The sequence below is a fragment of the Plectropomus leopardus genome, chromosome 5 (assembly GCF_026936395.1).
Source record: "Plectropomus leopardus strain MGB_pleo_1.0 chromosome 5, ASM2693639v1, whole genome shotgun sequence".
NCBI classification, from domain to species: Eukaryota; Metazoa; Chordata; class Actinopteri; order Perciformes; family Serranidae; genus Plectropomus; species Plectropomus leopardus.
In genome coordinates this window covers 37,622,792-37,867,533 of record NC_142180.1, presented here as the reverse complement: position 1 = coordinate 37,867,533, position 244,742 = coordinate 37,622,792, and the positions used below count along the sequence as shown (strand labels likewise).

The window sequence follows — 244,742 nt, the reverse complement described above, 5'->3', positions numbered from 1 at the left end:
TGGTTTTAAGCTGTTTTTGGGACGGGTCATATTTTGACATTTTTCCATACTATAGCCTTGCATTTTCGGTCATTTTTTGGATATTCGAAATTCTGGTGTTTTTGGCCCTTGTTGCAACTTTCTTTGCGATGGCATGTCTTTTAAGGCTATTTTATGTTGTTTTATGTGGTTTTAAGCTGTTTTTGGGACAGGTCCTGTTTTTACATTTTTGCCATACTATAGCCTTGCATTTTCGGTCGTTGTTTGGATATTCGAAATGATGGTGTTTTTGGCTGTTTTTGCAACTTTCGATGCTATGGCAAGTCTCAGAAGGGTATTTTAAGTTGTTTAATGTGTTTTTAAGCTGTTTTTGGGACAGGTCCTATTTTGACATTTTTGCCATACTATAGCCTTGCATTTTCGGTCATTTTTGGATATTCGAAATTATGGTGTTTTTGGCTGTTTTTGCAACTTTCGATGCTATGGCAAGTCTCAGAAGGCTATTTCATGTTGTTTAATGTGGTTTTAAGCTGTTTTTGGGACAGGTCCTATTTTGACATTTTTCCATACTATAGCCTTGCATTTTCGGTCATTTTTGGATATTCGAAATTCTGGTGTTTTTGGCCTCGTTGCAACTTTCTTTGCGATGGCATGTCTTTTAAGGCTATTTTATGTTGTTTTATGTTGTTTTAAGCTGTTTTTCGGACAGGTCATATTTTGACATTTTTCCATAGTATAGCCTTGCATTTTCGGTCGTTTTTTGGATATTCGAAATTATGATGTTTTTGGCTGTTTTTGCAACTTTCGATGCTATGGCAAGTCTCAGAAGGCTATTTTATGTTGTTTTATGTGGTTTTTAGCTGTTTTTCGGACAGGTCCTATTTTGACATTTTTGCCATACTATAGCCTTGCATTTTCGGTCATTTTTTGGATATTCGAAATTCTATTGTTTTTGGCCCTTGTTGCAACTTTCTTTGCGATGGCATGTCTTTTAAGGCTATTTTATGTTGTTTTATGTGGTTTTAAGCTGTTTTTGGGACAGGTCCTATTTTGACATTTTTGCCATACTATAGCCTTGCATTTTCGGTCATTTTTTGGACATGCGAAATTCTGGTGTTTTTTGCCCTTGTTGCAACTTTCTTTGCGATGGCATGGCTTTTAAGGGTATTTTATGTTGTTTAATGTGGTTTTGAGCTGTTTTTGGGACAGGTCATATTTTGACATTTTTGCCATACTATAGCCTTGCATTTTCGGTCGTTGTTTGGATATTCGAAATGATGGTGTTTTGGGCTGTTTTTGCAACTTTCGATGCTATGGCAAGTCTCAGAAGGCTATTTTAAGTTGTTTAATGTGGTTTTAAGCTGTTTTTGGGATAGGTCCCATTTTGACATTTTTCCATACTATAGCCTTGCATTTTCGGTCATTTTTTGGACATGCGAAATTATGGTGTTTTTTGCCCTTTGTGGAACTTTCGATGCTATGACAAGTCTCAGAAGGCTATTTTAAATTGTTTAATGTGGTTTTCAGCTGTTTTTGGGACAGGTCATATTTTGACATTTTTGCCATACTATAGCCTTGCATTTTCGGTCATTTTTTGCACATGTGAAATTCTGGTGTTTTTGGCCCTTTTTGCAACTTTCTTTGCGATGGCATGTCTTTTAAGGCTATTTTATGTTGTTTTATGTGGTTTTAAGCTGTTTTTGGGACGGGTCATATTTTGACATTTTTCCATACTATAGCCTTGCATTTTCGGTCGTTGTTTGGATATTCGAAATTATGGTGTTTTTTGCCCTTGTTGCAACTTTCTTTGCGATGGCATGTCTTTTAAGGCTATTTTATGTTGTTTTATGTGGTTTTAAGCTGTTTTTGGGACAGGTCCTGTTTTTACATTTTTGCCATACTATAGCCTTGCATTTTCGGTCATTTTTTGGATATTGAAATTATGGTGTTTTTTGGACTTTTATTGAAACTTTCGATGCTATGGCAAGTCTCAGAATGCTATTTTAGGTTGTTTAATGTGGTTTTAAGCTGTGTTTGGGACAGGTCCCATTTTGAGATTTTTCCATACTATAGCCTTGCATTTTCTGTCATTTTTTGGATATTCGAAATTATGATGTTTTTGGCTGTTTTTGCAACTTTCGATGCTATGGCAAGTCTCAGAAGGCTATTTTATGTTGTTTTATGTGGTTTTAAGCTGTTTTTCGGACAGGTCATATTTTGACATTTTTCCATACTATAGCCTTGCATTTTCGGTCATTTTTTGGATATTCGAAATTCTGGTGTTTTTGGCCCTTTTTGCAACTTTCTTTGCGATGGCATGTCTTTTAAGGCTATTTTATGTTGTTTTATGTGGTTTTAAGCTGTTTTTGGGACAGGTCCTGTTTTGACATTTTTGCCATACTATAGCCTTGCATTTTCGGTCGTTGTTTGGATATTCGAAATGATGGTGTTTTGGGCTGTTTTTGCAACTTTCGATGCTATGGCAAGTCTCAGAAGGCTATTTTAAGTTGTTTAATGTGTTTTTAAGCTGTTTTTGGGACAGGTCCTATTTTGACATTTTTGCCATACTATAGCCTTGCATTTTCGGTCATTTTTGGATATTCGAAATGATGGTGTTTTTGGCTGTTTTTGCAACTTTCGATGCTATGGCAAGTCTCAGAAGGCTATTTCATGTTGTTTAATGTGGTTTTAAGCTGTTTTTGGGACAGGTCCCATTTTGACATTTTTCCATACTATAGCCTTGCATTTTCGGTCATTTTTTGGATATGCGAAATTCTGGTGTTTTTGGCCCTTGTTGCAACTTTCTTTGCGATGGCATGTCTTTTAAGGCTATTTTATGTTGTTTTATGTGGTTTTAAGCTGTTTTTGGGACAGGTCATATTTTGACATTTTTCCATACTATAGCCTTGCATTTTCGGTCATTTTTGGATATTCGAAATTATGATGTTTTTGGCTGTTTTTGCAACTTTCGATGCTATGGCAAGTCTCAGAAGGCTATTTTATGTTGTTTTATGTGGTTTTTAGCTGTTTTTCGGACAGGTCATATTTTGACATTTTTGCCATACTATAGCCTTGCATTTTCGGTCATTTTTTGGATATTCGAAATTCTGGTGTTTTTGGCCCTTGTTGCAACTTTCTTTGCGATGGCATGTCTTTTAAGGCTATTTTATGTTGTTTTATGTGGTTTTAAGCTGTTTTTGGGACAGGTCCTATTTTGAGATTTTTGCCATACTATAGCCTTGCATTTTCGGTCATTGTTTGGATATTCGAAATTCTGGTGTTTTTGGCTGTTTTTGCAACTTTCGATGCTATGGCAAGTCTCAGAAGGCTATTTTATGTTGTTTAATGTGGTTTTAAGCTGTTTTTGGGACAGGTCATATTTTGACATTTTTGCCATACTATAGCCTTGCATTTTCGGTCATTTTTTGGATATGCGAAATTCTGGTGTTTTTGGCCCTTTTTGCAACTTTCTTTGCGATGGCATGTCTTTAAAGGCTATTTTATGTTGTTTTATGTGGTTTTAAGCTGTTTTTGGGACGGGTCATATTTTGACATTTTTCCATACTATAGCCTTGCATTTTCGGTCATTTTTTGGATATTCGAAATGATGGTGTTTTTGGCGGTTTTTGCAACTTTCGATGCTATGGCAAGTCTCAGAAGGCTATTTTAAATTGTTTAATGTGGTTTTAAGCTGTTTTTGGGACAGGTCCTATTTTGACATTTTTGCCATACTATAGCCTTGCATTTTCGGTCATTTTTCGGATATGCGAAATTATGGTGTTTTTTGGACTTTTATTGAAACTTTCGATGCTATGGCAAGTCTCAGAATGTTATTTTAGGTTGTTTAATGTGGTTTTAAGCTGTTTTTGGGACGGGTCGTATTTTGACATTTTTCCATACTATAGCCTTGCATTTTCGGTCGTTGTTTGGATATTCGAAATTATGGTGTTTTTTGCCCTTTTTGGAACTTTCTTTGCTATGCCGTGTCTTGGAAGGCTATTTTATGCAGTTTTATGTGGTTTTCAGTCGTTTTTGTAAGGGTCATATTTTGACATTTTTGCCATACTATAGCCTTGCATTTTCGGTCGTTTTTTGGATATTCGAAATTATGATGTTTTTGGCTGTTTTTGCAACTTTCGATGCTATGGCAAGTCTCAGAAGGCTTTTTTATGTTGTTTTATGTGGTTTTTAGCTGTTTTTCGGACAGGTCATATTTTGACATTTTTGCCATACTATAGCCTTGCATTTTCGGTCATTTTTTGGACATGCGAAATTCTGGTGTTTTTGGCCCTTGTTGCAACTTTCTTTGCGATGGCATGTCTTTTAAGGCTATTTTATGTTGTTTTATGTGGTTTTATGCTGTTTTTGGGACAGGTCCTATTTTGACATTTTTGCCATACTATAGCCTTGCATTTTCGGTCATTTTTCGGATATGCGAAATTATGGTGTTTTTTGGACTTTTTTTAAACTTTCGATGCTATGGCAAGTCTCAGAATGCTATTTTAGGTTGTTTAATGTGGTTTTAAGCTGTGTTTGGGACAGGTCCCATTTTGACATTTTTCCATACTATAGCCTTGCATTTTCTGTCATTTTTTGGATATGCGAAATTCTGGTGTTTTTGGACTTTTTTGCAACTTTCTTTGCGATGCTGTGTTTTGGAAGGCTTTTTTTTGCGGTTTCATGTGGTTTTCAGTTGTTTTTGGAACGTGTCATATTTTGACATTTTTGTCATACTATAGCCTTGCATTTTCGGTCGTTTTTCAGATATGCAAAGTTATGGTGTTTTTTGCCCTTTTTTCAACAATCTATGCCACAGGTCAGAAGAGGTACAAATATGACTCGAAACAAATCTTTACAGTCACGCTGTAAGTTTAATGTTTGCAAGGAAGCTCAGACATTCTTTACAGATCATACTTTTGTAAAGCAGAAACCAAATATAAAGTTCAGAGTCCAAGCTTGTAGTAAAAGCAGCGTGTTGATCCATGGAGTGGCTCCTGTCTGACCCCGTTGTGTCCAGGTCATGTCCTCATGTCGGCGTGTGTTACCATGGTTAACAAAAACATGTAAAGAAACAGTACAGAGAAAGGCAGATATTACAGCATGTCTTTGCAGGCTATTTTATGGTGTGTTGAGATTTTTCCAGCTGTTTTTAGAACAGGTCATATTTTGACATATGAAATTATGGTGTTTTTGGCCTTTTTTGCAACTTTCTTTGTGATCGCATGGCTTTTAAGGGTATTTCATGTTGTTTAAGGTGGTTTTAAGCTGTTTTTGGGACGGGTTATATTTTGACATTTTTGCCATACTATAGCCTTGCATTTTCGGTGGTTTTTTGGATATTCAAAATGATGGTGTTTTTGGCTGTTTTTGCAACTTTCGATGCTATGGCAAGTCTCAGAAGGGTATTTTAAGTTGTTTAATGTGGTTTTAAGCTGTTTTTGGGACAGGTCCTATTTTGACATTTTTTCCATACTATAGCCTTGCATTTTCTGTCATTTTTTGGATATGCGAAATTATGGTGTTTTTGGCCCTTGTTGCAACTTTCTTTGCGATGGCATGTCTTTTAAGGCTATTTTATGTTGTTTTATGTGGTTTTAAGCTGTTTTTGGGACGGGTCATATTTTGACATTTTTGCCATACTATAGCCTTGCATTTTCGGTCATTTTTGGATATTCGAAATGATGGTGTTTTTGGCTGTTTTTGCAACTTTCGATGCTATGGCAAGTCTCAGAAGGCTATTTCATGTTGTTTAATGTGGTTTTTAGCTGTTTTTGGGACAGGTCCTATTTTGACATTTTTGCCATACTATAGCCTTGCATTTTCGGTCATTTTTGGATATTCGAAATTATGGTGTTTTTGGACTTTTTTGCAACTTTCTTTGCGATGCTGTGTTTTGGAAGGCTTTTTTTATGCTGTTTCATGTGGTTTTCAGTTGTTTTTGGAACGTGTCATATTTTGACATTTTTGTCATACTATAGCCTTGCATTTTCGGTTGTTTTTCGGATATGCAAAGTTATGGTGTTTTTTGCCCTTTTTTCAACAATCTATGCCACAGGTCAGAAGAGGTACAAATATGACTCGAAACAAATCTTTACAGTCACGCTGTAAGTTTAATGTTTGCAAGTAAGCTCAGACATTCTTTACAGGTCATACTTTTGTAAAGCAGACACAAATATAAAGTTCAGAGTCCAAGCTTGTAGTAAAAGCAGCGTGTTGATCCATGGAGTGGCTCCTGTCTGACCTCGTTGTGTCCAGGTCATGTCCTCATGTCGGCGTGTGTTACCATGGTTAACAAAAACATGTAAAGAAACAGTACAGAGAAAGGCAGATATTACAGCATGTCTTTGCAGGCTATTTTATGGTGTGTTGAGATTTTTCCAGCTGTTTTTAGAACAGGTCATATTTTGACATATGAAATTATGGTGTTTTTGGCCCTTGTTGCAACTTTCTTTATGCGATGGCATGTCTTTTTAGGCTATTTTATGTTTTTTTAAGTGGGTTTTAGCTGGTTTTTGGGCGGGTCATATTTTGACATTTTTGCCATACTATAGCCTTGCATTTTCGGTCATTTTTCGGATATTCGAAATGATGGTGTTTTTGGCTGTTTTTGCAACTTTCAATGCTATGGCAAGTCTCAGAATGCTATTTTAGGTTGTCTTATGTGATTTTCAGCTGCTTTTGGGACAGGTCATATTTTGACATTTTTGCCATACTATAGCCTTGCATTTTTGGTCATTTTTCGGATATGCGACATTATGGTGTTGTTGGCCCTTTTTGCAACTTTGTTTGCGATGGCGTGTCTTTTAAGGCTATTTTATGTTGTTTTATGTGGTTTTAAGCTGTTTATGGGACAGGTCCTGTTTTGACATTTTTGCCATACTATAGCCTTGCATTTTCTGTCATTTTGGATATTCGAAATGATGGTGTTTTTGGCTGTTTTGCAACTTTCGATGCTATGGCAAGTCTCAGAAGGCTATTTCATGTTGTTTAATGTGGTTTTTAGCTGTTTTTGGGACAGGTCATATTTTGACATTTTTGCCATACTATAGCCTTGCATTTTCGGTCATTTTTGGATATTCAAAATGATGGTGTTTTTGGCCCTTTTTGGAACTTTCTTTGTGATGGCATGTCTTTTAAGGCTATTTTATGTTGTTTTATGTGGTTTTAAGCTGTTTTTGGGACAGGTCCTAATTTGATATTTTTGCCATACTATAGCCTTGCATTTTCGGTCGTTGTCTGGATATTCGAAATGATGGTGTTTTTGGCTGTTTTTGCAACTTTCGATGCTATGGCAAGTCTCAGAAGGCTATTTTAAGTTGTTTAATGTGGTTTTAAGCTGTTTTTGGGACAAGTCCCATTTTGACATTTTTCCATACTATAGCCTTGCATTTTCGGTCATTTTTGGATATGCGAAATTATGGTGTTTTTTGGCCCTTTTGCAACTTTGTTTGCGATGGCATGTCTTTTAAGGCTATTTCATGTTGTTTAATGTGGTTTTAAGCTGTGTTTGCGACAGGTCCTATTTTGAGATTTTTGCCATACTATAGCCTTGCATTTTCGGTCATTTTTTGGACATGCGAAATTATGGTGTTTTTTGCCCTTTTTGGAACATTCTTTGCTACGGCGTGTCTTTAAGGCCATTTTATGTTGTTTTATATGGTTTTCAGTCGTTTCTGTAAGGATCATATTTTGACATTTTTGCCATACTATAGCCTTGCATTTTCGGTCATTTTTCGGATATGCGAAATTCTGGTGTTTTTGGCCCTTTTTGCAACTTTCTTTGCGATGGCATGTCTTTTAAGGCTATTTTATGTTGTTTTATGTGGTTTTAAGCTGTTTTTGGGACAGGTCCTAATTTGATATTTTTGCCATACTATAGCCTTGCATTTTCGGTCGTTGTCTGGATATTCGAAATCATGGTGTTTTTGGCTGTTTTTGCAACTTTCGATGCTATGGCAAGTCTCAGAAGGCTATTTTAAGTTGTTTAATGTGGTTTTAAGCTGTTTTTGGGACAGGTCCTATTTTGACATTTTTGCCATACTATAGCCTTGCATTTTCGGTCATTTTTCGGATATGCGAAATTATGGTGTTTTTTGGACTTTTTTGAAACTTTCGATGCGATGCTGTGTTTTGGAAGGCTTTTTTTTGCGGTTTCATGTGGTTTTCAGTTGTTTTTGGAACGTGTCATATTTTGACATTTTTGTCATACTATAGCCTTGCATTTTCGGTCGTTTTTCAGATATGCAAAGTTATGGTGTTTTTTGCCCTTTTTTCAACAATCTATGCCACAGGTCAGAAGAGGTACAAATATGACTCGAAACAAATCTTTACAGTCACGCTGTAAGTTTAATGTTTGCAAGGAAGCTCAGACATTCTTTACAGATCATACTTTTGTAAAGCAGAAACCAAATATAAAGTTCAGAGTCCAAGCTTGTAGTAAAAGCAGCGTGTTGATCCATGGAGTGGCTCCTGTCTGACCCCGTTGTGTCCAGGTCATGTCCTCATGTCGGCGTGTGTTACCATGGTTAACAAAAACATGTAAAGAAACAGTACAGAGAAAGGCAGATATTACAGCATGTCTTTGCAGGCTATTTTATGGTGTGTTGAGATTTTTCCAGCTGTTTTTAGAACAGGTCATATTTTGACATATGAAATTATGGTGTTTTTGGCCTTTTTTGCAACTTTCTTTGTGATCGCATGGCTTTTAAGGGTATTTCATGTTGTTTAAGGTGGTTTTAAGCTGTTTTTGGGACGGGTCATATTTTGACATTTTTGCCATACTATAGCCTTGCATTTTCGGTGGTTTTTTGGATATTCAAAATGATGGTGTTTTTGGCTGTTTTTGCAACTTTCGATGCTATGGCAAGTCTCAGAAGGCTATTTTAAGTTGTTTAATGTGGTTTTAAGCTGTTTTTGGGACAGGTCCTATTTTGACATTTTTTCCATACTATAGCCTTGCATTTTCTGTCATTTTTTGGATATGCGAAATTATGGTGTTTTTGGCCCTTGTTGCAACTTTCTTTACGATGACATGTCTTTTAAGGCTATTTTATGTTGTTTAATGTGGTTTTAAGCTGTTTTTGGGACAGGTCATATTTTGACATTTTTGCCATACTATAGCCTTGGATTTTCGGTCATTTTTTGGATATTCAAAATGATGGTGTTTTTGGCGGTTTTTGCAACTTTCGATGCTATGGCAAGTCTCAGAAGGCTATTTTATGTTGTTTTATGTGGTTTTAAGCTGTGTTTGGGACAGGTCCCATTTTGACATTTTTCCATACTATAGCCTTGCATTTTCTGTCATTTTTTGGATATGCGAAATTTTGGTGTTTTTGGCCCTTTTTGCAACTTTCTTTGCTATGGCATGGCTTTTAAGGGTATTTTATGTTGTTTAATGTGGTTTTGAGCTGTTTTTGGGACAGGTCCTATTTTGACATTTTTGCCATACTATAGCCTTGCATTTTCGGTCATTTTTGGATATTCGAAATTATGGTGTTTTTGGACTTTTTTGCAACTTTCTTTGCGATGCTGTGTTTTGGAAGGCTTTTTTTTGCGGTTTCATGTGGTTTTCAGTTGTTTTTGGAACGTGTCATATTTTGACATTTTTGTCATACTATAGCCTTGCATTTTCGGTTGTTTTTCGGATATGCAAAGTTATGGTGTTTTTTGCCCTTTTTTCAACAATCTATGCCACAGGTCAGAAGAGGTACAAATATGACTCGAAACAAATCTTTACAGTCACGCTGTAAGTTTAATGTTTGCAAGTAAGCTCAGACATTCTTTACAGGTCATACTTTTGTAAAGCAGACACAAATATAAAGTTCAGAGTCCAAGCTTGTAGTAAAAGCAGCGTGTTGATCCATGGAGTGGCTCCTGTCTGACCTCGTTGTGTCCAGGTCATGTCCTCATGTCGGCGTGTGTTACCATGGTTAACAAAAACATGTAAAGAAACAGTACAGAGAAAGGCAGATATTACAGCATGTCTTTGCAGGCTATTTTATGGTGTGTTGAGATTTTTCCAGCTGTTTTTAGAACAGGTCATATTTTGACATATGAAATTATGGTGTTTTTGGCCCTTGTTGCAACTTTCTTTGCGATGGCATGTCTTTTAAGGCTATTTCATGTTGTTTAAGGTGGTTTTAAGCTGATTTTGGGACGGGTCATATTTTGACATTTTTGCCATACTATAGCCTTGCATTTTCGGTCATTTTTCGGATATTCGAAATGATGGTGTTTTTGGACTTTTATTGAAACTTTCGATGCTATGGCAAGTCTCAGAATGCTATTTTAGGTTGTCTTATGTGATTTTCAGCTGCTTTTGGGACGGGTCATATTTTGACATTTTTGCCATACTATAGCCTTGCATTTTCGGTCATTTTTCGGACATGCGAAATTATGGTGTTTTTGGCCCTTTTTGCAACTTTGTTTGCGATGGCATGTCTTTTAAGGCTATTTCATGTTGTTTAATGTGGTTTTAAGCTGTTTTTGGAACAGGTCCTGTTTTGACATTTTTGCCATACTATAGCCTTGCATTTTCTGTCATTTTTGGATATTCGAAATGATGGTGTTTTTGGCTGTTTTTGCAACTTTCGATGCTATGGCAAGTATCAGAAGGCTATTTCATGTTGTTTAATGTGGTTTTTAGGTGTTTTTGGGACAGGTCATATTTTGACATTTTTGCCATACTATAGCCTTGCATTTTCGGTCATTTTTCGGATATGCGAAATTATGGTGTTTTTGGCCCTTTTTGCAACTTTCTTTGCGATGGCATGTCTTTTAAGGCTATTTTATGTTGTTTTATGTGGTTTTAAGCTGTTTTTGGGACAGGTCCTAATTTGATATTTTTGCCATACTATAGCCTTGCATTTTCGGTCGTTGTCTGGATATTCGAAATCATGGTGTTTTTGGCTGTTTTTGCAACTTTCGATGCTATGGCAAGTCTCAGAAGGCTATTTTAAGTTGTTGAATGTGGTTTTAAGCTGTTTTTGGGACAGGTCCCATTTTGACATTTTTCCATACTATAGCCTTGCATTTTCTGTCATTTTTTGGATATGCGAAATTATGGTGTTTTTGGCCCTTTTTGCAACTTTGTTTGCGATGGCATGTCTTTTAAGGCTATTTCATGTTGTTTAATGTGGTTTTAAGCTGTGTTTGCGACAGGTCCTATTTTGAGATTTTTGCCATACTATAGCCTTGCATTTTCGGTCATTTTTTGGACATGCGAAATTATGGTGTTTTTTGCCCTTTTTGGAACTTTCTTTGCTATGGCGTGTCTTGGAAGGCCATTTTATGCGGTTTTATATGGTTTTCAGTCGTTTCTGTAAGGATCGTATTTTGACATTTTTGCCATACTATAGCCTTGCATTTTCGGTCATTTTTCGGATATGCGAAATTCTGGTGTTTTTGGCCCTTTTTGCAACTTTCTTTGCGATGGCATGTCTTTTAAGGCTATTTTATGTTGTTTTATGTGGTTTTAAGCTGTTTTTGGGACAGGTCCTAATTTGATATTTTTGCCATACTATAGCCTTGCATTTTCGGTCGTTGTCTGGATATTCGAAATCATGGTGTTTTTGGCTGTTTTTGCAACTTTCGATGCTATGGCAAGTCTCAGAAGGCTATTTTAAGTTGTTTAATGTGGTTTTAAGCTGTTTTTGGGACAGGTCCTATTTTGACATTTTTGCCATACTATAGCCTTGCATTTTCGGTCATTTTTCGGATATGCGAAATTATGGTGTTTTTTGGACTTTTTTGAAACTTTCGATGCTATGGCAAGTCTCAGAATGCTATTTTAGGTTGTTTAATGTGGTTTTAAGCTGTGTTTGGGACAGGTCCCATTTTGACATTTTTCCATACTATAGCCTTGCATTTTCTGTCATTTTTTGGATATGCGAAATTATGGTGTTTTTGGCCCTTTTTGCAACTTTCTTTGCGATGGCATGTCTTTTAAGGCTATTTCATGTTGTTTAATGTGGTTTTAAGCTGTGTTTGCGACAGGTCCTATTTTGATATTTTTGCCATACTATAGCCTTGCATTTTCGATTATTTTTTGGACATGCGAAATTCTGGTGTTTTTAGCCCTTTTTGGAACTTTCAATGCTATGGCGTGTCTTGGAAGGCCATTTTATGCGGTTTTATATGGTTTTCAGTCGTTTCTGTAAGGATCGTATTTTGACATTTTTCCATACTATAGCCTTGCATTTTCGGTCATTTTTGGATATTCAAAATTATGGTGTTTTTGGCTGTTTTTGCAACTTTCGATGCTATGGCAAGTATCAGAAGGCTATTTCATGTTGTTTAATGTGGTTTTTAGGTGTTTTTGGGACAGGTCATATTTTGACATTTTTGCCATACTATAGCCTTGCATTTTCGGTCATTTTTCGGATATGCGAAATTCTGGTGTTTTTGGCCCTTTTTGCAACTTTCTTTGCGATGGCATGTCTTTTAAGGCTATTTTATGTTGTTTTATGTGGTTTTAAGCTGTTTTTGGGACAGGTCCTAATTTGATATTTTTGCCATACTATAGCCTTGCATTTTCGGTCGTTGTCTGGATATTCGAAATCATGGTGTTTTTGGCTGTTTTTGCAACTTTCGATGCTATGGCAAGTCTCAGAAGGCTATTTTAAGTTGTTGAATGTGGTTTTAAGCTGTTTTTGGGACAGGTCATATTTTGACATTTTTCCATACTATAGCCTTGCATTTTCGGTCATTTTTCGGATATGCGAAATTATGGTGTTTTTGGCCCTTTTTGCAACTTTGTTTGCGATGGCATGTCTTTTAAGGCTATTTCATGTTGTTTAATGTGGTTTTAAGCTGTTTTTGGGACAGGTCCTATTTTGACATTTTTGCCATACTATAGCCTTGCATTTTCGGTCATTTTTCGGATATGCGAAATTATGGTGTTTTTTGGACTTTTTTGAAACTTTCGATGCTATGGCAAGTCTCAGAATGCTATTTTAGGTTGTTTAATGTGGTTTTAAGCTGTTTTTGGGATGGGTCGTATTTTGACATTTTTCCATACTATAGCCTTGCATTTTCTGTCATTTTTTGGATATGCGAAATTATGGTGTTTTTGGCCCTTTTTGCAACTTTGTTTGCGATGGCATGTCTTTTAAGGCTATTTCATGTTGTTTAATGTGGTTTTAAGCTGTTTTTGGGACAGGTCCTATTTTGAGATTTTTGCCATACTATAGCCTTGCATTTTCGGTCATTTTTTGGACATGCGAAATTATGGTGTTTTTTGCCCTTTTTGGAACTTTCTTTGCTATGGCGTGTCTTGGAAGGCCATTTTATGCGGTTTTATATGGTTTTCAGTCGTTTCTGTAAGGATCGTATTTTGACATTTTTGCCATACTATAGCCTTGCATTTTCGGTCATTTTTTGGATATGCGAAATTCTGGTGTTTTTGGCCCTTTTTGCAACTTTCTTTGCGATGGCATGTCTTTTAAGGCTATTTTATGTTGTTTTATGTGGTTTTAAGCTGTTTTTCGGACAGGTCCTAATTTGATATTTTTGCCATACTATAGCCTTGCATTTTCGGTCGTTGTCTGGATATTCGAAATCATGGTGTTTTTGGCTGTTTTTGCAACTTTCGATGCTATGGCAAGTCTCAGAAGGCTATTTTAAGTTGTTTAATGTGGTTTTAAGCTGTTTTTGGGACAGGTCCTATTTTGACATTTTTGCCATACTATAGCCTTGCATTTTCGGTCATTTTTCGGATATGCGAAATTATGGTGTTTTTTGGACTTTTTTGAAACTTTCGATGCTATGGCAAGTCTCAGAATGCTATTTTAGGTTGTTTAATGTGGTTTTAAGCTGTGTTTGGGACAGGTCCCATTTTGACATTTTTCCATACTATAGCCTTGCATTTTCTGTCATTTTTTGGATATGCGAAATTATGGTGTTTTTGGCCCTTTTTGCAACTTTCTTTGCGATGGCATGTCTTTTAAGGCTATTTCATGTTGTTTAATGTGGTTTTAAGCTGTGTTTGCGACAGGTCCTATTTTGAGATTTTTGCCATACTATAGCTTTGCATTTTCGGTCATTTTTTGGACATGCGAAATTATGGTGTTTTTTGCCCTTTTTGGAACTTTCTTTGCTATGGCGTGTCTTGGAAGGCTATTTTATGCGGTTTTATGTGGTTTTCAGTCGTTTTTGTAAGTGTCATATTTTGACATTTTTCCATACTATAGCCTTGCATTTTCGATTATTTTTTGGACATGCGAAATTCTGGTGTTTTTAGCCCTTTTTGGAACTTTCAATGCTATGGCAAGTCTCAGCATGCTATTTTAGGTTGTTTAATGTGGTTTTAAGCTGTTTTTGGGACGGGTCCTATTTTGACATTTTTCCATACTATAGCCTTGCATTTTCGGTCATTTTTTGGATATTCGAAATTCTGGTGTTTTTGGCCCTTGTTGCAACTTTCTTTGCGATGGCATGCCTTTTAAGGCTATTTTAAGTTGTTTAATGTGGTTTTAAGCTGTTTTTGGGACAGGTCCTATTTTGATATTTTTGCCATACTATAGCCTTGCATTTTCTGTCATTTTTTGGATATGCGAAATTATGGTGTTTTTGGCCCTTTTTGCAACTTTCTTTGCGATGGCATGTCTTTTAAGGCTATTTCATGTTGTTTAATGTGGTTTTAAGCTGTGTTTGCGACAGGTCCTATTTTGATATTTTTGCCATACTATAGCCTTGCATTTTCGGTCATTTTTTGGACATGCGAAATTCTGGTGTTTTTGGCTGTTTTTGCAACTTTCGATGCTATGGCAAGTCTCAGAAGGCTATTTTATGTTGTTTTATGTGGTTTTAAGCTGTTTTTCAGACAGGTCCCATTTTGACATTTTTCCATACTATAGCCTTGCATTTTCTGTCATTTTTTGGATATGCGAAATTATGGTGTTTTTGGCCCTTTTTGCAACTTTCTTTGCGATGGCATGTCTTTTAAGGCTATTTCATGTTGTTTAATGTGGTTTTAAGCTGTGTTTGCGACAGGTCCTATTTTGATATTTTTGCCATACTATAGCCTTGCATTTTCGATTATTTTTTGGACATGCGAAATTCTGGTGTTTTTAGCCCTTTTTGGAACTTTCAATGCTATGGCGTGTCTTGGAAGGCCATTTTATGCGGTTTTATATGGTTTTCAGTCGTTTCTGTAAGGATCGTATTTTGACATTTTTCCATACTATAGCCTTGCATTTTCGGTCATTTTTGGATATTCAAAATTATGGTGTTTTTGGCTGTTTTTGCAACTTTCGATGCTATGGCAAGTATCAGAAGGCTATTTCATGTTGTTTAATGTGGTTTTTAGGTGTTTTTGGGACAGGTCATATTTTGACATTTTTGCCATACTATAGCCTTGCATTTTCGGTCATTTTTCGGATATGCGAAATTCTGGTGTTTTTGGCCCTTTTTGCAACTTTCTTTGCGATGGCATGTCTTTTAAGGCTATTTTATGTTGTTTTATGTGGTTTTAAGCTGTTTTTGGGACAGGTCCTAATTTGATATTTTTGCCATACTATAGCCTTGCATTTTCGGTCATTGTCTGGATATTCAAATCATGGTGTTTTTGGCTGTTTTGCAACTTTCGATGCTATGGCAAGTCTCAGAAGGCTATTTTAAGTTGTTGAATGTGGTTTTAAGCTGTTTTTGGGACAGGTCATATTTTGACATTTTTCCATACTATAGCCTTGCATTTTCGGTCATTTTTCGGATATGCGAAATTATGGTGTTTTTGGCCCTTTTTGCAACTTTGTTTGCGATGGCATGTCTTTTAAGGCTATTTCATGTTGTTTAATGTGGTTTTAAGCTGTTTTTGGGACAGGTCCTATTTTGACATTTTTGCCATACTATAGCCTTGCATTTTCGGTCATTTTTGGATATGCGAAATTATGGTGTTTTTGGACTTTTTGAAACTTTCGATGCTATGGCAAGTCTCAGAATGCTATTTTAGGTTGTTTAATGTGGTTTTAAGCTGTTTTTGGGACAGGTCCCATTTTGACATTTTTCCATACTATAGCCTTGCATTTTCTGTCATTTTTTGGATATGCGAAATTATGGTGTTTTTGGCCCTTTTTGCAACTTTGTTTGCGATGGCATGTCTTTTAAGGCTGTTTCATGTTGTTTAATGTGGTTTTAAGCTGTGTTTGGGACAGGTCCTATTTTGACATTTTTCCATACTATAGCCTTGCATTTTCTGTCATTTTTTGGACATGCGAAATTCTGGTATTTTTAGCCCTTTTTGGAACTTTCTTTGCTATGGCGTGTCTTGGAAGGCCATTTTATGCGGTTTTATATGGTTTTCAGTCGTTTCTGTAAGGATCGTATTTTGACATTTTTGCCATACTATAGCCTTGCATTTTCGGTCATTTTTCGGATATGCGAAATTCTGGTGTTTTTGGCCCTTTTTGCAACTTTCTTTGCGATGGCATGTCTTTTAAGGCTATTTTATGTTGTTTTATGTGGTTTTAAGCTGTTTTTGGGACAGGTCCTAATTTGACATTTTTGCCATACTATAGCCTTGCATTTTCGGTGGTTTTTTGGATATTCGAAATGATGGTGTTTTTGGCTGTTTTTGCAACTTTCGATGCTATGGCAAGTCTCAGAAGGCTATTTTAAGTTGTTTAATGTGGTTTTAAGCTGTTTTTGGGACAGGTCCTATTTTGACATTTTTGCCATACTATAGCCTTGCATTTTCGGTCATTTTTCGGATATGAAATTATGGTGTTTTTGGACTTTATTGAAGCTTTCGATGCTATGGCAAGTCTCAGAAGGCTATTTTAGGTTGTTTAATGTGGTTTTAAGCTGTGTTTGGGACAGGTCCCATTTTGACATTTTTCCATACTATAGCCTTGCATTTTCTGTCATTTTTTGGATATGCGAAATTATGGTGTTTTTGGCCCTTTTTGCAACTTTCTTTGCGATGGCATGTCTTTTAAGGCTATTTCATGTTGTTTAATGTGGTTTTAAGCTGTGTTTGCGACAGGTCCTATTTTGAGATTTTTGCCATACTATAGCCTTGCATTTTCGGTCATTTTTTGGACATGCGAAATTATGGTGTTTTTTGCCCTTTTTGGAACATTCTTTGCTATGGCGTGTCTTGGAAGGCTATTTTATGCGGTTTTATGTGGTTTTCAGTCGTTTTTGTAAGTGTCATATTTTGACATTTTTCCATACTATAGCCTTGCATTTTCGATTATTTTTTGGACACGCGAAATTCTGGTGTTTTTAGCCCTTTTTGGAACTTTCAATGCTATGGCAAGTCTCAGCATGCTATTTTAGGTTGTTTAATGTGGTTTTAAGCTGTTTTTGGGACGGGTCCTATTTTGACATTTTTCCATACTATAGCCTTGCATTTTCGGTCATTTTTTGGATATTCGAAATTCTGGTGTTTTTGGCCCTTGTTGCAACTTTCTTTGCGATGGCATGCCTTTTAAGGCTATTTTATGTTGTTTTATGTGGTTTTAAGCTGTTTTTGGGACAGGTCATATTTTGACATTTTTCCATACTATAGCCTTGCATTTTCGGTCATTTTTGGACATTCAAATTCTGGTGTTTTTGGCTGTTTTGCAACTTTCGATGCTATGGCAAGTCTCAGAAGGCTATTTTATGTTGTTTTATGTGGTTTTAAGCTGTTTTTCGGACAGGTCCCATTTTGACATTTTTCCATACTATAGCCTTGCATTTTCTGTCATTTTTTGGATATGCGAAATTATGGTGTTTTTGGCCCTTTTTGCAACTTTCTTTGCGATGGCATGTCTTTTAAGGCTATTTCATGTTGTTTAATGCGGTTTTAAGCTGTGTTTGCGACAGGTCCTATTTTGATATTTTTGCCATACTATAGCCTTGCATTTTCGATTATTTTTTGGACATGCGAAATTCTGGTGTTTTTAGCCCTTTTTGGAACTTTCAATGCTATGGCGTGTCTTGGAAGGCCATTTTATGCGGTTTTATATGGTTTTCAGTCGTTTCTGTAAGGATCGTATTTTGACATTTTTCCATACTATAGCCTTGCATTTTCGGTCATTTTTGGATATTCAAAATTATGGTGTTTTTGGCTGTTTTTGCAACTTTCGATGCTATGGCAAGTCTCAGAAGGCTATTTCATGTTGTTTAATGTGGTTTTTAGCTGTTTTTGGGACAGGTCCTATTTTGACATTTTTGCATACTATAGCCTTGCATTTTCGGTCATTTTTTGGATATGCGAAATTATGGTGTGTTTTGGACTTTTATTGAAACTTTCGATGCTATGGCAAGTCTCAGAATGCTATTTTAGGTTGTTTAATGTGGTTTTAAGCTGTGTTTGGGACAGGTCCCATTTTGACATTTTTCCATACTATAGCCTTGCATTTTCTGTCATTTTTTGGATATGCGAAATTATGGTGTTTTTGGCCCTTTTTGCAACTTTCTTTGCGATGGCATGTCTTTTAAGGCTATTTCATGTTGTTTAATGTGGTTTTAAGCTGTGTTTGCGACAGGTCCTATTTTGAGATTTTTGCCATACTATAGCCTTGCATTTTCGGTCATTTTTTGGACATGCGAAATTATGGTGTTTTTTGCCCTTTTTGGAACTTTCTTTGCTATGGCGTGTCTTGGAAGGCTATTTTATGCGGTTTTATGTGGTTTTCAGTCGTTTTTGTAAGTGTCATATTTTGACATTTTTCCATACTATAGCCTTGCATTTTCGATTATTTTTTGGACACGCGAAATTCTGGTGTTTTTAGCCCTTTTTGGAACTTTCAATGCTATGGCAAGTCTCAGCATGCTATTTTAGGTTGTTTAATGTGGTTTTAAGCTGTTTTTGGGACGGGTCCTATTTTGACATTTTTCCATACTATAGCCTTGCATTTTCGGTCATTTTTTGGATATTCGAAATTCTGGTGTTTTTGGCCCTTGTTGCAACTTTCTTTGCGATGGCATGCCTTTTAAGGCTATTTTAAGTTGTTTAATGTGGTTTTAAGCTGTTTTTGGGACAGGTCCTATTTTGATATTTTTGCCATACTATAGCCTTGCATTTTCGGTCATTTTTTGGACATGCGAAATTCTGGTGTTTTTGGCTGTTTTTGCAACTTTCGATGCTATGGCAAGTCTCAGAAGGCTATTTTATGTTGTTTTATGTGGTTTTAAGCTGTTTTTCGGACAGGTCCCATTTTGACATTTTTCCATACTATAGCCTTGCATTTTCTGTCATTTTTTGGATATGCGAAATTATGGTGTTTTTGGCCCTTTTTGCAACTTTCTTTGCGATGGCATGTCTTTTAAGGCTATTTCATGTTGTTTAATGTGGTTTTAAGCTGTGTTTGGGACAGGTCCTATTTTGACATTTTTGCCATACTATAGCCTTGCATTTTCTGTCATTTTTTGGATATGCGAAATTCTGGTGTTTTTAGCCCTTTTTGGAACTTTCAATGCTATGGCGTGTCTTGGAAGGCCATTTTATGCGGTTTTATATGGTTTTCAGTCATTTCTGTAAGGATCGTATTTTGACATTTTTCCATACTATAGCCTTGCATTTTCGGTCATTTTTGGATATTCAAAATTATGGTGTTTTTGGCTGTTTTTGCAACTTTCGATGCTATGGCAAGTCTCAGAAGGCTATTTCATGTTGTTTAATGTGGTTTTTAGCTGTTTTTGGGACAGGTCCTATTTTGACATTTTTGCATACTATAGCCTTGCATTTTCGGTCATTTTTCGGATATGCAAAATTATGGTGTGTTTTGGACTTTTATTGAAACTTTCGATGCTATGGCAAGTCTCAGCATGCTATTTTAGGTTGTTTAATGTGGTTTTAAGCTGTTTTTGGGACGGGTCATATTTTGACATTTTTCCATACTATAGCCTTGCATTTTCGGTCATTTTTTGGATATTCGAAATTCTGGTGTTTTTGGCCCTTGTTGCAACTTTCTTTGCGATGGCATGCCTTTTAAGGCTATTTTAAGTTGTTTAATGTGGTTTTAAGCTGTTTTTGGGACAGGTCCTATTTTGACATTTTTGCCATACTATAGCCTTGCATTTTCGGTCATTTTTTGGACATGCGAAATTCTGGTGTTTTTTGCCCTTTTTGGAACTTTCTATGCTATGGCAAGTCTCAGAAGGCTATTTTAAATTGTTTAATGTGGTTTTAAGCTGTTTTTGGGACAGGTCCTATTTTGATATTTTTGCCATACTATAGCCTTGCATTTTCGGTCATTTTTTGGACATGCGAAATTACGGTGTTTTTGGCCCTTTTTGGAACTTTCTTTGCTATGGCGTGTCTTGGAAGGCTATTTTATACGGTTTTATATGGTTTTCAGTCGATTTTGTAAGTGTCATATTTTGACATTTTTCCATACTATAGCCTTGCATTTTCGGTCATTTTTTGGATATTCGAAATTCTGGTGTTTTTGGCCCTTGTTGCAACTTTCTTTGCGATGGCATGCCTTTTAAGGCTATTTTATGTTGTTTTATGTGGTTTTTAGCTGTTTTTGGGACAGGTCCTATTTTGACATTTTTGCCATACTATAGCCTTGCATTTTCGGTCGTTTTTTGGATATTCAAAATGATGGTGTTTTTGGCTGTTTTTGCAACTTTCGATGCTATGGCAAGTCTCAGAAGACCATTTTAAATTGTTTAATGTGGTTTTAAGCTGTTTTTGGGACAGGTCCTATTTTGACATTTTTGCCATACTATAGCCTTGCATTTTCGGTCGTTTTTTGGATATTCGAAATTATGGTGTTTTTGGCTGTTTTTGCAACTTTCGATGCTATGGCAAGTCTCAGAAGGTTATTACATGTTGTTTAATGTGTTTTAAATCTGTTTTTGGGACAGGTCCTATTTTGACATTTTTGCCATACTATAGCCTTGCATTTTCTGTCATTTTTTGGACATGCGAAATTCTGGTGTTTTTGGCCTTTTTTGCAACTTTCTTTGCGATGGCATGTCTTTTGAGGGTATTTTATGTTGTTTTATGTGGTTCTAAGCTGTTTTTGGGATGGGTCGTATTTTGACATTTTTCCATACTATAGCCTTGCATTTTCGGTCATTTTTGGATATTCGAAATTATGGTGTTTTTGGCTGTTTTTGCAACTTTCGATGCTATGGCAAGTCTCAGAAGGTTATTTTATGTTGTTTAATGTGGTTTTTAGCTGTTTTTGGGACAGGTCATATTTTGACATTTTTGCCATACTATAGCCTTGCATTTTCGGTCATTTTTTGGACATGCGAAATTATGGTGTTTTTTGCCCTTTTTGGAACTTTTGTTGCAATGGCGTGTCTTGGAAGGCTATTTTATGCGGTTTTATGTGGTTTTCAGTCGTTTTTGTAAGGGTCGTATTTTGACATTTTTGCCATACTATAGCCTTGCATTTTCGGTCATTTTTCGGATATGCGAAATTATGGTGTTTTTTGGACTTTTATTGAAACTTTCGATGCTATGGCAAGTCTCAGAAGGCTATTTTAGGTTGTTTAATGTGGTTTTAAGCTGTGTTTGGGATGGGTCATATTTTGACATTTTTGCCATACTATAGCCTTGCATTTTTGGTCATTTTTCGGATATGCGAAATTATGGTGTTTTTTTGGACTTTTATTGAAACTTTCTTTGCTATGGCGTGTCTTGGAAGGCTATTTTATGCGGTTTTATGTGGTTTTCAGTCGTTTTTGTAAGGGTCATATTTTGACATTTTTCCATACTATAGCCTTGCATTTTCAGTCATTTTTTGGATATTCGAAATTATGGTGTTTTTGGCTGTTTTTGCAACTTTCGATGCTATGGCAAGTCTCAGAAGGTTATTTTATGTTGTTTAATGTGGTTTTTAGCTGTTTTTGGGACAGGTCATATTTTGACATTTTTGCCATACTATAGCCTTGCATTTTCGGTCGTTTTTTGGATATTCAAAATGATGGTGTTTTTTGGACTTTTATTGAAACTTTCGATGCTATGGCAAGTCTCAGAATGTTATTTTAGGTTGTTTAATGTGGTTTTAAGCTGTTTTTGGGACAGGTCATATTTTGACATTTTTGCCATACTATAGCCTTGGATTTTCGGTCATTTTTTGGATATTCGAAATTCTGGTGTTTTTGGCTGTTTTTGCAACTTTAGATGCTATGGCAAGTCTCAGAAGGGTATTTTAGGTTGTTTAATGTGGTTTTAAGCTGTTTTTGGGACAGGTCATATTTTGACATTTTTCCATACTATAGCCTTGCATTTTCGGTCATTTTTGGATATTCGAAATTCTGGTGTCTTTGGCCTTTTTTGAAACTTTCTTTGCTACGGCGTGTCTTGGAAGGCTATTTTATGCGGTTTTATGTGGTTTTCAGTCGTTTTTGTAAGGGTCATATTTTGACATTTTTCCATACTATAGCCTTGCATTTTCGGTCATTTTTTGGATATTCGAAATTATGGTGTTTTTGGCTGTTTTTGCAACTTTCGATGCTATGGCAAGTCTCAGAATGCTATTTTAGGTTGTTTAATGTGGTTTGAAGCTGTTTTTGGGACGGGTCATATTTTGACATTTTTGCCATACTATAGCCTTGCATTTTCGGTCATTTTTTGGACATGCAAAATTATGGTGTTTTTTGCCCTTTTTGGAACTTTCTTTGCTATGGCGTGTCTTGGAAGGCTATTTTACGCGGTTTTATGTGGTTTTCAGTCGTTTTTGTAAGGGTCATATTTTGACATTTTTCCATACTATAGCCTTGCATTTTCTGTCATTTTTTGGATATGCGAAATTTTGGTGTTTTTGGCCCTTTTTGCAACTTTCTTTGCGATGGCATGTCTTTTAAGGCTATTTTATGTTGTTTTATGTGATTTTAAGCTGTTTTTGGGACAGGTCATATTTTGACATTTTTGCCATACTATAGCCTTGCATCCTCGGCCATTTTTTGGATATGCGAAATTCTAGTGTTTTTGGCCCTTTTTCAAAGTTTCTTTGTGATGGCGATTCTTGGAAGACTATTTTACGCAATTACGCTATTTTATGTGATTTTCAGTTGTTTTTGGGACAGGTCACATTTTGAGATTTTTTCCATACTATAGTCTTGAATCCTCGGCCACTTTTTTGGACATGTGAAATTATGGTATTTTTGGACTTTTTTGCAACTTTCTTTGCGATGGCCTGTCTTGGAAGGATATTTTATGTTGTCTTATGTGATTTCCAGTCGTTTTTGTAAGGGTCATATTTTGATTTTTTCCATACTATAGCCTTGTATTTTCGGTCATTTTTTGGATATTCGAAATTATGGTGTTTTTGGCTGTTTTTGCAACTTTCGATGCTATGGCAAGTCTCAGAAGGCTAGTTTATGTTGTTTAATGTGGTTTTCAGCTGTTTTTGGGACGGGTCATATTTTGACATTTTTGCTATACTATAGCCTTGCATTCTCGGTCAGTTTTTGGATATGGAAAATTATGGTGTTTCTGGTCCTTTTTGCAACTTTCTATACAATGGCAAGTCATGAAAAGCTATATTATGTTGTTTAATGTGGTTTTAAGCGTTTTTTGGGACAGGTCATTTTTCGACATTTTTGCAACACTATAGCCTTGAATTTTTGGTCATTTTTTGAAATATGTGAAATTATGGTGTTTTTGGCCCTTTATGCAACTTTCTGTGCTATGGCAAGTCTCAGAAGGCTATTTTATGTTGTTTAATGTGGTTTTCAGCTGTTTTTGGGAAAGGTCATATTTTGACAATTTTGCCATACTATAGCCTTGCATTTTTGGTCATTATTTCGACATGCAATATTATGGTGTTTTTGCTTGCTCACTATACTCGGAATTTGTAATGCTATACCATATTGACTTATTCTTTTTTAAAGCTATACCATAACCATGGATTTTTTTGACATTAATGCCATACTCCACCATGACTTTTTATAGACAGAATAATGAGAGAAAACTTTGAATTCAAACATTTAATTAAGGTAGTTTTGTCATGTTTATGCAAATGTAATTAATCAAAATTATTTTGGTGGCACTTTCCACAAACTCCTGCCGTGCATTCTGAGTTTAATCCTATCACAGTCTTGTTTTATCACTGGTCACCAGATACTGTTTGTCTGTACATTTATTTCTTTCATATACATCATCTGTCATCACAGTCTGTCGATGTAAAATCATTTGTAATAAATTAAAACATAGCTCATGTTTAATTCAGTGATACTGGCTGAAGTGACACATGAGTGATATAATAGTTCTGCTCTTCTTTGACTGTATTTTAAGCCAGAGCCCTGAGTCATCGCGCTGCATTCACTTCACCAGGAAATAATTACACAAATTATTAAACGGATAAAAGCACCGAGGAAAAAAATTGTTCTTTAAATCCATGAACCATGACATGGTCACATTTAGCTTTTTCACAGTAACAATGAGCATTTTTGTCATATTAACAGACTGCCACTAACTACAATTCCCTATTGTCATATTCCATCTTAACCCTTTGAAATTTGGATCAACGTCAGTTTTCCTGTGCTGTGTTCAGACGCCTTTCACAAGCTGTTTGACCCCTTGTAACCTGAGAAAACTGGTTTGATTTAAAAAATAAAGAAAGAAATTGCAAGAAATTTGTAAAATGTTACAACACAATTACCTAAAAAATAGCTTTGGAAAAGAGGAGAGGATAAATAGACAATTATCCAGAGTAAATGGAGAAAATGTCCAGAAAATCAGATTTATCATTACCATAATTTTATGTTTAAAATTATGGTAATGATAAAGATATAATAACATGTATAAAATTAGTACTTTTTAAAATTTATTACTTTTTTGCAGGTCATTTTCTGGTAACTTTTTAATTTTAATTATTTATTTATTTTAACAGATTTTTGGTGTCTTGTGAAGCTGCTCATTGCCTTCTCCCCTGTTTATGAAAGAAATCGAACCAATTTGCTCTGGTTTGAAAGGGTTAATTCTGAGCTGAGCAGTATTTTATTGTGTTAATCATCATGGAGACTGTTTTCATGTTAAGAAGCAGACTTCTGATTCTCACGAGCTATAAGACATAACCATCAATATTAAAAGAAAAAAAGGCTTTAAATATTTTGATTTACGTCTAATGAATTTACAACATATGAAGGTTTACCTGTTTGAATTTAACGAAGAAGAAAATGTAACTTTTTCACGATATTCCAACCTTTTGAGATGCACCTGTAAATGTACTTGAAGCTTGTTCAAAGAGGAGCTTTTAATTCTTCTATTAGGCTAGATTATTTCATAATAATAGTATCGCATCATATTTCTCTACACCTTCAATCTAACTAATCCAGACTAGTGAAGATGATGTAAAAATGCAGGAAATTAGTTTTTAATTACTAACCCTAACCCCCCCACCACCACCAAATATGGTTTTAAAGCTGTTGTTGTCTAATTTTAGCTTTCCAATCCACATATTTAGATCAAGGAAATGAAATTTTCATGGCAGCGTGCCTCTGAACCCCACCCCCTCAAGCTTGGTTTTTGGACCTCAGTATTTCTAAAACTGTGTGCGTGAGACGGGCGCAGCAGCAGGATGACAAACACTGAAATGGCATTCATCCTCTGCAAAAAAGAATATCCAAATGCCTTAACTGAAAATCGAATACCTACCCAATTAACAAATAGCCATATATTTTGATCCAGCCTTTTCGATCTGACAGAATTTCAAGGCCCTGCAGAAATCTGCCTGCCTGATTTCATGTGAATTATTACGATCTCGACATAGAAAAATCCTGCAGGGACTGGACTGTGTGTTGGTTCTGTGAAAACACTGATGATCAGTCGTAAAGTAAAAAAAGAAACCTGCTTCCACAGAAATTCTGCACTTATTTAAAACAATAATTGGTTTGAAACTGCTCATGAATGAGATCTATGTTTATATTGTTATACTTCCCAACACTCTGCATTAAAAAACAGAAATAAATCTTTCTTCCCATCTGTCAGGCGCAAAAGTTCACAGGAGGTGGAGTCAAAAAACGAGATAAATTAGTTGATATGGGCGATTTAGAATGATGCTGTTGGACTTAATCTGAGTAAACCTGAAACCTGAGCAAATTGGCTTGATTTCTTTCAAAAATATGGTACAATAAGCAACTAAAGAAATGAGCCAAAATAAATAACAAGAAAATTACCTGAAAATCTGTAACGAACAAAAAACAGTTGAGAAATTCTAACAATTTAGTAACATAATTTTAAATGTGTAAATATGATAATTATATAATTCTTCCCTTGCTTATTTTCTAGCCTAGCCTAGATTTCCATAATAATTTTCCAAATCTACTAATGTCACAAGTGATGCTGCTTCAGGTTTTAAAAGAAATTAGTAAAAATAATGAGAAATGACCTAAAAATTATGTAAAAAAAAAAAAGAAAGAAAAAAGAAATGAAAACATTTAATTAATTTTGTGATATAATTTATAATATTTAATTGTGACAATCATATAATTTTCCCTAATATTTTTCTTTTTTCCCTAGCTTTAAAAAAACAAAAATTCTAAAACTTCAGATTTCTTCCAAAAAATGTTTACCATCTTGCTCATTGCCTATTTTCTCATGTTTTTAAAAATAGAAATTGGACCAATTTGCTCAGGGTTCAAAGGTTTAAATACTTGTGAAAGGCATCTGAGAGCAGCACTAGAAAATAAATGTCACTCCAGATTAAAAAAAAGAAAAAAGGGTATAAATCATTGTCCTCACCTGTAAGAGCAAACTAGTTAACAGGACCTGTAATACACGCAGTGTAACACGATGTGATTGGACAGAACTCAATCTAATCATCTAGACTGCATGTTCTTTTAGCATCCTATTTTTACATGAGTGTGTGTGTGTGTGTGTGTATATATATATATATATACACACACACTGTAATCTACAATACAGTACAGTAGATATCTATATTTGCCTGTACACGTTGAGCCTTTATGCTACATTTAAAATAAAGTGGTTATTATTACTTTTTGCGTTCATAATTTCAACTGTTGTAAAAGAGATGCTTCTTTAATACAGGCCCAGATTGATGCTATATTCCCACAAGATGTGAATGCAGCATTTTAACAACCACTCACATGAACCCAAAGAGCTAATCGTTTGTTAAATGTCCGTCCTAACAGCGTCCTCTTGGATCAGACATCACTGCTAGCTGTTTCCACGCTGACTTTATTCTATATCTTAAGCACCGCCCTGTCGGCCTGCGGTGAGACTGACCTAGCTGAGGATTTTGTGGTAGGGGTGGAGCGGGAGGGAGGAGGTGAACCCTCTGATGTCGGTGATGAGCGTGGCGTCCAGGAGCGACGGTGAGGAGGCCGGCAGGAAGGTCAGCTCGCTCACTTCACCGTAGGCGGAGCAGGGCGGGTTGTCGGGGCTGTCGGGGCTGCAGGCGGTGCTGCAGGCGGAGCTCGGTTCTGGTGGGTCGTTCTCCTCCACCCCAAAACCGACCACCTGAAGGAGACAAAATATATACTTGTGAAAGACTTTATTTTCTCCTTCTTAAAGCTCCTATTGGCACGAATTCGCCCGTCTTTAAAATGGAAACAGCTATAGTGTAAATACTTTTATGCTATGGCGTGTCGGAGAGAACAGCTCGGCTCAGCATGCTTCACACATTAAACACTGTGCACATAGCTGCATCTCCAAAAATTGGAATATTGTAAAAAAGTTTGAGAATCAGTTATTTAAGAAATCGAAATTTGAATATATTCTAGACTCATTACAGAAACAAAACATTTTTCTAATTTAATTTAATTTTAAGGCCTAAAGCTAGAAAAATGTAAAAGATTAAATAGAAAAGAAAAAAAGATGTTAAAAAAACAACAAAATTATGAAGACATTTGAACTTTTTCACGATATTCTGATTATTTGAGACGCCCCTGTATGTCGCTATGACGTGTCAGAGTCATTTACTAAAAACTGGAAATGTGGTCACTTACATGAACGCTGAGCTTCCTGCTGCTGGTGTTTCTGTGTTCCAGGAACCAGGAGACCAGCTCCTCCTGAGAGAACAGCTTCAGAGCCTCGATCTGCAGCAGAGACCACAACAGGTCAGAACCAGAGAACCGGACCAGAACCAGAGACCACCACAGGTAGAAACACAGAACCGGAGACCTGCAGCCACACTATAAATACCTCCACGCTTTATTAGAAATGTTTTGACCCGACACATTCAGTTTTTTTTTGTTCCTCAGTAGATCCGTGTGTGTAGAGAGATCTGATCCATTTGCGTGTGAATATTTGACGCTGTATGCTGAGAGTGAACGAGGGAGAAAAGGAGAAAGAGAGAGACATAGAGGGGAAAGGCAACTGTGAGATGACTGTGTTTTCATTTAGTGACATTATGCGACTTCTCTCACGATGTCACACGACGTTCCTCTGGCGATAACATCCTAGTAACCATGGCGACGAATGTCCAAGGTTTATTTCTATTGCAGCTGATCTAATATCGCAGCAAATTCTTTGTCTGGTATGAGCTATAAAAGCAAAAAAAAAAAAAGTGCATTGCAGTTTCGCCAAATATGGCTTTCAAATCACCTGAAATACCACCTCACGTGAGATTAAAAAGATTTTGCGATAAATAGGAGTTTTTTTTCCCATTAAGCATATTTTGTATTCACATAATGGAAACCCATCTAATCTCTCTCTCCCTTACTTATGATGGAGAGATGGAGGGAGAGATGGAGAGAGAGAGAGAGAGAGAGAGAGAGAGAGACAGGTGTGTCTCACCTCCTTGTTGAGCCTCTTGAAGACGTACTGCTGTGTAACGACCTCAAACCAGTTGCGGTCCACTTCCTCTCCCAGGTGAGCGTCCTCGCACTCCTTCAGCTTGATGAGAGCCGTCACCTGAGTCCTGAAGGCGTCCTCGCTCAGACCCGACAGGCGCTCCCCGAAGCTCACCAGGAACTCCTCGATCTTCGCCTCCACAAACTCCGTGCTGCGAGGACAAACGGGACGAGGATGGCGTTTGAAGACTGAAACAGACAAAGAGTCAAATGCGTGGCCGAGTCCACTCACCTGAACTTGGTGGCCTGCGTTTCCACGGTGACGGAGAAGCCCAGCACCCCTGAGGTGTTCCTGCAGGTCGGGTACACCTGGTACCTGGGGGTCATGAGGTTTTGGGATTAGATATTTGCTGTGAGTGGACATTACTCATCTGTAAACTCAGTGTAGGAGAAGGACACTGACCCCAACGTCTCCTTCGTCCTGAGGAAGTCAAAGCAGGGCTCCTCCATGTGCATCTGAGGGGACACACACGTTTAAACAAAACGAAACGAAACGAAAAAACAAGAACTTGTGACTTTGTTGTCGATATTTTCATGAAACAGAGTGATGTCATTATTTAAAGTACAGTAAAAATCTCACATAATCAAGTTTTTCCATTTTAAGAAATAAATTTACATCCATGACATTTGATTTCTCCTGCCTTCAGTGTCTTAAATGATTTTTTAAAAAATGGTCAAAAACCTTTTTTGGCACATGAGGACTCTTCTTATAATCAGTATCATGCACTATTGTATAATTTTTGTGTTAGGACGATAATTAAAATGTCACACTCACCACCATCAGCTCCATCAGAGCGTGCTCTCTGAGGTTCTTCAGCCCCGACTGCAACAGAATCCAGATTTATGCAGACAAACTGCAGTAAAAGTACTAATACCACACTGTAAAAATACTTTTACTTGAGTAAATGTATTTAATTAATGTCACCATTGCTGTCAGTCTTTAACTATTAAAGTTTCAGTTCACCTGAATAATAAAAGGATATTTTTCTACTTTGCCTTTGTTGTATCATTCTAGCTATGATCAAAATAATAATAATACATTTAATAATAAGAATATTATTATTACTATTATTATTATTACTATTATTATTATTATTGTTGTTGTTGTTGTTGGTGTTGTTGTTGTTGTTGTTGTTGTTGTTATTGTTATTATTATTAATATAGTTTACTGGACATTTTTCCATTTTTTTATTCTGTCACTCAACCTCTGTTATTAAAGGATTTTTATGGTCATTTTCACTTTTTCCTTATGCCTTACAATTTGTGGGACATCTCTTATCAAGTTGCTCTGTGCATTTTTAGCTGCGTTTTCATAAAGGAATCAAACCAGTTTGCTGTGGTTTTAAAGGTTAAAAAGCATGCCAAAGGCATATGAACACAGCACAAGAAAACTGACGTCATTCCAGGTATTAAAGGGTTAAAGACACGATAAATGGCAAATAAAAAACACACAGGAGACGTAGTTTTAAACGCTGTGTTTTAAGCATGCTGCAGCTGTATTTCTGCAGTGAATCAGTGTGATGGGGATCCTACCTGGTAGTAGACGGTGACCTCGGAGTTTGCGTCTCCTTTGTTGAGAGATTTGACTTTACAGAGAAGGTGTTTCTGAGGAAGCTCCACCACCCGAAACAGCACAGGGACCTCTGCTGACAGAGGCTGGAACTGCAGCTTACTGCGGACACACACATCAAACTTACACACCAGTCTGAACTGGATCCAGCTGAGCTGTGTGCTGGAGCCTGAATGACTCCTCTGCAGCTCAGTCATAAAGTCAGATATTTTAAAATGTATCAAATAAGTAGAGAGGTTTTTGCACTCAGCATGCTTTTAATTCATTTTTAAGTTCAGAAATATGCCTTTTTGCAAAGAGTATAAATCACAATTCAGAGAATCTGCACGTGTCAATGTGTCATCATTCAGTTACATTATTTTCAAACTTGATTTTAAATCATTTTAAGTTATCTTGTTATCTCTGGACCTCTTGTCTGCACTTTTGCTATTTTTAAAAGTGATTTAAAAAAAATGTAATTGATTTTACCTTGTATATCGTATCTAATTTCTCTGTTATTATAAATTTGTAAATCTTTTATGTTTTTATATTTTATTGCTCTGTAAAGTACTTTGAATTGTCCTGTTGTATGAAATGTGCTATACAAATTAAGCTGCCTTGCCTTAAATTTGAAGCTTGAATGTGCACTTTATTTTATCAAGTTCGACAATAATCAAAACAGAAAAATAAATCAATGAATGAAAAAACAAAACAGACAAAAAAAAACAACACGAACCACAAACCAAAATTTAGTTAGCAAATTTAGTTAATAACAACTTTGCCCAAACAATTATTGTAACAAAAAACATGTAACAAAAAACAAGTTAGATCTGGTTAGAGCTGTTAGAATTAAAAGAGTTTAAGAAGAAGAATTTGGTCGATTCTTTTTAAGATTTCTACAATGCAATGTCAGAAAAATGTTTATGAAACTCAATGTTTTTGCATTTTTAAGAATTTTTAAAAATTGATTTAAGATATTTTAACACCAATTAAAGCCTTATTTTTAGATTAATGAATTCAAGTCAGACTTTTCAGGGTGTAAATAAGGAAAAAGCAGGATACTCACTCGATGAAGTACTGCAAAAACTCTTTGGACTCCTGTTGGCAGAAACAACGTGCGAGAGATTACATCTAAACTGTTTATGTCAAAATTGAAAGTGAAACAAAATATTTGTGTGTGAGAGAGGAGTGGGTTTGGGGCAAAAAAGTCCAAGTTCATCTGCAATAGTTCCTACTTTCTACCAAAAAATAATTCAAATTTAAACTGTTGTGCAGATAATAAAAAGTAATGTTGGACATTGATTTAATTTTAAATTTGAGCATTTAAAAACTCCACACTGGACTCTGGTAGAAGGATGATCATAATATGGGTTAAAACTTATGTTCGTTAAACCCCTGACTACCCTCAGCTGGATGCTGCAACAAAATAATCACCAACGTCATAAAGTCATTTTTCAAATTAAAAAAAGTCAAGTCTTGTTTTTACAGCTCTGAGAAGCGAGTGAGAAAAAAGTATTATCTGAACTGTTTTCCCTCTTGTGTTTGTGACTTAAGAAAAGGTGAAAAAGGTGAAATTATACTTGCAAAAACAATTGCTATAAAAAAATCAACTGGAAAAAAAATATATACTTAAAAAAATACATAAAAAAACACTTGCCAAAACATTTTTCTACCTGTTTTACAAATGAACAAGTGACTTTAAAATGATACGTTTTAAAGATACTTGCAAAAAAGTCGACTTTGCAATTTTTTTTCTTTGTTACAGATTAAATAACTTATAAAGTTACTTAGAAAATATTTGCAAAACAGAAATTCACCTGCCCTCAAGTTTTTCTTTTCACCTATTTTACAGACTAAAAAATGAACAATAACGAGAAAAAAATGATACTTTACAAATAAAAATCAGCTGGCAAAACTTTTTTTCTACTTTACAGATTTTTTTTTCAATTTAAGGAAAACTACAAAATAATACTCACAAATAAAAACTAACAAACAAAAAAGGAATTCAACATCAGTAAGTAACTTTCAATATCAATCTACTGTTAAGTCATACCCAAAGCAGAAAAATCAGTATGGTATCCCCCAAGGCTCTCAAAGTTAAATTTAAGACTTAAGGAATTCAAGAACTTTTAATACCACCTAGAATGAAATCTGATGTCCACTTTGAGGCCAATGATTGACTTCACTTTGTGCACTATCACGGACGTAACCACTGAACTTTTGAATTAGCATGTTCCTTTCATATACATGAGCCTTGATATTTGGTATCGGACATAAATAACTATTTCATACATATTTATACGCGACTGTCCAAGACGCAAGTTTGAGATATGTTGTTTCTATCTTCGATGTCTGTTTATTGATTGATTTCTAATTTGCATTCTTCACCACTTTGTGCTGTTTCTTTCTTCCAGGTATTTAATAGCTTTAAAGTCAGATCGCAAAGACAAATACCTGAACATCTGCACACATAAAACCCAAAACATCTGCGTGGACAGATTCCAGAGAGACAAAATGTTTGAACTACTCTAAACGGACTCTGTTGCGTTTAGTTTTACGTCTGTTTTTCTGTCAGTCTCACCGTGCTGGTGAAGTTTCCCTGCACCAGCCCCTCGGCGTACAGCTCCGCCTTCAGCCCGGTGACGAAGGTCATGAGGTCATCGACCGTCAGGCCCTTCATGACGGCCTGATACTTCTGAATGACGGACCAGCGACAGTGCTCCAGGATCAGCAGACGGACGTCCCTGCAAATTGATTGATTTGGAAATTTACTCAGAACATGTTGAAAAAATATAATAGAGAAATGATCATGCAAACAAGCAGACAGACAGACAGAAAAGAAATATTTACATACAATAAAGAAAAAAGGCAACAGAAATTAACAAACGCATGTTGACTTGGTTTACATATTGCAGAAAAAGTGAGCAAGTCATTGAATTTTAGTTAAGCAGCTTCTTAATTAATTTAAACTTACAGTATACTCTAATTAAACATATATGCATACATACCCCAAATCAAATATCTACAAATTTATAAACAGCTGTGATTGTCAAACCCCCCCCCCCCTTCATCTCTGCACTTGAAAATCACGTTTTTATACATTATTTTTCACAACTTTATGTTTGGACATTGTTTTAGCATACCAGCATGTCTTTAAAGAAGTGGGGGCTTCATAAAAAGGATAAGGGATGCTAATTTTGTAAAGTGCATAGTCTTGAATTTTTTTATTTTTTTTTTATCAAATTAGCAATCTTTGTTTTGATCTTTTCCTTTTATTGAATAATTTTAGTCAGGGTTCCCACGGTCATGGAAAACCTGGAAAAGATCACATTTACCAGGCCAGGAAAATTCAAGGAACTTGTAAATAATCATTGAAAGTTGGCAGGGCAAGGGAAAAAAAGAAATCTGGGTCCATGAAAAGGCTTGAAACAAATAATTATATACGTATAAAATGTTTGACTTCAGACCATGTTGCTGAATCTGACTCAATTTCCTTTTTAAAAAAGCTGTTTATTAATGCAAACATATTGTTTTATTTCTAACATGTCTTATTAGTTTTATTATAACTTACGGTTTTTGTCTTTAGTTAGTGTTGGGTATTTTAGTCCATTTTATTTGTATTTGATTTTTAATGGTCTAATTTAATTTGCTATCCTCAAATATTTTCTTCATGGTTCATCCATGTATCATTATTATTATTATTATTATTATTATTACTATCATATCAAAGTTTTATTATATGTGAGTGTATTTCAGCGGTGTGTGAGACGTACTTGCCGAGTCTCTCGGGTTTGATGAGGATGTTGAAGTAGGTTTTCTTCAGCTGCTCGGAGAACATGTTGAAGACGCCCGGCTCGGCGGTGAACTCTGCCAGATGATCCACGATCAGTTTCAACAGCAGCTGCGGCAGCAGGAGGGAAGTCGACATTTATCAAAACTTCTGTTCAAGTGTAAGCATATCAAAATGGTATCCGAGTATTTCAATTGTAAACTGTTTTTTACTTCTGCTCCGATACATGTATGCAGTGGACAGGGGGGACTTAAAATAGCCAAAATCAGTTTAGGTGTAGGATTTTTCTTTTCTTTTTTTTTAAACTTTTTAACCTTTATTGTGAAATCTGGTGATAAAAGAACAAGTGAAGACAAACTGTTTCAATGGGGAAGCCAAACAGTTTCAGATCCCATCCATGTTCTCATCAAAGCCACCAGACTCCATTGACAAAATAAGTAATTTTAGCTCGCAGAACACAGGAGCTGCTGGTCGACGGCTGCTTTGATCAGTTACTTAGTTTTTGTTATTGTGTGACTTTGCTAAAAGTGAACTAACCCTTAAAACGACAAAACATTACAAATTAATTAATTGACCGAGGCAGCAGTAGACCAGAAGCTCCTGTGTTCAGTGATGTTAAATTGCTGGTTTTCTCTATGGAGTCTGGCTTTGAAAAGAGTGTTATAACAGCTGCGTTTTAACGTCAGAAATCACTGTCTGGCAGTGAGGTAAAGCAGTGAAAATACTCTCAATTTACTGCAGTGTTTCCCCTACCATTATATTAGGGGGGCGCTGAAAATCACATTTTAAATGATCGTAGGAAATATTCTTATAATCTGAGATTCTGGATATCCGATTCTAATGAGTTACAAGACATAAACATCAAAAATAAAACAAAAAAGGCTTGAAATGTTTAAATTTACATGTAATGAATATACAATATATGAAAGTTTGCCTTTTTGAATTAAATAACTAAGTAAAATGGTCTTTTTCACGATATTCAATTTTTTTAGATGCACCTGTAAAGTACTGTCAATCTAAAGTTAAAAGTAGTTTTCCTCAAACAGCAGCTCACTGTAGTTTATATCAAACAGGGGGAAATAGGGACTTTGTTGGGGACTATTTCCAGCGGTGGATTAATCCACATTTGGTACTCTGGTGAGTATTTTTGGCAGCAGAAGGGTGTATAAAATAAATACAGCAGTGATTAAATGTCTGGTTTTTTTGGTGTTAAATGCTGCACTGAAGTACGCCGCGTCTCCTCACCGGCAGTTTGTGGTTGAAGCCCTTCAGGCGGATCACCAGTCCGTGCTCTCCGGCCACCAGCTTGTACTCCAGCTGAGCCACGTCGGCCTCGTAGGCCGGCTCTGCCAGGTTGTGAGCCAAGATGTTGACAAAGAGGTCGAACAGCACCAGACTGAAAGAGGAACAACACGGTAAAACATACCTCTTCTCACTGCGATAATTAATAAAAAGATGATGAGTGACTGAACGTGCGTCAGCGGGCTCTTACTTCTCAGGACTCTTCTGAATCATCGGCGAGATCAGATTGAAACGAATATAAGCTGAAAGAAAGAAACAAAATATAAGGAGATGAATTGGTGATTAACTTATTTGTTAGTCGCAGCTTTAAAAATATCGACGCTTCAGGCCGACGTGGCAGCTGGACACACCTTTAGGGATCTTGAACTTGTTGTCTTTCTTGTACCACAAACAGCCGCGCTCGTTGTTCACGATCCTGACGGGAAACTCGGTGTCCGGACAGTCAGACGTTTTCAGGGTGAAATCCGTCGCTGCAGCACGAAGAGGAAGAAAACCAACATTCAGTAATCAGATCAATCAGCTGATGGATTCATGGTTTGACATGTTGATCTTGTTTAAAGGTGCATCTTAGAAAAAAATTGGAATATTGTGAAAAAGTTAATTTTTCTTTGGAATTTAATTAAAAAAAGGTCAACTTTCATATATTGTATGTTCATTACACCTACATTTAAACATTTCAGCCCTTCTTGTTTTAATATTGATGATTACGTCTTATAGCTCATTAGAATCAGAAATCCAGTTCCTCAAATTATTAGAGTATTTCCTCAGGACGTTCAAAAAGTGATTTACAGCACAGAAATGTCCAACTTCTGAAAAGTATTTTCATTTATATACTCAATACTCCATTAGGGCTCCTTTACTACAAATTACTGCATTATTGTGGCACAGAGGCGATCAACCTGCGGCTCTGCTCAGGCGTTTGAAGTCCAGGTTGCTTTGACAGCGACCCTCAGCTTGTCTATATTTTTGGGTTGAGTGTTTCCAAGATTTTAAAAAAATGTTTTTTCCATTTCTTCTTTTTTTCCACTTTTCTAGATGTAGGCCATAATTATCAAAATGAAAAAAGAGAAATGCCTGAACAATTTAAAATATTACATTTTCACTTTCTTAAATAAATGAAAGAAAATACTGAACTTTTTCACAATATTCAATTTTTTTTAGATTTAAATCGATTTTTTTATTTTGTGAATGTAGTGTTCATACTGACCGATGAATTTGTTCTCAGCAGGAAGGTGCAGCTCAGGGTTGAGTTCGAAGTCTCCCGCCCAGCGCTGAGCCCACTCCTCTGGGATGTCTGATGAGGCAAAACAAACGCATCTCAAGTTTAGTACTTATGCAGTTTTCATTTATTTAATTATTAAAACTAGAGGAACTGTATCGCGCCCGATCAACACGTTTTTTTTAATTGATCAGGATTGGTTATTTTGAGCACGTGCCCCACCTGATCCTTTGATTACATCCGCCGTCACACAGGTGTCAAAAACAGAAAGCAAGACTTGCAGAAGATATTCAGGTTTGTATTGTAATGCTATTAATCCAATGAGCAGAAAAACATTATTTTTCATGTTCAACTGAAGTTGCTGCATCACTTTAAGTGTAACTGAATTTTTTGTAACTGTAACTGTGTCATTTGTTGAGACTGAGTTCGGCTATAACCGACTTTGAGGTGGAATTATGATCTTACTTCTCATTTGTAGTGTTCTGGACTTTTATTACAATGCTACACTAAGTGGATCTTAGAGCAATTTCTAAAGACATTTTAATTTGTTTATTTGTTTTTTATATAAACAAAATGTTGTACTAAGTGGAATTCTGATAAGAGACGTGTAAAAATATTTTTAGTTTGTTCATTTTGTTATTTTTTTTAAAGGTTAAATAAAACCCATTAAAGGACCATTATCAAACTGTCACACATATACTTCATTTTAATAACTTTAAAGCAGTGGCTCCCAACAGTCTGAATGGACTGCAAACTGTAAACTGGATGTTAACTTAGAGGCGTACATCCAAGTGGGGGTATTTCTAGTTTTAACATTTATTTTTTTATATAGTTGATAGGGACAATGTGAATTAACATTCAGTGACTGATGTTTCACAAATAGAAATTGCAGCTATTGCTAGTTTCCAGCTCCTGTCCCTAGTTAGGATTTTAGTAAAGAAAAAGAAGAAAAAAAAAAGAGAAAATATCAAGGTTACACACAATAACTGTTATTGTCTACGTTACTGTATGTAACCTTAAATTATATTGCTATTACTTTTTTCTTTCTCTTCTTCTCTGTATGTGTATGTATATATGCATTTACACCCTTGTTTATATTACTTTGCGCATTTTTGTTGTGTGTGAAGCACACTGAGCCTACATTGTATGAAATGTGCTATAAAAATAAGGTTGACTTTTTATTTTCTCTTCTTTTTCTTTATTGATGAAAAGATCTTTATTCAGTGTTTATAGAGGTTTAAATCAACTGGTGTGTTTGTTTTGGAGAGTAAGAGACCTCTGTGGATAACTCAGCTCCCCGTAAAAACGTCAAGAACCAGAAACATAACAGTTTCAGCTGCTTGTGTTTATTGGTCTAGAAACGTCACTGCTAGGCGCCACTAAATCTCCCTAAATCTGACACACTGCTGCCTTATATGGGAATTGTGTGTGTGTGTGTGTGTGTGTGTGTGTGTGTGTGTGTCATACCCTCCATGCTGTAGCAGGTACCAAACCATTTCTCTCTGAGTGGACAGCGACCTTCGTTCTCTGGTGACAGCAGCAGCAGGTTCGCTCTGTCAGGAGTCAGCGGGGACAGAGCGGCACTGATCACCTGAAAAACAAAAACAAACACAAACACAAACACACACACACACACACACACACACACACACACACACACACACACAGAGAGAGAGTTATTATTACATTTCCCCTCTAAACGTGTCAGATTCTCTGTTCTCAGGCCTGTTCTGGATCAGATCTGGGTCTGGTGGTCTGGCGGGGTCTCGCTTACCTGCGGGTCAAACTCAAACATGAGCTGGTCTCCGGTCAGGAAGTCCTCTTTGGGAAAAAGCTGCATGTTTTCACAGATGTTCTCCACAAACTCGATGGGATCCGTCTTTCAGTGCGGAGACAGCATCACATCATTATTCTCACGTTAACATTTTACGTTAGGATCCACATTAAGGTTTTCATTAACGTTCACTGATTAATAAAGTTAACAGCTGTTTTTTCTCTTTGTTGCCTTGATAAATGCCTAAAGTCGGCGTAAAGCAAAGTCAGTCATTTTCTTCTAAACACTTGGTGAATATGAGAAAATACTTGAAGGATACTAAAAAGCTCAAAACTGTGTAGTACTAAGTTAGAGCACTTTTCAACATGTTTTCGGGCCTAAACTCGTGACTCAGTGATGCACCGGAGCCACCCTAAACGTAATCTTCATCATCATCATCATCATAGTACTAAATAAAAACTCATATTGGTACTATGTGTGGTCACTTGGCAATTGTGCGGCTCAAATCTGACATTTTTTTCATTTTTTTCCTCATGTCATGCCGAGAAAAAATCATTACATATATTTATTTTGGTTTTACCAAGACTTTAAAGATGTTTTATATTCAATCTGTTTTGATTCAGTTTAGAGCAAAGTAATCATCATTTCCACAGAATCAAAACTTAAAAATATACAGTAGAGCATCCACTGCTACACACACACACACACACACACACACACTTGATCATTTGTGATGACTGACAGGTATTTAAACTCTATTATTTCTGTAATTATCATTATTATGTCACTCCTATTATTGTAGTTTTAATGTTCACAAATGATGAATTATTTTGTTGAAAAATTGCATTATCACAGAGATGATAAATTAGCACACCACACCAAAAATCAGCTTGTCAATTAGCTCTCAATCAGCAGACTGATCTGTGTAGTTATCTGACTGTAAAAACTGTCATTAGTGTTTCTGTGCTGCAGTACCTGCTCCTGATAGTGGAACTCGTTGGCTTCGATCTTCTGAATTTCCTCATAAATCCTTAAAAAAAAAAGTTTGCTTTCATTAAAAAACCTCAAGAGAGCTAAAAGACACTAAAAAGCAAACAGGGATTAAATGCACAAATATCAGTGTGTTTACAGGCACATTAATATGATTATTGTTGGCTTTCTGGGGTTCACTAACTACTTTAAAGGAGCTGCTTATTTGCACGACACAATAATGAAAAAATGAAAATTACATTTGCTCATTCATTCACAGAAAATCTTATATTTACTTTTTTTATCCTGTCTTTTCAGATACAGGGATTAAAGAGAAACCAAATCATCAACGCACTTACTACAGACTAAAAAAACACTTATTTAAACTCTTTCTGACAGTTTATAAAGAGCTTTTTACAGATGTGTTTGTGCAGTAGACTGAGAGGAAAGAATTGTTACTGTAGTGGTGAATCGTGGCTCCCAAAATATGTTTGTGTTTGTGTGGAGCCTGACCTCTGCTGGGGACCCAGAGTCTGAAGCATCTTCAGGTACTGGAACACAAAATGAACCACCTACACAAAAAAAGTTAAAATCTTAATAAATTAACTCATACTTTAAATTTAGACAATCACTAAATCCTCTCTGACTTTGATTTCACTCTTTTCAGACATAAACTGTAATCAGCAAATCAGTGATGCTCATCATACAGCCCACAGCCCCCCGATCAGGTGCCAGGCGGCCCCTCAACCATCTCCTAATTCACTATAAAAAATAAAGTGATTCACACTGGGGATTTGTTTTTGTACTTTTAGTTTACATTAGGTGTCAGAGTGCATAAAACAGCATCAAAATAGAGCTTGTTTATTAAAAAAAAAGTGCCGGTGGAGGATCCCCCACACCCCTGACAGAGGTCCGAGCTTAGACCCATATAAAATCCTAGACATGTCCACAAATCCTAGAAATATAAGAAAATCCTAGGAACGTTCCAAAATCCGAGAATCCTCCAGTCCCACACCAGAAAATGTTCAAAAATCCTTGAAATGCACTTTAGTCCTTGAAATGTCCTCAAATCCTAAAAACATCCTAAAATCCCAGAGATGTCCAAAAATCCTAGAAACATCCTAAAACACAAGAAACATCCTTAAGTCCTACAAATGTGCTAATATCCATGAGGCGCCCTAAAACCCAAATGTCCTCAAATCATAGAAATGTCCTAAAATGACTGAAATATGTTTACGTACTACATATGTCCCCAAATCCAAGAAAAGTCCTAAATCCCAGAAACATCTTCAAGTCCTACAAATGTTCTAAAATCCTGTAAATGTCCTAAAATTCAAGGACAATCCACAAATCCAAGAAAAATCCTAAATTCCTAGAAATGTCCGAATATCCTATTAACATCCCAAAATCTGAGAAACATTTTTAAGTCCTACAAATGTCCTAAAATCCTCGAAGTATCCTAAAATAACATGTACGGAGCTGCTGCGCCTGGCCCCTGGCCTCCTGTCTTTTTGCAAAAGTGGCCCCAAACAAAGCAAGTTGAGCATCCCCTGCAGTAAATGTTTTGCCAGTTTTAATGTTTTAAATGAGTCTGGACATTTTTCACATAACCCCTGGTAAAGGGGGGGGGGGGGCACAACCAGCAAATAAATCAGGAGGTGGAAGTCCTGACCTGGTAGAAGTTCTGGTAGCCCTGGTCGGTTAGGGTGATGGAGATGGAGAAGATGGAGTAGGTGGTGTTCTGGTCAAAACCCGTCTCACTGTTTCCTCCGAACAGAGCCAGAGCCCAGCACCTGAAACACACACACAGTTTACACCCCGACTCCCCTCGGTGTATCCAACACGTCAGGACAGAATCAGGTTGTTTTGGTTTTGTTTGAGACTCACTTCTTCCTGAGCAGAGACAAGATGCTGCCGGTTCCTTCGTGTCCGATCAGCCAGGAGATGTAGTGAAGAGGCTTCACTCTGACAAAAAAAAAGACACAAACTGTGTGACGTCTCATCAGACTGGCAGACACAGGAAACAGTTTGACTCTTCTGTACGTCAGCTGGACGGAGATATACCTGTCTCAGTGCTGGAGGGGACACAGGCAAATGTTTTATCACACTGTTCCCAAAATCTTTTTGTTTTCTACAAAACCAGCAAGAGTCAAAGGGCATCACTGCAAAGAGGCAAGATCACTAACAGCAGTGGGAAGTTTATTTATACAAGTGCAGTTCTGATGAATTTCTTGTGTATTTCCACATTTACTTCACACCTAAAGGGGAAATACTGTATTTTTTCTTTGCTACATATTTACACACACATAATCACACATAAATCAATCAGCCAACATATTAAAACTGCTGTTGAAGTGAATAACGTCTTGTCATAATTCAATGTTCAGCTGGGAAACTTTTGGTTCTGGTATTCATGTGGCTGCCATCTGACACGCAGAGCACGTTCTGAATGTTGGAAACTGGTTGTTGAAAACATGTTACAAAGATCTTTACTCTATCGTACTGAATTGTTGAGTCAGACGGTTGACTGTTTTTTCACCATTTTCCTGTTATAAGATTTTTTGGGTGGGCCTAAAACTACAGTTCGATGATGCACTGGAGCTATGCTCAGCATAACCCCGCCCCCGACAATGTAGCAGTATAAAAGAAGCATCATTAGCATAGTCCCTTGATTGGGCGTGAGGTCTGAATACTTCTTCCACAGCTGTTCACTAAATACTCATAACACACTAAAAAGTAAAAAGATGTCTAAAAATATAACATTTACATTTGAAATGAAGAAGGATCATATTTAAAGTGGGCTGATGGATTGACTGGAACTGCTCTGGAGAAACAGCGCATTGGGTTACATGTAGCAAGTTTCTTCTGCACGACATTTATAAACCTACAGATATATAAAAATTATTCATGTATTTATTTTATTTTGACCGTAGGACTGGGCACTCTTGGTAGGGCATTTTGAAAAATTCTGTCGATAAACTTTGGGCATTTTTTATTCAATATGAACTGATGTAACAGCCTATCACACAGCGCAAATAAGACAAATGTTATTATTATTTGATATATTCTTTGTTTACAAAACACTGAAAAACAAAACATGTTTGCACAACTGAACCTTAATGTTATTCTGTTTTATATGTTAATAAACTCCTCTTTAAAATCTTTTAAACAGCCAGCATTATCAAATTTTATATCCTGATAAATATCAATATTGGTTGATATGGAAAATATTATCATGATGTTATTTTTTGCCATATCGTCGAGCACTGACAGTTTTTTAAGTAGCACTGCACTCTGACTCACCTGTAGTGTTTCCCCTGCGGCGGGACGGCCCAGCTGATGGTCAGAGCATGAACCTTCCTCACAGGAACCACTGAAACACACGTTCATGTGTTAGTATGTATGAAGTGCTGAATCCTTGTTGGAGTCATATCATGAACCTACAAAATGTATAAAATGGAAATCATGACTGTGAAACTACACATCTCCAATTATTCAAACTTGATTCATGCTGATGGAAATTCTTGAACTTTCTCACAGTATTCTAATATTTTGAGATGCACCTGCATATGATATTATGTATATAATACACAGTGAGAGTACCACCGGTACTACTGTCTGACCTCTGTAGAGTTTGTTGAAGGCTGGTGTGTCAAACGGCTGCAGGAGGTGAGAGAAGTCGGCTCGTGGTTCACCGCTGACAACAAACAAACAAAAATAATAAATAAATGTCACAACACAAACTCCATCTGATTATTCTTTGTGTGATTATCAATATCACTGTTATACTTCACACACACCACATAGTACAATACAGTGTACAACACTGTGTACTGATGGTGTTACTTGAGAGATTGACTGAAAACATGTAACCCGGGGCGCCTGGTGGCTCAGTGGATAGAGCGGGCGCCCCATGTATGGAAGCTGTGTCCGCACCGCAATGGCTGCGGGTTTGATTCCAGCCTCGGCCCTTTGCTGCATGTCACCCCCCCACACCTGTACTGTCCTATCAATTAAAGACCAAAACAGCCCAAAAAAATCTTTAAAAAAAAAAAAGTCACCCTATTGTTTTTTTTTTTTTACATTAAAAAAACAAAGCTATGAATCCCTTATATTTTTTATTTCTTTTTAAATTTATTTTACATCAATATAAAAAAACAAATACTCTTGATAGGGATTCCTTAGATTTTTTTTAAATTTTATTTCACTTTACAAGATATGGATCCCTTAGTTTTTATTATTAGTAGTAGTAGTAGTAGTGGTAGTAGTATTGTTATTTATTTTGTAATATTATAATAATAATATATAATTATAAAATAATATTAATTATTATTATTATACAGTTTATTATAATAATAATAATAATAATAATAATAATAATAATAATAATAATAAAATAAAATAAATATAATTGTAATATTTATTTTGTATTTTATTTTGTAAAAACAAACTCTCTGGTAACTCTCTCTGTTTCTAAATTATATTTCTTGTTCACTTACCATTTCTACAATTTTAGGACATTTTTAGGATTTCAGGACATTGGATGTCTGAGCTAGCACCACTGTTGGAGGTGTGGGGGATCCTTCTCTGGAACTTTTTTTAATGAACACGCTCTATTTTGATTCTGTTTTATGCACTCTGGCACCTTATGGATACTAAAAGTACAAAAACAATTCCCAGTGTCAATCACTTTATTTTTATTTTCAATTAGAAAATGGTTGGGGGCCACACGACACCTTATCAGGGGCCAGATGTCGCCCATGGGTCATTAATTGAGTATCACTGTCTTATGTCTTTTCAGTAGTAGAAGTCTGTGTATTGGTACATTTTTTAATAAATGGTATCTTACTTGTTGGGGACTCTGATGAAGATGTCTCTCACCCACTGCTCCAGAGTGTCCAGAGTCTCTAAACAAACAAAAATCACAGTCAGAAAGCAGAACATTACATGAGAAATGACACTAAAATTGAAACCATCCAACAGCTTCACATGCTGGTGTGTGATGAATGAAACAGCCTCACAGATCTGCTGAAACAATTAAACAAACTGCAGTAAAATCACAGCAGAAGTCTTCAAAGATCCACTGACGTCATCCAGTCGTCTCTGGAGCGTTTGTGTGCAAGTACCTTTGGACTGAACGGCGAGCGTCATGTAGTGAGCAGAGTAGTATCTCCTCCAGAAGTCTCGGAGACGCTGGTAGGTGTTGATCTGCTTCTCTCTGGGCTCGTGTTTTAATGTCTGGGCGTTACCTGACAGGAAACAGAAGCTCAACAGTGAGTGACACCAAACCACTTCTTTTCAGATCCATCAACTTAGAAATAAGACTTTTTAAAAAAAAAAAAAAAAAACTTTTAGTATGTTTTTGTTAAAGGAAATTTGGCCATTTTTCATTTTTATTTTTGGTTGTTTTATAATGTAAACTTTTTTTTCTTTAAGAATTCTTGATTCAAAAAAAAAAATTTTTTTTTAACTTTTTTGTGATTTTTAAAGAAAAGTCATCTGTGGGAGGAATTTTTTTTTCTAAAAATGCCACGTTTTAAAGAAAACATTTTTTTGTTTGAAAATCACCAAAAATTACCCCATTTATCACAGCCAAAAACTGTAAAAATTTTTTTATCATTTTTCACATTTCTGACTGTCCTTGAACACATCATGTGTTATTTTACAAGTTTGTAAGCAAAATTCCATGTCTTCCAAAACTTTCAAGGTATATTGAGTTTTACAAACCTTTCCTAGGTTTTAATGAACACATGAAGAAATCAAAACCTTGCATTTTTTGTAACGCTTGTAAATAGATTTTTTCTTTACTAAAATATCGGAACAGTTCTCAGAGATACAGCACAAACAGCATAAGGGCAAAGACTGCATGTTTGTGTTGTTCTTACCCCAGCAGAATTTGCTCATAGGGTGTCCCGGTTTAGCCAGACTCCCAAACAGCATCTCCTTACGATGTGAGTCTGACGGCCTCGCTAACTGGTACTCTGAACAGGAAACAAGAAAAGAGACAAAAATAAAGTGCGTCGCCGGCTGAAAAGTCTCAAACACGAAGAACACAAATGTGTAAAAAAAAACTGAGAATGTGAATGTGAGAACACAAACAGCGTAACGGCGTGCATTTTGCATCACTCACCGCTGTCCACAGCCTCCACCTCTCTGTCGATGGCGTCCTCGATCATCAGAGGACAGATGAAGAACTGAGCCCATCTGGAACAAAAAAACACATATACATTCAACGCATGGCAAATTTTCAAGACCATCTAAAACCACCACTGATAGTCCTTATCCAATCTTTTTCAAATATCTATTATTTTAAAAAAATAATGAATTCAGAACACGATTTGAGTTGAATATTTAAATACAAATAAGGGACTGTTTGTTATAATGAGAGGAGAGGGGGTTGTGCAAAGCGGGGGAGGGCATGTCGAATAATTGTTTAAGCACTGGGGAGGGAGTGATATTTTTTTATTTTGGCTTAAGTGGAGGGATATACAGCTTTGAATAACTGTATTTTGTATTTATTTTACTGCTGATTTTTAAAGACATGACACCATTTATCACTGCCAGAAACTGTAGAAATAGAAATTATCATTGGATTTTCACCTGCAGAACAAACTGCAGGCGTCCGACAGAGTTTCTAGTCCACTGACCGGGTCTAAAAACAGCAACAGTAACAACGTGGCTACAGAGAGGACATCAGTTGGCCCGTTGGAGAGCGGCTGAGTGCTCGTGGTGATCTTTAATGAACCGGTTGACCTCCCATCAGAGAGCCAGATGGCCCACAAAGAGCTGCCATCAACACAAACACACAGAACGCCGGCCTTCACAGTGGAAAGGCGACCAAAAACTCTTGTTCTGACAGGAAACTCTGCGTATCGGTTTACGGCTGACTGTCACATACTGGATTTCCTGGGGCTTTGCCACAGTCTCAGGACCATTCTGGGTCTTGTTTGTTTCATATGATCATCTGAAAATTAGGTCAGTTGATGATTCTTTGAGCGCTCACCTGTCGAGCGCCTCTCTGAAATACTTCCTCTGCACGTCGAACTGGAAGATGGTTCTTTCACAGTCGGTGGAGGCGTTGTCGCTTCCGCCGTGCTTCTTCAGGAAGGCATCGAAGCCGTTCTCCGCTGGATATTTTTCACTGCCCATAAACACCACTGACCATCAGGGAAGGGGAGAATAAAAAAAAAGTGAGGAAAAAAGGAAAAAATTCAGGAGATTTATCTGACAAAAGATGACAACATGATTAGACCAGGCTGTGGGCCAATGTCTGCCTGCCGCAAGGTTTGATTTGGCGTGCAAGATGTTACCAAAAATGACCATAAAACTTAATTTAACAACAACTAGCAACAACAAAAGAAAATCTCCCTATGCAAATTATGCCCTAAAGCTGTGGAACACATTACCTATAGATATCAGAGGAGCAGCACTTAGTAATTTCACAAGAAAACTAAAAATGCATCTGTTCTCTCCAGCCTTTCACTGGCTCTGACTATCTAAAACTCTTTTTTTTTACACTTCTAAGTGTTGCAATTATTTTTTAAATGCTTTAACTTAATTTAGTTAATGACTTATGGATTTACAGTTTCATGATTTTACAATTTCAATATTCTAAGGTTTAAAATGTTAAGAAATCACTTAATTCTTGTGTTAAACTGTTTTTAAATGTTCCTTTAATGCCGTACAGCCTTGCTGGCCTGTTTCATGTTCATCCTGTCTGTTTTCATGTGACGCACTCAGTGCTGAAAATGTCTTTATTGTAAAGCACTATGTGCTTCATTTTTTGTATGAACGGTGCTATATAAATACAGTTTATTATTAATTGTTACAATCTGAACATCCCAACATCCTGGAGGGGCTGAAATACACTTAGATAATTGCAATCAGATGCAAAAAGGGCAATTTGCACTCAGCTGAAAAACTGTATTGGCATGTTTGCACTGTAATATTGGCCTAATAATTTTATAAATCAGACTATGAGAGACAGGGCAGATGGTGGTTGCAAGTGATGCGTAGTGCTGTCAGCGGCCACATTCCAGTCTGTGTGATGTCTGCATGCAAATAGCACAGATCTACAAACTAAACTGTGTAGATCTGAGAAGCTCTCAGGATGCAGCATCAAAGGTGGACTCACTGTGCTCCAGGAAGTGGGCGAGGCCGGGCAGGTCGTCCGGGTCACTGAAGCTCCCGACACTGATGCACAGAGCAGCTGCGGCCTGGAGACACACACAAATACAACCATCTTTAACCTGAATCTGCTGAACTGTATAAACTTTTGCTGTAAGAAATAATCGCTGGATTTTCACGTATCTGATGGTCCTTGAACACATCATGTTTTATTATACAGCTTTAATAAACAAAATTCTATGGCTTTTTCAAAACTTTCAGTGTGTATTTGGTTCTCCCAAATTTTTCCAGGCCTGGAAATTGCTATTTGCAAATTTCATGACTTTTCCAGGTTTTCCATGACCGTACGAGCCCTGCCTCACACAACTGGTTCCTCTGAATAGTGAATCTTGATATCACCCACCTGCTTCTCAGAGCTCCCTCTCTTCTTCTTCCCTGCGTTCTCCTCGTCCAGCTCATCGAAGTCGCTATCCTGCTCTTCCTCTTCATTCTCCTCCTCGTCCTCCTCCGACCCCTCACCAGAATCCCCCTCTTCCTCACCTTCCTCTTCTTCCTCATCCTCCTCTCCGTTGTCCGTCTCCCCCTTTTCCTCTCCATCTTCACCGCCTTCCTTCCCATCCGCCCCGCTGAAGTCGGAGATGAGGAGTGCTCGCAGGCCGTTGCTCAGCTCGATGTATCTGCAGAGATAACAGGACAGGATTAAAAAAAAAAAAAGTTCAGGTACATGATGTTAAATTAAAATCATTTGGAATTCGTGAACGTTTGTGTAGTATTGAAGAGATTTCCTCAAGCGATCGTCAGCTATTGTGTTCACTAGAATGTACCGGATGGACAGAGGGAGGCATGAATGGAAAACCCAAAAAACATGATGCCTCTGACCTCAGCTGTCACCAATGCAAAGACATAAAAACACTCTGAATTGTTTGAATTTCTTTCAACCAACCACAATCTTTTTGGGTGGCGCAAAGCCACGTGGAACGAGTCACGGGTCTACAAAAAGCTACACATTAAAATAATAACTCAGAAGTTGGCATATTGTTCCTCATTTCTGCATGTTAATGCCACCAACTGTCCAGCAGCAGAATAACCCAACATTTGCAGCTAGAATTCATATGTTTATCTTTTAACAAAGTAGCTCAAAAACAATTAATTATGACTATCCCCCAGATGGTAACTGGATCTCATGATATAAATAATGATAAACAGGTAAAAGCTGGATTTTATTATACTACAGGGAGGATTTCACTCATCTTTTATGAGGAAAAAATATGCAACATGTCGCATGCACATTTAATAGTTTAGCTAAAATCATGTATCACAAAATTGTGTCTGATGTCTAAGGTTAAAACAGACGTCTCTCTCCCACCTGTATTTCTTGGGGTCACTGGGTGATTTGATGATCTCATAGTCCCCCTGGGCTTCTGCAGCGCCTCCTCCGCCTCCGCCTCCATCTCCATCTCCAGCAGCCACCTGGGTCCTGACATCCTGTGGCGGCGGCGGCTCCCCCTGATCTGGAACAGATACCTGGCCTGGCGCGCCGCCACTGCTTACTGACTTGTTGGTCTGAGGCATTCTGACCTCTGAAGAGACATGCAGAAGAACGTAAATAAACATATTTGTACATCATATTGAAATGTCAAAATTCAGCATAAAATTTGTACATTTTCTGAGGCCAAAACTGTGAACCAAACCTCATCACCCAACCTGAAACCAATCTTTTCGAGGCTGAATAGTCGACAAATCTATTAGCTTATCAACAGCAAATTTTTAAAAAATCTAAAAAAAAAATTTAAAAATCTAGCAACATCCTAAAATCCTAGAAATTTCCTAAAATCCAAGAAACATTGTAAAATCTGAAAAGCATCCTAAAAACCCTAAAAACATCCTAAAATCCTAGAAATGTCCTATAATCCTAGTTACGTCCTAAAATCTTGGGAACATCCAAAAATCTAAGAAATGTCCTTAAATCCTAGAAACGTCATAAAATATGCAAAACATCCTAAAATCCTAGATAGACCTCAAATCTGAGAAATATCCTAAAATCCAAGAAACATGTATGGGAGTACTGCGACTGGCCCCTGGCTTCCAGCCATGTTTCAACAGTGGCCCCCAAGCAAAGCAAATCCAGCATCCCCTATATAGAAAATCTGTTAGTGTGTATTAGTAGGCAGACTACTGTTTATTACTGATTTTCACAGATTAAACATTACAATTGAAATCAAATATTACGTAGGAATTACGTAGGGTCATCTTCTGATTTAGAACCTATTTCGAGCCCAGTTTTATCATGTGTGGTTTCACCGATGAGAGAGGCAGACTGAAAATGTCTGATTTTGTTAATGCAGTTTGGTGGCACAGTCTTCTTCTCTGGTGTTCTGCATGGATCGTTGTGCGTTAATCGCCAGCGAACAGAACCTCACGTTAATATTCAATGGATTTTAACCGGGGCATAACATAGCTTAGATATCAGGGCACGCTTCAGAGCTAACTGTTGGAGCTAACTTCAAATACTCACAAATAACGTCGTTACGAATACGGCTACTATAAAGACAGGCAGTGATAACGTGACACCGTTTAAGAAAGTAATATAGGAGAAGACCGGCTTCGTTAACGTTAGCTGAATGTTAGCTTCCAGTAATCCTGTTGTTAAGAATGACACAACACCCGACAGTTAAACAGCTAGTTTAGCCACACCAGCTAAAATGCGAACCGTTTAGCGTAGCCGTTAGCTACCTTGCTACGTGTGAACTGTAAAACGTGAAACAGCAGTTCTGTTTGTTACATTTTACCACGAGGAGACGCTCACCTTTGTCTCAGCTAGCTTAATGTTGATGGAAGTTTTGGAGTTTCGGTTTCAGTACAGCCGCCTAGCCTGGATCAGGTAGCAGTCACACCGCAACAAGGCCTCTGATTCGCTGAGAGGAAATGGATCACGGACAAAGGGGGCGCTTGATTGGTCAAAATGTGTGACGACAGAGAACAAGTTTGGTTGAAGAATACAAAATAGTGGTCGTGTTTTATGATTGCCGATAATAAACCGGTATACGTTTGAATTAAATCGCAAAAATTACTGAACAACAAAAATGAAATATTGATTAAAAAAAAACTAATTGGAAGTGCAAAACCTTAAGAAAGAATTTTTTTGACGTATTACATTAAGATTACGAAATTGTATGACTTCAAGGTTTTTCTGACCGTGGGAACCCTGACATTGTTGCTGAAATTTTTAAACAAACAAAATTTTTTTTGACAAGTCCAAGTGGCTGTGTGTGCAAAATTTTGAAAAATAAAATAAAAAATCCCTTGAGGACTTCTTGAGATATGCACTCACTATAATAGGACTGTGCCACAAAAAAGCACATAAAAAGTCTACAAATAGCCACACATACAAAAGAAAATCAAAAAGTTATGATTAAAGATTGTGATTTTTATTATACTAAATTTCATCTATAATATACAAACATTCACAATATTTTGTACAATCACTTTGTGCTTCTCCCCCGTACAGGAGTGAACTGTAAGACAACAAGTTTACATAAACTCTCTATATAATTTGTCCATGGTATACACAGCATAAAAATAAATTCATACTCAACACCATTATAATTTCTAAATCTATCATTTACAAATTCACTTAAAAAATAATCATATGAAGACAATGTCAATATTATTGTATATTTTTTATCAATATGAAGACACATGGTGGGGAGTTACACACAAAAACGTGCGCTGTGGTAGCTATATAACAATTTGGCAGGATATTGATTTTTTTCTATCTTCGATATTTAATAATAAATGCACAAATTTTTTCTCCTCGTCTTCCCTTTTTTTCTTGAAGTCTTTCGTAAACACACACACGTACTGTATCTCAGCTGACATGACATTATCAAAATATCACACTTCCGTCAAAGATACTGTACATTAACACAAAAAACCCTTTACAACTGAACACGCAATAAATATCATGATAACCATATGCAACAATGTTGGCTCTAATATCACACACACGCACGCGCACGCACACACACACTCACGTTCATGTAGGAAACACTGCGAACATGACGTCTACGTGACTACACCTGCTAAAGGGGGAAGGAGAGAACCATGTGCTCTTCACTCATCAGCTCTGCTCACATGTGTGCGTGAGTATAAAACACCCTCAGTACGGCGTTGGATTGTGTCGGCCAGTGCAAAAGCTGTACGCCACCATGAAGCAGGGCTGCAGCGCTCAGCGGCAGTCCGGGGTCGAGTCTTTGGCAGTCAGAAGGGGTCTGATCTGGGTCTAGGACATGCTTACTTTGTCTTTTGTGCTCCTTTTTTCATGTCTACTTTCTGAACTTTGATTTACTTATTTTGGGAAAACACTAGGAAATCACAAAAAAATTCAAATTTCCTTCTGCGGCTGCAACCAACAACTAATTTCATATCAATTAAATTGTTGTTTATCTGCAAACCTTATCAACCAATCTTTTCTTTCTATGTAACCATAATACTATTGGCACATGTACATGTTTTTTGAGAGTACTTCAAACAGTTTTTAGTCGCTGTAGTTGTTTTGCCATCTTTTGTGGTCATTTTGCATCTCTTTGCACAAGCTGATCTCTGAATTAAATAGACTCAGGAAAAAAGACAAGAATAACTGCTAAGTGTTTGTATGCCTCCAAGCACCAGTCAAGTTACACTCAGTTGGACGGTTACGCCAAATTTGAGGAAACTCCCTCCAGGCGATCTTCAGATATTGCCTTCAAGAGAATGAGACAAACGTAAGGTCACCATGACCTTTGACCACCAAAATCTAATACAATCATCATTGAGTCCAAGTGGACGTTTGCGCCAAATTTGAAAAAAATCCCCCTCAAGGTGTTCTTGAGATATTGTGTTCACGTGAATAAGACAGACGAGGTCACTCTGAGACATTTGTGTGAAATTTATAAGTTAGTGCTTGAGTCTAAGTGGACATTTGTACCAAATCTGAGGAAATTCTCATGGGGTACTGTTAAGTTACGGAGTTCACTAGCATGTTGAAAACATGAAAACACAATGCTTCCGGCCTTGGCTATCACTGGCTCAGAGGCATAAAAAAGGGCGAAGTCGTTTCATGATGCCACAAGAAAAATATCTCCTAATTACAACATCTTTATCTTTTAATTCTGAGATTAGAAATATGAAAACATTTTCTAGTTATTATAAGATGCTCAGTCTTAGCGTTACACAAGTCATAATTACTAGAAATGACTTTCTTTGGTGAATGCAATGTGCTTGTGTAGATTTCTGTGCTGCTCATTTGCATTAAAACTGGTCTAATCCTGCAGATTATGCAACACAAACGCTGGCATTATTGTCATGATTTGTCTCAGTATCAACACTCCTAATCTAAATGAACCTTGCTAAACATCAGGAGGCACTCTCTCTTTGACTTTACTGCTAAAAACCCTCCACAGCAGCATAAGACTCGGATGTCAGACATATTTTTGGACTTGTGTCAGTCTTGGACTCGACCCGCTCCTCAAGTAATTTCGGCTGCAGCCCTGCCCGGGAGTTGTGCATTGGTGGTGTAGCCCTAAAGCGTCTTTCAAGCCACAAACAGCACTAAGTAAGGCCAGTAACAGTTAGTTAGGCTATAGGTATATTGTATTCGAGTGGACTCACTATTACTAGCTATTTGAGAAGCAGCCTAGTCTGATGTTTTTTCGGCGGATGATTCGTAAACCTGTGAACATGAGCAGCTGTGGTGGCGTGAGTTTCTCGTTGTGCTACACTTTGAGAGGAGAGGCAGTGCTGTGCTAACCTGTGGACCCTGCTTCCAGCTCAGCAGTGCACTTGGAGCAAAATCTAATTCAGCGTGCAACCAAAACAAAGATCGGGGCACGAGCCAGCCAGGTGTGAAACCTTTACACAACCGCAACAACATTTTTACCCAGGTGATTAACCCTTTGAAATCTCTGAAAATTGGCTTGATTTCTTTTAAAAACACTGGAAGGAGGAAATAAATTAGCAAGAAAATAATGAAAAGCTATTTAAAAAGTACCTGAAATATGAAAAAAATTAAAATAAATAAATAAATAAAAATGCTAATAATAAAAATATTTATGTCTGAAGCCTAATTCTAAACATATAATTATAAACACAGATTTATTGATAATTTTCTATTGGTTCTGTCTTTTCAAAAGCTAATTATTGATCTTTTTTCTTACCTTTTGTTGGGGTTTTTTTGGCAATTTGCAGTAAATTTCATGCAACTTGCTAATTGCCCTTTTTCCCATGTTTCTGAAAGAAATTGAACCAAATTTCTTTTCATTTTTAGGATTTTAGGATATTTAGGATTTTAGGATGTTTCCACATTTCTCATATTTTAGGACATTTAATGGATTTTTGGATGTTTCTAGGATTTTAGGATCTGGGATTTGACCTATTTAGTCGAATAACATTTTGAAAGTCTTGAAGAGTTGCATAATTGAATACTTTTATCCCCCTTCAAGTTAGCAGAGTGCTAAACAGGAAGTTAGCTACTCAGCTGCCATAGTCTACTTAATCTACGAGCTCCAGGATGCGTAAGATCCCGGTAATTTCATATAGCAGAGCCCTTTTGGAATAAACACGGTCCTGTCTCCAACTCCAGTTCTCTTTATATATCCACAATCTTGACGGAGCAAAAGATTTCAAGACAAAGCTCTCTATCGTAGCTCATTAGCTGCTTCATCCTTTTGTATAAAACCTTCCTCTGTCTGTGGTTTGCAGAGACAACGATACAGATGTGTCTCTTTAAAACACGTAAAATGCACAAACTTAATGTCCCGTTAGTAACCAAGCTAGTTTACCAGCTGGCAGTTTGCAACCCCAGCCAGCTTGTAACCAACTATTGCTACCAATTTTTTGCTGGCACAAATATCTGCATGGACACCTTCAAACTTCAAACTGAGCTTCTAGCATGACCTGTTTGGTGAGGACACACGGATGAATTTTGCCACTTTCTCGTGTGACCAGGCTTTATTCTACTTCTCGTACATCTCATAACCTCCTGAAATCTGAAACCTTTTCAAACACGCCAAACTAAATGTTGTCCAGAGTGCACTGCCACCTTTACTCCTCCGTCTACGTAAGGACCAACCTCGGATACTTGGGGACAGGAGGGGGATGAAACGCTATATAAATCGCAGTAGTGATTATTGACTGCTCACGAACATGGACTGAAGCAGAGAGAGTGTGTAGAGGAATGTTACAATAGTTAATCTGCTTTTTTTGTTGTTTTTGTTGAGAGATTTGGGGGACGAGGGGACAGCGTAGGGATGGGCGCATGAAGGGACGGATGATCAGCAGCACTTCTGAGGTAGCTGGGCGGGCTTGTCGGTCAGTCTGGTGGTTTTGGTCCCGGGAGCCGCCGGCACTTCCACGTCAACGCGCTCCGACATCTTCACACAGATGATGTCCACCAGGCGCTCGAAGACCTGCCGCACGTTGATGTTCTCCTTGGCGCTCGCTTCGTAGTACTCGAAGCCTGCAGGAGGAAACAGAGGAGTTAAAGGGACAGTTCATCCCAAAATCAGAAAACAGATTTTCCCTTTGACCTGTAGTGCTATTAATCTTGTAGACCTTGTTGTGAGCAGTTTCATATAGGAGCTATTTTCTTTTTACTTGCCAGCTAAGCTTGGAATGTGTGGCTAAAAGGGAATGTCTTTAACTTCACTTTAAAAAAGATAAATCTGTGACAGGGGCTCACTGCGTTTTGTTTTAAGGGGAAACAAGTTGGAAACGAGTGGTCTAAACATTTACATTAGTCTATCTTCAGGCTTTTAAAGACCGTTTTCTGGCTTGAGCTGGGTGTGGTCTCATCTGTTTGAGCATCTCTGGGTGTGTTTGCTGTATTCAGACTCCTCTTCCCACTTCTCAAATATCGCTTTAATCCCAAATGTTTGAATGTGTTGTAAAACCACAAAGATGAAGGCTGTGAAACCAACTATAGCTGCTCACTTTATTTCTCTAACCTGACTTTGATTAATCATGCAAAATGAAATGTACTGACCTGGGCTGAAACATCAGAACGCTGTGACACTTTTCGCAGCAGCACAGTCTTGTTTCAGGGTTTCAGCCCGCAGCGTTTACGTTCAGTAATGACCCGTTTAGGTGAGGAAACAGCTCTGAGCAGTCAAGCTAAAACCAGAATTGAGTTCTCTTAATTTACACACCTCTTTGGCCTTTGGCAATAGGTAACAAACTTGTCGCATTTCGGTACTCCTCAGCACACACACGCCTCGGGGTGAGTTTGCATAAGTTCAGCTGCTCTTTCTCACAGGAGAAAGAAATTAAAACCGAAATATGCTGCTGTGATGTCAGCTGCAAGGAATTCTCTTTGCACATCTGTTTTTTTGGTTTTGCCCATACTCTTTCAAACATAACTGTCACCATTAAAATGATTTTATTTTATTTTAACCTTACCTCACATTTTCTAACCTTGAACATGGATTATGAGGGTGGGGTCATGTACTTTTTTTATTCACCCGTTTGTATGTAAAGCACTTTGTGCAACATTATTTGCAATACAAATAAAGTTTGATTGATTGAAAATGACCCCACTCTGGAGGCCATATTAGACTTCTAAGTCGCAGTAGTGTCTCACCTAACTGGTCGGCGAGGTGTTTCCCTTTCTCCGGAGGCACGACTCTCTCCTCGTCCATGTCGCACTTGTTGCCCACCATGATCACCTGGGCGTTGTCCCACGAGTACGTCTTAATCTGAGTTGCCCTGAAAGCACATTTTCTATCTTTTAATTGAGTATCAAACAGAAAAGCGAACCAGCACATGCACTGAGCTCATCTCGTACCAGTCCTGGACGGCGTTGAAGGACTCCTCGTTGGTGATGTCGTACATGAGGATGAAGCCCATGGCGCCGCGGTAGTAGGCCGTGGTGATGGTGCGGTAACGCTCCTGCCCCGCCGTGTCCTGGGAGCAAAAACAAACATACAGTCACAATTATGATTTACTCAGGGGCAAAACTCAAAACTCATGGCGGCGTTTATATCTATTTTTTTCTGTGTTATACGTTTCAATATATATAATTACTATAATTATGAAAATAACTTTCTGGATATTATTTTTTTTTATATTTAGTTTTATTTTAATCTAATTTTATTTTAATTTTAATTTCCCTGTTTACATTTTTTAGGTTTTTTTCTTGTCACCTTTTAATAATTTCTTGCAATTTGTGGAACATTTCTTGTTAAGTTGCTCGCTGCCTTTACCTCCATGCACTCGAGAGAAATCAAACCAATCTGCTCAGATTTCAAAGGGTCAAATAGCTTGTAAAAGGTGTCTGAATGCAGGACAAGAAAACTGATGCTGATCCAGGTCTCAAAAGTTTAAAACGCAACAACATACCTGATAAAAGCTGAAAAAATGAGGCTTATTTTACAAAGCACTAAAATCAAGGTAAATAAAGCAACTTGCAAAAACATAGAAATGGCGCGGATACTATATATCGCACTGCTGAGCCGCCTTTAATCACTGCAGGGAAACAGGTCTAACCGGTCATCTGACATCCCAACATACTAAACTGGGATATCAGCTGTTATATTCTGGCTATTCTGTTGGCTAATTGTGCAATTTGCTGTTTCCATGGAGACAATCTGAAAGCTCCATCATCTAGACCATAAATTGGCACAAAGCATTTTTTTTTTTTTAAATGACCTAAAAGCATCAATTTTCTTAATGGAAAGCCAGAATACAAAAAAAAACGAATGTCACTCAAACATTTACTCACAAGTATAAATATTTAAATTGACATCTTACAGGCGTGCAAACGCTGAAATAAAATAAATAAAAGATACTTATTTTGGCACAATCATCATCCAACACACACACACCTGCTCTCACCTCAGAATAACACACAACGACGTGTTGCAGCTGCAGATTCACACTCAGAATCTGCACTTCAGCACCTCTCAGCCCGTCATCAGTGTGTTCATCAGCCGACTCTGCAGCTCACTGACTGCTGCTGCTTGTTCGACCAAAACAGTGAAATAACCAACACCTACTGGGTATCATTGTTGTTTCCCCATAGCTTTTAAAAAAATAATTTTCCAAATCTACTCATTACTTTCAATTTGTGCACCTTGCCAAGTTGCTCATTGCCCTTTTTTTCCAATGATTTCAAACGGGAGCGAACCACTTTTCTCAAGTTTCAAAGTTTGAAATGTGCATAAAAAGGCGTCTGAACGCAGCACAAGAAAAGTGATGTCGTTCCAGGTTTTAAAGGGTTCATGATAAAATAAATAAATCAGGAATACATGGTTTTGTGCAGCAGATCAGTTATTGAGACTCTGCTGCCAGAAAATCTCATTTTTTAATCTCACAGGAGCCAAAAAAGCTTCTCTAAGACTCTTAACGTCTTATCTGAAGCGCCGATCAATCCGAGGCCGCCGGCGCCGACCGCAACTCCGCTGCAACAAACCAGCTGAGGCTCATTGTGACTTTACCGCCTGTCCACAACAACGACTCCCACATTGCTCGGCCTCCACCCTCACACCGCCACAGCTGGTCTGGGCGCAGCGGCACGGCTAAATTTAGCTCTTTTGTGCTCCGTTTCCTCTGCGCTCATTCAAAAATGTCTCTTTCTTTTTCTTCTAGTTGGACATGGCCAGTTCTCGTTTGCATTTAATTAATTCAGATTTGATTTGGAACATGATTGTGTGTGTGTGTGTGTGTGTGTGTGTGTGTGTGTGTGTGTGTGTGTGTACAGCAGCGACGTTAATCATGCGATAAGCAGCAGAGCCTCAGGCAGCAACTGATTCCTCTCGGTTTGGTTGAAAGCAGAGAGAAACGCGTGTTTGATTTCCACAGAGGAAGACATGGCTGCACTCCAGCAACATGTTCATAAGTATGTGGACGGCTGAACTTTTCCAACCAACTAGAAACAAAAGAAAAAAAAGATTTTTTTTTCTTGCCCCATTAGCATGCATGGTGTTTTTTAAACAGATTCATGGAGGAAGTACTCAGATCCTTTACTCGAGTAAAAGTGCCAAAACTACACAGTAAAAATACTCTGTTAAAAGTAAAAGCCCTGCATTCAAAACCTTCCTGAAGTAAAAGTGTACTTTAAATATGAAAAGTAAAAGTGCGGATATTTTAAATAAGATATTGAACCATTTAACAGGTATTTTTTGATGACATAACCAGGTATTTTAAAAAGACACTGGGACATCTAGGACTTTTTTTTTTTTTTAAGGCAAAACCAGACATTTTTAACAAGACGCTTGGACATTTAGCAGACGTATTTCTGGCAACAAAATCACCTATATTCAAATCAGCGAGTCAACATCAGGATTTAGCAGCTGGTTTTAATGAGACATCAGGACATTAAGTAGGGGTTATTCTAGCATCTTATTCTGCAGGAACATTTAGCTGCTTTTCAGTATTATCCAACCTGAATGATATTGTTATTCAGTACGACACCTTAAGTTTTTGGGGTATTGTTTGGGAACATGAGAAACTTTCGGGTAATTTTCTTGCACTTTTGACTAATGTCTTTTTCACTTCAGTTTCTTGGTAATTTCTTTTTTAGTTGCTCATTGCCTTCTTTCCTTGTTTTTGAAAGACATTATGAGTTTTTTAAGGTTTAAAGGGCTATTTTTCACCAAAATGAAAAAAGAAAATCTTAATGGAGCTGCTTTGTGTCAAGAGACAAACTGTGGCATTAAACCAACAGTGAACCTGTCACTCTGGGGACAACTATAAAATCCCATAAGGCTTTGGTAGCATGCATATGACTATACTGAAATCAGTGTTCATTTCAGCGAACACGCATTCTGACTAACTGTTTGTTGCATTGTTTCGTTTACATAACATGTTTATGTACGCGCATTTATTTTACTCATCACTGCGCTTTCAGTTTGAATCAATCAGCTCTGATTAGCTCTACTTATTGCAATGCCCCCCCCCACACACCTCCTCCCCCACCCCTCTTCCTCCCCCCTCTGGGCTCCTCTGTCCCCCCACCGGCTCTCAACCTCTTCGCCCCAAGAGGTCTCTTTAATTGCCACTGAAGACAACACTGTTAGTGTGTGTGCATTTGTGTGTGTGTGTGTCGGCGAGAGAGTGAGTGAGCGTGAAGAGCTGCTGCCATGGCAACAACATCACCACTGATGATACCAGCTGAAGCAGAAGTCTGTCTTTTCTTTCATTCTCCTCCCAGCAGCTTGTTGTTGACTGAGAGCAGAACATCGTGTTTCCCTGCATCACTCTCTCCATCTTACACTCTCTATTAGATTATAATATGCTACAGTTTATCATACGCCAACCCAGAATAAATGTGTGCATTTTACGTTTTTGCAAACCACGGATGTGTTTTACCTTTAAAATTCTCATGCTGCTAATGTAAGTTCAATCAAAGGAAAAGTGGGTTTTAAAAAGGCATTAAGATGTTATTTACATAATTTAATTTGAGGTTTTTGTTGTGTTTTTTTTTTAGTTTAGACGGATGATATTTCTGGGACGGCAGATTGCCCTCTTTGAGCAGCTGTGGTGTGTTGTTAGAATTTGGTTTGTTATTATTTTTAATTGGTTGTTTTATGTTGATTTGAGTAAAATAGTTAAGACTAAGTCTTGTTTTTTATTTATTTATTTATTTATTATTTTTTATTTATTGGAATTGGTTGGTTGAGGGTGAATTGATTATTATTATCTTTTAATTGCTATTTTTAAAGTAGTCGTATTTTTGTATTATTAGTAATTTATATATATTTTTTATTTGCTTACTTTAATATCTTATTTATTTTTTTCATTGCTATTCTTATCAATGTTACTGTTGTTTTAGGTGTAATGTAATGTTGTGTTGTTTTGGACCCCAGAAAGACAATTGTCTATTTGGTGTCAGCCAATGGGGATCCTCATAATAAACAACAAACAATGCTGTGACTACGCTGTAGTTGACGTGTGGTTTGGTTTAAGCACAGAAACCAATTGTTCAGGGTTAGGCAAAGATTGAAATTTAAAGTCACCGGTTTGTTCCTACAAACAGCACTAGAAATCAAGTGCTGTTGAAAAAAAAAAAGACAACCCGATTGTCACCTGAAGATAGCTGCAAAGCTGCAGACCAACAAAAAACAAAACAGGTTGTTTTTTAGTGCCATAAAAACATCGCTGAAATATGCAACAGCCCGCTCCAGCGCAGAAGTGTCCGTCAGCCCGCTCCAGCACCGTAATGTGCGACAGCCCGCTTCAGCGCACGGACATTTTCGACAGCTCCATCGTGGACATGTCTGACAGCCGACTCAAGCGAGCGGACATGTCCAACAGCCCCCTCCAGCGTGCGGACTTGTCCGACAGCCCGCTCAAGTGCCGAAATGTCTGTCAGCCTGCTCAAACTAGCAGTTTTTACAAACTGTCTGGCCTGTCGGTTTTCCAACAAAACACCTGTCATTGCACACGACCAATACCCACGTAGGTGGCTATTAATAGCGCCCACCACTGATTCATCACATGTACCTGTCAGAACCAACTAGCGGACCGCGGTCCGGATCAGGACCAAAACTTCGTCCTATCCAGACCTGTGGCCAAGTTGTAATAAAATGTTAGAATGAGAACAATATCTTTTAAGGAGTGCTGCTGGACAATTAATCGTAAAATAATGGAAACTGACATGTAATGTTTTGGAGGCCTGGGGCCACAAACACATGAGCTTATTTTCAGCCTTTCTCTAACAGGAAATGTTGGCAGGCTGTTGGCAGCTATCGGAGAAGTAGACGATTCACAGAAGTTGAAGTCAGAGTCCTGCAGTCAGGAGAGGTTGGCCTATTATCAGCACAATGTGCTTAAATTCACCTGAAGTTTGTTTAAGATGGAGCTTTTAATTTTTTTATAATGCTGGAAAGTTTGATGAATAATAATAAATCATATGTTTATTACACTCCAACACACCATGGTCACATGACACTGTGTCAGTGAACTATGAGGGCAAAAAACAGACAACAAAAAAGGGGGAAAAAGAAAAATAATCGTTCAGTAATTGTAATTGAAGTAAAATGTTCAACTGATCGTGATTCTGATTTTAGGTTTGAGGCTCGGACCTTTGCTGGGAGGAAATTTTAGTAACTGGACCTCTGTGAGTTTTAGTAGAATAGGTCCTCCAGTTGGTGATGCTGTTCTACAGTATATTTGTCATGTTCAATGTCTGACAGAAAATAAATATTTAAACCAAAATTAACTTTATGATATCTTCATATCTCACTTACGAGTAAAAGGGAACCTTTGAGCTCGACAGAAATAGTGATTCGATGTATATCGTAAGCTATATCAATATCGACTGATATGAAAGAAATTATCATGATAAGACTTTTTTTCATATCACCCAACGCTAGTAACATATTGGTGGTTTGCAGAAACGTACAACACAACTTTTGTCATGGTGACTGGGCTGCTCGAATACCAACCATCATCTCCTCCTCATGAGAAATTCAGGTCATACTCATGTACATGCACGTCACACATACGAAATGTACAAATAGAACATGTTCGCATTACAATACAATGCTGCTAAAAATGCGCTGAAATCCTAGAAACATTTTGAAATCCTATAAATGTACTAAAATCAAAGCAAAGTCCTAAAATCTGTCAAATGTGCTAAAATCTGAGAAACATCCTAAAATTCAAGGAACATCCCAAAATCTTAGAAATGTCCTACAATCCAAGACATGTCTTAAAATTCAAGATGTTCTGAAATCCAAGAAGCATCTTTAAATCCCAGAGACATCCTAAAATCCGAGAAATCGCTAAAATCAAAGAAATGTCTTAAATTACTTGCATGTCCTAAAATCTGCTGAATGTCCTAAAATCAAAAATTCTAGAAATGTCCTAAAATCAAAAATTCTAGAAATGTCCTAAAATCCAACGTGTTCTGAAATTTGAGAAACGTCTTATAATCCAAGAGACATCCTAAAATCCTACAAATGACGTAAAATCCAAGAAATGTCCTAAAATCCTAGAAACATTCTATAATCTAAGAAATGTCTTAAAATTTGAGATATGTTCTAAAATCTGAGAAATGTCTTAAAATCTAAGCAAGTCTTAAGGATTCTGCCCGGCTGACGGATGTTTTGCCACTCGGTCCGACTGTGACGTCAAAGCGTACCCTCTATTTACGTCAGCTATGAGACAAACATAAATCCATCCATCCTCACCCAGATCTGCAGCTTGATCCTCTTGTCGTTGCGATACACCGTCTTCACCTTGAAGTCGATGCCCACTGTGCTGACGAAGGAGTTGCTGAAGGAGTCATCGGCGTAGCGGAACAGGAAGGAGGTTTTTCCGACGCTGCTGTTGCCGATGATCAGCAGCTTGAACATGTAGTCAAAGTTCTGGTCGGAGCCGTCCCTCTGGCCGAAACGCTGGTCTGCCTTCGCCATCTGGTTTGAGGAGAAAAAAAACATAATCAGCATCACAAACATCCGTCTAGACGAGGGCGAAATTTAAACGTGCAGTCTGGGTTCTTCTGATTGGTGGCGCTTGTTGGAGCTGGATGAGGCCTGACTGGAAGCTCCTCAAATACAGCACTCACCATCCTCTGCTGAGAGACAGGGACTAATTCCTGCTGGCAATTTCAGTCTGAAAGGTCCACTGTGAAGGACTAAGGGGGACATATTGGCAGATGTGTGATACAACGTTATACGTCATTTATTTTAGGACAGGGACACTCAACTTGCTTTGCTTCGGGGCCACTTTTACAAGAAGAAAGCAGGCCAGGGGCCAGTCAGAGCAGCCCCATACAGGATTTTAGTTTCACAGATTTTAGGACTTTTCTATAGTTTTGGGAAGTTCCTTAGATTTTAGGACGTTAAGGACTTCCAGGCATTTGTAGGATTTTAAGATGTTTCACAGATTTTAGGTTTGATTTTAAGGTTTTAGGTTATTTTGGTGATTTTAGGACGTTTCACAGACTTTAAGACATTTCTAGGATTTTAGAACATTTCTTGGATTTTAGGATGGTCCTGGGATTTAAGGATGTTTCACAGATTTGAGGACATTTGTAGGATTTTTTAACGTTCCTAGGATTTTAGGACATTTCACAGATTTTAAGACATTTAACAGATTTTAGAGCATTTCTAGGCTTTAAGGTTGTTGCTGGAATTTTAGGTAATTTCTGGGATTTTAGGACATTTCATGGATTTTAAGACGTTTCACAGATTTTAGGACATTTCTGGGCTTTTAGGACATTTCTGGTATTGTAGGTCATTTCTGGAATTTTAGGACATTCATAAGATTTTAGGATGCTTCCAGGATTTAAGGACATTGATAGGATTTAAGGACATTGCTATAATTTTAGGATGGTCCTGGGATTTTAGTGCGTACCTCAGATTTTTGGAAATTTCTAGGATTTGGGGACCTGTCATGGATTTTAAAATGTTTCACAGATTTTAGGACATTTTTAGGCTTTGGGGATGTTTCTGGGATTTTAGGACGTTTCTTGGATCTTTCCAACAAAACCTGCACTTTGAACTCAAATATGCTTTTTAGTGTCTCTCATGTCAAAGGCCGTTAACAGTTTAACAGGTTTGATTTTTTTCACGTCATTAAAGGATCCTCTGGGAAACTTCTACGACCTCGAGCTGTGATAAAAACCTGTCGGATGGGTTGAAAACTGCATAAACGCCACTGTTCCTCTGTGCTCCTGGAGAGCCGACATTTGAGAAGCTTTGCAGCCAAATATGACTGGAGTGCAAACAAACCTGCAGCGTGTTCAACAGAGACACAGTGCAAACAAACATTAGTTGTCAGGCTTCACCTGTCGAGTTGAATAAAAAGCCCAAGCTGCTCTGCCGTCGACCTTGCAGGCAGGCAGAGGTCGGCGCGAAGGGTTAGTGTGTGAGGACTAAACAAGTGTGAGCAGCATGAGTCACAGCTGAGGCTCCTGCTGGATTCAGTGCAGCGTGGACGGCTGCCACTGGAGACTCATCCTTTCCGTCAGCCACCGGGGAGAAAAAAGGACTACGAAATGTATCTGAAATGGTGACTCTAGGTGATAATGAACACCTATAATCAAAATAAAGTGACTAACACTGGAAACTGTTTTTGTACTTTTAGTATATATAAGGTGCCAGAGTGCAAAAAATCACCATCAAAACAGAACTTGTTTATAACAATAAGTGGCAGTGGAGGATCCCCCAACCGCTGACAAGTCCTAGAAACGTGCTAAAATGCTATGTCCTAAAATCTGGTAAATGTCCTAAAATCCAGGAAATGTGCTGAATTCTGAGAAATAACCTGAAATCCTAGAAGCTGCCAAACATTGGAGAATTGTCTTAAATTCCGAGAGCCATCCTAAAATTCAAGAAACGTCCTAAAAATCTGTGAAATCTTAGAAATTCCTAAATTCTGAGAAATGTCCTAAAATCAGAGATATGTTCTAAAATCCAAGAAACATCTTAAAATCCAAGAGAAATCTTAAAATCCTAGAAAATGTGCTAAAATTTCCAAAAAATCTTAAATTACTAAAAACCATCGAAATTCATACAAATGTCATTAAATCCACGAAATGTCCTAAAACCGTAGAAACATCCTAAAATCTTAGATACGTCGTAAAATCTGAGAAATTACCTAAATTTCAAAAAACATTCTAAAATCCTACAAATGCCTAAAATCCAAGACATATGTCCTAAAATCCTAGAAACGTCCTAAATCCAAGAAACACCCAAATCTGAAATATGTTCTAAAATCTTAGAAATGTCTTAAAATCCTTGAAATGTCCTAAATCCTACAAAGGGCCTAAAATCCTAGTAATGTCCTAAAAACCTACAAACATGTACAGGGCTGCTTTGACTGGCCCCTGGCCTCCTGTCATTTTTCCAAAAATTGGCCCCCAAAGCAAAACAAGCTGAGTGTCCCTGTCCTGCAATCTATAAATATATGACATCATGAAGTTTGTTTAGTTATTAAAATGCACATCCATGCAATAGAGCCACTATACATTCCTGCAGGGAGATGACATATTACAGACACACTACAGCAGATTGAGACATCATCACGAGGCCAGCAGAGTCTCAACTCCCCACGGAGCGTCACAGACACGCTGCACCTGTGAGATTATTATAGGATATAATCGGAACATTGTGTTTCATGGGTTTTTTGATCACCTGCGTAAAGCACAAAGATGTCCAAATATTCACGGTCAGTTTAGAATATGCAGGAGGTGGTGCAGAAAATCGATACATTATGATCGATATTAAGCACCATATGAACACAGCGGTGGCTGCAGAATATTAGAATTTAAATATAATGAAACGAGAGATTAATTTATGAGGTTATGAGAGCATGGTGGGGCTATAATGGAGCTCCACTGGCGCGCCAGCTCAGGTGTGATCGACGTTTCTGGATTCATATCAGGCATCAGGCCCGCGCGCGCGCGCATGTGTGTTCATTAAACCGGTGTTAATCGGTGTAGTGTCAGCGCCGGTCATCCGTGTTTTCTGTGTGTTTGTCTCTTACCTCTGCTGGGCGGATGGGATGCTCTCTCTCTCTCTCTCTCTGCTGTGCACCTGACGGAGGCAGCTCGCTCCTCCAGATAACAAGAACAGCCGTAAAAATCCAACAAACGCGTCCTCAGCGGCGGCAACAATCCGATCTGATGCACCGACCGTCTGTCTGTGCAGGAAACCAGGAGCGCCGGCTGCGTCGTTTGCAATCAGCAGAGTGGATTTTTTCCTCCAGAAACGAGGTGAAATTGCCTGGAAAACGCGTCCTTTCCGCGGCGCCGCACGCAGCTTCTTTACGCGCGGCTTTACGCTGACATATCCTGCGTTAATTCAAGGTGGAGCGACGCGATGTGGGAATGTTTGCAAAGGCGTCTGCTGGCAGTCAGCTCCTCCGCCCTAAAAATAACCAACAGCGGCTTCTTCTCTGTGAATGAATTTTTTTCTCTCTCTCTTCAGGCTGTTTGCGGACTGTTCCTCCTCCCTATCACACGGCAGATCTGTGCAGACGCGCGCGAGCGGCAGGAGTGGCGGTCATTTGCGTGCTATGACTCATAAACGGAGCGGTGAGGCGCGTAATTGCTTCAGCTTCGACGACTAACACATCGGGCTGAGAAAAAAAGAGGAAGAATCCGCCTGTTTGTGCTGCGACAACACACACACACACACACACACACACACACACACACACACACACACACACACACACACACACACACACACACACACACACACAGGTGCACATATACACCGGCTTTATTCTGGCATTTCAATGTAGCCTAATTATTCGTGAAAGTGACAGTTATGATCAGGTGAAAATATGCTTTTTTTTCTACTTCCAGTCAATGACGTTATTTCAACACTGGATACACATATTAAAGCCACACCAAACATTTTCTAACTGACAATAAAACATAGAGTGATTCATACTGTGAATTGTGATCCTCAATCTGGCCCCAGATAGGGTGCCTGGTGGCGCCCAAACCATTTTCTAATTCTCATTCCCAATAAAGGAGGGGGGCGGGGGGGCGGCTGTGCGGCACTTCTTCTGCCACTAGACGGCAATACCTGTGACCAATCACACCTGAAGCACTTTTTGCACTTACTAAGGGTTTTTTTCCTTAAGTCTAAATTCTGGCTTGTGTTGTACGTCGCTTTGGATAAAAGCGTCTGCTAAATGAAATTGTAGAATTGTAGATACAGGGATTCACACTGGGAAGTGTGTTTGTGCTTTTAGTCTCCATAAGGTGCCAGAATGCATACAACAGCATCAACATAGAGCTTGTTGATCAAAAAAAGAGCCAGAGGAGGATCACCCACACCCCCGACAGAGGAGCTGGATAAGACCATTATGTCCTAAAATCCTAGAAATGTCCATACAGTCCGAGAAACCTCGTAAATTGCTCGAAATGACCTCAAATCCTGAGTGTTTAAATGCAAGAAAACAGCATAAAAATAGAGGTTGTTGATCAAGTGCCAGTGGAGGATATAATTTCCTAAAATTCTAGAAATGTTCTAAAGTGCTTAAAATGTCTTAAAATCCTAGAAACATCTTAAAATCCTAGAAATGTCCTAAAATTCGGCCTGCTCTTCTTTTAAATCACAAATTAAAACATATTTTCATCTAATGGCATTCCTATAGTTTCCTTTTAAAGGATTATTTCATTAACATATTGTACATAACTCCTGAAATTGCACATATGTCTTGCACTGCACTGTTTTGATTTAAAATTCAACCACTGATTTTAAATTTTTCATCTGTGTGTATCTTTTGTGATTTTAAGTGTGAAGCATTTTGAAATGTTGGTTTTGGTAGGTGCTATAGCCTATAAACTTTATAATGATAATAATTATACTAATAATAATAATAATTATTATTATTATTATTATTATTGTTGTTGTCGTTGTTGTTGTTGTTGTTGTTGTTGTTGTTGTTGTTGTTGTTGTTATTAAATGTCCTAAAATCCCAGCGTCGTGAGCGAGAAGGGGAAACCCTAACACATATATTTTTTATAAAGTGGTCTGGCAGTGATAGGAGTTAAAGTGAAACTTTTGTAATAATTTGGTAGTTTAGTGTAATCATGTCTTACGAGTTCCAGCGTTGGAAGAAGTATTTTTTAGATGTATACTTTCAAGTACTTTTTTTTTTTTTTAACTTTGAATTCCTTTCCCTGATTATACTTAATTGCGTTTACTCTAGTATTATTTTCGAAGCAGTACTTTTACTTGTAACAGAGTATTTTCATTTTAGTACTCTCACTTAAAGTAAAGGATCTGAATACTTCTTGTACTGTTGCATTTGTGGTTGTCATTCCTGCTGCTGTCCAGAAGGTGGTGCTGTGACTCTATGCTTACTCCCATCAGACGTCTTGCAATAAATCAACAATTTAATTATTTATCATCAGTCCTGTAGATATTTAACTCAACGGAGCAAGAGCTCAAAAGTCAAATCTGCCTAAATAAACAGCTAAAGAGTGCTCATATGTGTTCAAAGTAAAAGCTGGATCACCATCTGTGGGCAAGAAAACAGGCTCAGTCATTCTTTAACTGAAAAATCTGCAATTACATTATCGCACTAAGTCTGGACCTGCAATATCATTGTCTTGTAGAGTTTCAACATGTTTAAAAACCTCTATTTAGTTAAGACCCAGGGTCCCAAATGCAGTTGTGTTTTATATGTATTGTATTTATACAAGTAAAAGTACTTTGTAGCTGTGTTTTTTGGTTTGAGGGATAATCCATCAAAAAAAAACAAAAAAAACAGACTAATAACAGTCCCTAATAATGATTTTAAAAAAATATCTGGATCTAATAATCTGCCATTCTGCTCACACTTGACTAAATGTCTCCTTTAGTTTGATTCAGCTACTTTGAACAAAAACAGACTATTTTTCCAAATCTGGTCAATAAACATTTAATGATAGCAGTAATAAAGTACTAATTACTAACAACCACTCACATTGCAATTTATAATTTAGGGTTTTCAAAAAAATTTCTTAGGGTAAATACTGCGTCAGAGTGCATTAAAAAAGCATCACAGAGTTTGTTCTTAAAAAGGACCCCCATCCTGAGGTCTGGACTGAGCCCCCGATGCCAGCATATAACAATCATATAACATATAACAATCTCTGAGTAACAGAGTGAGAAGTGAAAGATGTTACACTGATATTTGACTGATATAAAGACTCAACTAAGAAAACATTACAAAGGTAAGTTTCACCTTCACACAGGTGGGCCACAAAAGTTCATTTTTTCTTTGGAGACCTCATTATTTTTCAAAAAGTCTTAATAGTAAGTCTTAATCAAAGGAGTAGACATGAGCTCAATCTGAAACATTTACAGCAGGAAAATTCAAACAAAGACGTGAGAGTTTCAGTGAGGGGATTTTGGTTTTCGCTTTCCTTTCATCACAGTCAAGTTTGGGTCGGAGGAGGAAAGAAACGCGTCAGCGTCATTACTGCACGTCAGGCGGAGCGCGATACATACGACGGTACACGGAAATAGATCTTAGTGAAACACAGGTTACTTCAGAGAGCACACAGCAAAAAAATCCGCCAACATGGACCTGAACGCGACTATTGGGAAGTTGTTTCTGCTAATCGGTAAGTTTTTTAACATGCTGCGTGTCTTTACACTTCAGAAGTGAAGCGCTCACAGCAAACCCCGTTACGAACGTATGCAGTTTAATATTCGGCTGTTTATTTAGACTGTATGGAGGCTGTAAACTGCAAAAACAAAGCTGTAAAAAGAGACAGTTGTTGATGCATGAATGAAATCACATTAAAGACAGACTTCTCCACACAAATGGAGACATATTTTACTTAATAAACCAAGAGAGAGAGGAAATTAGACCCAATTAGTTCGGATGTGCATACGGGTAAGAAAACTCATTATTTTCTAATGTCCCAAAACCCTAACACCATCCTAAAATATTAGAAATGTCCCAAAATACTAGATATGTCCCAAAATGCAAAAATATCCCAAAATCCTAAACATGTCCAAATATCCAGAAATGTCCTAAAATCCTAGACTCTTCCTAAAATTGTAGAAACATCTGAAATCTGAATCTGAAAAACATCTTAAAAATCCTAGAAACGTTCTAAAGTCCTAGTAATGTCCTAAATATCACAAATGTCCTAAAATCAGAAAAACATCCTAAAAATCTTAAGAAAGGTCCTGAAATGGTAGAAACATCCCACAATTCTAGAAACTTCCTAAATATCTAGCAATGTCTTAAAATCATAGAGATGTTTTAAAATCCTAGAAATTACCTAAAATCCTAGCATGTGCTTAAATCCTACGTCCCAAAATCGCAGAGATGTCCTAAAAGGATAGTAATGTCCTCAAATTTTAGAAATGTGATTAAGTCCTAGAAATTTCCCCAAACCCAAGAAATGTGGGGCTGCTGCAGCCGGACTCCTGTTATTTCATAAAGATGGCCTCCAAGCAAAGCAGGATGAGTATACCTAAGATGATTATCATAAGGAGATGCTTTGTGAGTTTTTATTCCTTTATTATAAGCCTCAATAATCTAACATGATGTTTATTTATGGATGTTTTTCCATGTTTGTTAGTCTGGGCATCTCACGTACGAGGTAAAACAGGTAAACTGTGGTTGAAATGTTTTATTAAACATTGTAATCAGCTCTGTTGAATATTCTTAGAAAACACAGAGGAGTGATTTTGGGGGATCTCCACATGGTTTACATGAAACAACTACAACGTGCACGTTTCCGTCACACAACAGACAAGAGTTTGGGTGTGTTTTGGCCTTGTGCTGCTTGTTGTAAACACTTTGAAACCTCAGCAAATTCATTTCTTTTTTTTGCAATATGTTGCTGTGAGTTTGGAATGAGGAAATGATAGTGGGAAACCTCTCCCGCCTTTGCAGATCAAGATGTGGCAAGCAGCTGATCTCACTCATTCCTGTTTTTATCACAGTGCACACATCAAACGGTCACACTGCCGGGTCCACACAGAGCTCACCACGACTTAACCCTTTGAAACCTGGAGTGACATCTGCCTTATTTAAACCGTTAAACTCTGAGCTACCTAGCTTGATTTCCTTGATTTGATATACACATATACATATATATATATACACACACATAAAAATATACATTAAAAATGAAAATAAATATATAGTATACAAAAAAAATCTGCAAAGTGTCCCTTTAAGGCAGGGACATTCAGCTTGCTTTGCTTGGGGGCCACTTAAATAAAATAACAGGAGGCCAGGGGCCAGTCACAGCAGCCCCATGCATGTTGTTAGGATTTGGGGACATTTCTTAGATTTTAGCACATTTATAGGATTTTCGGAGATTTCTCGGATTATAGGACATTTATAGGATTCTAAGATAGCTCAAGAATTTTAGCATCATTCTAGGATTTTAGGTTATTTCTCAGATTTTGGACATTTCTAGGATTTTAGTAGTTCTACTTATATGCCAAGTTGTGCACTCTGACACCTTATGGATACTAAAATTACAAAAACAATTCCCAGTGTGAATCACTTTATCTTTACTGTGAATTAGAAAATGGGTGGAGGGCCTGCTGAGGCCCAGATTTGGCCTGTGGCCATAAAATGAGTATCACTGTTGTAACGTGACTGATTTCCGAAGGCATATGGCCAAGATGAAGTTATTCTGTTCTGTCACTGTGGTTCATTTTTTGTCACTTTGGTGTGTCGGTGGTTTTTTCCTGTGGTTGACTGTATCCGCCTGCTGGAAACACTCTCTGCTGGTTTGAGTCTGAACATGGAGTTAGTTGACAAGTTTAAAAAAAAAAAAAAAAAAAGGTAGCGTATCACCAGATACATTGTTTTTAAAACTGTAGTTTTCACCTTCTGCTCAGTGTATCTAAAATGAGCTGAGACAAACAGAATATTGTCTTTCAGGAGGATTGCTCTGACTCATCATCACTCTTCATCGCAATTGAATGAAAAGGAAAAACTTTTCCCAGATATGTCGTAACTCAAAGGAACTTTCCAAGAGTGTCTGCAGCTGCAACTCTGCACAAATACTAACCACAAACTTGACTCCTGTCTTCCTCTGTAGTCATACAAAATGTGGACTTTACTAAATGTCTCCTTCCTCAGGGCTGAAGTATTTTCTTGGTAACAAACATTACTTAGTGTTTTGCTGATGTGCATTTAGTAATAACGGTGGACAATTTAATGTCTCTTTTTTTATGCCTGCGCGGCGACCATAGCCAAAGCCAAAGGCTCCCTCTATCCTATTCTCCTGAATGAGAAAAGGTCATAGGTCAAGTACAACATTTATTTTGTAGATTTTCTGCAAATTATGTTAAAATTTGCACCACATTTTGATGGAAACCTAACAAAAAAGGCTGGCTTGAATAACTCTTTGAAACTTGAGCAAACTAGCCTAATTTCTTTTGAAAACAAAAAAGAAAGACAAAAGAAGTTACAAGTCATAAGTAAATTTACAAAAAAAAGAAAAAAAAGGTTTACAAAGGGTTTAAAAAAAACAGCCAAAATAAATACAAAATTTACAGATAAAATAGACAATATACAATAATAATTATAAATAAAGTTACCTGAAGATTTTACATATATTCTATTATTATCATTAACTTCTAATAATTTCCCAATCTCTTGTTCTCTTTTAAAACTAATTTGCAGGTCATTTTCTTGTCACTTTTTCCCAATTTCTTGAAATTTGCGGGACATTTTTCTGAGTTGCTCGTTGAATTTTTAGCCATGCTTTCAAAAGAAGTCATATCAAACACTAAATGTTTAAATGTCTCAACTTACAGAGATCCCTCTGAACCACATTAAAAGCAGATTGCAGCTGCTTAATCGCACTTGCTATAAATTGAAAATAAAATAGGAGCCAATATGGACCCCTGGAGGACACACTTTTTTTTACAGACAAAACACTGAAGTATGCACCATTGACTTAAAGGCTTTGTCCAAGTTGCATGATACAGTAATGCACTGCACTTTGTTCATTTTCAGCTCTTGCAAGACAGCAGATGTTCCCTGAAGCTGCAGCAGAGCCTCAAATAGCTCTGACCTGCAACGTCACCCAACAAGCCGGTTTTTTCCACTACCAGCTGTCCCGACCGTCTAATTTATCCCAGTGTAATACTTTGTGCTGGGAGGACCAGAGTGTGAGTCTAAGTTTTTCTTTTATATATATATATATATATATAATCCTATTTTCCTCTCAGTTTTCTTTGCTCAGTCCTCTTCTCTCTCTTTCTCAGCTGCAGAGACGCACACCTAAACACATAAACATGAATGACCTCAAAAACCACCCTTAGCAGAGTAAAATAATCGATTTGCATATTAATAACAGTAAGAATACCACCATGCCTGATCATTCCTTTCTATGTTTGTTGTTTGTTTGTCTGTTTGTCCTGATTTGTCTTGTCTAAATTTCCGTCTCCATCCACCCTCATGTATATGTTTCCTATCACGTCCCTGTTTTCGTTATTGTTTTTGAACTGCCTTTTTGTACTCACTAATTACATAAAATTAAGTAAACAAATAAAGCCAATTTGCCCAGGTTTCAAAGGGTTAAATGAATAATTTGATTGTTTCCCGTCTTTGCTGAGCAACATTTTTATGTGTATGGAAATAAAAGCCTGCGCCACAGAGACGCCTCTCCCAAATATAAGCCTGTTGAGTTCAATGATAAAGCAAATAATAGCCCAAGCTGTTAATGTGAAGTTTTACACTAACGATCTCATACAGTCACACTTCAAAAATTCAAATCTATCACTTTAACATCATTTTGTGGCTGCAGTGCTGACAAGAGTTAATCTGACTTCTTACTGAACCAACCGTCTGTGTTTAATTTCCAGAGAAACGTTTTGGCTCGGGACTCAAATTTTAATCCAGAGCTGGTCAAGAATCTGACCAATCAGTCCATCATCCTGAAAAACTGCTCGGACTACCTGCGCTTCACAAAGGACTGTAAGGTAAATAACAGTTTCATATTCAGATTCAGGTGAACAGAAAAGTCTGAGGGGAACCTGGTGGATGGTTTGAGGCCTGGGGGAAGTGAGCAGCGGCTAGAGACGGGGACAGACAATTTGACAATTATGCAGTCCACATGAGATGTTCAGTACAATCATCTGTCAGGGTGGTAACAAGGACCACATTATTTGCATTTCCTCCCACTCAGAACATGCCCAGACAAGTCCTCTCTGAAAACTGCACTTCCTGTATCTGCAAGAAATAAACCTTCATCCCTGTAACAGGCACATTAAGAAAACAGTTGCAAAAAAAGGTAAAATTATGTTCTGACTCCAGATGTAGAAACTTTTATTTTATTTAACTTTTTATTATTATTATACATTTTTTAATTTTCAGATGACCCATTCAGGCAGCAGATACTCAAGTCAACAAGTCAGTTCACATGCCCAGTTAGAATAACTCTAGCATAAACTACCATTTATTAGGCATTAAAGATTTTTTTCTTTCATTGGTGTTACCAAATTGCTTTTTGTCATATAAAAAGCATAAATATTTGTCATATATAAAGTGCATCTCTTTATTAAGAAAAAAACGTATTTTCTTATTATAACACCTTTTGAAAATGTCAATATTTCATGTAATTTACAAGGAATCTAAAGATAAAAATAACTTTAAAAAACTAAATAAATTAACAAAACTACATAAATACAAAAAATTGAAAATTGTGAGTAAAAAACAAAAAATCTGTGTACGTGAACCTCACTGTGCTAAATAAAACCAATCCATCCCTTTTAAGAAAAGACTAAATGCAGGGTTTATACTAGGAATTATGACAATCAATCACCTATTAATTAGTCAATAAGAATTTAATTGAACATGTAAAACTGTATCAATAAATATGCTGTGAAATGTTGTCAAAGTGTACGCAATATGTGGCTGTGAGTTTGGAATGAGGAAAAAAATATTTAAAATTCTTTGAAATATGCAGTTTTTTATGCCTTTTTCAAAATACCAATTACAACAATTGATCATAATTAATTGATTAATCAGCTGTTAATTTTCACAAATAATCACAAAAAGACAGTGCTTAAGATTTGCATCCCTAGTTCACAAACATTTTTACCAATAAATTTACATGACTTTTCCAAGAATCCTCATCGACTTTAAGGCAGACTTTCAAGACCAAAAATTCTCTGAAACGACCATCGACAGCCCCATCCGTCCTTTTTCATTATTATATAATAGCTTTTTAAATTAATTCAGAACAGGGTTAGAACTGCATAACTTAGGGACTTTGTTATTTATGAGAGTGGAGGGGATGGCACAAAAAAAGGAGGAGGCATGTCAAAACAAATTAAAGCACTTTTGTTTGGCTTTAGGGGAGGGGCATAAAACTTCAAATTGCTGTCTTTTGTGGTTATTTTACTGCCCACAGGTTTGGAATGCGTGTTTTCTTAACAAAAACTTGGAGGGATTTTTTTCTTCCTTTAAAAATGTTTTGCAATTTTTCAAATAAAAACATTTCCGGACTTTTTTTTAATTGGCAGTTTTTACGGAAAACATCTGGCCTGTTCCAAAATCCTGTAAATGGCTTTATTATATGCAAGGGATTTTGACAATTAAAGTACAATGGGAGTTTTCACCTGCAGATCTTTGCAAAGTAATGGTTTCATGACTGTGCACATTTTTGAAGACCAGTGGGATATTTTCAGAGTTTACATCAGATTTTTGCACTAATCTGTCACTCTGTTTCTCTCCCTTCCTTCATTCAGGTCTGGGAGGAAGCTCACTGCAGAGGTGAGCGTAGCAATAAGCTGCAAAATAACTACATAATTAATGTGTTTCTGAAATCTGCCCACACAGTACTGTGAAACAAAGCTCATAATGTGGGAGGTTTGAAAGAAAGTGGCCACAAAGCCTGATGTCACACCCGGGTTGTGCTGCAGCACATCTAGAGAAAAGGAAAATGGTTCTTTGATAATTAAACTGCCATTATACCACCTTTGCTACAGTTTCAATGTCTTCATGTGTCACGGACATGAAGAAATACAAATATATATGTTAGCGTTTCGAAATAAAAGCCCTCTGAAAACATTTCTTTGGACAGAATCCCTTCAGTTGTCAACATGAGACTTCTTATTGTGAAAAATTTGCAGGATTGTTTTGCTGACAATGCAGTGGCTGAACGGCTTTATAAATTAGTGGAGTATCTGCTTTTAATTGTGTAAAAATAGTATTTACAGCAGCAGGCAGCTCTGCAGCAGTGCTGCAGCAACAACGCTGTCAGGCATTAGAGGACTTCTCTATATATTTATATGGTCTTTGATGCTTTCATTTCATTCTCCTTCTTTTGGTCAAAAACTATTTGAAATGTAAAATACAAATTTGGTGTCTTTACCTGGATGATGGCCGGTTCAAGACATACTTTATGATAAGGCGGGGATAATTTGACAACCTGCTGTCAGTCATGTGACCTGTTTACTGCTGCCAAAATGTTATAAAGCAGTTGAGGCGACAGTTAGATCAGATATGTCTTGCAGGCGGCCTAGGGCGACGCTGAAAGTGACATAAAACTGGCTTAATACAAACCATGGTTAATAGTCAGAATATAATGTCTTGTTTAAGATCAAATCTGTGGTTTCTAATCTCTGTGGCTTCTGATCACTTATAATAAAGCTGCGTTTAGTTTAGGTCATCTGTCATGTTTCCATCCACCAGCTTCAATGTCAATATTCATGGTCAACAAAAAAAGGAATATCCATCTCCTGATGTGACTCTTACGTTGTTATCAACATATTTACTGATTTCTTTTGTTTTCTAGTGAACTGCAGCCTTCTGTTAGATCTCAAGGATCCTCTTCCAAACACTGGTACGTCTCCACGGGTTTCCTCACAATTTCCTGCAGTTTGTATTTTTAGATTATTACTTAAAGTGGATTAAGACCATATTATTATCCTCTGGCTGCAGTTTCACAGTGTGGCAGAACCACAGCACAAACACAGGATGCCTCATACGAACACAGTTCACAAGGAAACAAGTATAACATGCCTTTTTCCCAGATATTAGGTAAAGTAAGAGTAAAACTCTAAAAATGAAAACATGTTTTTGCTTACTGGTGTCAGTCAAATCTGACCACACTGAACATCACACATCTTCAATAAGGAGCTGAACATAAGCAGATACAAAAAACAGAGAAACTCTAAATCACTGAAACTTAACTTACAGCCGGTGGGCCAAATCTGCCGCCTGATAGGGTGCTGCTGGCCCCCAAACCATTTTCTAATTCACAATAAAAAAGTGATTTATACTGAAAATTGTTTTTTTACTTTTAATATCCATAAGGTGCATAATGCAGCATCAAAATAGAGCTTGTTGATCAAAAAAGTGCCAGAAGAGGATCCCCCACACCCCCCAACAGAGGACACAGCTAAGACCCTAATGTCCTAATATCCTAGAAATATCATAAAATCTTAGAATCCTAAAATAAAACAAATGTCCTAAATTTTGGAAATGTCCTCAAATCCTTAAAATGTCTACGATCCTTAAAAGGTGCTAAAATCTGAGATGTTCCCAAAGTTGAGAAATGTCCTAAATCCTAGAAATGTTCAAATATCTAAGACACATCCTAAAATCCCAGAAACGGGTAGAAATCCTATAAATGTCTAAGATCCTAGAAACATGTTAAAATTCTAAAACTTAAAAAGATTTTTAAAATGCCAATGGTCATTGAAACATGCTAAATCCTTGAAATGTTATGAAGTGCTGTAGAGGTCCTAAAATTCACAGAAATGTCCTAAAATCATAGAGATGTCTCTAAAGTCCTGGAAAATTAGGCTGTTGATTGGCCCCTGGCCTCCTGTCATTTTGTAAAAGTGGCCCCCAAAGCAAAGCAAGCTGAGTATTCTTGCTCACATTTCAGTTCAGTAAAATCATGATTACTCGTGCGATTGAGCTGTTCAGTTTGTGGTTAACACCTTTGGCACTTGGCAGCGATTGCAAAGTAGAAAATGCCAGACAAAGAATGAAAAAATCCCACGCCCTGTTTAGTCCCCTGCTTGTTTCTCGTATTTATCAGCAGTAGGCGGTAACCCCCTCTAAACCTCTGTGGTTAATGTTACTGTGAAGCCTGATCTTGATTTTCTGAGAAGCTGATGTGGAAACAGAACAGTGTGTTTCATCGTCACAGCAAAATCACACAACCAGTCTGTCAAGATCTGTCCCTAACTGAAACATGTTGCCAACAGTGTTAAAAAGAGAATTTATCAATAGTTAGTTAACAATTTCAAATATAAAGTTTAAAAAAAGGTTCATGAGAACTTGTTTATTCAAGTTAGGATTAGATAAGATAATGAAATCTGCATCGTTACAGCAGCAGGGAGTGTACAGGATTAGCAGCAGGAGAACAATATAAATAGTAAAAAAAAGAAAAAAATAATAAAAATATAGAAAATATTAGATACAAAAAACAAGGTACCAAGTATAATAGAAAACCAAGTTACAATTTGTATATATATACAATATTGTGTGTGTGTGTGTGTGTGTGTGTGTGTGTGTGTGTGTGTGTGTGTGTTGGGGGGAAGTCAGAGTCGAACCTGCAGCCGCTGCAGGACGGACCTCTGTGTCTGTCAGATGTCTGACTGCACATCACACTATAACATAGGACTTATGTGAATATTATGATTTTATTCTCAACTTCTCAAAGATCTAGTATCAAATTTGGTTTTGAATGTTGTGAATTTTTTTTCATTTCATTTCTTCTTAAACCACGTTTAAGAAAAAATACAAATAAATTGTACCTTGTAACACTCAGATAATAGAAGGAAGTGAGAATGATGGCCACAGTCAGCTGCTAACGGCACACTTACAGCCACGGTTTACTTCACTGACTCAGACTGCTTCAACACGACAGACGTCAATGTCATTATTTTGCTGGTATTTAGTTAAAAAACAAAGTACCGGACACACGAAAATATCCACTGATGGCACAGAGGATCACCAAAGTTATCACACTTCTTATGAACCACATTTCATCACAATCGACCCAAAAGTTGTTGAAAAATTGTAGTCTGGCCCAAACAGACAGACAGACAGACAGACAGACAGGCAGGCAGGCAGGCAGGCAGGCAGGCAGACAGACAGACAGGCAGGCAGACAGACAGGCAGACAGACAGGCAGGCAGGCAAACAGACAGACAGGCAGGCAGACAGACAGACAGGCAGGCAGGCAGACAGGCAGGCAGACAGACAGACAGACAGACAGGCAGGCAGGCAGGCAGGCAGACAGGCAGGCAGGCAGGCAGGCAGGCAGGCAGGCAGGCAGGCAGGCAGGCAGGCAGGCAGGCAGGCAGGCAGGCAGGCAGGCAGGCAGACAGGCAGGCAGGCAGGCAGGCAGGCAGGCAGGCAGGCAGGCAGACAGACAGACAGGCAGGCAGGCAGGCAGGCAGGCAGGCAGGCAGGCAGGCAGGCAGGCAGGCAGGCAGGCAGGCAGACAGACAGGCAGGCAGGCAGGCAGGCAGGCAGGCAGGCAGGCAGGCAGGCAGGCAGGCAGACAGACAGGCAGACAGGCAGGCAGACAGACAGGCAGACAGACAGGCAGACAGACAGGCAGAGGGCCACACTGCCAGCAAACCTAATAACCTTTTGACAATGTTGATGAAAAAAAATGCCGTCTGACCTGTTTGCTCTCGTCTTTGTCTCCTCTCAGTGAACTCCACGTTCATCTGCATCACGAGGACTGTGTGTACGTCCCCTCGGATATTCTGGCTCTGTATCACCGCTGTTATTCTTCTTGTGGTCTTTGTTCTCGGGGGTCTCTTCATCGGGAGGTGCAGGAGAAGATCTGCAGTCATGAGGGTTTCGTACGCTCCTGCAAACCAGCAGATACAGATAGAGAGAGAGGAGGTGAGGATGGTCAACGAAAAAGTTAATATCACTCAGCCAAACAGTGGCTGAACAAGCAGAAAACAAGTCTAAATGTACCCACTAGTGTATTTAAGACTTAAATAATAATACGAATAAAAATAATATTTTTTTATTTATCATATAAGTACCTTAATGACTAGTAAAAATAAAAATAAATAGAAATAACACAAGTGCTACACATACAAAAATTATGAAACAGAAATATAAACAGTATATAGTGTGATATTTTACATTATCATTTATTTTATAAGTAATAAACCTACAGAGGAAGGAAGGGGAGATAAGTTATAAGTTATGCATGTTATACTAGAACTAATATATCTATATAATGTTTCTTAAAGACAAAATGATTTGATGATTTAAGAAGAGCTTTAAACCTGTTCAGGGAGGCTGCTGTAAAGTCCAAGTGCCCACAAAAAGATGACCGAGGTGGGGATTTTTTTTTTACAGATGTTTATAGAAAAATACTTTTTTTTTTTATTCAATCTTAAATTGTACTTTTTAAGCCGTTTTTTTATCTGAATTTTGTGTGACTGTATTTTTAATCTGTTTTTTGATTCATATTTTAAATGAATTTCACTTTTCAACCTGGTCTGTGGAAAGACCAGGACAGACCTTTCAGAGGGTCTTAGGCTCATTTCGGGTTTAAAAAGAAGCACTCAGATGACAGTTCAGAGAGCGTTTTTTAGCTATTTAACGGGAAAATTCAATCAGGGAAACTTGGAAGTTTCCCATCTTTATGTTAAGAGTGATATCGACATAAACATCAAACTCAGCAAGAAAGAGAACAGGCGAATCTCCCAAAATGTCAAACTATTCCTTTGAATGTTTGGAGAATTCAGGACCAACTTTTTTCAAAAATGACACTTAGAAAGTTTTAAATGTATTTGCGAGTAGCATCAGCAACGATGTTCATTACCTTAGACTTTGTGCCCGCTCACAGCAAAAGTTGAACAGTAAAATGTATTTGCTTGTCCTCAAAAAAAAAAAGATATGAAATGATAATGTAATGAGGCGCTAAGAAGTTACCCTGAAAACAGTTATGAAGTCCGTTAACTTGTGTCAGAGTTTTTGTGTCATTATAAATATGGAGATTAATAGAGCCGCAAACTATCTTGACAGATTGCAAATACAAAACTGTGCAAATTTACACGTTAAAGTTTAGATGTATGAATCCATCCACTAAAATAGCTGATTTTGTTCTGAAATTATTATTTTTTATTTTGTAAACCCTAAAAAACAGTTATTATATTCATACGTTAGCTTGCTTCAAGTCTTTTGTGTCATTAGAAAAATAGAGCTGTGAGTCATCTGCATAAATATATATATATATTTATTATACATCTATTACAGATGAGGGCCAGGGGAAGCCAAAATGACTAAAAAAGTCCAGATATCGAAAACAGATAAAATGGACTCAGTCAAGCATTGTAATATCATCTAAAAGAAAAGCTTAGAAAGAAATTGGTCAACAATGTCTTGACAAATTGCCAAAAGGAAACAGTACAAATTTGCATGTCAAAGTTCAGATTTATGAGTCTGTCCACTAGCGACATTCAACTGAAACTGATTTTAGGCAGAAAATGTTGTTCTAAATGTTAGTGTGATTGGGCAATAAGTTGTTTCGTAAACCCTAAAAAACAGTTATTGTAGTCGTATGTTAACTTGCTTCAGATCTTTCGTGTCATTAAAAACATAGAGCTGTGTGTCATCTTCATTAAAAAAAGCAGAAACGGATGCAATGTCCACTACAGGGGAGGATGAGGGGCAGCAGGAATAATGGGATGAAGTAAAATGAGATAAAAGTTTTAAGCTTTACTGGTTTAAGCAGTGACTTATGATCTAAACAATGATCTAAGCTACGAAAGAAAGAGCTTCTAAATGCTGAAGCATTTTCCCCCGTCTCTGGATATTCCCCTTCACATGCTGTTGTAGAAAACAATCTTGCAGCATCCGCTCGAAGATTTATTTTTGTCTTTGTGGTTTGCTGCAGTGAATCATAACTGAAGTTGTCCCAAATACCACCTTACGAAAGACTGACGATAATAACTGAGAGTGCATTATGATGTGTGGGTCAACACGTTTTTAAGGACTTGTTAATGAAATTCACACTTTTCTGAGTAGTTTTAGTCATTTATGTCTCAATGATCAGGTTGCTCAGAAGTTAGTTATTGTGTTACATTTTCAGTCCTGTTTAACCGGGGAAACATGGCTGCAGGTCTGGAATGACCAGATTTCTCCCAATCTATCCATAAAAACAAGCTTCTGAATAAAGCAGAGGCTAGAAATAGGCTGTGATGTTGCAGAAATACATTTCCCAGACTTGAATCTCGTAGCCACGTCTGAAGTTTGCGGGATGTAGTTTGGCTGTAAAGGAGCTGGTCTGGTTGACTGTCGGAGCTGGTTTAAGCCTCTGATGCTCTTGTCCAGACTCGGTGCCCAGAAACACCAAGCCGACCTCAAAGAAGCGATGCCACCAAGATACGACTGATCCAACGCTCTGCATCTTTGCAGTCGACTTGCCTCCACACGTTGTTAGTCGAGACATTTGTCCACAATGAAACACCTGATGTGACTTCAGTTTATTTTGCTTTCAGTAGCCCGACACCCATTAACCGATGACGTGCCACGTATCACAGCTCTGTCCGTTCAGCGGTGGTGAAATTTAAATGTTGGCGATGTCAGCGTCTTGCCTTTTATTTTATCTTCTGACGGCTTTGTTGACATTAAGCTGGCCACGTTATCATGTGGAAACATGGCGCCCGCTATGCCCGCACAATGTTTCCACGGGGACTCTGTTGGGTCTGGATGGCGTGAATAGTGGTAATTGCCAAATGAGCGGTGCAGCTAGCTACCTCCCTCCAGATTAGGCCCCCTGGAGTAGGTTTTTGGAAAAGCTCAATTTTGGGTGAAAGTCTGGGCGGAGGAAAAAATGCATTTACAAATTTCTTGTGGATGTACTCTGACTCTCTCTTGCCTCTTGTCCCAAAGCAATTATAATATGTTTAAGAGATGGGAACACATTACAAAATCCATTGAACAGTTATTTTATCAAATTTAAAACGCTTTTACCGGCACGTTACTACCTGTTCTTGTTTTAAATGTCATGTCCCAGTAGCCGTAGAGTCCTGTGACAAAGAATCGGGAATAAACTGACTGTGGAAATCAGATATTCCTTCATTTAAAGTATAAAAACAATCAAAACGAGCATTCGTGGAAACAATCTAGACTTTTTAATCTTTCCCACATTGTGTCAATTCCATTCAGGAATCAAAAAGATCACGGAAAGTTAAGTTTAAACCTGGATTCAGATCAGATGAAAAGCGATCAAACACAGACGCTTGACACAACAGCGGTGGTCATAAACGCCCAACAGAGTCCCAAAAAAAGTCCCCAAAAACCAGACAGTTGGCTTGGTGTGTCAGGGCTTTCAGCTCCAACGACTGCAACAATTAAAACAGGCTTCGAATCCTAAATCCCAAATGTCATCAGCCTCGGATTATCCCGGAGGTCAAAGGTCAGAAGTCACAGCACCTTAATGGTGGGAAAAATATTCAAAGTGACTAAAAAAAGATGTGGGTGACAAATGTGGGAAAGGATATATAAAAAAAGAGGAAAACTGTAACGCCACAAGCTGTGGTTTAGACTGTCGGTGCTCTGACTGATCAAGTGTTATTGATCCTCGACTGTGGAAGTTGGGAGATTTATTTATTAGAATTAAAATAAATAAAGAGTCATATATCACCTGATATTGTGCAGAGTAATACAATGTGTGATATTAAGGCTCACATGAATGTACACGTATGACGTTTGTGCTCAGGTCACTGTAGTGGTTTATGTTTGAAGGCTTTTTAATCTGCTTTTTTCTGTTATTTTATTCTCTATGGGTTATTGTGTTTTTGTGGGATTACTCTTATATTCTGGCTTCCTTTTTTAATTTTTTTGGTCTCTTTGATATAAAAGCTTAATTTTTTGTGTGGAATATGTTAAAAATATTTTGAATCATACGGATTCAGCAGAGTTTCTGCAGCCCAGTCACCAGGGGACAATGTTGGCATTGGACATTTCTGCAAATTACGAATACAGTACATGTGCACATTCACTGCTCGTTATTGTTGTGTTCACAGCAGCATATTTTGGGACAAAAAGCGGTTGGTTTTTTTACTGAGACATTGCTGCTTCTCTAGCAGAGATTGTGCCATCAAAACACAATCATTTCCTTAACGTAACCACGTGAATTTGTGTCTGAAACTAAAGACGGCACTTCAGACTGAAGCGTAGAGTTCACTGTCGACATTTTTTGGGTGATTAGGTTTGTCTCTGATGCTTAAAGCTGCATTAATTGTTTGTGTTTTGGAAGTTTGTGGACAGAAAATCCGACTTAAAAAAACAATGCTCGTTATAATTTCAGTTTTATTTGCACAGACTGAACAAAACAGTAGGTGTGCAGAAAAAGCAACACTTGAAGCTAAAAAAAGGTAAAAAAAAAATAAATAAAATTCTGCAAAAATGCAGTCTCATTTGATCTATTTAATCTAAAGAATGTTGATATTATATATATTATACTATAAATATTAATGCAGCTTTAAACACAGTGAAGTTTGCTGTTTATCTGTGTGAATACGAGACTTTGACCTTTTCTTTAATTATGTAATGCCAATGCTTTAAATTAACATTGCTAAACTATCATTTCACCCTGATGTATAACCCGACTGTTGTATGTATTTGATCTGATTAGAATAATAAGGGTCATCTATCTTTTTGGGGATATGATTACAAAAATGCGTGTGTATGTTTTGGATTTTTTTTCTTAGCTTAGTACAAATCCAATTTACTGGCTATGGAATTATTTTGCTTGCAGTTTTCTCATACGGCTTTATTTGTGTTTTCTGCTAAATAAAAACAAATTATGATGAATTGCCATCTCAGTTGTTTGTTATTATGCATTTCTTCAATAGAAAATGTCTAAAATAAACTTCTGGTGATTAAAAGATGTTAAAATTCCACAAAAAAACACGTTTAAAGATTTATCTTTGTTGCATATTAAGAATAAAGATACTTTTTAACCTCTTCAGAGCCCATCTGCATTCCAAACACACACAAAAATATTGTAATGCGTTATTTCTACTTTAAATATCCTCTAAAAAGTAGCAATTATCTATTTATTTTTTTCTTGATATATTACTTCATTAAGTGTAATTTTTTGTCAATTTCAATGGATGAAGGATCTGCGACAACATATTAGGGCCAATGTAGATATAATAATAATAATAATAATAATAATAATAGGCCAATATTCCAAGACAAAACAAATTCAGAAATTCCAAAATTCATTTTGCAAATTAAGAAATCTCTACATGTTTCTGGTGTTTTTTAATATATAAATTTTTATTTATTCTTACAGAGAATATCTGACTTTTTTTCTACGAAATTTGTCAGTTTTTGTTCTCAAATTTGTGACTTGATAAGGTCAGAGAATATCTGACTTTTTTTCTCACAAATTTGCAACGTTATTCTCAGATTTGTTTTCTCAGAATATTGCCCTCTTTTTTTTTACCGACAATGGCCCTAATGTCCTTTTTATTTTTCTTTTATTTATTTATTTGTTTGTTTGTGTGTTTGTTTGTTTGAATTATTCATTTATTTCTAACCAGGAGGACAGTACAGAGACATTTTCCTGATATTCATGAGACGCAGTACAATATATTCGATAACAATGTAATTTTTAAAGCCCTTTTTAATTTGTTTGAAATTAAGATTATCTTAAAGTTTTTGAGAATCACAGTTGAAGTACTTTTAGTACATTTTTTCAGAAGTTTAACTTAAATTCTATTTCATAAACTTTCATAAACTATGTGTAATTACAAAGAATCAGGTGTAGTTACAGTCTGTGACCACCGGAGGGCAGTGACGACACACTTGTGTTTTTTAAATGACAAAGAATAAAGACCATTTTAAAATATTTTTTGATTAAGATTATCTTCGTGTTATTTTACTATAGTTGTAGAAATGTTTTTCAATGTATATCATTTAAAAATTACTGTATTTGTTCTAGTCTGTATAACTGTTATCTTATGCCATACTCTGCTTTACGTTTCGTAACCTCTTACTATTTTTTTTAAATGTATTTATTTAAATGATTGATTTAAGTGATATATATACACTAACACACACACACACACACACATACACATGTATAATGTTTATATGACAAAGTATAATATAATTAATGATAATCTAAAGACCTTTTTAAAATAATTTTGATATAGATCATCTTAAAAGTGTAATTATATAATGCAATTCTAAATATTTTTTTTCCTAAATTTATTGTTTTGTTGTTTTTTTGTTGTTGTTGTTGTTATTGTTCCTAGCCTATATTTCTGTTGGTCCTTTATCATATTTTCACGTTTATTTTTTATTTGTTTAAATTATTTATTTATTTGATTTTTTAAATGTTTTTATTTTACACCATATCTTTGCGTAATCACATCGAGCCAAGTGTAGTTAGACAGGGAGACTGAGTCATGTTCAAATAACATCATTATTTAGATAGTTACAGCAGACATTCAGCTTTTTCCCAGACAGCAAGTACAAACACCTTTTACCTCCTGACGGAAGAGCGTTTTTTTCCGCAAATATAATAATACTTCACTGCGGGTATAAATGCAGGACTTTTACTTGTAGTAAAGTACTTCACAGCGTGGTATAAGTACTTTTACTTCACTAAAGGATCTGAATAGACTTCTTTCTGTCCAAAATACAAAAACTTGGCACTCACCTGTCCTCCCAGGTGTTTAACTTCCTGTTGCTCTGCAGGCCAGTTGTCTGTTCAAACTGTTTCCTCCCTCTGCTGCACGAGCTCACACACAACAACACAATCAATAATCAATACAATACAATCAAAAATCAATACAGCAGTCACAGCAGCTGCTTTCATTCAAACTCCGCACTGACAAAAGGAAGAGTTGATTTAAAGATAACACTCACTACAGGCTGAGGTCATGTGAAAGATGCGCGCTGCCCCCTGCTGGGCCGGAAGTATAACGTCATCATTTTATATTCTGAATATTACAGTTTTTCTCCATTGTACACACCATAGACTGTATAAAATACACACAAAGTATAAAGTACACACACAAATGATGAAACTAAACTCACAATTCTGAAAAGTTGAAGCTCGTGTATCAGCAGCAGGACTGATTAACTCGTTTCAGTTTTCACTCCAGTAAAATTCAAAATCACATTTTTGAAAAAACTCACAAACTGCATCATTCAGCACACTTTGTTCACCTGGAAAACACACTGGTCTTCAAACCGCCAAACTCTGATTACCAGCTGGTCTCCGTCACGTCTCACCTGTTCAAACTCAGTAAGCAAAACTCTCTCGAGCTGGCAAATTCGACACCCGAGATACCGAGATCGAACCGGATATATATATATATATATATATATATATATATATATATATATATATATATATATATATATATATATTTATTTATTTATTTATTTTTTAGATATATATAAAAAAATATATATATATATATATATATATATATATATATATATATATATATATATATATATATATATATATATATATATTTATTTATATAGATACATATAACTATATATTATTACAGCGATACAGGCTTTTGGGCTGGGATAAAGGGATCTTACAACAAAAACCATGATAAATGGGTGCAATACAAGCTTCTACCATCAGATGCCAATGTAGAGCGAACAGGTTTCGAAACGTTTCAAAGTGTTGAATTTGCCATTTCCAAAACTCTCCAATCATGTGTCAGAGCATAAAGGAGGCCTCAGGTGACCTCTGCTGAGTTGGAGACAAGCGGAGCAGTGAGGACAACAGAGACGAAGACCTGAGATAAAAACTTTAATTTTTCAATTGTCATCGTTGCAGCAACAAATTAACAGTTGATCGGTCGACCTTTATTTTAGTTTTTATTTTATATTTTATTCCACATAAGAAAAAATATATAGTGAAATAACAAGAAACACAATTCATGCAGGACAAAATTATTTGGAAGTAAAAGAAAAACATTTAGAAAACGACTGCAGACAGAAATTTGCAGGAATAGCCAAAAAATAATAATTAATTAAGCTGTTAAAAAAAGAAAAAGATAATTAAAAATTAAGAAAACAATCAATGACTTTATTTGTATATCACTTTTCACACAATAACATAAAAAATGTAGAAAACAAAAAAAGAATAGTGAAAAAAATAATTAGACTGCAGCACTGAGAGTCATTTCCACTCCACCTCCCAGTAACATGGTCCAGTCCAAGTCTCTCCATACCAGTTTGATGCTGCTGCTTCGGCCTCTCTGGACCATCAGCTGATCCTCTCAACATGTCCACCTTTCTGATCACTCGCTCTGACCGAGATCCTTAGAGGCTGACGAGAGAAGAAGACAGAGACAACAGAAGTCATGAATCAGCTGTCAGTCAGTGATGCAGCACTTCCAGCATTGAGACCAGCAGGGACTTCAGTCCAATTCAGACCAGGAGTGGAGCGGCTTCCTTTCAGCTCTCGTGTTAATGCGTTGGAGTAAACACGAAGCTCACACACCTGCAGAGACTCTGGCCATCGAGTCTGTTCACTCTGCACATTTCACTGCACATACTGGATCTCTGCTGTGAAACAAACTGTATTAACTACGATACAGCCCAAACCAGAACGGACTGACTTTAACCCTTTACCGACCTCAGAATCTCCAGTTTGCAGTCTGGACTCTCCACAAGGTCACACAGCAGCATCACTTCTGATTTCTTAAGTTTGTTGTCACTCAGGTCCAGCTCTGTCAGATGGGAGGGGTTGGACTTCAGCGCTGAGGCCAGAGAAGCACAGCTGATCTCTGAGAACCTGCAGAAACTCAGTCTGAACAAAGAATAAACGATGAAGATGAAAGTCATTAATAATCCAATCAGATGTCTTGAGGTTTCAAATGTGTAGCTCAACATTACTGTGTCCTAATCAATGAGCTGTTCCCTAAAATGAGCAGTGACTTTGTCGGCGTGTGATTGTGGATCATCATAATGTCAGCCTTCTACACACATCATCCAGATGTCTGCACAACATTCACACACCTATTCATGTCAACACACATCAAAGACACGCTGCCGATCTCAGTCAGCTCTGTCATTAGAAGATCAATACTGTAACGATCCTTTAAACAGCTGCTTTTAGAAATGTGTGTGTGTGTGTGCGTGTGTTCTTAAGGATCAATATCAATCATCCCTCGAGTTTCTCACGCTGTCCACCAAAACAGCCTAATCGTACTCGTCATCTCAAAAAACAGAATATTGCTTTTGCAGCCGCGGCACATAAAACATGCAGTGTTATTGCTTTATAAGCAAAAAGGATCTACTTATATCATAATAAATAAGGAATTAAAAATAAATCTCACAAAGCTATTTCACTGTGCTTTTTCATATAGTTTAGAGACTGTGTGTGTGTGTGTGTGTGTGTGTGTGTGCTCTGAAAAATTAATATCACTGAGACATTATTTATGAAAACTTTGAAATAAACAGAAACCAGAGAACTATTTCTACTTCAGCGAGTAAACTTTATCGATTCAAACCACTTACTAAAAATTGTATATTGAAATTTACTCACAGTGGACATTTTCTACATTTTCTTTACGAAACACATCTATTGTGACTGAACACTAAATCCGTATAAGAAAAATTTAAATATGAATAAATGGAAATGTACATTTTTTTGGATCTAAGTTATGTTATTACATAATTAGTCCAACTGTTATATGAATATATACGATCTAAAGCAGAAACAGTCAGTGAGCTGACCTCAGAGTCTTCAGTCTGCAGTCTGGACTCTCCAGAAAATCACAGAGCAGCTTCACTCCTGAATCCTGCAGCTCGTTGAGGCTCAGGTCCAGCTCTGTCAGATGGGAGGGGTTGGACTTCAGAGCTGAGACCAGAGAAGCGCAGCTGATCTCTGACAACCTGCAGGAACTCAGTCTGAACAAAGAATAAATGACGTCACTTTAGAAAACAAAAGGCTTCATTCACCAACATCTTCCTGAGTATCTTCTTAAATTCCTTCGTAAATTTTTCTGAAGTTCTTAAAAAAAACGTTGCCAGATTCATGACGATGTTCTTAACCGTCAGAATTGTTCACACTCGTTCTCAGACTGATGAATCTCGTGCCAGTTATTCCTGATTAGCGTAAGGAAACACCCACATATGCCCTTAAAAGGGCATGAGACTGAAGGGCCATGTGCAGACACAAAAGTCACAAGAGGTAAAACTGAGAAAATGCCAAATCTATCTATCTATCTACATGAATATATATATATAAAGACTTCTGTGGTTGTGAAGTGGAGGTACTGCTGCAGGTAGAGAACTGCAAACGAGCGATGATATTTAGTGCCGCATATTCTGGATATAAAGTCACACACAAGAGATGCATGGGATGCTACCACACACTGTTCGAGTGCTGCATCTGGAGAAGGGCGCAGTAGGGATGAGGTTAAAAAGAAGTGGTTTGATTTGAAATCTGACAACAAAAAAAAACCCAAAAACTGCAAAATTCAGATGAGAGCTGCACTGGAGGGGCAACAGCAGGCAGAGACCCATCTGAGCTGGACCGACACAACAGTGTGCCATCAGCTGAACGTCTGGACACAGACCTGAGCCCTGAGTCAGCGCCTTCATTATTATAAATCACAAAATGATCATCGTAGTTTAAATATTTTTATACTATACAACTGTGGAACGGAAGAAAACGCAATAACCACTTATTTTTCTCAAACATGTCAGCGCTTAAATGTGCATAAGAGCACTCTTCAGTGTGTGTAGGTCCTGTTCTTACTTAAGAGCAAATCACAAATAAGTAAACATTAGTGAATGTCAAAATGTCCGTGAAAAGTGCTTATGGGGGTTTAAAGAGGAAATTTTATCTTAAGAAAAGTTGGTGAATGAGGCCCAATTTTCCTGCTTGAAATCCTTCAGTGTTTAATTATGTGTTTAGAGGTGAAGAGAGTTCAGAAAGTAGAAGTTTTGAAAGTGGAAACTTAAAACACCTGAACTCAACGGGATGCAGCTTAAAAACTGTAAAATCGAAAAAGAGCCCTCGTGAATATTAATGACAACACGCTGCTGCTTCAATAAAGACGGACGACGTCAGCTCTTAAACTCTGCCAGCCAAACACAACGCATGCATTTAAAGACTTGAAATCAGATGTTAAATAGGTTCAGAGTAATTTTCTGTTTTGTATTAAGGTTTCAGCTCAACATTGCTCTGCCACAGTCAATGGATGAAACCACTGAAGAAGAAAATAGACTTCAGCATGAAGATACTCAGTGTGGATCAGGATAATATCAGCCTGCTGTCTGCAATTTAGTGTCACTACAACTTTCACATCATACCAACTCCAGAGTAAAAGTTGGTTTCTGACCTCAGAGTCTTCAGTCTGCAGTTTGGACTCTCCAGAAAACCACACAGCAGCTTCACTCCTGAATCCAGCAGGTTGTTTCCACTCAGATGCAGCTCTGTCAGATGGGAGGGGTTGGACTTGAGAGCTGAGGCCAGAGAAGCACAGCTGATCTCCAACAACCTGCAATTCATCAGTCTGAATAGAGAACAAATGAGATAAAGTATTCATTTTTGTTTTGATGAATGTCAAACTTGATGATTTCATTCTGATCATCATTTCTTCTGATTTGTTACCAATAGATCAACCATTTGGAAAGACTGAACATTTCTGTCAAATAATTTGAGAGTTTTGTAACCTCAGTCAAGGATATTATTTTAATAGATACCAAAAAAGGAAAACCTTAGCAAGTGAACTGACCTCAGAGTCTCCAGTCTGCAGTTTGGACTCTCCAGTCCAGCACACAGCTGCTTCATCCCTGAATCCTGCAGGTCGTTGCAGCTCAGGTCCAGCTCTGTCAGATGAGAGGGGTTGGACTTCAGAGCTGAGGCCACAACTTCCCAGTGAGTCTCACTGAGTCCACAGCCAGAGAGTCTGTCAAGACACACATATCACAAAATATGTTATTATGAAAGAGCACACTTTATATTTACATCACGCATTTGATGATTAACCAGTGTGCAGTATCCTGGGACTTGAGAGGTAGACCGAAAAGAAAGGAGTGGCAGTAGTCAATGTGAGATGTAACCAGGGTGTGAATGAGAATGGTGGTGCTTTCAGGTGTGAGAGATGGGCAGAGGTGATTAATGTTACTGTTGAGGATGACACCCAGACTTCTTACCTGAGGGGAGGGACAAACTGCAGACTTCTCAATGATGCGTAAGAAACTGTCACATTTTGTCAGGGTGGATTTGGTGCGGTTGTAGTATGTTGTTAACCACTGAGAATAGGGCCTTTGTTTTCCCTTAACCTGAGTTGATTAGACCTGCATAGTAACTGGATTTTTCTGTAGAGTGTGTTCTTGTAGTAAAAAAAATGGTTATTGTACATTTCTTTGTGAACAACAGGTCCAGTTTTCTAGTCTTCATAGTGCAGGTGTAAACCATGAGGTCCTGTCTACCCCTGTTCAGGGCTGACAGGACATAAGACTGTGATGCAAATTCAAAAAATGTACTGCAGGAATTGTATGATGCCATCAGCAGCAGCATGCCCAAGCAGCCGGTTGGAGTCTTCATAGTAGCTTCTGATTTAAATCAACTCATCCTTCAACTCCAAAGATGTAGCAGGATCAAGGACTAATTTTAATCTGAAAATCTACCTTAATACCTTAATAAATCTACCTTGTACCTTTAAAGAACATTAAGAATTTTAAAGTGTGTATAATGTGTACCTAAAAACTGTTTTATGATATTAATCACATCTGGACTTACTGAGCCTTTCTGCAGTTCCTCACAGCTGGAATCAGTCTGTATTGTCCCTCCTCTGTTGTGTTGTACTTCATCAGGTCCAACTCATCAAGAACCTCCTCTGACATCTGCAGCACGTAGGCCAGAGCCGAGCACTGGATCTCAGAGAGTCTCCTCTCTGATCTGGTCTCTGACTTCAGGAACTCTTGGATCTCCTGATGGACTGAGTCGTCGTTCATCTCCAGCAGACAGTGGAAGATGTTGATGCTTCTGTCAGGAGAGATATCGTCCGTGTTCATCTCCTTCAGGTTTCTGATGGCTCTCTGGATGATCTCTGGACTGTTGTCAGTCTGACCCAGCAGGCCTCCCAACAGTCTCTGGTTGGACTCCAGAGAGAGGCCATGAAGGAAGCGAACAAACAGGTCCAGGTGACCATTCTCACTTTGGAGGGATTTCTCCATGGCTCTCTCCAGGAAGACATCCAGGGATTTGTAATCATACTGGTCTGTCCCCAGGAAGTCCTCCAGGACCTCTGTCCTCCTGTTGGTGTAACAGTGAAACACGTAGACTGCAGCCAGAAACTCCTGAACGCTCAGATGGACGAAGCAGTAGACGGTTTTCTGGAAGATCACACTCTCTCTTCTGAAGATCTGGGTACAAACTCCTGAGTACACAGAGGCCTCTGTGACATCCAGACCACATCGCTCCAGGTCTTCTTGGTAGAACATGATGTTTCCTTTCTCCAGATGTTCAAACGCCAGCCTCCCCAGCTTCAGAAGAACTTCCCTGTCAGCCTCCGTCAGCTCCCGTGGACTCGTCTCATCATACTTGTGCTTCTTCCTCTTTGTCTGAACCAGCAGGAAGTGTGAGTACAGGTCGGTCAGGGTCTTGGGCAGCTCTCCTCTCTGCTCTGTGGTCAACATGTGGTCCAGAACTGTAGCCGTGATCCAGCAGAAGACTGGGATCAGACACATGATGTGGAGGCTCCTGGATGTCTTGATGTGTGAGATGATTCTGCTGGACAGCTCTTCATCGCCGACTCTCCTCCTGAAGTACTCCTCCTTCTGGGCGTCGGTGAAGCCTCGTACTTCTGTTACCCTGTCAACACGTGTAGGAGGGATCTGATTGGCTGCCGCGGGTCGGGAAGTGATCCAGACCAGAGCCGAGGGCAGCAGATTCCCCTCGACGAGGTTTGTCAGCAGCAGGTTGACTGATGACGTCTGTGTGACATCAGATACGACCTCATTGTTGTTGAAATCCAGAGAAAGTCTGCTTTCGTCCAGGCCGTCAAAGATGAACAAAACGTTACAGACGGCGAGCTCCTCTGCTGTGACCTTCTGTAATGTTGGATGGAAAACATGGAGCAGCGAGAGGAGACTGAACCGCTCATCTCTGATCAAGTTCAGCTCCCTGAACGAAAGCAGAACCACCAGACTGACATCCTGGTTCTCCAAACCCTCGGCCCAGTCCAGAGTGAACTTCTGCACCGTGAAGGTTTTTCCAACGCCAGCGACGCCGCTCGTCAGAACGACTCTGATGCGTTTCTGTTGGTCAGGTAAGGCTTTAAAGATGTCGTGGCACTTGATCGGAGTGTCCTGGAGGGTCTTCTTCTTGGACGCTGTCTCAAGCTGTCTCACCTCATGTTGGGTATTAACGTCTTCGCTCTGTCCCTCTGTGATGTAGAGCTCAGTGTAGATCCTGTTTAGGAGGGTTTCACTTCCTCTTTCATTAGTTCCTTCAGTCACACGTTCACATCTGCTCTTCAGACTGATCTTATGTTCGTCTAAAACCTCCTGCAGACCAACATCTGCTGACAGAGACGGAAAAATATGAGACTAAAGAAAAAGAGAAGCCATGATATTCAGACAAATAACAAAAAAAGGTTTTAAATGTTTGATCTTCAGTTAAATATTTAATATTGATGCAGAACAACATAAAATAAATCAAGAAGAATCCTGTTTTCTGACTTGTTGACATCAGAGGACAGATGTACAGTCTTACTTTGTACAGTGCTGGTGTGACTGCCTGTTCTGGATCCGTCTCCACACTGGGGACAGGAGGAGTCTCCTGATGAAGCAGACTGGTCCCAGTATGAGGTGACGCACTGACTGCAGAACCAGTGTCTACAGCTGGAAGAGACTGGATCCTTCAGGACATCCTGACACAGAGCACAGCAGGACAGCTGCTCCTCCTTCTCCTCTCTGTGGAGACGAACACAAACTTCACCTCCTGCCACCTCAGCTGAAAATAGTTTGCTTTATTCACACACTGAATTTCTTGCAATTCGAATATCTCTTGGTGGAGCTTCATGAAACTCTCCCGATAAATATTGCGTTCGACTGTAAAACAGTTGTCAAAGAGCAAAAAACTTCCTAATTTGTTTAAACATTTCACTGCAGTGAAACTGTTCTTGATAGGAAGCAGCCAGTCCTCACTTATTTTTAGTTTTGGTGTTTTTGGTGGAAATTCAGACAAACTTGAGCTACAGGTAAAACTGAAGATGTGGTCTGAACTGGTACAAAGATTAATCCCACACCTCAGCAAATTCATATCATTCACCCTTTAAGTCCTGGACTGTTTTGAAATCCACATGAAAGAATATGGAGATTCAATTATTGTGATAAGACTTTTTTCCATTTCGCCCAGCCCTACGGGCTTATAAATAAAATTGACATGACAAAATTACACCAAGTCTGTCCCTGACCTCCAACACACATACAAAGACACTGTCACACACTTTCACACACAACCCTACACAACTAACTGACCTTGTTTTAGTACTTTTATTCCTTCCCTCTTCTCTGTTGCTCTTTTTTGTTTGTTTACAAATCTGTCATGTATGCAGTGTACTCTGAACACTGTTGACCAGTTGAACATTGATTCATATCAGATCGATACTTGAAGCTTATCTGTGTTTATATCTGTGTATCCTATTTCCATTCTAATGTCTTATTTTAGTGCTAATATGTCACGTCATTATAAAAACAGTGTTGTAGCGGCGATCATCAGAAAATATTAAAAACTGAGTCATCTTCAGGTCAGTTCACAGCAGAAACAGTCTCTTACTTTGTGTCTGAAGGTCCAGGTTCATTACTGAAGAGTGGAGGATTCCTTACAGACCAGTCACTCTTCAGAGACAGACAGACGGATCCTGGAGACTTTGCTCTCTGTCTACGGAAACAACAAATGTTTTAAGCGCATAATTAGTCCATGTAAAGAGCAGAGGTAACATTAATATGACACATAAATAAGATTTCATTAGAATAACAAATATGTTTGTACTTTCCTGCATCTCTACTCATCTTTACATTACATTACTGCCCTTCTATACTGGACTCTACTGCATTTCATCACTGTACTCTACCACATTTTTTACTGTACTCTACTGCATTTCATTACTCCACTCCTGAGCAGTTTTTTACTCTACTGTGTTTCTTAACAGCACAAAAAGCCTTCAGTAGTCAGGTGTTGCACATTAGTGTTTCGCTACAAGACTTAACAGGTGTCTGGTTCGAGGGTTTTTTTCAGGGGAGTTTTTCCTCAGTCCATGTGAGGGTTAAAATTGTATACTGTATGCCATCTGAGGCAAATTGTAATTTACGATAACGGGCTTTTAGGGCTCAGCAATGAAATGATAACGATATCAATCATGATATAACTTTTCCTCGAATGAAATATGAGACATAGTTGATAGAATGTCAATAGAAAGCTTACAGCCAAGTTTTGACAGACAACACCAACAGCCAATGACATTAAGAATAGCACTGCAGACAACAAAATGCAGTGAACGACTCTGACTCTAGAATACAGCTGAGTGTTTGACAGCCACAGCATTTCATCATCGTGGATCAAACAGCTGATGGTCCGACAGCAGCGCAGTGAGACAGACAGACAGAGCGCAGCTTCTCCTCACAGCACCAAAGTGTCTGAAACAGACACATCTGCAGAGGTGAAAGTGACTTCTTTAGACTCTACAGACGACTTTGTGTTAGTTTCAGCTTTAATCAGACTTTGGATTAATTATTTAGAAACAGCAGGACGCATCGCTCCGTGTCTCATCCGGCCGCTCGCGCTGAGCTCTCATTATTATTACCAGGGGCAGATGTAATGTTTTGGGGGCCCGGGGCCACAAGCACATGAGCTTATTTTCAGCCTTTCTCTAACTGTGAATGTCGGCAGGCTGTCGGCAGCTATAGGAGAAGTAGGCCGACTCAAAGTTTTTAATTCCTGAGTAAAATGATTAACAGCACAGAAGTTTGACAGAAGCTGAAGTCAGAGTCCTGCAGTCAGGAGAGGTTGGCCTATTATCAGCACAATGTGCTTCAATTTACCTGAAGTTTGTTTCAGATGGAGCTTTTCATTTTTATATGATGCTGGAAGTTTAATAAATAATAATAAATCAGATGTTTATTACACTCCAACACACCATGGTCACATGAAACTGTGTCAGTGAACTATGAGGGCAAAAAACAAACCACAAAAAAGAGCAAAAAGCAAAATATTCATTCATTAATTGTACTTGAAGTGACATGTTCAATCTTATTTTAGTGCTAATATGTCACGTCATTATAAAAACAGTGTTGTAGCGGCGATCATCAGAAAATATTAAAAACTGAGTCATCTTCAGGTCAGTTCACAGCAGAAACAGTCTCTTACTTTGTGTCTGAAGGTCCAGGTTCATTACTGAAGAGTGGAGGATTCCTTACAGACCAGTCACTCTTCAGAGACAGACAGACGGATCCTGGAGACTTTGCTCTCTGTCTACGGAAACAACAAATGTTTTAAGCGCATAATTAGTCCATGTAAAGAGCAGAGGTAACATTAATATGACACATAAATAAGATTTGATAATAAAAACAGATACATTTGTTCATTTCTCCATCTGCATCTTCTGAACAGTAGTTTAAGAAAGCAATATTTACAACTTCACTAAAGTCTACTGTGGTTATTTACTGTGAGCTACTTTTATTGCACTCTAATCACATGCATCACAAACCTCAACTAAGAGCTAAACTGAGTGTCCTTGTTGTTCTGAACTGCATTCCTTTATTATCCTCTACTGCACAACGTTACTGAGATCTACTGTGCTTATTCACTGTACTGGATTGTGTTTCTGTACTCTACTCTAAGCCATTTTTTTACTGTACTCATTCTTTTTACACTCTACTGTGTTTTTTAACTTGCCTGTGTTTACAATCACTAACCACAGGACGTCTGGTTCTTGTGCATACATCTCCAATGCTACTGTGATGTTCATATAAAATAAACTATAACTTACTAACTCTGCCGTGTTTCTTCACTATAACCTACTGCACTTTTTACATGTTCTGTGTGTGCAACCTGGAGGAATTTCAGTATGCAGTCCTGTATTGTACAGTGACAATGAAGCTGAACCCTTCATGCAGGTAGCACAAAGATATGTCAGATTCAGCAGCTGCAGCTGTTCATAAAATGTGTAAGATACAAGTCTAATCAACATTTGGATAAATATAAGTCAGGCTGGATCCTGTATGAGTAGATACCCAAATTTAAATGATCCTCCTTGACTGAATAAAACAATACTTAATGTAATTTTAAAAACACAGTGTTGTAGTGTAAATCATTAGATAATATTAAAACTGAACCATGTTCAGGTCAGTTTACATCAGAAACTGTCTCTTACTTTGTATGTGAAGGTCCAGGTTCATTACTGAAGAGTGGAGGTTCATCTTTAATTTGGTCATTTTTCACAGGCAGACAGATGGACACTGGGGACTCTGGTCTGTCCTCCACTTCTTCCAAATAACTCATCTTCGTGAATCTGAGACAAAAGGACACACAAACACACACAGTATAATGAAGTCAGAACTTTACCTATACAGTCAGTTACTTCGTATTTACAGACACTGATCACATATCGAGTGGGTATTTTAATGATATAGAGTAGGGGAGAGCGGGGTCGGTTGAGACACTTTTGTATCATCACAAAAATCTTTCCAGTACTCACAGACTACTCGAACAGTAATGAAAATAATTTCTGGGTGTCTGCTAACATTTTTTTTTTTACAGTTTTTAGACCACAACACAAACATGAAAGGCAATATCAGCTCAAATTAGTTACCATAGATTATGTGATAGTAAATCACAGTAATCATTATGTAGAAACACTCACCCTGCCTCAGATGACCTGTGTGTGTGACTGCTGCCGAGTTTAAAATGGAATCTGGACAAACTGGATTTCACTTTCAGCTCCTCCCATTTTATTTGAGGGAAAATGTGTCAAGTCACAAACACACTGACGCTGACTTTGAGTCTCACCTTCAAAAGACTTGGGTCTCCATCTGGACTCAAGAAGTGGGAACCGTGGAAAACCTTCATTATGATTTTGGTGCAATAACATCAGAAATAAAGGTGTCTCTCTGCTCTTCTCTGTGTCGCCTCCTGTTTGCAGGAGGGCGAGGCTGCGCCACGCACATGCGTGCGCGCGCGCACACACACACACACACACACACAGTAGAGTTTATTTTACTGGAGTCAAAAAAGTATCATACAGTTGTGGAACAGGCAGAACACAAACCTGCAGGGATGTGACGTCACTCTGCCTGCAGTAACTTGCTTCGTCATGCCAAAGTGCTGAAGTGAACTCATGTTATCCTCCAAAACTGACGAAACTGGAGACAGACAGGAAATAAAACGTCAGTGACATGAAAGCGGTTTAAAGCGCAGATTCAGAAGGTCCGCAAAGTCTGCTGTCAGTTGGAGCCAAAAAGACGGAAACACAACAAATGTTTTCCAGTTTGATGGTTAAATTGGTTGGCCAGTTGTTCCAATTGTTGTTATTTTAGTTATTCTGTTATTTATCATCCCAGAACAGAGTGAAATAAAAACTGCAATATGTGTTATATGCAATATGAAAAATTATATTCTGAAGTTGATCTGGTGAACTCTTCGGGATCAGATATCATAAATACTGATATTGATCAGTTTTTGTCTTAAGTACATATTAGTATTTTTTAGTATTTTTTCTAAAATGTTTGTATTTATTCACCTAATTAATTGACTGTTAATTTCAATAATTTATTCATTTGAATATTATCTGGAGGGCATTATCAGTTTACTTACACCAGTCAAAAAGTACAATCAGCTTTGACCTACTGACTGAATAACTTTCCTTTTCATATATTTCAACACATAACAAAAACTGTCAAATCTTCTGCAGCAGGAAAATGACTCTGACACATTAATGCAGCCAAAAAAATCATCCAGAAACATTTTACTGACACACACTGACTTACTTCACTGCCGGTATAAACGCAGGACTTTTACTTGTAGTGGAGTACTTTTACAATGTGGTATTAGTATGTTTACTTCACTAAAGGATCTGAATAGACTTCTTTCTGTCCAAAATACAAAAACTTGGCACTCACCTGTCCTCCCAGGTGTTTAACTTCCTGTTGCTCTGCAGGCCAGTTGTCTGTTCAAACTGTTTCCTCCCTCTGCTGCACGAGCTCACACACAACAACACAATCAATAATCAATACAATACAATCAAAAATCAATACAGCAGTCACAGCAGCTGCTTTCATTCAAACTCCGCACTGACAAAAGGAAGAGTTGATTTAAAGATAACACTCACTACAGGCTGAGGTCATGTGAAAGATGCGCGCTGCCCCCTGCTGGGCCGGAAGTATAACGTCATCATTTTATATTCTGAATATTACAGTTTTTCTCCATTGTACACACCATAGACTGTATAAAATACACACAAAGTATAAAGTACACACACAAATGATGAAACTAAACTCACAATTCTGAAAAGTTGAAGCTCGTGTATCAGCAGCAGGACTGATTAACTCATTTCAGTTTTCACTCCAGTAAAATTCAAAATCACATTTTTGAAAAAACTCTGATCACAAACTGCATCGTTCAGCACACTTTGTTCACCTGGAAAACACACTGGTCTTCAAACTGCCAAACTCTGATTACCAGCTGGTCTCTGTCATGTCTCACCTGTTCAAACTCAGCAAAACTCTCCAATCATGCATCAGAGCACAAAGGAGGCCTCAGGTGACCTCTGCTGAGCTGGAGACAAATAGAGCAGTGAGGACAACAGAGACGAAGACCTGAGATAAAAACTTTCATTTTTCAGGTGTCTGCATTGCAGTAACAATTTGATATTTGCTCCATTACCTATTTTACTTGATTTTATTCCATAAAAAACAAAGTTCAGTAACAAGAACCACAATATGTGCAGTAGATAATGATTTGGAAGTAAAAAAAAAAATTTAAAAAAAAAACTTCAGAGAGAAACATACAGGAGGAGCGAAACGAAACAAAAAGAAACAAAATGAAAAAAATAAAACAGAACAAATAAAAAAAAACAAAACAAATAAAACAAAAAAACAAAAGGGCCCTCTGAATGTTAAAGATTTTACATAGAGACAATTAACAAAACATACTTAGAAACAGAAAACATTGATTAGGTGTTAAAAAAGTGAAAAATAAATAAAAATAAAATGAATAATGAGAAAAAATTGACAGGGCACCTGTTGTATCCACTGAGCCACCTGGTGCCCCGACTGTGCACGTTCTCATTGCATTGAAAAGCCAGATGGTAGCAGCTGTTAGCAGTTTTTTTTGTTTTTGTTTTTTTGTGCAGTGGGAATGAGGCTATAGAAAATGCAGGTATGGTAGAGCAGAGAGATGAGTTTGCATCAAAACACTTCAGGTAAAAGTGTTTACATATTTGTGTTTTCTGCACACGATCGAGAGGCAAAGAAAAGCATTTGGCCAGATTCATGGAGAACAGTTTATTGTAGAGTTCAGTGACACACTGGAACACCATCATCCTGACACGTAACCTCAATTTCAACAAAATCTCATGACAAAAGGGAGAACTCTCTCAGCGACAGAAGTATTTGGTACAGCAGGTAAGTTACTGACATTTCACTGGTGCTTGCACCGCACTGCCCATTGCACAGCGGTCACCTCAACATTTACCAAAGTTTACATCCATCACAGCCACGGCACCCAAAAATCTGACAAGTTGATGTTATTTCAAAGAAAATTTGGGAAATCGATTGCCTTAAAATGCAAGTAAATATAACTTTTTGTCTTAATATATGTTTATTTTTTATCTATTTTTTAAGCTTACTTCAAGCTTACATCAATCTTTAAAGTTTAAGCAACTTAAGTAAACTAAGTGTGTGTGTGTGTGTGTGTGTGTGTGTGTATTATGCTGGATGCAAACTAGTCCATTATATTTTTCTGACATGTTAACAAAACAGATCTCCTTACTTCAAAATCCATTTCATGATGATCAAGTTAAGTCTGATGAACTTGGTTCACTGAAGTTGCCAACACTCAGACAGAAAAAGGTCATGTCATTTGTCATTTTTAAGTTGCAACAACTTCACAAAATTAAGTTAATACAGCTACATTAATTAAACTTTTAAACGATTAGATACGAAGCAAACAAAAATTAACATTACTAGTTATATTTACTTTCCTTTTTTGAAAGCAATCTGTTTCCAGGATTATTTTCAGTAAAATCCACTTGCCAGATTTTACAGTGAGCGGTTGACTGGCTTTGTCTAACCAGCTTAGCATGAGCAAAACAAACCAACCACAACCTTTGAACATGGGGTGAAAAAACACAGACGTTGAAAGTCTCTGTAAATTTAGGTAGGACGCCCTCCCGACGCTTATATTGCTCGCATGACAAAAAGAGTGCTCATCAATAAAAGTCAATACCCTGCACAGAATGATTCATATGTACAGTGTGAAACCGTGACGAGACGGTTTGTTAAAATCACAGAAATATTTACCTTTGTCCTGTTCAAGGTCACACTTTTGGATCAGTCTATCATGACTTCAAAACAGCATACTGCAAATAACACTTGCAAAGGTACAACTTGTGTTATGTAATAAATAAACTTGTCACTATTATGGACTAATTCAAAAGCTTGTATCACTAAAACACTTAAAATGAGTCACTGGTAATATGTGTTAATCGTTTGACATTTAAACAGCACCTTTCAATGGTAACGTCACAGTACAGCGTGTACTGCATCATAATACCTTAAACATGTATTTGCAGGGATGGACATACAGGTACATTTGACTTCAGGACAGTCGTGAAGCCACTGATACCCTGCCATACCGTGCATAGTGCACAGGATCAATGCCCGCTGTTTTCACATTAAAAAAACAAAAGAAAAAACATCAAAGGGGCATTAAAGTGTGGTTATTCCTCATTTACTATAAATGTTTGACATTTAACTACCAAAATGTGAACTCACAGCAGCCGAGTTGTAACTATGGGTGATTTTAGGTGACTGGTGAAATTACTTTTAATTAACTATTCCCATGGTAATTAATTCGACTACAAGTTTGCCGTTTTTGTTTCCATTGTGAATACATAAGTGGCCTCTTTGTGGTACGACTCAACGTCAGTTTGCAATTTAACAAGCAGATGTCTGAGAATTAATTAGAAAAAAGCGCTACTGATCATAACAGCTGAAAGATTAACAACTTATGAGAATATATCAAATCAAATGTTAAATTGGACGTACTATTCCCTTTTCTTTTTCGTTAAATGTGATTATTGTTGCTCAAGTGTCGTCTGCGTGTTTTAAAGTGGCAACAGACATGTTTTTTTGCTTTATCTTATCATTATGAAGGAAATGGCTATTGTGTAACGTAACAACTATAGAATAACTTGCAGCATACCAGTCTCGCATTTTCAGATCTATCTCCACAGGGGAAAAAACTCAGACTTGTTTTTGTATCATTAAACCAATCACAATCGTCTAACCCGAGATGCAGCAAAGCAATGCTCTTAGAAAATAGTGTCAAATAGTGACCCAAAAAATTGCAAGAAATTAGTACAAAGGACAAGACAATTAATCAAAATTTGCAAAAAAATCGAACAAATACATATATATAATAACATAGCACCCCCCAAACAAGCAACAACAAAAAAAATGGAGAAAAAACCCTAAAAACAAACAAACAAGGAAATGCCCTGAGAGAAACTGCTTAAAAATGTAACAATTTTGTAAAATAATTTTTAAAATAGTTATGATGATTATAAATCTATAGTTATCTCGACATTTCTTTCTTACCTTTTTTAAAAACAGTTTCTAAATCTACAAATTTCTTGCAATTTCCGGTACATTTCTTGCCAAATTGCTCAGGGTTCAAAGGTTTACTTGTATTAACTTTATATATTTATATATATTTACTTAATACTTGTGAAAGGCGTCTGAATGCAGCATTAGAAAAATGAGGCCGATCCAGGTTTTTGTCTCGTTTGTAGTGTTTGTCTTTTGTCTTTTAGTTGAACATCTGGGTAGTTGTTACAATAATGCCAATTTAAAATGCTATAAAAGTTGTCTGTTTCCACTTTAAAGAAAATCTGTGACTAAGTAACATTTAAAGGAAATATGATGTCATTATTTCTATTACTGAACTGCTCACTGAATGAAGGCGGTACTTAAATCCTCCAAATACACAAGTCAATGAGGAAAACTGTTACTAGCTAGCTAACACATTCGGGTGAGGAAAACACTCAAAGAAACAAAGATTTGGGGAAATAGGCTTGTTTGTTATTTTGCCCAGTGTGAAGGATTGATTTTAATTTAATCTCTGCGCATTCTTTTCAGAAATAGGCCAGAAAACAATGAAAAATAGCCACCTTAGCTCCATCAAAGTGAAAACAGCACCTTCTGATAACCCCACATATGTCTTATGTAAAGGGAGTATATCCCTGCTGCAAAAAACTGCTTCATCAGCTTAAGATGGTTAAATTGGTTGGCCAGTTGGTTTTTTTTTTTTACCAGTTTAAGGTAAATTTTTCCAGCATGTCAGACCATCAAAGACCAGCAAGAACTGGATCAGAGCCATCGAAGACCATCTTCGACGAGCTAAAATCAACTAAAACCAGCTGCCAGCAAAAGCTGATTATTTTTTCAGCAGGAATGGTTCATGAAGATTCAGAAAAGCTGTGGTATTAAAATTTTTCACTAGTGACTGCTTTGTGGCAGGGTAAGAGCTTGGTCTCAAAATTCTTCCAATTAAATCGAATTTGAGGTTGTGAAATTTACCACATACGATAAAAATCAAAGCGTACAGACCACACGATACACACTGCCTTTCCCCCAAACAAAGATGGCAGTGATCTCGTGACGCCATGTTTTTAGCCGTAATTTGCGAGCCATATCTTGGCTACCCATTTCTGTCTACTTTGTGCTGAGTTGACAAATCCCCATATGAAGTATCTATACCAAATACAAAAAGATGACACTTTGTATCAATTTGCCAGGGTAAGATGACTAACAAGTGTATTTCCCCAAAATCTTTAAGAATGAAAAACACGAGTTTGCTCACTGGGATGATACAGGTATTTTAAATGGCTGGAAACTTGGTGTAAAAAGCCATGAGCGAACTTCAGCCATCGTAGGTTCCCTTCTTTTCCTGCAGTCACTGAGGCACTACTTCCTTCAAAGAAGCCAGGGCTGAATGGATGCGGACATGAAGCCTGTTCTCAAAGTCGTAGCCTGTAAAATCCTCCTAAAACATGAGATTAGAGATAAGATAAATAGATAGGTAGTTAGGTAAGTAAGGTAAGATAAGGCAGGTAGGTAGGTAGGTAGGGTAAGTCAGTAGTAAAGATGAGCACCTAAACCTGGTACTAAATAGGCCCAGGGGCCAAATTCTTGACAGGCATGATTGAAGGTAAGGTAAGGTAAGGAAATTTATTAGGATCCCCATTTGTTAGAGCATCGCTGCAGCTATTCTTTGTGGGGTCTACAAGTAGGTTAAGGTAGGTAAGTAAGGTAAGGCAGGAAGATTAGGTAGGTGGGTAGGTAGGGAGGTAGGTAAGGTAAGTTTAGGTAAAGCAGGTATTGTTTGATTTAGTTTATTAGGATTCCCAGGGGAGGTGGTAGCAGTGTGACATATCGTGTCTTTCATGATAATACCAGTATAATCTTTATGCGAATACCCCTAATAGGAAGGTCAGGTAGGTAGGAAGGTTAGGAAGGTAGGAAGGGCAGGTAGGTGGATGTAATGCATCACTTTACGTTACCTGTGAAATAAAAAATAATTCTAATGTTGCTGATTACACTGAAAATATTTTACCTTTGCTTGAAGCAGCAATGATCTTCCTTTTCCCAGAGTCTGGATTGCAATACAAAAAAGACAAGAGTTACAACTAAGCATGTGGTCACATCAACACAATCCAAATAAAAAACTGTGAATACGTAAAAATGCAAATGCTGCAACAGACTTACCTCCTGTTTTGCAAGGAGTATACATCCGAGCTCATAGACGGCGTACGGCTGAACGTACGAGTTGATCTGCCGACCGTACTCATCTCTAGCAGCCAGCTGGAATGACTGGATCACAGAAGAAAATGGACAGGAGAGCAGGCTGAGTGACATTCAAAGTGTGCATTGACTGAAAATAGATGTTTGGATGTAGACTTGATACCTGAACAGCATCCCTCATGTTTCCATGACATTTGTGAACGGCACCAAGGAGGAGGTGTTTCAGGCCTCTGCACGAAGCCTCATCTAAACTCTGCAACACTGAACAGACATCAAGACCAAAGATGAAATTCTCAGAAATCTGGCTGCAGACAACTTAAGTTGTGATGAGTCACAAAGGAGACAGTCACCCTGATTCATTATCTGCAGTTTAGATGACGAGCAGTTTGGTAGCGCTTTCCACAGATACAGCACTTCAATGACACCGAGGATGCATAGCTCTCTGGTGGGCGAGATCTTTCTCAGTCTCTCAGCCTGCAGACGGGAATCAGACAGAGAAGGAAAACTTTTGTGACACACTTGTGATGACTTTTGAAAGAGAGAGAAAAGGGCAAAAAATCTGCAGCTAAACTCACCCTTTTGACCGCAAACTGCTCTATCTGATTGTTTTTTCTCTTGAACAGCTTCTGCACATCTTTGAAAACTCCACTCGCTCCATCCAGGTCACCCGCAGCCCCCTGACACACTGGGAAAAAAACAAAACGCAAGAAACACTTTACAGAGAACAGAGTAGACAGTTCTCTGCAGACAACGCATCTTCAGACAACACTTCGTATAATATCCTACGAATTAGCACCCCACTGATGACATTATGTCCTTAGCTTTAGGTTAAGCAATTAGCATGAAGTTACAGAAGTTAGGTTTGAAGGAAGAAGCATGAGGACTAGGGCCGTCCCGAATACCATGTTCTGGGCTCCTGAGCTTCAGCATACAGCAAATAATCGAAGCTTTGGTCAGCGTGCAGGAGGAGAGGGTTCAGTGGTGGCAGTCTTTATTCATTTTTAATTTCTCAATTTTTTAAAGGCCGCCACCACCTGGGATCCCAAACGGAGAGCCCGGTCTGCCACTGACTGCTTGACAGCGGTTGTGACACTATGATTTACAAAGTTAAAATACTCAAACAATTACGCAACACAGTAATCTGTGTCATTACACCGTTAAAATTAAACAACGTCTAATTTGTTAAAACGAATTTTGTTGTGTGTCTGAAATGATAAGTTTCATGATTATGGCTAAAGCGCCTGCGTTTCGGTGCATTTTTTTTTTATCATGGACAAATTATAATAGACCTACATATTGCTCCAACCTGCCTCCTAACTGGGCCACTCAGGACCACTTTCGTCTTTACTCCTGTCGATGCATTAGTCACGCAATCACAGCCTTCCACAATACGTGAGTTATGCATGAATTACTGGCTCATCATTACATGGGATACGTATGAATTTTGGTACATTTGTGCAGATTATGAATGATAATAAACTGCAATACTGTGTGCAATAAACACAGTCTGGGAAATCTCCTTCCTAATGGTTGTAGTTAGTTTGGTTGGCTCAGAGGCCTCAAAGAGTACGATATAATATAACATGATGCGATATGATACAATGCCATAAGATATGATTCAGTGTGATATTATATGATATGATGTGATATGACACACTTTATTGTCCCAGGAGGGAAATTTGTCTTGGACTCAGATACTGTGCCCATAAATGCCTTCACAGTTCTAATAGAACAAACTACATATGCACGAAACAGCACTAGCTGAAACACATTACACCAATAAACTGAACATAATGTGATGTAAAATGCTACGACAGAAGGCTAGAAGACACTAAAGATAAAATAAGGGACGGTAGGCTTCCCAGAAAATTACATGTAAAGTTCAGTTAATAGAGCAGCTCCGGCATGCAATTTTGGTGCATTACTTTGCTTGGGGGGGGGGAATGTACAAACAGTGCATGAAAACAGCCTGCAGCAGAGTGAGCAAATGTTAGTGTGTGACAGACTTACCTCCGGTCAGGTAGGCATAGTAGCACTGCGACCAACGCGACTCATTCTTCAGCCTTTCAAACGACCTGTATGCATCTTCAAAATTCATCTCTATCATGCTACACCAACCTGAAAGAAAAAGAGCTAAATTAATCTTTCTCTGTGATGCACGCAAAGTGCTGGTATGTCAACCTGATGAGCAAACACGTACCGATCTCATAGAGACACACATGCTGGATCTCTCTTTGGTCTGATGCAAGCTCTAACGCATCATGGAAACAGGCCAAAGCACTGTTGATATGGCACTGAGGACAGAGGAGAGAGCACACACACCAACAGGTAACAGTAGTTCTGTTAGACACACTACATGCAATGTGTTGAATGGCAGAGTTAGATAAACAGATGGTGGATCAGATGTTGGTGAGTTAATGAACCATCTGACATGATTTCTTATTACATTTGCTTGGACAGAGACTTTAGTGGTGTGTCTCAAATTGAATACTTTCGCTAGTACTTTCCCATCTACTACACTGTGTATATCAGCGACACTCAACTTGCTTTGCTTGGAGGCCACTTTTGCAAAATGACAAGATGAGAATTTCAGGACATTTCTAGGGTTTTAGGATGTTTGTAGGATTTTAAAATATTTCTAAGATTTCAGGACCTTTCTCGGACTTTAGGATTCTAAGACATTTTGAGGATTTTAGAGCATTTCTAAGATTTATGGCATTTGTAGGATTTTAGGACATTTCAAGAATTTGGGGAAGTTTCAAGGATTTTAGGGTGTTTTTTTAGGACTAGGACCTCTGTGGGGGGGTGTGGGGGATCCTCCAGGGACATGTTTTATGCACTCTGACACCTTATGGAGACTAAAAGGACAAAAATAACTCCCAGTGCCCAGTGTTTGTGTGTTTGTTGTTATTGTAAATTAGAAAATGGTTGGGGGGGGGGCAGATTTTGTCCATGGGCCTTATGCTGAGTATCACTGTTGTACATTGTGTATTTACATGCAGAGTGACAGGCTAGTTTTGTCTCAAGACAAGCATGGCCATTGCGAAATGACAATCACAAGATCTTGCAACATTTCTTCCTCTGGCAACCTGGTAGAGGATGTGCTGAATGTATGCGACTCATAGCGCCCTTCATTTTTATCATACTTGTGCTCAAGCACTCAAAATATAGCAGGCATACGTGCCAAAGTATTTAATTTGAGACACAGCATGCGTCTTAGATTCTACAGTAAAAACTAAAAGGTTTGTCTATTTTATATTTTGCACCGAATGTCTTTATTCAGCATTAAAACACAAATAAACCTCTTACACACTGTAAAAATGAGGTTTATGTGTCACGGATTGCCTGCTGTACGTACCTCTAACCTGTGAACTCGTCCTTTAAAGAACATGAAGAGCGAGGAGTTGGGGTAAACCACGGACTTCCTCTGCAGAATAGCTTTGGCTTCCAGCAGCCCCTCATGCGTATCAGAGCCATCCAGAGCAAAGAAAGGCAGCACCACCGTGTGGTACCACAGGAGGGCCAACCTGAGCGACACGACAGCAGCATCACTTCAGTCATTCTGCAAGTGCACGTCCCACTGAGTGCACTTATCGAGTAAGTATGCCAAATCTAGATACTTTACAAATCAAGATTTTACACACAAAACATATAAAGAGCTTATCCTAGAGGAAAGAAAAAGTCAAAATGAGATGTCTTCCTTGTCCAGAACATGTCTGATGGACAGAACTGGGTGAGATGTAACATTAGTTAGAGATTTTGACCATTTTTTTCAAATTTCTTTATCCATTCCTGTTATAATAAATAAAAAATAAAACAAATACCCAATGAAAGTATAAGAGGTAACAATAAAGGATTACAAAATAAGACACGTTTGAGATGAAGAGTGTACTAGAATTTAAAGGCTTTTTTGTACAGATACGTTTTAAGAAGTGCTTTCACAGATGTCACTGCCTCCGCTGAGAGGCATAGACTGCACAAGCCTGGACACTTCTACTTTTGAGCCAAGACAGTGGAAAAGCTACAAAACCCTGCCTGAGGATCTGTCTAAACAGACCTTCATGCTCCTTATATATTGTCATTACCGGCGGCGTTTCAGCCTATCAGCGAATCATGCAGACGTGACAGGTCCATCCAGATGGCTGTCACGCCCCCCCCCTCTCTAATGCCGTCTCTCTCTGTAAAAATAAGATACTCACGTAGCTAGTGGTGCCTTCATGTCCTTGCTCTCACTCGCATACATGAGGGAGGACAGGCCCTGGAGACGGTCACCGGGAAAACCCAGCAGGTTGATGATCTTGAGCAGGTGCGGGGGGACCATGGAGATGCACAGGTGAAAGAGGCCGTAGCCGAAGCTGACGGAGCCCTTGAGGCGGTCCAGGGCCTCAGCCGTCACGCAGTTCTCCACCGGAGCGTTGTGGTTGGCGTTGTCCGTCGAGAGGGACTCCTGGTGGACAGAGGACCTCCGCTGACAGGCCTCCTGCAGCTGGCTGATGTCACTGTGGCACTTGTTGTACATTTTCCACGCCTTGCGTAGAATCCAGCCGCCTTTGATATACGCTGTTAGTGGAAACAAGACACTTTTGCTGAGGATTTCCATGAAGATACTCAACTCGAAGCACACGGTTGGATTGATTTCCATGAAATTTGTTACAGATGTTCATGTTCCCCTCAGGATGAAATGTAGTGATAACTTCAGAGATCAGGGACACTCAGCTTGCTTTGCTTAGGGACCCCTTTGCAGAATGACAGGAGGCCAGGGGCCAGCTCGGCAGCCCCATATACAGCTGTAGGATTTTAGGATATTTCTAGGATTTTAGGAAATTTCTAAGACTTTAGGATGTTTCTGGGATTTTAGGATATTTTTCGGATTTTTCTAAATTTCTAGGATTTGAGGACGTTTCATTTGGATTTTAAACATGTCAAGGATTTTTGGATGTTTCTAGGATTTTAGGAATGTCCTAAAGTCCCCGAAACATCCTAAAATCCTAGAAATAATCGAAAATCCTAGATATGTCCACAAATCCTAGAAACTTCCTAAAATCCCAGGAACGTCTTAAAATCCTAGAAACGTCCTAAAATCCTAAAAATGTCCTTAAGTCCTGGAAATTTCCTAAAATCCCACAAATGCATCCCTGCCTTAGGTCACACCACAACAGGAATGTTTCAGTGCTTTGCTTGGCTCATTTTGAGGGCTTGCAGATTTTGTCATTTTTTCTTGAGGGTACATGGTTTAATTTTTTTTTCTGTTTTAATGTTGTTAACTGTTGTTATTTCCTGCTTTGTTGTGCTGTATCCAACAGACAAATTTAATACTCTTAAAAGTCCAGTTATGGACGTCATGGATCAAAGATTTCATCCTCACATTGTATCGATATTTTCACAACTCAGACTCAATAGACAAGCCTCTTTTATTTTTAGCTTCTCAAACACGCTGCGGCCCGTCGGCTGGAATTCAGGGCGCGATCCCCCTGGACAGCTGCCTGGTGGAGATCTGCACCGCACTGAGCACACTTTTCCAGTTAGTATGACAACTTTAATTACTGTACAAATTAAGATTTCACATAAAAAAAACATACGAAGAGCTCATAAAATATGATGTGAGGATTTCCTGCTTTTCATTTTATTAATTTTGCCCCTGAATAAAATCAGTCTGATATTTCTTTTGAGTTGCCAAATGTATTTTTATAATGAATCTATGGTCTACATGCAGTCAGACTCTCACTGCCATGTTGATATCACGCCTTGAGTACTGGTTACAGATTGGGTTACCTGAAAGTTCCTGCTTGACGAAGGAGAGCACGGCGAGGTACACCTGACAGTCAGCCACAATAATCTGCCTCTGTAGGCGGTCCACCACCACAACGCCTGACCTTTGGGAGTCCATCTGTAACACACACACACACACACACATACATTCAACATGCATTAACACACATAACCCGGAGGCTGGCAGCCAGAGTCTCCTGAGTGACCCAGAGCTATGAGGCAGCTCCCACACTGCTCAGTCAGTTTGTTGATTACATTTCACAGAAGCACTAATTAAATCTGTGAGTGGGTTTGGCATGATGTCACTGCTGCCTGCAGTAAATATCACAATATAAGGCCTGAGATTTCAGTTTTAAAAGTAATATTACAGACGCAGGAAGACAGCGAGTAGGCTACTCACCCATTCTGTCAGTGTTTACGTCGTCTTACGTCTTCGGTCTGATCTTGACTGCATAGCTAATATCTACGCTGTTTTTTTACATGACGTAACAGAGGTGCATATTTAGTGGATTCAGTATGAACAGAGGGCGCTGACTTCACGAAATAGACGAGAGTTCTCTGTCGGGACACGGTGTCATAATGTTCACACAGCAGGGCCTGCTGAGTCAAGAGGGACACCTAGTGGTAAAATTCGGTACACAGATCTAGTTCGGTATTTAGTTTAATATCAAACTGGTTTGACATTTTTTTCACCTGCCTAAACCCAATCCCTGGGCCATGCAACAGTCCATATTCTGTCTTTTGTTTAAATGGCACTCACACTTTTTTTAATCTTGTTTCTGATTGTCTCGATGACTCCGGCGCTGTCGCTCTCACACAGCTTCTCGGTGGTCCTCAGGTCGTCACAGGCCGTCTGCATCTTCTCCTCCTCAAACGTCATCATGGCGTTCTGCAAAGCAATAAAAACGTTGGAATATATCTTTAAAAAGCAGTAATGTTTTACTTCATACTCCAATATCATATTGTTTCGTTTCACAGAGCAGATGTGCGCTTGAGTCGACATACAAACAGAAACATCTTGTAATAAAGATGGTAGGAGTGTTATGTAATCGTCTTCAAAAGGACAAGGGTTCTCTCTGCACAACAATGGTGATGGCGCCTCACTTTCCTGTCCTCTGCTTGGTTCCTTTGCTGTTGCGTTTTCTCTCTGCAGGCTGCAGACTGGAGAGAAATAAGCTGCAGCAGCCAATCAGATCGCCTCACCCAGCCCATTATCATCCCAAAGTTGTCAAATACTGCCACTTTTGCTGTGTTTTCTGCATATGATCTGACGCCCGACAACAGTTTGCTTTGTAATTACACATCACATGACGGCCAGATGGCACCTGCCGGAGGAGCCTGATTCGTGGAAAGGCGGCATCACTTCAGAGCGCAGCCGCGTCCTCATGATACGCTGTGGACTGCATCAGGTTGAAATGCTGCCTGTAACGATGTAATATAAGGAGTGAGAGGGTCCCTCTACAGCTGTGGGGGTGGGTGGGGGGGTGTTGGATAGATCCAACAAACGGCAAACTTTCATGTAAGGTTTGTTGGACCATCCATGGCAGCATGAGCTTTTGTTGGCATCCTGGCATTGGTAATTGTGTGCCTTAGTTGCCTAAACATAACCATGTGCAAAAAAAAACACGTGGAAGAACAGCCTGCAGTTCAAGCAACAGCCCAGAGTCAGCTCAGTACCACTGGATGACACACATCGCGTCATTCTGCAGTTTTGATCTGATCTGATGAGCAGGGAAACCTGTGAGCTTATAAGACAGAGGGAAGTTTAGCACTTCACACTCTTTTACACACACCACCCATACTGTCATAATACAAAGCTGGTTGATAAATGGTGAAGTATCCCTTTAAGTGTCCCTGTACATGCACCAATGCCCCTCATGTTGGTCACATGTCACTGCCCCCACTGCCCTCAGGGCCATTTAGCATCTGGGGACAGAGGATGACATCATCCCTGGCTTCATGGTGAGTGTGTGTGTGTGTGTGTGTGTGTGTGTGTGTGTGTGTGTGTGTGTGTGTGTTACAGTAATGTAATGTGTTTCTGTATGGGAGTGTTGCTGTTCTTGAGAGGAAGATGCATCCATTATGTTAATGGATGGAAAAGCAGAGGGAAGGAAGCCAGTGGTGACAATGATAGACACCAGTTTAACAGACTGGGTTATTCCAGGTGATACTGGGTCAGGAGTCAAGGCGTGTATTGGTATGAGTCTGGTGATATACATATCACGATACAAGGGTTATCATTTAATATATTGCAATAGCTAGGTTATGCTACTACGAGCAAGGTGATAAATTGCATTTTTAAAATCTAATTTTAGAGAAACAGTGTTAGGATAACATCACTTTGTGCATAAAATCTGATCTGCATTTGTATTAATGACAGTCCCTGGTAAGTTACACACTGGTATGTTGTCACGCTGGAGTAGAAGAGTGCAATCGAGAGTGCTATTAAGCCGTCAGGAGTTTAAACACAACACACTGTCACAAATCCTTGCACATAAACTATTATTTAAAAATCTGAACAGTTTTTTGAAAACTGATAAAATGTAATACAAGGTTGTACTTAACATAACACTGCAAGATACAAGTATATCAATACTTTCTTACACCCCTGACACTGGGTGCTGTCTTTATGAACTGCCTTATGACTCTAAATCTGTTCGTCCAATTACCAGAAAAAAAATCTACGAACCACAGATATCTTATATGTTATAATGTAGCAGATTCACTAAAACTTCGACAACGCTGTGGTTAGCTTGGTTAGAAAAAGATCAAATTATGGCTTGAAATAAAAAAAAAACATGTTCAGTGGCAAAAGCATTGCTGGAAAGGTTCCAACAAGTCACTAGGAAACACCTCCGTTTGGTGGCACAAACTCTACTGGAAACGCAGCGACAGCTCACGAAAAACACCCACAGATGGTGGCACAAATGCTGCTGAAAATACATGATGGGTTGCTAAAAGACATCCTAATTTTCTGGCACAAACGCAGCTGAAAACAGTGTTTGTAATAAAAAAACAGGTTTATGGGGCACAATCCCAGCTGGAAAAGCAGATATATCTTAATAAAAAAAACAACAGCTTTTGGTGGAACTATCCTGCTGGAAAAACAGCGAAGGAACGCTGAAAAACACCCATGTTTGGTGCCTAAAAAAGCCGCTGAAATCATAACAATGACTCGCTAAAAAACGACCAGTTCTGTTGTTTGTTGGTCTTAAACATTGGTCCACCGCTTGGCGTGTGTCACTTCCCCTTCAGCTTCCGATGACAAAGTTCGCTTGAATGCGTCACTTTAGAAATGCTGACAAGATATGAAACATGCAAAGGTTGTGTATTCGTGGTATGCAGAAATGTACAATGCCAACATTTCATCTGACGACTGGTCTTCTCTGCTGTTATATTATTTATGAAATTATATTAATTGCTGTTTTGCTCTTTGTTCACATTTTGCATGACGTTTGATCACCACCTAAGAGGAAACTCACCAGGAAACTGACGAAGCTGGCCCCGAAGCTCATCAGTGGGCTCTGAGTCCTAAACAGAGAACAGGAAGGAGAAAGAAAAAAACTGAAAGTTGAATATTTTGTGGAATACTGCTATAGCAAGATTTTCTTCACCACTGTCCTCCTGCTGCGGCATACCTCTGTCTCAGTCGGCACCCAGAAAACTTACGAGAATGAATCATGTGCATTTCTGAAAGGAGCCGTGGATGGTAATTCTCCCAGCAGGCTCACACTGAGCATGCTCAGGAGCAGGTGCAGCTGTCATGACTGCTGTCAGGAGTCTGTTCGTGTGATGCCATCTCGCACTATTCGCTATCAAAAAACATATTTAAGAGGGAAACAGGTACAGGGCGACACCCTGATCCCCTGGTCCACTGCTGGTAATAGATCCCTGGCTCGTTTTTATGATAAGAATATCATCTCTCTACTAGAAACATCAAATCAGATGTGCCCTAAACAGTGATACTTAACTTACTGCCTGCAGGCCACATCTGGCCCCTGATGCCCCAACCATTTTCTAATTCTCAATAAATACAAAGTGATTCACACTGGAAATTGTTTTAGTGCTTTTAGTTTACATAAAGTATCAGAGTGCACAAAACAGTGTCAAAAAAGTGCCAGTGGAGGATCCCCGACACCCCCAACAGAGGTCCTATAGCTAAGACCCTAATGTCTTAAAATTAGGGCTGGGCCCTACAACTTTTCCTCGATTGAAACATGAGACGTAGTCGATAGAATGTCAACAGAACACATTTCAGCCATGCTTTGATACCACAATTATCATCATAGATCATCAGACCGATTATTGATGATTAATTAACAGCTCTCACATTTAAACATACTTTTCAAATTACTGCACAATTCAGGATAAAATAAAGCGTGCCCCAACCCGAACATGTCCAACAGCCGGCTCCAGCTTGCACATGTGCAACAGCCCGCTCCACAGCAGCGCAGTGAGACAGACAGACAGAGCGCAGCTTCTCCTCACAGCACCAAAGTGTCTGAAACAGACACATCTGCAGAGGTGAAAGTGACTTCTTTAGACTCTACAGACGACTTTGTGTTAGTTTCAGCTTTAATCAGACTTTGGATTAATTATTTAGAAACACCAGGACGCATCGCTCCGTGTCTCATCCGGCCCCTCGCGCTGAGCTCTCATTATTATTACCAGGGGCAGATGTAATGTTTTGGGGGCCCGGGGCCACAAGCACATGAGCTTATTTTCAGCCTTTCTCTAACTGTGAATGTCGGCAGGCTGTCGGCAGCTATAGGAGAAGTAGGCCGACTCAAAGTTTTTAATTCCTGAGTAAAATGATTAACAGCACAGAAGTTTGACAGAAGTTGAAGTCAGAGTCCTGCAGTCAGGAGAGGTTGGCCTATTATGTCGTACACTGTAAAGCCCTCTGAGGCAAACCTTGTTTTGTGATAATGGGCTATATAAATAAAACTGACTATTATCAGCACAATGTGCTTCAATTTACCTGAAGTTTGTTTAAGATGGAGCTTTTAATTTTTTATTAATGTTGGAAAGTTTAATAAATAACAATAAATCATATGTTTATTACACTCCAACACACCATGGTCACATGGTCACATGGTCTCATGAACTATGAGGGCAAAAAACAAAGCACACAAAAAGAAGCAAAATAATCATTCATTAATCTTAATTGAAATAAAATGTTCAATTAACCATGATATTGGTTTTAGGTATGATGTTCGGACCTTTGCTGGGAGGACATTTTAGTAACTGGACCTCTGTGAGTTTTAGTAGAATAGGTCCTCCAGCTGGTGATGCTGTTCTACAGTATATTTGTCATGTTCAATGTCTGACAGAAAAAATATATTTAAACCAAAATTAACCTTATGATATCTTTATATCTCACTTAGGAGCCAAAGGGAACCTTTAAGCTTCACAGAAATAGTGATTTGATGTATATCCTGATATATATCGATATCGACTGATATGAAAAAAATTATCGTGATAAGACTTTTTTCCATATCACCCAGCCCTACTTAAAATCCTACAATTGTCCTAAAATCCTAGAAACATTGTCAAATCTTTAAAACGTCCTAAAAATCTGAGAAATGGTCTAAAATCATAACGTCCTAAAATTAAAGAAATTCTAAAATCCTAGAAATGTCTTAAATTCTGAAAAAACATCTAAAAATCTGAGAAATGTCCTAAAATCCTGGAAATGTCTTTAAATTCATGCAATATCCTAAAAAGCGCCCTGAAGTCCGAGAAATGTTCTAAATTCCTCGAAATTTCAGAAACATTCAAAAAGCTTGAAAACATCCTTAAAATACGAAAAATGTTCTAAAATTCTAGCAATGTCCTCAAATCCTAGAAACATCCTAAAAGCTTGAAAACATCCTTAAAATCCAAATGATGCTCTAATATCCTTGAAATGTCCTTAACATCCTAAAATCCCAGAAAAATGTATGGGGCTGCTGCCACTGGCCCCTGACCTCAGGCTGTTTTGAAAAAGTGGCCCCAGAGTGAAGCAGGTTAAGTATTCTGCTGTACAGTGTGACAATGATGAAGACAGGTGAGGACAAAGGTTCTCCCTCACTGATGAACACGCTTTTGAGACCTCATGATGAGGTACTTTATCTGACTCATGCTGCTGTATGTGCAGCAGTGTCCTCACTGTTTGTATATTACATGCTGATGTGCCAGAATTTCAGTTCGCTGTTTTAACCACTGACATTTATCTTTTGCATGCAACATTCTGCAACACATTAACATAAAGCGCAGAGCAATGACCTGTATCTCCTGAAAAGCTCGTCGCTCTCTTTGAATCCGTTGTTGAGCAGCATGTTGATCCCTTGCAGGGCCATCTCAGCATCATCTATGTGCTCTGCTTTCTCCTCTACCTGCTGCTGCTGCTGGGACTGCTCGGGACCCGCCATTGTTTATACTACAGCGCAGTGGCTGTTGGATGAAACCAGTGCGATGGAGAACTAAATAGCCTGTTTCTTCTCTGAAACAAACCCGCATTGGTTTATTTCCACTGATGGAGGAGACGGATTCAAACAGAGACGCGCCTCTGGTCGGCTAAAAAAAATAATAATAAAAATAAAAAAGACTGTGCAGCAGTTTCCGCAGGCTCCAGACGTCTGTGCGCCTCAGGGATAGGCCACTGTTGCCCAGACGGGCTCGGTCACACCGCGCTCCCCAGATTTACTCTGATCATTGTTGTTGCAGACAGCAGATCTCTGCGCGTTCAGTGTTGAGCCAACACGTCGTTTTTTATCTGCCACTAAATAAGCCATCCGTCAGTTTCTCCCCTGCTTGTCTCCGCCGTGCAGCAGCATCCAGTGCATTACATAACGGATCCGTGCTGCTGCGCCGCTCTCAGTCCCACGTAACGCGCTCGTCAAACGGCCTGGCGTCATAACGCACAGCGTATCGCCGGGAGGACGAAGGGACGAGGCCCGCTGAAGCGAAGCTGCATCCCGTCAGCTTCTAGACTCTCCCCGCAGCCACAGACTCAACGTCAAAACCCGCCCTCTCCTCCAGCCGGCAGCCAACAGGCGCACAGCCTGCCGGCACACCGAGGACAGACAGGTGAAGAGAGCCACGGAAGAACTGCAGTCAAACCCAGTGATACTCAACTAAAGAGCCAAATCTGGCCCCCGCCGGTACGTCCCCAACCATTAGGCAGGGGCGTGGTAGTGGGGGGGAGTGTACTGACTATATGGGCCTGAAATAAAAATTATTTTTTTATTTTCATTTCTTCTCTCCAAGTTATAACTGCAATAAGTTAACTTAAAAAAAAAAAACATTAAGAATTTCCATCAGTCTTAAAGAAGTAAACTGAGGGGAATAATTCCAATTTTAGGGTCATAGTATCAAGTGTGGCTGAATCTGACAGAAAGTAAACTTTTCATGGGGCCCAGAATTCCTGGCGACGCCCCTGCATTAGGCTTATATAATTCACAATGAAAATAAAGAGATTCACACGAGGAATCGTTCTTTAATACTCCTAATATACATGAGGTTTCATAGTGCATAAAACAGCATCAAAATAGAGCTTGTTTATCAAGAAAAGTGTCAGTGAAGGATCCCCACACCCCCGGACAGAAGTCTAAGTCTAAGAAATGTTTTAATGCTTTAGCTGCTGCGCATGGTCAGATCTGAAATTCAGTGTGTCACACAGACAGCAGGGGTCAACCTATGTTTGTCCTCTGCACTGTTCAGGAGGGGGTGGTGCATCCGCTCCACAGTGAGCTGCCGACCTGCAAGTTTCTCATCTGAAGAGCAGATGCAGTTGCAGCTTGTATTGTACTCATTAACTCTCAGCAGGGACAGACATGGAGCTCGGTTCAGCGGTTAGCGCAGTGAGGAGTAAGAGGGTGCTGCTCGGTGACGAAGTCCGACCTGCTGTCATCGTAATAAAGGATGGGAAGATCCATCAGATCCTCTCTGACAGCGACTTCACTGAAGCTGCTGCCTGTGAGGTAAGCTGGCTCTCGTTGGTCATGTGCAGTGATTTAACACTCCTCATCATCAGTGTGAACTCCTGTGTGTAACCCGACTGTGATGGCAGGTGCTGGATGTGGGCGACAGCGTGGTGATGCCAGGCGTTGTGGATTGCCATGTGCATGTGAATGAACCAGGCCGCACCTCCTGGGAGGGTTTCTGGACCGCCACCAGGGCTGCTGCAGCGGGAGGAGTGACCACCATCGTGGACATGCCGCTGTGAGTTTGAGACTTCCCCCTCCCAAAATCAATCATGACCCACATGAGGTCACCGGTGGAGGGTAAAGGTTGCAGAGTAAACAGTATGTGAGATAACAGTCCTCACAGTCCAATCGCCAGAAGAAACTGTTTGCATTGTACATTTCTGCAAACCACAGATACTTTGCATTTGTACATTTCATACCCATCATATCAATGTTTAAAGAGACGTGACGGAGTACATGAGCGGACTTTGTCATTTCGAGGAAATGGTGGATAATGTGACAACTAAGTAAGGAGGCTGCCAAGCTACACATTTCTGTTTGAGACCAACAAATAGCAAAACCAGATATTTTTAGCAACCTGTCTCAGTTTTTCCAGCCATGTTTGTGCCACCAAATCTGAGTATTTTTTTGAGCAATTCATCGCTATGTTTCCAGCAGCATTTGTGCCACCATCTGTAGTGCTACTGACGTGTTGCGATGTTTCCAGTGGTGTTTGTGCCACCAAACATGGGTGGGTTTTTTTGTAACTTGACAAAGCATTTCCAGCAGATTTTGTGTCACCAAATGTGGGTGTTTTTTTTAGCAACTTGACAAGGCATTTCCAGTGGAATTTGTGGTATCACTATCAAACATTTTTAGCAACCTGTTGCTATGTTTCCGGTGGCGTTTGTGCCACAAAACGTAGGTGTTATTCAGCAACTCATCGTTGCGTTTCAAGCAACATCCGTTCCACTAAAAGTGATTGTTTTTGAGTGATCCATCACTACATTTACAGCAGTGTTTGTGACACAAAACATGGGTGTTTTTCAGCACCTTGTCGCTTCATTTACAGCTGCCACTAAATGTGGTTGTTTTTTTAGTTGCTGAAAAAGCTAATACCTATTCATTCATTTTGCCATTCATTGCCATGTGACAACCTCAAATGTAGCTGCTTATTATGTTTTAATTTACAGGCTATATGGTTTGAGAAAATTGGGCCAAGGGAAAAACATTTTTGAAATCTAAGATTTTAAATGTATCACCAGCAGTGATTTTGTTTCTTCCCACAGAAATAGCATCCCACCAACTACCACACTTAAAAATTTTCGCGAGAAGCTGCAGGAGGCGACAGGACAGTGCTTTGTGGACACAGCATTCTGGGGAGGCGTGATCCCTGGCAATCAGGTAAGGTGCAACAGCATGGACAAAAATGAACACATTCTCTGCCAGACTGAGCTGAATAACAACCGAACACAAACAACGGATGTTCTCCCTACAGCTAGAGCTTCGGCCCATGATCCAGGCAGGAGTGGCCGGCTTCAAGTGTTTCCTCATCCACAGTGGGGTGGAGGAGTTCCCGCATGTGACTGACTGTGATCTGCATGCAGCCATGAAGCAGCTGCAAGGCACAGGAAGTGTCCTGCTGGTAACTCGCCACCCGCTGCATCTTCCATAACACGACAAAAAAACTGTCATGTAACTGAAACGCCTTCTGCTTCGTCCCTTTAGTTTCACGCAGAGAGAGATGTTCAGCCGACAGCAGAGGAGAATGGCGGTAAAGATAATTTCACAGCATACAATAAATCATCTGTCCGTAGGCAGGTTTCCATCACAGATTTGCACAAAACTTAAGCGATATTTTCGAAATGTCGTTAAAACACAATTGTGAGATGACTGTGTTTCCACTGAGTGATGCTGTGCAACTTCTCCTCTGGTGATAACATCCCAGTAACCATGGCGATGGATGTTCAAAACATTAGCAGCTTTATTTCTATTGCAGCCACCGCACTAGCCGTCATCATTTCCAATCCAAGGCCACGTAGGCGTGTTATGGAGCTATGATGGAAAGGCGAGCCCCTTATATGTGGGAGCAGCCACATATGAGGGATTTCTGGGAGCTGATAGTTCACGATTTCACAGAGGAATTGTGAATTGAAAACTTTCTCAGAGTTATGTGATGCAATAACTGCTCTTGTAGCTCCTGCTGCACCATGAGGGAACCAGTTCCTACTGACAAGCACATAGACACAGCATCATGTGAGCTAGAACAGACTTAAAAGGGTTTCCACTGCAGTTTGGACAAATATGGCTTTTTCCAATCACCTGAATTACCACCTAATGCAAGCACTTTTTTTTTTTTAATTAATTATAAAAATGTAAATGGGAAATGACATTGACGTGTTCCCATTAGGGTTATTTTATATTCACAATTTAAATTTACGCAATTTGAGGGTTAATGGAAACCCGCCGTGAAACACACCCTATTTTATCTCTTTCAATGTAGTTTAAGTATGCAACTCAGTTTTCCCGTGTTTTTGTTTTAACGTGACTAATTTTAACAAAAAGTTTTGAAACTGGTCCAGTACTGATTGAAAACGCTGCAGCGGGGAAACTCACTCCTCACTGGAACAATTTCAAAACTGATGTTCCCATTCGTCATTGAGAGACAAATACCTGGAAAAAAAAGGTCCAGGATGGAAAATGCCAAATTAACCTTTAAGAAAGTCAAATACAAATTTGGGATTATTTGCAATGCATTCAGCTAAAATCATCAGAAAATAGTTTTATCTGACTCTCAGCCGGACCTACTCCCCTCCCTGTTCTAGACCCTTGTCAGTACTCCACCTTTCTGCAGTCCAGACCAGACGTCATGGAGACAGAAGCGATTCGCACCGTCACACAACTCTGCCTCCAGTACCAGTAAGAGCATCAGCGTGGTGACGGTAACTACAGAGGATCCTTCAGGTTCTACTTGTAGCTTTGATGCCACAGCGAGCTCGCTCTCTCTGCTCCAGGGTGCGGTGCCACATCGTTCACTTGTCCTCTGCAAAGCCATTGAATCTGATCCAGGAAGCGCGGCAGGCCGGAGCGCCACTGACCGTGGAGACCACCCACCACTACCTCAGCCTGTGTGCAGAGAACATACCTGCAGGGGCCACACAGTTCAAGTGCTGCCCCCCCATCAGAGGAGCTGCTAACCAGGTGAACAGGGGAGGACGCTCAGTGGATTTTCAACATAAAACTGGGCTGTACTTTGTGTTCTTGTGTTTTAGTCTTCTGCCATCACTAGCGGATAATTGACTTTGTCTACAGGAGCAGTTATGGTCCGCGCTGAAAGCCGGGCACATTGACATGGTGGTGTCCGATCATTCCCCCTGCACCCCCGATCTGAAGAAACTGGACAACGGAGACTTCACTGAGGCTTGGGGAGGAATTTCATCGCTACAATTTGGTAACTACAGATTAGCGACAAACATCAGGGTTCACATACATTTTTATGGACGAAATTAAAAACAAGGAAAGAAACTCAAGAAGCACAATGTCCCGCTTACTGCTGACATATTTGCTGAATGAATGGACTTTTGGAGCAAAGCTCTAAACTCAAGTCCGACTCGAGTAACAAATTGGTTGACTTTAGACCTGAACTGACACAATCAAAAATAGACAAAAAATATTCACCAAAACAAACGCCAATGACCTGTGAGTTCACTTGGACTTGAGCCTTTAGACTTGAAAATACTTGATATCTTTCCCTAAAACTGAATTTATTTCTGAATCAACTAACATTAGCACTTTTCATTCAAGTAAACACTTAACAGCCAGATGATCCACTGAGTTTGAACCAACCCAACAGCAAACAGTCAAGTTGCAGGATTGAACCGTGACGAACTAACGTTTTTTTAGAGCGCCAGTTGGAAAAACTGATTCAAAAGATAATTTCATAACGTAAAAACCTACGTAGTCATCAACAAAAAAATTGCAGTGTGCAAAACGTGAAGTGTGCGAGACAAAACAACTTCTGATAAACTTGTTTTGATCCCAATTTTAAAAAGCATTCACCATTTCTGTAAATTTAACATGATTACTTTATTGTTAAAATGCCATCATTTTTGGTGAGGAGTGACTTGTTTAGGACTCTAAACTCAAAGTTTAGGAGATGTCAGTCTCGGCTACGTGGGGACACAAGACACGACTTTGGACTTGAGTGCAAAGACTTGTGACTTGCAAAAAATTAACTTGGCCCCTTCTCTTGTATTTTGACATTTCAACTTACCTGACCCCCGGAGGTTTATGTTTAACGTGACATTATCGCTGTCTCAGTGATTGTCTCATCAATGTCTTATTGAATCCGTTTTTAGGACATTTCACAGATTTGAGGACGTGTGTAAGATTTTAGGATGTTTCTATTGTTTCCATTTTACAGTGCTTCAGGGGTTTGGGGATTTCTCTTGGATTTTAGGACATTTCTCGGATTTTAGAACATTTTTCAGATAAAAGGATGTTTTTACAATTTAACAATGTTTCTCAAATTAGTATGTTTTTAGGATTTTAGGACATTTCTTGGATTTTAGATTTTCTTCTGGGATCTTTGGGCAGATTTTAAGATGTTTCTAAGATTGTATGACATTTCTATGTTGTAGGATGTTTCAAGGATTTTAAGATGCTTCTAAGATTTTAGAACATTTATAGGATTTTGGGACATTTCCTATCAGCCGTAAATTGAGATTTTATGCAGATTTTGTTTGTGAATTTACATACTAATAAGTGTTTTAATAACTGAATATCAGGCTGTGAGCAGAGTGTGAGAAGCAGCAGCATCTCTGGCTGCTGTCAGAGTTATGGCAGCTTTTACATTATTCACTGTCTTATGGAGCAGCTCCAGGATCTGTCTCGACATGACAAATCCTCTCTGCTGTTCAGCTGAAGGAGACACCGACTGGAATTCACAACTTAGACCTGCTCTGCAATATTACAGGCGATTTATGCATATTTCCTTTTTAAGGTGGATTAGTTTCTCTCTCCTCCTACACATCAATCCGTCTGACAGTCACCCGCAGTGGGCGAAGTTCACAGGGAGGTAAACAACAGCTGAGTGTCAGTTTAGAGGACAGAACAATCATTTACTGTCCCGACACAGAGAGCGAGCGGTCAAAGTCTGGCACCAGGAGTCGGATCCACAATGATACACAAACTATGAAAACCCTCATCAATATTTGATGCTGTAAGTTCAGTCCTCTGGGGGCTTTGTAGCACCCCATATGATCATAATTCCTGACAATGAAGTAAAAGTTGCACTTATTACTAATTCATTTTTTAAAGTGATCGCAACAGTTCACACAAAATAAACTGCAGATGAGTTTTCTGACTGTTTGTGCAGAATTCTTCGGCTGGATTGTTCATCTCCAGAACTGCAATCCAATCTAACAAATAATAAGTACTTAAGTCCTTTATTTAGTATTTGTACTTTACTTGAGTATTTATAGTTCTGTCAACTTTCACTTTTACTTTATTACATTTCCTAAATAAAATGTGTACTTTTACTCCACAAAATTTTAGTCACTAAAGTGTTGGGAAGGAAAGGAGGATGGATGGATGGATGGATGGATGGATGGATGGATGGATGAGGGAATGGAGGGAAGGAAAAACTGCGTCCCACCAAGATGCAGGACTGAACGCTGCAGAAAGACTTTTAATGCTTTTAAAAGAACCACTATCTTTAATTACTGCAGTTTTGCAAACTGAACTTTTGATATACTACATAGTTATTATTATTTTTGTATATTTTTATCGAGTATTTTTTTAGTATTTATATAGCATAGTATGGTAATTCATTCTTATTTATTTATTCATTTTTCTTGTGGATCATTACAGATATGCTTTTATGTTTTTATGTTAAGAAAAAAGAGCTCTGACTGCTTGATCTTTTATTACTAAAACTTACTTGTACTTTTACTTTCAACTCTGAATTACATTTAATATCATAAAATTACTTTTGATACTTAATTACAATAAATATCAGATACTTTAAGTTTTTTACTCGAGCAATATTCCAACAGGCGACTTTTTCCAAAGTACCTTTCCTCAAGCATGGCTTTCAGAAACATCACCGTTTTCTACTTGGTAGAGTAATTACATTATTGGGTTTTATTACATTTTAAATCAGGTTAAGTGCAAATTCTGTGTGCAGGTTTGCCTCTGTTCTGGAGTTCGGCCAGTAAACGAGGCTTTCAGCTGTCTGATGTGGTGAGACTCCTGAGCCAGAAAACAGCCCAGCTGAGTGGTCTGGACCATCAGAAGGGCAGCCTCGCCCCCGGCTATGACGCCGACTTGGTCATATGGGACCCAGAGAGAGAATTTGAAGTCTGTATCAGGAACTATAACATCAATAAACACCTTAAATCTGCGTGCTTATTTAGGATACTGAAAATGCCACGTATTCATTTGATTTTCTGTCGCACTTCACAGATAAAAGAAGCGAGCATACATCATAAAAACAAGGTAACCCATGTAAAATGAGTAAAAACATGATGTAAAAAGCATTTTTTTAATGACTGAGCTTATGATGATGTGTGTGTGCAGCTTACACCTTACCTCGGCGTCACGCTGCAAGGAGCGGTGCGTGCGACCATCGTCAGAGGGCGGCTGGTGTTCAGAGAAGGCTCCTTCTGCCCCGAACCTCTGGGCAAACATCTCCTCATCCCGACTGTGAAACACAACGACAACAAGCTGTGATCAAACTGTCTGAGTCGCTGTGTCGTCTGAATCTGTGAGCATGCACCATCTTATTCTCCTTATTTATCTCACACCTTATGCTTGTCAGGAAATTTTATGATGTAAACTTTCTTACATCCCAATTTGCATTTGTGATGAATTATCAATCGAAATGTTAAAATAGAAAGTAAATTAATACTAATTAAACCTCTGAAACCTGAATGGACATCTGTTTTTCTTGTGTCATTTAGATGCCTTTGACAAGTATTTAAACCTTTGAAACATGAGATAAAGGTTTATTTCTCTTCAACAAGTTGCAAATTGCAATAAATTGGCAAAAGGTGCTAAGAAAACCACCTGAAAACTAATTTTAAAAATAGGAGAAAGAAAGAAAGAAAGAAAGAAAGAGAGAAAGAAAGAAAGAGAGAAAGAAAGAAAGAAAGAAAGAAAGAAAGAAAGAAAGAAAGAAAGAAAGAAAGAGAAAGAAAGAAAGAAAAATCTTACAAAATTATCAAAAAATGAAAAAATAAGAAACTATATTTATGATTATTAGAATTATTGGCACTTTTTTCAAGTCATTTCCTTTTCTGTTTTTGACTTTCCTTCTTATTTTTTTCCTGTAATTTTATACTAATTCATTGCTAATTTTTGGTTTGCTCATGGATTTTTTCCCCAATGTTTTTGAAGGAAATCAAGCCATTTTGCTCAGAGGGTTATATAGCACCTCGTTTTTCAGGCATTTGAAGCACTTTAAGACAATACATTTTAAATGACCTGTAAACCAGAATCTTTAGGGGTTTGTCACATCATGTCATGAAAGATAGACTCTCTTTAGTCATCATCACAGTAAAATTCAAATAAAATAGGACTCTCTTCCCACCGGCCCATACAGTCGCTTCTCTGAAAATGTTTTTGTGTCTTCAAACCTCAACAGTCAGAGACAGAACAAAAGTTTCCTGTTTGGTTTTTAGATAAGTGAGATTTAACACGTGATTCAGCACCGTGCTTTAGTTTAAAAGGCATATTATGTATTTTATTTTGGTTTTTGAAAAAATATTTTCAAACTCTTTTCCTTAAAGCCTAAAAAACTTATTTCTAGTGGAGCTAGTACAAACTAAGTTCAATTTACTGATATTCGTTAACTACCTCAATCCTGTCCTGAAGCTTTTACGGAGGATACACAATGCCCTTTTACTGGTTATTATTTTTTTTAATTTTGTCAGCAAAGCTGTGGTTGATGTGTGGTTAAGGTTTAGGCACCGAAACCATTTGGTTACCGTTGGTGGAAAAAAACAACCTCTTTTTGCAGCACTATCCCAGCAGGAAACACAGTGACGTCTCCGTTTGGAAGAAATAAAAAATTTAAAAAATCCTTTCATGACACTGGCAGGGTGCAACAAAATATCCACATCTGGGGGCTAAAAAGCAAAGCAATGACGCACTAAGACTCACACTAAGAATCAATACCGTATCACAAAACATAACTTATCAATACTCAAGTGTATCGATATTTTCTTACATCCCTAAATCCGGGCGCTTTCTTTATGACCTGTGATGGTACACTATCTTTTTTTTATCTATGGCTTAAGTTTTGCACAAATCTGTAATGGAAACCACCTAATGAGTCACTAAAAAACACACGGTTTTGCTGTTTGTTGGTCTCTGACAGTCTGCAGCTTGACAGGCGTTTTGTCGTCCACCTCCTGACGACAAAGTCAGCTCATGTACTATGTCACCTCACAAACATTGATATGATACATATGAAACATGAAAACTTGTTCGTGGTTTGCAAAAATGTAAAATTCTTCTGAATACTGCTGAAATTCTGCAATTTTACCAAATAAACTGTTAAGAAATAAAACTGTACTTCTGTTTATACCCTTAAATCTAGTTCACTAGACTTTTGCAGCCCTTCCAACATTTTCTGATCTTATACAAATTGTCCAAATTTTCATAAGTGAAATCTACAAATCTCATACAGTAAACTGATTTATGATGCAGGTTAACAGGAGCGTTTGGTTGTGGAAAACAGGTCATGTGATCCTGTAACCAGGGCAAAGCGTAGCAGTGTGACAGTGAAGCCTGGCGCTCTGAAGAGTCAATGATTAACTCCTGAGGACATGTTGGGTGACTTCCTTATCTTTGGACAGACCTCTGTGGTCAGACAGAGGGGTGTGCTCAGCTCAGGCTTTGTCTCACCTGCTTCTGCGGCTTTTTGTGTTTTCACTGCACTGTCACACTGCTGGGAACATGTCCGTCTCCGTGCCGCCACCAAAATGCCTGCAGAAACCTTTGGTGGTTCCTCATCGCCACATGTTTGGACCGGGACCTTCCAACGTGCCTCCGCGGATCTTGGAGGCCGGGGCCAACCCGGTCATTGGACACATGCATCCGGAGATATTTGAGGTACCGCAGGACATGATGGAGCCTATCAAGAGAGAGAAAAGATCAAGTTAACCCTTCGGGCTCACTCTGATATTACACACACTCGCATCACTCGCACACAAAACACACTTCTCAAGATCAGGCTTTAAGAAATATTATACATTAATACTATTTTCTTTTTTCATTGGGTTTATCTTCTCATGTCACTGATTTTTGTCATGTCACTGTTTTGAAATGAAAAAACACAAAACTGAATTATTTCTGAATTATTTATAATATACTACATACTTGGTAGCTTATTTATTTATTTAATCAAATGATTAATTGATTGATTTTCCCAGTCTGGGATATGTCAGTGATCAGCAGCTACATTGACTGTGACAGGTCACCTAGTGGAAATAGCATGTATTTCCTCCATATGCCAAATATGGTGCAAAGGTTTTCAACATCATTCTGCACAGAGAAACAACTACTCAGTTTCAGAGAGAGTGATCAGTGTTATTGTTGTCAATGTGTTTAATTTTCAGGTAATTTGCAAATTTTGGGGCCATGTCTTGTTCAGTTGCTTATTACCTTCTCCCCGTGTTTTTTGAAGAAATCAAACCATTTAGCTCAGGTTACAAAGGGTTAAACTACCTTTTTCACCAACCCTCACTTATTTACTGTCACAGATCATGAGTGACATTAAAAGTGGAATCCAGTACATGTTCCAGACACGCAACAACATGACTTTAGCGGTGAGCGGCACCGGTCACACAGCTATGGAGTGTGCCATCTTCAACGCAGTGGAGCCCGGCGAAGGCGTCCTGATGGCGGTCAACGGCATATGGGGAGAGCGAGCAGCAGATATGGCGGAGAGGATAGGTAAGACCTTATTTTATTTTTTTATTGTAAGCGAATCCTATAGTTTTTAGTAACCAACATCTGAACAGGAATAAACAGTGCATTTATTGGGGACTGTTTTCAGATGCGGATTAATCCACATTTGATGCATAAGTATTTGCAGCGGCAGGAAGTTTGATGGAAGACTGATTCAAAATAAACTCCATCATAATGAAGAAATATGTCACCCACTTTGGTTCTTGTAGCCTTTTTTTAGACAAAAATGCAGATACCACCATTCTTATTCTTTGTGTAGTAGTTAACTGATGGAATAATCATGATTCAATCATGATTTACCAGCCGGATATCCTGTGTTTTAACCCAACAGGTGCCAGAGTAAATACCATAGTGGCGCCCCCTGGTGGTTTCCTCACTAACGCAGAGATTGAGCAGGTATCACTCTGATTCTCCAATTATCAGGTTACTTTGATACATTTTGTTAAAGCAACTCAGGGTGTCCATTTAACAATTATGCCTTTCATTTTAGATAAAGCATGGTATTATTGATTTACTCTTATAATAAATTGTTGATTTTTTAACTTAAAATTGTATTTTTATTTTTTTTTTACATTTTTTTATTCAAACATTGATACTATTGATTATTTTTTGACATTTTACAGATATTTTGTATCACTTTGTATTTGTATTACTCATTAATTATTATTAGAAGTAGTAGTATTTCATTTGATTGATTCATTTTGAACATGTAAAAAAAGAAATGAATAATCTAAATAAAACAGTGATCAACAATTTCCTCAAAATGTAATTACAGTCTTCATAATATTAAAACAACAATAATAATTTGAATTCTTTGTTTTGAACAGTAAATAACAAATAAACAGTAATCCTAAAGCAAACTTTCTAATCCACTATTTACTGTGTATACAAGTCAATTTGTTTGTTATTATCATGATCAGCATTGTCATCATCATCATTTTAATTTGATTTATTTATAATGAACACTAAAAAAAATAAAATAAAATAAAGTGATCTTAAAGCAAAATTGCAAATACACCTTTATACAAGTAACTATTTTTGTTTTTTTATTATCATTATTATTGTGAATATTATTATTGAACAATCACAATTACAGCTCAACTTAATTTCTCACTTTTATTGTCACTATCTCTATCTCTGATCGTCTCTCCATGTAAAGGGTTACTGTGTGTGTTTCTCATCCAGAGATGGACATTGAAACTTTAAACTACTGATGTCTGCCTTGAATTTATCATCATCACATTATCACAAAACTGAGGGGGGGGCTAAATAAATAACAGTCTAAACAAAAATAAAACTTGTGTGAAAGCTGTAGTCTGTGTGTTCATACTGTGGTGTCTGCACAGGCGTTATCCAAACACCGGCCCGTGCTGCTCTTCGTTGCACATGGAGAATCCTCTACAGGAGTCTTGCACCCTTTAGACGGCGTCGGGCAGCTGTGCCACAAGTAAGACTCCTCTGTCACCATCACACCTGGAACATAAAGGTCAGATTAAATCTGTGTAATGACTTGTGCACGCAGGTATAACTGCTTGTTTCTCGTCGACTCTGTGGCGTCTGTGGGAGGAACCCCTCTGTACATGGACCTGCAAGGTTTAGTATGAAATCCTGAGAGATGTTTTCAGTCTCTCTGGGGCAGCTGAAAAAAAAACATTAACTGTGTTATAATATCTGTTTTAAATAAACCAAATAGAAGTTTTTGTTTTGTTATGATCTGCAGAAATAGACATCCTGTACACGGGATCCCAGAAGGTTCTGAATGCTCCTCCGGGCACAGCGCCCATCTCCTTCAGCGAGAGAGCGTGGTGAGAGACGTATATACAACCAATACTTTGAAATCAAAAGATCATGTGAATTTATGTTTAAACCTTTGGGACCTGAGTTAATTAGTTTAGCAAAAACATGGAAATAATGCAGTAAGCAATAAAAGAAGAAATTCTATGAATAATGAATATGTATTATTATTGTCTTTCCGTAATGACATTTTTTAAAACATTCTTAATTATTTATCTTTTTATTAATGTATATTGTGCACCACAGGGAGATCGCAGTTTCATTGTATTTCTGTTCATATGATGACACATAAAGATCTTCTTCAAGAAGAATGACTGCCCCAAAATTTAGCAAGAAATTAGTAAAAAAAAAAAATAACCTGAAAATTAGTTAAAAAACAAAATAGAATAAATTAATTGATTAATTTAAAAATAATAATAATAATAATAATAACAACAACAAGGATAGTAATAATCATAGAAAATTTAAAAGTAAAATGACATGAAAAAGAATGTTGAATACATTTTTTAAAAAAAGAAATGATGTGGTGCTTAAAAAGTTTCCTCATATTTTGGAAAAATAAACAAATGCACTAATTTGCTCAGGATTCCAAGATTTAAACACTTGTGAAAAGCGTCTCAAAGCAGCATTAAAAAGTGATGTTGCTTTAGTGTGAAAGGGTTAATCTGTCCACAGCCAGAAAATATTCAACCGAAAGACAAAGCCCGTGTCGTTCTTCTTGGATCTGAGCTGGCTCGCAAACTACTGGGGATGTGATGGCAAGCCGTCAAGAGTGTGAGAGACGAGAACTGATCAGATCTCAAACTGTTGTCTCATTTTTAACCACCAGTTTCTGAATACTGCTTCATCTCTTTCATTTCCTCTCTAAAGATATCACCACACAGGTCCAGTCAGTGCATTTTACTCTCTGAGGGAGAGTCTGGCTGTCCTCGCTGAAGAGGTGGGACATGTTTGAATTATTTATTTGGTTTTAATCTGTTGGAGCATCAACGTTTGTGTCACTGAGCAGGTTGTACAGTGACAAAAATGTACCATTCCACCTCTGTAATAACATGTCACAACAAAACATCTAATTAACCAATAAGAAACCAAACAGTCCAGTATGTTCACTCGCCATCATCCAGCAGCACAATTCATTAATATCATAAAGACATAAACAGAAACATTATCAAGCAGAACAAGCACAGACCTCCCGCAGCCGACGCCTCCAGAGATGTCCCCCAAATCAAAATCTAACCTAACACCTACATCCAACAACACAAACCTACATCAGTGATATCAAACTTATGGCCTGTGGGCAAAATCTGGCCACTGATAGGGTGCTGGGTGGTCCCGCAATGATTTTTTAATTCACAATAAAAAATAACGTGATTCACAATGTGAATTGTTTTTGTCCTGTTAGTCTCCGTAAGGTGTCAGAGTGAATAAAACAGCATCAAAATAGAGCTTGTTGATCAAAAAAGTGCCAGTGGAGGATCCCCCACACCCCCGACAGAGGACACAGCTGAGACACTAATGTCCTAAAATAGAAGAGAAATGTTCAAAAATCATAGAAATATCCTAAAACCCTGGAAATTGGAGAAATGTCCTAAAATCTCAGAAAAGTCCTAAAATCCAAAAAGTAACCTAAAATACTAGAAATGTCTTAAAATCCTAGAAAAATCTTCAAACCCATAGAAACACCCTTAAATTTGAGAAATGTCCTAAAATCTGAGAAGCAAAGCAGGCTGAGTGTCCCTGCTGTAAATGCCCAGTGCTGTTACACTCTCCCTGATTAGTTCCCTGAAATTGATATTCTGGGTTATGCATCAGCTTTTTCATGTTTTGACTGTCTGCCTTTGTTTTGGGTTTTTTTGCATTTTAAGGGTCTGGAGAATTCATGGGACAGACATCAGAAAGTGGCGGAGTATTTCCACACCGGTCTGGAGAACATGGGACTCAAACTATTTGTCAAAGAAAAAGTGAGTCCAGCGTTCTGTTTTTGGGTTATGCGTCCATCCGTCCCATTCTTGTTAATGACTCTACTGGTTGTTGCAGAAAGCGAGACTGCCTACGGTCACCACTATTGTTGCTCCGCATGGATACGACTGGAAAGAGATCACATCCTACATCATGAAAACACATAATTTAGAGATTTCTGGGGGCCTTGGACCTTCAGTTGGCTTGGTAAGAAAAATAAAATCTGCCAAATATTTTGAATAATAGTTTGTTTAACTAAATCCCAGATATTTTGGGCGTTTTCAGGTGCTGCGTGTGGGACTGATGGGCTGTAACAGCAGCGAGGCCGGTGTTGACATGGTGCTGGCAGCACTGAGAGACGCTCTGAAACACTGCCACAAGAGCAAAGTGTGAAGGTTGCTGTAAAGATTACCCTCAATCAACTCTACTGTCATGAGAAGGAATTAATAAACCACTGTTCTCAGTAGTCTGTAGCACCTTCTGTCAGGTCTGTGATCTTCGATTACCTACTTTTTAAAATAAATATATTTTCACTGCAATCTGTGTTTTAACGTTGACATGGTGGCAGTCATGGGTCTGAGAACAGAGGGTGTCGGACTGTAAGTCGCCTTGAGGCAAAGTTGTGAATTGTGATATTAGGCTATGTAAATAAAATTGTTTGACTTGACTATTCCACTATATTAGATAACACTGCACACTTACAGAGACCATATCCTGCCCAGGATTAATCAGTGCTACTGAAAAACTCAAACCCAGTGAGTTTATGCCTTTCCGATGTGTTTTAAAAAGTAATTTTTTAGTGAAAATGTGTTTGGGAAATACTAACATACAACTGGATAAATATTAATAAGACTTGGATTATACAAACGGACATTTTGATGTTATTTAGTTGTTGCTAAAGGACCAGTGTGTAAAATTAGAGCAGGGAAACCCAGCTGGCTTGCTCGGGAGCCGGTTCTGGAAAATGACATCAGCAGCCGCACGCATGTTTCTGATTTTAGGACATTATAGGATTTCTGCACAGCTCTTGGATTTTAGCACAATTTCAGGATTTCAGCATGTTTTAAAGATATTAGCACGTTTTTTGGATTTCGAGACATTTTCAAGCTTTTAGCATATTTCTAGGATTATAGGCTGTTTCCAGGATTTAAGAATGTTTAGGATTTTAGCACATTTCTAGGAGTCAAGGACGTTTCTCGTAGGATTTTAGGATGTTACCATCGTTTCTGCATGTTTCCAGGATTTTAACATGTTTTTAGGATTTTAGCACATTTCTTGAATGTTAGAGCATTTCTGGGATTTTATGTTCCTAGGATTTAAAGACATTTCTCAGACTTTCAGACATTTCTAGGATTTTAGCACATTTCTAGGATTTGAGGACATTAGTGTCTTTCAGGACCTCTGTCGGGGGTGTGGGGGCTCTATTTACTGTTTAATGCACTCTGGCACCTTATGGAGACTAAAAGGACAAAAAATGTTCTCAGTGTGAATCACTTTAATGTTATCACGCATTAAAAAATGGTTGGGGGCCACCCAGCACCCTATCAGGGGCCAGATTTGGTGCACGGGCCATAACTTGAACACCACTGTTGTAGATTTGTCGAGAAACATATTACTGAATGGACGGGAAAGCTAGGAATAAAAAAGACCCGAAAAAACTGCTTAAATGTGAGAAGAACCGGAAATCATTTTAGATAAACCGTTTTTATGAAAAACATAATATTCTAAATCTAGCCTACTAATGTCTTACAATGTGCGGGACATTTCTTACCAGGTTGCTCATTGCCTTTTTTTGACCCCATACTTTTGTAAGAAATGAAACCAATTTGTTCTGAGATTAAAGGGTTAAATACTTGTGAGGGGCGTCTAAATGCAGCACAAGAAAAGCGATGTCAATCCCGGTTTTAACAAAAATTATTTTGTAAGTCAAACTTTTGTCAATAAAGTTGTTTTGTTTTGGTTTTTTTTAAAAGAAAAAGAAACCGGAAGTGCGTCATCGTGCTTCCTTGTTGACATTTCGCGGAGCTAAAAGGCGGGTAAACGGGGACGCGAGGACGCTGGACCCGGCGTTAGCGCGTTGTTTGGCGGTTTATCTCCGGAGAGGAGCTCGGTGCTTCATCACGGGACGGCGCGGAGGAGCAGGCGGCACCGATGGCGGCTAAAAGAGGAGCTCTGATCGTGCTGGAGGGGGTGGACCGGGCCGGGAAAACCACCCAGTGCCAGAAACTGGTCCAGGCGCTGCAGCAGAGCGGCAGACCCGCGGAGATGATCCGGTTCCCCGGTGAGACCACAGACTCTTTATACGCAGACTGTGGGTGAGACATGCCGGTGTTTACACCAGCAGCACCATTACGATAACCCAGTAACAGCAAATTTACCAGTACACTATATCAAATACTCACTGTTCTTTAACGTGAATCAGCGTCAGGATAAATACAGACCCGCCAAACCGGGAGGAAAAACCCCGGGTACTACGTCAGCGACGTAAATGCGTCATACGCCAACAGCTGTGGAACGTACAGAAGTATTCAGCTCCTTTACTGAAGTACAAGTACAAGTACTGTTACCACACTGTGAAAATACTGTTTCCAGTAAAAACTCCTGCATTGACAATCATACTTAAGTAAAGTGTTATCAGAAAAAAGTGCATTAAAAGTAAAAGTACAAAATGTAGAGAAATCAAAAGAAACAACAGCTGTGTCCCCATTCAGGGTCTGCATCCTTCGGAGGCTGCATTCGAAGGCCGATTACGTCACAGCGCTGCGCGAAGGCTGTCCCATTTGGTCACAATTCGAAGGCTCCTCCTTTCGCAGCCCACAAATGCGGCCTCTTCCCTCTGTTTGGAGGACACATCGCTACTATCCTTCGCGGCCTTCCATTTCCCAAGATTCCTTGCGCGCCCGCGATCTTCAAAAATAATGGCGGCACAGAGCGGAGATCGGAGCGTTGATTTAACTTAATGTGGGTCTTTACTCATTTGAAGATCAAACGCCAGATATGTTAAACTTAGAGGGACATTAAAATCTCATAATTTCATTCATAATACGTGACGTTAGTAATGCTAACATGTAGCCACCTAGCAGCCCCGCTGTGCTGTCCGCAGCAGCGGACAGCTCCGTCCGCAGCAGCGGAGGCTCTACTGCGCGAAAAATCAGCTTCCGACGCGGACAGAGGCACTTGTCCTCCTCCTCCAGCAAAATTTAAATAAAAAGTAAATTTTAAAAATACAGTAATTTCTTTGCTTTAGTAAATAAGAGGAAAACAGCAAAGTACTGAAAATTATTATAAAAGTAAAAACAATAGAAAATTATATATATATATATACACACACACACTAGAGCACTTTCACGTTACAGTGTAGCCGGCACAGCTCATCGAGGTTGGGCTTCTTCCTGTGATGGCCACCATGAAAACACAAAAATGTGAATATGGAATCGTACCGACCTTCGACATTATTAGAGTACCAGAGCTCGTAGAGGCGATTCTCAAGCGTAAATAGCGTTTTTTCTATGTACACTGAGAGCAACAAATAAAGGAGTCAAATCTTTTGCATTTCTACTCATATTTGGCCAGTAAACGGACACCGATTCTACTATGTAACGTATGTAATGTGCCGCGGTGTGTTTTTTGGGGGGGCAGACAGGACTACGACGATTGGCAAGCTGATCAGCGCCTACCTGGAGAAGAAGAGTGATCTGGAGGACCACACGGTGCACCTGCTGTTTTCTGCAAACCGCTGGGAGCTGGTGTAAGACGACCTGCTTTATCGTGTTCAAGTGAAAGTTTACATGAACTGATTTCACTGTCTGACGTGTCGCAGCAGCACAGGTGTGTCTGATTACCTTAACCATGGCTGCATTCCACTTAGTGAAGGCCCCTGTGCTGTGCTTGCTCACTGGAGCAGCTTACTGGTGCTTTTCCTGCTAAGACAAAGTTGGGGCTGTTTCTGCCAAAACAAGAAGGATCTTTACTAAAAAGGTCCGTCTGCTGTCGGACACGTAGAATAACAATGACGACAACAAACACTTTTAGTGTAAATTGATGGCACAAACATGACCTGATTGGTTACATCACAACCTGTTTCATTGCTGCCGGCCACGAATTGGTCCCATTAGTCACTTAGACAAAAAACAAGGGAAAAACTATAAGTTATAGCTGACATTTTCTTATAATAAAATAATTGTGACCACAGGCCTTTAATGAAGAAGAAGCTGGAGCAGGGCACCACCCTGGTGGTCGACAGATACGCCTTCTCTGGAGTGGCTTTCACCAGTGCAAAGCCGGTGAGTCTTCTCTCAGCCTTTCAGACTCTGACACCATTCAGACCGGACAATCTGCTGAGTTTGACATGTTCGTCTCCTTCAGGGTTTCTCTCTGGACTGGTGCATGAAACCTGACGTGGGACTGCCGAAGCCGGACCTGGTCATGTTTCTGCAGCTCAGTCCGGCTGAGGCCGCTCTCAGAGGTCAGTTTGGAGAAGAGAGATACGAGACGAGCGTTTTCCAACGAGCGGTTCAACAGAAATTTGAACAGCTGATGAAGGATCCTTCGGTCGACTGGAAGGTACGAGGCTGCTCCGCATCGTGCGGCTGAGATTCCAGAGAAGTTGTGTGCAAAACGTCAATAAAATAATGCAATGATTTCTAAATCCTTTGCAACCCATTTTCAGTTGACTTCAGTACAACAGTGACGCTCAACTTTCAGCCCGCAGGCCAAATCTTCCAAAGAGAGCTTGTTTATGGAAAAATAATAATAATAACAAAAGGGGCCAGTGGAGGATCTCAAGCATCCCTCGACAGAGGTCTGAGCTAAGCCCCCAATACTGTGAAACCCCAGCAGCGTCCTAAAATCAGAAAAATGCTCTAAAATCCTAAAGATGTCTTGAAGTCCCAGAAACATTCTCAAAACCGCGAAATGTCCTCAAATCCTAGAAACTTTCTAAAATCCGTGAATCAAACTAAAATCATCCAAACATCCAAAAGGATGAGAATGGTACGAAAACGTAAATTCCCAGAAATGTCCAAAAATCCGAGAAACATCCTTAAATCCTAGAAATGTTGTAAAATCCTAAAAATGTCCTACAGTCGGAGAAACATTCACGGGGCCGCTTTGACTGGCCTCCTGTCACTTTGCAAACATAAGTGGAGCAAAGCAAGCTGAGTGTCTCTGCTCTAAAAGACGAGATATTTCATGTGCAAACTGTTCATTTTTGATAAACACACACTTATTGTGAATCTGATCACTGCAACACGTTTCAGCATTTATTTTGCCTTCGCAGATGTGAAGTTACCCATGATGCCATGGGCACTAACTCCCCCACATACCGTCACAGATGCTTTGAACTTTGAGCTGAAAACAATCTGGACGTTCCTTTTCCGCTTTAGCTCTGAGGACACGAAGTCCAAGATTTCCAACAACAATTTGAAATGTGGACTCGTCAGACCACAGTTCACTTTTCCACTCTGTCGGTCCGTCTCCGATGAGCTCAGAGAAGTCTGCGGTGTTTCTGGATGTTGTTGATATTTGGTACATTCTGAATTGATGAGCTGTGTTCGCTGACGGTGGTTTCCCAACGTGTCCTGAGCCCGTGTGCTGGAGCGCCGTCCGAGGGATCAAAGGTCGCAGGCAGTTTTTTTTCAGCCTTCGTGTGCAGATTGTTCTCCGGATTGTGAGTCTTTTGGTGACATTATGGATTGAAAATGGGGAAATTTTGGTCCTTAACTTTGAGTTCTGAAGATGGGAACGGAGTTACGAGTTGACAGATCTGTCTGATATCAGACGAGCTGAAATCCATAACTTCTTTGCAATTCTTCGTAGAGAGATGTTTCACAAAGAGGTGAACCTCTCGCGTCCTTGCTTGTGAATAACTGAGCTTTTTGAGGTTTCCCGCTTTCATAGCCAATCATAATCAGCTGTTACCAGTTAACCTGTTAACCGCCAATATGTTCCCAACAGGTGTTTTAATGAGCATTACTCAACTTTCCCAGTCTTTTGTTGCTCCTGTCCCGACTTTTTTTGGAAAGTGTTGCAGACGTCAAATTCAGAATGAGTGCATATTAACAAATAAAAAATCTGTTTGAATATTAAATATCTTGTCTTACATTGAATGTAAGCTCAAAAAGGATTTGCAAATCATTATATTCGTTTTTTATTTACGTTTCACACCGTGGTCGACTTTTTGGAGAGAGTGTTTTGTAAATTTATTCTCAGATGTTATTTAAATCAGTAACACAAATCTCTTTTTTTGGTCTGAATTGTCTGCTTCAGGTGATTGATGCCTCTCAGAGCGTCGAAGACGTGCACAAGGTCATCACGACGCACAGCCTGAACACCATCAACACGGCTCAGAACCTCGAACTGGGAAAGCTGTGGACGTAATCCCGAACCAGTCTGCAGTCACTCTGCTGGTGGGAGACCAACGCAGTCTGCTGGAGCAGCAACTAAACAGCAGCAAACAACTTTCTTCACGCTTCACTTAACCCTTTGAAACCTGGAGCGACGTCACTTTTCTTGCGCTGCGTTCAGACGCCTTTCAGAATATTTAAACCTTTGACCCTTGAGCAAATTAGTGAGATTTCTTTCAAAATTTTTGGGAAAAGACAGTTGCAACTTGGCAAGAAATGTTCCACATATTTCAAGAAATTAGTAAATGTAGGGGATTTTTTTTTTTTTCAAAAGCTGGGGAAAATGTCTCGGGAAATTAAAATGTTATGAAAAATATATTTATACTTGTTACAAAATTATTCTAATTTTTCTGAAGTTATTTTCTTAAGTCTTTCCCAAGTTTTGATTGCTTTGATTGTCTTTTCCCTTTTCACATTTTCCTTCCCTGAAATGACCACATCGATTCTCCCTACTGGTTAATTTTCATTACTATATGACAGCTTTTGTAAATATAAATATAAAAAAAAAGTATTCAGAACAGAATTAGAATTTTAAAAAATTGTCGTTTTTTTCTTTAATATTTTTGGCAATTTTGATGGAAACATACTGTTTTTCTGTTTAAAAATGTTTACAATTATTAGATTTTTTTATTTTTTGGGGAGATTTTTGAAGAAAACAATTAAGCATTTTTTTCATTGTCTTTTTTTAAACTAATTTTTGGGTAATTTTCTTATTTTGATTTGTTTCCTTTTTTGTTGCTTATCTTCTTTTTCCCGTGTTTTTGACAGAACATTGCTCAAGTCTCAAAGGTTTATAAGCATTTTATTTAAATGCAGAGAAGAAATTCCTTGGCTTAACTTCAAATATAAGAGATGTATCATCGTCAAATATCAGATTCTGACTTTATTTGTTTTTAATCCTCTTACATGTGTATTGTTCTTTCACCTGTCTATATACTGTGATTAAATAAATAATCTTCAAATGAACTAGTGTATATGTTTCAGACTTGGCAAGGATACTTTGCATGAGCAATTAATGCAACTTGTCTGCAGATCTGACTTGATTTGGTTTCATTACAGGCTGTTACAGACTCGAGTTATTAGTGACAAACCGCGGAAGCCATGGGCATCATGATCCTTCGTGTTTCTATACAACATAAAACTGTTATGGCATTTTTACTTATGGAGTCAGGGAAAGGCACCATATCACTTCAGAATAAACATTTAAAGTGTTAAGACTCAAATGGAAACACAGAGAGTGTGTGTGTGTGTGTGTGTGTATGTGTGAAGATGTGCATACAGAATTTATCCTGAGCTCCTGCTACGGCTTCCACCAGGCAGTCTCGATGTTGGATACAGAGAGCATTCGGAGGCTGTTGAGAAGAACGCTGTGTGACACACTGACTACGCCATTGGAGCTGGACCGGCTCAAGAGGTCTCCAGTTCATGTTCATCCCCTCAGGCTTCCCTTCTGACGCAGAGAAAAGACGCAGAATCTCTCGCCAACTGTCGGCAAATCATTGTTCGTTATGTTCCTCACAGGGAAAGGATCTCAAACTCTTCGTCTTCTGAGTCGAAGAACCGCTCCAACCTATCCGAGTCCGAGAAATCTGCGAAGTGAGCGTCAACACGAGAAAGAAAAACATTAAATTTCATTAATGGATTTTTTAAAAGTATATTCTGCAGAAAAATGTGCAGTTCCTTTACCAGGGGTGAGGTTAAGGGCGTCCACGCTGACCATGTGAGAGGGCTGACTGTCAACCAGCTCAAACATGGGCAGGCCGCCTCTGTTACAGGACAGCTAGAAGAGAAGGACCATCAATCATTTCATGACCAGAGTTCATCATTTTTACCATTAAGTTTCCATCATTCTTCCATGATTTTGAGGCAAATTTAAGAATTTTCATTCTCTGAAGCTACCATCGATACTACTTATCCGTTATTTTTCATTACTATATAATAGCTGTTTGAAATATATATTATTTTAAAATAATTATTTCAGAACAGGATTACAACTGAATATTTAGATATAATGTAGGTACTGTCCGTTATCTATGAGAGGTTGATCGGGAGGTGCAAAATGTGGAGGTGTGTCAAATGATTTTTTTTTAGCACTGGGAAGGGAGTTATGTTTTTTATTTTTAGCTTCTTTTTTTTTTTTTTTAAACCACCCATTTTAAATTTTTGTGGCCTTTTTCCTTTAAAATGTTTAGCAATTTTTGAAGAAAACCATTTGGGCAATTTTTAAAAAAAAATTTCCCTGGTTATTTTTGAACAAAACATTGGTGATTTTGGGGGGTGGGCAGTGATTTGTGAAGAAAACAATTAGATGATTATTTTACTTTTGGCATTTTTGTTTTGTTTCGGCAATTCAAAAAAAAGCCTCTCTAATAGTCCAGCACATCCCTGATAATTACCTCATACAACCCCACTTCAAAGAAAATCCAAACTATCCCTTTAACTGCTACAGACGAGTCGAGGGAGCAACAAAAGAGCAGTGTTCACGGAAACGTACCCTTCTTATGCGCATACACCAGTCATCAAACTCGTCCTCTGTTCTGCAGAAGAAACCCTGGCAGAGACCAAAAACAATAAGCTGCTGAACATCTGAGTTACAGTACAAAGTGTTCAGCCTGCTCACATTCACAGCCAACAATGGGCTCAGTTTGCTCTCTGCCATAAAACCCTCTCCAGCATTCCTACCGCTGCGATGGATGGATCCAGCTCACAGATGTGCATGCGGCAGGGCGGGTGCTGACAGTGGTACGTCTCATCGGGGACCTGGCCGTCTTCACATGGATCCACTGCGGGCTGAGTGGTGTGCGGGTCTAAATAGATGAGTTCCTCTCCTAAAGAAAAAAAAAAGACGCATGTTTATAATTATTACTCTCTGTGTTGGTAGAATTAAAAATGGTGAACATGAGTGTGCAGTGACCAGCTGAGTGTTTTATTTCACAAACACAGAGACCAGACATACCGACATAACCAATGAAGTAATGGGCACTGTTGGGTTTTCCCCCAATAACACCCAGGGACTGAGGCAGCATGAAGCATTGCTGTGAAAAGAGACAAGAGGGTTTATCTCACCCCAGCTGCAGCTGCGTTACCTGCTGTCAGTAGGGCTGGGCGATATGGCTTTAAAATATTAGGCAGGCCTTTTATAAAGTGGCTAAAATATGTTTTTTTAATCAACCCACGCAGGGTGCATGCTCTGTCTGTTTCTGCAAACCAAGGGCGCCGACCGCCAGCTCCTGTATGTAACACAGTGACTATACATGAGTATCAAAGACAGCCTCACTTCAAGAATGCACAGCTATCACTTTAATTCTCTGCTAGGCTAATTTATACAACATGAAATGCCATAGGCTTATGCTAATAACATTAGCATGTTGTATTTGTTGAGGAAACCTGTTTAATATAAAACAATTCATTTGTCAGTGAACCTTGTGAGGTGTAACACAGACCCTCCATCACACAAGTCACAGCGGTGTGGGCCACATACGTAAACCCCCCCGAACTCCAGACCAGCATGACATAAAATGGTCAGTGTGGGTTTTTTTAACTTAAAAGCTGTAATTTTACATTCTGTTTTTTAATATTCATGACTTATATATAACTTATAACTTTGATGTTCTAAACTAAGAAATGAGAAAGACTTGAGGTTATTTTTTTGTTACAAGATACTTCTTGGTTGAAATCCAGCCCTTTGATATGTCTTCTGTTACTGTGGTGTGTTTCTGTCTGAACAGCGAGTTTCTTCACTCAAGCATCTAACTGTGTGTTCACACCAGACATGACGCGAGCGTTTCGTGCAGTGTGTTACGTTCAAAGTCAATGCAAAGGAAAGACACGAATTGGCGCCGGGTAGCATGATGGATGTGGCGCAAATGAAGCGAAAAGAGCAATTTCATGAGAGTTGACCAATCTGAACTCTGGTGACGTCGTGAGACGTAGCACATACCGTCGGTTGATCAACGACAAGATGGAGGAGAAACTTATCGTTGCTGTGTGTTGCTACCCCGAGCTCTTCGATACAACCTCTTTTTTTTTTTTTTTTTTACAAAAACAGAAATAAAAAGAAACTCCCTTGGAGGAAAGTTAGTGAGGAGGTCGGATTATCTGGTAAGTTGACAAAACATTTTTCTGTTACTTGATTACAGCAGCCGTTAACAGCAGCCTTTTATATTTAAACACTTAACCGGCCTAACGTTTGCCGATTTCTCTCGTGAGTAGCTTGCGTGTGTGAAGCAAAACCAAACATTCTGGCGTTTTTATTTCATTTTGTTGTTTTTTTACGTTCAGTGTGACCGCACAGTAAAAGCACAATAACTGTTTTTGTTGAAAAAATAGGAATCTTGTGAGAGAATCCTGATCTCAACTCTTAAGGAGAAAAATCCTGATTGACATTTCAGCAAAAACCGCGCAGCCCTACATGTGAGCAGTTTTATTGTTCTGGCTGATTGTGTTTATGTGAGTACAAAGGTGTGTTTGTTATATCAAACTCATGAAGATATCAAACAAGCAATTCAGTTGTCTCATTTTGTAAATCAAGTTTCCAGTGACAACCCCCATATTACAGCATACAGCGGTCATTATATCCCACAGAAAACTTGTTAGACTCAGAGAGTAATACTTCCTTCACCTTGAGGGTTTCGATGTAGGCCTCGTTGATGTCAGTCAGGCCCAGCCTGAGCGGGATGAGCAGGACTAGAGGTTTCCAGAGGGCCGTCTCCTCCTCCGCCAGGGCACACGCCCCCTCCAGGCAGCCATTGAGCTCCCCCACTCCCTCCGCTCCCCCACAGGCTCCTGCAACGTCCAGCCAGGGCATACAGAGGCGCTCTGCAGTGAAGAAAATGATCACAACGAATAAACACAAAGTTACTGAAATATTACCATCATTTATGTTGGAAAAACAAAAGAAAAATATGCTGTTTGTAGCCACTATTCAGAAAAACTGCACTGGATTAGAATTACTGCAGATCACACACAAGACTCGAGCCAGAAAAGCAGCAAGACGGTAAAATACTGACACTGGCCACTCAGCTACTTTTTGTTTTAGTCTAATTAAAACAGCAATCCATCTAACGGAGGCTTTCTGCCCTTTTTTTATTTCTGCTTTGTTTATTTTCACATTGAAAATCACCAAAATACTGTAATGACCGTCAACAGGACAAAAAAATGCACTTACTGATCTCCTCGATGACCACAGTGTTATCCATCGCCACATGTACGACTAATCTGCTCCACGTATCAAACACTGCCAGCTTCCTGAAAACACAACGAGATTTGGAGAGACATCTTTAAATCACTGTGAACCTGCAGCTGACAGTGGGATGGATAAACACAATCAAGAGATTGGAAAAGAAAGATAGAAACTAAACTACAGATGCATCTCAAAAAATGTGGTTATGGTGAAAAAGTTTAATTTTCTTCGTAATTCAATTCAAAAAGTTAAACGTTCATGCATTATATATTCATTACACAGAAATCGAAGATATTTTAAGCCTTTTTTTGTTTTTGTTTTACGTAACGAGTTTAGAATATATTTAAATTTCACTTTTATATAACTTTTAATACCTGATGGAAATTCTTAAACTTTCTCCACAATATTCACATTTTTTGAGACACACCTGTATAATGGGAATGCACCGTTACAAAATATGTTATGTTTCTACATTTAAAAATCTTTTTTATCAATATGTTTCTTGTTTTTGTTTTGTAAGATCCAATAAAAAACATGTCTGATATTTGTATTTTTGTCATTATTTGAATTTATATTTATTATGGTTTATTGACTTACATAACCTTTTAGCTTCGGTCGTGCAGGTTGTAGATATGTGAGACATTCGAAAATACTCCAAGAAATGACATCACAAGAAGTAAAAATACCAATGCAGGTACTGGAAGACCATTTCTATTGCGGTGTTCAAAGGGTTGGTGTATTTGTAAGAGCGGCTGCCTGAAACTCCAGTGTGTTGGTAACTTGTAGCTTCTCTGCAGTACTTACTTTAAAACCTGGGCGACTGTGTTTGGTCCATACCACTGGCCGATAGGCTTCCCCTCTCCAACTCCCATTTGGGCTGCAGCATTTAGAACAACAAAGAAACGATGTGAGGCAAACTCTGAGGACTGCCTGAGCGAGTCCTTGATGACACTGGAAAGGTCTGACACTCCCTACTTACCAATCTGATGGATGGAATAATAGCTGTCTTTTTTGTCGATGAAGGCGTTGAGAATACTGATGTACTCTTCTCTTTGTTTCTGGCCTCGGGCCCATCTCCAGTCTGAGAACAACGAGACAGTTATCAAGCCTGTTTCAAACACGCTCTGTTTGCTGTCGTGTGAATACTGGAGAGGAGCTGCGAGTGCCACACACTGATAACAATCTGGTTTCATCTGCACATATATACACACACACAGACATATATATTGTATATATATATATATATATACTTTTTCAAATAAGTAAACCAAGTCATCATGTGTTTAACTAGTTCTTTTGCTTTTTTTCATTGTCTGTAAATATTTCTTTTTTTGTCTGTCTGCTTGTTTGCATAATTATTTCTCTATTTTCTAAATAATAAATCATAAATCATAAAGGTCCAGTCTCTTTTACTAGCCCTGTGTAACGACACATTTTGAGGAATAAAAGCTTGTTTCAATGGGAGGCTCGGTCTGGTTACCATGGTGACCATGCAGTTCATTTTTATATTAGTTCTTTGGCTACCTGCTGGAGATAACGTTAGTTAGCTGCTTAGACTGCACATACATAGATACATACATACATAGATTTTTGTCAATATGGACATGCTACACACATCATCAGCTTGGTAAAATTTTCAGCTATTCAATCATTCAGTTAATTTTATGGAAATCATGAGCACCAAAGAAGACAGAAATACCGGCAGATTAAACAAGGGAGACAAAAAAAGAGGTTTAAATAAAAACTTTGGTTGTATTTCCCGTCTTTGCTGGGTAACAGTTTTGTGTGAAAGGAAATAAAAGCCTGTCCCTTACAGACGCCTGTCCCAGATGTAAGCCTATAGAGCTCAATGATTTAAGCAAATAATGGCCTGGGCTGTTAACTGAAGCGTTATGGTGTTTATGTACACACACACAGACACTCTATCAAAGCAGCTATCGTTTTTAAAGTTGCCTCACCTCTGCCTACATGTCTACACACCAAGGCCTCGCCAAGGATCATCTGGCCGCACCGCAACATACATCCCCATCCTGTATCTGATGTTGGTCCTGTCCCACCTGAATTTTTGTAATAACATGTAAAAAAGATGATTCAAATCTAACTCAAAGCGCAGTTTCGGTGCTCAGCTCAAACATTCCTTTACTCACCAATTGGTGGGAAGTTTTTTCTGTATGTGAACCACAGTCGTGACGTGACATCTGATAAAATCTCATCTTTCTCTGCGTGAAGACAAATAATCAACATATTATAATAAATCCACACTTAAAAGTGTATACATGCTACCTAATGTAAGCCCTTTAAATACAAATACTCATTCCTCTCTGTCTCACACACACGTTCTGACCCACAATCCCACCTGTGAGTGCGCTGTATTCTTTCCCCAAGATCCACACAGGCTCCGAGGTCTCAGGAAAATCTTCAAACTCTCCAAAGCGAAGTGTGTCGTACGTCAAGGTTGCTGCAAAAGAAGAGAACGCAGTTCACTGTATGTTTGGGGAATCACAGAGGCGCTGCTGCTGGTTGTACTGTTGACCACTGAACATTTACTGCAGCTGACTGAAGTGAGGCTGTTTGTCTGGGAGTAAACATGAGGTACCCATTCGCTGCTTAATACAAATTACTTCCAGGAAGGGTGATCGATATGCATATTTTTTTATAAAATATAGAAGACATTTAGTATTTGTTTCTGTGGACTAACCTGGGTCCCATTTTATATGAAAGGGAGCAAGTGAGGGAGGAATCTCCCCGTGGTAAATAAAGTTATTAGGTTTCAAGTTCCTGCCAAATGTATATCAAAGTGCAGTGATACTCAACTTACAGCCTGAGGGCCAAATCTGGCCCCAGATAGGATGCCCCCCCCCCCAACCGTTTTTCTAATTCACAATAAAAATAAAGTGATTCACACTGTGACATGTTTATGTACTTTTAGTATCCATAAGGTGCCAGAGTGGATTAAAAAGCATTCACACAGAGCATGTTGATCAAAATCTCTGATTTTAGACGTTGCTAAGATTTTAGGCTGTGTCTATGATTTTAAGGTTTTTCTGCACTTTGAGGACATTTATTGGATTTCAAGACGTTTCTCAGATTTTATGACTGTTATGACGGATTTCTAGGACATTCCTCTGATTTCAAGATGTTTCTTGTTTCTTTCCGGTTTCAGGACATTTCTAGAGTTGGGTTGTAGGACATTACTCGGTTTAATGACGTTTCTTAGCTTCAAGGACCTTACTAGAATTTTGCATGTTTCTTGGATTATATGACATATCTAGGATTTAAGGAACTTTTTTAGGATTTTAGGACATTAGGGTCTTGGCTTGGATCTCAGTCGGGGATGTGGGGATCCTCCACGGGCACTTTTTTGATAAACAAGCTCTATTCTGATGCTGTTTTATGCACTCTGGCACCGTATGGATACTAAAAGGACAAAAATAATTCACAGTGTCAATCACTTATTGGGAATTAGAAAAGGTTTTGGGGTCCACCTGGCACCCTATAAGGGGCCCGATGTGTGGCCCGCGGGCCGTAAGTTGAGTATCACTGGTTTCAGCTGATAGCATCCCGGTGCTAACAGTAGCCTGGTGTGATGGTGACAGCGCATCGACTGAGACGCTCGTCTTGGGCGTAACGTAACGTTAGCATAGAGAGTGAAACCGAGGACGGGAGGCATATCATTCAGAGTGAAACTTAACGTTGACTCAGACGACATCTGGAGGCCGTACAGGAAGTTTGACGGCGGTGCGGCGAGCTGTCAGAGCGGGCGAACCGCCACAGTCAGCAGGCTAACGGTGGTTAGCAGTTAGCTTTAGTCATCATTTTAGCAGCTAACGTCACCGACGCTACAAAGCAGTCTGTGTCTGCCGGGAGCTCGTGAAACAGTCGTGACAGAGCGGGGGTTTGTCGCCAGGTGTGACACGGCGCTGCTGTGGTTATTTAGTGATAATGATATCTTGTTACGGAAGATAAAGAAATGTTATTTTCCTGTTAAATTTCGCTTACCTGCATCCATCCCGACGGTCTTCACCCTATCTTGTTTGTTGTTCTCTGGACTCCGACCCAGCGGACCAATCAGAGCGCAGCACTGCTGTGGAATCTGGACGGAGGCGGGACTTTTCTAGCGACATTCAATCAGATCTGAGAGGCGGGCTCACGCTGCCTTGACCAATCAGGAGTGGATGACGTATGTGTCCCGTTGAAAACAGTTCACGTTACAGATTAACCCTTTCATGTATAAACAAATACTGTGTAAACAATACTAAATTAATTACAGACACACACACACACACACACACACACACACAGATATGAACTTTCTTTCTTGAGGTCAAATTCTTATTTATTTTTAAATTTTATTTTATTTTTTCGTGTAACTTTTTTATACTCATTTCTCACTTGTTTTTGGGCCATATCTTAAGTTGCACGCGACTTTTTTTCCTTCCCTGTTTCTGAAATAAATCAAGTAAATGTGCGCAGGTTTCAACGCATTAAACAATTTTATTATATGCACATCAAATGTGTTCATTCCTTGAAACCTGAGCAAATTGGTTTGATTTTCTTCAACAACACGGGTAAAAGGCAAAGAGCAACGTGGTAAGAAACGTCAGTGGCAAGACATAAGTAGCATAAGACAATTATTTTCAAAAAAAGTCCTGGAAAGTTCGGGGAATTATATTTAATAATGCGATTTGGTTTGCGATTCTAATTAAAGATATCTCTAACTCAGTTCTCTAGTCTGTTCTTGCATTATATCAATGGAGTCCAAGGATGAAAAGAGATGTCATGTCTGCCTCTGATAAAGCTCCTCTACTATTCATCTTATGTCTGAAGAAATAAAATAAAATATTGGACAGGCAGTTTAGTCAGAAGCACTTAATTGCAATATGAGCTGGAAAATATTTCCACACTTTAATGTCTGTAATTCATTTATTAAAATAATTGAAGTAATTGCAACCTGAGTAAATTGACACAATGAGACCGGAGTGGACACCAGTGGAGACACTGGCGGAGAGTGGAGCGGACACCAGTGGAGACACCGGCGGAGACTGAGACCGGAGCGGACACAAGTGGAGACACTGGCTGGGACTGTAATGGACATTCAGAGACACTGGCGGAGAATGAAAGCGGAGCGGACGCCAGCGGAGACACCAGCGGGGAGCGGAGCAGACATTTGAAGACACCGGCATTTTTAAAAGAAATTCAAAGCAAAAAAAGTGAGAGATCCCTCCAATGGACCTCGTGGAAAACAGCTGCAAAGAAAACTCTTTATCAATTATTAATCAACATTAAAGCTGCTGATTCGATGGATTGATTTAAGAACCATTTATTCTTGTGAATATTTACAACTGCAGACGACTCACAAACACTTGTTTATTTTCTCTGAGTCCTAGTGCTACATGCCGTATAAAAGTGAAATTATTCACAGAATAAATTCTACTGATGAAATGAAATGTTATCAAAGTGCTCTTAGAAAACCTACTGAAATCTGCATTACTGACATTACAGTACACAGCAACATCAAACACTCACAGTGAACAAAAAATAAAGAAAAAGTTGCATTAAATGCAGGGCGCTGAAATACTAATATGTAGTAATCATAGGCTCAATTCATCAGATTTATTAGGGATGGTATTAAAATTATTGGGGTGTGAAGGGGGATGACTTATTGTAAAAAAATAATAATAAAAAAGCGGTGTGATAAGTATTTACCTTTTCTTCTGACGAGGAAAAAAACCCTGAACACTCTCCCCTAAACATCTAAAAACAAACAGATTACTGAATAAATACAGCCTGTTTTGCTTCAGGATGCTTCAGTTCAAGATTTTGTGCCCCCTATTTTAAAAATTAATACCACTCATTTCAATTTACCAATTAGTAGAATAAGTCGGAATTTAAATCAAATTACAGGATGACCTCTTAGGACACATTTGATGGGATTACCATCTCTTCAGCAGTGGTCACATTGCGGCCTGTTCTGCGTGCCAGCTGCAGCACGCTCTCTCTCAATATTCAATTAATTTCAAAAATCGTTGTCTCTATTAGTCATAAAACATGGGAAAATAGAGTCCAGGTTCACGCTTTACAACCTGAGCATATGTTGTTTTGGTTTGTTTTGGGTTTTTTTTTTTTTTTTTAAAAAAACATTGGGTGAGGTAATAAGCAGCTTGACGAGTAATTACTCCAAAGTAGTATGACATTTGTTAAAAAATATATATTAAAAAAAGACCTGAAAATTAGCACAAAAAGGTTGAAAAACAATAATATAATAAAAAGAAACAAAAAACGCGTTATGTGTCTTTTTTATAAACTTATGATAATTTTATCTCTCCTTTAAAAACAACAAACAAACAAACAGATTTTCAGATCATTTACTTGTCTCATCTCATCTTTTCCTAATTTCTTGCAGTTTGTCAAGCACCTTATGTTAAGTTGCTCATTGCCTTTTCCCAAGTTTTTCCTTTAAAAGAAACCAATACGTCAGGTTTCAGACGATTTAATGCTTGCAAAAGGCGTCTGAAGGCAGTACAAGAACACTGATGATGGTCCAGGTGTTTAAGGGTTAAGAAATACTACATACTCTATAATAGTTACAATTTGTGACCACTAGGGGGCGCCAAACCTCCCTGAACATGCTGCAAAATGAGCAGTTCTGCTGATTGTGGAAAAATTAAAAGCTAAAAACATTAACATGAGGTGATTATTTACATTCACATAAAGTGTGCCATAAAACTTGAACAATAAATACACAATCTAGCATAGGAAGCAGAAGAAGCACGGAAAGTCAGTTTCTGTGAAGGGACTGGTGTCCGTCCGTGAAGGCTCAGTGCAAACAAGTGTAAACATAATCCAAAGCAGTGGATGCTTTAGTGAAGATGTGGTGGAGGTGGATGGTGCGGGTCAGTCTGCTCAGCATCCAGTGTGTGACTCTGTCTCTCACTTCTCCCTGAGGAGGTACAACACGGTGGCCTTCACATAGTGTCCAAAGGCACAGACGGCAGACACCAGCCAGTGAGAGCGGAAGCTGGGATCAGTGTTCACCACACACTTTGTGACATCCATCTGCAACAGCAGAGAGGACACACAGCTGACAGTTACAAATATCTCAGCCAGGGGCGTCTCTGGGATTTAAGGATGCTGGGGGCTTAGCCCGAACCTCTTTTGTGATGAACAAACTCTATTTTGATGCTTTTTTTATGCACTCTGCCACCTTATATACCCTGAAAAACATGTTATTTTTAACTTTAATAATGAATTGTGATGTTAAAAATATTATCAGTTGATAGTAATAGTACAGAGTAGAAACATAATACTTAACAACTGCTATGAATAAAAACTTATTGACGGGAGCTGGAATTAATCATGAGAATCAAGCAGTACATGTAATCAAATACAAGTATGGACATATTAACAGATCTTTATCATCATAAGGGACTGTTCATTATTTATGAGAGAGGAGGGGGTGGTGCAACAAGGAGGAAGCATGTCAAATAATTCTTAAAGCACTGAAAAGGTATTTATATTTTTATTTTTGGATTATGGGAGGGGCATACAACTTTAACTTTCATATATTGTATATTCATTACACATAAATCTAAATATTTCAAGCCCTTGTTTATGTTTTATACCTAGTTAGAATCTGAAATCCAGTTTCTCAAATTATTAGAATATTTCAAAAAGTGATTAACAAGACAGAAATGTTGCTCTGATAGCGACTCGTCTGTATTCTGGGGTTGGGCGTTACCTAACAGGTGACTTATGATCAGTGGGATTCAGCACTGAGTACACCTCATCACAGCAGATTTTAGATGGGTCAGACTGTTTAGGGCATCCAAACTTGAGTTCTCTTATTTTTTCTGTTTCCACATGTTAGTGTGGATGTGTCCTGATGTTTGCAGTGTGCCTAAAAGACCTTATATATCCCACATGTGCTCTTAATTTTGTAATACTCTCAGACTGTGCCTTGACTAGATGTGCAACTCACCCACAAATATGCTCTCTCTTAGCCAAAGGCCACTCTGTAATCTCAGCAATGCTCGTTTCACAAATCTCCCTCTATAACTGGAGAGCGCTCACAGACAGTGAGACTCCGCAGAGAGCTCAGTTCAGTGTCAGTCCTGACACTAAACACTTCTCCCTCTCTTCAGATCCTTCATATCACTGAAAGTTATTTAGGTTTCCTACGCGCTGACATCATGTCCCGGCGCAGAAATATTACAGTTTGAGTTTAGACGGCCACAGCTCCCTCGTTTGTGCTCATGAGGTCAGTTATACAATGCATCGCTCTTCGTTTTGTCACACTCCACTTCTCTTCAAAACAACACTGACTCGGCTGCCATGTCTCTGAATACATGGACGCATTTGTTCCAGTAGAGCAGGACGGGGCAAAGACACTGCCAGGCCGAGTCCGTCTCATGCAATTTACTGTTTCTGCAGGATTTTATCAGACAGGCATTTCACATTAACTCCTGTCTGAAATTGTGGCTCTTGTTTATGTCTCACGGTTCATTTTTTAACCCCCAAAAATAAAAAGTTACATTAAATTGGATCGGAATAGAAAGCCTCAGTCAAGTTTCTATTACAGTTTTCCATGAATGTCTGTGCAAACATGGATACTTCACACACAGAAGATCTACACAATCAGCACATTTTTAAGATTAGTGGCACCAATTCAGTATCTGACCAAATGTTCCTGAGATATGACACTGAGTGACGGACAGGAAAGTGTTTTTTCAGAACATTACGACGTCACAGTGAAGTTGACCTTTTGGATATAAAACATCAGAAATTCATCTTTATATCTTAATAGACATTTGCGTTAAATTATGTATCTAGAGACCTGTGAGTTTAACAAGCAACAAGCCAAAGAAGAATCCCTTACCCAGCCCCCTCTCCTTTTTAACCAGGACGTCAGGCTCTTGCGGACAAACTCCCCCATGCAGTCGACAATGGTATGGACCATAGCTGGATGGCCGTGGCGAACGCAGTCCACTGCCAAGGCTCCTGCCACAGCGTACAAAGACACCACCTTCCCCCACGTCACACCTGGCAGGAGACACATGAGATGTGAGACAAAATAAATGTCATTTAGGTCCTGATGTTTGATGCAAAAACAGATTTAGCAAATAAAGTCTTTGATGATTTGAAGGTTCTCGTCAGTGCCGACACACCGAGCCGACGATCAGCCGTCAATCAGCATCTGTCACCCTAATTTTTGTGGTTTGTCCTGCACAGCCGAACCTTGTCTGTTTTTTTTTGGTTGATTTAGGATGTTAAATTAGTTCTGGATACTATATAGTCCATTTATGAATGAATCCACTCCCTTTTTTTGTCTTTATTTTTATTTTTTACAACATAGTCAGCATTATAATTTTAAACATTATACTGCAGCTGGTAACTTTACAACCACACAAAATTAGCTCTTGAAGCAGTTTTTGCCAGTTTTGTATGGAACAATAATCAAGCATGTGTCATCAGCGCAGGGCGTTGCACAATGCACAGCGGAGTAAACAGCAGGAGAAGCCTGCAAGCTTCTGTCCTGTCGATACAGATATTTGATTTTGCCTCAAAACGAGTATGAACTAACTGTTAACAAGGCCACTGCATGCTCTTTGTTTTTCTGAAGATTTGCTTTTTCCATCCTCCTTCCAGCCTTTTGAATATGACGCAGCCACTGATGTCATCAAAAAAAAAACCTGCTCAGGGTTTCCCACACATTCATTTATTTGTGGCAGGCTGCCACAACATAGTCATTCACCATCACAAATAGATTTTTGGAGAGCTATTGGACTATATAAACCTCAAGTTATTTATACACAAATCTGGGACAGTATCAGAAGTAAACATGTCGCCACATGTCTTGGCCTCTCCCTCCCTCGCATGTGCGTTTGAATGCAACCTGTACTGAGAAGTGTGCACTTTTTTTACTTTGACGTTTACTTTCTGTGTGATGTTACTTTGAAAAAAGATGTTTGGGAAGAACCTGTGCAGCTTCCGGCTGCTCCAACAGTCGTGGCGAACTTTAACTTTGGAGAAAAAAAAATGAATGTGAAATACACACGCCCTTATTTCATGAAGAGTGTCCTCATCCAAGACCGTACTGTCTGCACTCGCCATGCAGAGGACCAAAATGTCTGCCAAAAGTGGATCGAGAATATCAACTGAAAGGACTTACAAATAAAACAACTTCTTTCACTGTGCAACATAAGACCACCGTTATAGAGTCACGCCCAAAGATATTGCACGTTTCTTTTTTCGATGGTCATCTTTTGTCTGGGACAGCCCAAAATCACACCGTGTAGACCGGGCTTAGAGCACAGGGAGTAGCTCTGTTTCTGGGTGCTAAATCGTTGGCAACTGGACTAGCTTGAGCTTCTTTAAGACGTTTCCTCTTTTATCTGAGCGGCTTCAGAGACGACCTCTTGGATGAGAGGAAAAGCGTATTAAAGAAGCTCAAACAATTTCAGTTGCCTACAATTCAGCACCTTGAATTACCAAAAACCTGGATGAATCTTCACCATCATGTGAGAAACTCTCTGAGGATTTGTAGTTTTTGTTTTTTTTGACATATGTCAGCAGCTTTTTAAAAAAACTAATGAACACATGATAAACCCTCAGCAGCAGCCAGACGTCAGGCCTCCACATCCGGCCATCCGTCCCACAGAGAACCCAAACAACAGGCGCGGGCGGCAGGCAGGCAGATCGTTTTTCAAACTGGGTTCACATGTTGAGTAAAACGTTCTGCCGACGCACCATTTACAGTCAGACTATTTCTGCAGTGTTTACATGTCCAACACATATAAACTGAGCCTCAGCTTCATCTATCTTCTGTTACTGTCGTCCGATTCATTTCCAGAATCTTATAACGGGAATTTGCAGAGATGATAGTGAAGCTTGTAACACTGCTGTCTAACTTGTGCTACGTTGAGAGAACATGTAAAGATCTACCTTTAAACAACAACATTTTGTTACAGAATGGTCCAAAGGAGCCGAAATTAAAACATTTGAGAACTGCTACAGAAATAAAAGATTGGAGAAGTCTGGCAGCTACATTACGCTCCAATAATGTTGACCCTACACAACATTTCCCATCATGCAACTGTACTGTATAACTTGAAACAACTCTCATAATTAAAAATCAAAAAGCAAAAGCTTGCTTAGCTGGCACTGTAGATCAGGGATGCTCTCCTTACTTTGCTTGGGGGGCATATACATACATGTTTCGAGGATTTGAGGACTTATCAAAGATTTTAGGTCTTTGCTAGGATTTTAGGACATTTCGCACATTTTAGAAAATTTGTGGGGGATCCTCCTTTTGATGCTGTTTTATGCACTCCTGCACCTTATGGATACTAAAAGTACAAAAACAATTCCCAGTGTGAATCACTTTAATTTCACTGTGAATTAGAAAATGGTTGGGGTTGCTTTAAATAAAGGGCATCCTGCGCTGCTGGATGGCGTAACATGCACTCTGTGAGAAGATGCTTTGGCTGTCTGTGTCTTCTGGACATTTATGACTGAGCTCAAACACATGAGATAAGTCTGTGGTCATAATCTGCTGCTGCACACGACTTCCTCCTCTCACAGTGACATGTCTAGACTGTCAACTTTACGGTGTGTCCACATTTATACTGCGATCACTGACCCTGAAAACCGAAACAGACACAATTTATTTCTCCACATGAATAAAACCATATCAACGATCATAAGAGCGTGTTTGGGTTAAGGCAGTGATAATCAACTTACAGGCTGTGGACCAAATTTGGCCCCCGACACGGTGCCGGGTGGCCCCCCAACCACTTCTTAACTAACAATAAAAATAAAGTGATTCACACTGGGAATTGTTTTTGTACTTTCAGTATACATAGGATGCCAGAGTGCATAAAAGAGCATCAAAATAACACTTGTTTATAAAAACAAGTGCCAGTGGAGAATCCCCCACACCCCCCTAGCTAAGACCCTAATGTCCTAAAATCTGAGAAATGTGCTAAAAATTGAGAAACATCCTAAAATCCTGGAAACATGCAGGGCTGCGACTGGTCCGGCTCAGTGATTTTCTAACTTCACACTGACCCGGCTCTGCTCAGTTTGCAGATGACTCTTCATCATTACCTCTGCTGCAGATTGTTTAGCTGCAGTCCCCGGGGTGAAAACCAGCCGAGGCCCGTGACTGAGCTCCCTGGGTGGGGTCCAAACTGTCTGTAACAATCACTCGCTCCAGCAACACGTTAACCTAATATGGACTCAAAGTCTTCCCGACGGTCCCTTTCCTGTAAGAGGATAATGACGGCAACAAAACCTCTCTGACTAACTGAAGAGTCCTGCAGGGGACGTGTTTACGTGAAGAAGTACGCTGGAATTAGTTTATAAATAACGTAAAACTGTTATGAGTAACAGAAGTTCTTCAAAAATATTTAATATCTTTATGGTATTTGCCTAAAACTATGAAGTTCCTCTTCCCAATGACAAGAAAATGAAGAACTTCCCTAAAAAAACAAATGCTGTGTAAACTTCCTTTTTTTTCTGTGTACCTGATAACAAAGAAATACAGTTAGTTCCCATAATGCACGCCTGCTGCACACACGGCCTGATTTACCGCACAGGTGAGGACCTACCTGTGGAGAAAATGTCTGCAGCCACGGCCAGGAAAGCATCGGACACAATGCTCTCCGACGCCACTGTGATGTTGAGCTGTCGCGCCACGTTGCGGTAAACGTTGGGTCGAAGGTATTCCAACTCATCACCTGGTCGAAACACACGAGAGAAAAGCAGAGTTCATACATGATATACCCGAAAATTTCCAGGAATTTAAGACTACATTCTCTGTAACAACCATCGACATTCCTTAAAACGCTATCAATAAATTATTCAAAATGTATATATAAATTATTTAAAAATAATTTAAAATAATTTGTTGCTTATTATGTATGAGAGAGAAGGGGTGGTGCAAAAAGGAGGAGGCATGTCAACTTTTTTATTTATTTTATTTTATTTTATTTTATTTTATTTTATTTTATTTTATTTTATAGAAAACACGCCATCCCGCAGGTTTGGTAGGCATGCTCTCTGTGACAAGTTTTAGACTTTTTTTTTCATTAACATTTTTTTCTCTTTTTTTTAATTTTTGAGGAAAATATTTTCCTAATTTGTTTTATCATAACCAGAAACTGCAAAAACAGAAATTATCATTAGATTTTCAAATTTCTTATTTCTATTATTATGTATGTTTGAGAAACAAAATTCTGTGACTTTTTCTGAACTTTCAGGATATATTTAGTTTTATACAACTTTTCCAGGCCTGGAAATTGCTATTGGCAAATCCCATGAAATGTCCAGGGTTTTCCTGACTGTACAGGTGATAAGACATTTGTAGTGCCTTGGACCTTTGCATGAACACACAATTAAAGCAAGCACTTCTGTATAAAGCAATAACACAGCATTCCTCTTTAAAAACTAATATTTGACTTCATTTAAAAATAAAATTCTTCCTTTCTTTGATTCAAAACCATCAGTGGTTTTGCTACTACAGGCTGACAGGATGAGATTAATTATTTTTAAGTGAGTTTTTTGTGGTGTTTTTTTATATATTTTTGTCATTTTAAATTCTGGGTGTTTTTTAAATAATTTTCAGGGTTTTTTTTCTAATAATTTTCAGGTTTTTTCTAATCGTTTCAGGGTTTTTATTTCAGGTTTTAAAAAAGCGTTTTGCATGTTTTCATTTGAGAAAGTGGCTCAAATCTCAGCAAAAAAGTAATATTTTCCAAAATGTTGAACTTTTCCTTTAAAAACTGACTTTACTGGAACATTTGGCTTGATGTATGAGCAGTGGATGTTCTGCTGTAACCTGAAGTGACTTCATATCAAGTCGACTTTTAAGGAAAACAAAGTCCAAAAGTAATTGATCTAATCTCTTCAGTTGATTCTGGATCGCAGGTTTACCAACTCTGTTTTGGCTGGTTTTTGAACTCCCTGCAGGGAAGTGTTCCCAAACATGCCCCTGTTTTACCTTTCTGGATCTGAGTTTCCACTGAATTGCTCAACCAGCTAACCTGGAGGTGGGGTGATAACCGCACACGGTGACGTGAAACCTCAGACGAGAAAGCGAACCTGCAGTCTGCCGCTTTTCACACTGGGCGAACATCCAAAAACGACTTAAATGAAACCGTGTCCCTCATCTTTCAGGGGATTCCCAGTAATCATTTCAAGGTGTTCCAGGGAAAATGAAAAGTGATCCCACAACATATTCCTGAACAATGAGCAGCCCAGAGGAAAATGTTTCTGCGAACCACAGATATTTGTTTCGTGGGTATCAAATCAACGTTTCTATGTAGAGTGTTGCCTATGAGCATGTGGTCATTTGGAGTCTCTTTGTGGTCATTTGGAGTCTCTTTGTGGTTGTTTTGTATTTTGGTAGTCACTGTGGTCTTTCTAGGACAATTTTGTGTCTTTGTGGTCAATTTTGTTGCTTTGTGGTCATTTTCTGTCTCCTTGTGGTTATTTGGTATATTTATAGTTGTGGTCTTTGATGTAATTTTGTGTCTCTTTGACAAAATTTTGTAACTGTTTTTGGTCTTTTTTGTGGCTTTATGGTAATTTTGTGTTTCCCTGTGGTTGTTTAGTATTTTGGAGTTGTGGTTTGTTTGAGGTAATTTTGAGGTAATTGTCCCTTTGACAAAATTTTGTATCTTTTGTGATCATTTTTGTGTCACTTCATGGTCACTTTGTAACTCTTTGTGGTCTTCCTGTAGTTGCTGTGGTCTCTTTAAGGCAGTTTTGTGTCTCTTTCACAAAATTTTGCATCATTTTTTGTCTTTTTTTGTCACTTTGTGGTCATTTTGTGTCTTCTTGTGGTTATTTTGTATGTCTGTAGATATTGTAATCTCTTTGAAGTAATTTTGTGTCTCTTTGAAAAAATGTATCTATTTTGGGCCTTTTTCACTGCTTTGGAGTGATTTGTGTGTCCCTGTGGTTGTTTTGTTTCTCTCCGAGTTAATTTTATGACTCATTGAGGTCATTTTGTGCCCTATTTTTGGTCATTTTTTGTCACTCTGTAGTCATTTTGTGTCTCATTTTGGTTGTTTTGTGTCTTTGTTTTAAGTCTGTGAGATAGTCATGTGTTTTACTGGTTAATTTTGTGCCTTTTTTTGTTTTTTTACACTTTTTGGTTGCTTTGTGGTCAATTTGTGTCTCTCTGTTGTTGTTTTATTATCTTTTTGTCATTGTTTTGGCTCTCAGTTTTTTGTGTGTTATTTCTCAGGCTTATGTCATCGCCTTTGTGCAAAGGCTTTCACTTAAGAAACATTATCATTGCGAAACTTTTACTTGTTTTCAATGTGGTATTAATACTTCTACTTAAGTTAAGGAACTGAATACTTCTTGCACCTCCCACTGACTCCATGTATTCAGTACTGTGGATATCATGGGTCACTCTGTATCTGTGATGGTCTACCACAGAGACAGCAGACCACCCACAAGAACTCACCGAGCCACAGCAGCACCGACGAAATCTCTCCCAGAGCCCCGCCTGATGCAGCCAGCCCGTGCTCTGGCTTAGACCAGCCTATCCCGGCACGGTTCAGCCTGGAGTGGATGTAGTCCCTGCACAGTGCTTTGGCCTGGGACACCAGCTCCTTGTCGGTGGGCGAGCGGTCAAACACTTCAGCCGCAAACACAGAGGAGCGGCGCAACATCTCCATGCCCCCGTCCGGTCATCCGCCGCCGGCTGCGCTGCTCAGCTCCCCGCCTGCAGCGCCTCTCACTGCGGCCACGGCGCGCGCCCTCCGCCCCTTGATGGTATGAAGGCTTATGGAGATTATTCTGCAGGAACAAACACGCGGATTAGTTTGATGAAGCTGTGAGGTGAAGCTGCAGGTTATACAAACCCCAGGCTGAAGAGCAGGGACATTTAGGACGAGGATATCTTCTGCGTAAAGTTTCTGCGCTCACAGTCGCTTAAAGGACAATTAAATGACACTTACCCGAGATTTAACAGGCTGAAACGCCCCTGCAGTCAGGGTTTCTCCTGCATTGTCACTGAGCAGAGGAATGGATTTGGGTTTTCCGAACTGCAGGTTTGCAGCCACTCAAGAAGTGAAAAAATGCTTCCCAGTTTACAGCCTGACAGGCTTTCCTTCTAAGGGCACTTATTGTGAAGTCCAAAGGCGGAGATAAGAGGGCCGATACAAGCCCCGCCCCCTTCCCAACACACACACACACACACACACACACACACACACACACACACACACACACACACACACACACTAATCATCCCACACCTGGATTTATCAAACTTGTGCAAGCACAACAAAAATCACCAAATCTCAACTCTAATTCTCTTTTTCAGTACTCTACACATTGTTAACCCTTTGAAACCTGAGCCAATTGCTTTGATTTCTCTGATAATTAATCTATAATTTCTTGCAATGTGTGGAACATACCTTATCAAGTTGCTTATTGCCAATTTCCCCATGTTTTTAATAAAATTATATCACCAATTTGCTCATGTTTCAAATGTTTAAATACTTGTTAAATGAATCTGAAAGCAGCACAAGAAAAGTGATGTCACTCCAGCTTTCAAAGGGTTAATATGTATCTAGTCTTACATCCGTGTGTGATTTCTGACACATTTACTACACATTTGTAGTATTTGTCTTGTCTTAGTCTTGTCTTAGATTTGTTTTGCTTCTATTTTACATACCACTCATGCTTTTGTTTCATCCTAATTATTTCTGTCCTTTGTTCTAATTGAAAAATAGATTGAGATGGAAAAAAATCACTGTGTTTAGTGTTGGGATGGTCCCACAAAAATCAGTTTTTTTATTTTTTATTTTTTTACCAAGACTTTGCTGCGTTTCATGCTGGAATAGTGCCATGAAAAGTTGTTTTTGGCAGTGACATTGATGCATTTTGTGCTGGGCTCATACCACAGAAGTTTTACCACAGCAGCATCAACTGGTTTCTCCAGTCCTGATTGTACCACCAAAACTGGGCTCTTTTAGCACCAAACATGAAATTTCAGAACCATAACGAAGTGGTTTTTGTGTTTAAACTTAACTAAACATAAACCACAGCATCATAGAAATGTAAAGACACAAGTGTCAACACATCCAATAAATAATAAATGTCACATTTCTGTGGTTTGCAGAAACATGCAATGCCAACATTTATTCTGTGGACTGGGCTGGACTCATGAATCAGCGTTTCTGCACCGCCCTGTTGGTGTTTCACTCTTTAACACGGGGAGATAAGGTGAAATCACACACGGTCACATGGTGTCTGCCGACTCATTATACTGTGTTGCATATGAGGAAGGTCAGTTATTATGTGTTCCCTCTGTGACACACTAATCCAGTGATTAGAGCTGAGCCTGTGATAAGGATTTGTAAGCGACACATTGCATTATCTCAGCTCTGTCACGTGGAAAGCTACATATTTTATGCACTTATCAAATCTTAAACTGTCTGCGAACCTGTTAGATAAAGGCAGTGGAGTGCATGTATGAAGCAGAGCAAATCCACTTCTTGGATCTACACATGGAGACAGTGGTGATTCAATATTAACTTTAACCCTTTGAACCCTGGATCAACAAAACACTCTTTCAAAAACGCAGGGGAAAAGGCAATCAGCAGTTTGACAGGAAATGCCCCACCTGATTCAATAAATCTGTAAAAGGTCATTAAAAAAGAGAGAGAGAGAGTTTTTACAAAGTTATCAAAACAAAAATATATCATCTGATGATGAAATGAAGGTTGTATAATATTATTATTATTTTGCATTTTTCTAGTTTTTTAAATTACAATTTGTTCTGTCTGTTTCTGATTTATTTTCAAGGTAATTTTCTTGTGACTTTGTTGTATTTTCTTGTTAATTTTGGGGTCATTTGTGGTTAAGTTGCTTGGTGCCTTTTTCTTTGTTTTTGAATAAAAAAAATTAAAGTAGTTTGCTCAAGTTTCAGAGGTTTAATGAGTCATTTTTTAGTGTAGCTGATGTGGTTATACTATAAAGTCATGTTGTTATTCTAGCGAGCAGCTCCACACCTTCTCCACTCCTTAAAAGAAAATCGTTTGAATTAATTGCCTTGGCAGAAGACAGATATTGTCATTTCTGGGGAAGCCGGCGCACCCTGAGAGCTCGCTGTTTGGACACGTTTGAGGAATGCCCCACTTTGTTTATGACTTTGCAGATTCTTGTTAAAACTGGAAGCAGGAACTCTTCTACCTGTGACTTGATCACAACATAAAGATCAGTGAGACATTTCCTTCATTCGCCAACAGTGGTGGACATTTTTTACTTAAGTCGTGTATTTAACCCTTTGAAACGTGAGCAAAAAATTAAGAGGGCGATGAGCAGCTTAACAAGAAATGGCCCAAAAATTGGCAGGAAATTAGTAAAACTTAACAAGATTATTACCTAAAAATAATGTGAAAAAGCCCTGAAAAAAACAAGACTAATACGAAAAAAAGGAGAGTTAACAAACTAAACTAAAAAGCAAACAAATAAACAAGAAAATGATGTCAAGACAGTGCTAAATAAATTGCAATACTTTTCTGTGTTTTAAATATTTATAATTGAGAGAATTATACATTTAGCTTTCTGGACATTTTTTTCTATTTTTTGACAGTACTAATAATACTACACAGCAAATTTTCAGGTCATTTCTTTGTCACCTTTTAATACTTATTTACTTTTATTTTTTATTCATTTAATTTTTATTTATTTATAAATTTTGCAGGACACTTTTTGCCAAGTTGCTCATTATATTTTTTAAAAAGTTTTTTAAAGAAAGAAGAGCAAATTTCTCAGGTTTCAGAAGTTTAAATGCTTGTGAAAGGCGTCTGAATGCAGCACAAAAAAATAATAATAATGTTGATCCACGTGTTAAAGACATAAGTACACTTAAGTACTTTACTTGAGATTTTTGTAACTTGTTACTTGAAATGTGAACTTCAGGGAACTAACTGAAATGTAAAAGCCCACCACAAGACATTAGTTGAATATCAACAGGCAAAATCTTTTCAGATAAATCTGCAATCAGCCTGTCAAACCGTTTTTTATCAGCACAGAGCCGAAGAAAGTGTGATATCTTTCATTTGTTAGGTTTTTATTGGAATAACATGAAGACTACATCCAGGAGCACGGCCCTGCTGACATGCTGCTGCTACACAATAAATAGGAGCAACACACTGTATGTTAACTGTGCAACAGTCGGTCTCTTACACACACACACACACACACACACACACACACACACACACGTCAGATGGTTTGGAGACGACCTCTATCATCACCTTTCGTTACAGCTCCAGTGGCTTCTCCCCACACACACACACACACACACACACACACACACACACACACACACACACACACACACACACACACACACACACACACACACACACACACACACACACACACACACAGAGGATACAGATTCCAGTCTTCATACAAAAAATATACCAAATAATAACCACGGCTTCATGTGGCGTACTTAATAACGGACTCTGGTCTTAATAACGGACTCTGGTCTTAATAACGGACTCTGGTGTCTCCCATCAGTCAGCTCCCACTCGCCTAAAACAGTCCGACATCATCGCCGAGTACGATTACCTCAAAATATGTTCTTCTGGTTTGTTTTAAGGAGGAAAATCTGCAACTTTTACACACAGTAAACACTAGAGTAACCACTGCACAATTTATCCTCAGACTGTTATCCCTATATGCAAAAATAAAAACAGGATACATTTGATTACATTTGATATTAAAAGAGAAAGAAATGTAGCACCAAACCGGCCAGAACGCTGCCTGTAACTAATCAGGAGATTCAAGCACAACAGCTCCCTTTTCAACACCTGAATCGTCCCTCCACTGACAGGAAAATAAAGCGTCGGATAGAAATAAATACTGCTTATATGAAAAGTTTTTTAGCAACATTGCGACGCAGCATGAATTTCCCAAAACTTCCCATGAATCTTCTCCTCGCAAACTCGTGTCAACATCCTGTGAACCTTCTGCTCGCCTCCGTCTCTCTCACACACACCTCTGACTCTTACAGAGAGCACATGCCATCCTGTACCTTCGTTTTCCACGTACTGTTTATCGCCTTTGGCCCAGTCACAGCGCAGAGCCAACAAAGCTTCAGTCTTCATGTACTTCAAGGGTAACCTTGGTACTTTTCAACCCTATTTTTTCATGTTTTTCTAAGTGAATAATGGAAACATTTTTTTTTTAAAAATGGTCCAGAACTGAGTTGGAGCGCTGCAGATAGCAGTAGTGAAACATGCTGCAATGTACTCCTCACAGGTTCACCATCAACCATCAGTTTTTACAACTGACAGACTCAGATTATTGTTAAATGTGACGGACAATTTACACAAAGCATCCCTACAGTGACAGATCTTACCTGCAGAGTAAGATTTTTTTTTTTTTTTAGCAAGAAACAGCCCTAAAGGTACCATCCCCAAATCCACCAGACTCCATAAAAAACACACAGTAATTTTACAATCAGAAAATGTATTTCATTCAATGTCAACTGAAGCAAAATACTCACATACTCATTACAAAAAAACCCACAAAAGCCGTCTTGGTTCGTCTTTCCACTGTTTCAACAATCACTAACTCTGGTTTGGCTGAAATTAACCCTTATTTCACCCAGTTAGATGTGTCAATATGCTGAGATTGAAAAGAGGATGGCAATTTTAGGGCTGTTTCTGGTTAAAGAAAGAGGATTTTACTCTTTATTAAAATAGTCTATTTGTGTAGGGATCCTTTTTTCTAAATTGTCAGTTCTTATAAAAACAATCTTAGCCTGTAAGTTGCGAAAACAAGCATTTTTTTTGTGAATGTACACTGATGGTGCAAACATACCCCGAGTGGTTACATCGCAGCCTGTTTTGCAGCTGCAGAGATCTCTTTCAATACTGGAACAATTTTAAAATTTGTTCCCTTTAGTCACTTGAAACACAAAAACATGGGAAAATAGGGTCCCGGTTGGAAAATACCAGACTAACCATTGAAGAGAAAAGTCCCTCACAGAGCTTGTATTAAAGCTCTTTGTGTTTGAGTTGGTCCCATTAAAACAGCATTTCCCATCAGTCTTTGCCAGCAGCAGCCAGACTGAGCGTCACACATGCAAAAACTGATCAAAATGTACACATCTCCCTTTCATTATATCCTGGGAACAAATGTTATCATTTACACCGTTAATCAAGAAAAACACACGGACCGTTAAGAGTTAAATCCTTAGGCTGAGAAATGTTAACACGTCAACTGGCAGTATATTTCAGTCTCCAGTTGTTATCATCTTCCCTTCACATAAAAAAAAAAAAAAAATTACAACGAGAGAGGACAGTCTTTGTGACGTCCTGGAGGCCCAGCCTCCAGACTCATGATGCTTGATTCAGTTTCCGTTGATCTCCATGGGACCTCCTTTGGGTATGAGCAGGCTCACCCGGCCCGTCGTGCTGGCTGCACTCTTGATCACCTCCATCCACCTGTGAAGACGAGACAGCAGCTTTATGACTGTTACTGCACCACGTCAAAGACTAACTAACCCCACACTTTTTGATTTTGGTGCCTCTTCCCTGGAGTCTGAAAAAAATCTCAAAAATGGACAGGGCTGGAAAGGGATCATGGACACATCCAGTCACCAAACCGTGCTGACTCTTGATCCACAGCACCTCCCTGCTCGCTGCACACACTCAAACGAAAATCCAATCTGTAGACTGTGTTTGACAGTAGAGGCTGATATTTTTTCACAAGGCTAATTTCCACTAGTGTGTCAATGGTGATTCCCACTATGTCTTAGCATCAAGCTAATGGACTAAGTGGTAGTTTTACATTCCTAACAAACCTCAACATTATAAAAAAAAAGACTCAAAATTTAAAAAAAGGGAAAAAACGCACCCAAAAGACTCAAAATTTGAAACCCTCTAAATTATTCTTTAAAAATTACAATACTTAAAGACCACGAAACCTGGGAATTATTAGAAAAATTACAATAAAGTTGTTAATAATAAAAAAACACTGAAAAACTCAAAATTACTTAAAAAGACATAAAAACAACCCAAATTAAGTAAAGCTTTTAGATTAATGTAGTGAAATTAAAAAGTAAAAATTTTCCTCTGAAATATAGTGGGGTAAAAGCATACAGTTTTATGAAAAGGAAATACTCAATTTAATTTAATTAATAATCTTAATTTATATTGCTTTTTGACTGGAATAAGTGGTTTGGGCGGTTTAGTTACTCTTAATTGCCGGCCTTACATACTTACTTAAATACTGAGCATATTCATATACTTTTTAATAGGTAATTATTTACTGTTTGCTCTCACTGTATTTCTGTTTTCTATTATTACATACTGGTGTTGGTGTTTATTTCTACTTGGTTTTATTCTCTGCTGGCATCAGAGCGACTGTAACGAGCTGCAGTTTCCCCCCGAGGATCAATAAAATATTCTGATTCTGTGAAACGTACAACAGCCTTCTTTGAATCAGAAACATCCCTTTTTATTTTTATTTCTCTGTATCTATTGTTGCGTCATAGTAGCAGGGACGTATAATATGATACATGATGTTATTTATCTATTCTATTTGTTATAAATTTATTCTATTTGTTAAGTGACTGTCAAATATGTATTTCATTTGTTATTACCGATATTTATATCTGTCATATTGACAGCAATTATTGTTTGATTTATACATTCAAGTTGTGTTGAAATAAAATAAAAACAATCGAAAAAAAGAAACATACCTTTCAAAGGTGTACTCGCTTTCTGCCCGGAAGAAGTAAACATGGGACTTGAACTGCAGTTTGAAGACGTACTCCTTGTGAATGCTGTCGGACTCTTCGGGGGTGCTGACCGTGTAGCCGAGCAGGGGGAGGCTCGCCAGCGGGAAGTCGTCCTGCAGACAGAGACGGACACGCTCTCTGAGCACGGACCCATGCATGACCTGGCGTGTTTTTAATGTGTTGAACAGTGATAAGTGATGTCAGGAGGGATGGGTCCACTGACCTGGTGAGTCTTGTAGAAGAACAAGCAGAAGTTGGTGAAAACGACCCAGAGTTTCTGCCAGCCGTTACTGTTCTTGAACTTCCTCAGGAGGTAACCTGAGAGCTGGTTCTGCACAGAAAACACGGCGGTCAGACAGTGACGATCACACGGCAGCTGTGACGGATGTTTATGTGATCTGTGTGTGCGCTTTGTTGTGACATACTGTACTGCTGACACAGAAAACCTGTGTGTGTTAATAAGGGCTGTGTAAGCGATGCTTTTGCATGGAAAGTTTATTTAAAAACTTTATAAACGTTCCTGCTCATCTCTGTGGACAGTGCACAGTCCTACGGAGGGCAAAGAATGGATGATGCATCTATAAATGATGTATAAATACATACAAGAAGGAATAAATAAATGAATGTAAAAACAATGTTGTCTGCTTTTGTTCTGCTTTTTGCTTTTTTCCTATTGTGTTGCATTTAAATTGTGAAGCATTTTTTTCTACATCTCTTTAATAAATAAAGTCCATTATTACTGTTATAAAAAATTATATTTAAATGAATTATAATTAAATTATAAAAAATGCATAATTAAGAAGTTCAAAAATGAATAAATAAAAGAAGTACAAGCTTATACAAACAGATAAATTTAAAAACAGGCAGGATTGTATTAAATAATATGCAAATAAAAAATGTATAAAAAAATGTTTATTTTGTTACATTTTGTGTTTGTTTTAATTTTGTTTGAGAATTGCTCTATACATAAAGATTATTATTATTATTATTATTATTATTATTATTAAAAATGTGCAGGAATAATAAATAAATAAACAAAGTAAGTAAATATTGAAACTACTTTGGAAAAAAATACATAAATAAGTACACGTTTGAAATAAAACATGATATGAATAAATATCTTAAATTCACTTCTGTGTCTGTGTTAATGAGGTAGGATGTCCTAACCACTGCATTTATTTATTGATGCATTTATTTATTTGTTTCTATATTTGTATATTTTACAGTTTTAATTTAAATTCCTGGATTTATTGTGTTTTATATCTGTAGATATGAATACATCCCTACATTTTTTAATTCCTGTATGTATTTATGCAGTTATTTTATTTTAAGTATTGATATTGGTTTTTTTGTCCTCCATACATCCGTGGCTGCCTTGTGTTTTTGTTTGTTTGTATTTTGTCTTACTTTAGTTCATTCTTGTATTAAGTTGTTTGTTTTGTGTGTGGCTGCTGGAATCTCTTCTGATATGGAGGATAAATATGATTTATCAATAAATAAACCAGTGTGAAATCTCAATAAAACACTAACAACTTTTTTAAAAAATAGAAATTTCACCATGTCATTAATATATAATTAGCTATTTTTACTTTGTTATGCTCTCTTCTGAGCCTTCAGTAAGATTATTATTATTATTATTATTATTAAAATGAGACCTTTTGTCGTGATGTGTCCTGGACCGTGGCTCGAGTACCTGGTTCATGCGCAGGTAATCAGTGAGAGAGAGGTTCTGGTTTCGGTACCAGCAAACATGTGTGATGGTGTTTGGTCGCTGGCCCTGACCGAGCAGATAGCGAGGAGGCAGCTCGGGGGAGATAGCCGGAGAGCCGAAGACTGAGAGGGCGAAGAGACAAAGAGGAAGAAGAGGAGAAGGTGTAGAGAAGTGTTAGCATGTTAGCTTTGAGAGGAAGAACGAGGGAGGAAAAAGAGAGCGGGAGGACGTCCAGGTCTGTAGAGTCAGAGTGTTAGTGTCGCAGGAAAAACCTTCATCACGTGCACATTAATATCCCTTCAATTAAATAAGAAAAAACAATCACTCTCCAGGACGCGCTCCAGACAAACAGCGGAGACACAAGATATTAACAGTCAGCAGCAGGAAAAAAAGAGAGACACTGAAAAGGTTAAAAAGAAAAGGTGAAACGTAGAGATGGACCCCAGAGCGACGACGATGTCTTTACGCAGCGGCAATTTGAGTTCAAATCATAGACGGTATAAAAGAAGTGGACAGAGCCTTCAGGTCTGAAAAGTGAAGCTAATGCTAAAATAATATAAACCTGCATTATTTTTTTTCCCTCACGTTTTGCTTTTGTTTTCATTTTGTTTGTTTGCTAATATTTAGTTAATATTAATCAAAATAATAATGAAATAATTATTATTTTTCCTGTTTTGCTTTTTTAAACTCTGTTGAAGAGTTTTTTTCATTCTGACTCGTCTGGTTTGACTGTTATTTAAAACACATTGTATAAATTGTTTTTGTTTTTTCCTTCATTTTGGAAATCAGGGAAAATAGACCTTGTTTACATAAATATAAAAAACATATTTTGACAGCAAAGGATTTCATTTGGGGTCAGAATGTCAGAATGACCCCAACGACAACACGAGGGTTAAAAAGTTTCAATAATAAATCTATAGCTGATGGGTTCTGAGACTGAGGCTGACGTCACGGTAGTTACATCCACTTCCTTTACACACGCTGTGGTTTAAAGACTTACTCTCTTTGTTCTGATCCGTGTTTGAATGTAAATGTGCGTGTACGCGTGTTTAAATTTGGCCGGGGAGGAGTACCTCCACAGCCTGGCTGTGATCAGACATTGACACGCTGGTGTTGCGGTGCCAGCACACGTGCATGGTGGTGTTGGCACGGTGGTGCGTCTGCTTGTCCAGTGAAGTCCGGGAGGAGTTCATGTCGTCCTCCGACTCCTGCTCCAGAGAAACCTCGTCAGACGACCCTGAGGGGGGAGGAGGAGGGACGGGAGGTCGTTTGGAGGAGAGGGATATTAACTGTTGATCTGAATGTCGCTGCATCCCAGGAAAAAAACTTTTTGAAGATTATTTCTCATGCAGCTGAGGAAAGCATAAAAAAGGCACACGAAGCAAACTTCTCCGCTCCATCGGCACTGCAGATCCTCTACATCCTCACTCAACGCTGAAAGAAGAGAAGATCTTACGGTTGGAGTGGTCGCCGAGTCCAGCGTCGAGGAAGATGCTGGATTTCTCCTGTGACTTCTTGGCCAAGTCGATAGCCATGTTCAGATCCTCGATCCACTTTCCCATCTCCACTTTAGAGCTGAAATCACAAACATGAGCCTCTGTCACACACCGACAGGAACCAGGCCCGTCGTGCGCCTCTCCAGGGGCCGGGACGAGCTGATCTGCCGGTGTTGGCGCATCGTATTATTGAATAAAACGCCCTTTAAATAGCAGAAGAACAGGGTGGTATGACTGTAGACCAGCTTTTTGTTGTCTATGGCGCAGATGTGCCTGGCTGACCACACCTCTATAAAATCTACAGACCCAGGAGCGCAAAGAGGGGCACAGGTCCGTTTGTCACTTACACAACGTGAGCGCTCGGCGTGAAAATGACAACTTTTCAGTCTAAAGTTAGCAATGATGCCTGCGCTGCACCGTGCACCACTTTGCACCATGTTGGCTTATAACACAATGAAATAAAAATATTGCAAGAATAAAATGCAATTGCTGAAACCAGGGGGGTTTCAAGGATTTGAGGGGCTTAGCCCAGACATCTGCAGGAAAAAACATCACCAGATTTATTTATTTAATTTTTTTTTAAGAACATGCCTTCCAAGGCCAGAGTTTTCTTCTTTCTTTTTCCTTAAAAAATCCCTGGCATTTTTTTCCTTTAAAATTTTGGCTGATCATTAAAAGTATTTTTTCTTTACAAAATGTTTGTTGATTTTTTAAAAAAATATATTTTTGGTGAATTTTAATAATTTTTTTTTCTTTTACAATTTTCTTTTTTCTAAGAAAATTTAGAAAGAAAATGTGCAAAAAAAAAAGATCTTCACTGCCAGAAACCGTTTGATTAAAAATATCCGACGGACACCGCAACCACAGAGTGCTTATTATTGTTTCAATCACAGCACGTCCACAGGCCACAATTAAAAAAAAAGCTATGTGCTGGAAATTCACTGTACTTCAAAATAAAGTGTGTTTTCCACAAACTCGACATGATCACAAGTCAGCTTGCCGTGCACTTTGAACTGATTGGTCGCTGTAACACCTAACTTGTAGTAAAAAAACATTCCCGTCCTCACCTGGCAGCCACGACTATGGTCCTCTGAGCCGAGTAGATGGTGAAGCAGTGAGGGACAGACCACTCGTTCTCACTTTCCTCCACCTGCAAACAAAAAGAGAAACCCAGAAAACAGTCAACAAATATCGGACGCATCCGGTCCAAAACACACCAACACGGAAATCTCTGAGCTCAGGAATAACAGGAAACACAAGACGTGAGACAGAGAGCGTCTACGGGGACATCTGTGCGGAGGGAGGACTTCATTTAGCCTCCTATCAGAACTAAAGACCAACACACACTCGGTTAACAAGCACCATCGTGATATGATGCTTTTATTTTGATATTTGTCCAAGCTTTTTTTGGCTTGATGTACAACTAAAAATATCTGCAAGCACCTTCTGTTGGGTGTGCATTTTGGTGATTTATCTGCACAAGCGTCAGAAGGGGGGTAGGGTTTGGGTTAGGGTCGGGCGATTGGACAAATTGATCAGCTATCGGCGATTGGCTGAGCTTTGAGCTTGAGCTGGCTTTTATTTATTCATCAGACTAAGAAAAAGCTAAGAGAGCCTTTGGAAAGCAGCAAACTCGCCGCTCGAACACACCTGCATGACTGCATATCACCAATCGCAGGCTGGAAAATTTGAACAAATCTCCCGACCTTAGTTTGGGCGTCCAAGCTGGCAGAGCTCAGAGGACTTACCGGTGCATCCAGCACTATGAGCTGCAGCCGGGAGTGAAGCAGAGACAGGCAACGTTAGGAGACCCAGGCCCTCCCTTCTTAACACACTGATCAGATCACACCGACGGAGCCACACTACACACGTCACCACCAGGGGTCACTGTTCCTCTAACAGAATACTGGGACCTTTACTGGGCTGACTGGGTTAAAGGGACAGTTCACCCAAAAATGAAAATCCAGTCATAATCTGCCGACCCTCGTGCCGATGGAAAGTCGAGTGAAGTTTGTGTAGACCACAAAACACCACCGGAGGTTCAAAATAAAGATATAAAGTAATTAGATTATTATGTAATAATAATTTGATTATGTAATAATGTATTTGAAGTTCTATTGTATATATTAGCTAAAACTGTTTAACCAGGGCTTTTACATATGTACATTTAAAACTAGTATTTTTCGGTTTTTCTTTCTTCCTGTTTTTTATATTTAATATTTAATTTGTAAATTGAGAGCAAACTAACAGGACTCAGATTCCTTGTTTGTGTCTGCACACTTGAATCCTGGTCAACATTTGCTTCAGCTGTTTGGACGATGAGTGCTTCGCCTTTTCCCCCGTAAACCTCCGGATGTGTTTTGTGGAATATAAAACTTCACCCGACTTTCCATCGGCATGAGGGGGAGTAGATAATGACTGATTTTTTTTATTTTTGGGTGAACTGTCCCGTTAAGGAGGAGGTGAACTGGAGCTCAGATACTCACGATCATGCCGTGGAGGGGCAGCTGGCCGTGCACTTTGAACTGATTGGTCGCTGTAACACCTTTGCTTGTGTAGAGGAGCATGTCTGAGAACTGAAAAGACAACGAAAACATTTATCATTACAGTGGAAAATGACACTTTTTCTAATGTCTCCATGTGATGTTACTGTTGATGGCGAGGAGAGAAACTCCCGCGAATCGTCCCGCTGACTGACGACATATTTAACTCTGTTTAATTTAACCTCTACATGCGTATGCAAACAGAGACTGCCTCAAATATTCAATCAGCCAATCAGAGGACTGCTGACAACGATTTGTGTCATCAGCTGAAAAATAGAGTAAAAATATAATTTCAAAGTATTACAGGTTTCTGCTCAAATGGAGCAGACAGAATGAGGATAACATCCAGCACACGTGCAGTAAACTAATGCAGTAAACTAACCCAAAATACAATGCAGCACAAGAGAAACACCGCTAGGAAATTTTAAAAATTTGAGAAAAATCTTTAAGACAAAATAAAATGAAAAAAAAATAATAGTATTGTTTTGGATTTATATATATATATATATATATACACATATATATAAACCAAAACCTAAATTTGCCAACATAGTTGCTGCTCTAAACTCCATAAACTCTAAAGTTTGTTTTTGACATGAAAAGCCCGACACTGAGTGCTGAGCTGCATCTCTGAATCATCTTCCAGCTTTCAAATGATGTCAACCACTTCTGTTGACTTCCTGTCCCCCAGTAAAGTCCCCCTGCCCAACTGAAGAGGACAAAAATGAGTCTACAGAAGGGAGGGGTGGAGTGGAAGTGGTTAATCACAGGAAGAGTAAAGTCAGATTTTTGTACTAACCAGGAAAAACATCCTCTGCTGCAGTCCTTTCTTGGTGAGCTTGTACAGACATCCCTCTCGTATGAACTCCTAAAAACACAAGAGGGTTTGTCAGGAGCTCCGTGTTTTCCCAGCAAAACGCACCCTCTGCCCCGCCCACTCACCCGGCCGGGCGCCGTTAAGTTCTCGATACCGATCAGGTCTCTCTGCAACTCCGTCAGCTTCTGGAAATTCTCCAGCCGGATGAGACTGCTCTGCAGCTGAGTGACGATCTCTGCCACCTCCTTCAGAGCCTCTGTGAGCAAACACAACACGATGTGAATCCAACATACGTCCATGAGCGTCTCCTGACCGTCAGCTGAGGAGGTTTCCAAAACTCACTCAATCCACACACACACACACACGCACGCACGCACGCACGCACGCACGCACACACACATATATAAACATGTACGTATGTGTGTGTGTGTGTAAAAAAAAAAAGAAAAAAAATGCTGAACATTTCTAAAGAAAACATGCCTACCAAACCCATGCTTGTTTAAAAATAATTTTACAAAAAAATTCCCCCAATTTTACATTTTCTGTAAAAATCGCCAAAACATTTACAAAAACAGAAATCACTGAAAAAGTTTCTTTAAAAAACCCTGAATAAATACCTTTTTTTTTTAATGGCAAAAAATACCAGTATTTTGGGTTTGAAATGTTTTTTGTTTTTTTTAAAAGGATAGTAATATAGTAAATAAATACATATTCATATTTAAAGTGCTTAAAAAAATGATTTGACATGCCTCGTGGGCAAACATGAAGCGAGAGACAGAAGGAGGGGAGAAAATGAGGAAAAGTACGTGATGAACAAATAAACAAAAACAACCCAAACTGTCCAAAAGTTTAGTTTTTCTCAGCTGATCTAAACTGAACCACATATATTCCGTCATACAGGTATTTTGACATAAATACAAAAACAGATTTTTTCAAAACTTCCGGGGAAAAGCTCATTTCCCAAAAAATTTTTAAGGTCTGAAAATTGATATTTATAAATTCCAGGTTTTTCGTGACCTACGAACCGTGATCTTTACTCAGTTAAACTTCAGAGGTGTGAGGGCGAAGTCTGCGGGACTCACCCTTGCAGTCGTCGTGATCGCGGTGGGAGGGGGAGTAATGCTTGCACAGCCTCTCCAGGATGAGCTTGTAGTGCATGAGGCGCTGGATGGGCTTGAGCAGGAATGTGTTGAGGGGTAAGTAGCAGACTTTCTGCAGCTCGAACTCTTTGTAGACCGTCTCCAGCTTCTTCAGCCTCTTGGTGGCTTTTTCCAGCTCCGTTAACACCTCGTCGTGTTTCTGCAGGAAGCTGGTGAACTCCTTTAACAACAGGACGACAATAAATGTGCTCCTGAGATTTAATCTGACGTAACACGCCGCGGCAGTATTCAGATTTCACTTTTATAAATAAGGTGACCAAAACAGCTTTTTTTTCACTTAGGAAACATTGCACAGGTCTGGTCGTTGCTGTCCTATAGACAGAAAAACGTATCCATGCTTTTATTTCAAATTATAATAATATATATAATAATAATAATAATTTATTTATTTATTTATTTATTTTTAAATTCTGCCTGTCCGTCAGACATGCAAAGGTGATGTTCGGGGAGGTAACGGAGCATCCTCACCTTCAGAGAGCACATGTTCCTCAGCATCACGTCTCCAATCCTCTGGTAGTCCCCTTTGACGTGAGCGTTGGAGCGTCCCTCCCTGAGGAAGCAGATTTGCAGACGTCGTATTATTATCATCATCTCCTCAGCGGCGTCCGCACGTTATCACAGAGAAACACGGGAGGAGCACCTACCAGAGAGCCAGCCTCTGGTCCAGCTCCTTCAGGAAGCCTCGGTGGAACTCGTAGATGGGGTCGATGTTGGAGAAGAGGAGGGTCATCAGGCCTTCGGGCATGGCGTTTTCTTTGATCACAGCGCTGCGAAACCACTAGAGACCCGAGAGGGACAGCACACTGATGACGCGTATATTCTCATAATAAACATGCTGCTGTTTGCATGATCGTGGATGAAAATCACAGGTGAGGTTTATTCAGTTTCAATGATTAGCAGCTTCCTGCAGCTTTCTTTATGAGGGGACTGTAATGAGTTATCAAAACTGTTTTAACGCTGTCTACAATTATTTTTAGGTTTTTATATCACCAGGATTTGTACACATTCTTACCAATAAATTTCCATGACTTTTCAATGACTCTGAGGCAAGTTTTCAAGACCTACTTATTGCTCATCTTTCATTAAAAACCAAAACATTTTGGCAACCTTTAAAAAAGGCATTTTTGTTTGTTTGTTTTTTTTTAATTTTGGTGATATTTAAAGAAACATTTTTAGCATTTTTTTGGCTATGTAAAAATATCTTGCCATTTTTTCTCTATTTTTTGATAATTTTCAAGGATGACATTTTGAGGGTTTTTTTTGGTGATTTTTGAAAAAAAAAAATTACATGTTTTATTAAAAAAACAAAGTTAAAAATTTATCACAGCCAGAAACTACCAAAAATGAACAAAAACAATGTTTGATTTTCAGATTTCTAACAGTCCTTGAACACTTCGTGTTATTATGTTCATGAAACAAAATTCCATGACTTTTCCCAAACCTTTCAGGGTATATTTACTTTTCCAAATTTTTTTCCAAGCCTGAAAATTGCTATTTTCAAATTTCATGACTTTTATTATTTATTAAATATACAAATATATACAGCCAACATTAGTTTTCCAGTGACCAGATTATTTATGCATAGGCTCAGTAAGTCCAAACACAAACAGAGTTTTAAAAAACCCAAAACTCACCACAGTGATGACCTCGAGGTCCTTCAGGTACGTCCGCTCTGTGGTCAGAATCTCTTTGGCAATGAAGTAGGCCTTATCGGTGGGATATCGCTGAGGGAGAAGACATTTCAAACTGAGTGATGGACAACATGAGACAAAGACAAATTTCAAATCTTTACCTTCATCATACAAATAAGAAGTCTGATACTTAATGATATAAGTGAGTTGCTGTTGTTGTATATCTAGATACGTGTACGGAAATAATACCAGTGCTGTTAATTCTACTAATTCCATATTAACAGGTGGATCTTTGTTGCTATACTAATATTTTAAAAGCATTCAAACAGTAAATGATTTTTGATTTTGATTTTTCTGAATGGTAATCTTAACCCTTTGAATTCTAAGCAAACTGGTTTGATTTTTTTATAAAAATGTGGCGAGAAGGCAGTGAGCAACTTAATAAGGCATGTGCCAAAAAATTAAAAAATTACAAAAAATTTGTAAAAAAGTTTTAAGCTGACTTGAAAATCAGCACAAAAAAGGAAGAAAAGTAAAAAAAAATCAACAACAAAGAAAAAAAACACAGACCAAATAAAGAGCTTAAAATTGAAAAACTGTACTTTTTTTCTGTAACATAATATTAAATCTATGATTAAAAATAAAATTTTATGGATATTTTGTCCTAGTTTATTCCCCCATGTTTTTTGTTTGGTTTTTTTGCGGGTCTTTTTCTTGTCACATTTTCACCTTTTTTTTTTTTTTTTTGCAATTTAAGGGACATTTTTCACATTTTTTGAAAGAAATCAAACAAATTTGGGTTAAACAGCTTGTAAAAGGCGTCTGAACGCGGCACAAGAAAAGTGATGTGGATCCAGGTCTTAAAGGGTTAACTGTTTGGTACATTTAAAAATCTATGGGGTCTGTTTAAAAAATAACCATTGATTTATTATTATTATTATTATTATTATTATTATTATTATTATTATTGCTTTTTTTTCTTAGTGGGGAGGGTTAAATGGGGGTTGAGAGGCGGGGGGTAGAAGGGTGGCATGTGAGCAGTGTACCTTCCTCCTGCCCTCCTCCTCCTCCTCTAGCCTGGCATTGCTGCCCACCTCGCTCAGGATGGGGCTCTGCAGCGGCGACGGGGCCTGGCCCGGCAGACTGAGGGTCGACATCTGGAATGAGGGGGACAGGCAGAGGGGACCTTTGGAGCTGAAGGGGGAGAGCTGCGGGCTGTCCACCACCGAGTCTGTGCAGGAGGGAACACAGAAAATAAAAATTAAAATCAGCGATTTATACAGTTCAACTCGAATAAAAAACATCCTGAAATAAGATAACAGTGTTAGGGGTCGCCCAAGTAGATAAACTTCATCTTCACCTAAACTGTTTTTCCACAATTATCTCATTTCCTCTCAGAAAGAAAAAAAAAACACACACACTACCTGCACATTTTTACAAAAACAAGCTGAATGGTTCATCACACACATCGGCCACAAATGAAAGCAGAGACTGCAGAGGAGACCCACGCAAAGTAATGGTTCCCACATTTTTCCCTCTGCCATTGTTTTCACAGCAAATGATTCACTGCCAGCGTCTACGAGCCCGGCTCCGTCTCACAGAACTGGCTCTTCTGCTTTTGTTCGCCACACAACAAATCAGGAGACAAAACAGACGAAACGCCGGGCTTTCCTCTCTACTGAGTCACAGGTCACCACAGCTGCTCTTCCACTTCTATTACAGAGAGGAAAAAAAGGAGTGGGGGAAGGCTGAGGAGGAAAAAAAAGAGAAAAGCTCGACCCGGAAATAATTGCTCACGCTATCAGGAATGTGGCTTGTCTGGAGGGCAAATAGTTGTTTATAGTTTATCTGCAATGTCCCACGGGGACGGACAGGAGCGGGGAAGACAGCGGACGTCGGGCTCCACAGCGGGAGGACCAGGGTCCGCTGTGGAATGACTTGGCACGGAGCCTGTCCAAACACACACACTCGGCTGGAATTAGGTTTAGGAATCTTGAGTCTGACCCAACCCCCAACTGCACACACGCCTGTTGCTTCAGATACACAAAGGCGATGTGTGTCGGCTCGTCTCATACAGGCTGCTTTTTCTAAAACATCGAAGGGCACTTTATATTAACTAATTCCTCTAAAACAGAGATACTCAACTTACAGCCCAAGGGCCAAATCTGGCCCCTACAGGGTGCCAGGGGCCCCACCCCCCCAAACATTTTTTAATTCACAATTAAAATAAAGTTACTCAGACTGGGAATGCTGTTTTGTACTTTAGTCTCCATAAGGTGCCAGAGTGCATAAAACAGCATCAAAATAGAGCTTGTTGATCAAAAAAAGTGCCAGCGGAGGATCCAACGCACCCCCGACAGAGGTCCCGGCTAAGACACTAATGTCCTAAAATCCTAGAAATGTCCTAAAATCCTAGCAAGGTCGTGGAATCCATAGTATCAAATAGAAATATCCTGAGATGTAAGAAACGTCCTAAAATCAGAGAAATGTCCCAAATGCCTTAAAATCCTAGAAATGTTCCTAATATCCAAAGAAATCTTAAAAATATCCTACAATCAGAGAAATGTCTGTCCTAACTGTCCTAAAACACATCAACACAATGTCCTAAAATCCTAAAAATTTTGCTGAAATTCTAGAAACACTCTAAAATCCTAGAAACATGTACGGGGCTGCTGCGACGGGCCCTTGGCCTCCTGTCACTTTGCAAAAGTGGCCCCCAAGCAAAGCGGGTTGAGTCTCCCTGTTGTAAGAGGACACGTGATCCACTCGCTTAGAGAGTAAAAGGCGAAAGTAAGAAGTAAACCGTTTGGAGTTGAGAGCTGCTCCTGCTCGTGATATCAGCTTTCAAAGAGATTTACATGGGATCACAAGTTTGTCCTTCAGATTTTCCTTTAGTTTTCACATTCTTAAGAAAAGGCTGAAAACAGCAGATATGGCCAGTCTGGTGTCTGAGTAAAGCGGCAACCTTCAGGCCTGAAAAATGAAACCAAAACCTGCAGTTCCTCTAATGTCCACTAGAGGCTGGCTCCAAGAGCGAGTCAGTCCCCGTAGACCTCCATGTTAAAATGTCCAACTTTACAGCAGATATAAACATGTTTACAGCCGGATACAGAAAACAGTTTCGGTCTCTGTAGCTAATTTCAACATTCACAACAAGAGTACGGGGGTTATATTTTATTATAACTTATAACTAACAGCGTAGCTGTTGACTATTTTTAGGGTATTTTTAGTCCATAAAAGTTCATTTTAATATTTTGGTTGCCCTTTTTCAGCTTTTGGTTTTATTAAAAGTCCATCTAAGGACTCCTTTATGTATAGACATACAGCCTTCTGTTTTCTGAAAGATTTCGGGTATGGACTAAGCACAGCATTACCACTGGAAATCATGTAGTCTATGTAACGTAGTTTCAGCAAGATAGGAACGTAGTAAATGACAAAGAAATTACAATAACGGTGGAACTGAGGAATCTTAGAGTCACATATAGTGAAAATAGTGGAAAGGATTCTCCATCATAGTGTTGGGATGTATTTAACGGCTGCTCAGACCACCGCTGCCTCTTTAAAGGTACGATATCACGACTTAGTATCTCGACTCCATCTACGTAAGTAAAGGCAGTATAAAGGAACCCTAAGGAGTCCGATGCTCAGTTTTTCAAAAGGGCAAATATTGTTTTTACAAATTTCCAGGCAAACAGTTTGATTGGAATGAATGGGCGCCATATTTGGTCCGGTTATTAAAATCTATGATATGGCAGAGGGTTACCGCCGCGGTTTCTTTTGAAGCAGTCTGCATCTGAAAAAAAAAGGATTTTAAGTCTGACATTCGTGGTACCCAAAAGTGATTACTTTATTCTTGAGAGAGTAAAAACATACACACATTAAGTACAAGTTTATAATAAGTCAATATACATATTCAGGATTAAGTGATGATTACTTGATGCCTAAGTGCAGTTCTAGCTTAGCTGGTGACAATCGTCAGCCCCGTCATTCGTTAAGTCTTTTGTTGAGATGTGGGAAGAATCACATGGCAGAAAATAAAATAAAAAAGCCATCGAGACAAACTGATCAGATCAACTAACTCGCTCTAACAGGCGACTGATGGCACGTGAGACTAAATGTTCAACAGCTGCTGTTGCTTTTATGGGGAAAAATAACAATCCTTCAAAATGACAATGAGAACTGGTGAGTATTAATCCTTAACCCTTTGAAACCTGATCTCTTCTCTTTATTGAGATGTCTTTTTTAAGTATTTAAACCTTTGCACTTTCAGCAAATTAATGCGTTTTTTTTTTTCAAAAACATGGAAAAAAGGCAGTGAACTACTTGGTAAGAAATATTCCACAAATTGCAATAAATGAGTAGATTATTTCTTAAATAAAAAAAAAGTTGTGAAACTTTCTTGGTAAAAAATAAAAAAGAAAGCTTTTTGTAATGATCATTACTACATATTTAAAATTATTTTACAAAATTATTCTAATTTTCTAAAGCACCTTTTCCAGTTTTTAGTTTAGTTTTCCTTTTTTGCTTTTTCTGTGTAATTCATTTTCTTCTTTTCCTACTAATTTTTCTGTAATTTTTCTGTATCTTTCTGTTTTCACATATTTTTTTCTTTTTGTGCTAATTTTAGGTCTTTTTTTCTTTCATAGCTCATTACCTGCTTCCAGTGTTTTTGAAAGAAATCAGGCTTATTTGCTCAGGTTTCAAAGGGTTAATTAATAAAGAGAAAAACGTAATTTAGCCCCTTTCTCCACACAGATTCTCACCGGAAACATCCGTTGAAAAAGTAAACAGGAAACGTACACCTGAGATTCACGTGATAAGCACGAAAAGAGTGAAAGTAAGCGCTTTAAGGCACTGCGGTGAGACAGAAAGATGACTCAAGCAAAAGTGAAATCTGAATTCAGGCAGATTAAAGCGAGCTCAGATTACAGGAAATTTAAAAATTGCACTTGTCAAGATTGTTTAATGACACCATGAAGTTCGATATCCAAACAGTGTAAGCTTTTCGGGTTTTATGGCACAATACGATTTACGACAGTTCACCCCATTATCAGAGATGGATATTTTTCTTTCAGCCTGTAGTGCTGTTTATCAGTCTCGATAGTTTTGGTGAGTCTCCAAGTGTTGGCGATATCGGCTTTATATCTGACTTCAACGCATTCTCAGTCCCATCTCGTCACGTATCTCTGCATGTTCAGTGGACTTCTGTTGTTTAAAAATGACGAGCGAGGCATCTATTTTTGATGCTTTTTGAGGTTTGCAGCGATATATCAGTTTAAAGGTTAAACCATGATATAAAAGTTATACTAAAAGCAGTAGTACTGTCTTTTTCAAATGAAAGTACATTCATTCTGCGTTACTGCTTGTCCTCATAAAGGCTGTGAGGATGCTGGAGCCAATCTCAGCTGTCATCGGGCGATAAAAATAACAGTACCGTGTCGAAGCACACCTCGTTCTTCCTTTCTTTTTAATTGGTAAAACATCTCGCATTTAGGTTTTTTCAAGGTTTTTTGTTTGTTTTTTTGTCTGTAAAACATTTCACATTACAGTTTTTTTTTCTTGTATGACAAAAAACACGCCGTTAGAAAAAAACCCACCATGGTCTAGCTAAACTTCATAAAGCAAGCAAACAGCGGGATCTGGGGAGAAAGTCTGGGGTTTGATGGACAGAGTCCGCCGTACACGGACGTTTCAGCTCCCCTTAGATACATTAATTCTGCATTTCAAACTGATACTGTCCCGTAGCTTATTATACCACTCAAAAGTGGTGTTTATCTCTTTTATTTTCTTTTATTTTTTTATTTTAAAATTACTGACCTGTAAGGCGACAGGGTTGAAAAAAATACATTTGAAAAACTCAACAGTTCCAGAAATCACGACTTGGTTACTCAAGATTTTTCCTTTCTACCAAACTTTTCCTGCAAACTGCGTCACTGTGGATAAAGAAGCACGAATCTACTCATGGACGAGAGGCTCGATGTAACGTAAGCCGTCTCTGAGGTGCTCGGTGAGCTCGCAGCAGATGCACATTTCCTGCCGCATGTTAAAGCGACCAACGGGTGTATTACGGTAGACAGAAAATAGTTCCTACATGAAACTGCTCACAGCAAGGTTTGTGGATTATTTTGAGTAACCGAGTCATGATTTCTGGAAAGAGACTACTTTTTTCTGATAGGTTTGAGTCCTTTGGTGTTTTCTAGGCTTGTGTTTTTATCTGTTGTTCTTAACTTGTTTTTATTGTCTTGTGTGATTTTTTTTTACCGTAAACTATCCAGACTGAAAAACAGAACTACAAGCAAGAATAATAATATGTATTTTGGTTTTGGGGAGAACTGTCATGACGGACTTGACTAGACCAGACGGACCTCCGAGGCCTGGAGGTCGGACGCAAAACAAAAATCAAAAACATTGTGCTTGGGTGCTAGCGAGTAACCACGTGACAAACTATCATTCCTATACCAATACTTAAAAAACAACAATAAAAAAGACCAGCTGATATAAAAGTACCGAGAGATTCAGAGCTAATGTGCAAAAGACCCCGTTTCCTTCCAATAAACACATTACCACCTTGTTGGTACCCTGAACAGAACTAAAGCCAAAACCCCGAAACATGCCAGAAAAGAGACAGAGCGGCATCGACCTCTGGTCATACTGCCGCTTCGATAAAAGCCTCCGCTACTACGTCCAAAGGTTTTCCTACAAGTTACAAACATGGATGGTTTTTATGTTGAAAAGCGCTGCGTGTATTAGTTTATTAACTGTTGCAAGTTTGCTAAAGGTGCAAAAAGCCTTACATACATGTAGGATGATACATTCATTTTGTAGAAGGTGGTGTTAACTCGGGATGCACTGATTTAGCGGCCGAGCATTGCTGCCACACGATATTTGTTTTCGTGACTGCCATTGGCATTGGCCAATGTTTTTCTGTTGTTTTTTTGTGCGGGCTAAAATGTGCCAAGGTCACACTGCCTGTCTGAGCTGCACGTGTGCATCGCAGAACCTGGGTTTTTTTGTTTTGGGTTTTTTTTTGGCGTTCATGTCAACAGGTTGAAGCAGCCACACGCAGCTCAGCTGAGGAACAGAGATTCAGAATCTTGCTGATTTTTTCTATGTAACTCACATCTTTTTCAGCAAAAACAGACATTACGCGGGTTTCCATTACAGGTTTGTGCAAAACTGAAACGATATTTTTGAAATGCTGATAAAACAAAACTGCAAGATGACCGTGTTTCCTCTGAGTGATGTCCTGCAAACATCCCAGTAACCATGGTGAGCGACTACGTATGAGGGATTTCTGGGAGCTGATAGTCCACGATTTCACAGAGGAACTGTGGACCTACCTGCAGCAGCAGGAAGCTCTGCAGCAGCGCCGCAGCAACAAACACTAAAAAAGTGTGAACACCAAGCAGGCAGTGTGGGCTGGGAGTAAAATGCAGACTGACAGCGTCCCAGGGACGGTGGAAAACGTGTTTGGGAGGAATAGAGATCTTCCCCAGAATGCCGTCAGGATAAAATGACGCACTTAACTCACTATCGACATGTCAAAGGTCGCAGCCTGTCGTTTCCCTAATAATGCTACACTGTGAACAACAAATCTGCGTAAACATCAGAAAAAAACTGAAATAAATAAACCATCTGCATCATCCCAGAATTCCACAATCAGTGCATCCCTCGCGTTAACAGTGTACCCAACGGCTCATTAGTACACTGATTACATTCTCTAACTTTGCATGAAGCTAAAATCTTAGTGTCTATTTTGGTGAGATTTTTTTTCCTATCCTTCAGACATTATGAAGCTAGCAAAAGTTTAAGTGCATGACATCTACTTTAAGCTGTGGATGGTGTGATGTGCAGAGTGCCGGCTGCAGCCAGCAGATGTCAGTGAGGCACAGAAGTGGCTCCACTGAGTCTTATATTTTCCAAACAGGAGGCCGGAAATAATCTCTGAACCTGGACGGCTGACGGTTTTATTTTTACCCTGAGATTAGACAAATTAATATTACTATTAACTAGGAAACTAAAAGTACCATCTAAGAAATGCCAGGTGATAATAATTATGACAGTATTTGTTAAGTACTTTGTAAATTAGGATCACATTTTTAAAGTTCACTTGTTGGTCAAAAGTAAAAAATGTGGGAATAAATCATAATAAAAGATAAGATGAAATACATTACTTACAAATGTCCGTTAATTAGCTAAATGTGTTTCAGTAAACTGAAACTGTGAAGCAAGGCGAAGGTGGTTCAGAAGTATTTTTATCTGACAGCTAAAATATGTATTCAGCCAGATGGAGGCAAATCTAACAAGACATTCCTATAACAACGTGTACATTCGTGTTTTAAAGGACGTGAAACATCTTTCAAAAGGCATAAATCTTCCAAAGTAAGGGCACGAAATGTTTTGCATTTTCTCAAATCTGAGGGATTCGCCCAAAATGCAACATTTGCACCACATATGCTGAACAACTGAAAAGACGAAGAAGACTGTCGTTCAAGAAACTGATGAAAATTGAGGCAAAAAGTTGATGAGCAAAGTGTCATGAGAGGACAGGAGTGATTTTCAAAAAAGAAGCACCTAACTGACCATGACACGGTCCAAAAATCACTGATACAAACGACAAGAGGCGTGCTGCTGCAGAAAACCAACATACAGAACGGAAGATGTTTCCTCCAACAGCTACCAAGTGAACACGACGACGTGCATGAGCGCAGACGGGAGCGCAGGCTGCTGGAAACAACAGCCGCTTCACACGGTGCAGCTATTTAGGTCCTTTTCATTTGATCACTAAAAGCTTCTTGAATGTCAAAAGTTTTGTTCACAATCAAATCAAGATGGACTGTTAACGAGTGCTGCTGCTACTTAGTTATCAGTCCCTCCAGGATGTCGCACGCTCTTTCTGGGATTGTTGTGACCCAATTTTCCTGATTTCACGGCAGCTTTCCTTAAAATTGTGAAGCATGTTGTGATGGTTTTAGGCCCTTTTTTTGCAATTATATTGCAGGTAAGCGCATGACGATGATGATGATTAGGCAGAAACGTTTTAGTTGTGAGTTATATTGCAGCATCGGCCTTCACGGTCCTGATGCTGCATTGCTGTGACTGTCACGACCTGGTGATGTACAGGAGATGTTTTTTTGTTTCATATTTAACACTCACTGAATTATTATAGGCCCTACAGAGTCATGGTGGACACATATTAATCTGCTGCTGTGAAGCTTAAATATAAAGTCATCAAGCCTATTATAAAGTCATCCTGTGTACAGATTAATGTCACCTGCTGTATGTTTCTGTGTCATATTGTTTGTGGTTTTTGTGTTTTTATTCTGTTTTTACACTTGCTGCAACCCAAATTACCCTCTGGGAAAAATAATAAAATTTAACTGAACTGCACAAATAGTTGCTTTTTCTTATGCAATTCATTCAAAATCTGCTCAAGTGAGAATAAAACTGCATGTTATGAGTTTGTGATTTATATGACACATATATGACACTTAATATGACACGCTCACGTGTGCTTTACCTTACTGTCAAACAGCCCCGCCTACCGCCTACTGACGGAGATTTAAAGCCATTATATCAAAAACACCAGACAGTCACTTTACTCCACTGACTGGAGGAGCTGCTGCTCTACCGGCGCCTCCATCAGCTGTTGTGGGAGGTAAAGAGGAGACAGTGTTTAAATAAAGTCAACACTAAAACTGACAGTTTTTTTTTTTTTTTTTAGGTGGCTGAAATATGTTTTGCTGTGGGACTGTACTTTATTTATCAGAGGAGGGGGGTGGCTGGGATGTAACTTTTTTGTTTGAAATAAATATAAAATACTTCCTTTTCAAGTTGTGTTTTCCTCACCTAAGCCAAAATTAAAAACACACGTCCCGCCTCAGTGCTTAATGTTTTTTGAATGCCTGACCTGTTTTTCAGCACCGCTTCCCCCCACATAAATAACAAACAGTCCCTATCATAAGCACTGAGGGAGGCCAGCATGGCGATGAGTGACATGCAGAGAACGCCTGGTGCACTTTAAGTGCGACTGAGGCGTTTACATGACGGACAGTTTACATGTATTTTAAAAGTCCAGTTTTAGTGGACAAACAGTAATTCCACTTTTTCTAATATCACGTAAACATGCCGAGTAGTCAAATTAAAAGGCTATTGGAGCTATAACCGTAGTGTCACTGCGCGTGGGAACTTTCTGCATGATTGGTTGAATTTGCAAAAAAGCTGGAAAAAATTGCGTGCTGAATTCACGGAGAATGGTTAAATTTGCCCTAATTGCTGCGATTGCAACATCCTGGAGGGGCTGAATTATTCATTATTAAGTGCTGCACTGATACATGCTTTACATTTTAATGTGCGGGGGCCCAGAGGGGTCTGCGAGGGCCAGGGCCTGCAGGTTGTGGCACTGAAGGAGGAAACCCTCTATCCCACCGCTCCCCGTCAGCGCGTTGCTATAAAACAGGTTCTGCTCTGGGGGGAGGACGCTGTCAGAGCCCCAGTCGGAGTCTGAATCCGAGCTGCCGTTTCCGGAGCCCTCGGTGGCCGTGGGGGGGTAGCTGAGCTGCTCGAGTTGCTCGACCAGGTCGCTGAACTGCACCGCAGAGCTGCTCTCTGATCGCACCGAGTACGCGGGGAAGTTGACCATGGAGCTGGCCTCCGACTGGATTTCAGAGCCTGGAAGGCGAAGCGAGGAGGAGTCGGTGCCCCCGTAACCCGCCGTCATGGACTCGCCCGCAGAGCTGAGCCCCAGGTTGTCCAGGGAGCTGCACTCGGAGCGGTTATTAACCAAAGAGCTGGTCTCAGAGTGACCAACGATGCTATCAGGGAACGCGTTGGTGTTCCCGTTCAGGTCCTCAATGCCCACGCTGAAGATCCTGTTTTTGCTGAGGTCAGACACCTCGTAATCAAACTGATCTACTTTGTCATCGAGCCCGAAGGAGTACGCCTCGGCCCCCCCGCCGTAAAAAGAGATCTCAGTGGGATCGTCATCTATGAACTCCTCAGAGACGTGCAGCGGTGAGTTTGACATGGAGAACATGGGATTCTGTTTCGTACGCAAAAGCTCCGCCTCAAAAGCCTCAGGTGTAAGAACCCCCTTCCTCTTCCCTCCCCCACCCCTTCCCACCGAGCACCCCGTCCCCCTCCTCCCACCAAGCTCATTATCCTCATTGCCATTTTTGGAGGGCTGTGATTGGGGAGTGCCACTCTCTACACACACAAACAAGGGGCCGCAGTGTGCTGCGGACGGATTGCTAGGGGCACCTTGAAAAGCGAAGTGAGACGGGGAAGCGGCCTTGACGGCGTCTTCCTTCGGAGGGCTGGGGGGTCTGGTGGTGGCTTGCGGAGGGGACTGAAGCTGCTGCTGCTGAGGAGGCGCTGCTGCAGACCGGCTCAGTGCGGGCAAAGGCTGCGGCTGAGGCTGCAGGTCGGGCCGCGGGAGGACGCTGGAGATGTGCGCTGGGTGGAAGGACACAGAGGCGGAGGAGGAGGGGGAGCCTGGGGCCCTGAGACTGTCATTGAATGACAAGCTCTGAAACACACGTGGGACAAGCAAAAAAAAACAGAAAACAGTCATAACGAGTAGTTTTTTTTATCAGTTTAGTCTCCGGCTGTTAGTCCATCAGCAAAAATAAACACAGATTTTGTTATTATAGCCCCGAGGACATTAAAAATGTAAAGAAAAAGAGTTCACATTGCTTTTGTCTTGGTGCGGAAAGTTTTCGTTTGTTGCACCTTGTAGCGTCACTGACCTGTTTTGGCACATCTGTGGCGAGGGAGCGAGCAGACATTCGTATTTTACTGTTCCTCCTGAAACAAAAATAAACAATGCAGCGGCAGAATTAATATCATGAACGTGGTTTCGAAACATTTCCCAGAAGAAATACTGCGTATAGAAACACACACCTCTGGTACGGAGTCCTCTTTGCTCCGTTTTCCCTGACGTAGTCCACAAGTTGCTTCTGGGTCCTTCCACTGACAGAAAGAGGGTTGAATTAAAACACCAAATAATGACAAAACAGACACATTTATTCTGTTTCAATCTGCAAGAAAACCCAAAGATAATAAATTAATTTGTTTTTGGCTCAACCCCATTTCTTATTTTTACCCTTGCCAGTATTTAGGCAGTAGTGGCTGAAATCTTCCCCTATGAAACAGGAAAACCACTCAAGACCCTGACATGTCACGGATATTTGGCAATGGCGTTTACGTAAACAGACGTAACTATGACAATAACAGTATAAGCACTATTCCACTTCCGTGTTTAACCCTCCTCTTATCCTCAGCTTTAAGGAACAGCGATAATGTTCACAGATCTGACTCAGTGTATTTTAACCATGTAAAAGTGGTAGATATTTTCTCCATAAACATTATCTTTATCTCACTAAGTTTTAAATAATTTCTTTTCTGTGCACTAGTAACAAACAATCACCAGATTTGTTTCAACACATTCGTTTTTTTGTTTTTTTATGAAATAAGTTCTGGTGCATGTTGGTTAATTCAAACAAACCATCTCTTCTGTTTTATGACCCTTTGAATTCACATTTACATCTTAAAACGACATTTAATTTTTTTTTCAATGTTTACAATTTTTACAACAGGAAACCTGAGCAAGAAGGAATGAACATTTTTTTCTGTGATTGGTTTCATGCTCCAAAAAATATTTTAAAAATATCTTTCCTGTATTTTTAAAATTTGAAACAGGTAAATTTGACCCACAACATAACAAGAGGGTTTAAAAAAGTGTGCATGCACTGATTTTAATGGGAAAGGGGTATTATTTGCAGATTTCCTTTGTTGCTTGTGTAGCCACATGCCAATGATTTCTCAAAACACTCGGTGTGCCACTGACGAAAACTCACCATGCAGCCCTAACTTCACCCGACCTCTCTATACCAGCAGGAATCTCTCTGCTCCCTCTACATGTAAACGTGTAAAACAGAGAGGGAAGTGCTGGGTGAAAGGAGCCTTCATGTCAGTGCGTGATACCTGTATCTGAAGGAGGAGCCTCTGGTGAAGAGGATAGCTTTGGATTTGGGCTGGGGTTGGTCAAACAAACGGAAAAACGAGTGATATTCCACACAGATCTTCCAGAAGATTTTGCATTGGTCTCGACTGGCCATCATGAACTCCAGAGTGTCCTGGTGGGGGCCCTGAGGACAAACACACAGACAAAGACGGTGAAATTACACAGTAAGCTGGTCTCCTGGACGTGGAAGCCGTTTTCTCGAACAAACTCTAGATAGTGTCCGGAGTAGAGCTGCAACGGTCTGATTTTTATGGTACGACAACTGTCTCTGAAACTATCACAGTTTCACCGTATTGAGCAATTAATTTTTATCACTATTGTGAATTACAATGACCCTTAAAAGGAAATAAAACAAAAAAATGAAGAGCATTTTTTAAAAATTTGTTTAAAAAAAAAAAAAAAAATTTATTTATAAATATAAATAGGGCTGGGCGATATGGAAAAAGTCTTATCACGATAATTTTTTTCATATCAGTTGATATCGCTATATATCACGATATACATCAAATCACTATTCCTGTCAAGAAAATGACACCTAATGACTCCTAAGTGAGATATGAAGATATCATAACCAGTGATGCACGATAACGATTATTTTAACCAATACCGATAAACCGATAATTTCCAGCTTCTCGTGGCCGATAAGATAGCGTGAGTCTGGGTAAAGCGTGCAGGAGGTAGGACATGACGTGGATTACAACAACGTCGTATAGCCGGTTCGTAATTTGGTCATACACGACCGAGTCTGCTCCTGACCTTACTGGTAAACATTTCCGAATCTCTTCATCTCTCCAGTCAGACATTTTTGTTATTGTCTGCGTGTAAATTACCCTTCTTCTTCACCCTCGGATGTTTGTATTCTTCCGATTTTGAGCAAGCAGAGTGATAGAAACATCATCGACTTGCTTTGTTGACTGTTCCCACCTCAAGCTTAAAGACTAAAGCCGAATGTTTGCTGTAAGGGCTGCTCGTTTGTGGAAAGATCTGCCTGAGGATCGACATCACTATCTCCTTTCAAATCACTTATTTTTATCAAAAGGCATGCTTATAATTTCTTTTCAAAGGATTATTTTAATGATACATAGTACCTTACTCCTGAAGTTGCACTTAAGTCTTACACTGCACTGTTCTGATTTTATATTTTTCTTCTGATGTATTTTGTGCTTTTTAAACATTTTTCCAGTGTGTTGTTCTTATATTTTTTGTGAGTTGTGTTTTTCCCGTATGTGTCTTTTGTGAAAGCACTTTGAAAAGTTGGTTTTCATAAGAGCTATATAAATAAACTTTATTTTTATTATTATGTACGTTGGTCTTGGAAAGGTAAAGTCCGTTTAATGTCCGACTGATTGAGACATTTACATTCTCGGATACAGCTCCTCCAGTTAATGACAACTTAAGTTCACATTTGCAGTGCATGTGTGAAAGAGACTTGAGACACAGATAAAACAAATAAATATCGCCATGTTCTAAATAAAGGCTTTATATGGTATTATTAATACGTACATGAACCTCTGGGTGGAGCTTGATCAGGAACCGTTTCCTTTTGAAGCTCAGTTTGCGGATCTTGGACCAGTTGAAGGTGTTTATTTTTGTGTTTCCCTAAAAGGAAAATGGTAGAAAAAAAAAAAGAAATTAAATTATAGCAACATTGTGAGGGACAGAGGGTCACAAAACAGGTGTAGGAAGAGCAGCACGTCACCTGAAACACCTGAAGGCCCATATGAGCGACAGCCAGATTAATTTTGGTGCCTTCCCGGTCAGCTGCTGGGTGGAAGCGAACGCCGTACATTTCCAGTTTACGGGCAATCTCCAGGATCTGGAAATCGGATTCAGCTGGAGTCTGGCCCCTGGAGGAGACAACATGTAAAACACATCAAACTTGTGAGATACAAAATCTCGTCTTCTCGTAACAGAAACTATTTTCTCCTTTTACTAACAATGTATCTACACAGACTAACATGGCGGAGTTCCCCAAGGCTCTGTCCTTAGTCCCTTTAGCATTTATATGGTTTCCATTGGACCAGAATAAGAAAAACAATTAAATGACCTGTTATTGCAGACAACACATATTTAACTAAATGACTTCACTCCCATAGATTTTCATGGAAAGTGCAGGCAAAAAAATAGGTTGGCCTTCAGCTGAAAAGTAAGAAATATTCACGAATAACACATGGAAAGGTTAGAGTTCTGTAGTTTTCTCTACTTTTGGAAACCAAGCGCTGAAATTTCTGAGTAATCTGACCTGATTCTGAATTGAGGCAAATTGAGGTCTAAAATTTTTAAGACCGAACATTCTCTGTTACAGCCATCTTATTCCTTTCAATAGTATAATTTTTATTACTTAATAATAGCTTTAATAAATATATATTATCTATAATAAATTCAGATCAGGATTAGACCCGAATCTCATGTCAAAATATATCTGAGGGGATGTTCATAATTGCAAAAAAAAGGGGGGGGGGCATGTCAAATCATCTTTAAAGCACTGGGGAGGGACTTAAGATTTTTTTTTTTTAATTTGGCTTTAGAGGAGGGAAATACAAATTTTAATGGCTGTATTTTTTTTTAATTTATTTATTATTATTATTATTTTTTTTTAAAAAAGGACATTTTTGTCTTTAAAATGTTGTGGCAACTTTTCAAAGAAAAAACATTAGGCGTTTTTTGTTTTTTTTAAAAAATGTTGTTAATGTTATTTTATTTTAAATTGTTTGGGCGATTTTTTAAAGAAAACAAACTGTCTTATTTCATTTTTGCAGAGGATTTTTAAAGAAAACAATTAATTGAATTTTTTAAAAATAATCTGGATGATTTAAAAAAATAAATATATATAGTTTTACTTAAAATTTCCAACAGTCCTTAAACATATATGGTTTGTGAAAAAAAATTGTATGACTTTTCAAAAACTTCCAGGGTGTATTTAGCTCAATTTTAGTCAACTTTTCCAGGTCTGGAAGTTGCTATTTGCAAATTCCATGCATTGTCCAGGTTTTTCATGACCGCACAAACACTGCAATAAGATCACAGCCTTGTCAAACACACACAAACACAAGTATAAAGAATGTGCGTGTGTGTGCGTGCATGTGTGTGTGTGTGTGTGTGTGTGTGTGTGTGTGTGCTCTGTCTCTTTGATTAACCACATTGAAATTCAACAAAGATCTCATCACAACTCGTTTGTGGAGTGGTGTGTGGTTAAATCCTTTACAACTTTGAGGATTTGAGCAGCATTACCTAAAACCATGTGATTACAACCAAACAGCATGTTAGGGAGACATATCCATCCAATCATCACCACATTCTAATTTCGTTCATCCGTTAAGCGGTGAAATCTCCTTAGGGCCCTCCCCTGCCCCACTGGCCTTCTGGCTAATAGAGCGGCCAGAGCGGCGGATTAGGCCCGGGAGCTCGCTGCTTCTCCTGCACGCTGGCAACTGAGGGAGGAGATTAGCAGAGGCCTTTAGAGCCGCCCAATACACCGGGCTGAAAGGAGCCGCTATTGGCCGAAGCACGGCAGTGAGTTAACAAGGCTGGTGGTGGGAAAAGTGCAGCGAGTGGTTTTGTGAGACTCTGGACTCTGAAACGGAGTAAAACCCTCTCATTATGGTGTTTAGCGAGAACACACAGTTGTCTCAGTTCGGTTACCTCATCACAGCTAACACTAAACATTTGTGTTTAAAGCCACATAAAGAGGGGCAAGAGACAAACCCTCACACTGTGTTTCGATGAATTCGAGGAGAAAATGCGTGCCTCCTTGGTGAATGAACTATATAGAAGTGTTAACTCACGGAGAGCGGTGTCGAGCAAAGTGGGAGAAACGGACAATGTTTACATGTCAGCAATAAATTATGCATCTTCTTCGTTTCAAGAAGATGCACAAAAACTTTATTTTACAGAGGTAAAAAAATGAGGAAAAACTTTGCATATACGTGTATGTGTAGACTACTACCAGCCTACCAGTGTTTTTTTTCATCTTATCTGTTTGTTTACATGTTCTGTATTATCTGTATCTCTATCCATCTCTATCTCTATATCTATAAATACATCTTTCCATCTATTTATCTACCTCTATCTTTATCTATCTGTATCTATATCTATCTCTGCAACTGTATCTATTATCTATCTAGCTATATCTGTATCTATATCTATCTATCTATCTATCTATCTATCTATCTATCTATCTATCTATCTATCTATCTATCTATCTCTATATCTATATTTATATTATCTATATCTATATCTATATCTAGAGTGAACCACTGAATAAGTCATAGGGATGAAATGGCAATCCACATCATTTTCTTGACCAGCTGATGGAGAGGTGGATCGATGAGGCCAAATGTAACATGAAACCATGTGTGGAGCGATCGGAGGGAGACACTCACAGGTGTCTGCGGTGGAGCTCCATGATCCTCTCCTGCACCTTCTCCTGGTACGGCAGCAGCTTGGTCATCCTGAGGAAGTCCCTGTCTGCCACGTCGTCGTAATCGCCGATCTCCGCTGTAATTTATTGAGAAAGAGCAGAACATCAGTCCGACACCCCGCCTGCAGCGCAGACATGTCCGACATCCCGCTCCAGCGTGCGGACATGTCCGACAGTCCCCAGCGTGGACATGTCCGACAGTCCCCAGCGTGGACATGTCCGACAGTCCCCCTAAGCTTTGCGCCTCATGATGCAAAAATAAATAATTCATATTGCAGTTATTCTGACAGACCAGGAAAAGTCTTTGTATTCAATCTGTGGAGTGAAACTACAGAAGAGTTTTAATGCGAAGCTAAAACGATGTCCAAACATTTGTGTCGCTGTGCACACAAAATGGCAGCCTGGGATATGTCAATGATTTGCAGCAACACTGATTATGCAGTAGGTGGAAATAGCATGAATCTTGTTCATATGCTAAATATGGTAACAATGTTGTCATCAGGTGGGAAATTGTAAAAATTACAAATTCTAAAAGCCCAGAATGACACCCAGAAATAACACAAGTCCTGTTTTTCTGCTCTGATGGCTGTGGGATCAAAAATGTCAGTTTGAATGGGTTTCAATGGAGCATTTTTTGACCTGAACAGTCTGAATGTAACTATTTAGTTTCCACAGTGTATTTTAGACTTATTGTAGGAGCTGAGCTGCAAATTCACTGATTACACTCAAATACACAATCTGGACTACATTTATGACATATGCATGAACACACACAGTTATCAAAAAATGAAGAATGAAAATTGCAAAAAATACGCCAAAATGTCCCTTAAGGTTAATTACTAAAAAAACAAATACCGAAAAAAAAAACAGCAAATTAAACGTACACTGGACGAGGTGTGAGGCCAGCAGGGCTCCTGTGTTTTCTGTGCAGATCAGCCGGCCCTCCATCAGATCTCTCTTGATCTGCAGCGAGAACAAATACCTATAAAAACAAAAGCACACAAGGCTCTTAAATGTCGTTTTTGGGGTTGTTAAAAAATGAACATGCATTGATCAAATGTCTTACTGACTGCAGCAAAGCTTGCAAAGAACTTCATAAACAATTTTTTTTAGGGGGGGGGCAAATATTATAATGCCCTGAAAACCATAATCTTCTGAAGCAGGAAAAAAAGAGTGTATTTTCTAAAGCTGCTCTACACAGGCATGAGATAAAAGTAATATCCAGAAGGAAATTACAGTCCCTGACCTGGTGTACTCCTCCTGCAGCTGACCCGGGTCTGGGGGGAAGAATTTCACCGACAGCCTAAAGAGCGTATTCGCTGGTCCTGAAAAACATGAAACCGGATCATCGGCACACAAGCACACTTTGACTCGGAGGAAATTTGAGCAAATATTTGAGCTAACTTACGTCTGACTTGTCTCATAATGAGTTTTGTGGGTTCCAGCCAAACCTGAGGAAACAGAAATGATATCATCTTTGCACTATCACGAGGACTTCTTTACAAAAATCTGACAGCCCTTTCTTAAACGACTCCCTGAGTGAGCGTTATGTCAGAGTCTAGCTGATAGCAGAGTGATGCGGCATGTTGTGGGCAGAAACTGGCTTCACTGGTTCACTGCGGGAGCCTGGCTGCGCCGTCACATCTGGGCCTGATTGAGGGAGGAATGTGCTCGATCCAGACAGATATTATCGAGTAGTTTTTATCAGCTGATGTTTTCCTGAATCCTTCTTTCACTTTATAGTCACAAACGTGCAGCATCACTCAGTTTATGTCTGTGACATGTTCAGCTGAATGCAACTATGAGCTGGGACACGTGATAAATAACCGTCTCCAGAAACCTCTACCTGCCACTGAAAGGTTGAAAAAAAATCCACCAATACCCCTTAATGTAGGATGAAAAAAAATACAAAAAGTATCAATAAATAAATAAATGTATAAATACAGAAATAAATGAATATAATGATAAATAAATGCTGAAATAAATATCCAAATAAATAAAGAATGCAGAAGCTGTGACCCCGTAACTGACCAACACACAGACACAGATAAACAGGAATGAATGTAGTTGTACAAAGTCTTAAAATTTTTTATCATTTTATGCCCCGTTTATTACAAACTTAATTATGCATTTATTTCAGCATCTATTTATTTATTCTTTTATTTATTTATTGGGTTATTTTTTGTATAACAGCATTTGCTCCTTTATTTATTTAGTTTAGTTTAGTTTAGTTGATTATTTAGATCTGTATTTATTGATATTTTATGTATTAATTTACTCCTGTATTTATTTTGTAAATTTATTTATTATTGTGTTTATTTAAGCAATTATTTAGCCTTTCATTTGCCTATTGTTCATATTTAACTGATCTAATTTATCTATACATTTTTAAAAATGTTTTCATGATTTCAGTATTTATGTTTTATTTTATTTATTTATTTCTGTAGATTTTTAAAAAAGTTATTTGAGCATGTATTTGTTCTTTTATTTATTTAATTTTATACTTATTTTGTATTTATTTATGGATACTTTAGTGGCTTTTCATCCTCCATACTTTGCTAACTCTTCTGTTTTAAGTGGCAAAAGAACCAAAAAAGAAACACAGAACTGTCAAAGTTACATGTATTTGAACTTTGACCCAGACTGTCATTTAACTTTTTGGTTAGAGGCATTTAGCTGTTTACATCTGTAGTTGCTGCCAGACTTTAAACATGGTGCTAAAATCTTAGAAAACAACCCTGCAGAGCAGCAAATGTGTTGTATAAAGTCTTTTATACAACAGAGCTCTTACGGTTGAATATATGAGCTAAACGGCCGGCAGATCAACGCCGGCTTTATTCTCTTTGTAGAAGATATACGGTGTGTTCAACATCTCCTCTCCGCTGCTTTACAAATGAAAAACCTGTAGGTGGTCTAGATTTTCTGGACGAATAAAACATTGGAAAGTCTGACAGTTGTGTACGGGCGCTTGTGGCACACGAGTTAAAAATATTCACAGATTATATACCGCTCACGTCCAGAAAAAACAACACAGCGTCACTGTTTGCACTGCTGCACAACGTTAGAGACGAGCAGCTGATGAATGAGAAGTTCCTCTTTCGTCTTCACACAGTTGCGCTGTCGACAAGCTGTGACCTTTGACCTCAAAAACTCTGGCTGCCTCTGCTGGTCACTGCTTAACGTATAATCAATCAGCGTGTCAGTTCCTGGATTTTCAAAAGGAAACAAAGGACAGAGTTTCCGCTGTACGCACCCAGTTCATCTGCATGTTCTGAAACTCGAGGCCAAAGTAATCGCTCTCGATGAGGTTGCCTCTCAGGAAAACCTCAGAGAGGAGCGTCTGTCCAATCGCTTTTGGCTGCAAAAAAAACAACAGACAAAAAGTAATCGTTATTTTCATCACTTTGCCAACAAGATCTTAAAATACTTCACTCACAAAATGATCATTTGTAAGTCAATAGATCATGCTGTGTAACTCCAAATTCAGACTGAAAGCTTAAGCCGCTTTTACACACAGATGGTGCTACAGAGCCGCAACAAAGTCTCCCCGATAAGGTGCAGGGTGCCCCCCCCCAACCATTTTTATGCACAATAAAAATAAAATGATTCACACTGAGAATTATTGTTGTACTTTTAGTATCCATAAGGTGCCAGAGTGCATAAAACAGCATCAAAATAGAGCTTGTTTATCAAAAAAGTGCCAGTGGAGGATCCCCCACACCCCTGACAGAGGTCCTAGCTTAGACCCTAATGACCTAAAATCCTAGAACATCCTGAAATCTGAGAAATACGCTACAATTCTATAAACATCATACAATCCTAGAAACATCCAAAAGTCCAATAAATGTCTTAAAGTCTGAGAAATGTCCCAAAATCATAGAGATGTCCTCAAGTCCTAGAAATGTCCTACAATCCTAGAAATGTCCTCAAATCTGAGAAATATCATAAAATCCTAGAGACACCCTAAAGTCCTACAAATGTCCTGAAGTCCTAGGGATGTGTATGGGGCTGCTGTGACTGGCCCCTGGCCCCTGGCCCCTGGCCCCTGGCCCCTGGCCTCCAGAGTTTAAAGAACAGTAAAGCCGATCAGAAACATTTGTGATGAACATGAAGATCTTTTTTTTTCTCGGGCTGAGCTCAGAGTGAACGCCGTCTGCCCGTCTGTGTGTTGTGCATCTGTAAATGATCCGTGTGCACGTTTTAAGGTGGCCTATGTCCCATCTGTCGATTCGAATAGTTTCCTCGAGTCGGATGAGCAAAGTGAACAGCAAAAACGTGTCCCGCTGTCCGTTTAAAGTCATCCGGCCCTGCAGCGAAATCACAGGCAGGAAATCTGCCGCAGTTTACCTTCTCAGCGCGGCGGGGTTTGTTTTCACTAAACGAAGAACTAATTACTATGTACTAAGAGCACACTGCAGTTGAGGTTTGGGATCCCAGCCGGTGACTTTTTGAGAAAATTATAGCCTGAAACATCTGGTTGTAATGTAAAATAGTATTTTTAAAAGCCTTATAAAAAGAACTGCTTTGCATGGGCTGAAGTAAAACACTCAGAGAGCAGCAGCAGATTTACTGTAGTTCGTCTTTTCATTACGCTGATACGATCATACGTTCTGCATGCACAAAATCTACAAACTGCAGGTGAAACCTACTGACAGAACATCCATAAATGTAGGAATCTGTTGTAAAACGTGCTTTTTTCTGTGCGTTTACAGTGTTTGATTGCATCTCGACCATAGAGCAGAAACTGCTGTGTTAAAATACTTTGGGCTGAGTTTGAGCGCAGGCCAAACATACGATCCACACAGACTCAAACTCTGTCGGCGGCCAAACGTAAGGAGCATTTTGAGGTATTCTGTCTCAGTTTGACGGCTTCAGAGGAGCTCAGTAATTTCAACAAAGAGTCAGCGTAACATCAGCTGTGGGGCGATTTACTTAAACCAGTTTCCCTGTTCTGTGTTCAAACATCTTTCACATTAAACTCAGGCTTGACAGATCCGACCCGGCTGATTATCGACCCGGCTGATTATCGACCCGGCTGATTATCGGGCCGATATTTGGCATTTTTGTTTATTTTTGCTTGATTTTGTTTTATTTTTTAATTGCTTGTGCATTTCTTCTGTAGTTATTATTATTATCATCATCATCTTTTTTATTTACTGATTTTTACTCTTTACACTTTTGGATGACCCTCACTGTTATTTTACTGTTGGTCGGGATTAAACAAGTTTGGTTGTATGCTTCTATGATGGTTTATGTGTCTGTTTATTGTATTTTTAAACTGTTATTTTTAAACTGCAAATCAAATTTCCTCGAGGGACAATAAACGCTGAACTAAGGAGTTCACATGACCGAGGAAGTCGACGTTGGATCACATCATCTGGGTGCTTTAATCCGACTTCAAGAAATTCAATTTCATCTGATTTCAGTCGGACTAACATGGATTTTAAAAGTCCAGTTTAAGTCAGACTAATACAAAATTCCACTTTTTCTAACATCATGTAAACGTACTGAGTGAAGCTGTCCAGAGAAAACCTGTCTGTGTTGACTCTGAGAAGCCCCTCCCCTCCTTGTTGTTACTCATTAACCCTCCGCAGGAATGTGAAACGCCACTCGTGTCTCCAGAGAGAGGGAGAGTAAAATCCTCCTCGAGTACACTCAGCTTTATCTTCCTCTATCTGAGAGCGAGGGATGACACTTTCACACAGATTACCGTCAGACAGCTGGCAAAAAGGACAAATCCAGTGCTGCATGTGCACGCCGACAACGGCGATTATACACCTAATTTCATATCCAGAAGAGTTTCTTCTCATCAGAGTGCAAACCTGTGCAGATCATTTCCCTTCAAATAACTTCCTCTTACTGCTCACTGAGCTGGCTTATCTGTGCGTGCCATCAGCGTCTGTGTACTCTGTGGGCACCCGCGCATTATACCACCCTTTAATGGCATTTCTGCATGCGACAACAAAAAGAAATCTGGGAAATCAGGAGAGCAGAACCTGAATTTAGAGCAACATAGTGACACAGACATACGTACCCCCCAGAAATTATTCTTAACATGTCTACACATTTATTTCTGATCTTTTTTTTAAAAATAAAGCATGAAAGGGGGAAAGAGAGGGGGTGACATGCAGCAAAGGGCCGTGGTTGGAGTCAAACACGCGGCGAGGACACAGCCTCTGCATATGGGGCGCCCGCTCTACCAGGTGAGCTCCTGGTGCCCGATATTTAAGATTCTTCCACACCAATTAAAACCTTATTTTTGGACGAGTAATTGAATGCTTTTTAAGACTTAAGGATCCGTGGGAACCCTCTCGAAAAGTATGATTAAACTTTTCCCCACGGACTAGTGTTAGAAAAGTAAGCAAAAACCACAATAAAACTTTAAATCGCAAAACTCTGCAACAACATGACAGAAACATGTCAACATCAAACATCACATTTATACGACACGTGGAGCGAGAAAGTTCCTGGCAGAGATACTTAGACGTTAAACCAACAACATAACAGACGACTAAATATTATCTGGGATATTTATTCATATTATTTTTTTTACTGTCCATCAATTGACAGAGAAAATGAACAATAAAGATAACTGTGAATTGATACTTTTGGGTTTCGTCTGTGGTTTAAGGCTAAAAATCTATTATTATTAGTACTACTACTACTACTACTACAATTATTTATTATTATTATTATCATTATCAAAAATTCATGTTTTTATGCTCCTCCGGTGCAGTATTTTTGTCATTTGATTCCTAATCAAAACAATCTGGTTAGAACTGTTTTACTTTGTCGATATGGACTTCAAAAATGTTTTGAAATACAAAATAATGTAATTAAAAATGTAAAATAAAAAATGACATTAATCAAGATTTATTTTAACGTATTGTTTGACAGCCCTAAATTAAATATATATTTTATTTGTTTAACATTCTGCAGCCGTGATTTATCTGAATCTGTTCTGCCGTGCAAACATAAAACCAGTGGGCTGCTTCCTAAAAGTCCATCTGGCATTTTCAGTTCAAGCACGTATGTGTGCGCGTGCGTGTGTGTGTGTGTGTAAGATGTGACAATGAGATCACAGATGAAGTTTGTTCACACCAAACTTCATCTGAGAGCTGCGACTTTAAGGCAGGTCAGAGGGTCACACAATCAAGCTCACAGAGCAGCGGGGATTATCACCAACAGATGTTTCTCTGGGCGGCAAATCTTCCCTGTGTGTGTGTGTGTGTGTGTGTGTGTGTGTGTGTGTGTGTGTGTGTGTGTGTGTGTGTGTGTGTGTGTGTGTGTGTAGCCAGCAATCAGTACACAGTACCCACCCCACCCCCCCAAAAGTCAGTTTTATTTTGTTTTATTTTATTTTATGTTATTTTGTGCTATTTTATTTTGTTTTATTTAATTTTTTTTATTTTATGTATAGCACCAAATCACAACAGCAGTCATCTAAGGTCACTTTTCATATAGAACAGACCTAAACTGTGTTTTTTTTTATTAAAAGAAACCCGAAAAAACTAAATATGCTTATGTTATGTATCTAATTCATGTTTCAGTCTGCTGGTCCTGAGGACGGTCATTTTGCTCCACCGTGTGTGTTCTCACAGATATGGATAGAACGACAATTAATAAACTTGAAAAGACAAAAAGGGAAAAAAGACCTCAACATCCACACTGACAACAACTTCTGGAATAAAATCTGTGTTATACTTCCAGCAGTTTCGACGAAGGTCAACGAGATATTTAAAATGTGCTCAAATCTGCATGACAGCACACCTGCGCAGTCCCAAAAAGAATCACGCCACCATTTCTCAATCACTGCTCTTAAAATAATCTTATCATTATCGCGCCATGTCAGGCAGGAACGAGGGGCATTTAAGAATACTATCAATGAATATTCACTTTACTACATCGCAGAATGGAAACTTTTGTGAGAAAATCCAGTTGATCAAATGAAAAGTAACATTCGACTCACTGATGGTGTAACTATAAACTAACACAAAGATGACAGAAACCAGCATGTTGTGAACAGACTCGCTGTAAACACTGACAAAAACTGACATTCGATTTCCTGAACATTAAACAGCAAAATTCACTTCAAACTATAAACTACTCAGTCCAGCACTAGGCATGATGGGAAATAAAGGCCAAGTGTTTGGGGCCACAGTGAAAATGTTGCTTTTGAAAAGGCTAAACGCCATCAAGAAGCAGTCCCAAAAACCACAGGCCAAACACACAGCTGATGCACAGAGCTCCTCCCCCTCGCCACAGACGGACCACGCTGCAGACCTGCACTTTCTGCAGGTACACGTTTGTGCAGCTCCTGTTTGTGTGTGCAGCTCTTGTTCGTGTGTGTGCAGCTCTTGTTCGTGTGTGTGCAGCTCTTGTTCGTGTGTGTGCAGCTCTTGTTCGTGTGTGTTGCTCCTGTTCATGTGTGTTGCTCCTGTTCATGTGTGTTGCTCCTGTTCATGTGTGTTCATGTTTCTTTTTTATGCACTATTCCTTTGCTGGTTTGTACATTTATGGTATTGGGAACAGTAATTGTCATTGTTCTGCATATTACAATAATAATATACTGTATATACGATTACATAAACAAGCAAATTTGTCCACTGCCACATTGATAAGAGTACAAAAACTTTAAAATAACCCTTTAATGTACATTTAGAACAGATAAAAAATATGCACTACTGATAAAATAATGTCGTGCTCTGAACGTTAGGAAACTGTCTGTCGGTATGTGGGGTTCTGAAAATGGCGGTCTCCGTGTTAGTAAGCGGTTCTTTCTTCTGGCCCAGCAGAGTGCTGGTGCCAGTCTGGAACTGGTTCCTCTGGCCTGGGGCCAGTTCTCTGGCTGGCGAAAACCACAGACTGTAAATAAAGATGGACGACATGCCCCTCTTAAGGTTAAACGGGTGATGTCATTGAGAGGCAGCGCCTGCGCAGTAGCGATATCTGCCGTGGGGGAGTTCCCGCTGAAACATTCATCTGACCAATCTCGAGCCGCTCCATTGAACGTGAGTGCATGGATTGGCCGTCACAGCTGTCAGTCATGGTGGAAAAAGCCCCCTTCTGTATAATTTAATAACTCATTAAAACCAAACTTATCATAAAAACAAACACGTGAACAAACATCAGGGCGATGAGAGCTACCTTCACTCACAGAAATGATCTTTGAGAAGAAATCATTTGGCATATACTTTGAGTTTTTAGTTTTATGTCCCATTCACTAACATGCGGGGGGGGCAGTCTTTATGACCTATACTGCAGACAGGCACCAGGGGGCGATCCAGATTAAAAAGTTACACTTTTGGGGAGCTGTCATGTCGTCCATCTGTATATACATTTTATGGTCAAAACACAAAGAACTGGTTCTAGATTAGGAACTGGCCCCGGTGGAAAACAGATGATAGAGAAAAAATCCTGGCGCCGTGCTTCATACAAAGGTCGCCCAAATCTCAGCCGGCCTGACTCACATGGAGGGTTTGGGTGTTCCCTGCGTGACCGGTTCAGCACGGTTCAGCAGGCAGCAGCTGATAGCGCCCAGCCAGCAGGGAGCGAGCTGCAGAGGAGCCTCCTCCTGACAGCAGGGGTGTGTCGGGGCTTGTATCTGGCTCAGTGGGACGCTCATTGTTTGGGCCTTCCCACCAGGAGACTTCCTGCTGACATACATGTTAAAGCTCTGCACGCCGGTGGCCACTTTCACACGTCTGTGAGGAAACTTTAAAGACCGACGGCCCCTTTGATGCTTCTCTTGTCTGCAGCTTTTGTTTTAAATCACCGGTGCAGATTTCTCCTCACGACCTGGCTTCAGGACGCACCTGTGGACAGTTGGCCCCGAGCATTTGTTGGCAGATAAACATGACGCGGCGGTAATCAGGATCAGGTGTTTCGCGGTGCCTTCTGCTCAGGTCACCTGTGTAACCCAGATACTTTCAAAACTAATCTCAGCCTCCAAATCACGGCTGGGAGACACGAAGAAAATCAAATATCACAGAAGGTTCATCAAATACCTCCATGTTAACACTTTGAAACCTGGATCACTTTATTTGTGCTGCATTCAAACACCTTTCAGAAGTATTTAAACCTTGAACCGCAACAAATTGATTTCTTTCAGAAAAACAGAAAAAACGGTGATTAAATGTCCCACAAATTGCAATAAATTAGCAGATTCAGAAAATTATTTTTTTAAAAGCTAGGTAATGATGGCAGCTGGCCTCCATTTTTAAAATAAAAATGATATATTTAAATGTTGTTTTTTTTTTTTTTTTACAGATTTATTGTAATTTATAAACAATATTTTAGGTCAATTATTTTTCTTTTCTTTTTCTTCCTTTTTACTTTCACTGTTTTTTTCTTTCTTTCTTTGTAAATTTTCAGGTAAATTTCTTGTAATTTTTAATAATTCCTTACGAGTTTCTGGGTCATTTCTTTCAAGTTGATCATTGCCTTCTTCCCATGTTTTCGAAAGAAATCAAGCTAGCTTACTCAGATTTAAAAGGGTTAATACTGTAGGATAGATTATAGGTGTTTTCACAAAAATCAGGTTTTTGATCAACAATCATCAGTACTTTGGATGAAATGACTAAGTGGGAAAAGGTCAATAATACAACATCTAGAACTTTTTAGTTCTAGCTGTAATGCAGCCTTTAAAATCACTGAACAACAAATTCTTGAGATATTACAATATCCAAAATCTAAGAAGATATCTAGCATCTGATCTCAATGACGATATATTGCCCCACCCGACTCCAAAACACGGAAATAAAGAGAAACGTGGGACCTCCCTAAGAGGCAGCTGATCACTCACAGCAGCAAAAAACATCCCAGAACAGTATCAGAGCGATCAATAATCAGCCCTTTCAGGATGGTGTCCCGACTGCAACAATTAATGCAAATTCAACCAAACCCTGTAAATTCTGTGTGACCTTGCAATTTTGTCTCATCACCAATACTTTTCTGCAGCTCTGACCGCTCATCGCAGCGTCCCGCGAATTTCACCTCTCAAAGGAGGAGGTGAAAAGGAGGAGAAGTCCTGCAGCATCATTGGAGTAAAACACATGCGCAGTGAAATCTGGTCTGCTGTTGCTGAAAGCCTCAATAACTGGCGCACGATCACAGAGCACTGAGGACGACTGATTCATTTCAAAGAGGCGTCCGCAGTCGGCCTGAAGTCGGGATATTTTTGTGCAAAAAAAATTAAGATATGGCTGACAATTACAATTCTGTAATATTGAAAGTCTGTAATAAATAATCAGTAACAAATGCTTTTTTATGTGATGCAATATCAGAAAAAAATTCATTGAATTCTTCTCTCCATGTTTTTGCATTTTAAAGACTTTTTTTAAAGATTGATTTAATACTAATTAAGCCCTTATTTTTAGATTAATGAATTGAATGCCCTTAAAAACTTTAAGGAGGCACAGAAACCCTGTTATTCTCAATGGAACAAGTAAGATTTTTTTTTTAAATTTTGTTATTATTATTATTATTATTATTATTAATAATAATTTTTTTAAATGCTATTTTATTTTTTTATCGTTATATTTTTATTTTATTTATTCATTTATTTTCTGTTATGTGTGTACAGCTGAAAATGCTGCAGGATCTGTGACAGGCATGTATATCTCCTGTATGCAAAAAAAAAACAAAAAAAAAAACGACATTTAAAAATACCATGAAACTTCAGCATCTTTCTTCTGTCACCTTTTCTGAGATAAAACGTCTCGGATTTGTTACCAGCGAGTTTCATCACTCTCTGCAGACAAACTCTGCTGCAGGCCGCTGGTTCAAATTCCAAACTTTCAGCTTCGCTTGGCGTCCCCTCCCCCAACACCCGGCTCAAACTTTGTACCGGCCATTGCTGCTCCCTCTGAACTGCTCTTTTAACACCAGAGGCCACCCCCCCCGCACACCCCTCCCAAACCGCTTGCTTGTCAACCTCGCTATTTATGTGCTTGTTTGCTAACACTAAAGCAAAAGCCGGCCCGGGTTCCCCTCCCGTCGCTGCCCCGACTGTACCGCGTTTTCACACAGCTTGGTTCCACATCCCACCCTCGGCCTTTTTTTTTTTTGGTGAGTTCGGAGCTGGAGGTTCAGGCCAGCGGAGGGGCTGGCTGTGCTGGATAAAAGAAGCCTGTGTTCCTCTGCCCCACCGGCCCAGCCTCCCTGTCCAGAAACCACAAGGCTGAGCTTTCTCCTGCTCCGGCTGTGGGAGGGGCCCCACGACAAGAGCCATGCAAGCAAATGTCTGCTGCAGCTGATGATGACCATGCCGGGCACCTGAGGGCCACCGATCAAAGCACACCAGCTCTGATCTGATTAGTCTGTTGTCTTTCCACAACAAAGACATTATATGATCATATACACACATCATATGTTCATGTGGTTCCACAGTATCAGGAGACGAAATCTGTGATGCTTTATCAAAGTGATATTATATGATCGTGTAATGTCTTATGGCCCGCTGGCCAAATCTGGCCCTTGATAGGCTGCAAGGTGGCCAAACATTTTCTAATTCACTACAAAATACAGAGATTCACACTGGGAATTGTTTTTGTACTTTTAGTATCCATAAGGTGCCACAGAGCATAAAACAGCATCAAATAAAAGTAACAGAAACATCCTCAAATCCTCTAAACTTCCTCAAAACTTCCTCAAATTATAGAAACGTCCTGAAATCCAACAACTTTCCTAAAGTCCAAGAAATGTCATAAAATTCGAGATTGTCCCATAATCAGAGAAATATCCTAAAATCCTAAAAAAGTCCAAAAGTCATAGAAACATCCTCAAATCCAAGAAATCTCCCAAAATCCCAGAAATCTCCCAAAATCCTAAAAAGCGTCCTCAAATCCAAGAAACTCTCTAAAATCACAATAATGTCCTAAAATCCGAGCATCATGTATGGGGATGCTGCAACTGGCCCCTGGCCTCCTGTCAGTTTGCAAAGTGCCCCCCAAGCAAAGCAAGTTGAGTATCCCTGCAGTAAAAAGACACAAATACTTTGAAATATTTGCTACATGAGCAGAGACACCAGAGAAAAGGGACAATTTTGCTCAAGAGGGAGAAAACCTACAACTACCAGAATGCACTGCGCCACACCGGACCAATAAACACTCCTGCTGGTGGGTGATGTAATGTTAATAAATATTTTAGGAATTGATACACAAATGGTCATTTTATGGGTGGAATATTCTTTTAAATTAAGATAATATCAGGGTTATCAGAATTTTAAAATCTCTATTAACCTATATATGTATATATATATATATATATATATATATATATATATTATATTTTGTTTGTTGCAGCCATCATCAGCCAAAAAAAAAAAAAGTTTTCTTCACATTTTCAAGGTAACACACAGTGAGTAACTGATACACACATGCTCATTTTCCAGGGGAAGTATTTTAAGAGAGCAGCATTTAAACACACGCTGTAGAGTGAGAGTGGCAGGTAATGGCAGGTGATAAAGGACTTTACACAAGAAGATATTTGAGCAGCTGAGCAATCGAAGAGCCACAATGGAGGGCAGGCGGGTGCTTGAAGTCCGCAGTCATCTCAAACATTCAACGCTGCAATTTTGCTTCTATTTTTGCAGACAGTATGCACAAGCAAAAATTACTATGTAGGAAAAGTTATGCTGCTTCATTCATTTTTCTTTATTTTGGCCCTGCAGATGGAAACCAAAGATGATAAAGCGAACCAGTTCTTTTGATGGCAAATTGGCTTGATTTCTTTCAAAAATGTGGGAGGAAGGCAATGAGCACCGAAAGAAGTAATGACCCAAAAACTGGCACAAAAAAGTGAAGATAATTACCTGAGAAATTGTCTTTAAATAAAGAGAAAAAGGAAAAAAATATGAAAGCACATAAAAATAAAAAAGGACATAATCTGGAAGAAGTGCTTAAAAGTTTTAAAATTCTGTTACATAATTTTAAGCATGTAATTATAAAAATAAGCTATAAATCTAGTTTTTCCTTTTTTCATTAGACATTTATCCCTAGCTTTTCTAAAAAGAATTTTCTAAATCTACTAATTTCTTGCAATTTATAACAGATTTCTTACTGAAACCTATTCAAATTGGCTTGTTTTCTTTCAAAAACATGTAAACAAGGCAATAAGCAGTGAAAGATGAAACTATCCAAAACTTTGCAGGAAATTAGTAAAAAGAAGAAAATAACCAAAAAACAACAAAATAATATTTATTAAAATATGTAATTACGATAATTACTTTTTTTTTTTAAATATAAATTTTTCTAAATCTACTCATTTCTGGCAATTTGTGGAACATTTTTTAACTAAGTTCCTCATTGGCTCCAGGTCTCAAAGGGTTAAACACAAGTCCTGTAGCGGACGCTGAGCTCTGCAGTCACTCCGTGCAAACACATAAATACTATTCTCCCAGCAGCCCACGACTTCGTATGAATGAACGGCGACGCTGGGAACAGCAGGAGCCTCTCAGAGGCCATCTTGTTCTTGGCAAACTGCAGTCTGCTTGACAACAGGATCGCCGTCATTCCCCTTTTGCAGCCGAGTATTTCTGTCTGCCACCTCCCATCAACGCGGCGGCCAGAGCTCGCTTTGAACTCTGCAGGTCCGCTCCAGTTGTCTCTCCAAACATAGGGCTGATTATCTTCCTAAAACTGACAAAATCAACCGTTTTCCTCCAGACTGAGCAGCGCAGGGACGCACCTCCGCACAAATTAAACTTGTGTCTGTCTCAGTCTGTTAGCTTCAGACTCTCAGACAACATATGGCGCGTAAGATTATGAAATGACCGTCTCAGCAGCACACCCCGAACTACGTCTGCCAGGACCGTTACTGCTGCGGCTACACAAGGAAATTCAACAGTCACCAAACTTTTCTGACAGAATGAGTTAAATTAACCTTTTAAACCTCATCAAACTGGCCTGATTTCTCTCAAAAACATGGGCAGAAGGCAATCTGCAACTAAAGAATGAATGAGCCAAAAATTAGCAGGAAATTTGTAAAAAGTACAAGAAAATTGACTGGAATAAAAAGAAAGAAAAGAAAGTAAAAAGGTGCTTAAAAATTTAAATATGTAATTATGATTCTAATTTATATATATAGTTTTCCCCAGCTATTGTCTTTTTTCCCCCTAGAGTTTTTTTTTTTTATTATTATTCAAAATCTACCAATTTCTTGCAATTTGTGGAACACTTCTTGAAACCTAATCAAACTGTCGTGATTTTTTTAATCAAAAACATGGGAAGAAGGCAATTTAAAATTAAAAAAAAGATTCAAAAATTTGCAGGAAATTAGTAGAAAGTACAAAAAAATCACCTAGATAAAAAAGTAAAGAGTGCTTAAAAAATATTAATTATGCAACATAATTTTAAAATATAGAATTCTGACAATTATGAATAGTTTTTCCTTAACTTTTTTCCGTAGACATTATTTCCTAGCTTTAAAAAAAAAAATATCTAAATCTACTGATTTCTGGCAATTTTTGGAACATTTCTAACCAAGTTGCTCATTGCCTTTTTTCCATGTTTGTCAAAGAAACGGCACCAATGTGCTCAGAGTTCAAAAGTTTAAATAGTTGTGAAAGCAGCACAAGAAAGGTGATGTCGCTCCAGGTTTAAAAGGGTTAATCTGCTAATGAAATCTCCATCGATCAGGCGCTGGTCTGTTTATTCACTGTTGAGGCTCCACTTTGATTTTTTCCTCCCCTGCAGAATAGACAGGAAACTCGCTCTGATACAGCGGCTTCCTTATTGCTTCCTATTTGCCTCCTGAATGACTCCGGCAGCAGCTCGCCGAGTAAACAACGAAAAAACACTTTAACAGCGTGAATCAAAAGTCTGACTGCCCGTCTTCAAAGGATTACCTTCTCTGCAAAGTAATTACAATGAAACGAGATAAAGCAATTATTTTCCCACAGCAATCAGACTGCTTCACCATAGACTGTGAACCGCACATAGGAGACCGTTTTTTGTTTTTTAGAATATTCCTCATTTTTAAATCTTTGAGTTAAAACTAGCTATTTTATTCTATTTTAGTGCAATTTTAGCTCATTTATTTGTGTTCTTAATTATCAGCTTATTATTTTACAGCTTTTATTAATTGTCTTACACTGAATTATTAAGTGGCAGTTTTTATATGAAGCATAAAAATGACAAAAAGGAATCTGGAAATATTTTTAGCCACAGTGCTGTTTTTTTAAAAATATGAAATCTGATAATTATACATGCAGTATAATTGTATGTTAATTGTTATGTTTATATGTGTTTTATTTATTTTTTAGAATAATTGTCTTACCAGGCTGCTCACTGCAGTACCTTCTGGACGGCAACCTTTTTTTTGTTTTAAAAAGGTTAAGTGTATGATTTATCAGGGTTAAGAAACATCTAACGGTGAGAAATCACAGATTACATTTTTGGCTTCGAGCAGCTGTCGTCGCTCAGAAAGCAAACTGAACGTCCTGAAATCTGCAAACATCTAAACCGCGAGTCCGAACACACCGACAGCACCCGGATTTACAACAGTTCACACTAAACGTCGCTGATCGTTGAAGTCGTTTTTATAGTGCAGTGAACTTCTTCATAAAAGAAAAAACATTTTCATGTCAACATAAATGTTCAGAAATTAAATTAATGGTTGCTACCAGGAATCTTTTTTGAACTGCAGAACTTTATTGTCCACCTGCAGCCGGCAAATCAACACGCAGTGTTACGTGGCTAAAATTGAATATGCGCTGCCACTGCATCAATGCAGAATCATCCTTCAACCCCCCCCCTTTACTTGCTAATATTGTACTATGACTTAACCCTTTAAGGGCTGGATCGTCATCAGTTTTCTTGTGTTGCGGGTTAGACTTATTTTTTTTAATTTTAGAAAAAATTACAATGCAGAACTTGGAAAGAAAATGTCCCGTAACTTGCAAAAAATTTAAAAAAATATGGTGTAATAAAATAATAAATAAAAATGGTATAACGTAATAAGAAAATCAGATGGGGGTGATGATGATATGATCAAAAAGCTAGGGAAAAATGTTATAATTTTATAATTACAGTTATTCTACAACATATAACATTTTAAATATATTTCTTTTCTATTTTTATGGCACTTTCTTAAGACCATTTTCATGTTTGTTTTGGTTCTTTACACTTTTTTATTGTTGCTTATTTTCAGGTAATTTTCTTGTAACTTTTTTTTTTAATTTCTTGCTAGTTTTTTGTCAGTTTTTGTTCAGTTGCCCCCTTCTTGCCTTTGAAAGAAGTCTATTTTTTCAGGTTTCAAAAGGAGTAAAGTACTATGATAAGCCCACTCCTCCTGAATAACTCACTGACGTCCTTGCTGGCTAACGTTTAAAGAGCAGAAACTCCTGCCTGGCCTTTAAGCACAAATCACAGCCAATAAACCAAAAAAGAGCCTGGCGAGTTACACTTAGTTACCCGAATAAGACGCCTTAAGGAGGAAGGGATTTCAGCAACAAAGCCATGTGGCAGCTGTCACCAACCCCAGTGTCACGCAGCCTCTGAGGTAAGAGGCAGCCTGCTGGGTCACAAACTGCAGACTTATCGCAGTGCAAATACGACAGGAAGTCACACACACACACGCACACACTCTCACACACTCACACACACACACAGCAAGGCTGAGAGGAGACACTCACGTCAATATCGAAGAACTCCTGGGAGTCGTCCAGCCCCTGCACACGGATCTGCAGCCCTCCTCGCCCGTGGCTCCTGCTCCCGCTCACCATGTTGCCGCTGAGGCTCTGGCCCGGCTCCAGCGTGCTGATACCCGGGTTGAACTGGGCTCCCAGTCTGACGCCGGGAGTCTGCAGGACCCGATACGAACCCTCAATCTCCCCCATGACTGCTCCGAGCAGCTCCCCTCACCTCACTCCTGCAGACACAGAGCACACCGTAAGAAAAGTGCTAAACATGATTCAAGGCGTCAAGGGACTGTTCTTTATTATAGGAAGGGAAGGTGACCCTCCATGATGCTGCAAGTATTTATCCTTCAGGCTTCCTGAGTGACTCTGTGAAAATCTATGACACTCCCTCCTCCTCCATAACTTTTTTCTTTTTAGATTTTAAAAGTTAAAGACAAAATCCTCGAGTTTAAAAAATCCTCCATTTTTCACTTTTGTTGTGCATGTTGGTTAGTTCATGCAAAAAAAATGTTTATGTTTGGCACAATTTTCCATGAGACAAAAGATGAAGTGATTTTGATGAAATATCACTGTTTGAAGTTCAGTTTCTGAGGGATGCATTTGTGCCACATAATGTGTCCAGGGACCGTCTGAAGAGTAATACAAACATAATTTCTGTTTTCACCATTTGTGGCTATGATGAATGGTGTAATGTTTGCAGTTTTTTTGTACCACCCCCTAACTTCTCATTATTAATGAACAGTCCTTATTGTGTTTAGACTACAGACCGCTTTTTTACTTTTGATACTATAGAACCAAAACGGAAATTTCACTATGAAGTTATTGACTTTCCGATGTCTTAATGTAGTAGATGAGAATAAGTACAGAAGGCAAATACCTTGATGTTACACCAAAACAAAATACACACCTTTTTACTTTTAGAACAATATAGAACCAAAAACGTCAATGACTTTTAGATGTTTAAACATAGCAGGTAAGAGCAAGTGAGGAAGGCCAACATTTTGATGTTACATTTATTTTTCTGTGACCTTAAAAAAACACATAAAATAGCTGTTTTGGAAGCAGTGGTTATTTTAAAAAAATTAAAGAAAATAAATAAAAAATAAAAAATACAGCCTTTTAAAGTTCTATGCCCCTCTCCAAAGCCAAAATAAAAAACACAAGAACCTCCACAGTGCTTAAAAATTATTTGACATGGCTCCCCCTTTTTGCACCTCTCCCTCCGCTCTAACAACTAACGAACAGTCCCTAAAGTCTTCATATTTGTCATGCAAGTTTGCTTCCCTGCAAAAAAAGCAGACATATGAGGCTCATTCATAAACACATGTGAGCACACAGAGTGAACTCATCTCAGGCAATCAGCTGAACTTTCTTTGTGAAAAGCTGAAGCCTGAACGAAAGTTAGTTAAAAGCGCAGAAAAAAAAGAGAAACGACGTCGGACCGATTCTGCGTTTATTGGCGTCTTACGTTGCATGCGGGCCTAAGTGGGTCAGCGGGACGTGATCCGGTTTAGTTACAAACATCTATAAAACACCTTTAAACACAACTTACACTCATTTAAAACCCACACGGGCCTCGAAACTAAAATGTTTGCGGTGATTTTGTTTCGGAGAAACGTGTCTGAGCGTTTTTTACCGACGAAGCGAAGATTCTCTGAGCCGAGTTTTCTCTCCGGAAAACTCCTCAAAACTAAAGTGTGTAAACGCGAGAGTATTGCTACAAAGTGGCTTTAAACTCACCGTTTTTTGCCCCGTATCGAAACTAAAAGTTTGTTCCAGCGAGCAGGACTCCTCTCCAGTCCATGGTCGTCGTCTTCCAGCGGAGTGCGCACTCAGGCTGCTTTGTCATTGGTCTAACGCAGCGCCATGCGTCCTGCTATTGGCTCAAATGTGTCTGAGGAGGACTGCAGGCTGAGGAAGATTTACCTTCCTTTACTTTAAATAGCCTTGATGGATGCAGAATAAACGTCTGGAATAATTCTCTCTGAGGACCTCGTGGGGAGTTTTGAAAGTCTTTTTTGTGTTTAATCTGCAGCCAATCAGAGGAAATAAACATTATCTAATTATCTGATTATTTGACACACAAAAAATGACTTTATTTAAGTTTGGGCTAAAGTTTGACCCGTAGATAAGATGAAATGAAAAATGCGTTTCCTCCGCAATCCCCCCAAATGTTACGGTCACAATGTGCGCGCGCGTGCGTCACGAGACCTCTCTGTCTGATCGCATCAGTCGTGATTAATCAGCTGCAGTTTGCACTTTGCTCTGATGTTTAGTTGCAGCATTTACTTGATAAAACTGAACTCTCAGAGAGAGCAGAGGAAACAGTGTGCTGCAGCTCCCCCTGCTGCTGATTTGTAGGGGCAGCGTTATACTTTAACCATTTAACCCTTTAACACCTGGACCGTCAGTAGTTTACATGTGCTGTGCTCAGGCGCCTTCTGCAAGCATTAAACCCCTGAAACCTGAAAAATATTGGTGTATTTAAGAAAAAAAAACTTGGGGGAAAAAGGTAATGAGCAACTTTGCTCAATATAACTGGTAAACTGCAAGAAATTAGGAAATGATGACAAGAAAATGGCCCGAAAATATGTTTGTTTTTTAAAAGGAGAGATAAAATATTATGCATGTATTAAAAACACACTGAGGACATTTTCTGAAAATATAATGATATATCTAAATATGATTAGAATATTAAATTATTATTATTATTATTATTATTATATTTAAAATTATGTCACAGAAAGATGTACACATGCTTGTATATTGGCACTTTTTCCAGGTTATTCCTTTTTTATTTTATTCTTGTTTATTATGTTTTTGTGCTAATTTCCAGGTCTCTTTTTTCCTTTTTTTTTTTTTTTTTTACAAATTTCAAGCTAATTTTGAGTAATTTCAAGTTGCTCATTAGTAATGCAATGTTTTTCCAAAAAATGAAAAGAAAACAAAACCCAAAAACAATCTGATCAGGCTTTAAAAGTTTAAAACCATACAATCTATGATTCAAATCGGAGCAAATTGGCTTAATTTCTTTCAAAACATGGGAGGAGGGAGTGAAATTTTTAAAAAGTAAACATGAGCTAAAAATAAGGGGAAAAAAATGAAGTAAAAAACAACGAATGTCTTAGAAATGTCCTAAAGCCTTAGAAACATCCTTAAATCAAAGTCCTAATATCCTTGAAATAGGCTTAAATCCTTGAAATGTCCCAAAGTTCTTGAAATGTCCTGAAATCCCAGAATTGTGTTAAAATCCTAGAAATGTCCTAAAATCACAGTAACATCCTAAAAATGACAGAAATGTCCTAAAATTCTATAAATGTTGTAAAATCCCAGAATCGTCCTAAAATCATAGAAATGTCCTAAAATCACAGTTAACGGTCTAAAATTACAGAAATGTCCTAAAATCCTTAAAATGTCCTAAAGTCCTAGATATGCCCCCAAATCCCAGAAATGTCCTTAAATGTCCTGAAATCCAAAAAACATGCTAAAATCCTTGAAATGTCCTAAAATCCCAGAAATGTCCTAAATCATAGAAATGTCCTAAAATCCCAGAAATGTCCTAAAATCCTTAAAATGTCCCTAAATCATAGAATGTCCTAAAATCCTCGAATGTCCTAAAACCCCGTCCTTTCTTGAAGCGCAGAAAGATGAAATCGGTGTCAGTATTATTGACATGTTTTCTCTGCCATGTTATCTCCATGTGTGAATCACAGCTCGGCGTTTGTCGGACACTGTGTCGCTGCTGCAAATGAAAAATAAGTTGTGTGTAACCGGACTCTCCGTCGTGACGTCGGCGGCTGTGATTGGCGGGCGGCTCTCGTATATATCCGTCAGCCTTCATTCCCACCTTCTCGCCAGTGGAATTTCATCTCAGCTTCTGCACCTTCAGGGCAGACGAGAACATAAAAATAAGTAAGTACTCCTCTGCTTTCTCCCAAAATATGATGGCATCGGCTTCACACGTGAGCCCCGCGCGTGTCACGCATGTCGCGGTGGCTCTCGTTGGGGGCACGGGTTGTTTTTGAGCCCCGGGTGTTACAGTATGTTCCGGCCTGACTCCGTGTCATTTCTCCCCCTGCTCAGCTGTATGCCTACGTGGACTTTAGCGAGCTACCAGAACAAACTGTAACGCTAACACGAGCTAGCTCCGGCTACGCCACAACTTTCACCACCGCGTCTTTATCGGCTAATCTGTACCAAAAAGACGACACCTACACGAGTACGAGTGTGTCGGTTTTTTAGTTTTTAATCCCGTGTTTGTTAGCCTCATGTCATTAGCTAAGTTGTGCCTGTGTGAGTGAGCCAAGCTACGCGTTAGCCGAGGAGCTACGTGTCAAAGTTTTTAGCAAGTTATGCTAACTAGCTAGCTACGAGTTAGCAGCTAGTAATGCGGTGATATTTAGCCCCCCTCTTCCACTCAGAGGCACATACGTTGATTAAACACCCGATTTTAACCACCATGAAAGCTAATAAATCGTCGATAGAGCATTTTTTACTAGCTAACGTGACGGGCAGCTAGCGTCAACTGTAATGTGTCAGCTAGTTAACTTGATATCGTGTTAGCTAGCGCTCGCACTAACCAGCCACTTTAAATCCTTAATCTGGGATTTATTACAGGCTCGGAGGCTGTCAGGCTGCTGCTAGCGTTAATGCACATTTAACCAGCCAGACCAGCTCGTCAGCGGTCACTAGTTAGGCGCTCATTAACATGAATGACCTCGGAGGGAGGTTAGATAATATGACGCCGAGTTTTTTTGAGCTGCGTTGGTTGACCACTTCATGTGGATGTGTGTTTTTAATGAGTGTGGAGCTTAATGTGGTTATTAGGCTCCAGGTTTTAAACCCCAAACTGCAACCATGACACGGTACTTTAAGCAAAACAACATGGCATCACCGTGTACTAATATACACGTGTCATATTGAGACAGGGAGACAGGAGACTTGCTTTACTTGGGGGCCAATTTTGCATAATGACGGGAGGCCAGGGGCCAATCACAGCAGCCCCATACATGTCTGCAGGATTTTAGGACATTTCTAAGATTATTTGACGTTTGTAGGATTGGGGAGATTTGTAATGTTTTCTGGGATTTTAGGATGTGTGTAGGATTTGAGGCCATGTCTAGGATTTTAGGACGTTTATGGGATTTTGGGACGTTTCTTAGAATTTAGGACGTTTATTGAACTTTCAGATGTCAGATTTTTTTTTGAACATTTGCAGGATTTGAGGCTGTATTTTGGATTTGAGGACATTTCTAATATTTTAGCACATTTGAACGATTTTAGGATGTTTCTAGGATTTGAGGCTGTGTTTTGGATTAGAGGACATGTCTAGGATTTAAGGATGTTTCTAGGATTTTATGACATTTCTAGGACTGAAGGACACTTCTCTGATTTATAGGATTTTGAGACATTTCTAGGATTTTTCCACGATGTTGCTCTCATCAGTTTAATAATTGATAGCTAACCGATTAATCGTTGCAGCTCTGTTTATTCTGGCATCATGTTGGATAAAATGTTGTTGACATTTTTACACAATCAAACAGGCATATAAACACAAAGGCATTATTGGACACAATCTTGTTCATTTTAACTGACCTTGACAAGTCGATAACTTGATTATTATGATTAATAATCTAATTAAGGGGCAATAATATCATTAGTTGCTTTAATAATGGTAAAAGGAAGTACATTCTAGTTACATCTTATTTAGTGCATTCTTTATAAATATTGATTGAATGTAGACAGAAGGGACCCTTACCAAACATGCTTATCTTTGTGGTAACTTTATATTTATTAATATATCTATTAACATTGCAAAGTGAAAGGAAATCAGTGATGCCAGTGGCAGACTTGCAAAATAAAATGTTTCTCATGACTTGCACAAAATTGTCTCTTTGTATGTGACAACACATAGCCTTTAATTATCACACCCTTTTAATAAGACACTTTGGTTGTGTGGTTTTGCCGGCTCTTACATAAGAGAGCATCAGCTTATATACCTGGTTCACCCACAGCAGCTTCATTAATTGAGTTAATTCTGAAAGCCAGATGCTTGTCGAGGAGCTCTAGTGGCACCTATACTTTACTGGAGTTCAGTAATGCGCTTCTTGGCATCAGCTTTATCTGATTACTTTTAAATTTCTGGATGGTTTCATTTGTCTGAGACGGCAGGATTTTGGCAGTATTTTTCCCTGCTGGTCTCACTAGAAGCACCACTATCAAAAAAAATATACAACTTAAAGATATAGTATGTAACTTTTTCAAATTAAAATGTGTAAAAGCAACTAGATCAAAATATGCTTTTTTTTAAAGTTGTGTACTACATTATCCCAAATGCCTCCAACAATATTCAAAGCCAGAAAAATCAATTATTTAAATCAAGGACATGGTTTCTGTCATTTGGTCCCTGTTGTTTCTCAGTGGCGTCATATTCCCTTTGTAATGCCTTGCAATTGCTTTATTCAGTGTTTTTTTTTTTAATCAGTTTTCATCATCTGATCTGTTTGTTTTGGAGAGGAAGAAACCTTTTTAAGGTCCAGATGTTTAGGAGGTTTTTACCAAGAGGTAAATTATCTGCAGTTATCAGAGAAAATTATCAAGCTGAACAGCATCGGAGAAACACTGATTTAAAAAAAAAAAACAAAAAAAAAAACATTTTTTATTATGTGAAGCTGTTTTATAATAATGATAATGATTTTATTTAAAATTTTTGCTTAAATCCCCTTGTGTGTTTGTTTTCATCTCCTGGTATATCAGTATTTACATATTGTACATTAAAGCCTCCACAGCAGCTACTTCTGAGGGTTGACTTCATAATTGTTGTCTCAATTTTCCATGTAGTGACTGTTTAAGCTGTTTAATACAAAAAAATAGGTGTTTTTTAATGGAGATTGATATTTTAAACCATTTTTAGTACTTTTAGTTTATGGGGCTTGATGCAATTGATCATACAGATATTTTTCTATTTTGTGCATACATAAGCTTGCAGCCAGTTTGTGCAAAAAATAAATAAAAATAAAGCAAGCCCCATGAAACATTGATTTATCTTTCTTTTTTTTAAACTAAAACAAACTTTTTTTCCTTGTTTTTTAGGCAAAAGCTGGCAGGCTGACGGGAAATTGCATCTTTACAGGACGGATTATCTGGTAACTGACCATTTAGCTGGTAAGTCGCTACAACTATTAACACTGTTAGTACTGACACGAATACCGTTTGAAGCAATTGGCGTCATACAGGTTTGTCTACCTTTAATGTGATTCTGCCTCTTCTTAACCACAGCTTGATATGGTTGACCCTGTAGTAATGAAGTATAATTAGGATTTTGTGGAGTATAGAGCTTCAGCACTTTGGCTGAGCCAGTTTGCAAAGATGTCTTCTCACTGACTTTTATAGGTTTTGTACTAGGTGTCGGCAGATTATCATCCTGGCTGATTATTGCGACTGATATTTGACATTCTGATGATTATCTGTATCAGCATTTCATTTTAACAATCGTCAAATATCAGTTCTTGGTCTCATTAACTGTTAATAATCAGTATCGGTATCTGCCCTGAAAAAAATAACTATTGGTTGCCCTCTCTTTTGTACGGTCATAAAAAACCTGGAAAAGTTATGGAGTTTACCATTGGCAATGTCCAGGCATGAAAAAGTTTTGGAGAATGGAATTGAATCATGGAATTTTGTTTCACACACCAGTCTAATAACACATGATGTATCCAAGGACTGTCAGATTTGAAAATCCAATGTTAATTTTTGTTTTTATAGTTTTTGGCTGTGATAAATGCTGTCACTTTTTAGTGATATTTCTTTTTTTTTGTTTTTTCAGATAATCAAATTCTAATGGTAAAATAGCTGAAATGATTTCTTAAGAAATCACCCAAAAAATCTTAAGAAAAAAGGTCATGAAAAAAAAACCAAAATCTCTAAAATATTGTCTGTAAAATAAATACATGATACAGCCATTTCAAGTTATATGTCCATCCCTTGAAGCCAAAATGATAAGTCCCTCCCTGGTGCTTAAGAAAATATTTTATCTATAAATCTAGCTGTGAAACAAAGCCATGAAACAATTTTGTCCCACAGTCCTTTGCATCTGTTAAACATTGTAATTCATTAAAAAAAAATCACTAACTTAAAATGAGCTCTATGTTCTGTAGAAATGTTTAAACATTGTTTTCATAGTGTTCAACCTCCCTTCAACTTCAAAGTCTCTCAACACACCACGTTTATTCTGCAGAAAAAAATCCAAATAATCCTGAAAAACCACTGTTCACCGTTTTAAGTGTGGTGCACACTTTCATTTTGAATAAGGCAAACATCTATCAGAGTCTGTTTAGCTTTGGCGTGGCTTTGTCTTCCCTCATCCTGGATCAGATAAGGTAAACCTTTATTGAACCCCAGAGGGTTCAGTTGTTACAGCAGCACAAAGACAGCAATTGTACAAATAACATAAAAGAATAAATAAGAGGTATATAAAAACTAATCTGATTGAAAAAAATCCTATAAATCCCCCCCAAAATTCTGTTTTTATAGTTTCTGACTGTGATAAAAAGTGGTCAATGTAAAAAGTAAAAAGAAAATTGCCTAAAAGACCCTTTTTTCCTTTAAAAATCACATTTTTTATACAGTGGGGAAAAAAGTGCCCAAATAAAAATAAGAAAAAAACAAAAATTAAGGGAAAAAAATATTTTATTTATAAATGACCCAAAAACATTTAAAGAAAGAAAAAAAAAAAGCTAGAATGTTTTCTTTAAAATCACCAAAATTTTTTAAAAGATGCCCAATGTTTTGTTTTTTGAAAGAAAAGGTCATCAAATTGTTTCTTTTAAAATATGCAATGAAAGAAAACAAACAATAAGGTGTGTTGATGGTCTTTTCAAAGTATGTATGGTCTTTAGTATTTTCCCCAAAATTATGGAAAAGCCATGTGAATGTATTTGTAAAAATACATATGAACTCTGTGTTTCTAAAAAGGTGTTCAAATGTCACAATAATGAAATCCATATTAAATGTTTCATTTATGTGCACACTGAGAATTGCACCACAGACTGCTAACGGTAATGAGTCCTGGGCCGAACAGCCTTATGTTTATGAAGCCTGACAAGGAGGAGGCCACTGAAAGGGTGGTTGAAAATGTGTAGGGGGGAAATCGCCTGCTAAACCACCACCGTGTAGGAGCTTGAAGTGAATTCCCTCCAGTTGCCTGGTGTGTGGGTAAAAACTGTCAATATCAGCATGTTACTGCTGACATCCTGGAGTCTTTATGTGCTTTCAGATGAGTTTCAGGCGTGCTCGGGGGCAAAATCCACCCTAAAATAATTCACATTCCTCTGCTCTTGTTGGACAGAGTTAAAGTTTCTCTACCAGCCAAAAACAAAACCAACAAAAAAAAACAGAGCAGCGACTCCTGATGAAATATTGAGTTTAATCGTTGACAGTGAAATTGAATCAAGCTTTAGTCAGAGCACTCATTTGTTTATTTCCTCCCTCTGCAGAGCAAAAATAATCATCGTTAATGGAGCTCAATCAGCACTTTTGGCTTTATATAAGTCAGAAATCCAAACGGCTGTGTGGTCGTCTTTTTATAAATGTCATAAATAAGAGGATCGGCTTTATGCTTCTTTGGTGGAAAGAGTTATTCACGTTCAAAGATCCCCAGACAGGGCGTCTAATTTTTCTGTCTGGGGATTTTTTGCTTTAATCCTGTCCAACATGGACACAGAGGGGTCAAAAAAATCCTCTTAACCCTGCAGCACTCGGTTACACTTCTTAGAATAGCACTGGACAAAGACCATCGAGCACAAGACAAACTGGTTTCTTCCAGAAAGACAACATGCACTGTAGTCGTGGCCCTGCCCACACCAGTGTTTTCCTCTGTGGAGCTGAAGCATAATCTGTTTACTCGCCGCTCACACTCTCGGTGAACATTAACATGGTGCTGACATGATAGTGTGACAATAAGTGTGACTATTCTGTGAGACACACAGCTTTATTTGATAAGAGAGATTAGATTACTGGTGAAAATCCCAAAGTCCACCTGTGATAAGTGTGTATAAAATGCTAAATCTGCGCACGTGACTCCTGAGAGGTTAAATCCCTTTTCCACCATTTAAACGGTAGACTTGTTTATTGTTTTTTAGCCACAGATAAAGAAAGGCTTTATCACTGGTAGTTCTGAAGTGTACAAAACATAAACACACAGCAGCAATAAGTGGTTAAATCCAAAAAGGTGATCACAACACTTTGGTGGAGTCCAGATTTGCAATAAAACAATTAAAATAAAAGTCAAGTGTCATTGATTATTAGATGTGTCATTGCTGTAGTTATTAGACTTTTATGACCCTGTGAAATTTTTTTATATGTATATAGTGAGCCTATACATATAGGGATGGAAATTGACAAGAGTTTGTTGATACCAATGCAGTTATTGATTCTGCTAATCAGTCTGAGTCTTTCCTGATCAATGTTTTGTGTGCATAAAAAGAAGGCTGACACAGGTTTTCAGTGTCAGTACAACTGTTTAATTATCTGTGAGTCTGAACACAGTGTAGATTAAATAAGAGAGTGTTTGTTTATGAAATTTTGTTTTTAAATGTGTGTGTTTTTTTTTAACAACTAATGTTAAAAAGTTGGTGCCCTAATGTGCCTCATCAAGACTTTGTGGGGGAGATTTGATCCGTTTGACTGACGGTGCTGGCAACATAATTGAGTCTCTTCAAAACTGTCATCAGATTTTATTTCAAATGTTGCTAAATACTTGCAAATTGGTTTATGCAACCTCCACTTTCCAACTTTGTTCTGCCCACTTCAGACGAATAAGAAAATTAAGGGACAAAAACACAAATACAGAAATATCACAAATAGCAAACGGCTCCAGATCATTGGTATTAATGTAGGACCCTGTTAATCACTGATTGATAAAACAAAATATTCCACTCTTTCCTTCCAGTGGCACACCCGGACTCTGTGTAAACGTGGGATTTTGACCATGAGCTCAGTCGCTGTACTTACGCAGGAAAGCTTCAATGAGCACCGCAGTGGGCTCTTGCCAGAGCAGAGTGGTGGTGAGTATTTTGGATTTTTAAGCATGTCCTCGGTTTGTGAAACGTAGAGTCATAAGTGGACTCACCTGTTTGTTTTGTCTGTGCTCAGCTGCTGGGGCAGGACCCAGTGCTGAAGGGGAAGAGGATGCCCTTCCTACCTACAAGGACGCCTTCCCTCCTCTGCCCGAGAAGGCGGCCTCACCTGAGGGGACCCAGGACTCTACCAACGCCTGGACCAAGATCCGTCCTCTCAAGTCCTCTGTTATCACCCAGGTATGGCGCTTTTAACGTTCCTGACACATGTACTAATCAGTTTGCTAGTTATTATGTGGAAAAAAGTTTCGTAATATGTGTTTTCATTTGTGTCCTTTGTGATGGTGAAAGGTGAATTTGTACTTTTATCTTCTTGTACTTCTTTAGTTGGTGATCTCATACATTTCCCAGAATACCTTTCACAATTTCCCAGAGAACATGCCTCAGCATGTTCCACTGAAGAGATACTAAGCCCAGGAAATAGAACAATTTCACCAAAAAATCTGCCCTGCAGGCAAAAGCAGTGTGTTGAAGTTTTTTTACTTCACTTACTTTTTTTATTGCATTTATGTTTTTTTAAGGCTTCATTTTGTTATTCTTGAGGAAAGCCAAGAAATGTTACACTGGATTGAGATAACGTGAATAAAATGATGTGGGGACACAGAGTTGGTTTTAATTCTCCTACTTTAAAAAGCTACTCACAGTTTAAAAAAACAAAAAAACATTTTAAACTTTTATTTTTTATATTCAGGTTTTAATTCAGTTTTTCCAGAAGCAAGTGCACAAACTGCAACATTGCTCATCACATGGTGATTTATTTTGTCCACCAATGAGCGAAAAAGTGAAGGCATTTCATAGTGAGAAGCCCAATATGATGAGGTCAAATAGTGACTGTTTTGTACATCAGATTCATTTCCAGTGTTCCCAGCTCAGACAACCTACTCCCACTTTACCTCTACAGTTTTTACTGCCTCGCCTCCCAGTTTTCTGTACCATTCACTCTTGATTTTACTCTAAGTCAAGTATACTAACCTTGCTCTGCTTGGGGGCCACTTTTGGAAAATGACAGGAGGCCAGGGGCCAGTCACTGCAGCCCCATACATGTCTCTGGGATTTTAGGACGTTTGTAGGATTTTAGGACATTTGTAGGATTTTAGGATGCTACTCGAGCATTCCAGGTGTCAAGGATTTGAATGTCTTTTTTTGGTCGTCTGTAGGATGTCAGGATGTTTCTAGGCTTTTAGGACATTAGGGTCTTAGTTAGGACCTCTAAAAGGGGGTGTGAGGGATCTTCCACTGGCACTTTTTTAACAAACAAGCTCTATTTTTATGCTGTTTTATGTACTCTGGTACCTTATGGATACTAACAGTGCCAAAACAGTTCTCAGTGAATAACTTAATATTTATTGTGAATTAGAAGATGAGAGTGGGGCCACTCGGCGCCCTATCAGGAGCCACAGTTAAATTGATGATGAAGTTGAGTGTCACATTTAGTGTGCATGTTGTATAAATGCAAGCGAAAGTCCTTCCTTTCTTAGTTTAGACGTGGCTGCTGTGAAACAATGCACAGTTTTATAACGCATTTGTTTTCAGAGTCAATCAGAGCAAACCTCATTTAATAATTGTTCATCAAACTGACTTGTTTTTCTGCAACTAGGTTTTCCATGTGCCGCTAGAGGAGCGCAAGTACAAGGACCTCAACCAGTTTGGGGAAGGAGACCAAGCGAAGGTCTGTGTGGACATCATGCACAAGACCGGAGCCCACCTGGAACTCTCCTTGGCTAAAGATCAGGGTCTCTCCATCATGGTTTCTGGAAAGCTGGATGCCGTGATGAAGGCCCGTAAGGAGATTGTGTCCCGACTGCAGACTCAGGTCAAGAGCTCCGCCTTAGATGATGATTGTATGAGGTGCTGATAGTTGAAGACAATGGTGCCAACTTTAAATGTTATTTTTTAACAGGCTTCAGCGACTGTCGCCATCCCCAAGGAGCACCATCGTTTCGTTATCGGCAAAAACGGGGAGAAGCTTCAGGAGCTGGAGCTCAAGACTGCCACCAAAATCCAGATCCCACGACCTGACGACCCCAGTAACCAGATCAAGATCTCTGGAACCAAGGAGGGCCTGGAGAAGGCAAAGCATGAGATCCTGCTGATCTCTGCTGAGCAGGTGACGTTTCCCCGGAGACGTTCAGCTTACTACATCGACATGCATCTTCAATGTCGCAGCTTTAGGACTTATTTTAATGTTTTTTTCCTCGTCTCTTATTTTAGGACAAGCGCGCTGTGGAGAGGGTGAACATCGACAAGGTGTACCACCCGTTCATCACCGGCGCCTACAACAAGCTGGTCGGAGAGATGATGCAGGAGACCGGCGCCCGCATTAATGTCCCCCCTCCAAGTGTGAACAAGACGGAGATTGTCATCACTGGGGAGAAGGAGCAGGTGGCCCTTGCTGTGGCTATGATCAAGAAGGTTTATGAAGACAAGGTGAGCTGAAATCAAAGCGTTTGCATGGAAAGTTTGTGTTGATAAGGATCACACTGGGACGAAAAAACCTTAAACGGGGATATTCAAACCTGCTTTGTATGGGGGCCACTTTGAGGCCAGGGCCCAGTCGGAGCAGCCCCATACATGTTTCTAGGATTTTAGGACATTTCAATCGGCGCCCTACTGGGGGCCAGATATGGCATATGGGCCATAAATTGAGTATCACTTTTCTAAACTTATTCCTCATCAACCAATCTTTGCATTGCAGAAGAAGAATGCCACCACCATTGCAGTGGAGGTGAAGAAGTCTCAGCACAAGTATGTGATTGGCCCCAAGGGAAACACCCTGCAGGAGATCCTGGAGAAAACTGGTGTCTCAGTTGAGATCCCACCTTCTGACAGCAGCTCAGAAACTGTCATCCTTCGCGGGGAGCCGGACCGTCTGGGTCAGGCCCTCACTGAAGTTTACGCCAAGGTGTGACAGCCATTGAGTATGACCTTTGACACAGGTAAATGGGGAAAAAAAACTGCAAAGACAAGTAACTTTAAAAAAAAAAAAATGTTTCCTTTTGCAGGCAAACAGCTACACTGTTTCCTCGGTCTCAGCTCCCTCTTGGCTTCATCGTTTCATTATTGGCAAGAAGGGGCAGAACTTGGCCAAGATTACCCAACAGATGCCCAAGGTCTGTTGATGGATGCATTTCTTAACTATATCAATATTCTGTTACTAGATTTAAATTTGTAACATTTTTCATTTCTTTTGCGTGCAGGTGCACATTGAGTTCACCGAGGGAGAAGATCGGATCACCCTGGAGGGTCCCACCAAAGACGTGCAGATGGTGCAGGGCCAGATTGAAACCATTGTTACAGATTTGGTGAGTATTGAGTTTGGGTGTGCCACATCATATCTGTTACAATAATATAAAGGTATTGAAAAACATGAGAAGGCAAGGAGCAACTTAAAACGAAATTACTCATAAGCAGGTAGTTTGTTTGCAAGAAATAAAAGAAAAAGGGGACGCAAGGTAAATGGTAAAAAAAAAACCAAGAAGAATATATCTGAAACAAGCCAAAAAGAAAAAAAAAACACAATGAGATGATAACCTGAAAAGTGAAAAATAAAAAACAAATAGGACATGGACTGAAAGAAAGTGCTAATATACACTTTTTTTTCTCAGGCGTTAAACGAATCCAAATAGGTCTTTTCCGGTTTCAAAGGTTTTAATGCTTGTGAAAGGCATCTAAACACAGAACAAGAAAACAAATATCAATCCAGGTTTCAGAGGGTTAAGGTATGTAAACGTGGTCTAGTAAAAACCTAAAATACAAGTGCGTACCTGAAAATGAGCAGAATAGGTGACAACATTTAAAAGCTGAATTTATTCCAGTGATACTCATGCCTTTTTTTTCTGCTTCCTCTGAAAAGGTAAGCCGTATGGACTACACCGAGATCAGCGTGGATCCCAAATTCCACAGACACCTGATCGGAAAAGGAGGCGTCAACAGTAAGTACAGTCCTGCTGTCAAAAATCTTGTGCATTGAATTGCAGCAGCGCAACAAAAAGTGTATTTACATACATTTATTTTCATCTATAGTCAACCGCATCAAAGAGCTGCACAAGGTGACTGTCCGCATCCCCCCCGACAATGAGAAGAGCAACCTGATCCGCATTGAAGGGGATCCCCAGGGTGTCCAGGAGGCCAAGAAGGAGCTGCTGGAGCTTGCGTCACGCATGGTGAGTACAGACCCGGGTTCGCGGAAAGATGCTGCTCACTGGATCTGATGTGGCGTCGCTAAACGTCCTCTCTCTGGCAGGAGAACGAGCGTACAAAGGACCTGATCATCGAACAGCGTTTTCACCGAGCCATCATCGGCCAAAAAGGGGAGAAGATAAAAGAAGTGCGCGACAAATTCCCCGAGGTGAGAGTTGGTTATCTGTTGATGTTGGTTTGTCAGCACTGAACCCTTTAAATGTGCTTTCATAACACAATAATCTTATTTTTATTTTTCCAGGTCATCATCAATTTCCCCGACCCAGCACAGAAAAGTGACATCGTTCAACTTAGGGGCCCAAGAAACGAGGTGGAAAAATGCGCAAAGTTCATGCAGAAGATAGTGGCTGAGATGGTAAATCCTCACTCGTGTGTTATGCAGTCAAGATTTTATGTTAAGAGATTATTTCATTTGGCATCCACGTTTTTGTGTGTAAGTGACTAATGGATCATTTGGGGAAGTGGTCTTGTCATGAGTGACAGTCTGTGCAGTGATGCAGGGGAAGCAGAGAATTTTTTATTTTTATCATCAACTTTTAAAAACAAAAATTAACTTGCAAAAAGAAACAATAATACACAACAAAACCCTCCACGCCTGACGGCACACCAGTCACATTTCACGTTATAATAGGCTTTTTTTTTGTCTTTCCATGCCCATTTTCAGTACCCATTCAATGGCAGTACCACTTCCCACAATGCATTCAATAATTCGGCATTTATCTCCCACCTCTCTTTTCACAGTCCAAGAAAAGGAGAACAAAAAATATACAAGTGTGACACATCAGTAATAATAATAAGTATAATCCAAAGTTAAAAATCATAACAAAACAGATCAAACAATTATAACCAAACAAGGAAAACAAAACAGAGGCAAAAGCAAAAATAGAGGTCTCTACATTTCTGTCATTGCCCGTATTAATGGGGACCACTGTGCGTTAAACATGCACAGAGTGGTTACATTGCAGCCTGTTTCATGGCTGCCGTCTGCAGCTCTCGCTGAAAAATTGGACCACTTTACAAAAATGTTGCTCTTGGACACAAAAAACGTGAACATAAGGTCCAGGTTGAAAAATACTTAAACTTTCTGTGATTCCTTTTGTCAGGTGGAGAACAGCTTCTCTCTCTCAGTCCCCATCTTCAAGCAATTCCACAGAAACATAATTGGAAAAGGAGGTTCAAATATCAAGAAGGTACTGAATATTAAAAATAATTTCTACAGCTGAATGAGGTCTTTAGGGTGTCCGTGTTTCACTTAATGTTTCTTTTTTTTTTTCGCTTTCTAGATTCGAGAGGAAACAAACACAAAGATCGACCTGCCTGCAGAGAACAGCAACTCTGAGATGATTGTCATCACAGGCAAGAAGGCAAACTGTGAGACTGCACGAAACCGCATCCTGGCCATTCAGAAGGAGCTGGTGAGCACATGCATGCACACATTTTATATAAATCACACAAGTCACAACTAGTTTATTCTCTCTTATTTGGGACCTAATTAATCAAAATAAGAATTTGATTTTCTTTTAAAATATCCTTCATATAATAGAGATAACTGTCTTTTATTAGGAATCTAATGGAAAAGGACTTGAACCGCGATATTTTCTCTCCCCCTACCTTTTCTTTTTTTCTTCCTCTGCTTTTCCTTCGACTATTTATTAATTCATTAATTTATATATTTTATTCATATACCTTTTTAATTTTATATATCCTTTTGTGTTTTTGCTCATTTACCTGCTAATTAGTCTTTTGGCTTGCACTTTTATTTATTACTTGATTGAATTATTTTTTTTTTTAATTGCCAAAAGAGGTTTGAAGTAAAAGCAATCACTCTAAATCTGTGACAGAAGGTCTAAATCTGTCTCACTGTGTTCAGGCAAACATCACAGAGATAGAGGTGTCCATCCCCTCCAAGCTGCACAACTCCCTGATCGGGTCAAAGGGCCGCTTCGTGCGCTCCATCATGGAGGAGTGTGGCGGCGTGCACATCCACTTTCCCACCGAGGGCTCGGGCATCGATAAGGTCACCATCCGCGGCCCCGTAGAGGAGGTGGAGAAAGCCAAGCAGCAGCTGCTCGCCCTGGCAGAGGAGAAGGTTTGTGGGAAAGATAAAATGTTGAACTTCTGTTGACCTCGTTAAACTGGCAGCCGTAAGACGGGCAGAGAGGGACGAGAAAAGAGGTGAAGAGCTGCCTCTGTGCCTCGTCGGTCGCACATCACCACATGCGGAGAACTTTGAGCTGTCAGAGTAAAGACTGCAAGCTCTGAAGTTGTTAGAGGGGTCATGAAAAGTGTGAAAAAGTCATAAAATTTATGAATGGTGACTTTTTCCGGGCCGGGTAAAGTTTCGCAAAACTAAATATACCTTTGAAAGTTTTGGAAAAGTCATCGAATTTCACTATTGGTGTGTCACTAAATTTAATTAAGAAACGAGCTTATGTTACTTGTTATATAGTTTAAACAGGATGCTTGATAAAGCGGCCTGTTTGTGTCGCCTAAAAATGAGCAAACTCACCAAAAACAGAAGCTGCATTGAAATCACTTTGACAGTTTTTCTTTCAGTTGTGGCTGTAAAATCAATTTATGAACATCATATGTAAGCCCTTTCTTTTAATTGACCAAGCAGCAAGTGCAATAGCTGTAATGTGCAAAAGCCACATTTTCATGCTGAAATCAACCACAAATCCACATTTTAAAAGCTAATATTTAACCCCTAGAGGATTCTTATCTTTGTCACCTTTTTCTCCCTGGATGAGTTTTACCCCTGGGTTGACTTGTAATATGTTTCTTATTGTTATTTATTTTTTTTGTTTGTTTTCCCAGCAAACAAAGAGTCACACTGCTGAGCTGCGTGCAAAGCCAGAGTACCACAAGTTCCTCATCGGGAAAGGTGGCGGAAACATCCGCAAGGTTCGCGACACCACTGGAGCCAGGATCATTTTCCCCACCACCGAGGACAAAGACCAGGAGCTCATCACTGTGGTCGGCACTGAGGAGGCGGTGCGGGACGCCCAGAAGGAGCTGGAGGAGCTCATCAAGAGTTTGGTGAGGCTCCACATGAGTTTTAAACTGCGCAGGATAACTGCCGATAAAGCTTTGCTTCTCCAATAATACCTGGATTTTAACTCTTTGGTTACAGGACAACGTCGTTGAGGACACCATGAACGTCGACCCAAAGCACCATCGCTACTTTGTGGCGCGCCGCGGCCAGGTCCTCAGGGACCTTGCTGATGAGTATGGTGGTGTGATGGTGAGCTTCCCTCGCACAGGTACTCAGAGCGACAAGGTCACCCTCAAAGGAGCCAAAGAATGTGTGGAGGCAGCCAAAAAACGCATGCTGGAGATCGTCGAGGACTTGGTTAGTAGATACACTTTTTTTTTAAAACCGTCTTTGTTGTTTGCGGTTTGTTTCCTTTCTCTGTTATAGGAACTTTGAGGGTTCATACAGTCATGAAAAACCTGGAAGAGTTGCAAATAGCTAATTATAGGCCTAGAAAACTTTTGTAAAACTAAATAAATCCTGAAATCTTGGAAGTCATGGAAATTTATTTCATACCATGTGTAATGACTGTCTGAAACTGGAAATCAATCGTTCTCTTTTCCAGGATGCTCAGGTGACCATCGAGTGTGTGATTCCTCAGAAGTTCCACCGCTCCATCATGGGTCCCAAGGGCTCACGGATCCAGCAGATCACCAGAGATCACAACGTACAGATTAAGTTCCCAGACCGCGAGGACCCACAAGGTAAACTCGTGATCAGTGGGAAGATTTCTGCCCAAAGACCATCGTTAATATGATGGAGAAACTGACACATTTTTTAAAAAGTTTTGACGGTCTTCAAAATTTGCCAAAACGTTACGGAAAAGTCATGGAGATTTATTGGTAAAAAATGTGTATGAACCCTGGTCTTTAAATGACATCTCGCACTCTTTGTGCGTTCAGGAGCATTTTGATCCACAGCTGCTGATTGGAAATCAAAAATGAAACTCAACATTTCAGTTGCGGGCAGAAAAGGGTTAAATGAAAAGATATTCTCAGCAGATTTTGTTGGATTTTCATTGCAGCGCCTCCTGCAGAGGCTCCCATCCAGGAGAACGGCGAGGCCAACGGGGAAGTGAAGGAGCCTGTCGATCCAAACGCACCCAAAAAGTGTGACGTGATCGTGCTTTCTGGCCGTAAAGAGCGCTGCGACGCTGCCGTGGAAGCACTGAAGGTCAGTCAGAACAACAGAGCTCACTTTTATTCCTCCAGTCTGTCGCTGCGTTCCCAAAACAAACATCGCCCGCCCTCTCTCCTCAGGCCCTGGTCCCCGTCACGGTGGAGGTGGAAGTGCCTTTTGAGCTTCATCGTTACATCATTGGACAGAAAGGAAGTGGAATTCGCAAGATGATGGATGAATTTGAGGTGCGTGTTTCGGACTTTGTGTTTTTTTTTTTGTTGTTTTTTTTCTTTAAATTTTGCTTCTAATTCAGAGAGACGTCACTTTGTACCCTCCAGGTTAATATTCAAGTGCCTGCTCCTGAGCAGCAGTCGGATAAAATCGCCATCACCGGCTTGGCCAATCACCTGGACCGCGCCAAAGAGGGCCTCTTGGAGCGCGTCAAAGAGCTGCAGGCCGAGCAGGAGGATCGGGTGAGTGAACATCCACAGTGTGAGATTTTAAGCTTTTTTTTATAGGAAGTGTAGTCAGGTATTATGTCTGGTGGGGTCACTTCTGTTGAAGTCTCTGCAGCGTTGGTGATTATCGTTGATTGCTTCTTTAGGATGCTCTCATGATAACACTGAGTATAGGAAGAGCTCCAGTGCATTTTGGCCTGCCATACTGAATATATGATAGTTAATTGCCTGATGGTGATGCCTTTACTTTTTTGCTGACTATGTTGATAAGCCACACTGTTGATCAAATACTAAATACAAAACAAAAAACCCTTAATTTTCTCTTTCTTTTTCTTTTTCTTTAAAATTCATCTCTTTCTGATCAGCAGTTTATAGTACAGAACATTAATCAAGGTAGACAGTTAAATTTCCCTTTACTGTTCAGATTTCCAAAAATGTAAGAACTTTGAACAATTTGCGAGGGACAAAGTGTACATGTAGAAGTTCTTTCAAATATTTTAGGAGAAGACTTGAGAGAAAAAACAGAACATAATAAGGTCATTTATGCCTCCACAAAATCTGTCCGTGAAGGTCTTTAATAGTACAAACTCGGTGCAGCTCTAACCCAGTTTTTTTTGTTTCCATCAACCCCTCTGCAGGCACTCAGGAGCTTCAAGCTGACCATCACTGTGGACCCCAAATATCACCCCAAAATCATCGGCCGCAAGGGCGCCATTATAACCAACATCCGCACTGAGCACGACGTCAACATCCAGTTCCCAGAGAAGAACGATGAAAACCAGGTAAACATTTCAGACATGATGGAGTTAAAACAGCAGGTGGAGCTAAATCACCACCTCATGAGAGGCTCATAGTTACTGCAGAGGTTCGGATGATTTATCTCTCCCCGCAGATTTCAGTATATTTCTTGCCATGTTTACTGTTCAAAATGTGAGCAAATTGGCCTGATTTCTTTTAAAAACACGGGAGGAAGACAATGTGCAACTGAAGAAGAAATTACCAAAAAAGAAACTAGTTAAAAGCAGAAGAAAATTGGCACACAAACACAAAAAAACAGTGGGAAACTAAAAAACAACAAAAGAGCAAGTGAACCAGAGAAAGTGCTTAAAATGATAAGAATTCAGTGAAATAAGTTATTTATTGATTTATTTTTAAATTTGTATTTATTTATTTTTTGTAAAGATTATTTTTGGGGCGTTTTTTTTTTTTTTTTTTTTTTACTGGAAGCTAATTCGCAGTTGCCTCAGCGAGAACTTTGCCTTTGTACATGGATGCCCCCCCCCATTTTTTTCAAGAGAAATTACCAATTTTTTCAGGGTCTTAAGGTTTACATACTTGTGTAAGGCATCTGAATGCAGCACAAGAAAAGCGATTTGATCCAGGTTTCAGAGGGTTAACGTTGCTGCCGTCTCTCCACAGGATCAAATTACTATTACAGGGTATGAGCACAAAGCCATAGCAGCACGAGACGCCATCCAGGCCATAGTGGACGAGCTGGAGGAGATGATCTCTGAGGACATCACCCTGGACAGCAGGGTCCATGCTCGCATCATCGGAGCCCGCGGCAAGGGCATCCGCAAGATCATGGATGAGTTTAAGGTGAGGACGCGACATGTTCTCATCAGTGGGATAAACAACAAAACCCTGCTAGTGGTTTATGTGTACTGTGGTTTTCCACTTTTCACTGTGTTCATTTTTCTTTGGGGAAAGCCTAATGTGGAGCTCCTTAATTAAAATCTATATATTATATAAATGCTACAGTGTCAAAAGGTCATCGACAGATGCATCTCCAAAAATGTCAATATTGTAAAAGAGTTAAATATCCATCAGTTTAAGAAAGTGAAAGAGTTTAAAGATATAAAGACACATGACACATAAAATATTCAAGCATTTTTCTATTTTAATTTTGATAATTATGGCCCACAGCTTTAAAAATGTAAAAAAAAAAAATATATATGTGTTTCACAATATTAGAAACACCGGACCCAAAAATACAGATGAGCTGAAGAATCAAAGCACCCCAGGCTTTAAAAACACCCGAGCAGAGCCACAGTTTGATCGCCTCTGTGCCTCATTGATGCAGTGATTCATAGTAAAAGTGCCCCATACTGATTTTTTTCTTGTGTGTGTGTGTGTGTGTGTGTTGATAACTCAGACCTGTCCATTAAACTGTTTTGGTGTCCGTCTCTTTCAGGTTGATCTCAGGTTTCCTCAGAGCGGAGCTGCAGACCCGAACCTGGTGACGGTCACCGGTCGCCCCGAGCTCGTGGATGAAGCCATCGACCACCTGCTGAACCTGGAGGAGGAATACGTAAGCTTTTTGTTTGCATTACAACAGCAGATGTAAGAAGTGCCTGTCATGTTGGCTGTTTCCTAATTGGCAGTGAAACATTTCGTTGTCAGATGGCAGATGTGGTGGAGAACGAGGCCAAGATGGCTTACATGAGGCCTCCTGGAGGAAGCGCCGCTGCCATGGACGAACAGCGCGGCCCATCCAAAGGCTTCGTGGTGAGGGAGGCTCCCTGGGCCACTGGCAATGAGAAGGTGAGCGTTTTCTACTGTTACGAAAAATTAGAGAAGTATACGTGAAGGATGACGTTTTCCTGCAGGCCGACCCAGAAGCTAACGGCTCCCTGGTTTTCTTGTCAAAAAGCTGATGAGATTTTTCCTTTTGATTTTGGATCATTGTAGAAAATACGCTCTGTGTTAAAATGAACACCACTTTTAGGATTTTTGAAGCCTAAATACAATCACCAGAAGTCAAAAGCTAATGACTCCACCACTGTCACCTGACCCAACGTCACCACCACAGTGAGGCTGTAAAGCTGTGATCGGCGTGATTACGTTCTGTAGTCTCATTTAGCCACCTGCTGACAGCCGTCTTTTTTTAAGACTCATAAGAGCTTCAGAGTTCACAGCGTGTTTGTGTTATTCTTTGACTGATAGGGATCGGCTATATTTCGCTCAAAATGCCATCAGATCCTTTGTTTTAAGTCAGCTGTCACACAGGTGAGTTAAGTTAACGAATAACAACACGGAGCGCACCGCTCGTCCACTCAGCTGTCTCTGTCTCTACTCTCTCTAAGAGCAGCGGCTGAGCCAAAACATCACAAACACTTTCATTTCGGCTCGGTATTAGTCTTGTGTTCTGCCTTCAACTACGGAGCACGGTGTTTCTCTGCCCTGCTTGGATGAGAAAAGAGGACAGGAGAGCAATTAAGAGCTTAACTACAGTCACACACCAGTGCCACTACAATTAAAGACACACAAGCAAAATATGTAATATGTCTTTTGTTTAAGGTTTTTTCTAAAAGGGACACACCATATTAACGAACGTCAGTGTAAATGTAAATATGTCGGAGTTTGCAAGACTGCTAATTTACGTCCATACTCCCTTGGCAGGTAACAGACAATAGGAATAAGGAAGGGAACTCTAAACTGCTAAAATGCGCCAACCCATTTCTGCAGCAGTCTGTTGGTGACACCTGTTTTTTTTTTTTTTCTGTTTTAGGCCCCTGATATGAGCAGCTCTGAAGATTTCCCCAGCTTCGGAGCCCCGGTGGCAACCAAGACGTCTCCATGGGGGCCGAAGCGCTTCTAAGCCGCGCTGCTGCAAACGGGCCCGAAATAAAACACAATCTTCCCCTCTATCGCCCCTCCTCCCCCCCTCCCGACCCGGACTGACCGCTGACCCGAAAAAGTCTTCAGTTCTGAGAGTGTCATCCTTCTCTGTGTACTTCCTTCGACACATTCATCGGTCTAAAAGTGCTTTCAGATATCGACTCGTGAGCTTCGTACCTGCATCACATAACCAGACGCTGAGATAAGAAAAAGAAACATGTTGCGGTGAAGTCAACATTTGCGTGTCGGTTCGACCGAACGTTTCATCGTGGTTTGAACTGTTATACCAAAATTCAACGGTGGCCAGACATCAGTTTTTGGGAGCTGCCCTTCTCTTAGTTGCCTTCAGCAGGGTGGGGTAAAGGGATTGAATTACCGCCGGCTGCCGACGCCGGCTGTTTCTCGCCCCCCGCCTGCTTTACTCATGTAGCTGAGTGTCAGTCGTGGAGCGCGCCGTCGTGGTTGTCCTCTGTCACGTTTCCATTTGCTCGTTAACTGTGCTTTTGTGGTCGAGTAGCGGCACGTACCTTGTAGCCTTATGAATTGGTAAACTCTACTAAAGGGAGGGGGAGGGGAGGGGTGGGTGGGTGGGTGGGGTTTCAGCCACAGCAGGATGGCGCCCGTTCAAACTGCCAGATGCTCGGAGATTGAGCCAGAACTAAACTTGTTTTTCGCAACACTAGGCCTAGAGCTCCAACGCATCGAACCTCACACTAACTGTCCGACGACGTCAAATCACTTTACGAAAATCTCTGTCTGTGAGCAGCCGACCATCTCGTGCCAACTGTCTGTCTCGTGACGTCCCGTGTTCCTCAAACTGGGTCAGTGTCCAGTCCCTTTGTCTTCCAGCTGCTATGCAGACTGTTCTGTCACATAGCGATGGCCCTTTTTATCAGCCTTACAGCTAGAAGGATACAAACCAGATAGAGACGATGTCCAGGTGCGTCTTAATCGGACAACTGGAAGGTTCTTGTTCCGCCAAAAGCTCTCGGAACATTTTTCCCCCCGCCCGCCCCCTCTGGTTATTGGAACTAGTTTAATTTTGCCCGAGGAGCGCAGATTTTAGCTCGCCAGCTGCTAACTCGACACCTCGCCATCAGCCTACCTTGGTTTATATCCTCCTAGCATCGAATGAAAGATTATGCAAATACCATTGAAGTGAACGGTTGCGGATGACACTGGAAAAGAAATTGTCCAAAAAGTCAATAAAAATTGAAAATCTCTGTTGTGCATCATGATTCTTTTGTGAACTTATTTACTCTTAAACAAACAACACTGGTTTATCTGGGACATCACAAACTGTGGATGTGGCTCTTTTAACAAATGCTCTTGCAGAGTCACTGCAGCTACTTCGGTGTTACTATAAGAGCTTGTTATGGTTTTCTGATATTTTTCTATAAAAGTTTATTTCTTAGTAAGATTCTCAAACTTTTAGGACTTTGAAACACATCAAGAACCTGCAATTCACTCCTGATGACATGTTCAGGTAAAATGTGTTTTGTAAATGCAGGTAAGGTTATATGTAGTAGGAGTATTGTAGTTGCTAGAGTGAGTTAGGTTAATCTACATTTTTCCAAAAGAAAACTGCTCCTATACAGGAAAAAAAAGGTTTTCTTTATTTATCAGACTTGCGAGCAGAAGAGCTTGACTTGTTTTGACAAAAATGAATTAAAATATGAATAAATTAAATTAGATAACATCTTTGTGGCATTTAAATCAGCACATATTCAAATGTAAGACTATTTAATGACTATTAAGGCCTAAAATTTGTATTAAAATTACATTTTTGACCTTTTAAACCTTGGCTTGATTTCTTATAAAAACATGAAGAGAAAGCAAATAGCAGTTAAACAAGAAATGACCCAAAAATTTGCATGACAAGCTAAGTAGTATAGGAAAAAAAAGGAAAGTCCTAAAAAATAATTTTGTAACATTTCAAATATGTCATTTTGATAATTATCAATACATTTTTTTTTTTTTAATTTACCATTTTTTTGGAACCTTTCTTCTTTTCAAAATTAAGCTTTAAAGAATGTTATACATTAACATGATTTTGTACTTTCATTGAATTTAATTTTTTAACCAACATCAGTCCTAATCATAAACATCAAATGTTCAATCATTTTAAGGAATTTAAGACTTTAAATGTCAGGTTTTGTCATGACACCACTATGTTTTTGGATGTAAAAAAGAACTATTTTCAATATAATACATATTTCTTTATTATCAGTCTGATATGTCAGTGATTAGCTGCAACATTGATTGTGACAGTGCACCCAGTGGAAATAGCATGTATTTTCTCCATATGCCAAATATGGTAAATAATGACATCATCAGATGGAAAACATACATAGTTACAAAAACACCTAAAAATTAGCAAAAAAAAAAAGTTTTAAAAAAAGAAATATATTTTTTGTGCAAATGTTGGTAAAAAAGTTACAAAAAATGCCTACAAAAAAGTAAAAATGTAAAAAAACAGTAAAGTTTTAAAATGCAAAAGTTAGTAAAATCGTTTTAAGAAAATAACTAAAAATAAGCAAGCAACAAAACGAAAATTATATTTTTTTCTGCAAAAGTTTCAAAAAATGCCTAAGATATATATATAATATGATATATAATATATAAAATATAAATAATAAAAAAACAAGAAAATAAAACGCTGATTAAAAGGTTAAAGGCTAAAGGTTAAGTAAACGTATTTTGAATCCGGTCAGATTCGGTCTGATTCTGCGCAGTGAGTCAAACAGTGAAAAAAGAGCGCGCCTGTCAGTTCGTGCGCAAACACGGTGACGGCTAACACCGGAGGGACCGAGGGGGAAGTTTCCACCAGAAATAACGTTTACTTTCGGTCAAAAGTCGTGGGAATGTGAAGCTGTTCGTGGATTCGCCTCTAGAAAAACAAAAGTTAACGTTATTTGTGAAGCCGGCCACCGTAAAAGTAATTTAAACAACCGGTAAACAGCTAGCTAACAAGTAACAGGGAGCTAACGTGTAGCATTTACCTAACAGGTAACAGGTAGCTAACAGGTAACAGGTAGCTAACAGGTAACAGGTAGCTAACAGGTAACAGGTAGCTAACAGGTAACAGATAGCTAGCTCATGTTATTTTCGCGGTGTTGTTGAAGCTAACCGGCGAGCAGCCTCGGAGTGAATGGACTTTTTCCGGCAAAATGACCAACAAAGGGACAATATTTGGATATTTCACCGCCATGAAAGAAAGAAAAATGGGCTTCAACTTCAAGGGTGAGTCAGATACACCTACCTGTCTGTCTGTCTGTCTGTGTTTGCTTTCTCCTCTGATTTAATGTCACTTAATTTTTACTGACAAACTGAGTTTCTGCTGAGGTTTTTATGGAGTTTAAGATGAATTACCTGCTTTGCTTATCTTGTCTTACATTTCCGGTTATTTTGAGGTTTCATTTGTTTCGCATGTAGCGCTCTTAATGTGGATATGTGTTTCCGGTCCGTGTATCATCCCTTCATTCAATTATTCTGGAAAATAAAAAACGAGCGAGAATTTCGTTTATTTGTTTTTCTGTGGTCTACAAACCAAATATCGGAAAAAAGACTTTTTTGTCATTATTTGCCTGAAAGGAAAAATTAAATAAACAAGGAAACGAAAACGGAATAACAAGTCAAAAGTACGTTGTTCTTTATTTTTAATTATATATTTTTTCATTTTCCATGGTGTCATTACACTGTGGCTCCGACGCCTCGCGGAAGCGCAGCTACAAGACTGACGCTCAGAGTTTAGGTTAGGGCGCGCTCACCATCACCATGCAGGGGTCAATATCAGAGCGTGGTTTAGTGAGAGCGGCTCTTATAGGAGATATAGGAGGTCAACTAGAGAGCCACACGCTAGAGGGCCGCTGGTCGCGCTAAAAAAACCCCAAAACTGTTGTTTCTCAACAATGACCTGCTGACCAGCCTGCACCGTGAGACCTGACGGCGCTGCGGACTGAAGACAAAGTCATGGATGAGTTACTGATGCTGACTGATCCGCTCAGCTCTCATTGTCCGCCGGTGTCTCCGCCGGTGTCTCCGCCGGTGTCTGCTCCACTCTCATTACCCGCCAGTGTCTCCGAATGTCCGCTCCGCTCTCATTGTCCGACAGGTGTCTGCAGCAGGTGTTTGTCCTCCAGTGTCTGCTGCAGGTCCATGTCTTTACTTGTGCAGTAATGGGTTAATGTCCTCTATAAGTGTCCAGATGTGTAAACTTCAGCAGAAGCTCCCAGCAGCTGCAGGAGAAGAAACTTCTGATCTGCATCTACACATCTCTCTGAAGAGAGAATTTACACACTTTAAAAATGCCGAAAAATACAGTATCAGTGTAAGTGGACGCTGTATTGACTGTTTTCATTAAAGTTTGGTTTCAGTTGGAGTACAGCACTTTCTGACCCAAACAGCTGACCGGCGGCGGATGAAAAAAGTAGTGCCAAAGGAAAAAGCTGTGTGAGGGCGCGGTAAAGCGGTGAAAATACTCTAAATACAGCGTCCAAATCTTGATATTGATTTGTTGTTGTGCCTTTTTTTTAAGCGGCTAAAACACGCGCCGACCAGCAGCTGTATAGACTGTACATAAGTAGGCTGTCTCATACAGTGTCAAAAACGCACAACTATCCTTTTAATGAGATCCACAAGAGGCGCTGCCAGCCTCTGTCACTTTTTTGGGTGTGCTGCTTACGTTACCATGGATACTTGTTTCACTTTCCAGCTTATGGCTGCTCCATACTGTGCGTAAAAGTTACACTTTACAGCAGCCGTTCGTCCAGTTTGTTCACTCTGATACCTGAAATATGTCTGAAATCTCTGTTACCTGTCTCACCTGCCGTGTCCTAAACTGAGCGTCAGTCTTCTAGCTGCGCACGGGCGAAGCCGCAGTAAAGTGAAACTAGTGCGCTAGAATAAACGCTCTCTGAAAGGGCTCTGAGTGAAGCCATAGGTAATGTGAAAAAAATGATTAAAAACAAAGAACAACGTAAAATTGACTATTGACTATAAATTGACTAATTGTTATTTTGTTTTTGTTTTCTTTTTTTATTTGATTTTTCCTTTCAAGCAAACAAAGACAAAACAAGCGTCTTTTTCTCTATATTTGGTTTCTACAAATATTGACTTATTTAGTTTGCCAGTCAGAATGGAATAATTGAATGAACGGACTGTTTCCTCATCTAAACCCTCAGCTTTTAATAGTTTTATTCTTGTAATTATTACTTTATGGTTTTACTTTGAGCCTAAGAGTGTTAAGAGCTACAGAACTGATTCGTCCTCTGCCATTTCATTTGATGTAATTAATTTAATTTCATTTAATTTACTTTAACTAAAAAGCTGCTGATATACAGTGAGAGTGAACATTGTGAATCTAACTTGTCTTCATGTCTTCACTTTACCCTTATTCTGTAAGATTATATCTTGAGTAATCTTTATTTAAAAAAATCAAAAATGTCATTTAGTTTTATTCACAGAAATGAATATATTGCAGATGTGTAGGCCTTCTGTAAATAATTTTGAAAAGGTTTGTAAGGTCTCCTAAAATCATAGAGGCCCTCATGACCCCCTGTGAAGCTTTGGCGACCCCTACTGGATGGAGGTCAGGATCCCTAAATTTGGAGGCAGAGCTTTATATGACAGGCCTGACTTTGCTTCTGAACATCACCACAGCCAAAACTAAATGTTTATGTTCAGATTGAATTTAACTGGCCTCTCTAAAACAATGGCTGGCTCCGTGTGGTTTAAGTGGACCACTGATGAGAACTCTCTAATGAAAAGTATATCCAAACTTGAACAAAGTGTTATTTCTATTCATTATTTTACATATTCAGAGTCGACAACAGGCTGCAAATGCAATTAATCCTCCAAATGAAATAGTTAACAGCCTTTTATACACCTTAAAAGTATATAAAACCACTTAAGGTGAAGTTTATAGTCAATTTTATTATTTTTGTTCTTGTTTCGCTCTTTAAATATGAGTACATTTTAGAAACCTCCTCCCTTTTGTGTCTCACATGTGTGTCTCTTTGTGAAATACTTAAACAGACAGAAAGAGTGGAGATGAATTTATTTTCCCCTCCTCGTCTCGATAGAGGTGCACTCGCAACACTCGAGGAGCGCTCCTGTGTATTTGAAAGGAGCAACGTAAAGCTCTCACCAGAGCTTTGAGGCATAATCATGACACAATTAAGATAATTTCCCAACCACTGCTGGTGGCGAGAAAAGCAATTTTTACGCCTTGTAATCGAGTCTGGCTGTCAGATTAAGATAGCAGGTGATTTGAGGGAAATTGTCTTGGCGAACTCTTTGGAGTGGGATCCAGGTGGCCTCAGGTATCTCTTTGCCCATTGAGGTTGCCCGTGAGGTAATATAGTTTTGATTCTGAAAATGAAAGAAACATTTGAGTGGTGGATTTGTGTCTCTGGGCATTTGTCGTCTTATTACCTGCCTCCGCTGCCATCTGCTTCTGCATCTCGTGACTTAAAAGAGCCATGTGGGCCGTTATCTGTGTCTCACTTTCTTCCTCTGTCTCCTTTTTCTGTCTTTCACTCGCCGTCCAATGACAAACTCAAAATTCAGCGCACACTTTGTGAGATTTGTGTGCAAGTCTGGGCAGGACAAAAGAAGAATACGCTCCCATGTAAGATTCTCGATGTTAGTTTCATCCAAGACAAGTTTATTTTTGTAGCAGCTTCCAACAACAGAGCTTTGCCTTGTTGCTTTGCTAAACCTTGTGTGACACTGTGTTTTCAACACCTTGTGATACTGCTCTGAAATGCTCCTTGTAAGCCAACTGCTGGACATTTCCACAATTTTGGTGGTGCTTCAGAAGTGGTGGAGTAGTCTTTTCAGTGATGAGGAATTCTGTCATGCAGATTTGAGCACAATTCATACATCTTGTTGACCAATGAGATTGCTCTGTCTGAACTACTTGTAAAGATTATAAAAACTAATGAGTTGGGATTAATTATCGTCTCTAACTGAGGAGAGATTCAGCAACCAGATGTTTCTCTATGATCTGTTAAGGAGCATCTGAACTTGTCACTGTTACCACTGTGGGAACCCTGAGTGTCATGCTACATATTGTTGGTGTGAGTTGCTGAGTGTTGAGATATCAGCTGTAGAGATTTCTGTCTTCTCTCCGATATGTAATGAAACTGCAGGTGCATCTCAAAAAATTAGAATATTGTGAAAAAGTTCAAGAATTTACATCGGTTATTTAAGTGAGTGAAATTTCAATATATTCTAGACTCATTACATTAACCAAAATGAAGGAAGAAAAGTTCGAACATTTTTTGTCATCGTTTTTGTGAATGAAAGTAAAATATTAAGTTCATTTTTTTGGTGGATGGTGTGTTAATATATTTGTATTGTGGATGTAGAGTTTTTTTGTCATTTTAAATTGTCCATATAGTTGAAGGAAAGACCATAAAAAAAAGGAGGGACAGTTGTCATGATTTTGTCCTGACATTTATGAGCCAGGCTTGATTGCTGACTCGTTAGATGTTTTTTTGTATGGATTTTCTTAAAATTACGTTATTCATTGTCTATATTAATGAAGTTATTACCGACAGTGATCATATTTGATGGTGTGCGGTGCCTTCTGATAGGCCGAACACACACAGACTGTTGGACTGACTGCGATGTCAGCTGACTGTCTCTGATTGGCCTCACCTGAGGAGGCGTTATCTATATATGACTTGAAATATTTTTTTTTCTTTTACTTATGGCCTGATGACCGAAATGTTGTTTGTGTTATAAAGTCTATAAGAAGTTGGTAGGACACTGTGAGGTAATTCTCTTTTCTTCACACGTGTGAAGAAAATGCCCCCACATCTCCTCTGTCACTAAGCATTTGCATTTTCTGAATTACTTCACCTGCTTGCTAGCTTGTTAAATCTTTAGCTTTAGTGGCTTATTGATGCTGACAGTAAGTCCATGTTTCGTTGTGTTGCAGTGACACTCTCATGACTTAACCACTTGACCGCCATGCATATTGTGTACACGGCTTTCCATTTTGTAACCATAAACTCACAAGTGCCCCTTAATAACAGCATTAGTTTCAAACTAGTGGTTTACTTGCTCAGTTTATTTTCAAATTAAACAGTTGACTATGGTGGTGTATTTATACATATATAAAAAAAAAAAAAATAATAAAAAATGAAGTATGTATTAAGTATGTTGTCAAAAATAGAGTAAAAAAGTCATGGTATAGTATTCAAAATTTCTCTAAAAAAATTACTAGATAGTAGGCTTTGTCATCCAAAATGGCCTAAAAAGTCATATGATAGTGTGTCATTCATGGAAAACTTGGAAAAGTCATGAAATTTCACAGTCTTTTTTTCCAGATCTGGAGGAGCCATAAATTTGTTAAAAAATCGTAAAAAAGATTTATTTTTTTGAAGTCATAAAAAAATATGCATCAGTGTGTGATGTTTTATTTACCATCACTTAAATTTATCCATTTTCTCCCCACATTCTGTCTTTTCTTTTAGTCATGTCCGCTAGCTGAAATTAAATTTGAATAGAGTTTGAATCTCATATGTTTGAAACATGCCAAGCAAAAAAAAAGAGTATATATTATATATATACTTTTCCATACCTTGAAAGGTCATGGAAAAGTTTTGACAATGTGTCTATAAAAATGAATGGCAACGCTGTAAATTTATTTATAATGCACACTGATATGCTGATACGCTCCTTGGAGGCAGTTGTGGTTAACCATCTAAACCACTTGTTTCCACCAACATGGAACTGGTTTTGTTCTGGATCCTGGGACTAATGTTGAACCAAAAATAAATTGGTTCACAACCTCAAAAGTTGGTTCCCAGCTGGAGCCCAAAAATAGCAGGTTTTTCTTGACCTGAAGTGCAAACTGTGACATCAGTGGACATGTCATATTCTTCATCTGGGATACTCAGCTTGCTTCGCTTTGGGGTCACTTTTGCTAATGTTTCTAGCTCTTTAGGATGTTTCTCGGATTTAGGACATTTTTAGGATTTTAGGACATTTCTAGAAATTTAGGACAGTGGGGTCTAGGCTCGTACCTC

At 38.9% G+C, this 244,742-nt stretch overlaps 13 protein-coding genes and 1 long non-coding RNA gene across 22 annotated transcripts; 5 read left to right on the top strand and 9 right to left on the bottom strand.

The window, feature by feature from the left end:
* Nucleotides 1–23,844: 23,844 nt before the first annotated feature.
* On the bottom strand, nucleotides 23,845–50,341 carry nrd1b (nardilysin b (N-arginine dibasic convertase)). Its single transcript, XM_042483778.2, has 31 exons — nucleotides 50,226–50,341; nucleotides 48,786–48,999; nucleotides 47,823–48,096; nucleotides 47,427–47,508; nucleotides 46,296–46,449; nucleotides 45,423–45,496; nucleotides 45,178–45,273; nucleotides 44,419–44,541; nucleotides 44,142–44,199; nucleotides 42,916–42,989; nucleotides 42,596–42,665; nucleotides 41,180–41,257; nucleotides 40,965–41,085; nucleotides 39,806–39,864; nucleotides 39,299–39,353; nucleotides 38,324–38,428; nucleotides 38,017–38,140; nucleotides 36,538–36,624; nucleotides 35,681–35,800; nucleotides 35,521–35,572; nucleotides 35,274–35,424; nucleotides 34,012–34,139; nucleotides 32,820–32,982; nucleotides 31,305–31,336; nucleotides 30,223–30,361; nucleotides 29,465–29,512; nucleotides 29,093–29,145; nucleotides 28,922–29,005; nucleotides 28,634–28,841; nucleotides 27,844–27,933; nucleotides 23,845–27,355 (listed from the first exon to the last, which is right to left on the bottom strand). Exons 2-31 carry the CDS (start codon nucleotides 48,989–48,991, stop codon nucleotides 27,122–27,124), a joined length of 3,342 nt encoding a protein of 1,113 aa, XP_042339712.2. The 5' UTR covers nucleotides 48,992–48,999; nucleotides 50,226–50,341; the 3' UTR covers nucleotides 23,845–27,121.
* A 484-nt stretch (nucleotides 50,342–50,825) lies between these two features.
* Nucleotides 50,826–86,686, bottom strand: rab3b (RAB3B, member RAS oncogene family). Of its 2 annotated transcripts, XM_088078178.1 has the most exons (6): nucleotides 86,516–86,686; nucleotides 79,490–79,681; nucleotides 62,587–62,811; nucleotides 56,238–56,356; nucleotides 56,034–56,158; nucleotides 50,826–54,914 (listed from the first exon to the last, which is right to left on the bottom strand). In XM_088078178.1, exons 3-6 carry the CDS (start codon nucleotides 62,809–62,811, stop codon nucleotides 54,730–54,732), a joined length of 654 nt encoding a protein of 217 aa, XP_087934304.1. In that variant the 5' UTR covers nucleotides 79,490–79,681; nucleotides 86,516–86,686; the 3' UTR covers nucleotides 50,826–54,729. The 2 variants fall into 2 exon arrangements, with proteins under 2 accessions (XP_087934304.1, XP_042339728.1); XM_042483794.2 differs by lacking the exons at nucleotides 79,490–79,681; nucleotides 86,516–86,686 and adding an exon at nucleotides 65,888–66,484.
* On the top strand, nucleotides 69,317–84,654 carry LOC121941076 (uncharacterized). The gene is made up of 6 exons (XM_042483795.2): nucleotides 69,317–69,473; nucleotides 72,851–73,005; nucleotides 73,702–73,818; nucleotides 75,589–75,613; nucleotides 76,638–76,685; nucleotides 79,520–84,654. The coding sequence occupies exons 1-6, from the start codon at nucleotides 69,431–69,433 to the stop codon at nucleotides 79,765–79,767; spliced, it is 636 nt and encodes a 211-aa protein (XP_042339729.2). The 5' UTR covers nucleotides 69,317–69,430; the 3' UTR covers nucleotides 79,768–84,654.
* Nucleotides 86,687–87,620: 934 nt separating the features above from the next.
* Nucleotides 87,621–92,517, bottom strand: LOC148189621 (NACHT, LRR and PYD domains-containing protein 12-like). The gene is given in 8 exon segments (XM_088077265.1): nucleotides 87,621–88,156; nucleotides 88,466–88,639; nucleotides 89,569–89,742; nucleotides 91,182–91,264; nucleotides 91,266–91,355; nucleotides 91,454–91,487; nucleotides 91,578–91,751; nucleotides 92,498–92,517. Coding segments are annotated over 8 exon segments (756 nt in total). The 3' UTR covers nucleotides 87,621–88,149.
* A 66-nt stretch (nucleotides 92,518–92,583) lies between these two features.
* LOC121941065 (protein NLRC3-like) lies at nucleotides 92,584–100,129 on the bottom strand. The gene is made up of 7 exons (XM_088078170.1): nucleotides 99,970–100,129; nucleotides 99,120–99,213; nucleotides 98,226–98,363; nucleotides 97,220–97,324; nucleotides 95,630–95,734; nucleotides 94,565–94,764; nucleotides 92,584–94,373 (listed from the first exon to the last, which is right to left on the bottom strand). Exons 2-7 carry the CDS (start codon nucleotides 99,188–99,190, stop codon nucleotides 92,584–92,586), a joined length of 2,409 nt encoding a protein of 802 aa, XP_087934296.1. The 5' UTR covers nucleotides 99,191–99,213; nucleotides 99,970–100,129.
* A 1,208-nt stretch (nucleotides 100,130–101,337) lies between these two features.
* Nucleotides 101,338–118,759, bottom strand: LOC121941141 (tetratricopeptide repeat protein 39C). Its single transcript, XM_042483863.2, has 14 exons — nucleotides 117,910–118,759; nucleotides 115,125–115,173; nucleotides 112,403–112,531; nucleotides 111,646–111,760; nucleotides 110,073–110,433; nucleotides 109,232–109,400; nucleotides 108,074–108,167; nucleotides 107,884–107,991; nucleotides 106,449–106,558; nucleotides 106,224–106,347; nucleotides 106,037–106,134; nucleotides 105,838–105,942; nucleotides 105,686–105,724; nucleotides 101,338–105,115 (listed from the first exon to the last, which is right to left on the bottom strand). The coding sequence occupies exons 1-14, from the start codon at nucleotides 118,053–118,055 to the stop codon at nucleotides 105,026–105,028; spliced, it is 1,737 nt and encodes a 578-aa protein (XP_042339797.1). The 5' UTR covers nucleotides 118,056–118,759; the 3' UTR covers nucleotides 101,338–105,025.
* A 633-nt stretch (nucleotides 118,760–119,392) lies between these two features.
* LOC121941138 (Allantoinase, mitochondrial) lies at nucleotides 119,393–126,524 on the top strand. Of its 2 annotated transcripts, XM_042483860.2 has the most exons (11): nucleotides 119,393–119,606; nucleotides 119,696–119,847; nucleotides 120,881–120,995; nucleotides 121,090–121,236; nucleotides 121,320–121,365; nucleotides 122,417–122,510; nucleotides 122,606–122,792; nucleotides 122,904–123,042; nucleotides 125,779–125,951; nucleotides 126,057–126,089; nucleotides 126,171–126,524. In XM_042483860.2, the coding sequence occupies exons 1-11, from the start codon at nucleotides 119,460–119,462 to the stop codon at nucleotides 126,321–126,323; spliced, it is 1,386 nt and encodes a 461-aa protein (XP_042339794.1). In that variant the 5' UTR covers nucleotides 119,393–119,459; the 3' UTR covers nucleotides 126,324–126,524. The 2 variants fall into 2 exon arrangements, with proteins under 2 accessions (XP_042339794.1, XP_042339795.1); XM_042483861.2 differs by lacking the exons at nucleotides 119,393–119,606; nucleotides 119,696–119,847 and adding an exon at nucleotides 119,967–120,118.
* Nucleotides 126,525–128,552: 2,028 nt separating this feature from the next.
* agxta (alanine--glyoxylate aminotransferase a) lies at nucleotides 128,553–133,858 on the top strand. Its single transcript, XM_042483862.2, has 11 exons — nucleotides 128,553–128,708; nucleotides 129,359–129,551; nucleotides 129,898–129,962; nucleotides 130,913–131,013; nucleotides 131,089–131,159; nucleotides 131,287–131,371; nucleotides 132,036–132,134; nucleotides 132,231–132,300; nucleotides 133,226–133,321; nucleotides 133,398–133,526; nucleotides 133,605–133,858. The coding sequence occupies exons 1-11, from the start codon at nucleotides 128,553–128,555 to the stop codon at nucleotides 133,710–133,712; spliced, it is 1,173 nt and encodes a 390-aa protein (XP_042339796.2). The 3' UTR covers nucleotides 133,713–133,858.
* On the bottom strand, nucleotides 128,591–139,161 carry LOC148189620 (uncharacterized). Of its 3 annotated transcripts, none has more exons than XR_015776690.1 (3): nucleotides 138,644–139,161; nucleotides 130,897–131,039; nucleotides 128,591–128,730 (listed from the first exon to the last, which is right to left on the bottom strand). It is a non-coding gene; the product is annotated as an uncharacterized LOC148189620 (long non-coding RNA). The 3 variants fall into 3 exon arrangements; XR_015776692.1 differs by lacking the exon at nucleotides 138,644–139,161 and adding an exon at nucleotides 137,162–137,528; XR_015776691.1 differs by lacking the exon at nucleotides 138,644–139,161 and adding an exon at nucleotides 135,722–136,382.
* On the top strand, nucleotides 135,314–140,689 carry dtymk (deoxythymidylate kinase (thymidylate kinase)). The gene is made up of 5 exons (XM_042481880.2): nucleotides 135,314–135,600; nucleotides 136,959–137,067; nucleotides 137,512–137,602; nucleotides 137,685–137,882; nucleotides 139,587–140,689. The coding sequence occupies exons 1-5, from the start codon at nucleotides 135,471–135,473 to the stop codon at nucleotides 139,695–139,697; spliced, it is 639 nt and encodes a 212-aa protein (XP_042337814.1). The 5' UTR covers nucleotides 135,314–135,470; the 3' UTR covers nucleotides 139,698–140,689.
* Nucleotides 140,587–149,003, bottom strand: atg4b (autophagy related 4B, cysteine peptidase). The gene is made up of 13 exons (XM_042483953.2): nucleotides 148,905–149,003; nucleotides 147,262–147,363; nucleotides 147,053–147,124; nucleotides 146,864–146,962; nucleotides 145,885–145,986; nucleotides 145,710–145,782; nucleotides 144,891–144,970; nucleotides 144,345–144,541; nucleotides 142,680–142,758; nucleotides 142,406–142,551; nucleotides 142,218–142,274; nucleotides 141,410–141,503; nucleotides 140,587–141,312 (listed from the first exon to the last, which is right to left on the bottom strand). The coding sequence occupies exons 1-13, from the start codon at nucleotides 148,912–148,914 to the stop codon at nucleotides 141,239–141,241; spliced, it is 1,185 nt and encodes a 394-aa protein (XP_042339887.1). The 5' UTR covers nucleotides 148,915–149,003; the 3' UTR covers nucleotides 140,587–141,238.
* A 1,206-nt stretch (nucleotides 149,004–150,209) lies between these two features.
* On the bottom strand, nucleotides 150,210–161,047 carry boka (BCL2 family apoptosis regulator BOK a). The gene is made up of 5 exons (XM_042516764.2): nucleotides 160,877–161,047; nucleotides 160,381–160,715; nucleotides 157,514–157,642; nucleotides 153,781–153,944; nucleotides 150,210–151,961 (listed from the first exon to the last, which is right to left on the bottom strand). The coding sequence occupies exons 2-5, from the start codon at nucleotides 160,592–160,594 to the stop codon at nucleotides 151,836–151,838; spliced, it is 633 nt and encodes a 210-aa protein (XP_042372698.1). The 5' UTR covers nucleotides 160,595–160,715; nucleotides 160,877–161,047; the 3' UTR covers nucleotides 150,210–151,835.
* Nucleotides 161,048–163,977: 2,930 nt separating this feature from the next.
* farp2 (FERM, RhoGEF and pleckstrin domain protein 2) lies at nucleotides 163,978–214,309 on the bottom strand. Of its 5 annotated transcripts, none has more exons than XM_088078156.1 (28): nucleotides 213,875–214,309; nucleotides 212,129–212,364; nucleotides 197,747–197,851; nucleotides 195,902–195,944; nucleotides 195,740–195,818; nucleotides 195,378–195,475; nucleotides 194,456–194,570; nucleotides 191,773–191,920; nucleotides 191,577–191,672; nucleotides 190,034–190,197; nucleotides 188,951–189,019; nucleotides 188,797–188,854; nucleotides 188,309–188,576; nucleotides 178,096–178,280; nucleotides 177,053–177,142; nucleotides 176,063–176,196; nucleotides 175,887–175,968; nucleotides 175,341–175,578; nucleotides 174,384–174,514; nucleotides 174,241–174,309; nucleotides 173,385–173,474; nucleotides 172,647–172,667; nucleotides 171,966–172,048; nucleotides 170,859–170,977; nucleotides 169,385–169,524; nucleotides 167,915–168,022; nucleotides 167,653–167,804; nucleotides 163,978–166,393 (listed from the first exon to the last, which is right to left on the bottom strand). In XM_088078156.1, the coding sequence occupies exons 2-28, from the start codon at nucleotides 212,330–212,332 to the stop codon at nucleotides 166,300–166,302; spliced, it is 3,183 nt and encodes a 1,060-aa protein (XP_087934282.1). In that variant the 5' UTR covers nucleotides 212,333–212,364; nucleotides 213,875–214,309; the 3' UTR covers nucleotides 163,978–166,299. The 5 variants fall into 5 exon arrangements, with proteins under 5 accessions (XP_087934282.1, XP_087934283.1, XP_087934280.1 ...); XM_088078157.1 differs by lacking the exon at nucleotides 169,385–169,524 and adding an exon at nucleotides 170,476–170,639 and having other exon boundaries at nucleotides 178,144–178,280; nucleotides 213,875–214,308; XM_088078154.1 differs by lacking the exon at nucleotides 169,385–169,524 and adding an exon at nucleotides 170,476–170,639 and having other exon boundaries at nucleotides 213,875–214,305.
* A 1,612-nt stretch (nucleotides 214,310–215,921) lies between these two features.
* On the top strand, nucleotides 215,922–236,924 carry hdlbpa (high density lipoprotein binding protein a). The gene is made up of 28 exons (XM_042483769.2): nucleotides 215,922–216,046; nucleotides 219,227–219,298; nucleotides 223,083–223,197; nucleotides 223,286–223,449; nucleotides 224,867–225,082; nucleotides 225,170–225,376; nucleotides 225,481–225,696; nucleotides 225,965–226,171; nucleotides 226,272–226,379; nucleotides 226,467–226,571; nucleotides 227,123–227,201; nucleotides 227,293–227,432; nucleotides 227,513–227,617; nucleotides 227,711–227,824; nucleotides 228,573–228,659; nucleotides 228,753–228,884; nucleotides 229,340–229,558; nucleotides 230,287–230,508; nucleotides 230,603–230,821; nucleotides 231,069–231,207; nucleotides 231,528–231,676; nucleotides 231,763–231,867; nucleotides 231,961–232,095; nucleotides 232,719–232,862; nucleotides 233,500–233,679; nucleotides 234,275–234,391; nucleotides 234,484–234,624; nucleotides 235,592–236,924. The coding sequence occupies exons 3-28, from the start codon at nucleotides 223,122–223,124 to the stop codon at nucleotides 235,679–235,681; spliced, it is 3,816 nt and encodes a 1,271-aa protein (XP_042339703.2). The 5' UTR covers nucleotides 215,922–216,046; nucleotides 219,227–219,298; nucleotides 223,083–223,121; the 3' UTR covers nucleotides 235,682–236,924.
* The last annotated feature ends 7,818 nt before the right edge of the window (nucleotides 236,925–244,742 follow it).

Coding starts and splice junctions, on each gene's coding strand:
- LOC121941065 (XM_088078170.1), bottom strand. CDS start 99,190: ATGAGTTCACTTCAGCACTTTGGCATGACGAAGCAAGTTACTGCAGGC. Junction 95,735..97,219: donor CCTGGACCTTCAGACACAAA/GTAAGAGACTGT, acceptor TTGTTTCCGTAG/ACAGAGAGCAAAGTCTCCAG. Junction 94,765..95,629: donor CCTGGACCTTCAGACACAAA/GTAAGAGACTGT, acceptor TCGTCTCCACAG/AGAGGAGAAGGAGGAGCAGC.
- LOC121941141 (XM_042483863.2), bottom strand. CDS start 118,055: ATGGCGGGTCCCGAGCAGTCCCAGCAGCAGCAGCAGGTAGAGGAGAAA. Junction 111,761..112,402: donor GAAACAAGATTAAAAAAAGT/GTGAGTGCCATT, acceptor TGTGTGTTACAG/ATGGACTCCCAAAGGTCAGG. Junction 105,943..106,036: donor ACATGAGGGATGCTGTTCAG/GTATCAAGTCTA, acceptor TCTGTGATCCAG/TCATTCCAGCTGGCTGCTAG.
- nrd1b (XM_042483778.2), bottom strand. CDS start 48,991: ATGCCTCAGACCAACAAGTCAGTAAGCAGTGGCGGCGCGCCAGGCCAG. Junction 44,542..45,177: donor TATGAGCAAATTCTGCTGGG/GTAAGAACAACA, acceptor GTTTCCTGTCAG/GTAACGCCCAGACATTAAAA. Junction 29,006..29,092: donor AGGACGAAGGAGACGTTGGG/GTCAGTGTCCTT, acceptor CATGACCCCCAG/GTACCAGGTGTACCCGACCT.
- farp2 (XM_088078154.1), bottom strand. CDS start 212,332: ATGGGGGAGATTGAGGGTTCGTATCGGGTCCTGCAGACTCCCGGCGTC. Junction 195,476..195,739: donor CTGCAGGAGGAGTACACCAG/GTCAGGGACTGT, acceptor TTGTTTTTATAG/GTATTTGTTCTCGCTGCAGA. Junction 170,640..170,858: donor ACTCGGCGACCACTCCAACC/GTAAGATCTTCT, acceptor CTCCCCCCTCAG/GGTCGTCTGACGAGGTTTCT.
- hdlbpa (XM_042483769.2), top strand. CDS start 223,122: ATGAGCTCAGTCGCTGTACTTACGCAGGAAAGCTTCAATGAGCACCGC. Junction 230,509..230,602: donor AGGAGCTCATCAAGAGTTTG/GTGAGGCTCCAC, acceptor CTTTGGTTACAG/GACAACGTCGTTGAGGACAC. Junction 233,680..234,274: donor AGATCATGGATGAGTTTAAG/GTGAGGACGCGA, acceptor CGTCTCTTTCAG/GTTGATCTCAGGTTTCCTCA.
- rab3b (XM_088078178.1), bottom strand. CDS start 62,811: ATGGCGAAGGCAGACCAGCGTTTCGGCCAGAGGGACGGCTCCGACCAG. Junction 56,357..62,586: donor GGATCAAGCTGCAGATCTGG/GTGAGGATGGAT, acceptor TTTTGCTCCCAG/GACACGGCGGGGCAGGAGCG. Junction 54,915..56,033: donor ACACCTCGCCGACCAGTTAG/GTGAGACACTAC, acceptor TTCCTCCTGCAG/GCTTCGAGTACTACGAAGCG.
- LOC121941076 (XM_042483795.2), top strand. CDS start 69,431: ATGGACCTGAACGCGACTATTGGGAAGTTGTTTCTGCTAATCG. Junction 73,819..75,588: donor GCTTCACAAAGGACTGTAAG/GTAAATAACAGT, acceptor TCCTTCATTCAG/GTCTGGGAGGAAGCTCACTG. Junction 75,614..76,637: donor GGAGGAAGCTCACTGCAGAG/GTGAGCGTAGCA, acceptor TTTGTTTTCTAG/TGAACTGCAGCCTTCTGTTA.
- dtymk (XM_042481880.2), top strand. CDS start 135,471: ATGGCGGCTAAAAGAGGAGCTCTGATCGTGCTGGAGGGGGTGGACCGG. Junction 137,068..137,511: donor GCAAACCGCTGGGAGCTGGT/GTAAGACGACCT, acceptor TTGTGACCACAG/GCCTTTAATGAAGAAGAAGC. Junction 137,883..139,586: donor ATCCTTCGGTCGACTGGAAG/GTACGAGGCTGC, acceptor TGTCTGCTTCAG/GTGATTGATGCCTCTCAGAG.
- boka (XM_042516764.2), bottom strand. CDS start 160,594: ATGGAGATGTTGCGCCGCTCCTCTGTGTTTGCGGCTGAAGTGTTTGAC. Junction 153,945..157,513: donor TGCAGACATTTTCTCCACAG/GTAGGTCCTCAC, acceptor GTCTCCTGCCAG/GTGTGACGTGGGGGAAGGTG. Junction 151,962..153,780: donor TAAAAAGGAGAGGGGGCTGG/GTAAGGGATTCT, acceptor CTGCTGTTGCAG/ATGGATGTCACAAAGTGTGT.
- LOC121941138 (XM_042483860.2), top strand. CDS start 119,460: ATGGAGCTCGGTTCAGCGGTTAGCGCAGTGAGGAGTAAGAGGGTGCTG. Junction 120,996..121,089: donor GCGTGATCCCTGGCAATCAG/GTAAGGTGCAAC, acceptor TTCTCCCTACAG/CTAGAGCTTCGGCCCATGAT. Junction 122,511..122,605: donor CAACTCTGCCTCCAGTACCA/GTAAGAGCATCA, acceptor TCTCTGCTCCAG/GGTGCGGTGCCACATCGTTC.
- agxta (XM_042483862.2), top strand. CDS start 128,553: ATGTCCGTCTCCGTGCCGCCACCAAAATGCCTGCAGAAACCTTTGGTG. Junction 128,709..129,358: donor TGCATCCGGAGATATTTGAG/GTACCGCAGGAC, acceptor TTACTGTCACAG/ATCATGAGTGACATTAAAAG. Junction 131,372..132,035: donor TCCTTCAGCGAGAGAGCGTG/GTGAGAGACGTA, acceptor ATCTGTCCACAG/CCAGAAAATATTCAACCGAA.
- atg4b (XM_042483953.2), bottom strand. Junction 146,963..147,052: donor AAAAAACTTCCCACCAATTG/GTGAGTAAAGGA, acceptor ACAAAAATTCAG/GTGGGACAGGACCAACATCA. Junction 145,987..146,863: donor GTGTAGACATGTAGGCAGAG/GTGAGGCAACTT, acceptor CGTTGTTCTCAG/ACTGGAGATGGGCCCGAGGC.